General features: G+C 35.6%; 2 protein-coding genes and 1 pseudogene across 3 annotated transcripts; 1 reads left to right on the plus strand and 2 right to left on the minus strand.

Moving 5' to 3' along the window:
- Positions 1 to 27,395: 27,395 nt before the first annotated feature.
- On the minus strand, positions 27,396 to 83,163 carry Cep57l1 (centrosomal protein 57 like 1). Its single transcript, XM_077801827.1, has 11 exons — positions 83,116 to 83,163; positions 47,774 to 47,954; positions 46,170 to 46,349; positions 44,598 to 44,719; positions 38,764 to 38,880; positions 37,572 to 37,649; positions 36,846 to 36,932; positions 33,586 to 33,663; positions 33,238 to 33,473; positions 31,144 to 31,288; positions 27,396 to 28,432 (listed from the first exon to the last, which is right to left on the minus strand). The coding sequence occupies exons 2-11, from the start codon at positions 47,949 to 47,951 to the stop codon at positions 28,208 to 28,210; spliced, it is 1,446 nt and encodes a 481-aa protein (XP_077657953.1). The 5' UTR covers positions 47,952 to 47,954; positions 83,116 to 83,163; the 3' UTR covers positions 27,396 to 28,207.
- On the minus strand, positions 42,924 to 43,754 carry LOC144256591 (large ribosomal subunit protein eL8 pseudogene; annotated as a pseudogene).
- A 567-nt stretch (positions 83,164 to 83,730) lies between the features above and the next one.
- Sesn1 (sestrin 1) lies at positions 83,731 to 193,619 on the plus strand. 2 transcript variants are annotated; one of them, XM_026389613.2, is made up of 10 exons: positions 83,731 to 84,910; positions 179,354 to 179,419; positions 180,300 to 180,500; positions 181,494 to 181,676; positions 184,078 to 184,320; positions 187,642 to 187,789; positions 188,875 to 188,987; positions 190,562 to 190,752; positions 192,311 to 192,455; positions 193,379 to 193,619. In XM_026389613.2, exons 1-10 carry the CDS (start codon positions 84,629 to 84,631, stop codon positions 193,463 to 193,465), a joined length of 1,659 nt encoding a protein of 552 aa, XP_026245398.1. In that variant the 5' UTR covers positions 83,731 to 84,628; the 3' UTR covers positions 193,466 to 193,619. The 2 variants fall into 2 exon arrangements, with proteins under 2 accessions (XP_026245398.1, XP_026245399.1); XM_026389614.2 differs by lacking the exon at positions 83,731 to 84,910 and adding an exon at positions 171,559 to 171,764.
- The last annotated feature ends 9,831 nt before the right edge of the window (positions 193,620 to 203,450 follow it).

Here is a 203,450-nt window from a genome sequence, read left to right on the forward strand (position 1 = left end):
ATTTGATCGCTCTCATTGACAACATTTACCCTATAAAAGAACGCCTAATCCAACAGCATTTTGTAGAATTCATTATGAAATATTTAGCATTATTTCAGGTTTTAAATTTCTCATCAAAATCAAGATCAAACTCAGTTAAAATGTTATAAGATGAAATCTCTTTATGGAGTATGATTTCTACAATAGCTTCTGGAACTTTAGGATGGTAGTGTTCCTGAACATGTAGGAACATTTCCCCACTTTCTTCAGTGAGACACTGATTGTTCCCACCTGTCTTAACAAATCTAGAATGTAGGAAAACTTTAGGGGGAGCAGTAGGTTAGAAATGGGCAATTGGTCTATGTTTCTACCACCCTGAATGCTCATGATCCTGCCTGAGCTCAAAAGCTATGCAGGTCTGAGCCTGGTTAGTATTTGGCTGAAAGAAAGGGGTGCGGAAACTGCTGCTGCACGTCATTTGTCTGAGTTTGAGATCATGTCCATTGTCCAGGTTAAAAAAAAAAAAAAAAGAGTGGGGAGGACTGATGGAGATTATGGGGTAAGAGCGGGAGGTAAAGCCCTGAGGACCACACTTTCTCACTCCTACTATTTACCTGTAAGCTCGATGAGCTGCTCCCTGAAGGATCTCTTGTTCTTCTATTTCAGACTTCAGTTCACTCAATTGCACCTCCAGTTCCTTCTCCAATAGCTGGGTCCTCTCCGTGGAAGTGATCTTATAAATTTCATCCATGTTTTGCATTTGCTCTTTTTCCGTATCCCTGAAAAAGGAGGCATAAAGCTTGTGGCTGACTTCCCCAGCAACCATTATCCAGCCCGTGGGACTTTATCTGTCTCCAAGAAATAATGTCAACTTCATTAAAAAACATGCTTTTGCAATTTGAAGGAACATTCGGGTTAGACTGTTGTTATTTATAATTTATTACCATTATGTAAATAGTAGAGAAAAAGCAGGTTGGACTCTCCACTCACCAAAATCACCTGCTTAAAATTGGCAACTGTTAGGAGAAAACATAGGGTCAACACTCCATAGGATTGGTTGCAGGCACTGACTTCTTCAACAAGATCCCTAAAGCTCAAGAAATAAAACACGAATCAATAAGGGAGATGCTACCAAATTAAAAAGTTTCTGCACAGCAAAGGAAGTGATTGAGAGCATTGGTACCACCAGTGATGAGAACCAATCAGGGCCAAGTTCCATTTCCCCAGACGTGACAATGGAACACTGGAGACTCCGAGATAGGCACAGAAGGCAAGTTTTATTTGAAGGATAGAACAGAGACAGACTTCTTCCCAGAGAAGGGGTCCAGAGCTGGTATCCAAAGATGGATACCAGCTTTTATACATCTTAGATTTTCTTTGTTCTCATGCCCTTTCCCCCCCTTATCTTGCTTTTCTCTTCTCCCCATCTTGCTTACGTGACCAGTGGTCAGGAGATGAGCCAAAAGGTGAGAAGGAAGCCCTCCAGGTGTAACTTTCTACATCTGCTCAAACAGGCAGCCCTGGAGATGCTTGTTAACAGCTCTTTGGGAGGAACTGTTCCCCATAGGCAGGTCACCTTGGTAATGGGTGGAGGGGAAAGGGCTTTGGAAATGTCAGCTTTGGATTTTCTTTTCTTTCCTTTCCAACCAGCCCCCATCTTCCCCATCTAACCCAACTATTTATTAACTATATTGACGGCCATTTGTTCCCCAGCTTCAGCATGAAGACAGAACCTACAAAACAGAAGAAATTTTTTTTTTTTTACCAGTTACTGCTCTGACAGGGGATTAATATCCAGAATATCCAGAGAACTCAAAAAACTTAATACTGATAAATGGTTGGAAATGGAGAACATCATGCTAAATAAAATAAGCAGATTCAAAAAATCAAGGGTCAAATGTTTTCCCTCCCATGGGAGCTAGAGCAAAATAAGGGAAAAAAGAGCAGGGATCAGATGTCATGAAGATATAGGGAAGATCAATGGAGTGGAAAAAGGAAATTGAGAGGGAGGAAGGATAGGAAAGAGGAGGAAATGCAATTGAATTTAATAAAATTGCATTGTGTGCATATATAAAGATATCACAGGGAATTCCACCTTTATGTATATACTGTAAATAGTAGGAAAAAAGTAGGTTAGACTCTCCACTCACCAAGATTACCCTCTAAAAATTGGCAACTGTTAGAAGAAAATATAGGGTCAACACTCCATAAGATTGGTTGCAGGCACTGACTTCTTCAACAAGATCCCTAAAGCTCAAGAAATAAAACAAGAATCAATAAGGGAGATGCTACCAAATTAAAAATAAATAAATGAGTGAAAGGAAGATCAATAAAATAAGGGAGATGCTACCAAATTAAAAATAAATAAATGAGTGAAAGGAAGATCAATAAAATAGAAGAAGGAAAATAGTGGGGGGTTGGGGAAGGGAGTAGGTAAGAAAAGGGAGTAAATCAAATTACATGCATGTATGATTTTGTCAAAATAAACCCAACTACTATGTATGACTACAATGGTATAACAACAACAAAAAAATTGTCTGCTGAATTGGTATCATATAATGACAATGAACAACGAGGACTTCCTATTTTAAATGAGACCAATGCAGGGGAAGGACAAGATGATTGGGGACCCAAATAGAGGTCATGCCCTGTGTGAAGAGGTTATCTTCTTTACCCAATGGTACCCAAAGTCCCGTACTGCCTCTGGAATTACCAAACGCACCAGGCAGGGGACATGTCACCTGAATCCTGCGGAAAAAAAGCATCTTTCAGTCTGAAAAATCCACAAACTCTAACAGAGCCCAGGCAAAGGCAAAGAGAACAGAGCTACAAAAGGTACCATTAGCATTTCTTCCCTTCTGGCAAGGCACTGAGGCAACTGAAATTAGTGTGATGTGTAGAAAATGAAGGAATCCTGTATTTCCTGGTGCTGTTTTTCTGGGAGTGGTGGTGCACTCCTGATCCAGACTACTGGGTGATACCACCGGTTATCCTTGCCGAGTTCTGCTCCCTCAAGCACACTGAGTCAAGCATATAAAGCAGGGTTTGCTTTAAAAGGAGTAACACACACCTCTCCCGGAAGGGAGAAGGGAGCCATAGTTGTATCCTGGTATCCCATGAAGTGAAGATGTCTTGCCCCTTTTATGCATCCTAGATTTCTTTGTTCTTTTGCCTCCCCCCTACACCTTATCTCTTTCTTTCCTGCATATGTGACTAAGCTCAGGAGATGGCCCTTGTGGGATGGCCAAAAGGTGAGAAGCAGATGGGCAGGGAGAAGAGCCAATGGAGTCATCCAGGCAGGAAGGAGCCCCGAGACAATAATTAACAACTTTTATTACTCCCTGTAGGGAGGGACAATTCCTGGGACAGGTTACCTTAGCAACAGGTTGGGTCAGGGGCAGGTTATCTTTTTTTTTTTTTCCTAATGATTTTTTAGTTGTAGGTGGACACATAACTTTATTTTTATTTAGTTCTTTTTATGTGAAGCTGAGGATCAAACCCAGTGCTTCACTTGGGCTAGGCCAATGCTCTCCCACTGAGCCACAACCCCTGCTCCCAGGGGCAGGTTATCTTGATGAGAGTGGAGGAAGGTCTCTGAAGACATTAACATTTCAATCCCTCAGGGATGGTCTCCAAACTGGCCTCCATTCTCTCTACCTGACCCGATTACCTATCTACACTGACTGCCTATCTTTAATTCTGGCTTCCTCGGGAGGCTGCAGCAGGAGGATCTCAAGTTCTTGGCAAATTCAAAGCTGTTCTGGGCAACTGGGCAAGATCCTATCTCACAAAAGGGTAGGGGAGGGAGGGGTGTCTGGGGTTGTAGCACGGTAGAGTTCAGTGGTAGAGCACTTGCCTGGCATGTATGGAGCCCTTGTTTGGACCCCAGTACCACCAATGAAACAGAGTGAGCCTTTTTTTTCCTCCAGTTTCTGAGGATTTGAACTGAAAACTAGCTCAGCATCCATTGATAAAGGAATGAATTAAATTGATAAGGACAGATCCATAATGCTTAGTGTTCTTCCCTTAAATGTGTTTTTTCCCCCTTTGACCATTTAAAATATACAAAAATTACAAGGAAATTAATAGTAACACCATGAGGCTGGGGCTGTAGCTCAGTGGCAGAGTGCTTGCTTGGATGTGGAAGGTACTGGGTTCGATCCTCAGCACCACATAAAGGGATGCTGTCCATCAACAGCTACAAAAAATTAAAAAAAAATAGTAACACCATGAAATCACTGGATATGATCTAATTATGTTAATGTCCTCATATTAATATGTTTTCCTATATATTTACCTATATGTGGGTATATGTATGTGGACATGAAATTCCTCGATTCAGTATAAATAAATTCTGTGAATTTTAAAAATGGTCTCTGTTCCAGTTTTGACTGTGGGGGTTTATCAGGTGAGAATGTGTGCCTCTTGCCCCACCTTCGGGTTCTCAAAGATTTGTGGAGATTATATTCTAAATACTATGAATGGCAGTTATTGCTGACATCTAACCTGCTTCAACTGGAACATGGGTATGTACAATATTCTCTCCACATAGCTAAAGTGTTTATCCATAGGTTTTATTATTATTATTTGTTTGAAGACATGAGCTTCTGGCTATGCAAAATATACCAATGATGGAGAACTGTTTAACATGATCATGAAGCTTGATGCAGTGGTGCATGCCTGAAATCCCAGTGACTGGGGAGGCTGAGGCAGGAGGATTAGGGGTTCAAAGCCAGCCTCAGCAACTTAGCGAGGCCCTAATAACTCAGTGAGACCCTGTGTCTAAATAAAATACAAAATAGGACTGGGGATATGGCTCAGAGGTAGAGCGCCACCGGGTTCAATCCCCAGTCCAAAAACAAAAACAGCATGATCATGATCCATGCATATTTGGGTTTGGAAGAAAATTATACTTGTGCATTAAATGTGTTTTCTTCATTTTGGCTGTCTATATTCGACTTCCTGATTTTACCACTGAATAAAAATAGTGGATAATTTCCACCCCACTCCCATCTGGTTTACAGTCAAGACAAATTCAACGTAACTTTTAAGTACTTGGTGTCCAGATTCTAATTTACAATGACCCACAAGTCCAGAGACCCATGTATTGCAGGGGATTCAGTAGATGATGTGTTTCTGTCTCTACCTGCCCTCCACAAGGAGGAATAAAGTCACTGTTAATTCATGTGTCCAAGATTTAAAATATTTAAACCTTTTTTCCTTTTTGACCTTCCTAGATTTTCATTTTTCCTTTCAGAGATATTTCATTTTTTCCAGATAATCTGCTGCTGTTTTAACAATTTAAGCTGTGGAGATGTTTTGTGTAGCAATAAAAGGGACATCTACAGGTCTTAGCATCTACAGGTCTATGTGGAGGCTTCCTTTGAGAGTCCGTTTGTTCTTTCTGTAATTATTAAAAATGGAAACGCGCATCCATGTTCAGTGTAGACCGTGAACCTGCTGAGTAATAAATCTGCCATGTGGGGCTCGCTGCTGGAGCTTATTAAAATGCACTGTATGGCTCTTAGCAAAAGTCAAATGTTGTTATGAAAAATATTTGCCACTTGGCAGTCTCTTTTCAAGTTGGACAAACAGTTAAACAGCTGCCTTAACAGCTGCATTCCAACCGGCTGCCAAGAGCAGCAGCAACAGAAACTGGCTGATTCTTCTCCCAGAGGACAGATATTCTGCCTCCACTTCCTGGTCAGTTTCAACACTTCACAACTCAGAAATGAGAACATTTAATCCTGCACTGTCTAGCTTGCTCTGCTTAAGGACAGTATTCAGAAAATTAACATAAGGAGAGGTTAAGTCTTTGACAACTGTCCACAAAATGGATCTGACTCAGAGGAATCCATAGCTGCTGAGCACTAGCTTCAAAGAGACAAGTGTTTATGTGGGGTGGGAGACAGTGGAGAGAATGGTTCCTTTTATTGAGCACTTACTGTGTGTCAGGCAAACTGGATTCTCATTTAGTTTTGGAAAAGAGCTTCTCATAAATTTCTTCAGTAGCATTTTTTTTTAAAGAGAGAGAGAGAGAGAGAGAGAGAGAGAGAGAGAGAGAGAGAGAGAGAGAGAGTTTTTTAATATTTATTTTTTAGTTATCGGCTGACCCAACATCTTTGTATTTGGTGCTGAGGATTGAACCGGGGCCGCACGCATGCCAGGCGAGCACTCTACCTTGAGCCACATCCCCAGCCCTTCAGTAGCATTTTTATTAAGTACATTTAATTAACTATTTGTTACTTTTATATGTTGAAAGTAGTGGTAAAATTTAAACTCTAATAAGACAAAGATAGATTATCTTGAGCAGAGTTGGGAAGTGTTCAGTGAGTGGCTGGAATTAACTTGGATAGAGATAGAGTGGGCATGTTTAGGAGAGTAACAGTGAGTACCTTTACATCCTGCCAGGAAATGGATAATGTGTGTTAAATATTTCCAGGTATCTACTAAAAGAATAGAATGCAACTTAGAGCTTCCCATACAAGTGGGAGTGAGGGGGTGGGATAGGACTTTTAAATCCAACAAAAGCCAGGAAAAGAGGTAGGGAGAATTGGTAGAAATAAGTTCAAATATATCAGTAATTATAATAAGTGTAAGTGGATTAAGGCTATCTATCAAAAGACATAAATCACAGCTTCAAGTATTCTTAAGGTCCCTCAATTTTGGTGATGTGATGTACCAAAAAACAGTAATGATTTTTATTATAGCAAATGGCAGAATTTAAACTGATAAGCATGCTGACCCTGTATCACTGTGGAGAACCTCAACCTTCTTCATGAAGCTTCATGCACAGATAGATACTCTATGATCTTCCTGATCTATCGTATTTTTAATGCATGGTCATCTTGATCATGGAATGTTCTTCCATGCTTGATGAAATTTTTCTATTTTTCCATTGCATGCCAACTTCTTCATTAGTAGGGATATAGCTAGGCCGTTTTAACAAAAAGACACAATCATCAAAGTGGCTAAGTCTCTCTGCTATAACAGTGCTAATGTAAGGGACCAGAGCAGGTTTGCTATGACTGGGCATTTGAGGACAGAGATTCCAAGTCTGCTCCATCATCCCCTAGACACTGTCCAGACAAACACATTAGGGTAGTTCCTCAGTGTGGCTGTGTAACGTGACCTTTGTAGCAGGCACATGGTATAGATATATTTGATGGTCTGAATTGAATAACCTGCTTCTATTTCTAGTTTTTGAGAATTCTTTTTTTTTTCCTTAAAAGGATATTCAATTGTGTCAAATGCATCTGTTGAGATAATCGTGATCTTCCGTTTATATCTATCTGTTATTGTGGTGAATTCCATGGATTTTGAAGTGTTAATCTAACATTATGTTTTTGAAATAAACTCCATATGGTCATGATATTTTTTAATAGAAAAGTAGATCAAATTCTCTACTATGTTATTTTAGGGTTTTTGTATTTAAATTTCTGAAATTAGCCTGTCATTTTCTTATTTTTTTTTTTTTGTCAAATTTTGGTCAAGTTTATGCTGGCCTCATAAAACAAGTTGTGAAGTAACTTTCTTCTCTATTTTCTGAAAAAAGAAAATGATTTGTAATACTTCTTCCTTAAATGGTTGAAATATTTCACCTGTAAAACATTTTAACATGAAGTTTTCTTTTCAGTACTGAGGATTGAGCCCAGGGGCACTTTACCACTGACCTATATCCATAGCCCTTTTAAAAACTTGCAAAATTGCCCAGGCTGGCCTCAAACTTGTGATCTTCCTGCTTTCCGAGTAACTGCGATTACTGGTATCAGTTGCTGTGTCCAGCTTCTGAAGTTTTCATTAATGAACTCAATTTCTTTAACAGATATATTTTATACGTACACATATTATGCATTCATATTTTGTATTTATTTTTGTATTCATTTTAATAATATTTTTAAAAAAACATTTGCCAGATGTCACCCGTGAAATGTGCATAAACCAAATGGGCATGCAAGCCATTGGGTAGGAAAATCTGTTATCTGGGAACTCAAGCGGCACTCCTGCTGATTTGAGACTGCCCAGTTCATGTGATATCCTACTTAGCTCTGTCAGGTTCAGCACTGCACTGGAGCTGGGGTGACCCACTGGAGCCACACAGACACACAGCCTCTCAGAGATGGGTGTGCCTTCCAAGATGCCAATCAACGTGTTGACTGCAAGAACCCATGAAGCAAGACTCCACCCGCTGAAACCTAAACCCTGCCTTTGTTGTACTCTCCCTTAAATAAAGGACCATTTTCTACTTATTGGGTTCTAGCTCCCGCCAGGGCTGGAGGACCTATCAGATGCTCTGCTTCCTCTTTATCTAATTTCTGGCTCTGTCTCTTATTTCTTTTTTTTAAAATTATTTAGGCATATATGATAGCAGAATGCATTTTGATTCATTGTACACAATCGCAGCACAACTTTACATTTCTATGGTTGTACATGATGTAGTGTAATACTATATATTAATGTGGTAATGATGTCCATCTCTTCCACCATCTTTCCTGCCCCCATGCACCCTCTCTACCTTCTCTACCCTTTGCCCAAAGTTCCTCCATTTTTCCCATGCTTCCCCGAGTCTTTGTTAAGGATCAGCCTCCATTTATCAGAACATTTGGCCTTTGGTTTTGGGGGGATTGGCTTACTTCCCTTAGCATGATTATTCTCCAACTCCATCCATTTACCTGCAAATGCCATGATTTTATTCTCTTTTAATGCTGAGTAATATCCCTTACTAAACATTTCAGACGTTCTTTTTCTCAGGTGGCTCACAACCTTCTGAACCGGAATCTACCCTGGCAGGGTGCTGGCCACCCCGTGATAAACATTCATATATAAAATATCTAAGAAGACAAATTTGGGGGGTATAAGATTGTTTAATACAGTCTTGTATTTGTAACAGCTTAATTGAGATATAGGTAACACACAATACAGTTAACCCACATAAAATGTATAATCAATGGTTTTTAGTGTATACATGGATTCATACAGCCATCAATCACCACAATCAATTTTAGAACATCTCATCACTCTCTCTCCCCAAAAGAATCTGTTCCAATTAACAATCACTCCCTGTTTTTCTCTAAGCCACTCCTGCGGCATCCAATAATCTACTGTCTCCAAAGATTTGCCCATTCTAGACTTTTCATATAAATGGAACTATACAGTATGTGGTCTTTCATGACCATCTTTCATTTAGAATAATGTTTTTAAGATTTGCCCATGTTTTAGCATGTATCAATATTTCATTCTTTTTAAAATATTTTTTATTGTTGTCAATGAACTTTTATTTATATGCAGTGCTGAGCATCAAACCCAGTGCTTCACACATGCTAGGCAAGCGCTCTACCACTGAGCCACAAACCCAGCCCCACTTCATTCCTTTTTAATGACTGAATAACATTGCATTGTAACGTGGCTACACAATATTTCGTTTATTTACTCATTGGTTGGTGGACATCTGGGTTGTTTCCATTTGGGGGCCATTGTGAATAATGCTGTAATGAATTTTCAGGTACAAGTTTTCCTGTACATATGTTTTCATTTTCCTTGAGTATACATGCAGGAGTGGGATTGCTGGGTCAAATGATAACTGTCTGACCTACTGAGACACTTCAAGCCATTTTCCAAAGTGGCTGCACCCATTTACATTCTCATCAGCGTTGTTGGAGTATTCTAATTTATCCATAGCCTTGGCAATACATGTTAGTCTTATTTTTTCCACATTTTTTTATTGATACATATTTGTACATGACACAATAATAAAATTTGACCACTTATCACTCCTCAGCACTTCTTCCTCCCTCCCCACCTCCATTTCCTCTACTGATCTCCCTTTGATGTTCATGAGATCTGCCCCCACCTTTCTTTTCCTTTTTCCTCTCTAGTTTCTATCTATAAGAGAAAACAAATAACATTTGACCTTCTGAGTTTGACTTATTTCACTTAAGGTAATGGTCTCCAGTTTCATTTGTTTTCCTGCAAATGACACAATTTCTTTTCTTTTTTTGGGAAAGGGGTACTGGAGAGTGAACCAGGGGCACTTAATCACTGAGCCACATCCCCAGCCTTTTTTATATTTTATTTTGACACAGGGTCTTGCTAAGTTGCTTAGGGCCTCACTAAGTTGCTGAGGCTGACTTTGAACTTATGATCCTCCAGCCTCCCAAGCCAGTGGGATTACAAGCATGTGCAACTAACTGTGCCTGGTTACTTTTATTTTTCTTTATGGCTGAATAAAATTCCATTGCGTATATGTAGCACATTTACTTTATCCATTCATCCATTGATGATCACCTAAGCTGGTTCCATAGTTTGGCTATTGTATGCATATATCACTGTAGTATGATGACCCAAATTCGTTAGGAAAAATACCTGGGAGTGGTATCACTGAGTCTTATGGTGGTTCTGTGCCTAATCTTTTGAGGATCCTCTGTGCTGACTTCTATAATGATTATACTAATCTGCAATGTAAGAATGTAAAAGTGTTCCTTTTTCTCCATATCCTCTCCAGCATTTATTATTTGTGTTTTTGATGACTGCCATTCTGACTGGTATGAGATGAAATCTCTGTTGTTTCGATTTGCATTTCCCTAATTACCAATGATGTTGAACACTTTTTCATATTTGTTGGACATTCATATTTCTTCTTTTGAGAAGTGTCTGTTTAATTCCTTTACCCAGAGATCCTATCTAAAAAAATAAAATAAAATAAAATACAGGGAGCAGGGAATGGTGGCTGGGGTTGTGGCTCAGTAGTTAAGTGCCCCTAGGATCAATCCCTGGTACAAAACAAAAAACAAAAAAACTCCTTTGCCCATTTATTAATTTAGTTATTTTACTTTTTGCTCTAAAGTTCTTTTGAGTTTTTCATATATTCTAGATATTAATCCTCTGACAGAAGAGCAGCTAGCAAAGATTTTCTGATTCTGTAGGTTCTGCACACTCCAAATTGTTTCCTTTGCCATCCCATTGATTAACTTTTAGCATTATTTCCTGAGCTTTAGGGGTCCTATTGAGAAAGTCATTGTTTAATGTCTATATGCTGGAGTGTTGATCCTGCATTTTCTTTTGGGAGTTGCATAGTTTCTGGTCTAATTCCTAAGTCTTTGATCCATTTTAAGTTTTGTGCAGGTGAGAGATAAGCTTCTAGTTTCACTTTCTACATGTGGATAACCAGTTTTCCCAGCACCATTGTTAAAAAGGCTGTCCCCAATGTATGTTTTTGGCACACCTGTCAAGGATCAGATGATCACAGATGTTTGTCTTCTATTCTATTGGTTTATGTGTCTGTCTGCTTTTATGCCAGTATCATGTAGTTTTTGTTGCTACAGCTCTGTAGTATAATTTGAAGTCAGGTATTGTGATGCCTCCAGCATCGCTTTTTTGGCTTAGAATTGCTTTGGCTATTCTGTGTGCTTCATTCTTCTAAATGAATTTTAGGATTGTTTTATCCTAGTTCTGTGAAAAAACGTCATTAGTATTTTGATAGGGAGATATTACTGTCTTTTAAGATTTTAAATTTAAACCATTTTAATTGGGGTGAAGTGATATGTCATTGTGGTTTTGGTTTGCATTTCCCAATGGCTAATGATGTCAAACATCTTTTCATGTACTTATTAGCCATTTTTATGTCTTCTTTAGAAAAATGTCTATTGAGATCCTTTACTAGCTTTTAAATTTTGTTCTTTTTTATTGAAAAGTTGTGAGAATTCTTTATATGTTGTAGGTACATGTCTTTGTAGGTACATGTCTTTGATCAGATATATGATAAAGATGGGGCATCTTTCCCCTTTCTTGATGATGTCCTTATAAGCCTCTTATCTTTTTAATGTTTATAAAATGTATAGCAATGTCTACTTTTACATTCCTGCTATTAGAAATTTCTATACTTGCTCTTTTATCTTGATTAGTCTTATTAGAAATTTACTGATTTCATTAATCTTCTTAAAGAACCAATATTTATTTTTATTGAGTTTCCCGTTATTTAGATAAGTTTTCTCTGTGATTTCTGCTTACGTCAGTTATGGTCATTGCTTTTAATATCTAGAACTTAATTTGCTCTTCTTTTTCCAGCTGTCAAGATGGAAGCTTAGATCCATAGTTTCAATCCTCCTACAGTTTTATGCATTTAGCACTATAAATTTCCCTCAAAGCATTGTTTTTGCTACCTCAAACAAGTGTGGATTGTTGTATGTCATTATTTCTTATTTAAATAGTTTATAATTTCCACTTGGATTTCTTCTCTAACCTACAGGGCATGGCAATACTGAAGTTCAGACCCAGAAATGCTCTACTACTGGGTACAACCACTGCTACCAAGCTACATCCCCAGCCCTTTTTGTTTTTGAGATAGGCTCTCACTAAATTGCGTAGTTTGGCTTTAAACTTTCAATACTCCTGCCTCAGCCTCCTAAATTGCTGGAATTACAGGCGTACACCACCATACCTAGTGTTAATCATTAGTATTATAATAATCCTAGGAATTACAAGTTGCCTATTGCCTTATCCATAAAGATATGACAGTTTCCTTCAAATGAAAATATATGTATATTCCTATTTTCCAAATCTTTGGCGTCCTCATACCATATGATTATGTTTTTTACTTCAAATAATAATAAATCTCCTCAGCATTTGTTCATGGAAGGATTGGGTAACCATAAGGACTAAAGAAGATGACACTCTGCCCCTTATCAATATGTACAACATAGTTAGAAAATAAAACATATTGTACCCTGAGAAAAGCAGCTAACAAAAACAGGATCACCGTCATTCATTTTCCCCAAATAAAAGAGGCCTTAAATTTTGTAAATTTATCAGTTACTGACTCCTTAGTTAAAGCATAATGCTTTAACTAAGGAGTCAGTAACTGATAAATTTACCAACTTTTGCAATGCTGATAGATGAAGCTATGCTAGTGATGACTAGGAAGGCAGGTGAGAAAACTGTCTTTTCTACCACTTCCACAGACAGACAACTGCAAACATAGTAATGTTACCGGTTTGTGTGTGTTATTTATTTTTTGATGAGCTAGTCCTTTTAAAACTTGGAACTGCCAGGCATGGTGGCACATGCCTCTAATCCCAGCGACTCAGGAGGCTGAGGATTAGAGGTTGTCTGTTCTAGGCCAGCCTCAGCAATTTAGTGAAGCCCTAGGGAATTTAGCAAAACTCTGTCTCAAAATTAAAAAAAGGGCTGGGATGTGGCTTAGTGGTTAAGCACTCCTAGGTTCAATCCCTGATACCAAAACAAAACCAAAAACCTGTAATTCTAGTTACTCAGAGGCTGAGGCAGAAGTATTACAAGTTCAAGGAGGATCACAAGTTCAAGACCAGCCTGGGCAATTTAGTGAGACTGTCTCAGAATAAAAAATAAAAAGGACTGCGGATGTAGCTGAGTGGTAGAGCCCCTGAGTTCAAGCTCAGGTATCATAAAACAAAACAACAACAAAACAAACTTGGAGTTGGTGACAAATTTTCCTTGAAAGTAAACGTTTCCAAGTGCTTTGAATATTTCTTGAATAATTCTAGATTCCACCAAGATTTTATGTGTTTATTCACCAGAGTGATTCATCAACTACAGCCAAATCAATCACATAGTCTTTGAAGAGCAAGTGATAGGTTGTTTGAGGTACACCCTTTTCCTCCCATAGGGAGGATTCCGTGTGGCAATCGGCTCTCAATTTAGTTGATTGTATTCCCTTTTCTGGTTCTGTTTCTTGGCCACATCTTGTTTTCACACTGGTTCTGATTTGTACACAACTACTTATTTCTCCTTTGGTGGCAACTGTTGAGAATATATTCTCTCTCTGGTCTACGAGGTAACAAATGACAGATATCTGATCGTCCTTTGTTCCTTTTGAAGGCTCTGCCATCTCCTGTTATCAGAGATACATCATAACTTTGTCAAAGGTCTTAAGCCACTGGTTTAGTTGAACTGATGGACCTCACCAGCAGGTGGGGAAGCTGCTCACGTCACTCTCTCAATCTCTGATTTACTGTTTTCTGAGCCTGAGGAAGCCTGTCATTCTTCATGTTTGTATGCCACTGAGTCCAGATAAATGAAAAACGAGAATTTTGTGTCCACGTGGAGATCTAGGGCTGCTAACACCAACCAATAACTCATGCTTTTTGTATTCTGATTACATTTCAACTATCTGAGGCTAATGTTACAAATTAAGGTTGGTGCTTCTGTGTTTTGAAGAACTTTCCTTTTCAAAATGAAAAGCATAATTTCTTTTTTTATAATAGTTTATGTTCAATGATATATCTGTCACTGTCTAAAGTTGACTTTCTCCTTCAGGAAAATGTTGATTAATCAATTAATCTATATATCTGAAATTTTTTTTTATGTAATTTCAGAGAAACTTCAAAGTTTTTGCTTGGTTTGTGTACCCATTCTAAAGTGAGCCTAAAGTTCTTTTATTTTTCATGCTTTCTTTTTTCCTCCCCCTTCAGTACCGAGGATTTAGCCCAGTCCTTTTAAAAATTCTTTATTTTGAGACAGGGTCACAAACAACTGTCCAGGCTGGCTCAACCTTGTGAACCTCCTGCCTCAGCCTCCAGATTTTCTGGAATTACAGTCATGCACTACTGCACCTGGCCATAGAAACTGTCCTAATTTATAAATTAGAATTAAGTTGATCATTAAATAATATTTGACAATTAACTACAAAGTAAAAAATTACATTTTTAGAGAATTAAAAAAAAACCCTCATCCAATATTGATTAAATATACCCTTGTTTTGGTTTTCATACATTATAAGTGACCATCAATGAACAGGTAGAAAGGATATATAAACACATGTGGTAATTGGTATACATCTTTTTCTTTTTTATTAAGAAATGTGAAGAAATTTTTGTGCATCTTTCAATGGGATGTGCATACAACATAATGAATTTTTGTTTGTAAAAAATAATGCATTTTTTTGTCATTGAAAAGTAAAAATTTAATTTTGTCTGGATGTGCCAGAATATGAAAGAAAATATTAAAAGATAAATATGAGGGTGTACCATAGAAGTAGGTGGTCTTGGTTTATTATAAAATACATTAACTGATTTTATAAAGTTGTCTGGAGGTACATAAATTTGTTTTCATAAGACAAAGACTTATGAATTTTATTCTATGAAATATGGGTAGCATTCTAAAAGAATAAAACTAGATTTGGATTTTTACTGTTAAATCCACAAATTATTGTTTTCTCTGAATAACAAGCAGTTAAAGACGCGCCCACATAGCAGAACAGAAACAAAATACTCCAGAGCCTGCTAATGTGTTTGTCAGAAACTTGAACTGTTTAAGTGTTTCATCCTTTAGTTATTTTTTTAGTCATTTTTTTCTCCTTGTATTGCTTTTTCTGATATTGCCCTTCCCAAGTTCTGCCCCTACCTTTGGAATAAAACTCAATGATTTTTTATATTTAAACTGCCTTTGGAGTTTCCCCAACAGCTGCTAGACATTCACAAAGATTTACTTCTCTCAAAGGAGTACCTCTAAAAACAATTAGAAATATTTGATATACTCCAGATTTTTAAAAATATTTTTTTTTTTTAGCTTTAGGTGGACACAATATCTTTATTTTACATTTATATGATATTGAGAATCGAACCCAGTGCCTTGTGCATGCTAGACAAGCACTTTATCACTGAACCACAACCCAACCCTACTCCAGATATTTTATTACCCAAAACTACTATAAAAGGTATTCTTCTTAAGTCTTCAATATGAAAATTACTTGCAAATCAGTGAAGAGTTTAATGTGTTAAGAGTATGTAAATAAAATATCTTAAACAATTGGGTAACTTTCAGGTTTGATAAACATACTCATGTCCATGTATCAAGATTGATACAATAACTATTAAAAATAAATTCTTTTAAAGGGAACAGGTGAAAATCCCAAAATATTTTATGGGATAAATTAAGAGAACCAGAAAAATTTCAAATGCTGGCTCTGTTCATATATATTTTCCCTTTCAGTTACATAATTTTTGACTAATCCTTAAAAAAAGGATTGTGTTCTTTCAAAATAAATAATTCTGTCCTCTAAAGTGTGATGAAACATTCTTCCAAAGGTAATCTCTCTGAGCTGGTGTGGTGATACAAGCCTGTAATCCCAGTGATTTCAGAGGCTAAGACAGGAGAATCACAAGTTCAAGGATAGCCTCGGCAATTTTAGCAAGGCCCAAAGCAAGTTGTTGAAATCCTGTCTCAAAAAATACAAAAAGAGCTGGGGATGTGGCTCAGTGATTAAGCACTCATGGGGTTCAATCCCTGGTACCAAAAAAAAAAAAAAGTAATAGTTCTACCAGGAGAGGAGGCCTACGCCTGCTAATCCCAGCTACTTGGGAGGATCTCAAATTTGAGGTCAGCTTTGAGACCCTGTCTAAAAATTAAAAATTAAAAAGGACTCAGTACCCCTGGATCCAATACCCAATACTGGAAGGAAGAAAAGAAAGAGACAGAGAAAGAAAGGGAGAAAGAAGGAAGAGAAGGAAAATAAGAGGATGAAGATGAAGGAAAGAAAAAGGGGAAGAGAGAGAGAAGAGAGGAAAGAGAGAGGCACTGGGGTCTGAAGGTCAGTCACATGAGCCTATATGACTGACCCTTAATAAAAAATCTGGACACCGGAATTTGGGGGAGCTTCCCTGGTTGACAATACTTTGAGAATGCTGTCACACATGTTGCTGGGAGAATGAAATGCTGTCTGTATGGTGTTACTGGAAGAGGAAGAAAAAAATACTACAGTAAAGGATCAAAAAAGCAGCTTTTTTTCCTCCCCTTGGCAAAAGCTGGGACTTTTATTACTTGTAAGATACTTGGGAAAATTTCCACCCGATTATTAGTTGACCACCAAACTACTGATCAAAGACTTTCAAGACCAACAACAACAAAATAGGTTTTGTAGAATTAGTTCAAGAAAGTCACAAAACAAATAGCAACAACAGTAATGAACACTAAGAGTTATAGGACAGATATTGACTATAAAATCTTCATATTCCAAGAAAAGGTTTGGTCCTTGCCCAGCTCCTCCTGGAAGGTAAACTCTAAGTCCTTGGAATATCCTGCCTGATAGGAGTGTTTTTATTTACCTAGAGCTTTAGGCCATGCCAGACAGTATTAGCCAACAATGTGATTTACGGTGGGAGACTTGGGCCATGTAGCTTCAGGTTGACCTCTGTAGGGGCTGGAGACTGAAGGTCAGCCAGATGGGCTATCAGCCTTGTCTACATGATTAACCCTCAGGAAAAACATCTGGACACCAAGCTTCCCTGGTTGGCAATTCTAGGAGAATGTGATCACACAGTGCTGGGAGAAAGAAAAGTGCTGTCTACATGACTTCATTAGAAAAGGACAACTGGAAGCTTGTGCCTGGTGTCTCTTAGACTTTGCTTTCTATGTCTTCAGATGCTGATATAAATCCATATCCTTTTGCTGTAATACAGCATACACATGTGCATAAAAGCTTTTTTGAATTCTGTGAATCCTCTAGTAAATCACTGAACCCAATGTCATCTTTGGAGACCACCTGAGATAAAAAACTCATATGAAGTAGCAATGAATCACCTTGAGGGCACTTGCCTGGCATATGCGAAGCACTGGGTTAGATCCCCAGCATCACACACCCACATAAAGTCACCCTGTCCAGTTCTCATTCCCCAAATTGGTGGAACTTTGAGTCTTTCCTACAAGTTATTGTCTAATAACTATGTCCACGATTTTGGCAACACTGACGTCTGAAGTTACATGATGACCTTTTTGGATACTTGAGAAAATCGTTTTTCTTTTCCAGTACATTCATGAAACTCATTTGTTAGTAAATCCATTTGATAATTATCAATTCAGAATGCAAAATAAAGCAGAGGCAATTTTTCTGATTACATTTAGATAAAATATAGAAGGGAAAGGGCAGAGTCGTTAATTCACAAAAGGAGAGACACTTAATCATAGATGTAGTAAACAAAGTATTATCAAAATAAAAGAAAATTAGAAAATCATTTTCTATCATGAAGAAAAATTTCTAGATTTTTTTTCCTTTAAATAATTTTCACGCTTGCTAGTTTTGGTGATAGGGATTGAATCAAGGGGTGCTATTAAGCTACATAGTCCTTTTTTTTTTTTTATTTTTGAGACAGCATCTCACTAAGTTGCTTGAGGGTCTTGCTAAGTTGCTCAGGCTGGCCTTGAACTTGAAATCCTCTTGTCAGCCTCCCAAGTCACTGAGATTACCAAGTGTGCCACCAGACCTGTCTACTTTTCATATTTTTTATTTAATAAATCTGTCCTTAGATTCCCTTGTAAATCCTTGCATATAAATTATTTTGTTTCTAAATGCTTTAGTCTCCAAATTGCTTATATTTTTATTCTAGTATATGGTAGTTTGGATCAATATTTCAGTGGAATGGTTTAAGACAATCAAACTCTACTTTTTGTGGCCTATATTGGAACTCGATGAGAATGAAAAAATTCACATACAAACATGCCACCTAATACCACAGGCAGGGCTGTCTGTCTACTAGAGAGCTATTCTGTAAAAGAACAAAGAAAAAAGGGCAATATCTGGAAGTTTAGCTTGGGTGTTATCATTTTAATCACAGAAGAAAGAACCAAAATATCTAATATGTTATAAATTCTTCCAAGTTTGTCAGAGAAGTTATATGCCTAAAATAACAGAATACTTTTTAAAAAATCAGCTATTTTTTAGATTAAAATAAAAGTAGACATACTTAACCTAGAAATAGCTTTTGAGTCTTACTGCATTTCTTAGCTTTAAATTTGTAGCTTGTTTCATTTTGGAGAGAATGAAGTTAATGCTGCTTTTTATGTGTCTAAGCACTGCAATATATAAAATATTAAGAATGTTACTCCTTTATACATATTACATATTTTGGATTAGCTCTTTCTAAAAATATTTTTAAGGTGTTAAAGAGACTTTTGCTAGAAATTTTAAGTTATAAAACAATAAATGTTCCACAGGATTCTTAGGAGAGTTTTTAAATTCAATTTTAAGTGGGTTTTCTGTGTACCAAAATGGTGTGTGTTTTAAATAACACATACAGTGATGAAGAGTGAAATACTTTGCAATTCAGCCAGAAGATTCTGGACAACTGCCTTGTAAACATCAATCTTGTATTTCAGGCAAATGATTCACATTCTGTACTAGTTCACTAATAAGTTTTTCCAAGAAATACTCTTCAAGCCAATGTACGTTTAACTTTAAGGTGAACTAATAAAAACCAACCAAACAAAAAAAGAGTTTCCAGACCCTTTTCTAAAATTTACTTTACAATAAAATTAAGCAAAGTTAGGTAAAAAGTACATTATTTTAGTTATGATTAGAAATTCTGGCTTACTTTATAATTACCTTCTCATAAAGACTAAGATAAATTAACCACTTAAGCAACCTTAGTCATTTATTGTGGTAACTAAACTTTTATAAGTGGGTAGAATCCCATTATAATGAGCAATATTCTTTATTTTTATTTTTAAGACATTTATATTTAAATACACATATCGATATCAATCCTGTCTTGTAAAGTATCATATCTAGAGCAAGAGTAAATTCAGAATTATCTGCTATTTTTCATTGTGTTGTAAATGTACGTGTACTTGCTTTTTTTTTTTTTTGGTGGTGGGGCTGTTGGTGATTGAACCCAGGGGTACTTAACCATTGAGCCACAGCCCCAGTCCTTTTTTGTGTTTTACTGGTCCCTTTACTCACTTTTAAAAAAATTTTATCTATTCTAATTATTTATATATGACAGAATGCAATTCAATTCATATTACACAAATAGAGCACAAGTTTTCATGTCTCTGGTTGAACACAAAATAGTCACACCGTGTTTTCACTCATGTACTTAGGGTAATGATGTCCATCTCCTTCCACTGTCTTTCCTATTCCACCCTCCCTTTCCCCTCCCTCTCCTTTGCTCTATCTGAAGTTCATCTATTCCTCCCATGCTCCCCCTGCCCCATCCCCATTATGAATCAGCATTCTTATATCAGAGAAGACATTTGGCATTTGGTTTCTTGGTATTGGCTAACTTTACTTAGCATTATATTCTCCAACTCCATCTATTTATCTGCAAATGCCATGATTTTATTCTTTTAATGCTGAGAAATATTCCATTGTGTATATATACCAGTTTCTCTATCCTACTCACTTATTTATAGCATTCCTTCCTATGTATGAACATCACCCAGAACAAAGTAGTTTTGATTATGATGTAATTACAAAGAAATTTGAATAGTATATTAAAAATAAAAATACAAGTTTCCTTTTAATAACTGTTTCATAAAGCTATTTTTAAGGTAAGATATTTATATTATCTACTCATTTAAAAAATATCCTATCAAGCTAATTGCTCAGTGAGTGACATGTTTTTAAAGAGGGCTACATTGATATTATCAAGTTTTTAATTTTGATGGTGCTGCTTTTGATGCTTAGACAAGTACAGTCTGTCAAATGATAACTCTTTGCTTATTACAGATTGGATACCTACAAATAGTTTTTCTGTAACAAGTCTCACATCTGTATGAACTATAAAACTGTCTAAGCACCTGCAGAACAAATTTCTGTCCTAACCATAGTCTAATGCTTGGTTAGATTCTACACAGAGGCAGAATAATAAGGTCATTTGTTCAGGGATTCATGTTAAATATATTTGCCTATATTAGAAAAGCAATTTCTCTCATCTAAGTCAGCTAGTACATGAAATGCAAATTCTATAGACCAGAAAATATAATGGCATTGATTTAAATGAGATTTGTATTTGTAAAACATATAAAAAAAAGATTCATAATAGTATTTCTGGTATAACCAGTAGATTGCCACAAGCCATAGGAGGGAATTTGGAAATATTCCTATTTTTGACTGGCTATCCCACTTTTCTTCACAACATTTTTCAAACTCATTCTCAAAACAAAGTAGTTTTGTTTATGATGTAATTACAAAGAGCCAAACTTGGGCTGGGGTTGTGGCTCAGAGGTAGAGAACTCACCTAGCATGCTCGCCTCGTATGCATGAGGCACTCATCATAAAAATCCTCAGCACCACATAAAAATATTGTGTCCACCTATAACTTAAAAATAATTAAAAAAAAAGAGTCATACTTTTCTTCCTCTAACATGATTTAGGATTACATATAAAATTATAATATAGGGCTGGGCATGAAGGCACACACCTGTAATCCCAGCAGCTCAGGAGGCTGAGGCAACAGGATTGCAAGTTCAAGCCCAGCCTCGGCAACTTAGTGAGACCTGAATCAACTTAACAAGACCACATCTCAAAATAATAATAATAATAATAATAATAATAATAATAATAATAAAAAGTCTGGGAATGTGGCTCAGTGGTTAAGCATCCCTGGTTTCAATCCCAAGTACCAAAAAAAAAAAAAAAAATTTGAAGGCTGGTTAGCGCTCAGTGGTGGAGTATGTGTTTATTAGCTTGAACAGGTCCAGGATTTAATTTCCAGCACCACATAAAAACAAAAATAAATATTGGATTATAATTTTATTCACAAAGTTTCAAAAAATATCATCTATCTTCACTATTGGTGATGCATTGTGATATTTCCAATGCTATTCTACATCTTTTAAAAATGGTGGAGGTGGCCACTAAATTGTTATAATTCACCAACAAGGCATGTTTTGTACTTTGGAAAACACTGACTTGATCCAACCAATGAGGAAGCGGAAATATGAAGAAAATGAACGACTTAAGTTCTTGAAGAAAAGTGAGTAGTAAAATCATTTGCAATAATTCTGTGCATGTCAATAACTGGCTTCTGGAATATAACTTTTCTGTGCACATATTATTTTTCTGCTTCAGTCTAAGTCATTACTGCCTAATTTCTACCCCTCACTTCTTACTTCCCTCAATGTCTCATACCCATTTATGTCTTTGAAAATGAGACTGCTTATGGATTGGGTATAGACAGCAAATTCTTGAAGTTAACTAAATGAGCTGTCATCTTAAAATCAACAAGCCCAATGAAGAGTGAGATCAATACTGCCTAGATCAATATTGCCACCAGGCAAAAAAGCAGGTGAAAGCTACATAAAAAATCATGACACAGAATGAAAAAATTACAAACGGGCCAATTCTCAAAGCACTTTATAATTAGATGAGAACAAACATTTAGTGGGCAAATAAATATTTATTGAGGATCTGTTTTGTGGTGATCACTAATACTTTCATGTTACCTGTTTTTTTCCTTTTATTATATTTACATACACGTCTTAGCTCCCCTATCAGACTATAATGCAGCTTGAAGACAGAAGCACTGCCTGGTTTATCTTAGAATCTCTCACAGCATCTAGCATAGAACCTTAAGATTATGATTATGTAGCACAGAACCTTAAGATTATTATGTGATTATTCCTATCAAATCTAACTAAAGAGCCCTTGGTGCTCAAAGCTCTTCCTTACAAGAGCCCCTTTGAGCACCAAGGGCTCTTTGGTTTGATACAGTCACATCACTGTATCAAAAAACAAAAAAACAAAAAAACATGATTCTAAGTGCCTGGAGAGCCTTGTGAAAGCTTCTCTACCCTGTCCCAAACAAACAACATTGGGCTACTCAAGTAGTGGTTACATAAAATAGGGTCACATATTTTGAAAGGGGAAACAGAAGGGCTGAACTGGAGCCTGAAACAGCAATATCCAATTGAATGTCTGGATAAGACCATAAATATGGGTAATATATTTTCGTGAGATGTATCAAAAGGCAAATTACATCAAATCTGAAGATTTTAACTAACTTAGTGATTCTTAAATCAGGCAACATTTCACTCTATAAAACAGAAAAAGTGCTCCAACGAATTGAGCAGACAAGATTGGTTTTATAGTCAGAAAAGAGCTGAAGAAAGTAGAAACAAAAGAACTGAGAGTGAATTGTCATTTTGGAATAACTGGTAGCCTGAGACAGTAGAGTATACCTATAATCCCAGTGGAAGCTAAGGCAGAAGGATCTCAAGTTCAAGGCCAGCCGCAGTGCAAGGCCCTAAGCAACTTAATGATTCCCTGCCTCAAAATAAAAAATAAGAAGAGCTGGGGATGTAGCTCAGTGGTAAAGTGTCCTGGTCTATTTAGAAAATTTGTCTATTTTGTCTCTTCTGATTTCATGGAAGATCAGATTAACAATTCAGTTTTGGTTTGAGGACTTTAGTATGAGTAACTCCAGTTTGCTATTTAGTGTGGTCTGCTTGGACTCAGTGAAGGAACTTTGTCCAAAGAAGCAGGCTCATATAATTTTTGCAGTATTGGGGATTGAACCCAGGCAAGCACACAATCACTGTTACATCCCCAACTCTTAATTTTTATTTAACAAATGTAACTCTCAAATAAATATTTATTGAGAAGCTACTTTGGGACCAAGTACTGTGTTGGCAGGGTACTTTATCTACAATGGTGACCCCACACTCACACAAACAAAAAGAAAGTGTGTTAAGTAAAAGAGAAGGGAAATATCTGGAAGACATAGCCAACTCAGAGGTAGGAGGAAGGGGAGGCTAACGAGGGCTTCTTAGAGGTGAACTAAGACCTAAAGAACGAGGAAAAACCAATACAAACAAAGTCAAAAGAGGAAAAATCTAGGCAAAGTATGGTTAAGGACTCTATCATTATTTAAAAGATTTTTATAGAAAGCGCATTTTATCATTCATAGAACTTTTTATCTATCCTTTGACAGATAATTCATAATGTTATCCTTGACCCTCAACCCCTGGACCAAATCTGTAATCAGACTGTTTTAACTGGTCATTAATAAGTTTTATACTGTCAGTTGCCTCAGTGCAACTACTATTTTGTGCAAAAATTGTTCAACATATTACACACTGGACTATGTACATATAATAAAAAATAAATTTCTTTTTTTTTTTTTAAATATTTATTTATTTTTAGTTCTTGGCGGACACAACATCTTTGTTTGTTTGTGGTGCTGAGGATCGAACCCGGGCCACACACATGCCAGGCGAGCGCGCTACCGCTTGAGCCACATGCCCAGCCCCCCAAAATAAATTTCTTTAGAGGCAGGGTGCTTTCTTATAATTCTGACTGACTATGACATTTAGTAGGATTCTGTGCCAAATGGGAATTTGATGAGTCTATCTCAATAAGGAGAATACTTCCAACCTATCTGGGGAAAAAAAATCCCACAAAATCTTTAAGGAAACAAATTAAGCTACAGCTATAAAAACAAACAAACTGGCTGAGCACAGTAGTGCATGCCTATAACCCCAACTACTTGGAAGGCTGAAGCAAAAGAATTGCAAGTTCAAGGTCAGCATAACAACCTTAGTGAGACCCTGTCTCAAAACAAGAAACAAAAAGAGCTGGGGGTGTAGCTCACTCATAAAAGTGATTGCCTAGCACACACAAGGTCCCGAGTTCAATCCCCAATACTGTAAACAAACAATCTCTGGCACAGATGTTATTTTAAAGCTTTAACATTATAATTTTTCTGTCTAATTCTCTTTACATGATAAAATACAAAAAGAGAACTGAAAAGAGGAAAGTTTCACTGAAATAAGTAGATATGAAGAAAAAGGCTGAGGTAATGATGAGTTCTCTTTAATTACCAAGAAGGAAATCTGTTTTCAGATGAACAAGTCAATATTATTCTTATGTATCCTTACCTCACTTTAATGCAAGGGTGCAAATGCATCATGTCTTAGAGAGGTTTATCTTGTGTATGTTTGGAAGTTAGCTTGTACTTATCTAAACTTCACATACAATGAAATGCTTTCAGCAGCTCAGCTTTAGTGATAGCTGATTAGAGTCCCAGGAAGCCCCATTAGTAGTTCCACTACTACACAAGTAATGACAGCTGGTACATTTCTGGTCATGATACATACTCCTACCATTTTGTGTGACCAGTCAGCCTTTTCCTCCTTAGATTGATTTTTTATAACACTTACAAATCAATTTTTTGTTGATTTTTTTTAACTCAAGAGTGCTTAACCACTGAGCTACATCCCCTACCTTTTTTATTATTTTGAGATAGAGTCTCACTAAGTTGCTGAGGCTGGCTTTGAACTTGTGAATCTCTTGCTTCAGCCTCCCAAACTGCTGGGATTACAGGCGTGCACCACTGCACCAATTTGTTGATATTTTATCATGGATTAAGAATACTATTTATAGTTGAAATTATACATTTAAAGTAAAAAAATTACCACAATATTGCAAAATTAATTTTTAAGTATAGCCCATATACTTATTTTGATCTTACATTGTTGAAAACTGAGCACTTCCTTCAACACTCCTTTTTCTAGTTGCAATCTGATAAAAATAGCTGGGTTGCCAATGACCCACCTGTGTACAGTTAATTCCAGATTTTAATTCCCATTTCCAGTATCAGAATATTCACAATACCTGATGCTTCAAACAGTGGAACGTCTGGTGTCACAGTTTTATCAAAGTTGAGACCTGCCTTGGCTAGAAAGTTCAAATTCCATTTTTTTCAATTTCTAATTAAACAGAAAACAAACAACTCTGTTTTTCACTTAAGTGAACAAAATCAATGAAAACATACCACGGTTCTGCTAAGTAGAGCACAGCTGTGGGGTTGCTACAGCAACCCTTGTACACTGACCATAGAATGCCCCAAGCAGGAAAAAAAAATCTTTTGCTCCACCCTCTAAAAAGTCAGCCACTCTGCAAGCAGAGGGTCTGTGAGCAAAGATAGGCTTTTAGTTTAGTGGCTGTGGAGCAATAAGAAACCATTCTTTCCTGTTTCCTAGGAATAATTGTCATTTCAATAACCAAAACAAACTCCACACCAAGTTACTATGTGTGATTATGTACTGCTGCACCATGGTAGGACTGGATTCTTTACTCCTCCCTTTAGAAATCTGGCACAGGAAACAAGCCAAACTGATTTCCCTCTAGGCATACAGAAACAAAGAAAATAAATAAATGAACTGGAACATTCCCACTTTTGCTTTCAGACTTTAACCCATACAAACTTGTGTTCTACAACTTCTTCTTTTCTTTTTTCTTTTTACCAGATTCAAAAAACACTCATTGATAAGTTTTACTAAAGGCCAACTCTTCTGCTGGTGCTTTTATGAGTTATTTTGTTTACTCCTCACAACAACCCTGTGAAGTAGAATTAGTTTAACTCCTACTTTATAGATGAAAACCTGAAGTTCTAGGAAGTTATTTGACCTCTGCAAATAACTAAAACAGTGCAGTCATAATCTGAACCTGTCTCTTAACTCTGAAGTCATTTTTTTCTACCACATTAATTTTATGAGAAAATTTTCAATTTTTAGTTGAAATATTCAAGTTCTTTATAAAATGACTTTTAAATTTTATGGTAATGTTTTAGCAATACATTTTCAAAGAATGGCTTTACTGATAAACTATATTTCAGAGGAAACAAAGGCACAGAAATAAAGGGCCATAATATGACAGTGTGGATTTCTACTTCCTGAAAGTTTAAATTAAAGAACTCACAACCTGGAGGAGGAAAGGTAAGGCAGAAAAAAGAATGAGGTGATAAAACGGAGTTTAGAAGTTTAGTTGGACACCCTGTGAAACATCTCCAGGGCTGAGGTGCTGCCGGGGGAGGTGGAGTAAAGCAAGTCAGGGGCACATACACTATTTAAACCAAAGGGAGAGAAACCTTGATCTCTGCCATTATTTACTTTCAAGTATAATTTCAAGTTATCAATCTACCTATTTTCAGATACCTCCCGACTTCTAGGTATGAAAAAGTCTTTCTAATATGGCATTTTTTCCCTCATGATTACAAGGAATATTGGTTCTCTTCCTTGGAAGGTTCACAGTTACACACTTTCCCTACACAGACTTTTTTGGGATTTCCTAGGAAAAGAGAAAGATTGTCTTTTAAACATTGCTTTTCTTATCTCCCTGGGATCCTGACCTAAAAATTCTTTCACATTTGTAGTCTGAACAGTCTCCCACCTTTGCTACGAATTCAGGGAATTTGGTAAGCATACTCCTCCAATTCTGTCCCTCTGGAATCAATATCTCTTAAAAATGGTTACCCTATGCTCTGAGCAGAATTCTGTCTTTCAGCACAGCTTTCCTGTCTATCGTCTACTTCTACCACAGCTGATGACTCCAGTGCTCTAGCTGCCCCAGAAGAGTTGAAAAGCCAAGAGTTCAGAATTGTACTAGTTTCTATAGGTTTCTGGAAAGATAGGTAAACAAGTGTAAGTTTATTATAACGCACGCATATACAAGAAAATCTACTGTGACATCACTGATTTTAAAATATAAAATAAAGACATATTTCTTTTTTTTTCAGAATGAGGTAATTAAATGACTAACTTCCTCTTCTTTTTAATAAAAATATACCACTTTTCAGGGGTTCTAGAAATTCATATTCTTAATTAACACTGGTGACTATTATATACAATGAAAAGAAAAATTATAACAAAAGTTATAAAAAATAAGACAAAATTGATCACTGGTATTGAAAAAAACCAGATTTGTAGAAAAACAGGAATAGCATTAGCTGAGTTTCCATCCTCTACAAATTAAGAAACTATGAGGGGCTGGGGATGTGGCTCAAGCGGTAGCACGCTTGCCTGGCATGTGTGCGGTCCGGGTTCGATCCTCAGCACCACATACAAATAAAGATGTTGTGTCCGCTGAAAACTAAAAAAATAAAATAAAAAAACATTAAAAAATTCTCTCTCTCTTTAAAAAACAAAACAAAATAAAAAAACACTATGAGTTCTTATTTATAATCATCACATAAAACTTGGGTTAAAGTCTTCTTCACAAAACTGTAACTATTAAGCTTTTCCCTTTCCAAGAAAAAAAAATTTTACAGCTGTAAAACATTTTAGGGAGGCACCATCAAGAAACTTAAGAGACCTTCACCGAATCCTCTGCATTTAACATTGGTTTATAAGGTCATAAGAGCAGTAAGTGAAGAAGTAGAACATACTTATATCTCAGATTTAACTCAGTTTTGAATATCTGGTACACATTTTTAGATTCAGCTAAAGATATCTGCAAACTGAACAATATTCTTAAGGCATGATTAGGTTAGGGACTTTGGAAAATAAGAAAAGGGCAATCATTTATTATTTGGGATTCTTACTAGGTCATTAGGCATTAATTTTAAAGTATACAACAACTTTGTGTTTTATAGAGACCAAAAACATAATTCAAAATTTCACAGTTATTTTAAATTAAAAACACTTTAGACAATTCAAGATCTTACTGACAAAGTTCATTTTAGGTGACAGTTTTGCTACTGTGTTACTGTTCCCACATGATATCATCTCTTCTTAATTTCATTTGAAGATTATGAACTTGTACTGGATGAAAATTGTTGTTTTTCTGAAAAGGGTTAGTTTCATTCAAACATTTTCTGGGGCTATTTTTAATATTCTTTGATCCTTTAAGGTTGCTATCTTCTCGTTGAATAACTGAAGTGTTGCTCAACATCTTTGAGTTTTGAACTTTTTGTTGCAATTTATAAACCTGGAGAGAAAAAATATCTAGCATTTTAGTCAAAAATATATTTGACTAAATATATTTTTAGTCAAAATAGATGGATCACAAAATAGATGGATTGGATTGATGGTATAAAGATTACATTAAAAAATTCAAATCAGTAAATTTTATATTTTGAACAGTTATTATATGCCTAACACTAAATGAATAAAACAGTCCTTGCTTTCAAGGAGTGTAATGTTATAATGAATGAAAGAAAAACATATGCATGATAACCATGGAATACCTCAAGCCAAGATTACTTTGAGTAAAATAAAAAGTCTATATTTGAGAAGGTCAAAGTAAGACAAGATAAATGTAGGATACAGCAGTTGAGGGAAAGGTTGTAGGGAAGATGTAAAACTGGCAAAAACTAGAACAGAGTACAGAAAGTACAGAAGGAAGTACTTTTCAGGTGATAATTAACAGCAAATAATTGGTGCGATAAACTGAGTGTATAGTGTATACACACACACACACACACACACACACACAATTTATTTCTGAATTTAAAATACTGATATATGCCAGAGAAAAAAAGGTCAAGGGAATAACATTATGCCCTTAATGACTATCTATTAATAATGGAGTACATAGAGCCAGGCATAGTGGCACACACACACATAATCCCAGTTACCCAGGACACTGAGGCAGGAAGATTGTAAATTCGAGACCAAATTAGGTAACTTAGTGAGACCCTGTTTCAAAATAAAAATAAAATGAAAAGGACTGGGGATGTAGCTCAATGGTTAGAGCACACCTGGGTTCAATCCCCAGTACCACAAAACAGAAACAAAAATAGAAAAAAAAAAAAAAAAAAGAAAACACAAAAACACCAACCCAGGATAGACAGAATTAAACAATACCTATCAAACAACCATAACACATTTCTTCCAAATCCAAACAGTTACTTAGCCATTTCACTTATGCATAGTTATAATCTATAGAGCTAATTCAGGCATTGGCAAATACCTTGTTGTCTACTTGCCAAGAAGGTATTTCTTTACTACAGATTAAATTTACCAAGATAATATGCTTGAAAATATTTACTGTTATAGCTATTATGGAATATAACTCAAAATTTCCAAAATAAATATGGTACAGGCTGGGGACATAGCTCAGTGGCAGACTGCTTGCCCAGCAAGTGCAAGGCCTGGGGTTGATTCCCAGCACTGGGGAAAAAAAAATTATAGACTGCCTAAGTTCTAAATTGTTATTATTCTCTGGGTCTGGGATTGTGGCTCAGTGGTAGAGTGCTCGCCTAGCATGCATGAAGCGCTGGGTACAATCCTCAGCACCACATAATGTAAAATAAAGATATTGTGTCTACCTAAAACTAAAAAATAAATAAAATAAATAAAAAATAAATTGTTATTATTCTCATCCTTTCAAGTTTCTCCTATGCAATTCCAAGAAAGTATATAAGCAATATACCTTTCATCCCAAAATAAGCATATAAACATTTTTATTTACTATATGCCTAAAAAGTCAGTAAAATAAAAGTATCCACCTCCAAGGTTTCATTTCTTTCTCTCTTGGTCATAAGCAGAATAAAAGCATAATATTCTGAATCTTTTATTACTGTCCTCTAAAAGTGAGGGGGGTATTTGTGAGGTTAACACATCATCAATTTATATGAATAATGATTATATTTATAAGGAGATAGCTATGTGATGAACATGAAGTTTCCTGGAAAGACTTCCTCTGCCTTCTGTGTGTGTGTGTGTGTGTGTGTGTGTGTGCGTGTGTGTGTGTTGTTGTTGCTGGGGATCAAACCAAGGGCCTTATGCATGTGAGGCAAGCACTCTACCAACTGAGCTATATCCCCAGCCCTTCCCTCTGCCTTCTGCTCCAGCAGAATAATGGTATCAAAAGTTCAACTATAGAGTCATTGTTTTGGGATAAAACATTATATCTGTAATTCTTCTGTTAAGATATTAAAACAGTTACGCCATTCTTATTAAGACTTCACACACAAGTACAGAGTTAACCTCAATACCCTTGCCATTCTAACTATAGCTAGCTAAGCACAGGTTCTCAGGGAATAGAATACAGAACAGCTTGTTTAGAGAAAGGGAAAACTGGGATTTTAGGATTGGGGTACTGCTTGAGGAGCTAGGCTTACATATGGTACTGTCTTAAAGATCTGTAGACAGAGGGTCATCATTAAGGAATTAGAAGAGAGAGACCAGAGAAAAGAATGCTAAAAGGGTAACAGAAAGGCTGCTAAGGCAATAGCCTAGCTCACAATTTTTTTTTTTTTTTTTTTTGGTGGTATTGGGAGACTGAATTCGAGGTGCTATACCACTGAGTTACAGTTTATCTCCATACCTTTTTACTTTTTGAGACAGGATCTTGCTAAACTGCCGAAGCTGGTATCAAACTTGCGATCCTCCTGCTCAACCTCCCCTGTCCTAAGGTTACAGGTATGTATAACCACGCCCAGCTTAGCCCATAAATTTCCAAAAGCTTAAGCATATAACTAAACTTTCTTGCTCCTTTTTTAAAATTATTTTTTGGGAGTTATATTGGAGGCCCATGTGATTTTAATAGGGCAGATGGCTCTATATGATAATAGTACTAAGACTCAAGTCTTTTCACAAGCACACATACAGACATCAAGTTTGGAAGATCATACAAAGATGAAACACTGATTATAGATATATTTTTATCAAAAATGTTTACTAAAGTCTTCTTACATTGTCTTGATGCTTCCTCAGTTTGGAAATTTGTTCTCCTTTAATTTCCATTTTCTTTACTAAACGCTCTAGTTCACATTCTATGTCATCACAGACTGAATGGCTTTCAGTTTCTTTCATTTGTTTCAGTAGTTCTTCATGCTCCCTATAAAAGAAAAGCAAATGTTAGGCACCATTGAGGTTTATTTACAGTATATGTCTTGGCCACAATTAGTTTTTTGCTCAAATTTTAGTCAGAGTTAAATATTAATCTTCAAAAACAATCTCTATCCTGCCGGGCACTTGTAATCCTATTTGTATTCCCAGTTACTCAGGAAGCTGAGGCAGGAGGATTGCAAGTTCAAGGCCAGCCTCAGCAATTTAGTAAGATTCTATCCCAAAATAAAAAGTAAAAAGGCAAAGGATGTAGCACAGTGGTAAAGTGTCCCTGGGTTCAATCTGCAGTACTGCAAACAACAACAACAAATACTATAATCTCTATCTTTAGGACTGTCTAATTAAATCTATGTTAAACAAAATCAGGTTCTTGTGATTTGAGATCAGACACATTCAGAAATATCTTAGACTTAGGTTGCTAAACAACCTTATTAAAAAATCTGAATTCTTGATGTTCGTAGCCAAATGTAGTATAATGTTCTGATGTCCCAGGGTAGAGTTATTAAAAGAGCTCTCTTTGGTTTTAGCTATGGAGTTTGAAATATTGTCAACAGAACTAGGTATAAGTCCTATAGAAGTCTCAGTTCAAAATACATAATTCTGCAACTTCTATTGAACATATTTAAGCATGGGGCATAATATATCCCATACACAATTTTCTCTCACTAAGAATGCTTCAAGTTTGTAATATAAACAAGCCAGTCTAAAACAAGGAATTATTTTCTACTTGTCTAATGAAATCATTCATTTAAATAAAAGATTCCAAAAAACAAAAGGAGAATCTTTAAAAAATAAAAGGCTTTTGTGGCCAGGCATGGTGGTGCATCCCTATAATCCAAGTGGCTTGGGAGGCTGAGGCAGGAGGATTGCAGATTCAAAGCCAGGCTTAGCAACTTAGCGAGACCCTATCTCAAAACAAAAACAAAAACAAAACCAACCAAAAACCCTTTTGTGAGTTAAAATTTAACATCACCAGAACCTATATGTCAGAATGATACAGGATAACAGTAATATGTGTCTGTAAGTATGGGTCTTGAGAATACAGAAACCCCTTAGATTATAATAGTAATTACACATAACTAAAAATATAAATAGTACAATAAATAAAATTTAAAAACCAGTGACAATAAATCTGCAAATCAAATAAAAAAGTATGTCCAAATGCTTTTAGGAACTCCTAAATGGCACTGTTCTTAAGCGCAAGAAGAAAAGTCAGGTGCCATGGCACATACCTAGAGTCCTGGCAGCTTGGGAGGCTAAGGCAGGAGGATCCCAAGTTCAGTCTCAGCAACTTAGCAAGGCCCTAAACAATTTATTGAGATTTTGTCTCAAAATAAAAAATATAAAAAAGGTCTGGGGATGTGATCAGTGGGAAGCACACCTGAGTTCAATCCTTGGCCCCCTCAAAACTGAAAGCGCAAGAAGAAAAAATATGATATCTAAATATCTTGCTGCTGTAGATATTGTTGTAGATCTTGATGGCATATACTTATAATCCCAGTTTTGGGAGGCTGAGGTATGAGGATCAAAATTTAAGGCTAGCCTAAGCAACTTGGTGAAATCCCATCTTAAAAAATTTGAAAGAATTTTTAAAGGGTATGTATTTCAGTGGTAGAGTGCTTGTCAAGCATGTGTGAGGCCCTTGAATCAATCCCCAGTATTCCTAGCTAATTAAAATAAACAAATCTTACTACTTCTCCTGATAAACAATAAAAATACTGCCAAGGCATGGTAGTATATGCTTATAATCCCAGTGGCTTGGGAGGCTGAGGCAGGAGGATCTTGAGTTCAAAGCCAGCCTCAGCAACTTGGTGAAGCCCTAAGCAATTCAATGAGATCCTCTAAATAAAATACAAAAAGGGCTGAAGATGAGGCTCAGTGGTTGAGCACACTGGGTTCTATCCCTGGTACCAAAACAAAAACAATAAAAATACTTACATACTCATTTGGTCCAGCTCATCTTGCATTGCCATCAAAAGTTCAGACAAATTGTCACAAATGGAAATGGACTTTTCCGAGTCCTGAGGTACAGCTTTGTACCGTGAGGTTTTTCTGGTAGGTCTGTAAAGACATCTAGGCTCAGTCACCTCAGGTTTCTGAAGGCTACACTGGCTACAATGATGCATCATCTTTAAAAGGCTGTACATGCTCCCATTCGCAGAACTGGCTGCAGACTTAAGGGGAAAAGAAATAGCAGAGAACAATTTTAAATGACTGATGTTATTTAATAGCACTCACAAATAAGGTAAAATTTTTTTTAAATCATCTTAATTTTTATCCTCTTACCTTTTCAGCCTCAAAAGGCAGTTCTCTAAGCTTTGAATAAATTTGCTGAGTTGGTCCTCTTTTTAAACTTTTAGTTTTCTAAAGATTGACAAGAAAAAAGTGAGCAAAAAATGTTATAAAATACATTTATGATATGAAGAACTCAGAACTCAATAGTAAGTAAAAAACATAATTTAAAAATAGAAGACATAGTAGACATTTCACTGGAGCAGACAGATAGCAACTGAACATATGAATAGATGATCAACATCATTAACCATTAGGGAAATTTAAATTAAAATTACAATGAAATATTAAATGACCAAAATAAAAAATAGTAATGACACCAAGTGTTGACAAGGACACAGGGAAATTGGATTACTAACATATTGTTGGTAGGAATACAAAATGGAACAGCCACTTTAGAAGACAGTTTGGCAGATTCTTATGAAGTGAATCATGTACTTATCATGTGACCCAACCACTCACTGCACTCTTGGATATTATGGCAGTGAAATAAAAATTTATATTTTACTCAAAAAACTACCTGTACATAAGTGTTCACAGCAGATTTATCTAAAATAGCCTCAAACTAGAAACAATCCAAATATTCTTAAACACGTGAATGGTTAAACTGGAAATTCATAACATAGAATACTATGCAGAAATAAAACTATGTCTTGATAAATTATGCAACATTTTGGATGGATCTCAAGGATAAAAAGCCAATCCCCAAAGGTTAAATATTATAATGATTCTATTTATGTAATATTTTTAAAATAACAAATCCAAAGATGAAGAACAAATTAGAGATTGTCAGGGGTCAGGGAAGGGGATGTGTAGGTATAAAGGAACAATATAACATTATTAAGTCATGCATGTAAGTAATTTTATCCTCACAATTATTTCCATTTACACACTAGAAAAAGTTATTAAAGACTGAGTGGTAACATAACTTCTACAACGGTACACAGTAGCCATATAGTGGTGGGATATTTCTGCATCTTGATTGTTGTGATGGTAACATGAATCTACATATGTGTTAAAACTACAAAAACTCTTATACAATTAGATTAGTTACCATTAGATTTATATCTCTAATTATGTCCCTATTTTTCTTAGGAACCTTCAATAGTTCCTGTTAATAGCATAAAAGTACAAGTTCTTAACACAGAACCCAAAGGTACAGCCATAATCTCTCCCCAAGCTATAATTTCAACTTTAATTTTATTATATATGACCCCATTTCACACTACTATAGAACTATGGGTCCCTGGAAAAAGCAACAACAATTTCCTCAGACTATAATACATTTCTCTTCATCTCATTCTACTTTAATATTTATAATTCTCCAATGCTGCCTTAAATGCTGATTCTCATTTCACCCTTCACATAGTGCTTTGTCAACACAGCACCACAAGACTGTTTATGCCTCCATTAGCTTTTTATCTCACCCTTTTATATTTGTATATTTACCTGTTTCTCATAAATTCTTCCCTTTGTCACACAGAGACCAATCTATATATATATATATATCAAAATGTATAAGTTGTGATAGAAGGGAGACCACTAGAGAGGAGGACATGCAAAGGATGGAGGAGAGGGGGAAAAAGAGGTATTGGGGAATGAAATTGACCAAATTATATTATCTGCATGTATGAACATGCAACAACAATAATACCCCACTGTTATGTGCAATTATAATGTACAAATAAATAAATAAACAAAATTTAAAAATCAAACAGGTGTGAGTTGAATATCCAATTCAGGATATGGAGAAACAGTGTCAGAGACAAGCACGTCTTTCCTAGAAGGCCTCTTAAAACCTGATCAGCAACATTAGTGCTCCTTCCATTATTAAAGGGAGACATGATTATTTGCAGATTCAGTGAACCTAGGATTTGAACTAAGTACTTTTATAAAGTGATTTTGCTCTCAATTACTCTCTTCTCTTTCAGGAGCCCGTCTTTCTCTAATTTCTTTTACCTTCTCCCTGTACCTTTCATAGTAAATAGGTAAATTTAAAAATATATTCCAATCCGCTAATTTATCATATAAATGATGCTATAGGATATAAATATAAGAATAAGCCAACATTTGTTTAATTTGCAAATTACTTATAGCATTTATTTGGTCTGCATTATCAAATCTCAACATACAGAGGACTGGTGTGTAGCTAAGTGGTTAAACACTTGCCTAGCACGTGAAAGGTCCTGTGTTAAATTCCCTTCACTTCCCCCCTCCAAAAAATCAAAACAAACAAAAACTCAACAAGACATACAACAAATGTTGAAGGAAAGAAAAAAGCAGTGTATGTGTGTGTGTATGTATGTGTTTGTGTGTGTACTGGGAAAAAAAATTTCATTCTTATAGTGGCAAAAAAATGTTCTCCCCTTGAAGTATATATATTTTTATGTGTGTATGTGTGTGTGTGTGTGTGTGTGTGTGTGTGTGTGTGTGTAGTATTGATATAAACAAAATATTGGTCCATCTATAAAGTACTAACTTCCCAATTCTTATTTTTAGGCAAATTCAAAGAAAAAAGAGAATAAATAATGATAAATTCCCTATATAATTAACAAACACCTATAAATTAAGTCTGTAAAAAAAATCCTTATTTTTTATTTTGCATGTACCATATAAAACTGCATTCAGATTTATTGTGCTGTCATCATCTATTACATTGTTTAATGCCCTTTTTAAAAAGTATTACAAAATACACTTCTCTAAGAGCTCAAAATTAGAAAAATGTCTTTCTAGAAAAACTGGACTGATTCCTATTATTTCACAAAGATACCTACATTGCCCGTTACATGTACTTTTTTGCACTGAGTTTTGTATACAACTGACGTTACTTATTTATTTATTTTGAGAGACTGAGAACCAAACTCAGGCTTTTGTGTATAAGGCAAGCAATCTATCATTAAGCTACAACCCCAGTTATTTATTAATTTATCTTCTAAGACAGGGTTTTGCTAAGTTGATGAGGATGACCTCAAACTTGTGATCCTCTTGCCTCAACCTCCAGAGTAGCTGGGAATACAAGTGTATGCCACCATGCACAGTTAGTTACTCTCTTTAACCTAGTTTTTGTGGAATTTTCCTCTGCTTACACTCAAAACCACCATCACTTGACTCATTTCATGGTATTATTGCATGTCTTTTAATGTAAATCTCTTCAAATTCTTTCTGTAAATAGATTAAATAAAGATTAAAAGGGTGAATAAGTGAGCATTAGCAAATAAGAAAGTGCTGTTTGGGGAAAAGTTTTATATGCATACCTTAGAAGATTTCTTTTTTTCCTTTGAGAGTTTTGATTTTGAAACTGAAGACATTAAAATTTTACTGATTTCAAGTCCAGTTTGAAGCTATAATATTAAAGAAACAATTCATAAAATTGATTGCAACAAGATTCTTTAAATATAATGAAAGATCAGATCTTGGTTTATAAATATTTTAAAAATCTTTTTTGGTAACTGGTGCTATAGAACACATCTGTAGTCTCAGCTACTCAGGAGGCTCAAGGGTAAAAACTGCTTGAGCCAAGGTGTTCAGGGTCAGGTTGGGCAGCATACTGTGACTCCCATCTCAAAAGAAAAAAAAAGCTTTTTGAGGAAGAAAAGACAAGATACTATTTGTGTGTGAGAAAGTCATTAAATCTACTGGTAATTATAATCATTTTCTGTTTATAAGAGAATAAATTATAACAGACATTAAATTATTATATTATAACATATATGTATCTAAAACTGAAACTAATCTATCCTAGGAGTTATTTCAACTGAGAATTATATATTTGTTAGAATTTCAAGACTAAAAAATCTCTTGGCAATTAATTAAAGCATATGAATATACCAGTTGAAAATTTCATTTTTATAGCAAACAGACAAAACTAACATCCTAAGAAGCATAAATTAAGAGTCTAGAATATAGGCTTCAGTTAATGAAAATAATATATAATAAAACATATACTGTTTACTGTGATAGCTTTAAATAATGTTATTTACCTCTGAAGCCTTGTCTTGAAATAGCTTACGTTGATGCTCTTCTTCTGTAAGTTTTTCTTCTAGATGTTTAATCTTGTCCTGCAAAAGAATAAAAACCTGGGATTGTTCTATAAACAAAAGCCAAATACCCTTTGTTCCTTTTCCAGCCAGAGTACTAGGGGGTCTTGATTTTTAAAAGTTGACAAGTTAAAGCAAAAAATGAGAAAAAGTAATAGCAAAAGATGGTAAGATTTTTTTGAGGGGAGGGTGTGCTTTCTTCCTATGCTTCCTTATCTGCTATTAACCACAAGGAAAATAAAGAGAAAGGAAAGAATGTATACACACATAAGCTTTAGTAACTTCCATTGACCATAACTACAAAACTACTGAGGGTATTAAAGATCTAGAAGGTCAAACAGTCTTGGGTCTCAATATTTCATTCAAAATAGAAAAACATCAATAAATGTCTACCATGCTGCATAAGAAAAGAATGCAGTGTTAGGGGAAGAATAAGGGTAGGAAGATATATAAGAAATATAAGGTGTGGTTCTTGTTACTTAAGAGCATGTGCACTATTATAGTTAGGGAAACAAGAAACAATATAATAACAAAGCAATGGATATCATTTGATATGAACCATGTAAACATATAACCATATATATGTAAATATTACATATTCTATCTGTGATGTGGTTCAGAATAGGAAGACAGTACTATTTCCAAGGGAACACATTCCTGAGTGTTGGATAAATCAAGGAAGACATCAAAGAGGAAGAAAAGCTTTGAGAAAATCCTATGAAATACAAGAGATCTGTGAGAAAATCCCATGAAATACAAGAGATCTGGGGTCGGGGGGAGAAGAGGAGGAGGAGGAATAAGAAAGGATTTAGAATAGGTTTCACTTGACCACAAGTGGTAAAAGACAATCTTCTCAGTATCCTTTAAGTAAATTATCTGACAAATGAAAATATTCTGTCATTTTAGAAAAATTCAAAATTACAATTTTACATCAAAATGCAAACTCATTTAGTTGTGACAGAGCACATTAACTTTTATTGCTACAGGCAGGAATTAATGTCTGGATTACTTAAAGTTATAAATGAAGTTTTAAAATGTTAAGATTTACTGTACATTCATATACAATGCCAGTTTTGCTTAACACTCAGGATTTATTCCTGGCATCATCACTTCAAAGACAGAAGCAGAAGCTTACCTCAGCAGTTTTCTGCGTTGTTGTCAATCTAAAACACTCTTTTTCTAAGACATCAAGCTTTTCAAGTTTTGCATGCAGCTTCAACTGATCTTGTTCTTTTTCCCTTTGAAGCTGGGCCTGGAAAGAATTAAAACAAAACAAACAACCAATGCTGAATTTGGCAAGTGATGCCAATGGATCAAGAGTAATATGATTTCTGAGAATTCAAATACAATATAAATTTACTGTATAAAACACGTACATGCATGTATATACTTTAGGTGCTTATTAGCAAAAACAAGAAAACTAAATACAATGGGCAAAGGAAAGAGTTGTGATACTATATTAGTATCAATGGAATAAGTTCTTCTATGCAACCATATATAACAATTCTACAAATAAAAATGATTGGCAAAACCTGTGTTAAAGAAATAAAGTGTTGCTGGGTGCAGTGGTGCACACCTGTGATCCTAGTGGCTCAGGGGGCTGAGGCTGGAGGATCACAAATTCTGGGCCAGATTCAGCAATTTAGTGAGGCCTTAAGCAACTTAGCCAGACTCTGTCTTGAAATAGTATAAAATGGGCTGGGGATGTGGCTTGGTGGTTAAGCACCTAGTTTAATTCCTAGTATGGGGGGGGGGGGGAGAAAAAAGGAAGGGATGAGAGTATAACTCAGTGGTAAAGCGCTTGCCTAGCATCAGAAAGGCCCTGAGTTTGATCCCTAGGGGGCAGGGGGAGAACAAATATTAGTTGCTTTGTTGGGGGTTAAAGCGAGAGCTACGAATAGCTTCTAAGAGAGGTGAGAGAATTTCTAGGATAATGGATATATTCTCTTAGGTATTTGATAGGGGTATGGATTAACAGGTCTATGCATTTACATATAGTGTACAGATCTGTGCATTTTATTCCATGTAAATTATACCTAAAGAAAACATTTTTAATATTGTTAAAAGTCATTAATTATAATATTTACCTAGGAAAGTACTGTGTTTAGATCTTGAGTATGCCCCCAGTGGGCCACGTGTTAGAGTCTTGGTCTGTAGCTTGGCACTACTGGGAGATAGGGAAACTTTAGAAGTGGGCTTATGGGAAGTCTTTGGGGGGGGGGGCATGATTTGAAGGGGACAGTGGAATCCCAGTCACTTTCTCTTTCATATGCTGGCCATGAGGTGAATGGTTTTGCTCTACCACATGCTCTTGCCAGAATGTGCAGTCACATATTCAAAGCAACAAGGCCAAGCAAAGCATGAACTGAAACTCTGTAAGTAAAATAAACCTTTTTATTTTATAAGTGGATTATTTCAGGTATTTGTTATAGTGACAAAGCTGACTAATATACATTAGAATTTCTAGATTGTTGGAGAATGCATGCTCAACTTTTTTCATAAGATAAAGTAGTTGGTCTTCTGTTCAATGATTCTGATGTCTAGAATTATCAGAATTAAATTTTTTTTCCAATCTGGTAGATGTGAAGCATTATCTTATTGAGCTTTTAATTTGCATTTCCCTGATTACTAATCATATTGATGATGTTTTCCAATAATGTAAGGCTATATGTAATTCCATTTTTCCTGTAAAATGCTTCTTCATAACTCTTGCCCATTTCTGTATTGTTTGTTACTTCTGAGGAGGGGGTCTTTTTTAAAAAGTTCTTCTCCAAAGAGGTCATAAAAATATTCTACAATTGTTTCTAAATTTTCAAAATTTTTCCTTTTAAGTCTTTAATCCTTCTGGAATTGATTTTATGTATGGTATGAAATAGGGATCCAATTTCAGTTTTTCTAGATCACTTATTGAACTATTATTTCCCCAATGGTCTGCAATTATATATTGAATTTCTGCTAACAGTCCATTCCATTGTTTTTAGATGTTCCGCCATATAAATATTATGTTATCTTGTTATCATAATTTTGATAGCACAATACCTTGTTTCAATGTCTAATAGAGCAAGACCTTCACCTTTTTCGCCTTCAGAATAGTTTGGTTGTTTTGGCTGTTTTTGGACCTTTGTTTTTCTGTATAAATTCTAGAGTTATTCTTTTAAGTTTCTTTCTATTATATATTTGACCTTTCAAAATCCAGTATTGGGGGTTGGGGTTGTGGCTCAGTGGCAGAGTGCTTGCATCACAAGTATGAGGCACTGGGTTTGATCCTCAGCACCACATAAAAATAAATAAATAAAATAAAGGTATTTAAAAAAATTCAGTATTGGTACTTTTACCCTTTTCAAAGACAACGCAAGGATGTTAGAATTCTGTAAACTATATTTACTCCTTTTTAATTTATAAGCTATCATTCTGATGAATTTTAATCCTCTTTATATTCAAACTACATAAAGCTGTTGTTTTACATAATATTCAGTTAGATTTATCCATATATTTACCATCATTTTGCTCTTCATTCCTTCCTGTATCTCTGATCTTCTGTAGAAGAAAGATTTCCTGTCTGAATACATCCTTTATTGTTTCCTTCAGAGCAGATCTACCAGCAACAAATTATCTCCGACTGTTAATTCTGTTTGTGGGGGGTGTGAGGGGTACTAGGGATTGAATCTAGGGACGCTCGACCACTGAGGTACTTCTCTAGCCCTATCTATTTATTTTTTGGGTACTGGGGATTGAATTCAGGGGGCACTCGACCACTGAACCACATCCCCAGCCCTATTTTGTGTTTTATTTAGAGACAGGGTCTCACTGAATTGCTTAAAGCCTTGCTTTTGCTGAGGCTGGCTTTGACCTCTTGATCCTCCTGCCTCTGCCGCCCAAACTGCTGGGATTACAGGCATGCGCCACCATGCCCAGCCCTTTTTATTTATTTATTTTTAATTTTTTCTTTTTTTTTTTTAGTTGTAATTGGACACAACACCTTTATTTCACTTATTTATTTTTGTATGTGGTGCTGAGGATCATACCCAGGATCTCCCACGTGTGAGGCGAGCGCTCTACCACTGAGCCACAACCACAGCCCCCCCCCCTTTTATTTTTTGAAACAGGGTTTCACTAAGTTGCTGAGGCTGGCCTCAAACTTATGATCCTCTTGCTTCAGTTTCCTGTGTGTCTGAGATTACAGGTGTATGCCACTACACCCTGCCAGGCTTTCTTAGTCTTAAAATGTCTTTTTTAAACCTTTATTTCTCAAAGATACTTGCACCAGGAATAAAATTCTAGATCAATAGTTATTTTCTTTTAATACCTTCAGTTTATCAGTCCACTTTCTTTTGGATTCAATATAGTTGAAAAGTTAGCTATTGCTTTAATGATCATTCCTTTATAATTATCTTTTCTGGCTACTCTGAAGACTTGTTTTTATTATTTACCTTATTATGAGATTTCTGAGTAGTTTTGTTTAGATTCATTTCGCTTTGATTTTATACAGCTTCTTGAATCATTGGTGGGATTTTTTTTTTAGAAAATTCTTAGCCATTATCTCTTCAAATATTCTGTCTGCCCCACTTTCCTTCTGAAACTCCAATTACACGTAAGTTAGACCTTCTCACTCTGCTTTCTGAATTTACTATCATTTTGTCTCTTCATTCATCTGTATGATTTCTACTTTTGTTTTATTAATTCTCTCTTCCATTGCTGAGAAGAATCTTTTTTGTTCGAGTCCATCCCATTTATTAGTTCTTGATTTTATTTCTTATGCTTTAAGAGTCTTGTTAAGGAAGTAGGGGCCTAATCCAACACAATGAAGATTTGGGCCTACTTTTTCCTCTATTAGGTGCAGGGTCTCTGGTCTAATTTGTAAATCTTGATTCACTTTGAACTGAGTTTTGTGCTTGGTGAGGGATTGGGGTTTCATTCATTTTGCTGCATACGGATTTCCAGTTCTCCTAGCACCATTTGTTGAAAGGCTATCTTTTCTCCAATGTATGTTTTTGGCACCTTTATCTAGTATGAGATGATTGCATTTATGTGGATTTGTCTCTGTGTCTTCTATTCTGTACCATTGGTCTATATATCTGTTTTGGTGCCAATACCATGCCGCTTTTGTTACTATAGCTTTTTCTTTTTTAAATTTGTATTAGTTATTGATGGACCTTTATTCACTTATTTGTTTGTATATGGTGCTGAGAATTGAACCCAGTGCCTCACACATGCTAGGCAATCACTATACCACTGAGCCACAACCCCAGCCCTCTTTTTTTTTTTTTTTCTGGTTGAAGGACAATTTATTATTTTTATGTACAGAAATGCAACAGCATACATTTATCCCAGTTTAGTGTCGAGTTCTTTAGCCTTTGCCTTTTCCAGCTTGGCAATGCGAGCCACAGATTTTGGACCCAGGACGTTGCCTCCCCAGTGGCGACAGATCTCATATCTGTCATTGTAGTTGGTTCTGATAGCTTCCACCAACTTAGCCAGAGCTCCTTTGTCTTCCGAGTTAACCTGTGTGAAGGCAACAGTGGTGCATGTCTTCCTGTGAACCAGACATCCCAGCCTAGCCTTCCCCTTGATGATGCAGTAAGGGACTCCCATCTTGCGACACAGAGCAGGCAGGAAGACAACCAGCTCGATGGGATCTACATCATGTGCAATCACTACCAGCTGAGCCTTCTTGTTCTCCACCAAGGTGATGACAGTATTGACCCCTGCTCGAAGGACAGGTGGTCTCTTTGTGGGAACATCCCCTTTGCCAGCAGCCTTCTTCTCAGCCCGGGCCAACAGCCTCTGCTTCTTTTCCTGCTTGGTCTCAGGTCTGTACTTGTGGGCAAGCTTAAGCAGCTGGGTGGCTGTTTGGCGGTCCAAGGCCTGGGTGAACTGGTTAATCGCAGGAGGCACTTTCAGCCGCTTATAGAGAATAGCCCTTTGCCGCTGCAGCCGGATGTAGCGGGGCCATTTTACAAAGCGGGTAAGGTCCCTTTTGGGCTGGATGTCCTGTCCGAAGCCAAAGTTCTTCGGCCTCTTCTCGAAGAGCGGGTTCACTACCTTCTTAGCCTCCTGCTTCTTGACCAAGGTGGGGGCCGGGGCCACCTTCTTCCCCTTGGCCTTCTTTCCCTTCGGCATCTTGGTTGGCAGGAGGAAAGAGCCCCCAGCCCTCTTTTTAAAAATATTCTATCCACGGGCTGGGGTTGTGGCTCAGTGTTAGAGGACTTGCCTCACATGTGTGAGGCACTAGGTTCAATTCTCAGCACCACATATAAATAAATGAATAAAATAAAGGTTTATCAACACTAAAACATATTTAAAAACATTCTATCCAGTTTTTCTTTGCAAAAAGGTTGGTTCAAATGACCCAATCTATCTATCATTACTGCAGGTGGAAATCTCCTAAATGTAGCTTTATATCTATGTTAGCCAGCTCTTCATCACTGTGACCAGAATACCTGACATAAACAAATTAAAGGAGGAAAAATTTAGTGTGGTTCACACTTTCAGTCCACAGTTGGCTGGCTCATTGCTTTGGGCCAGAGGTAAGACAGAACATCATGGCAGAAAGGTGTGGCAGAAGAAAGCTGCTCAGTTCGTGGTAGCTCTGAAGAAAAAAGATGAAGGAAGGGTCCAAGGACAAGATATAGTCCCCAAGGGCAAAGCCCCAAGGACTCACTCTCTTCAACTAGATTCCAACTCCTACAGCTTCCACTGCCTCCCAGTAGTTCATTCAGCTATCACTGGATTAATCCACTGAAGCCAGAGCCCTCATGATCCAATCACTCCCCAAAGTCTCATTTTCTGAACATTTCTATGTTGGGGAACAAAGCCTTCAATACTTGTGCTTTTTTTTTTAGGGGATATTCCATATCCAAACCATAACAATATCCTATTTTACCTAATGTTATGACAATTTTCCTATGTTAAATTTTCTTCAAATACATATTAAATTATATTGTCACTCTTTTTTGAAAACATGCTCACCTGTTGTTCTAAGATCATATTCTTTTCTCGTTCTACATTGAGAACCATTCTCTTTGTATATTCTAGTTGCTTCTCTAGAAGAGTACAGCGTGACTGGGCTGAGCGTAACTGTAAACTTATACCTATGAAAAAGGCAAAACAATGAGTCAATTAGTTGATGATCACATAAATCAGAGATTTGTTATCATGAAAAACAATATATAAAAATTGCCTGTCAACAGTTAAATGGTAAAGAAAATATGTGTGTGTGTGTATACACACACACACACACACAAAATAGTAATAGTCATAAAGAAGAATGAAATCCTCACATTTGCAGAAAAATGGATGAAACTAGAGAATATCATGTTGAAAAAAATAAGACAGACACAGAAGGACAAGTACATTTTCTCTCATATATGGAAACTCTACAAAAATAAATAACATGAAAGAAGAGGGATCATTTAGGTGTGGGAAAAGAGGTTGGACAGGGGCAGGGTAGAAGAAGAATGGACAGATGTGATGCATTGATCAATGCACAATATAGGCATGTACAGAAATATCACAGTGAATCACATACATTCTGTGATTACCTCATTAATTACAGATAACTGGTTTACATGTTCTCCCCCTAAACGTCTAGAAAGCATACTTTTTCCTTTTTTTTTTCTTTGCTTTGTCTTTTGTTCTTTTCTTTGGTAGTACTGGGGACTGAACTCAGGGCCTTGTATGCGTTAGGTGAGTGCTCTACCATTGAGCTACATCCCCAGTCTAGAAGGCATACTTTTGAAAGAGGAGAGGTCAGCGTCTTGTGAGAGATAAATACCCTGGTTGCTTTGGAAACAGCACCATCTATGAAAGCAGAGGATGTTAAGTCTTTTAGCTATCAATACATTTCTTGTCTTTCAGGAAAATCAGGAAAATGCACAAATATTGTTCTCATTTTCCTCCTCTCTTGACTACTGACTACACAGTTAACTCTACAGAGGCAAGAAATTTATTTCTAATCCTTTACTTTTCTCTCTTCCATTTTTGTCCAGTTGCCTCAGAAATTTTTTTTTCCCTCTCCATTATTCATTCTGGTGAGGTGTTTTGTTTGTTTTGTTTTTTAATTTTTGGACTGGGAATTGAATCCATGGGGCAATTTACCACTGGGATATATCCTCAGTCCTTTTTATGTATTTATTTTTGAGACAGGATCTCATTAAGTTGCTTAGAGCCCTGATAATTTGCTGAGGCTGGCCTTGATTTTGGGATCCTCCAGCCTCAGCCTCCAAAGTCTCTGGGATTATAAGTGTCTGCCACCATGCTTGGCTTCATTCTGTTTTAAAGATGAAACACAAACTTGAGCTTTGTTTATAATTTTTCTTTTACTCTCAACTATTTATGAACTGGGAAAACAGATATAACAGAGATAAATTCAAAGATACAGTCATTTCTCACAAATATCTCTATGTCTGAGAATAAGGCCTCAAGGTTTCAATATATATATAAAAACAAAGATATTTGAAAAATCCACTCAGACTGAAATTATTATTTTCAAATTGTAAACTCTGGTAACCCTTCATTTCTGAGAACTATTGTATTTTTTACCTTTTTTCTGCTTTATCAGTTCCTGGTGTGCCAGATTTCTCTCATTTGTTTCATTCTCCAAAGCCTTTTTATACTGCGCTGCTTCTCTAGAAAGAATGTTCAGGTTATCTTCAGCTTGTGTTCTCTCCAGCTCTAAACGATGAATCTTTTCCTGAAGAGTTTTTAAGGCCAAAATAAGAGCTGTTGTGGGGGTGGTAGCAAAAAAAAAAAAAAAAAAAAAAAGTGTGATGTGTTAAATGGAAGTTTTTGAAGACTTAAAATCATAGTAACATGGAACAACAACAACAACAAAAAATGAGGAGTATATTTTTCGTTAGTGGCCAGAAAAATGTAGAAGTAATGTATATTCTTCATAAAAATAAAAACTGACTAAAACTCTAAAGAGGGATAAATTTTCTATAAAATATCTTATAAAAGCAATAATCAATCATTATATTAGTGATTATTAGGACTGAGAAAGCTAAGAACCACAGTTAAATAAAATGAATATTTTCAAGTGAAAGGATGTTGGGAATTTTAGGTTTAAAGTTAAAGGGTTTTTCTAGTTTTCAATGTGTTCAGTTTTAGACAAACCACATTTATTATTGCTATGTCCCAGATATATATCAAGAATCAGGATATAAGAAGTAGAATAGATTTTTTTGCTGTGGCAGGGGGTATAATCTAATAGTTGACTTCAGGCTTGTAAGACTGTAAGGAGTACACATATACTACTGTGATGTTTTTATTCAGCTGCATTAATATCGTCATGATTCAGATCAATTCAGAGTTACAAAATTTTCAAATACTATTTTATACTTTGTATTCAATTATAACTTTAAAGTATAAAATTAGAGATGAATAGAATGAAAATGTTAAAGTTAACTTTCCTGTGGTTTATATCCAATTAGATGTCTGTTAGAGATTATCATTTAGTTTTTATGAGTGAGATGAATTATATTTATTGCTCTTTATATGGTACCCAGAGCTGAATCAGTGATATAGATTACTGTTTCTTGTGATTTATTCCACAAAGCTAAACTATTTATTAACAGAAGTCATTATTACAGAATATTAAAAATCAAGTAATAATTAGCATTATATAATTTATGACATAGGGTATGCCTGGAGTCATAAATATTTTCCTAATTAAATTTTAAGATCCTCCAATTTATATCCAAAAATTATAATATTCATATTTTGCAGTGATTCAGATATGATGTCTTCCAAAAAGACTTTCCATATGCAACTTCTGAATCTAATCTTTGAATAAGACTAATTCCATTTAATTCACTAGCATTCTAATCATCTAGTTTAGAAGGATTCCAAATCTGACCTTTCATTCTTCAAAGAGTATTTTATTGTTTTCTAAATGCTTTTATGATAAACCTGTGTTATACACTCATCTGCTTATATTAATCATCATTTTATAGCTGAAGAAGCCAAAATAAAGAGTGTTAAGTTAATTGTTTAGGTTCATAGAAATTTAGCAATAGAATTAACATTGGAAGTTTCATTAAAATTAAATATAAAATCACATTATTTTCTACATAAAAAAGGTAGGTTTTCATGATATATTTTGTACCATCCCTCTAATTTTATATAAAATTTTATGTTATCATTACCTTGGCTATTTGGGCTATGAAACATTTTAGGAGAGGTGACTTCTAAGTTCAAAGGGTGGCAATTCTGATTCATCTTGGGTGGCAATTCTGATTCATTTTTGGTGAATGATGAAACAAATACTCTTTCTGGAGGTTTAATATAGCTTCCTATTACACTAGGTATTAATTCTGAATCCATTATCTGTAGAGAATAAAGGTATAGCATCATTGTCTCCTATTTGAAGGATGAAAACATTATACAAAAATTCAGAGAACCCAAATAACATACTCATATACTATGGAGCAAGATGTATCTTCACAAATTTACTTATCACAAATTCAACTATAATAAGCTCAGCAATAACAGAAAGAAAAGTGACTATTTACCATGTAAATAATAAAGACAATTCTGTCTGAATTTCAATAAGCATGTAGTCTGGAGTAAGCAATGTCTGTTTGCCAGTTTCTCAGTTGCTCATAGTCCCAAGCCAGTTACAGTTTTAACACCTCTCCACAAAAACTAGAACACTGAAGTTTAAACAGAAAGTGTAATTCTAGCTAGGTGTGGTGGCACATGCCTGTAATCTCAGCCACTTGGGAGGCTGAGGCAGGAGAATTGCAAGTTCAAAGCCAAACTCAGCAACTTAGTAAGTGAGGCCCTAAGCAACTTAGCAAGACCCTGTCTCTAAATAAAATATTAAAAAATGGGCTGGGGATGTGGCTCAGAGGTAGGTTAAGTGCCTCTGCATTCAATCCCTGGCACCAAAAAAAAAAAAAAAAAAAAAAGAAAGAAAGAAAAAAGTACAATTCTAAAAGATAATACACCTTTTTAAAACACAAGCCAAAAATATCCAATTCTCTAATTTTGACAGTTAGATATCAATGTATTAGCTTTCTAAGGAATTTTCAAGGATAATTTTTAATACATGAAATTTCTGAATCTAATCCTTGAGTAAGACACATCTCCTCCACCTTATGCTCTAGAATTCTAATCATTTAGTTTAGAAGGGTTCCAAATCTGAAGAATCTAGAGTAGACTTGATTTATTATGCAAGTTTTTTCCTTTTTTTTTTTTTTTGGTAGTGAGTCTTTTTAACCATTTTAAAAGAGAGAACAGCATCTTAGATAAATGCAATGTTCCATGGGAGCATTCGTCTAATTTTCTCAGTGAATAGCTTCCTCTGCCACACACTTCCACCATATGTTCTCTCTTGCCACAAGACCTAAGGCAACAGAGCCAACCAACCGTAGACTAAAACCTCTAAAACCATACAGTAAAATAGACTTTTCTGTCTTATGAGTTGATTACTTCAGGTATTTTATCACAGTGGTGGAAAGTTAGCACAACCAAGAAATAAGAGTTCAGGAGTTCTCACTGTAATAGAGATCCCAGCTTAACCCTACAATCTTGTTCTGTGTTGGAAACAAGTGCATAAACCCACTAAAAGCTTAATTACATAAAGAGCCGGGTCATCTTGGGAGAAAAACTCACTCTGGAGGAAGACGAAACAAGTATAAAAAGCCTGACCTATAATCAAAGCCTTATTTGGTTGAGGACAGAAGTTATTGTGAGTAGAATATGGTAGCAGTCATTCTAATCTTCTCTGACCTAGTACCATGAACTCACGTAGGCCCTGATAAAAGAAAGGTCTATAAGTAAAAACTGACAAATATTTTATCAATAAAGGGTTTAGGTATTAGTTTCCCTGATTTTTATAAGATGTCATAATCCAGTGTGTGTGTGGCGGGGTGTTGTCTAAGACCAATAACAATTTTGGCACTTGAGGACTGTAGAACATTTGCAGTACTATTAAGAGGGCTGGGGTTGTAGCTCAGTGTAGAGTTCTTACCTCGCATGTGTGAAGCACTGGGTCTGATCCTCAACACCGCATAAAAATAAAATAAAGGAATTATGTCCATTTACAATTAAAAAATATTTTTTAAAAAAGAGAGACAATTGGGGGACGGGGGTCAGGGTGCATACACCTGGAATAGACATATTTACTGACATGTACAAGAGAAATTTCTGAAAACACAAAGAAGTATCCTAAGTCTCAATTTCTGTTTTCAATATCTAATATGGGGCCTATCTGCAAGTAATTGAAAAGACCTTAGGAATTCTTGTAAGACTTTTTATGTGTCTGCAAGTAGGGTAAAAAAGCTATAAAATGTGGATCTCATTTTTTTAAAAGTTTATTGTTAATGCATTTATTTAATCATTAGTCATATAACTTATTTTAAAATCCAACAATCACTACATAATTTTACAAAGACCAGTTTTTTTGTAATAAATATACAAGTAAATTAATTCTGTTAAATAGAGTGTTTCCCTACTCCTAATACATAGATCCTTTTTCTTCTCATCTCAGAGGAAGAATCTGTCTTTCAAAAATGACTTATGCTTTAGATAGTCTTAAAAGTTTTTACTTAAATTCACAGTAAACTTTCCAATGAGTCTGCACATTTTGTGTACATATGTGTATATGGGCATGTGTGTGCGTTTGTAAAGCTGACACAATTGTTGAAGAAAACACTACTTAACCCTTGTTCGTTTGTGTATTCTGATATTCTCTAAAATAATTTGTATTTCCAAATGTTCAAAGTTACCACTCTTCTAATCTCTTCTAATTCATTTTTTAATTTACTAATGGTTTATGACTTGCAGCTGGAAAATCTCTACTCTAGGCAGTTTTCCACCTCTCTTCATCTCTTTCAGTGTTTTGTTTCATTGATGCTCATTCTGTTTGTCACCTTCATGAAGTTAGAGATTATGAAATTTTATGAGATTATAAATATGCAGTTCTTATTTGTCTTAATGGATCTCATTTTTTGGTCAGCCTGGTTAAGTCTAAGGAAATTCAGATTATACCTGGAACCATTCTTTTTTTGGGGTCGGGGGAGGAAAGAGTACCAAGGATTGAATTCAGGGGTACTCAAATCACTGAACCACACATCCCCAGCCCTATGTTGTATTTTATTTAGAGACAAGGTCTCACTGAGTTGCTTAGTGCCTTGATTTTTTTGTTTCTTTGTTTTGGATACCCAGGGAGGCTGGCTTTGAACTTGTGATCCTCCTGTGTCAGCCTCCTGAGTTTCTGGGACTACCTACAGGTGTGAGCCACCGAGCCCGGCTTGGAATCATTCTTGATAGCTTGTGAACAACCATGGAAATATAGTTGAAATAATAAATTCTCAAAAGATTACCAATAAGTTAAAAAATAAACTAATATTTAATTAAAATGTATAAATACACATCAACATGGATATAAGCAGAGTAACAACCCTTGTCTTTATGATCTATAAAATAAACCTTAATTGGCTGCTACTCCATAAAGAAACTATCCTTAAAGAATTTTCTACGTGCAAATATCTTATCAAAGTATTTTCTCTTGTTTTGGAGGAAAATAACTATTCCAAGTATTTTTGTTTTTTTTTTAAAACAACTAATGTCTATTCCAGCTGTGCTGTGCCATCATCTTTGCATAATTCCATAGGACTGTTAGGGACATGACATTATGAGGAAGTCAGAGATACTACAATGGATTCTTAAAGTGGAGAAATCACTGTTTCTGCACTGCTAATTATTCCATTTGGGTTTTTCCTCAGAGAAATTAGAGAAATACCAACAGCTTTGTTTCTTTCATCTTTTTTTTCCCTTTGTTTATGTATTTATATTAACTTACCTTTAGCTCTTCCTTTACAAGCAAACACAGCAAAGGCTGTGCTAACCTTATTTTATTTTTCAATGTGTAAGTACTTTAAAAAGTACATTACCATTGAGTAGGATAATTTATGGTTGAGAAACTTCTCTTATAGATGCCCTATAATAATATGACCTATTATTTTTATATCACTAACTAATCTAAATGTTTAGATAGTGATATAAAAATGAACTGATTACTGGAAACTAGTAAACATAAAAAATAAACATTTCAAAATATTTCAACTGGATGAAACAAATAATTCATTTTTTGATAATTAAATAAGTTAGAAAATTTGGAAAAAAAATTGAGTTAAGCCTTTATCTCAACTCCATTCATTAATAAACTTCAGCTATAAGTAAAAAACTAAAACTTAAAATTATTTTTAAAAAATCATTGAACAGTTAATGTTACAATGGGTAAGATGTTTTATGATGAGAAGGAGGGGGAAATATAAAATACATATACATATACAAGCTACACTAAAATTAATAACAAAACATAAAAAATATAAATAAAATTGAAAGGAAAAAGACAAGTAAATATTTGCAATGAAGGACAAAGGGTTAATATCATTAATATAAAGTTTTTACCATGAATCAGGAGTATTAAAATCATTAAAAATGACCAATGATTATAAACCATTAGTTCATAGTAGTACCAAAATAAATAAGGGTTGTGGATATAGCTCAGTAGTAGAGCACTTGCCTACATATATAAAGCCCTGGTTCAATCCCTAGTGAAGGAAGAAAGGAAGGAAGGAAGGAAGGAAGGAAGGAAGGAAGGAGGGAGGGAGGGAGGGAGGGAAGGAGGGAGGGAGGGAGGGAGGGAGGGAGGGAGGGAAGGAGGGAGGGAGGGAGGGAGGGAAGGAGGGAAGGAAGAAGGAAAGAAAAGAAAGAAGTAGGGGAAAGAAGTGGGGGAGAGTAAGGGAAAAGGAAAAGGAGATTGAGAGGGAGGGAGGAAGGAAGGAAGGAAAACAAGAAAATGTCATGCTTTACCTTTCAAATAAAGCAAAGTTCTTTTAAGGGACAACATTAAATGTTGGCAAGAAAGCTGGGATACATTGCTGATAGGAATATAAGTTAATATCACTTTTCTGCAAAACAATTGAACACTATACATTAAGAGTCTCAAAAATTATTATAGGAATCAATACTAAAAAAAGGCAAAGATATACACAAGATTATTATAAAGATCACCATTCCAGCATTATTTATAATATCAAATGTTGTCTTTGATGTCTCTTTCTCACATTCCATGTTGAATTTTTCTAAATGGCTTTAAACATTTTAAACACACATTTTTAAAAAAGAAAAATTTCTCCATTTGATAATTGTAGAAATCAGTCTTTGTAGTTTGTGGATTCTGCTGATGATGCTTGTCTAACAGTGGCTGGTTAATTTATCTTTAATGATTTCTAATTTTTAAATTTTTTTTCTGGTACTAGGGACTGAACTCAAGGTCTTGCACATGCTAGGTAAGTTCTCCACCACTGGGCTACTTTGAAAGGCCAGCCCTTTCAAAGAATTTTATTTTGAGGGGCTGGGGCTGAGGCTCAGTGGCAGAGCGCTTGCCTGGCAAACATGAGGCCCTGGGTTCGATCCTCAGCACCACATAAAAATAAAATAAAGGTATTAAAAAAGTCCAAAATCTATTTTTTAAAAAGTGATCAGCACTTAAAAAAAAAAAAAAAAAGACGACATATTCCCAGGAAATTGCCCAGGCTGGCCTAAACCTGCAATCCTCCTGTCTCAGCTTTCCAGGTAGCTGGGGCTAGAACTGGGATTACAGGTATACATACCTGGCTGTGATTTCTTATTTTAAGCTTACATTTCTTTGAAAGATTCTTTTTGTCTACCACAGCCAAAGCCAAAGATGAGATAGAGTGTCTTTGTGGGTGTTTTCCGCCCCCCCTCCCTTGGATTGAACCCAGGGAGTGCTGTACCATTGAGCTATATAACCAGCCCTTTTCATTTTTATTTTTTAATTTTGAGAAAGGGTCTCACTAAATTGCCTCACTAATTGAATTGGATTCAAACCTGTGATCCTCATTCCTCAGCTTCCCAAGTCACTGGGATCATAAGTGTGCCTTAGCATGATTATCTTTAATGACAATCTAAAAGATTTTTAAACAGCCACCTCCCTCTTGTTTAAAAATAGAATCTTTTTCATTTGGGTCTCTTTTATGATGTTTTTCCATGATAAGATTCATATTATGTATCAGAATAAATACTGTCTCCTCAGGTTTCATATCCAGAGGCACATGATATATATCTACTAATTTTCATAGTTGATATCAATTTTAACCACCTTTAATTATTCAATTTTTATTTATATTTCCTTGCATCTTATAAGCAATCTATGGGAGAGACATTTATACCATGCAAATATCATACTTACCAATTTTTTGCTGCCTGGATTTATTATTTATTGATGCTTCTTGCCAAAAACCAGTCTTTACAATGATGACTGCAGAATGATGGCTTTTCAAATCCAGCAAGAGCTATTTTTAGAGTTAATGATAAATTGTTTTTTGATAAATTTGAATCAAAAGATCAGCATATTAAATATAAGATTTGTTGCATTTTACATGATAGTCACTGAAATGTTATAAACTGCTTCTGAATTTCTGGAATTTAACTTGTTATTGGGGGTAGTTCCATGAATTTATCATATTTTTAAAAGTTGGGTTATAGTATACTTTAGAATGTGAATTATGTTCTGACACCTTTTCTTATTTTGAATCTACAGGTTGTTTTATTTTTATTTTCATTTTAAATTTTATTTAATTATTCCATATACACTTAATTAAGTATATATTAAATCATATATATTTAATGACAGCAGAATGCATTTTGATTCATTGTACACAAATGGAGCATAACTTTTCATTTCTCTGGTTGTACACAATGTAGCACTGCACCATATGTGAAGTCATACAGGTACCTAGGGTAATGATGTCCATCTCATTCCACCATCTTTCCTACCCCCATACCCCCTCTTCTCCCTCCCCTTTGCCTACAGTTTCTCCATCCTTCCCATGCCCCCCCACATTGTTTATTATACTCTATTATTACCTAAGTCATGCTAATAAACCCTCTATTTAAAGAATGACTAATCAGATAATATTCACTTAATTGAGATTGAAGAACAAATTTTACAGTATGGACTAGATTTGAAAATTGTAGCTAGACTGGAAAGGTATAGACTACTTTTCCTTTTTGAAGAATAAATATAAAATAAACATGCAAAGACAGAAATCAGGATAGGTGATAATAATGAAACTTGGGAAAACAAAAAGAAGATGCATGAGTAGTAGTAACAGGATCAGCCAATGCAAAATGGCCCTGGAATTAGCCACAACTCTGTAAGAGGTATTTATGATAAGGCTGAATGTTGAGAGCCACAGCCCAGTCGGGATGGTGCCTGGCATTTTGCCTGAAGGAGTGGTTGAGAGGTGACACCAGGGAGCCATTAAGATGATGATAATTAAGTTAAGCTGTGTATAATTGCTGTGACTAGATGATGCTGGATTGAAACAGGCTGTGTGTTCAGTTGCATATAGACCCCTGCTGTCCAGCATTAGGGTGGCTCCTGCTGCCGTGGGCGCCTACTTTTGAAAACACTAGTTTTCAGCTGCCGCAGTCTGGCTGGGCACTTGTAGGTTCAAACAGAAACTACTTTATTGCCCGAGCTCTCACCCCAAACTCTCCCAGCCCTCAACAGGAACACAAAATTTGGAAATACATAATTAGTGGAGATAGAATATGTAATCACTGAGGACCATGGGTAAATCTGACTGAAGCAGTGAATAAATATTGGTAGTAAGAGGCTAGAAAAGATAGTCAAGTACTTTGTACATCTACTAAGGAGATTATATTTTATCTGAATAGGCCATGGGAAGATAATGAAGGACATTAGGGAAATATGATCAGGTCTGCATTTTGACAAGTGTATTATGATGAGTTTGAGATGGACAGATTGAAAGAAAAAGAAATTATAGGCCAAAGAACAAATTAAAAAGGCTACTGAGGGGCTGGGGTGGTGGCTTAATGGTGCAGCGCTCGCCTAGCATGCATGAGGCACTGGGTTCGATCCTCAGCACCACATAAAAAAACAAAAAACAAAATAATGTGTCCACCTAAAATAAAGATACATAAATAATTTTTTTTTAAAAAGGGCTACTGAACTAATTCGAACAAGGAAAATACAGGCCTGAGATAAGACTGGAATAGCTGAAATGAACATAAAAAATTCTCAGAAGATAAATCAAAAATATTTAGGAACCAACTATATATAGGAAATGGAGGATAGAAAAGAATAAAAAATGCTCAAGCCAGGTGTAGTGCCTGTAATCCCAGCAACTCTCCAGAGTTCAATCAATCATAAGCTCAAGGTCAAACTCAGCATTTATTGAGACCCTAAGCAACTTAATGAGACCCTGTCTCAAAATAAAAGAATAAAAAGGCTGGGGATGTAGTCCTTGAGTTCAATTCCCAACTCAAAAAAAAAAAATGTTCACCATATTTTCATTTGGGCAAGTAAATAAATGGTGAGGGTATTAATTGAAATATGGAATACAGTAGATTCCCTTATCTGCAATTTCAGTTACTCAAGGTATACCATAGTTGGAAAATATCAATAGCTGTCTGGACTCTGGAGAAAGGCAATATTCATATATAACATTTATCACAATATCTTAAGGTTGTTCTATTTTGTTGTTAATCTCTTACTGTAACTAATTTATACATGAACGTCAATACTATCCAGAGTTTCAGGCAGCCATGGTGGAGGCAGGGGATCATTGCAATATAAAAGGAGTTACAAACTGGGAGCTACGGCACATGCCTATAATCCCAGGAACTTGGGATGTTGAAGCAGGACGACTCCAAGTTCTAGGTCAGCCTTAGCAACTTAGTGAGACCCTATCTCAATATAAAAAATTTTTTAAATTTTTTAGGCTGAACATGTAGCTCAGGTGTAAAGCACTCCTGGGTTCTATCTCCAGTACTGCCAAGAGAGACAGAAAGAGAGTGGGGGAGGGAGAGAGAGAGAGAAGGAGGGAGAGAGAAAGGGAGAGAGGGAGAGAGTCTGAGGAAATAATAATAAATTCTGGTTGAGACATGTCAAGTTTGAGGTTTTAATGACACAGAGCTGTCCAGCAAAAAAGCTCAAATATGGATCCAGAGGTTAAATGAACAGTCTAGGCTGGATCTAGAGACATAGAGTTAGTTATCAATTAAGACCACCCAATGGGAGTGTAAAGAACAGCAACTTTCAGTGTGTGTATATGTGCCTACACAAAGCAATGACAGAGATTCACTGCCTTTGTCCATCAGAGAACTAGTATTGTCTATTCACTGAGGTCCTCCTCAGATATACTAAGGCAAAATTTTATGAAGAATCATAGATTTAAGAGACAAAATGGGTTGAGCTTAGGGTCCTAAAGACCACTAACATTTAGGAAGTAAATACAGGAAGAAAAATCTTCAAAGGGGATCAAAGACAGATGATTATTTTAAGTGAGAAACAAAATTAGGAAAAAGTGAAAACAAAGGAGTCAAAGCAAGAATAGGAAGTAATAATTTTATGTCTAGGGAGGAGGATGTAGCTCAGTGGTAGAGCACTTGCCTAACATGCATGAGTTTATGTGCTCAATCCCCAGTACTTCAAAGGAAAAAAAATTGTCTAATATTCTCTGAAATATGAAGCTCTGAAATATCAAGCATATAAAGCAAAGTTTCTGCTACCAATACGTGTTTGCAGTCTTACTTTTGAATAAAGACTGGCATGAGAGGAAAGAGGAACAATAGGAGACTGAACAGCAAATATAGTAAAACTGGTTTGCTAACTTCATAACTACTGAAATAGACTTAATTTGGGACACCAACCTCTGAAATTAAGAGCTTACTCAGGCTGAAGGTGGAAACTGAAGGGCTGCAACCCCCCACCCTGATGGGCTCAAGGAAACTGAGTAGAGATTGCCTTCCTTCCCTCTAACAGAGCCCAAACTAAATCTGCCTACGTGTATTTCCAGCCTTTTGTCCCATTTTGCTGAGGCGGGCCTCGAACTTGCAATCCCCCTGCCTAGCCTTGGAGCCACTGGGATTACAGCTGTGAGCCTCTGTACCAGGCTAATCAATAACTTTTGCCTTTCTCTCTATCTCTAAGCTAATGTTTGTTATGGCTGAACTCAACAATTCAGTAAACACCATCCTAACTTTAAAAAACAACCCATGCTGTACGTATGAAAGTATGTACTTTAACATACTTTTTAAATTTATTTTAGTTTTTGTTTGTTTCAGTATCTTAATTTAAAATTTTATTTAAGCAACTCATAATGCTTAGGATTTAAAAATATTACTGGTAATATTTCTTCACAAAGTTCTAACTTTTAAAAAATAAATGATTTTGTAGCCAGGCATGGTGGTACATGCCTGTAAACCCAGCAATTTAGAAGGCTGAGGCAGAAGGGTCCCAAGTTAAAGGCATTCATAGCTCAATTATTCTACATAGAGTGCAGTGCTATGAGACCCCAAGGAGGATCTAATCCAGAGTCTGGGATTTCAGAGATAACTTTCTGGAAGAGCCAGTTCTTCAACTAATTTTTATTTTTTGCATAGGGATTGAACCCAGAGGCTTTTTATCACTGAGCTACATTCCATAGTTGTTGTTCTTTTTTCTTTAAACAGGGTCTTGCTAAGTTGCTGAGGCTGGTATCAAACTGAGATCCTCATATCTAAGCTTCCCAAATCACTGGGATTACAAGCATGTGCCACCACACCTGGTCAGTTCTTCAAAATAAAGGATGATTGAATAGGAGTTCATGGGCAAAAGAAATGCAGATAGTGGGCTGGGGATGTGTCTCAGTGGTAGAGTGCTTGCTTAGCATGTGCAAGCCCCTGGGTTCAATCCCAGCACTGAAAAAAAAAAAAAAAAAAAAAGAAAAAAGAAAGAAAGAAAGAAAAAGAAATTAAGATAATGGGGAGAGAAGATCTTGTGTACAGATAGAAGAAATAGCATAGGAGTAATAAATGTAATAATGATAGCTCATACTTATTGAATATTTCTGAGGTGACTCAATTTAGTAAATCCACATTCTAATTCTAAGGCACAACTATTCTCATTTCATAGATGAGCAAACTGTAACAAAGAAAAATTGCTTTACCCAAGGCCACACACCTTGTTAAGTGATAAAGTTGAGACTTGGTAGACTGACACCACGCTCTACTGCTAATCTATGCAAAAGTATGAAAGCAACTGAGAATCCAGTGCTCCTACAAATACTTTACTAGAACTGGAAGATTATAAATATTCTTAAATATTGAAGAGAAGGAGGTAGAGACCTATCTAAGGAGCCTTGTATGGCTGACACAGGTGTTTGGATTTTTAACCTGTGGCTAATCAGAGCCATCAAGTAAAGGAAGAGCAAGATCACATTGCCTATGATAAAGATTTTAATGATGGGGCTGGGGATGTGGCTCAAGCGGTAGCGCACTCGCCTGGTACACATGCAGCCCGGGTTCGATCCTCAGCACCACATACAAACAAAGATGTTGTGTCTGCTGAAAAACTAAAAAATAAATATTAAAATTCTCTCTCTCTTAAAAAAAAGATTTTAATGAAATCAAAAATGGAGAAAAATGACCCTAGAACCCTGTAATGAAAATTTGAACCAAAGCAATAAAAGTGGAAAAGGAAAGGAGGGACAAGTTAGTTAGAGATGATTAGGATGCTGAATTCATAGAATTTGTAACCTAGATGAGGAAATTAGTGATAAGGAAAAAATGAAAGCAATTTATAGCCAAGGCAGAAAACAGATTTTTGAAGAGGACAGGGATGGTATAAAAGATTCATTTTAGGGCTGGGGTTGTGGCTCAGTGGTAGAGCGCTCGTCTAGCACGTGTAAGGAACTGGGTTCAATCCTCAGCACCACAGAAAAATAAAATAAAGGTACTATGTCCAACTACAACTAATATATATGTGTGTATATATATATATATACACACACATATATGTATATATGTATACATACATATGTATATATATGTATATATATATATATATACACACACATATATGTATATATGTATACATACATATGTATATATATGTATATATATATACACACATATATATGTATACACACATATGTGTATATATGTATACACACATATGTGTATATATGTATATATACATATAAACATTATTTTTAAAATATTCATTTTAGAGAAATTTGAGATGCTTACGGGATAACAATACATTGAATTTGTTATGGTACTGGTCAAAGAACTTTGCTTGTACCGATCCACTAAATTGTCAAGGCAATTCTATGAGACATAACCATTAATTTCTTTTTACATGAGGCAACTAAGAAAACTTGCCCAGGGCCAGGCAGGTATTAAGCAGATAAACTGGGATTTGAATGCAGATAACCTGAATCAGTGTTCTGCCGTGAATAGAGCCATATCAATTATATAAATGAATATGGCATTTAAGAAGAATGGTTTAGAATAAAGATAAGAATTTGGAAGTTATCAATATATAAAGATGGCAGACAAAGCCACAAATATCCACTTAGCTATAGAATCTGCTTATTTCTTAAGTGTGGGCCTTTAATCATTTAGGTGGGAATACTTTGAGTATGTTTAATAAAAGTGCAGATTGCTGGGCCTCATCCAGATTGACAGAAACAGAATCTCTGGGAGTAAGGTCCAGAAATATAGAGTTTTAATTAACTACTCAAATCAGTTTTATGTAAATGAAAGTCTGAAGATCAACAATGAGGAATCAGCAAAGATATGTATAATATGACAGTGAGTTTATTACAAGGATAAACAATAAGAGTAAACAAATTTCTGAAAAGAGATAGTAAGTAAGAGTATAGGCAAGTCTTTGATTTTTTGGTTTTCAAAAACATAATTTCAGCCTACTAATTGGGAACAAATTCTTACCACACACACATAATACAGCACTAATTTCTAGAATATATAAAGAACTCAAAAATCCTTAACACCAAAAAAACAAATAACCCAATCAATAAATGGGCCAAGGAACTGAACAGACACTTCTCAGAAGATATACAATCAATCAACAAATACATAAAAAAAATGTTCAACATCTCTAGCAATTGGAGAAATGCAAATCAAAACTACTCTCACCAGTCAGAATGGCAGCTATTAAGAATACAAACAACAATAAGTGTTGGGGTGAAGATGTGGGGAAAAAGGTACACTCATACTCTGCTGGTAGAATTGCAAATTGGTGCAGCCAATATGGAAAGCAGTATGGAAATTCCTTGGACAACTGGGAGGAACCACCGTTTGACCCAGCTATCTCTCTCCTCGCTCTATACACAAAGAACTTAAAAATAGCATACTACAGGGACACAGCCACGTCAATGTTTATACCAGCACAATTCACAGTAGCTAAACTGTGGAACCAACCTAGATGCCCTTCAATAGATGAATGGATAAAAAGATGTGACATATATACCCAATGGAATATTACTCAGCAATAAAAGAGAATAAAATCATGGCATTTGCAGGTAAATGGATGGCATTGGAGAATATAATGCTAAATTAGCCAATCCCAAAAAAACCAACTGCCAAATGTTTTCTCTGATGTAAGGAGGCTGATTCATAGTAGGGTAGGGAGGGGGAGCATAGGAAGAACAGAGGAACTCTAGATAGGGCAGAGGAATGGGAGGGAAAGGAAAGGGGCCATGAGGTTAGAAATGATGGTGGAATGTGATGTACATTATTATCCAAAGTACATGTATGAAGACATGAATTGGTGTGAATATACTTTATATACAACCAGAGATATGAAAAATTGTGCTGTAATAAGAATATAATGTATAATAAGAATTGTAATGCATTCTGCTGTCACATATAAATAAAAACATTAATAAAAAAAGTATAAATGCTAATGTAAATAACTTGAAGTTTAATGATATTTGCATATGAAAAGTAAGAATGTGAGATCAGGTCCAATTAATTATTTTAAATTTTACACAGAATTCTAAATGCTGTCAAAATTTAAAACACATTTTATTTTTTGTTTCTGTGGCTATGTTTGATCTTCACGTCTACTAATACTAAGCAACTAAAAGGACATGTTTCTTTGGAAAAAAAAAAGAATATAAACAACAATAAGTGTTAGTGGGGAGGTGGGAAAAAGGCACATTGCTTGTGGGACTGCAAATTGGTGTAGCCAAAATGGAAAGCAGTATGGAGAATCCTTGGAAAAGTAGGAATGGAACCACCATTTGACCCAGCTATCTCTCTCCTCGCTCTATACACAAAGGACTTAAAAACAGCATACCACAGGGACACAGCCACATCAATGTTTATACCAGTACAATTCACAGTAGCTAAACTGTGGAACCAACCTAGATGCCCTTCAATAGATGAATGGATAAAGAAAATGTGGTGTGTATATATGTACAATGGAATATTATTCAACATTTAAAAGAGAATAAAATCATGGCATTTGCAGGTAAATGGAGAATATAATGCTAAGTGAAATTAGCCAATCCCAAAAAACCAAATGCCGAATGATTTCTCTGATTTAAGGATGCTGATTCATAATATGTGTGTGGGGGGGATTAAATGAACTTTAAATAGGGGGAAAAGGGGAGGGAAGGGATGGGGCACAGGGGTAAGAAAGAAGGTGGAATTCGATGGCCATTATTACCTAAGTATTCAATGGCCATTATTACCCTAAGTACACGTTTGAAGACACGAAGGATGTAACTACTTTATTTACAAGAAGAGATATGAAAAATTGTGCTCTATATGTGTAATATGAATTGTAATACATTCTGTTGTCATACATAACAAATTAAAATTTAAAAAAAATTTTAAAAACATTTCAGGGCTGGGGATGTGCCTCAGTGGTAGAGCACTTACTTGTCTAGCATGTGCAAAAGCCCCAGATTCAATCCCCAGCTCTGCAAACAACAGCAAAAAATAAATACATAATACATAGATATTGGTTTGCTTTTTTTTTAAGAGAGAGAGAGAGAGAGAGAGAGAGAGAATTTTAATATTTATTTTTTAGTTTTCAGCGGACACAACATCTTTGTTTGTATGTGGTGCTGAGGATCGAACCCGGGCTGCACGCATGCCAAGTGAGCGCGCTACCGCTTGAGCCACATCCCCAGCCCATATTGGTTTGCTTTTTAAAGTAAGAAATAATAAAACAGACTATTAAAAACTATAAAATTCTTCTCATCAGATTTAACCATTTTTATAATTTCTCTAAGAATAAAAAGTACCATTCGTTAAACAAAGGAAAAAAGAAAAACAAGAACAAGATCAGACCACTCATACTTGTACTCTGGAGTCCACATAAAAGCTTCTAAACTCCTAGAACTTTGAGAAATAGACTGCAAAGACTTCCACAGGCCCCGGTAGCTATCCAGACACAACAGCGTAAAGAACAACTTTGTTCCTGCCAAGGATCACGATTTAAGACCCTACTCTGACACCTGGTATTCCTTCTTTAATTCACACATCACTAACAATTTTTTCATCATATCCACAGTATCCTGGCTCTTTTTAAGGAAAATTAATCCCTTCTTAAAAATCCCACAGTGAAAAGAAAATTCCTGTAGCACTTTAATAATTTTCCAGAAAAGTGGTATATTCCTAATTCAAACATATATTTCTTATATTTTCCAAGGGTAATATAAAACACCACCCAAATTATACATCATAGTTGCTCTGGGATCCTATAAAACTGAAAATTTCATTGTCTAATAAGCATAACATTCAAATTAATTGCTAAAGGATTAAAATTGCTTTGAAGTAAAAATAAGTACCAAATGACCACTGCCAGGGAGTTCTTAATTCAAATATGTCTTACAAAAACCAGCTAGTTATACAATCATTGCTAACTTTTCCCTGCTTGTAATGGAATGGAGACCCTCAGAATCCCTATCAGAGGAAAGTCCTATCTACAGCAATTTAAATAAGAATTCTAATTGGTTGGGTGCAGTGGAGCCCATAATCCCAGCACCTGGGGAGGCTGAGACAGAGGATTTAACAATTTAAATTGCTCAAATTTAAACAATTTTAATAGTTCAAAACAATTTAGTGAGGCACTAAGCAACACAGAGAGACCCTGTTTCAGAATAAAATATAAAAAAGGTCTGGGGATGTGGCTCAGTGATTAAGCACTCATGGGTTCAATCCTGGGTACAAAAAAACATGTAATCAGGGCTGGGGATGTGGCTCAAGTGGTAGCGTGCTCGCCTGGCATGCATGCGGCCCGGGTTCGATCTTCAGCACCACATACAAACAAAGATGTTGTGTCTGCCGAGAACTAAAAAATAAATATTAAAAATTCTCTCTCTCTCTCTCTCTCTCTCCCCCCTCTCTCACTCTCTCTTAAAAAAAAAAAAAAAAGAAAGAAAAAAAAAACATGTAATCAGCTTCCATTCTTGCTACTTACTTCCTGCCAGAGTACCTCTTTCACACAGAAAAGCTGTGTCCTCCCCAGGGGTGAATGTATACTTCTGTATCTATGTATATAGGTATAGGGATTTTCAAAGACTAGAAAGTGAATTAATGTTTCTGACATCCTTATATATGTTACAATTTTCTTTCTCACAGAAAGGAATACTGGTTTTATAGTGCTACTGCTTTCCTAACTACATAACAACATTGCTTCTATGTGGATCTGTGGAAAATCTATGCAGAGTGTCAACCTGTCAATGTCAACCTACTTAATAATTCTTAATATGAAATCTGTTAGTGTAATTTGTACATTATATAATATTTAAGAATTTTAAAATGGCCCATAATCCCATTATATGGAAACCTTTGTTAACATGTGAAAAAAAATAACGCAATATATCTAAAAATAACAAAACAGCACAGAAATACATAAAACAAAAAGTAAAAAATGTTCTATTTCTGGGGCTGGGGTTGTGGTTCAGCGGTAGAGCACTTGCCTAGCACGTGCAAGGTGCTAGGTTTGGTCCTCAGCACCACATAAAAATAAATAAAATAAAGGTATTGTGTCTAACTCAACATATGTGTGTATGTGTGTGTGTGTTCTATTCCTGGGCTGCTAATTCTGAATTACACCCACAGCTTTCTCCTCTCTGAAAATGACCATCATTGACAATTCACAAGAACATAAAATTATTTATATACCTAAGCAAAACAGCAATTATTTATATACCTAAGCACTTTTCTTTTGGTGTCTCTTCTGTCATATATAATCGGAAGGCAATGCAGGAAAAGTTTTTTCAGATTCTAGAATCATGGCAATATTTTCAATTAAGGTACCACTGATTGAATCCTTACCATTACATCTCTTTGGGCTATTGCTAACTCTCTTGGATAAAGGGTTGATGAACTAATTCTTTTCTCATGCATTTTCCTCATCATGTTTATGGATTTGGGGACAGGAATGAATCTGCATGGTTCCAAAAAGGGATATGACATAATGGAAAGGGCTCTGGATTAAATCAGAAGACCTGGGTTCTTTCCTGTTTCTGACACTTCTATGGAATGTAATCTTAAGTCATTTCCTTTCTTTTGGCTCTGAAAATATAAAATATTATATAAATATACAGTGGTAGAAATAGCAGTGATGATAAACCCTTTACCATTCTTTTCTGGGAGTCTCAGTTTCCTTAGAATTCAGTCTTTGCCAATATTAATCTGACATAAATCCTTCTCTTCCTTCCTTAATAATTCAATTTTCTGTATTTCTCCAATTTCCCTAATTCTTCTGAATTTTCAGGTTTCCATTCCCCTAATAAACAATGTAATCCCTCTTTAAAATTACACACATAAAAATTATATGTAGGGCTGGGGATGTGGCTCAAGCGGTAGCGCGCTCGCCTGGCATGCGTGCGACCCGGGTTCGATCCTCAGCACCACATACCAACAAAGATGTTGTGTCCGCCGAGAACTAAAAAATAAATAAAAATTCTCTCTCTCTCTCCTCTCTCACTCTCTCTTTAGAAAAAAATTAAATAAATAAATAAATAAAAATTATATGTACATATAATTGTATATGTACATATATGTACATATAATGTATATTTATATATATCATGTATGTTGTACATAATATATATGTGTGTGCGTATATACATACATATATATATATGTGTCAGGCATTATGGAGCACACCTGTAATTCCAATGACTTGTGAGGGTGATGAAGAAGGATTACAAGTTTGAGGTCAGACTCAGCAACTTAGGAAGGCCCTAAGGACCTAGGGATACCCTGTCTCAAAATAAAACACAAAAAGTGGGGGCTGGGGATGTGGCTCAGTTGGCTCAGCAACCCTGGGTTCAAAATCCCCAGTGCCAATATGTGTGTGTGTGTGTGTGTGTGTGTGTGTGTGTGTGTGTATATATATATATATATATATATATTGTATATAAATATATACACACATACGATATATATGTATATGTATTTTCTTGACACTAAATTATTCCTGTAGATTTTATAAGTTTACATTTCTAGAAATATTACCTTTTGGGCTTTTGTTCATATAATGCTTTTTCTTACTTCCATTTTCCCTAATGAGCAAATGTACCTATAACCTATATTACCTATATTATTTTACAAAGCAGCATAGCATAATGATTAAAGGGCAGGCACTGCAGCAAGACTCCTGGGGAATGAATCCTGGACGATCCTCAGCAAGTTTCCTCCTAAGATAAGAATAAGATTATTGGCCTATTTCAAAGAATTATATATAATGAATGAACATAAAGTAGTGAAATAGAAGTTGGGTGTACTGGTGCCTGGCTGTAATCCTAGCAGCTCAGGAGTTTATGAGGCAGGAGGATCAAAAGTTCCAAACCAGCCTCAGCAACTCAGTGAGGCCCTAAGCAATTTAGAGAAACCCTTTCTCAAAAATAAAATAAAAAGGGGGTGTTGCTGGGGATGTGGCTCAGTGGTTAAGCACTCTTGGCTCAATTCCTGGTATAAAAAAAAAAAGTATTGGAATAGAGCTTGGTACATGATAGGCACTCAATAAATTTTAGTTATCTATTACAGGTTGAACATTCCAATTCTGAAATGCTTCAAAATATGACAGTTTTTTATGTTGATGCTCAAAACATTTTGGATTTTTAAATTAAGATTACTGAACTGGTAAAATCTATGCAAACATTCCAAAACCTGAAAACCTGAAATCTGAAACACAGGTGGTCCCAAACATTTTGGATAAGGGATACTCTACCTGTGTTGATATTTTAAAAATCTGTATAGTTTGGATAGTATATCCAAAGTTTTGTCATTAAAATTACTGACATGCCTAATGATATACTGAGAAACCATAACCCCCCTACCCCGCAAAAAACTCTTCTGAATTATCAAAAACTAAATTAGAACTGAGGGTATTTAGCTCAGTGGTAGAGTGCTTGCCTAGTAGGTGTGAGGCCCAGGAACAACAACAACAACAATAAATAAATAAATAAATAAACCTTCCCTGGGCGAAATAAAAACAAAATAAATGCTAAATTAATGCCATTATTAATCTTAATATTATATCATCCTATAATCCTACTAACTCCAACAGGTAAGCAATAAATGGTATATGAGATGGCTTCAAAAAGTAGAGCACTCAATTGCTCACCATATTTAATATTTACCTACTTTTTACACTGTAATTTTACACTGTTACTGCACAAACTCAATTTTTTTATGTTCTGGGAACTTGGGATGGAACTCAAAGGTGCTATACTACTGAGATATATCCCCAGCCCCTTTTATTTTTTATTTTGGGACATGGTCTCACTAAGTTGTCCAGGCTAGCCTTGAACTTCTGAGGCCTTCTGCCTCAGCCTCTACAGTTGTTGGAATTACAGGTGTGCACTACCAGACTAGCTTGCAAATTTAATTTTTATACTTAATGCCTTCTCTAGGCCCAGCTCTTCTTAAGTAATAATAACAATTTGTTCTTTCTTTCTGCCCAAGATGGTAATTTATTTTTTATCAAGTACTATCATTTTTCTGAATTTTAACAGAGTTCATATCTAGTTGAATGTCCCAAAGGTGCCTCAAATTTATATCTTTTTTTTAAAAATTTTTTAAATATTTATTTTTTAGTTCTCAATGGACACAACATCTTTGTTTGTATGTGGTGCTGAGGATCGAACCCGGGCGGCATGCATGCCAGGCGAGCGCGCTACCGCTTGAGCCACATCCCCAGCCCTCAAATTTATCTTAAATAATATACCATCTTTCCCCTAAAAACTGTTTTGCAGCTGGGCACAGTGGCGCATGCCTGTAACCTGAGCAGCTTGGGAGGCTGTGGCAGGAGGCTCACAAATTTGAGGTCACCCTTGGCAAATGAGTGAGATTCTGTCTCAGAATACAAAATAAAAAGCACTAGGGGCTCAGTGGTAGAGTGCCCCTGGGTTCAATCCCCAGTATTAAAAAGCAGCAGCACAACAACAAAATAAAATAAAAATAAATAAATGTATATTTTGCTTCTGTGATCTTTTTCTTTTTAATTGTTGATAGACCTTTATTTTAATTATTAATATATGGTGGTGCTGAGAATCGAACCCAGTGCCTCACACATGCCAGGCAAGTAAGCTACCACTGAGCCCCCCTTAGCCTTGCTTCTGCAATCTCAATCTCACCTAACAGCATTAGCTCCCTACTCCCCAATCCTCAAATCCTGAGGCTTTCAATGCATAAAACACTTCTTGAATCACCTGTCCTCTTACATCCTTACCATCACTGACTAGGCATTCATCATGGATCACTTGACTATTACAATGGCCTCTGAAAAGATTTTCCTCCTACTAATTGTCTTACAAAACTTTAGATGATTGTACCTCTAGAGTACTCTAATATTGCAATCCAGTTATGTCATTCCAATGCTTAAAACTCTTCAGTGACTGCTCAGTGCCTTCAGAATAAAGTCCAAGTACCTTCTTGGGGGCATATAGATCTATTCTCTATGTATCTAATTCTTCTCTCCTTCTCCTACTAAGTGAACACATTTCTAGTGTTCTATTGTTCTCTTCTCTTGTAATATTCTTACCCACCTTGTAAGGCACAGTTTATTAGTTAATCTGTTCATGAAGCTTTCCCTTTCCTGGCTCCCTGTGCTTGAGCTAACGCTCCTCTGTGCAAATCCATATGCTTGCTTAATACACTATATTGAAGTAATCTGTTTATGTCTTTCCCATTAAAGTGCAAGCCTTGAGGACAGGGACCAAGTTTTGCTCATTTTTATAAACTCAGCACCTAATTCAAACCTAAATGCTTGCTTAACTGGATGATTAAAAGCCATGCAAGTTTGGGACCGGGCAGAGGGAAATGAGAGGAGGGGAGGAGGTATAGGGGTGGGAAAGATGGTACAATGAGACAGACATTATTAACCTATGTACACGTATGATTGCATGAATGGTGATTTTGCATGGTGAATTACCAGAGAAATGGAAAGTTGTGCTCCATTTGTGTACAATGAGTCAAAATGTATTCTGCTGCCACATATAACAAATTGGAAAAATAAAAAAGATTCAAGATCAAAGTTAAAGTTACTTAAATTAATTATTATTTTTATTATGGCTTGATTAGCAATTTATTATAGAGGTTAATTATTTTGTTTCTCTTGGTATTCAATTTTGTTTTATTTTTGTCAATATTGTTGATTTAACCTTATTTTGAGGATGGATAAAAAATGTGTTTGTGAAATTCAAAATAATAAAACAGCCTACTTATAGAAGAAAAAAAAAGCCATGCAGAGCTCCAAGATAATCCTACTGAAAAGTCATCTCAGTATAAGGTAAAAGGAGAGATCTGTCATTCAGATCAGAGAGGGTTCTAGCTACTGACAGTAGTATCTGAATTATTCTGTAAAAACAGCAACACAAACACCTAGCTTTGTCTAACATTGCTTTCCTTGGAATTGACAGTTCCAAATTCATAATTCTAGTTCTTTTTTTCCATATTTTTATTTATTTATTTTTATGTGGTGCTGGGGATCGAACCCAGTGCCTCAATGTGTGAGGCAAGCGCTCTACCACTGAGTTATAGCCCCAGCCCCTCTAGTTCTTATAGTAAGCTGTAGTGTCTTAACAACACTCAATTTTGACCCACATATTTGAGGTAAACAACTGTTCTGAAGGGCTAAAGTAATCTACTGATGGACAGAAATGTTGACAGGCTGATCTGCAAAGAGACACCATTAAGCCCTCACTTTTTTTTTTTTTTAAACTAGACTTGCTGGCACAGCTGTTAAGGTCTTAACATGAGAAATAGCATATGTTGTTAAGTAGCACAGAGGGCAAAATGACAAAGCCCAAGTTTTCTGCTCAGTTAAAATGGAAGCTTAATTAAGTTGATCAAAATATACTTTACTTAAATGTACCTACAAAAAATGATATTAATCTTTTCTTAAATGTTCTAGTTCTTCATTGGTTTCTAATGTTCCTACTTTATTTAGAGCTGACTGTTGCAGATGCCGAAAGTGCTGCAGTCCTTCCAATGTACACGTTAGTAGACAAAATAGAAAAGGTTCTCTGAGAGCTAGGCACAGTAGTGCACACCTATAGTCCCGGCTTATTCAGAGGACTGAGGTCAGGAATCGATAAACAGAGATCACTTTGAGCCAGGAATTCATGGTCAGCCTGGGCAAGATAGTAAGAGTCTATCTCAAAACAAATAAACAACAAAAACAAACCTAATGAAGCTCTATGTTTAGAGCCTACTTATAGAAGAATAAGGTATAGCCAAAAAGTATAGCCAAAGGCATTCATAGTGATAAGTTCAATCATAGATAATTCACATATAAATGAATGCTGTCTATAGTTTTTTAAATTATATGACATTTGTTTTTTTCTTGCTTTGTTTTGATAAACAAACCAAGTTTCTCTTGGTATTCAATTTTGTTTTATTTTTGTCAACATTGTTGATTTAACCTTATTTTGAGGATGGGTAAAAAAATGTGTTTGTGAAATTCTAAATGTTCTAGTTCTTCATTGGTTTTTAATGTTCCACTGAGCACTTGTATTGGTTAGCCCATCCACTGTCAGTATGTCCACTCAGGGAATGTACATTTCTTCTAATTTTGTCTTAAAATAGTATTAAGAAAGTAAATTTGATCACTTTTTAAAAAATGTGAACCCAAAGATAGGGAACATTGGATTGTCCACCACATGTAGTACCTAGGGACTTCAGTCTGAATCCTGGCTTTGGTATTTCTTAGACATGTGACTTTAGCTAACTCAATCATTTTGTCTTTCTAATAATGGTAGTAATAGTAATGGCACTTTTTAATGTTGTTGATGTGTAAAAAGCTTTGTAAATGATAATACTTTTCAAGTGCTAGTGGGAATTTTTAGATTTTGTCTTTTAGGACAGATATGATGGGTAAAGTCCCTAGAATTTCACAAGCACATTTTTTACCCATCCTTTTCATTTCTCTGGAGTTGAACCCATGGATGCTTTATTACTGAATTATATCCTTAGCCTTTTTTTAAAAAAATTATTTTTATACAGGGTTTCACTAAGTTGCTCAGGGCCTTGCAAAGTTGCCCAGGCTGGTCTTGAACTCGCAATCCCCCTGTCTGAACCTTCCCAGTATCTGTAATTATAAGCATGTCCCACTAAGCCTGGGTTAGAAATAGGTTCAACAACAACAAATATCTATCAATCAAGATATTCATTCCTGATTACAAAAGGAATACAGGCTCCTTCTACAAAATTTGGAAATTGTACAATATAAAAATAAAAACATAAAAATCATTATAAAAATCTATCAATTTCAGGTTATTAAAATATTGTTAATATTTTAATTTATATTAATTCATTCTTTTGTTATTTTAACCAAAGTTAGGATTATAACATGTTTGTCTCAATTGCTTTTCTATTTAATAATACATGATAGATGTTATCATGTATCATTATTCTTTTAAAGTACAAATTTTTAAATGGCAATACATAATGTTTATGTAAAATTTTCATTAAATTACTTTAGAAATTATATTGTTAGGTCAAGCATAGTTTTAATGCTTCTGATATTTATTGTCCAACTATCATAATGTCAGAAACTTTTAAATTAACCCATTACTGAATTTTTTTTTTTAAAGAGAGAGAGAGAGAATTTTTTTAATATTTATTTTTTAGTTTTCGGTGGACACAACATCTTTATTTGTACGTGGTGCTGAGGATCGAACCCAGGGCCTCGCACATGCCAGGCAAGCAAGCTACCGCTTGAGCCACATCCCCAGCTCATTACTGCAATTTTTTAGGACTTAGACAAAAGTCCTAATTCTTACCATGTCCTGGAGACTAATTCTCCCGCCAATAATACTCTCTTTAAACAAATTTCTCTTGGTTACTTGTTCTCAAAAGCTTTATGACAAACCTAGAAAAAGCAAAATGTACAAATAACCCTTCATATCTGTCCTAAAAGACAAAATCTAAAAATTCCCACTAGCACTTGAAAAGTATTATCATTTGCAAATAAGTAAAAAAAAGTATTATCATTTACATCAACAACATTAAATAGTGCCTTTACTATTACTACCATTATTAGAAACAGACAAAATGACTGAGTTAGCTAAAGTCACATGTCTAAGAAATACCAAGCCAGGATTCAGACTGAAGTCCCTAGGTACTACATATGGTGGACAATCCAATGTTCCCTATCTTTGGGCTCACATTTTTTAAAAAGTGATCAAATTTACTTTCTTAATACTATTTTAAGACAAAATTAGAAGAAATGTACATTCCCTGAGTGGACATACTGACAGTGGATGGGCTAACCAATACAAGTGCTCAGTGGAAACTGCCAACTGTCCCCACCACCCAGCTCGTTCCCAGTGGGCAGTGGCCAGAGCCCGAGGGCCAAGAGAACCTGTACAGGGGAGGTAGAGCCGCTGCCACAGGGCTTCCGGATGGAGAATGGGGAGACAGCAAGTCACCCAGTGCTGGGTAGTGCAGGTATAACCTCCCGTGCCTGCAGAGATGCGGCTTATCTCTTAGGATAAGATGTTGATAGCAGGCACAGAGGCATGGTGGGGCCTGGGGACAGGGTTGGTGGTTTACTCGTGTTCATTTATGGAATCTTCCAGAGCCTTGGTTTGCACAGGGTAGATGCCCACAAAAGAGTTTTTTAACCAGAATAAAACAAAAACAAAAATTGCTCAATAGCAGACAGATGCAGTTTAAAGTTAACATATTCCACACAGAGAGAAACATGTATGACTGAGCATAATTCAATTTGTAAATTTTCTAAAGAAAATAAACATTACAACTATTAGAACTGTTTTTACCGATAGATAGACCTACTGCAGAGATCACAACTGAGAAAAACATAAAGCACTTAAAAAGAAGAACACTCTGAGGAAACTATTTTCTCCTTAAAAAGAAAAAAAAAGCAAGCCAGATGTAGCAGCACATGCCTGTAATACTGGTGACTTGGAAGGCTGAAGCAGAAGGATCACAAGTTTGAGGGCAGCCTCAGCAATTTAGCAAGGCCTCAAGTAACTCACTGAGACCCTGACTCAAAATTTTAAAAATAATGCATAAAAAGAGCTGGAGGGGGCGGGGGGTACTGGTGCAAGCCTATAATCCCAGTGACTTGGGAGGCTGAGGCAGATGATCACAAGCTCAAGACTAGAGGCAGGAATGTTAGCAGAGACCCTGTCTCAAACTTTTTTTTAAAAAAAGGCTGGGAATGTGACTCAGTGGTTAAGCAACCGCAAGGGTTCAATCTCTGGTACCAAAAAAAAAAAAAAAAAAAAAAGGAACTGGGAATGGAGCTCAGTGGTTTATCCCCCAGAAGTCTCCCCCAAAAGCAAACATCTATTTTCTCTATTTCTCTTTTCCATCTATTAATATCCAGAATTTCCTCTAACAAAAAATAAAAAATTAATAGCAGATAGTTTTGATATTGGTAATTTTTAACTTTTAAAAAGCTATCACCTGTTGTTAATTTAACATTATTTTAATGTATTTATTAATTAGTTTATCTGATTTAATGTAGTGCTTTAACACACATAGATTTATTCTAGCAATTTCTGCACACAATTGCCCTCCCTAAAGTTCCCTACAAGGGCATCTTACTCATTAATATTCAGTAAGCATATGTTATTCTTAATTCAATTAATGTAGTAGAAAGACATTTTTAAAAAGTACATCTAAGTCTACCTATGCATGGTGGTACACATATGTAATCCCAGCACCTTAGGAGTTTGAGGCAGTAAGACTGTAACTTAGAGGCCAACCTGGGCAATTTAGAGAGACCCTGTCTCAAAAAAAAAGAGGGGGAGGGCTGGAGATATAGTTCAGTGATAAAATGTCCCTGGGTTCAATCCCCAATACTTTAGGGGATTGAACCCAGGGGAGGGGCAGATGGATATGAAAACTGGGCTAAGGATATACCTCAGTGGTACAGTGGTTGCCTAGCACATGCAAGCCACCGAGTTTGATATCCAGCACCACAAACAAAAAACCCAATCATTTAATACTTAAAAATTATAGATTTCATTAAGGATTCATACTATTAAATTATATCTACCAAAACTAGAATTCTAGTGTCATAGAATGTTAGAGTTACCTCCTAAATTGATTTCTAGGCAAATAAATTTGGGGAAATGGATAAACAAAATTTAACCAATTTCCTTATTAGCAAGCCTTGTCAGTATCTTTAATATTCTTCTATTACTATGAATTTCTAAAACACAGATAGAACATTCATTCCCTAAACTTATTTGCAACAGAAACCTTTCTTGAGGATCCTGTTGAGATCAGCATTCCACAGAACATACTTACACTCTTTAGTGCAGCTCTACATAGAAGACTACTATCAAGACAGGGATGAAAAAAAAAATATATATATATATATATATGTATATATATATGATAAAAAAGAAATAACACTTTATAGTAGAAATAACAAATTGTCTAAGGCATTCTTGTCTGTGGCACACTACATGAAAAATTCCTACTTCGAATAAGGGACTGTCCTATTTTAAAAAGGTTAAAAATCGTATTTTTCAATAATTTAAGCTCACTTTATTTAGTAAATAACATCTCTGGTCTATCTATTTGACTGAATCATGAATCATGATAATATAGCCAAATTATTTGGTAGCTTCTACAACATTTTCAATTAACATAAAAAAAAAACCCTTATCACTGGAAGGTTCATAGATGAGACAATGAAACTGAGCAAAAGATTCAAACAAATTGTACAAATTATTTTGGAGAAAAAAATTGAATTGTCTCTTAAATTTTCTATATTAATAATGATTTAAATATATATACAAATATATTATTTAATAACATCATCTATTATTAATACCACCATCTGTTCCACTTAATAACATACCATTTAATAACATTATCTGTTAATAATACCATCATCTGTTCCTTTCTGAAGAGAAGAATTTAAAAAATTGCAATTAGGACAAAGTGAGGAAAATAGAGAACATTAAACACCACAGTCTTTATATGCTCGGTGTCAGAGACTCCTCCCAAACTCTACTGCTCACTGCTAGGACTTTACATTTGGATTCATTGATGTTATGATGAAAACACTAACTTATAACTAGTTATGTGATCTTGTTCTAATTAGTATATTAAACTCTCCATAGCTTCATCTACATCTATAAATTAAAGCGTTAAGTCATCTTGAAGTTCTTGTCCATTTATAAAAGTTCTAACCAAGGCAAACTTTCAAATAAGGTGAACTTTTACTGCTATTTTTGCCAAACTCTGAATTCTAAACCTTGCAAACAAGTTTTGTCTTCACTAGAATATCTTTAGGAGTATCTTGATGATCTTAACCTAGACAACCATTAAATGCCAATCTAAAAAAGTAAAAACAAAACAAACAAACAAACCAAAAAACCCACACACAATTTCTATAATTTCAACAAGTAGTTGAAATGCTTGCATTTAAGAAAAACTTGTAAATAACTGTTAAATTTACATACAAGAAGGAAAATAAATATGAAAAGCTCCATTTGCCCGGGAATAGTGGCACATGCCTCTGTACCCTAGTGACAGAGGCTGAGTCAGGAGGATCTAAATAAAGTTCAAGGCCAGCCTCAGCAATTTAGTGAATCACTAGGCAACTTAGTCCATCAGGCTAGGGATAAGGCTCAGTGGATAAGCACCCATGGGTTTAATCCCTGGTACCTAAATAAATGAATCCCCAGGCCTTGAACTTGTGATTCTACTGCCTCAACCTCCCAAATCTATGGGCTTTTAGGCTTGCAGCACCACCAGGTTGGAGTTAGGTTTTCTTACATGTTTAAAATGATTAAGAAAATTAGATTTATTAAATGTAGAAGTCTAATTTACTGAATTCACAAAAGTTACTTACTAAGGAAGACACTGCATATTAAGTTTGCAAATCAGCCCTGATGATTGTTTCAAGTATTGGAGAAAATATGATAGGCTAAACTGAAAAAAAAAGTTATTCATTTTAAAATAGTTTGAAATGATTAAGGAATTTACATGTGTATGTACTAGTCCATATTTGAATATTCAAACTTTTAGACTGATAAGTTAACCAAACATGAATCCAAAAGTCAAAATTCTTATTTCCATGGAGAAAGTATTAGACCTAAAAACAGACCTAGTAAAATTTGTAAGTTAAATTCAAAGGCTTACGAAAAAATGTTAAAAAAAAAAACTTTAATGAATTGAAAACTAAATAAACTAAAAATATTGCTTTTCAAGAATAAAAATCTATCTCAGATAATAAAAACACCAATTGACAATAAGGATGCCCACTATTTAACACTATTAGTACTATTTAATACTGAACTAGAGATTTTGATAAACTGATAAAACATAAAAAACAAAATGTATAAGAGTGTAAACAAGCTTGTAATTCCAGTAATTCAGGAGGCTGAGGAAGGAAGACTGCAAGATGGAGGCCAGCTTGGGCAATTTAGCAAGATCCTGTCTCAAAACAAAAAATAAAAAGGGCTGGGGATCTAGCTATATGGTAGAGTGCCTCTGGATTCTATCCCCAGAACATTATAATGATGATGATAATGTAGTAAAAGGAACTAACAAAAATTTTAACTGGAGGAAATATGACCGTCTAAATACACTGTATAACATAGCATAGACAATCGTCTAGAAAATGTAATTTTGAAATGTATATTCACACAATAGGGTCAGAACTATAGGAATCATAGGAATAATGACAAAAATCTTTAAGATCTTTGTGAACAAGAACAAGGAGATAGGGCTGAGGATGTGGCTCAAGCGGTAGCGCGCTCGCCTGGCATGGGTGCAGCCCGGGTTCGCTCCTCAGCACCACATACCAACAAAGATGTTGTGTCCGCCGAAAACTAAAATAAATAAATAAATATCAAAAATTCTCTCTCTCTCTCTCTCTCTCTCTCTCTCTCCCCCTCCTCTGTCTAAAAAAAATAAAATAAAATAACAAGGAGACATACTGCTCTACTAGTTGTTAAGATTTATTATAGCCCTTTAGTAATTAAAATAGTGGCCCAAAAAGAGAAAAAGATATCCACAGAACAGAAAAGTCAGTTCAGAAATAGACTCTCATAAATGTGGGAATTTGGTATATGAAAAAGAAGGCATTTTAAAAAAATATTTATTTTTTAGTTGTAGTTGAACACGATACCTTTATTTTATTTATTTATTTTTACGTGGTGCTGAGGAGCCAACGGGGGGCTCACACATGCTAGGCAAGTGCTCAATCGCTGAGCCACAACCTCAGCCCAAGAGGGCATTTTTAAGAGGGAGCAAATTGGCTATTCACAATTTGTGCCAAGATACCAAGTTATCCACATTATAAAAAATAAACATATATCTCTACTTCATGTCAAAAATATATTCCAACTATACTGACCATCTACATGTGATTAACTATATTAAAGTTTACTATAAAACAACTTATAAAACAAATCCACCATTGACAAAATTTTTAAAAAGCAAAATACACAGCAACGTTTTGGAAATTCAGAAACAACTTTTCTACAAATCATTAAGAAAAACACAATTAATAAAACGATAAAAGGTGTTAAGAGAGAGAAAACATCAACTGATTTTTTTTTTAAATGTGGCAATGAGGATCGAACCCAATGCCTTACTCAAACGAGGCAAATGCTCAACTACTGAGCTACAACCCCAGCCCAACATCAACTGATTAAAAACAAAACATAACAAAACACTTCACTAAATCAGAAAAACACGAATTAAAACAAACAGGGATGGTGGCTCATGCCATAGCTTCCGTCTAGGAATTCAGAGGCCAGCCTTAGCAACATGGTTAAGACCCCATCTCTAAAAATAAATAACTTAAAAAAAAAATAAGGAAGTATTTCACATCCATTAGATTGACAAAATCTTAAAAAGAAGGCTGTTGAAGTGAAGCTTTGGCAAGGAGGTCGCAAAATGAAAATTTCCACTACTGCTGCTGGGAGTATAAACTGGTATGAAATTCTGGAAGACTATTTGAAAACTGTGATGCTGTATGTATCCTGTAACTCAGTAATTACACTTTTCAGTATTTATAAGTGAACCGTAGAGAAAATGGCACATGTTCACTGGAGATATGTAGAATGATGTTCATTGTAGTACTGGTTACAACTGAAAAAAAAAAAAAGTTACCTAAATACACATTAACACATTAATCAAGACTAAATAAGTAGATTGTTTCATCTTCATACAGTGAAATACCATACAGTAGCTAAAATTTTTAAAAACTAGCTATAAAATAGCAATATAAACTCTGAAAATATACTCTTGAGTGAGAAAAAGCAAGTTACAGAATGATAAGTATAGTTAGATGTATTCTATGTAAATTTTTTTAAAACATGAAGACATTACTATGCAAAGGATAATTTCATAACACATTATTTTTTTCAATGAAATGAAGCAAAATGTTAAGACCTGTTCATTCCAGAGGTATTATTATGTTATTGTGGGTTTTTGTGGCTTCTGTTGTTGTTTAGAATAATTAATGTTTTTTAATGACAAAATTTTGTTATCCCTATATATGTATATATGTATATAGTTGTTTAGAATAATTAATGTTTTTAATGACAAAATTTTGTTATCCATATATATGCTTGTATATATACAGTCACATAAAACGTGGATAAGGGAAATAATTAGAAAAACAAGGATAAAATCAGAAGTAAAAGATTTATAAAATTCATGTCATAAATTGTTGAGTTGGCTCAACATATCTTAAAAGAAAGGCAAAATGAATACGGACTTAGTGATTATTGCTGTCAAAAAAATGTATCCATTAATGTGGCAGAAATACTGGAGGAATTTAGATATTCAAAATACACTAAAGACAAAAAATGGAGAATTATTAGTAAAGTTGATTTAAGTGATTTATTGATTTATTCTGAAGGATAGAAGGAACACATGAAAAAAAGAGAACTGTACTTTGAGAACAGTATGCATGAGCGTTTGAAAAAGTAGGCTTTTGAAAGTCTCAAATGAACATCATTTAATTCAATCTTGTGAAGATCTTATTTTTTTAAAGAAAAACTTAAAAATAAAATCTAAAATTTCAAAATTTAAGAGCAAAGCTTTATGATTCACTTGGGCAACACAAAGATATTCATATAATACTTAGTTGACATTGACAAAACATTTTTCAACAAGTCAAAAGAAGAAAAACCAAGGACACATTTGGAGGCAAAGGTACTTGTGTTACTAAATGATAAATAATTAGAATAATTTTCTTAAAAATTGAAGTTAGCCATTATAGAAGGAAATATTTCAAGTTCTGATGGCTTCAGTGTTTTATTATATTTTCTATTAGGGAGAAACAACAGGTAGGTTTTTGCAACCCTGCATGAAGAGGAAAATATTAGCAAATAAATAGCAATGTAGACAAATAACAAGATAATTGACTTGGAGAAAAATACTCCTAAATGAAGGAAGTGTCCTTGACTAATCATTTGCACTTAGAGCACTCAGTACATGTTAACAGTAGATAACAGAAAGGCAGCCCTGAAATGGAACTGTTAGTTCTGTATCCTGATGTGTTCTGGATAAAGACTGTGCCCGGCTTTTTCCCTAGGCAGACTTCAAACCTCTTTCCCAAGGAAAACTTTTAAAGAATGACACTTAATAAACTGTAAAGATTCTGTATACTAGTTTTTTTCTTTTCACAGTTTTTTTAACCTTTTAATATTAGTTATCAAAGCAGTTAATAATTTCAGATCTAGTAAAAAATTCATTAATAAAAATATAAATCTAGGAATAGACCTTATACTGTTACAAAAAATTAACTCAAAAAATAGACCACAAACCAATATGTAAATGACAAAAATGTAAAACTTGAAGAAGATAGTTAATTTATTTATGAGAAAATCTAGTTGACCCTGGGTATGGAAATGAGTTTTATTTTTTTAGTTAATTAATTTATTTAGATACACTAGATTGAACCCAGAGGCATTTTAGTACTGTACTACATTCCCAGCCATTTATTATTTTTATTTTTAATGTTTTGGTACTAGGGATTGAACCTAGAGGTGCTTTACCACTGAGCTACATCACCAGAATTTTTTTTTTTTTTTGAGACAGGATCTTGCTAAATTGCTGAGGTTGGTCTTGAACTTACAATCCTCCTGCCTCAACCTCCCTAGTCTCTGGGATTATAGGTGGGTGCTATCACATCTGGCTTATATTTTATTTTGAGACAGGGTCTTACTAAATTGCACAGGCTAGCCTCAAACTTGGGATCCTCCTGCCTTTCCTTGCAGAGTTGGGATTATAGGTATGTGCCCCGTCCCACCATAGTAGTGATTTCAGATGCAACAACAAGAAAACATTATCCATGAATGAAGAAACTGATAAATTGGACTTCGTTAAAATTAAAAACTTCTGCTTTACAAAGGACACTGTTATGAGAATGAAAAAACAAGCCACAAATTTGGAGAAAATATTAACAATAAAGGACTTGTGCCAAAAATACAAAAATAACTCTTAAAACTCAACAATAAGAAAACAACCCAAATAAAGTGGGCAAAGGGCAGTTGGGAGTGGTGGTGTACTGTGCACCTGTAATTCTGGAGGCTGAGTCAAGAGGATCCCAAGTTGGAGACCAACCTCAGAAATTTAAAAAAAAAAAATTTATTTAGTTGTGGTTGGTACAATATCTTTTTTTATTTGTTTTTATGTGGTTCTGAGGATCGAACCTAGTACCTCACATGTGCAAGGCAAGTGCTCTACCACTGAGCTATAGCTCCAGCACCCAACCTCAGAAATTTAGTGAGGCCCTAAGCAACTTAGCCAAACCTGTCTCAAATAAATAAATAAGTAAGTAAATAAATAAATAAATGGTTGGGGATGTGGCTCAGTGGTTAAATGCCCCTCAGTTCAAAACCAAACAAAAACAAAAACAAAAAAGAACAAAAAATAGGTGCCAGGAGCCATCCATGAACTGTGTGTGAACTAAAATCGGGATGGAAGCATTTGGGTAGGAAATTCTGGTGTCTGGGAACTCACAGCAGCACTCCTGCTGGTGAGACTGCCCAATACATGTGAATTCCTATCCAGCACTGCCACAAGTTCCATACAGCAGGGGAGATGGGGTGACCTGCTAGAGCTACAGGGCCACACAGCCTCTCAGAGATGGGTGAGGCTTGTGAAGATGCCAATCAACCTGTTGACTGCAATTCACCATGAAGCAAGGGGAAGGGAAGCAAATTAAAACAATAATGGAATACTATTGCATATCTATCAGAGTGGCTAAAATCCAAAACACTGACAACACCAAATCCTGGAAAAGATGTGGAGCAACAGAAATTCCTAATCACTAAGGGTGGGACTACTCAATGGTACAGGTACTTAGGCAGTTATTCTTTTCTTTTTTGTGGAATTTGTGATTAAATCCAGGGCCTCAAGCATGCTAGGCAAGTGCTCTACTGCTGAGTCACACCCCCAGTCCCAGTTGAGCTTCTTAACAAACTGAACATAGGTGGGAGGTGGTGGCACATGCCTGTAACCCAGTGGTTCATGAGGCTGAGGCAGGAGGATCCCAGGTTGGAGGGCAGCCTTTGCAACTGAGACTCTGTCTCAAAAAAAATAAAAAAGGACTGGGAATGTGGCTTGGTGGTTAAGCACCTTAGGGTTCAATCCCCAGCACTGTCCAAAAAATAAAAATAAAAAACTACTATGAAGACCAAAATTGTACCTATAGTTAGATCTTCTGTCTCATCTGCAGACTCATTTATGCAACTGCTTCTTCCACGCGCCACTTGAATGTTTTAAATGTTTATCAAACTTAGCATGGCCAATCTGAATTATCAATTTCTCCCCTTAAACAAATATGCATACTATCCCATAACAATAAATGGCAATTCTTTCCTTCTAGTTGCTCAGGCTGTAACAAGGACTTACCCGACTTTTCACCTTTGCCTGCAAATGTCCTATGGGTGACCAAAAGCTGGATTAAAGACTAGGCATCACTGCCTTCATTTCAAGTCCTTCTCCCTTGCTCTGAGTCACCTTGGATTCTAGGAATAGCAGGTCTGATAGATAAACATCTTGTGATGAGTGGAAGTTATCCCCAGAAAGCCACCCCCCAGGCAACAACAAATTCCTTATCTCGGAGGAGACTCCTGCAGACCAAACCTGAGATGAAGATTTCCCTGACTTTCCAAGATGGGCTAAGCTATCTCCTTGTAGTCATTCCAGCAATATCAAACAGTACTGTAATTGTATATTTAAGCATTGGTTTTTCTAACAAGTTAAGACTGTGTCTTTTTCACTGTTGAATAATAGTAACTTTAAATTTTTAGAAATGCACCTATTCTGCCATGTGAAGAATTAAAATCTAATGTGGTTATCAGTCCACTGATAGGGGTAGGAAATGGCCTTTCAAACCTGAATTTTCTCAAGAATGACTTTTAAAAACAAAAAGAAATTTTAGAGAGAGAAATAGAAATGACTGAATTGCTTGAAGATAATAAATTTGGGGTATATTAGTAAGGTTTATATTTTTCTTGTCATATAGCATCCTTAAAGCCTGCAAGAGAATAGGAGGAACAGTGGAATGAATCTGACATAACTTTTCTATGTTCATATACGAATACACCAACAGTGAAACTCCATATCATGCACAACCACGAGAAATAGAATAAGCTGTACTTCATGTATGAGTAATATGTCAAAATACACTCTATTGTCATGTATATCTTAAAAATAAATTTCATTTTTTTTTAATCCTGCAAGAATTTACGTCTAGGAGTGCTGGGAGTCCTTTGCCCTTTAGTCTCATACAAAATGGACAGTTTGCTTTCAGAGCGCTGCTTGGGATTTCATTTGACCGAGCAAATAAAGCACAGAACATTCCTCCACTCAAAGGAAAACAAAGGTGCAAAATGCACAGTGATCCCTAATTAATCCTGCTCGTGAAAAGGTGGAAGCAGAGGCAGCAGAGCGAAGCACTTCACCTGTTCCCACAGCATCCTTCTAGCCTGGCCTTACTTGGGGTCTCTCCCACCAACCCTTGGGATCAATATCCCCAAATCCTCGCCTCACCGCAACTGTACTATTTATTTCCACGCAGTTCAATGGAAAGTCTCTGGAGTAAAGGCGGCAACCCTACCTAGATGGCTTCATCTCCAAAACTTTAGAGGAAGTAGAAGAAGGAAAATTCTATCAAAGGAAAGGTGAAGGCCGAACCTACAGTGCTTACCGGACGCCCGCTCTCGGTCAATTCCGTCCTCTCGAACCGTTGGTTGGCAAGCAGCTACACACAACGTCGCGATGGCCCCTGGGAGTTGTAGTTTCTGTCGTAAACAGAACGCGCCGGCAGCATCAAAACTGCATTTCCCAGCAGTCAATGCGAAGACGCCCTGCCTATTTAAATCTGGTTCGGTATAATAAAGAGGCTGACACTATTTTTTAGGCTATTCTTAAATTTAGTTTCAGTTTCTCCCATAGGTGCTGTAGTGCTTTTATTTGACGCGCTTGTCCCACGTAATAAACTCTCAGTGTACCCTCTTTCTTATTTTCCCTTCCCCTTCTCCAGACTAGCTACTCCAAACGCCTGGGAACGAAAAGCAATTGCCAGAACAAGCCGTGTGCCTTTGAGGGTGCACGCGCCCTACTCGCAGTCGCGCATGCGTAGAAACCCGCAGCGGTCGGCAGCCGCGCTCAGTGGACTGGGGGTCTGAAGGTAGCCTGCTAGAGGGCGGGGCTTTTTCCAATGGCTTTGCCTCTGCGGGTCGCGTCTGCCTGGGCGGGGAAGAAGGCGCTGGGGCCGGGGTGGCTCCGGGTTTGTGCCGGGCGGAGAAAGGGGAGGGGCTGAGGGGTAAGGACCCCATCTCCCCTCCTTGCTCCCGCCCTCTGGGCCGATCCCACCGATGGGGCTGGGCAAAGGGGCGGGCTCTGTGCCTCAGGCCCTTCAGCTCTGCCAACTCCGCCGCCCTGCCCGGTGCTTGAGGATTCCCGCGGCTGTACTGTGCCCTCTGGCTTGGCGGCGGCGGCGGGCTAGGGCACAGGGATAAGAGAAGAAGCGGCGTCTTCCAAGAGGTCCGGAGCCAACGGGGCCAGCGACGCTCTGTGTTGTCGCCGCCCGCCGAGACAGCGACTGCTGGAGACTGCGGTCCCCAGGAGCGCCCGACTCTTGGGCCGCACGGCTAAGGGCCAGGGTTCAGCTAGCCTCCCCTGCCGGCGCCTGTCCCGCAGCTGGGGCGCTGGAAGAGCTGAGGAGGGCGGGGACTTGTGTCGGAGGAGGGGCGTGGTGGGAACGCTGGGGGAAACCGGTGGCTGCACAGACAAAAAACCCGAATGGCTGGAGAGTGTTCAACTGTTACCAGCCTTTTGGGGCAGAGCACGGATTTGACAGCTCTACAACGTGAGGATATCCGCTGACTCCGCGAGACACAGAACACTTATTCGAGAATCCCGGTCCTGCAAGCCAGAGCTGTAAGATTGCAACTTTCCAAGTTTTTTTTTTTTTTTTTTTTCAATCTCTGAGCAGAAGACCGCCCTTTTTGGTAGAAGGAAAGGGTGATCGGTCTTGTAAATAGATTGACCGCACCAACTTAAAAGACACTTCTACTTCCAAATGTCACCCAGACGTGTTTTCGTGACGGGTCGATTTCCCTGAATTTATTCTTACATCTCTCACTTTAAAAATATAAAGTGCTTTTGGGGCATGCTGAAAAGTAACTGAAGACTGCAAAGGAAAAACTCCGATTGTCATGGCTGAAGGAGAGAATGAAGTGAGATGGGATGGACTGTGCAGTAGAGATTCAACTACTAGGGAGACAGCACTGGAAAACATTAGGCAAATCATTTTGAGAAAAACCGAATATCTTCGTTCCGTGAAAGAGACACCTTATCGTTCATCAGAAGCCGGGCTCCTAAATGCTGTTTCTTTGGATGGGTTGAATAAGCTACTTGCTCATCTGCTTATGCTTTCTAAGAGGTGTCCTTTTAAAGATGTAAGAGAGAAAAGTGAGTTTATTCTGAAGAGCGTTCAGGTAAGGGAGAGCATTATAAGTACCGCTTTACTATGAGATTTTACTTGGCAATTACATTGTGTTTGATTCACATATTAGGTTATTAGGAACTATGAATTGAACTCTACTTTAGGGACTTGTGTAAAACAATCAATTTGAGGCCACAGTGAAACAAGATAAACTAAAAACGATTTCCAAATATAAGTAAGCATGTATTCTTTTTCTACAGAGCTTTAGGCAAAAACTGCACTGCTTCTAGAAAAAAAAAAAACATGAAAGTTACAGTTAATTGCAAGACGTTTCTTTATGTTTCTTTTCGTGTTAAATGTAGCCAGTGTGCTTTTCATATTGTTAAGAGTTGTACGAGGAAAGTTTTACATTTAAAGATTTAAAGCCTCTAAAATGATAAAGGATATTAAATGTTTCCCAGTCAGCTTGTTCAAGATAATTGACGGAACAATTTTTTCTTGTACTAAAAAACAAACAAACAAATGCAAAGCAACTTTTTTTTAAAGGGGGCTATGTAAAACAATAAAAGATTGCTATAAAGAGGCAAATATCTTCAGGTTGAAAAATTGAACCCAGGGAAGGCATATGGTAGAAACAGTTTGATGGTAAATTACTCAACCACCTTTTCTGTGTTTGCTTAAATAGTTTTTCTTTTTATATGCATACCTATTTAAATTGTGAGTGCAGCAAAATTAAAAATATTATAATCCCCCATTTTTATATAATCAATTTATTCTGTTTTATTAGGTTTATTAGGATTTTAGAGAAATATTTACAGATAAATAATTTTCAGTGACACTTTATATGTACTTGTCAATCTATAAATTAATCCACAGGTGTTGTTCAAAGTCATAAATGAGAAATTTTTTAAATTTGTAGTTTACTTGCATATATACATTAAGCTAAGCCTGATCATTTTTCTATACTGGCCTGAGTTTAATTTAAAGCAACAGAAAATTCATATCCATAAAATAAAGACTCTAAGATCTTGGAATATTTCTTCTCACAAATAACTTTGTAAACAATTTTTTATACTTAATTTTACCAGAAATAATTTTCTGGGTACCTGAAGTTTGTTCTTTTAAGCACAAAAAGTTTTTCTCTCTTATACTATAGTCACTATGACAACTGTTCTTTTCAAATAGGGGCTCACTATGCACATCAGGTACTATTATGTATTGTATAGGATTATGTAATCCACGTCCATGTTTTTTTTTGTTGTTGTTGTTGTGTTTTTGTGTGTGTGTGTGTGTGTGTCCGATTTTTATAGTTTTCTGTGCCTTCCCTTGCTGTTTGTATATTTCACTTAGGTCTCTTCCTGTTCTTTCATCTTGCTCTTCTTTATATTATAGTGAAAAACTAGATAACCAATTTTGTTAAGAATTATATTGAAAATAAAAGTAAGCAGGCTCTGGGGAGTGCTGTGTCAAAGGATTGCAATATAAATGTAAGTAATTGGGCACTAGAATCACACCTAGGCTCAAATTCTCCTCCTTTATTAATGTATTGCCATAACCTTGGGCAAGTTACTTGATCTTCTTTAACTTGGATTTTTCACATCTGTTAAATGGGAATAAGAATATAGGGCTATCATGAGAACTGAGAGGTAAAGTGCCCCAGCATAGTGCATGTTCCTCTCCCTTTTCACAAATGAAATATATGGACTATGTGAAATTTATTTCAGGACTCACTGCACCTGTAAAAGGATTTGAGAATTTTCTTTGCTGTGAAGATTTCCCATAAACTTACACATTTGAGGAGCTACTGAGGGTTGGACTAAAGGGTACTCTACCACTGAGCTAGATCCCCAGTCCTTTTCATTTTTTTATTTTGAGACAGGGTATTACTATGTTGCTGAGGTGGCCTTGAACTTGGGATCCTCCTACCTCAGCCTCAGTAGTAGTAGTCACTAGGATTACAAGCACGCACCCTACGCCCAGCTAGGCTTAACACTTATTTTTCATTTCTGCATCTATTGTACTTTATTCCTGTCACTATTCTAAGAGGAACTTATATTGTACTTTAATCACATGTTTGTGTGTTTGTCTCCCCCCAGGAGGGCTGTAAGTTCTCAAGAGTATTGGCTGGGAACTGGAAGCTATTAAATAAATACCCAGTGGATGAACAAATTTATATTTGCCTTCTTTCTGTTTCTCATCAATCTAGGTAGATGAAATTTCCATTTTAGGGAGTTTCTACCCCCACGTTATTCATCCATCCATGCATTCATGCAATAAATGTTTAGTGAAATCCAGTGGTAACAATTTTGACATTCTACTGAGGCAAGACAGGGCATAAAGAAGTAGTCAAATGAAAATATTAATTTTAGATAATAAGGGAAGACTTTCCTGAGACAGTGACATTTAAGCAGAGACTAAATAAATAAATCAGATTTTTCTGCGAATCAGGACTTAATAGTATATTTGAAGGCCTCAGAGCAAATGAATTCTAGGAACAGAATGTTATTCAGTATGATCGAAGTAGACTGAGGGGGGTGTGAAAATTTAAGAGCATATGCTCTGGAGTCAGACCTGGTTTCAGTACTTTATTAGCAGTACAATGTGGGTGTTACATAATCACTCCTTGACTCAGTTTCCTAATCTGCAAAATGAGGAAATGTTAGTTTTTCCTTACAGTGTTGCTGTAAGAATAAAAAGAAATTATGCTTGTAAAGCATAACACCATGCCTAATACATAAGAAATACTCAGTATTGTTAGGTATTCTTGCTATTGTTAGGTAGGATCCAAATAACAGAGAGCTTGTAGGCCATGTTAAGGATTGTGGACTTTATCCAGGAAACAATGAGAAGCCACTCAAGACTTCTGAACAAGGTGGTGACCTGATTGATAATGTGTAAGAAAAATCAATCTGAAAGCAAGGTGGAGATGGGTTTCTAGTGTCAAGAGTAGGTGTGCCACAACACTTAGAAGATTATTCCACTGATCTGTGGCAAAAATGATGGTAGACTAGATGTAGTGGAAGAAGTGGAAAAGGAAATTAATTGGGAAGATAATCAAGGAGTTAGTGTACATAGGATATAGTATTTAACTGGATTTAGAAGAGGAAAATAAAAGCAAGATTCACTCTAGTTTGAACTACTTGGTGAATAATATAATCATTTCCTGATATAGAAGAGTGGCAGGAAGTCCATTTAGGAGAAAAATGACTTCTGTTTTAAACATGTTGAGGTTAAGTTGCCTATGAAATATGTGAGTAGAAATGGTTCAGTGGATTTCTGTCCCTACTACCATTATTGTAGTTTTATTATCTCTCACATCTCCAGACTTAACCTGACCCACTCTCCACCTTTCTATCCTTCACATAGCTGCAGAGCTATTTATCTAAATGAAAATCTGGCCATGTTACTTTCCTGTCTAAAACTTTTATAATAGAAGAGAATCTAATGAATGTCACATAATAATTAGCATCCTCTGGCTTCTACTTGCCTGTCTACCCTCTGCCTCACTGCTCCCACCTTATCATCAATCTCACATGGGAAATTAAATAGTAATTCAAATGTAGTACTCCATAATACTTTCATTAGTAAAGCAAGAAAAACTGAAGTGCATATACAATTCCTGCAGCTGTTCTTGAAGGACCTTAAGTGATTGCTTTAGGTCATCTGCAAGGATTATAAGTGGTGAGGGAGAAATGATAAGGTTGTGGTAGGGTGGATTCGACTCCAAATGTCTAAATCTGTTTTTTTTTAAAAAAAAAAATTGGCACATTGGGAGACCACATCTTCTGTTTATAAAACATGTTCTTGATTTATTGATTTCACATCAACAGCATATTGAAGTCTGCTTAGCACATTTTGAAAACCATTCTCTACCGGGCACTGTACTTGAACCAGAAGATCAGTAAGTTTGTAACCCTCTATTATGGAAAGTCCTCTGTTCCCATGGGATGCTATATTTATTCTGGGATGCCTTTTTGATACTCTTGATACCCTAAACAAAGAAACAGAGGTGTTGACCTCAAGCCCACTTTACTGATATAATCTACTAGTGAACTATAGTCTTTTTGCAGGGGGTGGGAGTGGGGGATGGAAGGAGGTACCTGGGATTGAACCTAGGGTTGCTTAGCCATTGATCTACTTCCCCAGCTCTATTTTGAGAGTCTCTTACTAAATTGCTAGGGCCTCACTAAATGGCTGAGACTGGCTTTGAACTTCCATTCCTCCTGGCTCAGCCTCACAAGTCACTGGGATTACATGCATGCGCCACTGTGCCCAGTGTGAACCATAGTCTCAATGAAGCTTATCAAATTAAGATGAAAAATGTGAGTGCATATATGTATCAAAAGATATAAGGAGTATCCTAAATAACATTTTCAAGACTCTTCATTAATCATTTTTATTTTTGTACTATGGAGAAGAAAAACTAAGTTTTCTCATACCAGCATTTAATATTGTCTGAAAGCAATTTGGCTTAAGGTAGAAAGTTTGGACTAAGTAAAATAGTTACTTTGTTAAGTGAGGTAAGGAAGGCTTTCATTTAGTGAACATTCTAGAAGCAGACTTGTTTTTTTAGAGTTGTTTTAATGATTGTTTAAGTTTGATTTCTTTTTTATTGCCAGCCAGTAAAGCCAAAAGTTTAAGGTAGTACATCTCAAACATACACTGCTGACTCTTAGGTATTATAGCAAATACAAGAATCCTCTTTCAATATTTACTCTAACTTCCCTCTTCATATCCACTATTTTCTGGCCTTTCTTCTTTTATTGATATAGTAAGAACTCCATCCCTTTTTTTTCAGAAAGCCTTTGTTTTGAACTCAGGAAAATACTATTTTACTCTCAGGTTTTCTGGGCTTTTTTTTTTTTTTTTTAATTCTAAATGGTTTGAGGGCAAATACAGAAGGAATTTTTTTTTCCTCCTTGTCTTCTGGCTGATAGGATGAATAGTATCTGTTCTATCTACCCTCAGTTGCCTCTTTATAATACCTAAGTGCATCCTGTCTTCTTCCTTTGTTATGAACTTTCAGAAAGGTTGAAACTAACAAGGAGAACTGTGGGAGATGGAGAGACTGATCCCAAGGTTGATCTACCACTGAGCTCATCCCTAGCCCTTTTTATTTCTTACTTAACACGGTCTCCCTAAATTGTTCAGGCTGGCTTCAAACTTGCGATTCTCCTACCTTAGCTTTTTGAATTGCTGGGATTACAAGTGGGCACTTCAACCAAGGATATGTATTTTTTAAGTTTTCAAGATTCATGTATTTTATTCCTGTTAGTGCTTTTAACATGGAAAAATTTTTAATTTTAAAGTTATTTTTTTAACATGGTTATTTTGTGTATAAACTGGAGATGTATTTTTGTTCAAAGATGGGATGTTAAATACTTGAGTATTAAATTTCATTTTAAGGTCATGGGTTGTTCATGATACCACTGAAGATCCTCTGAAATAATAGTTTATCTTAATAAGAATTTATTTCCTCATCTTTAATACTTATTGCCCATAAAAGGATTATGAATAGATGTGGTTGTTTTAGAGTTATATTTATTTTCCTTTTGGTAAGCCATAAGAAATTAGTAAAACATCTTCTTACCATTTGAATGGGTAATAAATTAATAATTCACACAATCAACTTACAGATTTGTTGGAATTTTATCTGATAGAATCTTGGATATAGTAAAGGATTCTTAATCACTTAAAATTTTGATGACAGGCATTATTTAGGATTTTTATTAATCATAAAGAATTTTCATATTTAAAAACAACATTTAGGTTGTAGAAAAGCATGGACTGAAGGAAAGCATCAATATGAGAAATATCTCAGAATTTGTGGAAGGACAGAGTTGGTGCTGGGTAAGTAGGGGAAAGCATTGTTTAAAATACACGGAAGGATGAAAATGTTGTTGGAAGGACATCAGCATCAAGCAAGCCTTGCTATCAATTTTAATTGCTTCTTTTGTCAGAATTTCTCAGTTTGTTTTTTCACACCATGGTAAAATATCTAAAATTTTTTTATGGAAGTCAATGGAAAATAGGATTTACTTTGACCTCAGTTTTCTAGGTCTCATTTAGTATATCAGGTGAGAGAAACTAACTGACCTTGAAGAAATTATCTAGTGCTTTAATTATACTGACAAGTATACTCAGAAAATCAGATTGGGAGGATTCATCAGAATATTTGGTGATTATTTCTAAGGTCATCAGGGAACTGGAAATATAAGTATATATTTCATGGTTGGCTTTATTTTTGTTGGTTACTATACCCAGTCAAACCAGTGTTTATAAAAGAAACTTTTACTGGTAAAGTTAGTATACAGAAAGAAGTATCTTGTAAAAGATATTTGTTTTTATTTTTTTGAATCCAGGGGCATTCTACCACTGAACATCCCCAGTCCTTTTTATTTATTTATTTTTAAAATTTTGACACAGGGTCTTGCTAAGTTGTTGAGAATCTCACTAAATTGCTGTGGCTGTTTTCAAACTTGAGATCCTCCTGCCTTAGCCTCCCCATTCACTGGGATTATAGGCATGTGTCACCATGCCTGGCAAAAGATACTTTTATCTTTTTTCATGAAGGAGATTTCACTCAGGGGCACTTTACCACTGGACCTTTATTTTATTCATTTATTTATAAATAATAATCAAACCCAGTGCCTCACACAAGCTAAGCAAGTGCTCTACCACTGAGCTACAGCCTCAGTCCAAGATTTTTTTTTTCTTTTCTCTTTTTTTTTTTGGTGGTACTGGGGTTTTGAAACCAGGGCCTTGTGCATGCAAGGCAAGCACTCTACCAACTAAGCTATATCCCCAGCCCCAAGATAAGGTCTCTCTAAGTTGCTTAGGGCCTTGATAAATTGCTGAGGCCAGCCTCAAACTTGTCCTCTTCCTGCCTAAGCTTCCTCAGTCACTGGAATTACAGGCAAGCACCACTATGCTCCACTTGATGCTTGTTTGTAAAAATGCTTTTTTATTGGCAATATTTTAGTAGTTTTTGTAGGCCAATTATTGGGACCATTTATTGAATTTTCCCAGTTGGCATTTTATTGTTAAATGTCTATATATTACTTGTAGACTCAACTAGTGGCACACTTTTCAAGTAAATAGATTTAAAGTTTCACTTTTAAAGAAAAAAAATCATAATTTGGCAACACAAGAATTATCTGTTTTCTCAATCTTTAATGTCTTTTATGTAACTGGAAAATTTTGATAGAATGCAATGAAATATGGAATTACTTTGGAAAAAAATTAGATACTTTAAGCTTTATTTATATTTTTATATTTTACTTAAACACTACTCTATTGTTCAATTAAGAAGTGAAAGATCTTCTAGATTTACAAATTATTACTTACATTATAAAATTGCCTTAAGACAACCTTCTATACTTTTTGGGGGAGGGCACTAAGTATTAAATCCAGGGCCTCAAACATGCTAGGTGAGCCCCCTACTACTATTCCCAACCTTTCCTAAGCTTTTAAACCATATTAAAGAGAAAATAAATATACATATTCATTTAATGAATAGTGTTCTTTTAGTGTTTTAATTAATTAGTTTATTAAACAATTTAAACTTGTTTCAATAGACAAACTGATAAACATATATATAAAACTAAACATATATATAAAACTAAAGGCTAGGATAATTCATTAATTCTATATATTTTTAAAAAATATTTTCGTAATTATAGGTAGACAGAATGCCTTTATTTTATTTGTTTATTTTTATGTGTTGCTGAGGATCAAACCCAGTGCCTCACACACCCTAGGCAAGCTCTCTGCCACTAAGCTACTGCCCCAGCCCTTAATTCTATGTATTTTAATACTCAGTAAATCCATTTAAGTCTTAGTTTACTAAAAGTGAGCATTTACTGTTTTGATTCTTCATTGTTTGATAAGCTTTGTACAGTTGTCTTTAAATTTTACATGATTTCATTTTCTAGCAAGTTGGCAGGTGTGATGTCTATAATTATAACTGAGTAATTTTTCAAATGCTATTCATAGCCTAAACACAGCAAGAAATTCTTCCATCATGTGATAAAGATCTAGCCTTGCAAAATAGTGGTAGAGTGGTATGTTCAATGGTGCTGAAGGACATTTAAGAGAAGCCTTTCAAAATTAAACAGTGATTTGAATGACAGGTTTTTCTCACAAAATAAAATCTCAAAGTTGTTGATAGTGATCAAAGTAAGATGTATCTATTTTTTACCTAGCAAGTTGATGCTTATATTGACAGTTTTAAAAATATAACCTATATAACCTATAAGTTTTAAAATATAACCTGTATTTCTTTGGGTTTTGTTGATGATGGAGGTTGTGAGTATGAAAAATAATTGAAATTTTACTGAGCCAGTCTAAATTTTACTAGTGAGACCAATGAATTACTTCATTCCATTTTATTCATTATTTATTGTGTACTTACTATATGCTAAATTCTATACCTATCTATTTTTTGACATGGGAAAGAAAAGGATATAAGTTTCATTAATTTTAATAATGACTCTACTTAAAAAAACTGAAGAATTGCTGGGCTTGAAGATGCACAGCTGTAATCCTGCAACTTGTTGGGCTGAGGTAGAAGGATTGCAAACTTGAGGCCAGCCTATACTGAGATCCTATCTCAAAATAAAATAAAAAGCACTGGAAATGTAGCTCAGTGGTTTATCAACCCTCGGTTCAATCATGAGTATCAGGGGGAAAAAAAAGAAGAAGAAGAAGAAGCAAAAAAGATGACGATGAAGTCTCAGCAGCTCTCAGAAATATTTAGAATGATTTAAAGATCATTTGGGGTTTTCTTTACCAGCTATGTGTTCATGAATGAGTTAACCTCTGTAGTCTTAGTTTCTCATCTAAGAATTGGCATTTTATTATCTACCTTGTGATATATTGAAAAAATTAAAAGAGGTAATATTGGTAAAGCATTTTGTAAACTTCAATATACTATAGAAATTTTATTATGGATGAACTTTTTGAGCCTCTGCTTATTTATCTGTAAAATGAGGAAAATAATAACCTTACAAGGTAGTTTTGAGAATTATTGTTCAATAAATATTTGTAATGATAATGATGAACTTGATCTATGTCTTCCAGCTAATGAATCAGACTCTGAACTGGCATTCCTTTAGGAATGGACAGTCTCAATTTTTATGTAATTGATTTTCATGCATTGCACATTTTATATCCATGTGTATCAACACTCCTAATTGCCTTTTGTACGTTAAACTCAGTTTTCATACATTATCTGATTAATGATGATGTTTGATTGTGACATAGTGTGTCTGTAACCAGTCACTGCTCCAAAGTAAGTGTTGGACTTTGCCCAGAGATTTATACCAGGACTGAAAGCAGATCTGCCCTGTCAATTGAGTCCAGCATCATTCTGTGATGCTATCATTGTACTAGCAAGAAGGGGTGGCAGTCAGGCAGGCAGGTACAATGTGATCAAGTATACATTGTGAGGCTTGTTTCAGTACCTGGACAGCATTTGAGGATAATGCTCAAGAGCCTAGGCTCTAGAGTTAAACCTGGGTTTAAGTCCTGCTCTGACAAACTCTGACTTTGAGTTACATAATCTCGTTAAGCCTCAATTCCTTCACAGAGTGGTGAGGTAATGTGTAATGTTTACTAGAACCCAGAAAGCTTTCAATGAATGGTAATTCTTAGTATTCTATTCTGTCTCCACCCTGTGGGTAAGAAGGTGGGCAGTTGAGCCCTCTGGCATAATATGCCCTTATGATCCTTTAAGTCTGGGAAAAATGAAAACATTTTCACCTTCTTACAGTTTTCCTAATCTAGAGGAAGTAGCTACCTCTAGAAACCATAATTATGGATTTAGTAAATATTGTTTTAACTCTCTGGGAACTTATGTTAATCTATTATTCCACTTTGAAACATTTTATTTTCAAATATCTTCAGAGATGCATAATATAGGAAATCAAGTGATGGCTTGTATGCCAGTGTAGTCATTAAACAACCAAATCCTCTATGCCTTGTCTATTCATGTCTAGTTATTCCAAGAAAGTTTTGCTACAGAGACTGCTTGCTTTGAAAGTCCATTAGAACTGTCCTGTCAGTGTTCCTACACTGCTTACCCCAATGGAAGCCTGGCATATTGAACAAAAACTCTTCCAAACAGTTATTTCACTCTTGCCAGATAATTGGCCCAGCCCAGTGAGTTTAATATAATTCAGATAAAGTAACTGCAAAGGTTACATTACCAAAATATATTCCAGAAGAGATACCAGAGTTTGAAGAGATTTTGTTTGATTTCTTGAATTTGTTTAATAGTATATAGCTCCTCCTAAACCCCCATGCCTATTCCATTTATGTCTCTTACAAATCAGGATGAATGTTGGGGTGGTAGGAGGTTGGGGGCAGAGGTAGCAGTAGAAACGTGCCATACAGCAGTCTGTATGTCTTTGAATATAGGGAAAACAGACATTCTATATGACAAAGCTTGTTCTTAGTCCTCTTTATATATTCATTTATTCAGTCTTCACAACAACAATATAACAGTATAGGTATTATTATCCCCACTTTATGCATTAATAAAACTTAAGGTACAGATAAGTAACTTGCCCAAGATATCATAGCTAGTTGGAATAGTAGCCAGGTTTCAAACCCAAGCCATGAGACTCAAGAGTCTACATTTTTCACCATTATCCTATATTATCTGAATAAAAACTTAATATAATATCCCTAACAGTGAAAATATCAACTTATTTTACATTGAAGGTGAAACTTAAAACTTTGCTGTTTCTAGAGTAAACTGTTTTCTCAGATGTCATTAAATTGCATATCAAATTCTTTTTTAAATGCTGACCCATCTTGAAATTGCTTTTGAACCCTACTGATTCTTCGTATTTCACTGTGATATATAATTTTCATTATATTGTCATTATAAGTTTCGTCTGAGAGCCTGACATCTGTGGACTGTGATCTTGGAATTATGGTGCAGAAAAGGCTTATCTTTACATTGAAAGCCTCCAAGTAAAATGATTTCTTTAATGCATTACCTAAAAGAAAATTTGGTATATTTCCATGAGTAATAGACCCAAGTTTAGCTTTGAATGTTAAAAGAACATTCTCCTAGCTAGTTCATTGTTGCCATGACAGTGCTGGCAGTGCGAGTGTTGTAGTAACTCCTTGCAATGATCTTATTTTAGACCCTAACGTTTGCAGTGCTGAAAGTCCCTTTCCCCGCCCCACAAGCAACTCTAGTGGAAAAGTACTGGTTTTATAGCGAGCTTCTAGTTTTGTAGCTAAAAGACTGCACTATTGTGGGCTTAAAAAAAAAAATGTGTAGGAGTGTTGAGTATTTTTCCTGTGGATTATAAATGTTTGAAATCTCCCAAAATATGGTATTACATTACAAGGCATACAGAAAGTTGTTTACAGCTAAAGGAAAGGGGCTTCAATTGTCTTTTTAGAACTCTAGCCCAGATTGTATGATTACACTGAGCTTATACAGAAGTGATTTTTCCATTTGTATGTCTCCCATGAATACTTTAACTCTTTGGATTCTTTTTTTCAGTTATTATGGAAAATTGTCATTAGAATCATAAAGGACTGTTTTTAAACAGTGTAGAAAAAGTACTCTTTTCCATGTCCTTTCCATAATTTAACATTTATCTGCTTAAATGGAACATTTTAATATTGATTACATTTTTATCTTTTTTTCCCCCTTTCCTTCAGTACTGGGAATTGAACCTAGGGTACTCTATCCCTGAGCTATATCCCAGCCCTTTTTATTTATTTTTGATACAGGGTCTCACTAAATTGTCCAGGCTGGCCTTGTAATCCTCCTGCCTCAGCCTCCCAAGTCACTTATGATCATAGGCACATGCCATTGCACCCTGTTAACATTGATATCTTAAATTGTGAGCTCACTTAAGTTATGAAATGATTTTAAGAAATTACCCAGTTTTGGTATCTGAACCAACATAATTGTTGAAGTCTTTTAAACTGTTGCCTGCATGTTATAAATTAGATTTTAAAATATTTCATTGATATTTTTTAATTGTAGATCCTATTATAATTGTACCATTAAACACAAAATAATTTCAAATTTATAATTCTAACTGCTATTTTATATATTTTTACATACCACTTGTTAGGACAGTTTTTTGGTATTCATGGCACATGCACTAAAAATGTACTATAGAATGATGAAATAATGATTTTGGCAAATGACCCTGTCAAAAAAATATGGGAAATCTAAATACTGTACTTCCTTCATCAATGGCAGTTGCTACCAAATGATTACATTTGATTTTTTTCCTAAACATATTCTTCCCTCTGTATCCATGGGTTCCATAATCAATGTATTCAACCAGCTGTAAATAAAAAATATTTGGGAAAAATTTTGCATCTTACTGAACATGTATAGACTTTTTTTCTTATTATTGTTCTATAAACAATATAGTATAATAACTATTTGCATACATTTACATTGAGTTAGTAATATAAGTAACTTTGAAATGATTTATGTGGAAGAATATGCATAGAATTTAGTAAGTACTATACCATTTTATATAAGGGACTTGAAAATTCATGAATGTTGGTATACTTGAGGGAGAGGGTTCTTGGAACCAATCCTTTACAGATACAGAGGGACAGCTGTACTAAGTTAAAACTGAAGATTAAAACTTATCTTCCATGGTTGGATCTGTATTAATTCTTAGAGTATGAGGGTCAGGCAAACCTTTTTGTTTCTTTTTTTCAATTCACATAGAAGAATAATTTTCTAAGGAAAAAAAATTGACCTTGGACTAGAATTTTATTTGGTTTTTCCACCAAGCAATGAGATATAAGAAGTATGTTGTATTATTAGTCCCTCACTAGTAATTATTCAGATAAAGAAGTGTCAAGTTTTCCAACCTACAGTCTTTGGCTCCTTCATTGAATCTGGAAATAGAAATGTGGTAATATATGAAAATTCAAACCTTGAGATAAATACTCTTTCACTTTCATACTACATGTTTATATTATTTTATTGGTTGGAATGAAACCAAATTATGGTTAGTTTCTTTTCCTGTAAAATACTTAATAGCAGGGTTGCTTTTTTCTGAACCCCATAGCACCTGGGCAGCTAACTTCCCTCTTCATCTAAGGCTGAAACAAATGTGCTTTTCAAAATAAGAATTCATTTGAAGGCTTTCTTTGTGTTAGACATTTTCTGGCACTATTATATATCATTTTAAAGTAGAAGAAAGTGATTGCACTTTAATAGTTTGTTGTACTGGGGATTGAACCCAGGGGTGCTCTACCACTGAGCTACATTGCTAGCCCTTTTTATTTTTTATTCTGAGACAGAATCACAGAATTTGTGATCCTCTTACCTTAGTCTCCTCAGTCTCCTGGATTACAGACATGTACCACCTAGAGCTGGATGTAATGGCCCACGCCTGTAATCCCAGCAACTCATGAGGCTGGGGCAAGGAACATTGTAAATTCAAGGCCAGCCTGGGCAATTTAGCAAGATTCTGTCTCAAAAAATAAAAAGGATATAGCACAGTTGCCCCTGGGTTCAATCCCCAATATCACACACACACACACAAAAAAAAAAAAAAAAAAAAAAACTTAGAAAAAGTGTTGTAGTGATTTAGAGGGGAAAGAATTTAAGAACAAAGCAAGAATGACAAAAATAAAAGTTTTGTGGTATGCTGATAACAGTGTAACTCCTGGTAGGAGAGTATGTCATACAGCTAGCCTTTCTAAACAGCAGTATGAATATGTGTCAAAGCCTTAAAAGTGTGTTCATGGTAATTCTTCTAGGAAGTCATCTAAAATTATTTATGTGTATAATCACAATAGCACTATTTGTGATATGAATATTCTATCTACATGTATTTTATATGCATATAAGTAATAATCTAAATATCCAATAATGGAAGATTAAATTATGTGATTAAAGGATGATTATGTTACAGAAATTGTTTTTAAATGTACCCTTATGTAAATAAAACTTTTTGGGGGTACTGTGGATTGAACCAAGGTGTGTTCTACAACTGAACTACATCCCCAAACTTTTTAATTTTATTTTTAGACAGGATCTCCCTAAATTGCTGAGGTCTTTACTAAAGTGTTCAGACTGGACTTGAACTTGCAACCCTGCTGCCTCAACCTCCTGAGTAGCTGGGATTTCCGTCTTGTACCACCTCACCCAACGAATTAAATACATTTTAAGTAGAAAATAATTCTTAAAATAGTATGCCAAATATATATTTTTGTAGATGGGGGAAGTCAGGAAATTGTGTGCACGAAAATATTAACTGTAGTTCTCTTTCGGGGTGGGAATATTGGAATTTTTTATAATAATAATCATTACTTATTTTGAGTGTTTACCATATGCCAGGCATTATGGTAAGCATTTTATATATAACATTTGTACATTTTGGTGGGTTTCATAGGTTTTGAGGAATAGATTTTCCCCAAATAGAACAACTATACAAATGTGCATGCACCCACTCACTGTAAGTTTAGCTTATTTCTGATTTATTTAGCAAGGGAAATGGGAACTTCTCAGAAGCTGTGCATTTTCATTGAGAAGAAGCACTTGCAGCCTACTTTGGTGCCACTTTCTTTGAACTCCACAGTTCCTAGAGAGGGGTGCAACAGCTGGTGACCCTACACTGTTGCCTTTTTGTATTTAGCATTTATATCTATAGTCTAGAATAATTTACATAACTACCTATGTACTTTATTTGAATGCCTGTTTTCCCACCATCTCTAATTTTATACTTACAACAATTCTTCATGCTTTTACGTTTTGTAGATTGTGGAGGAGACCTAGAAAGATTAAGTTATTTAATTCAAATAGTGAACACTGAAGTCTAGAGGCTTGATTCCTAAGTCTATGTTCTTAACCACTAATCTGTTTTCCTATCATTTCTCTTCTTTCTCTCCCTCCCTCCCCTTCCTCTTTCTTCTCCTCCTCCTCTTCCTCTTCCTCTTTCTCCTCTTCTTCCTTAGTGGGCATGTATTACTTTAATATTGGAAAAACAATTTCATATCAATGTGGGGAAAAATCATATGATATATACAGTGTTACAGTGATTCAGAGCAAGGAAAGATCAGGATGCTCTATTACAGCTTAATAGAGCAAATAAATGTTAATGTAATAATTAACTTTTCTTCTCAGCTTATCTGTCTGTTTACACAAGCATGCACTGCTTCTATCCCCAACAAGCCCAAACCAAACCTCTGATGACTGGCTGGAAGCAATTAATGCTCTGTTATTCTTGCCTGCAGACTAAGTTTTGGCCCCGTTTTTGTTTCCTTTTGTGGCCCACTTTTATCTTCTTTGAATCATCTGTCAGGGCATGTGTGAACTTGTAGCTGTAACTTTTGTCAAAGCTCCTTCTCACTATAGTGTTATACCATCATAATTTAAATATTGAAATGGCTAAAAGAAGTTGTGATAATTATATTAACTAATTGATATTTCCCTAGAATGTTACTATTCTTGGATTCAAATTCATACACTTATACTATATTTTAAAACTCATTGAGAGGAAGTAGGAGATCTTGAAAATTGTCTAATGAAATAAACTTAAACTAGGACTGATGTATGCTGGTATGAATTGACATAGCAATACTTGTTAAAATACCAAAGTATTTTGATAAATATCAAAATACTTATTTTGGGAAACAGTTGGGAAATAGTAAATAAACTGCAAAAAGCAATAAAATTAATAATACATAGTCAAGGGAAGTGGTTTATGTCAGAAATTACACATGCACTTAGAGTCTAACCTGTTCTGGTCACTGATGATAGAGTTATGAGGTTTGCTTAGTTGTTTTATTATTTATTTCAGATGTTGGAGAAGGTGCAAAGAGTTTTAAATAGGAGAAAGATACTATGCAGGTGGACTGAATCTATAAACCCACTAAACAAGTGCCAGTTGTGCCAAGGAGAAAGGTGGGTTCCAGGCTTGGGTGGTGACTAAGCAGGCTGCCACAAGCCAGGGGCAGAATCCCTTAAGAACATTTCTTTTGTTGGGTTTGAAGAGCTTTTCTTTCTTTTTTTGGGGGGGGGGGATGGGGTACCAAGGATTGAACTCAGGGGCACTTGACCACTAAGCCACCTCAGCCCTATTTTGTATTTTATTTAGAGACAGGGTTTCACTGAGTTGCTTAGCGCCTTTCTTTTGCTGAGGCTGGCTTTGAACTTGAGATCCTCCTGTTTCAGCATCCTGAGCTGCTGGGATTAAAGGAGTCCACCACCATGCCCAGCTCTGAAGACCTTTTCTTTAACAACTGAATTACTATATATTGGTTTATAACAAATTTAATGGTTTTAAACAATGTACTTTTATTATCTCATGGTCACAGCTAGCTATGGCTCAGCTAAGGCTGTGGTCACATTTGAAGCTTTAAATGGGAAGGTTCTGCTTCTATACTCATATTCCTTGAGGGCTGATAGTTTGAGGGCCTCAATTTCTTCTTGGCAATTGGCCAGAGGCTGCCCTCAGTTTCTTGCCATGTGGGCCTCTCCATTTGCTTCATCAAAGGAAACATGTGAGCAGAGCTGTAAAGAGTACCAGCAAGATGGAAATTAGTCTTTTTTGACCAAGTCTGGGAAGAGACATCATTTTTGCCTTAATCTTTTCATTATAAACACATCATAAGGTCCAGCCCATACTCAAGGGAAATAGATTACACAGGGAGTGAATACCAGGAAGTGAGGAACACGAGGAGCCATTTTAAAAGCTATTTACCATAACAACCTATCTCCTGAAGCTAGGGGTTGGGAGATAGAGGACTTCTTGCATACTGTAAAGAGAGTTGTGATTTAGGGTACATGCTCAGAAACCTAATTAACAAACAGAAAAAAGTGTGGGACAGCAAGTGATAGGTGAGGCCAGTCTTTGACTCCTTCCTTGCAGTCTCCACATAAAGGAGTCTCATGCCATCCTGGCCAGTGGGTGCCCTTCCCCAGGCCCTGCCCCTTCACTAGTCAGGGCTACCAAACCTCAGTGGGAGGGCCTGTTAATCTCTAGCAGCTTCTTTATCTTCCTCTTTCTTCTTTCCTTTCCCTGGGAATCTCTTCTCTCCCTTACTCCTGTGTGATCTTTAGTAAACTTTTACTTTCCATTCTTTGCATTAAAAGTACACATGCATTTGCCCAAAAGATAGGAAGTGGTAGATAACTTTTATTAACCGTTTGGTGATACTCTAGTAAGTTGTGAATCAAAATCTCACCTGAATATGATTTGGGGTGAAAAAGAAATTGCAAACTTTTATGAGTACCCTCAAATGAATAATGATTGAGAATTAAATATTATGTTAGCCCACATTTACATTCAGATCTCCCAAACTTAAATTGATATACTTTACTATCAATTTAGTGATATCTGAAAAGGAACAGATGAAATTTAATCTTTTTTCATTTTATAAGCTCTAATCCATATGCATCTTGGTTATTGTGGAATCACACAAAAATGAACACATAATTGATAGCAATTTAAAAACAAGAAATATTATTTATAATTTTCTCATTTCACTTTTGGTATCTTGGCCAAATATTTTAAAATTAAGCAACTTTTATATATACTTTAAATCTTGGAAGGAACTATAGCAGACTTAGATAGAGATACACACTAAATCTTGGAAGGAACTATAGCAGACTTAGATAGAGATACACACAGAGAAACACTAACCATGATTCTCACTCTTGGCCGTGGTTTATGCTTTTCTACATATTTCCAAATGTATTTTTATAACAAGTGCATCAATTTTAATTTCTTTTAAGACCAAATATATGTCATTAAAAAGAAAATAGCTTTAATACAATAATCCCATTTATCCTCAGGGAATATTTTCCAAGGCCCACAGGGGATACCCATAGATAGTACCTATTCTATAATATTATGTTTTTTCCCCTTTACATACCTATGATTAAAGTTTATTTTATAGAGATTAACTATAACAAAATAGAACAATTTTAATCATATATTGTAATATAAGGTATATAAATGTGGTGTCTCTCTCATTTGCTCAAAATGTCTTATTGTATTGTACTTAAACTTCTTTTTTTGTGATGAGTCAGATGATATTACAGTGTCTACATGATGAGTTGAAATGAGGTGAGTAACATAGCCATTGTGACATACTCTTAGGCTACTATGAATGCATTACTGGAACATAAAGCCCTGCAATTGATCAAAGCCAATAGTTGATCTGATAACTGATATGTCTAAGGAACTAATGGATGGGTAGCCTATATGGTATAGATACACTGGACAAGGGATGATTTACATCCTAGACAGGATGGTGTGAAATTCCATCATGCTACTCAGAGAAGTATGTAATTTAAAATATGAATTGTTTACTTTTGATATTTTCTATTTAATATCTTTGGATCATGGTTCACCATGGGTAACTGAAATTATAGGAAGTAAATTCATGGACAAGGTATAATACTTTGCACCATTTTTATTCATACAAGAATGACCTTTTTGGTAAGTAGAACTTCTGTATAGTCTTTGAAATGTGTCCTATAATATGGTGCATACTAATTTTAAAAGATATGATTCTTTGATTTCCTTTAGAAATACCTTTCTTTCAAAGGCTTTGACTGTTAATGAAGATTTTTTTCCTAATGGATTTTGCATTTATGGTTTTTCCCTCTTCACACTGGATAAACATTTACTGAATTTTCACCTTGTTGTAACTTTTAAAAGCACTAGATGGCACTCGTGCTCAACCAAAGTCTAGTTTATATTTTTTATTTTGGTGTTATAGAATGCTTATATTTCTATTTTGTTTTAGAGGAAAGCTAGGGGTAAAGGAAAAGCTCCAAGTTCAAATATCCAAGCTTAGCTAGTTGAATTTTTCTATCCAGAAAATGATTATATTAATAATAATATCAATCACTCTACAAATATCTATTGAACACTTATATCTTTGGGGCTTGTTCTAGGTATTCACATACATCAGTGAGAAAAAGAGATGAAAATCACTACCCTATTAGAACTTACATCCTAATGCCTGAATTTTTCTTTCAAATGCTATTCTAAGCTCTGTGTACATGCATTCGCTCATTTAACTCACCCATTTAATAAAAGGAAGCTGAGATACAGAGAGGTTGTCTACTTGCCCCTGTTCATCAAGCTAGTGTAAGTATTCAGAACTATTATCAAACCCAGACATTTGGTCTCAAGTTTGTTCTATTAACCTCAACATTATACCGCTTCTTAAAACTAAGAGTTACATTATTCTATTGCATGAAAATAATATAAATCCATCTACTAGTAATTGTTCTTAAATTTGTTCAAATATTTTACCATTTTTATTGAAAAATATTGACTAGATAAAATACCTGAATTTTAAAGTGATTCTGTAGTCAACCATATTGTTTTGTTTTGTTTACTTTTTAGTACTGGGGAATTGACATCAGGGGTGCCCCCACCCTTTTTATTTTTTATTTTGAGAATGGGTCTCCCTAAGTTGCCTAGGCTAACCTAAATGTGGAATTCTCCTGCCTCATCCTCCTGAGTATGTGGGATTATAGATGTTTGCCACTATTCTCCGGCTAAGTCATATTTCTTTTAGACTCCTTGTGCTAGCCATTTAATATGATATATGGATATATCATATTAACGAGATCTCTACTAGGTTACAATTAAGTTGTTGTATAATATGAAGCATCAAGTATCAGAAGTTACTATTTTACTTGCATTTTCTCTCCATGTATCATTATACAGTTTAGTAGTACTCTATTTTTTTTTTAAATAGAGTAAGGTCAACAATTCACTATGAAACTGAAAAATGGCACAGAATCCTAAATCATTTGTTACTTTAGGGAGGCATTTCATGATTTGGGGGACCGAGGATGAGAACTTACCTTCCTATAAAAACAAGTTTTATGTGATTTAGAAAATTATGTTTGTGTTTCTTAAGGATCAGACTTGTATTTAACAGTATAGCTATCATAAGTCATTGAGTATAACTGGAAATCACCCTACAGAATAAAAATATTTAGAAATAATTCACACATAGATAATTAATGAGTAAAACTCACCTTTAGGAAAGCTGAAATATATTTCTTAACTGCTTGGAAGGCAATTCGTTGCTGCAAAACTATTCAAGATGACAAAACTATGTTTATAATATGCTAATAATTATAATTAACTAAATGAAATTATTAGTAAAAGAGAATCACCTGTGTTCACAATGGAGTAGAAGAAAGTTTTCAGAGCATTGATTTATTTGGGAAGATGCTACAATTAAAGGGTTCTTAAAATGAGGATTATGGGGTTTTGTTTATTCATTTGTTTGTTTTTGTTTTTAAGGAATTTGTGAGTCCCTTCCATTGCATGAAAAACAATGTATATTCGTACATGCATTTTTCTTAGGCAAGAGCCCAATTTTTATCAGATTTTTAAGGAGATTTTGATTTCAAAATAAAGAGCCACTGCTAAAACTTGTGTGATTTGTTACATGTTAAACTAATTTCCTTGACCTTTGGAGAAAATTTTAAGTAATCCAAATTTGGTAGTTTTAAACTAAAAAGGGGAAATTTTGTTGATTAAACATGAGCTCCTCCTTTTCAGTCTATTGATACTTCCTTTTCTTTTCTTTCTTTTTTTTTCCCCCCTCAATTGATCTCCTGATACTCCGTGCTATGGGTCTGGTGATTATTTGTATTGGGCTTATGATGACGTTAGTTATAAACTAGTTGGCCCAAACATGGCAGTTTATAGATTAAAAGTTCAAGCCTGGCCTCCAGAATCTGAAGACAGAGTGAGCCCAGCTGAGCACAGGAGTTGGAGCCCTCATGTAACATGAGAAAGACATACATATTAATATGGAAATTGGTACTAGTCAGGTCTGCCAGGGTACACAGTCTTGCTTGTCCAACTGTTTAACCTTAGGCAAGTTATTTAACATCTCTAAGCTACAGTTTATTTGTTTTAATTTTAATTTTAAATGTTTTAACTGATAACATTAAAAACATAAAATTGATATGTATCAGTGGGGTATTATGTAATGTTTTAATTCATGTACAGTGTACAGTGCTTTAACCAGATTAAATTTCTCTGCCTCTTTAAACCTTTAACATGTATTTATGGTGAAAACTTTCAAAATCCTTTCTTCTTTTTAAAATGTATAGTACATTATTTTTATCTATAGTCACCATACTATGCAATAGTACCCCAGAACTTCTTGCTCCTAATTGTATCTCAGTACCCATTGATCAACTTTTGCCCATTCCTTCCCCCCCCCCACCTCACTAAGCTTCAGTTTTGTGACCAGCAAAATAAAGGTAATAGCACCTTGATCTCTTTCATTGTGCCTGCCTTAATAATTAGTGTGGTAAAAATCTTAAATCTGTCCTTATATTTGCCTTACTTATCTAAAATAGTAACTCTGTGTATTATCTTGATTTATTTTTCTTCTTTTCCCCAAACACTACCTGACATTGTTATTTACTGGTTCTGCCAGCCCTACTAGACCGAAAGCCCCATGAAGACTTTTTGTTCATTTCTGGACCTTCCAGGCTAATTCTAGTACAAACAATTGTCCAACAAATATTTATTGAATGAATGGCATGTTGGCTATTGTTTTTTTAAATTTTTACATTAATTTGTTAAAATTCATATATGACAGCATTATAATTCATATCACACATACAGAACACAATTTTCCATATCTTTGGTTGTAAACAAAGTATATTCACACCAATTCATGTCTTCATACATGTACTTTGGATTATGATGACCATTACATTCCACCATCATTTCTAACCTCATGTCCCCTCCTTTCCCCTCCCACCCCTCTGCCTTATCTAGAGTTTGTCTATTCCTCCCATGCTTCCCCTCCCTATCCCACTATGAATCAGCCTCCTTATATCCGAGGAAACATTCAGCATTTGGTTTTTTGGGATTGGCTAACTTCACTTAGCATTATCTCCTCCAACTTCATCCATTTACCTGAAAATGCCATGATATTATTCCCTTTTATTGTTGAGTAATATTCCATTGTGTATAAATGCCACATTTCTTTTTATCCATTCATTTATTGAAGGGTATCTAAGTTGGTTCCACAATTAAGCTATTGTGAATTGTGCTGCTATAAATATTGATGTGGCTATTTCCCTGTAGTATTCTGTTTTTAAGTCATTTGAGTGTAGACGAAGAGAGGGTTAGTTGGGACAAATGGTGGTTCCAGTCCCAGATTTCCAAGAAGCCTCAATAGTGATATCCATATTGGCTGCACCAATTTGCAGTCCCACCAGCAGTGTGTGTGTACCTTTTCCCCACATCCTCGCCAACACTTATTGTTGTCTTTATAATAGCTGCCATTCTGACTGGAGTGAGATGAAATCTTAGAGTAGTTTTGATTTGCATTTCTCTGCTAGAGATGATGAACATTTTTTCATATACTTGTTGATTGATTGTATATCATCTTTTGAGAAATGTCTGTTTGGGTCCTTGGACCATTTATTGGGTTATTTGGGTTTTTTGTTGGTTGGTTGGTTGGTGTTTAGCTTTTTGAGTTCTTTATATACCCTAGAGATTAGTGAGTGCTCTATCTGATGTGTGAGGGGTAAAAATTTGCTCCCAAGATGTAGGGTCTCTATTCACTTCGCTGATTGTTTCTTTTGCTGAAAAGAAACTTTTTAGTTTGAATCCATCCCATTTATTGATTCTTGATTTTAATTCTTGTGCTATTGGAGTCTTATTAAGGAAGTTGGGGCCTAATCCCACATGATGGAAATTAGGACCTGCTTTTTTTTTTTTCTATTAGACACAGGGTCACTGGTTTTATTCCTAGTTCCTTGATACATTTTGAGTTGAGTTTTGTACATGGTGAGAGATAGGGATTTACTTTCATTTTGTTGCATATGGATTTCTAGTTTTCCCAGCACCATTTGTTAAAGAGGCTATCTTTTGTCCAATGCATGTTTTTGGTGACTTTGTTTAATATAAGATAATTGTAATTTTGTGTCTTCTGTACCATTGGTCTACCATCCTGTTTTGGTGCCAATACCATGCCTTTTTTTTTTTTTTTTTACTATTGCTCTGTAGTATAGTTTAAGGTCTGATATAGTGATGCCACCTGCTTCACTCTTGCTGCTAAGGATTACTTTAGCTATTCTGGGCCTCTTATTTTTACAGATGAATTTCATGACTGCTTTTTCTATTTCTATGAGGAATTGCATTAAATCTGTACAGTGCTTTTGGTGGTATGGTCATTTTGAGAAGCGAGATAGATCTTTCTATCTTCTAAGGTCTTCTTTTATTTCTTTCTTTAGGGTTCTATAGTTTTCATGGTATAGATCTTTCACCTCTTTTGTTAAATTGATTCCCAAGTATTTTATTTGTTTGTTTGTTTGTTTGTTTGAGGCTATTGTAAATGGGGTGGTTTTCCTCATTTCTCTTTCTGAGGATTTGTCACTGATATACAGAAATGCCTTTGATTTATGGGTGTTGATTTTATATCCTGCTACTTTGCTGAATTCATTCACTAGTTCTAGAAGTTTGTTGGTGGGAATTTTTTGGTCTTCTAGGTATAAAATCATATCATAGGCAAATAGTGATAATTTGAGTTCTTCTTTTCCTATGTGTATCCCTTTAATTTCTTTCATCTATCTAATTGCTCTGGCCAGTGTTTTGAGAACTATGTTAAGTAAAAGTGGTGAAAAGGGCATCCCTGCCTTGTTTCAGTTTTTAGAGGGAATGCCTTCAATTTTTTCTACATTTAGAATGATGTTGGCCTGGGGCTTAGCATAGATAGCCTTTATGATGTTGAGATATGTTTCTGTTATCCCTGGTTTTTCTAGTGTTTTGAATACAAAGGGATGCAGTATGTTGTCAAATGCCTTTTCTGCGTCTATTGTAATGATCATATGATTTTTATCTTTAAGTCTATTGATGTGTTGAATTACGTTTATTGATTTCCGTTATGTTGAACCATCCTTGCATCCCTGGAATGAATCCCACTTGGTTGTGGTGCACTATTTTTTTTTTATATATATGTTTTTGTATTCGATTTGTCAGAATTTTTTGAGAATTTTTGCATCTATGTTCATTAGAGATACTGGTCTGATGTTTTATTTTTTTTTTCATGTGTCTTTGCCTGGTTTTGGAATCAGAGTGATATTGGCCTCATAGAGTGAGTTTGGAAGTGCTGCCTGTTTTTCTATTTCCTGAAATAAGTTGAAGAGTATTGGTGTTAGTTCTTCTTTAAAGGTCTTGTAGAACTCAGCTGTGTATCCATCTGGTCCTGGGCTTTTCTTGATTGGAAGGCTTCTGATGGCGTCTTCTATTTCGTCACTTGAAATTGATCTGTTTAAATTGTGTATATCATCCTGATTCAATTTGGGCAAATCATATGACTCTAGAAATTTGTCAATGCTTTCAATATTTTCTATTTTTTGGAGTACACATTTTCAAAATCATTTCTAATTATCTTCTGTATTTCTGTAGTGTCTGTTATGATAGTTCCTTTTTCATCACATGTGTTAGTAATTTGAGTTTTTTTTTCTCCTTCTCTTCATTAGCATGGCTAAGGGTCTGTCAATTTTATTTATTTTTTCAAAGAATCAACTTTTTGTTCTGTCAATTTTTTCAATTATTTCTTTTGTTTCAATTTCATTGATTTCAGCTCTGATTTTAATTATATCCTGTCTTACTGCTTTTGGTGTAGATTTGTTGTTCTTTTTCTAGGGCTTTGAGATGTAATGTTAAATCATTTATTTGTTGACTTTTTCTTCTTTTAAGGATTGAACTCTATGCAATGAACTTTCCTCTTAGAACTGCCTTCATAGTGTCCCAGAGATTTTGATATATTATATCTGTGTTCTCATTCACCTCTAAATTTTTTTTAATCTCCTCCTGATGTCTTCTGCAACCCATTGTTCATTCAGTAGTATATTATTTAGTTTCCAGGTGTTGGAAGTAGCTTTTATTTCTTATTTTATCATTGATTTCTAATTTCATTTCATTATGATCTGATAGAATGCAGGGTAGTATCTTTACCTTTTTATATTTGCTAAGAGTTGCTTTGTGGCATAATATATGATCTATTTGAGAGAAGGGCCCATATGCTGCTGAGAAGAAGTGTATTCGCTTGTTGAAGGATGAAATATTCTGTATATGTCAGTTAAGTCTAAGTTATTGATTGTTTTATTGAGTTCTATAGTTTTTTTGTTCAGCTTTTGTTTGGAAGATCTCTCCAGTGGTGAAAGGGGTGTGTTAAAGTCACCCAAAATTATTGTGTTTTGGTCTATTTGACTCTTGAACTTGAGAAGAGTTTGTTTGATGAACGTAGATGCTCCTTGTTTGGGGCATATATATTTATAATTGTCAAGTCTTTTTGGTATAGGTTCCCTTGAGCAGTATGTAGTGTCCTTCTTTATACCTTTTGATTAACTTTAGCTTGAAGTCTACTTTATTTGATACGAAGATGGAAACCCCTGTTTGCTTCCGCAGTCCATGTGAGTGGTATGATTTTTCCCAACTCTGTACCTTCAGTCTGTGGATGTCTTTTTCTATGAGATGAGTTTCTTGGAGGCTTATTGTTGGGGTTTTTTGTTTTGTTTTGTTTTGTTTTGTTTTAATCCAATCTGTTATTCTATGTGTTTTGATTGGTGAGTTTAGGCCATTAACATTCAGGGTTATTATTGAGACATGATTTGTATTCCCAGATGTTTTTGTTATTTAACATGACTTGGTTTCTCCTCTGATTAGGTTTTCCTTTAGTGTAATACCTCCCTCTGCTGATTTCCAACCTTGTTTTTAATTTCCTCTTCATGGAATATTTTGCTGAGGATGTTCTGTAATGCAGGCCTTCTAGCTGTAAATTCTTTTAACCTTTGTTTATCATGGAAGGTTTTTATTTCATCATCAAACCTAAAGCTTAGTTTTGCTAGGTATAAGATTCTTGGTTGGCATTCATTTTCTTTTAGAGCTTGGTATATGTTGTTCCATGATCTCCTGGCTTTGAGGTCCTGGATTGAAAAATATGCTGAGATATGAATTGATCTCCCCTTATATGTGATCTGATTCCTCTCTCTTGTGGCTTTTAAGATTCTATCCTTATTCTGTATGCTAAGCATTTTCATTATAATGTGCCTTAGTGTAGATCTGTTGTAATTTTGTACATTTGGTGTCCTGTAAGCTTCTTGTATTTGGTTTTCCAATTCATTCTTCATGCTTCAAGTTTTCTGATATTATCTCAATGGAGAGATTGTGCATTTTTTTGGTTTGAAACTCTGTGCCTTTCTCTATCCCAATAACTCTTAGATTTGGTCTTTTGATGCTGTCCCATAATTCTTGGATGTTCTGTTCATGGTTTCTTACTGTCTTCACTGTGTGATCAACTTTATTTTCCAGATTGTATATTTTGTCTTCATTATCTGATGTTCTTTCTTCCAATTGATCTAATCTGTTGGTTATGCTTTCTATTGAGATTTTTATTTGGTTTATTGTATCCTTCATTTCAAGGATTTCTGAATTTTTTTTTCAGAGTCTCTCCTCCTTGAAGTAATCTTTTGCTACCTATATTTGTTCTCTTATCTACTTGTTGGAATGATCAATTTTTGCATGTATTTTCTCATTGAGGTCATTCTTTAATTCACAGATCATTTTAATTATGAACCTTCTGAACTCCTTCTCTGACATTTCATCAACTTCACTGTCCATGGGTTCTGTTACTGTAGTATTCTGATTTGTTTGGGGTAATTTCCTCCCTTTTTTTTTCCTGTTGTCTATGCGTTTTTGTTTTTTGCAGTGTGGATCCTAGACCTGGGTCCTGTGCAAATCAGTGACGGCAGATCTGGTCCTGGCCTGAGCTCCCACAGTAGTCTGCTGTTGAAAGGGGCAGTCCCTAGCCGAGGCTGGGCTCTGGTGGTATCTGTCGGTGTTGGGATGGACCGGGGCCTACTGTGAGCCTGGGTCCCAGGCAGGCAAGTGGGCACATCTGCACATTGGCTATTTTAACTTGGCAATTTCTACCTATCTGCCTCCCTCCCACCTGCCTTGCCAGCTACAACTGCTTCTTTTTAAATGAGATGGGTAGACCAAGAGGAAAGTCTCTTTCCCTAATTGGGTAGCTGAAATCATATCTTTGAAAGGAATATTTATCTGTTATGGGCCTTCTCTACCCAAGATATTGCCCATAGATCTGGGCACAGTGGGTCACACTTATAATCCCAGTGACTCAGGAGGCTGAGGCAGGAGGATTGCACTTTTTTTTTTTTTTTTACTTTTTAAAAAACATTTTTAATTGTAGAATGACACAATACCTTTATTTTTTAAATTTATTTTGTATGTGATGCTGAGGATCGTATGTAGTGCCTCTCCTGTGCTCAGCAAGGACTCTACTACTGAGCTACAGCCCAAGCCCAGGATTGCAAGTTTGAGGCCAGCATCAGCAATTTAGCAAGGCCCTGTACAACTAAGTGAAGCCCTATCTCAAAACAGAAAACAACAACAACAAAAGGGCTGTGGTTGTGGCTCAATGGTAAAGCAATTCTAGGTTCAATACCCAGTACCAAAAAAAAAAAAAAAAAAAAAAAAAGGTATGGCCCACAGACCAACAGCATCCATATCACCTAGAAGGTATTAGAAATGCAGAATCTCAGGCCCCAACACTGCCCTACTGAATCAGACTTGAATCCCCAGGTGACTCTAATGCATGTTATATTTTGAGAAATACGATGTTGACCATTTAAAGGATTCTGGATTTTATCTTACCAGTAATAGTGAACCACTAAAATATTTTAGGTTGGAGATTACATTTTTAGATTTGTAATTTAAAATTTTAGAAATGATGTTTGTCTTTGATGGGGAAAACTTTTAGCTGGAGACAGAAATAGGACCGAGGCTTTTCACTGTATAACTTTCCACAGGCCCCTATTATATGGTAGTCCCTGGCAGCATGTGGCCTGTGTGCTCCCCTCACACCCTAACCTCACTCTCATTCCACACTGTGAAGAATGGACACCCTGCCTTCATATTTCAGGACTCTGTGTATACCCCAAAGTGTTCTTTGTCTTCTCCCTTGGTTTTGGGGTATATTCACGGGCTCTGTGGCAGTCATAGGGAGGACAACCTTTAAGTAAGCCCTGGTAGCAGGCTTAGACCTTTTGGGCAGAGACTCCCAGGATTCCTTGAACCTGAAGTATAGTCATGGGTAGGCATATGCCCTAGATTTTGTGGACTTACGTGTTGGAAGGGTACAGTTGGAGGAGGTATATGAAAGGTCCTCTAAAGTGCAAGGGCCCACTGTCTACGTCTTAGAGACATAATGCTCTTTTGCACCTTCTATTTTCAAACCATTTGAATGCATTTTGTTCAATGCGAATATATTATCTACATAGAAAGTTAAGTAAAATGGAACATTGAATCATAATAAATAAAATCATATTGGTTCCTATGTGGTAAGTAGACAATAGGGGCATATTTATGGAAGCTATCCAATTAAAAAGCTATTGCAGGAGCTGGGGACATAGCTCAGTTGGTGGAGTGCTTGCCTCACAAAAGCCCTGGGTTCAATCCCCAGCACCATCCCCGCATGCGCGTGGTTACACACACACACACACACACACACACACACACAGCTATTGCAGCTCAGGCACAATGGTACTTGCCTCTAACTCCCAGCTATCCAGGAGACAGAGTCAGGAGGATGACAAGTTAAGATTCAGTGTGGTAGACAACTGAGACCATCAACTTAATGAGGTGAGGAACATAGCTGGGTTCAATCCCTAGTACTGACAAAAGAAAAGAAAAAAACAATTTCAGTGTTTTAGCAATAGTTACTGTAATGCTTGGACTAATGTGATAGTAATGAAAAATGCAATTTTGACTAATATTTTTAAATATTTCATTGCTATATTGTTTAAGTTACATAAACTCAGTACTATCAATTTTTTTTTCTTAAAGAGTTAGTGGAAAATAACCTATTGGCCTGTGTATCTTTGAAAAATTATGTTTTACTTTGCCTTTCAATTCATTATAGGTGATTAATATTTCTGCTAAAATCATGTTTAGAACATGTGTGAAGACTGTAAAGACATTCCATTATTTTAACATTTAGTGTTTATATTGAGAAATTTCATATCTATCAAAATTCTCATTTTTATATAAAAAACTATTTTTGTTTATTTTACTCCTCCCCCAGAAAATTTGTTTTCTTTTTTCTCCAATTGTTTAAAAACCTATTGAAAAGTTCAAAGAGTAGTACAGTAAATACTATAATCCCTTAACCTAGATTCACATATTGTTAGTTAACATTTTACCACATGACCTTTTCTATTAATCTTCTTTTGCTGAACCTCTTAAAAGTTAGATACTTCAATTTTAAATATTTTATTATGTATCTCCTAAGAATAAAAACAGTTTGGTAGCTTAAGAAGCTTTTATTATTCTTAGCATTTTGAAGTTTCATTAGTATATGTCAGAGTATGTGTGTGTCCGTGTCCCTATCCTGGCTCCCCTTTTATTGTGATTCCTTTACACTTGGGTCCTGCCAAAATCAAGATTTGAATCTCAAATTATTCTTCTTTTATTTATTTGATTTTTTTTTCTATTAGCTCTCTTATGTCTCTTCTTTTTGGCCTATAGTTATACTCGGCATCTCATAATGTTACCTGATGTTATCTTTAAAATTAAAAATTTTAATTTCAGACCACTTCTACTTAAGAATTCATTCTTCGATTGTTACTTTCTCAGAGCAACCAATTCTTGTATTATGAATATTTTATTCACTGAGGATGTCAAAATTTTAATTAGTCTCTTTTCCTCTCTGCCGAATCAGTCAAGATCCTGGCATGGATCCCGAGATGACTGAAGAAAGTTTAATGGAAGGAGTATTTACATAGATATGGGCATGATTATGGGAAACCAACATGGATGATGAGCATTTTGAACTAATAACAGCTGAAAGTCTTTGTCATCCCTAAACTTCAGGAGGCAGGGCTGGGAATAATTACTGGAATCTGTAGAGTTATAGGAGAAGGCTACCTGCCTAATAAAAATTATGGCCTTCGGTAGAGGAATATGCCCATTTCTAGCCCTCAGGCTGGCAGGAACAGAATTGGATGAATAAATATCCTGACCTTCTTCCAGCTGTCCTTTAGTCTGTTAGTGCCTCCCGTTGGAAGAACCCAACCATCAATTAATGACAAAGGGAGCCCTAATGATATAGTTCACTGTGGAGAAGCAAAAGCCAGGATACAGTAAGACAGGTATGATTTGGATAGACAAGTAGAAAATATCTGGCATATGGTGTCTATTTCATGCTGTTTAGGAGAACATCTTAATGCATGTGTTGAGACCTAAAGGTGTAACACTTCTGGCTGATCTAGTGCAAGAATGCAGCAGCAAAAATAAATTGATGAGAGCTGTTGAGGGTTTTGAGGGGATTTAAAAAAAAAAAAAAACATTTGAGGACTCGAAAACAAGACATCCAGGTGTGGTGGCAACTCGTGTTACTCAGCCAATTCAGGAGGCTTGAGGCAGGAGGATCACTAGTTTTAACTTAGCCAGACACTGGTTCAAATAAAAAGGGCTGGGGATATACCTCAGTGGTAGATTGCTGGCCTACCATACTCAAGGCCCTGGGATCAGTCTCTAGTACAACAATAGAAATGGGGAAGAGAGATGGAAAAGTATAGAGGGAGGGAGGTTAATAAGGTAGAGATATAGCCATAGAAATGAGGCTCTGCCAATAACATGGAACCCTTTGAAGTGCTTACATTATTTTTTGTTTTCTTTGTGAAAGACCATATTTAGCATCCAGTTTTAGAGGATTTTTTTCTCATCTCCATTCTAATTATATTTTATTTACACTCCTACACTCTATGCCTACCACATCTTAGTGATGGTTTGGGGAGTGATGTTTGAATGGGCACTGTGCAGGGAGGGTGCCAGGAAAGCTCAGAGAAGTGGTTAATGTAGAGGAGCCTGCAGTGGAAATGACACAATGCCTTTGTGTCCTAATAGATTGAAGATCTGTAGAGGGAGAGGGGAAGTTGTGGGGAGTAAGAGGGTTATTGGGGCTCAAGCTATTTGTGAGTAATGGGAGGGGAAGGATAATAGGATATCCAGACTGCAGGCTTTTGGGGTTATATAATCTTTCATTCATCACAAAACCAGCCAGATTATGTAGTGTTAAAATGAAAGGTTAAAAAATATACATTCTAAAAGTAAATATGTTGATTTTTAAGTATTGCATCAGAGTAACCAGATCCAAAGAAATATGAGATGATAATGGCTAAATTTTACATATTTTTCCAGATGTTAATGTTTGTTTTGTATTCTGATCTCTTTTCTACTACTTTGCAAGTTAATTTTCTCAGTACAGACTCTCTCAAGCTTTTTTCTTTTTCTTTTTCTTTCTTTCTTTCTTTTTTTTTGAAGGTGGGTACCACAGATTGAACTCAGGGGCACTTGACCACTGAGCCATATCCCCAGCCCTATTTTGTATTTTATTTAGAGGCAGGGTCTCATTGTGTTGCTTAGTGCCTTGCTTTTTCGGAGGCTGACTTTGAACTTGAGATCCTCTTGCCTCAGACTCCTGAGCTGCTGGGATTACAGGCATATGCCACTGCACTCAGCTCAAGACGCTCTCAGATTTTTAAGTTTAGCACTCTTTCACTATTGCAACATTTTTATTTTGGAGATGGTGATTATCTTTTTATTTTAAAAACAATATTCATTTATATTAGCTGGTTATTTGAATGGTTTAGGAGTTTTCACCATATTGAGTATCTTTGTAGGCCTCCTTTTTCCTGTTCAAGTTAAACATTTCTAAAAATAGAAGACCATCTAAGTGACTACTTTGACTTCATCTTATTTTTGTTAAACTTTAAAATGTCATCAGATGATTTCAATGCTATGATACTTGTCTAAGTCTTACTCAAATTTGTCAAAAATTTCCTAAGGGAAATAAAGTAGACCCACACAAGATTTCTACCTACTTTGTCATTTTGTCACAGAGGGATTCACATGCTTCCTTTATTCTCACTGTAGGGGGAAAAAACAGAATGAATAGTGCCTCCACTCCTCAGTTTCCCCCCACCAAAACAACACACCAAACTTTGGTGACTTACAAATAAGCAGTTTATGTTTTGCTTCTCTCTCCATTAGGAAGTTATAGCAGTGGTTTTAGGGAGAGAGAGATTTTGATAGAAACTGTAGATTTGTGTATTTTATTATTGTTTTATGGATATTATTAAGCCAAAAATCAAGATATGGATATAACAATTCTTTTTAGCTGTCAGTATGAATATTAGTTGGATAAAATTAATTTAAATGTGAAGCCAGAATTTCTAAAGTGTTATATTAGTTTCATAATTTTACCTTTCATTGTGTATATAGTAATAATTCTTTTATCCACCCTAAATTTGCTTCTTTCAAGATTTAAGAGGTCATCTCATTCTTTGTTAATTCTGGCTCTAATTGTCTTACATTAGACTAAAAGGAATTCTAATCTTTGGGAAATACCTTCAAAGTGTTGGTTTCAGATTATAATTACAAATGGTATTTTATAATAGAAAAATGCATTACTATATATTAAAGAAAACAAATTATATTTTCATGTTTTGTGTTTTAAGTCTTTAATAAATTGTCAGTATTTTAATAAGACACCAAGAATACTACAATCATTCTGTCCATAATGTCTAAAAGACAGGTGTGTGATCTAGAGCCTTTTCTATACCTAAGTACACATGTACTTTATTTTGGGGTTTGTAGTGTTGTCTTTAGTAATATTGCATTTCCTTCATTTATTTTTTACTCTTCCAATCCTCCTGAAGGAATTTCAGAAAGATGAATGATTTTGCTTCAGAGTTTCTTTCCCATGTCCCCATAATGGAATAGAAAGGAATATGTGAGGACAACTAAATTAATTTTTTAAAAACTTAACTGCATTTATAGTTTATTTGTTTAAAACAGAGTACATTGCTACTTCTTTTAAAACTGAGCAATAAAAAGAAATAGATCCCTGAAAACTGAATGAGTAGATGGAAACAGGAAAGAGAAAATCCAACAATATTTATTCTTACAAATATGAGAAGCATTATAATTAATAATAGCAATGAGGGAAATAACATTTTTATAAGCCTGTAAGAACACTACTAGTTATAATGACTTATATGCCTATAGTTAAGTAAATATAAACTTATGAAGACTATGAGTAATAGATGTGAAAATGAGAAGTAATAGGGAATTGAAAAAAGTGAATGAACTATTAAATTCAGGGACTGATGGAGATAAAAGTTGAAAATTACTGTAAAACTGTTGGTGAATTAGAAGGTTGATTTAGTGGTAGAACACTTGGTTAGGGTAAATATTGAAGTAAATGCTACCCTAGTCATTTCAGGTATCCAATTTAAATAGTACAATTTCTTATGTGACAAAAAACCTGTAAGACACACTTGAGGAAAAAACAAGAATACACAATACTATTATTGATAACTTTCTTTTTTCTTGTTTTGTTTGTGCTGTAGATTTCACCCAAGGCCTTGCACAGGCTAAATATGTGTTCTGTCACAGAGCCATATACCCTCCAGCCCCCTATTTCTTTATTTTTAAATTGTCACAATATGTTTGGTAATATGAAGGTTTATAGGCAGATAAATAGGTATAGAAAGTGGGCTGGTTGGTATTGGTGTTGTCCTTGTTTTACCTCTGTTATATGTGTAGAGGTTGCTAGTTTTTTTTTTTGTTTTTTTTTTACAGATTTTACCAACATTTGTTAGTGATGTAGACTGACTGACTTAACATACAATTGGTGCAGCCTTCCTTCCTTTCTAACTTTCTAATATTTAATAGTCCCTATTCTGGTTTTTAAAACCCAGTTGATTATGGCCCATGTTTTGATTTGGTTGGTGATTGATGGTGATCTACGGTTTTTAGATCTTCATTTCATTTTCAAGAACAAATTATCCTAAATCATTTTCTATATGGTATTAATTAGTCTTTCATTAGAACAGAGTATCGTATAGCTAGCTGAATACATGATGCTTTGAGGCCAGATACACCATTTCCCATTATAGCCTGATATGTAGCCTAGATCACCATTAGGTTTATTGTCTCTGAGATAACTTTCAAGTCATCTGTAAATATGTGTGTGTGTGTGTGTGTGTGTGTGTGTGTGTGTGTCTGTCTGTGTGTGTGCAGTCTTGGCACATATTTCAAGAACATAAAGGTATAACTGTTTGAGGATTTAGATGTTAATAGCCTGTAGGAAAAAGGTGTGGGGGGGCAGGGCAAGGATGATGTTTTTTGTCCATGATGATTTTGTCATTCATTTTGTCCATGATGATTTTGTCATTTCATTTCATATATTTTTTAATTGGTTGCTCAAAACATTACAATGATCTTGACATGTCATATTTCATACATTTTATATATTTCAATTAATTATTTAGACCCATACTTATACACATGGCTCAATTTTATTTTTTTATATTTAATTCACCATTAATATGAGTAAAAGGTGGGAAGTTAAAATGAAATAAATGAAAACCTAATTTTTTAGGTTTTTAGGGTTTTCTTTTTTTAAAGTATAACTTTTCAGAAGTTTTTAGGTACCAGAAAACTTTTGGAGGGCATTTTTCTCCGTGAACATGCTTTATTATTTTCACAATGTATATCTTTGAATGCAAATGGATGAAACTCCCTGGTAAGGAATGTATCAATTGGATAGAAAGGCAAGTCAAATTAAAAGATAGAAAAGTGACTCATCTGATACAAAGTATCATCAAAAGCTTAAAAGCATAAGGATCAACAAAGGAACACAGGAAATGCAAAGGGAAAGCAACAGTAATCACAGTACTAATCTTGGAGGACACCTGAAGCTTCAAGGATTAAGCAGAACTCATCTTCAGTGGCATGATAGTAAATTCACACTGAGCAGGGGCAAACAGTTCCTCTGCTGTATATAGTTCCTTAAATATTCTCTTATATGCTCTCATCTCCATAAACATTTTCACATGATCTGCATCTTCTCCCACCCCAACATTGTGTATGAACTGCTTTGGAGCCCTTGGAGAATTCAAGGAAAGCCTTTGGTCTATTACTTCCCCTAGCCCTTGGCCTTCCCCCTGACCATACTACCCTTTTTCCTTTTTACATACAACTCCCTCCTCTGCCACACATGTACACATACAGTTGTATATCTTGACACTTTACTCTTGGGCCCATCCTGGCAATTTCCTTCTTTTCTATCTCATGTACACCTTCACCCTGGCCAACAGACAAAGTCCTGCTCCCTTCTTCAGGCCAGAAGCCTTCTTGACCTCTGTGGGGCAGTCAGGAACTGGAACTCCGGGCAGTAACCACATGCTCAATAGCTGCAGCTCTCTGAAGAAAAAAATTTTTCTACCCATCCATCGGTATAATTTCAGATGTCTTGTTCTCCTGAGACTAGCTATGAAGTGTGTTTCAGACTTTGGGGATCTCACAGTTATATATTTACCTTCATATTTAAATTCATGTTATAATATTACCTACTCTCTTCCCCCCCACACACATACATACCTACATACACACACGACTTCTCATAGTGCTTTGGTTAAAAACAATTATATGGCCTTACAAAATTCAGCCAAACTGGGACATTTTAAGAGGATGGATTATGCAAGGTCAACAGGAGTAACCCAGGATGAATGGTCACCTTCCATTTAAGGCCCTGCATGGACTTGATCACTGTTGGTCTGCAGCCTCCTCTTACATGTGCTCTGTGTGTCTCAGATTCATAGGTGCCCTTCACTTCCTTTTTTTCTACTATACAAGATGGGGGTCTCACTAAATTCTCCAGGCTAACCTCAAACTCTGCCTCAGCCTCTGGAGTAGCTGGGATTGTTTAAGTGTGCATAGTGCTTACTTACTCTTGTACATGTTTTACCCTCTATGTGAAAAAAAGCTGCTCCTCTGCTGTCTTTTTCACCTAATAAACTCCTCATACTTTTAGATTTTACTTGGCCAAAACTTTCACAAGAAAGCCTCCTCAGACTTTCCTGGCTAGATCTGTTTTCTCTTTACTTCTCAGAGCCATACTTGATCACATTTAGATAATTCTTGGGTTAATGTCTGACTACCACTAGGGTGAGGCTTACTGTAGGTAAGACTTTTTCCACCATCTATTTCTAAATCACTCAGAAGCATATAGTAAAAGCTAAATAAATATTTGTTAGGTTAATTAATTTAAAAGAGGCAAATGAAGATCAAGTTTACTGCAAATCCTAAAATATTAATGTGAAAATATATAGAAATGAACCCCACCATTGTGTACAACTGTAACACACCAATAAAAATATGGAAAAAATTTTAAAAAATGTAAAAGTGAAGTTTAATTTTTTAAAAAATAAGTAATTTTTGTTGAGGGCTTAATATATCAGTTATAAGTATTTTATTAAAAGGTACACATACACACACAAAAAAATGAGTACTTTAAGGCAGAAATCTCAGCATCTGGGAGTTGTGAAAGATCTTGTTCAAGATTTTAAACCCTGGGGGCAAGCTTTTCCCTAAATGCTCTTTTTAAAAATATATTTATTTATTTTATTTTTAACACAATACCTTTATTTTTATGTGGTGCTGAGGATCGAACCTGGGTCCCGCTGTACGAGGGGGGCGCTCTACCACTGAGCCACAATCCCAGCCCCTCCCTAAATGCTCTTGATAGGTATTTCAATAGAAATTTTTGCTTAAAATAGTACATTTTAAATTTATCATTAAAAGTATTTAAATTTTGAATTTTTAAATTTTTATGTTATACATAAATTTTAAATTCCTACACATTAAATTTGTTGAAGAACATTTTTGGTTAAGGCTTTTTTTTTAATATAACATGCCTTTCAGTTATTTAGGTTTAATCCATGGAATCACATCTAGTTTACAAGTATCTATGTTAGTGCATTGTTCGTTTTTCCTAAGGAATCAGTACAATTTGGAAAAATATGTTATTGCTTTAATTTCCTATTATGACCATTTTAAAGTCATGTATACATCTCTGTGTTGTGTGTGAGATATTTCAAATAGTAAGATACATTTTAAAGAAAATGTTAATTCCTGAGGATTAATTTTAATCACAAATTATATAAATGTTCATATAATCTTTGTTGAATTAGCTATTTAAATGTATTTAATTTGAAGTTGTATATCCTGATGGGAAAATTGGAAGAAGATAGAGCAGTATAAATTTTCCCACTTTTTGAGAAAGTGAGAAGAAAGAAAGAAGAGCATGTGATTATTCCTGGTTTTGATGATCCTTTGCCTTGGGAGAAAATGTTGCTACCTTCTAGTAACAAATCTTCTAAGGCTTACTTATCAGTATTGATCTCACTTAATCATAATTTAAATGAGATTAAATTATTCTATGTATTTAAAGTAAATTTAAGCATCCTACAGATGCCGTGCTAATTATAGTCATCAGTAGCCTACTTTTTCTGACCTAAAATGGTAAATTGGGGAGGGAATTATCTATGCCTTTGAGGGATTTTCCCTCTAAAAAGAATTCAGTTCATTGTCATTGCTGAGATACTTTTCTAGAATCTTCACAAAACTCCATAGTAATGAATTAATCTCCCCAAAGAGAAAAGGCGACAAGTCAAATCAGACAGGTCAGATCCCTATTCCTATTCTAATTAAAACTAGTAAGGTTGTTTAAACCCATACTTTAAACAAAAGAAGAGATTGGTGGGTCCAGAATACATACACAAAGCATTAGTTTAAAAAGGGGTTACAACATTTCTTAGAATACTTGTCTTTAAAGCCTCCAGTGTCTATTCCAGAAAGGGGCAGGGGAAATGGCTCAGTAAATTATCCTATCTTAATGTTTTATTTATTGGTATAGTTTTTCTTATAGATTAGATGTTTATTCTTTCACATACATGTATGTGTGTGCACAAACATGGGTTTTATGGGCTTCTTTCTTTCTTTTTCATTTATGGGAGTTGAACCCAGGAGAACTTAATCACTGATCTGAATTCCCAGTCCTTTTTAGTTGCTGAGGCTGGCCTTGAATTAGCAATCCTCCTGCTTCAGCCTCTGGCATTGCTGAAATTACAGGGTGCATCACCATGCCCCGCATGTTGTTATTGTTTATTATATACTATATTAACAGAGTGACTTTAGTGCTTGCAGGCTGAGAAGTAAAGGGGTGATTTGTAGGAAATCAAAGTAGGTCAAAGAGTACCATGGTGTAGCAAAGGGGAAGTCCCTGAATTTACTCACATTGTCTTGCCTCTGGTGGAATTCACTTTCATTGTTGTGGTCTAGGCCTGTCTTCCTGTGAATGGAAGAAATACTGAAATTACAGAAAAGTCTCAGAAATATTATATGTAACTTTTTAGAACAACATGTTATTGGAAGAGCCAGTAGGGGTAACCAGAGGGGAAAATAAAAATTAGAACTGAATTTATTCTTACGTTAATTCCACACAGTAAAAATATGCATGAATATGTCAGATGTCAGCTTCTTGAAGTATGATGGAAAGAGTACTGTGTGGGTCTTTTGGGACGGAAATTAGAATTTCAAAGCTTACCTACCTAGTGTGCTTCATATATATGTATGTATGTGTGTGTGTGTGTGTGTATGTATGTGTGTGTGTGTGTGTGTGTGTGTGTGTATGTAAAATAGCCATTGCCAAAGTGACCATGTGTTAAAATGAAGACGCTGTTCCAGACTTGGAAACCTATATCTTAGTTCTGAACATATGGAATTAAATAATCTAGCAATCATTTTGTACTTGCTATTATTAGAATCCAGGAGTGTGCTCTAGCTGACTTCAAAGATCCTAGAGTGTTTTGTTTTGTTTTTTTACATCTCAAAGTTAAAATAACGTCTTCTTAAAATTAAATAAGCTTATAATCCCGGTGGCTCAGGAGGCTGAAACAGGAGTATCTTGAGTTCAAAGCCAGCCTCAGCAAAAGTGAGGCACTAAGCAGCTCAGGGAGACCCTGTCTTTAAATAAAATACAAAATAGGACTGGGGATGGGACTCAGTGGTCAAGTGACCTAGTACCAAAAAAAAAAACAAAGATAAGAAATGGCTTTCTCAGGATGGCTAAATGTTAAGAAGTTATCATATATGGATTTTATATATGTAAAGTGACATATATGGAGTTAACATAAATTTTGGAAAACTCCATATTAAATCTAGTATTTTCTCAAAATAGTATACTTGGTATCTTGGATTATGTTATCTCATGGAGCAGGTTTTCCTTTCTTAAGTACCCACCCCTGACCCTTTTTAAGGGCAAGAAACTCGTGAGAATACTAAACCTTTTAGAGTTTTGCTGAAGTTATTTTCTATTCTTGTATTTGCTCAGAATTGCTGACAACTTAAAAGCTATCATATGAGTGAAAATCAGTTGCCTAGATTGTTTGATGATTTTGGACAAGTGTGGATCAGGATTTCCTGTAATTTTTCTTCCCCTTCTGGGGCTGTGTTGCCTCTATCTCTGAGCAATTGTACACTTGGAAAGAAAAAAAAAAAAAAAGCAAGGTCACTGGATCTAAATTACTTTTACTTCTGTGCCAAATGAAACTTTTCCTTCTGCTATTGTTAACAGTTTTTGGCATCTTTTGGCATCTAGAAAGAGAGTTGCAGTTTGAAGAGGGAATGTGGGCTTTTTAGGGGAAAGATTTTTCTGAGCTGAAGTCTCATTTTTTCTGTACTTTGTTCAGAGACAGCCAGTCCTTGCTCTTTAGCCGAAATATGTTCCTAGAATCCATATGATAAAACAGATTGTCCTTAAGAGACAGCTTAAAATCCATTCCTGAATTCTTTGTGTTTGGGGGTACAGCTGAATGAATTTTTTTGAAAGGATATGTCAAAGGGAAACATGTTTTAAGAAGTATACATTCTGCTAAAAGTACTGTATTTGCTTGCTAAATGAAGGGGATAATCTTTGCCACTGTCTTAAATACCAGAAGTGCCTTCAGAACAGCCTGGCTATTTTTTCTGGATCAGGAAATGAACAGCTAGGTTCCAGAAGATAAGAGAAGTATGAACTTATGAGCAAAATCGGATCCTTGAATAAAAGGAACCTTTCTTTGGAAACTGTAATTGGGGTTTAGGGAATTGTTGAGTGTGTCAGTCAGAAATGTGCAAATAACAGAAGACCCTAAGCAGATATTGGGTCTCCCTCCACAAAAAGTCTTAATCTAGGCAGTCCAGAGCTGATACTAATGCTCGACTATATTAATAGTGACCCTTCTCCAGCCTTAGAATGTAGTTTTCATTCTTAAATTCACAAAATTACTATTATACCTTCAAGCATCACTGTATTGTTAATCTATTAATACATAACAAATTATCCCCCATATTAGTTCCCCTACCCCTCAGTATTGGAGATTGAATCCAGGGTCTTCTGCCACCAAACTATACCCTCAGTCCTTTTTAAACTTTTGGATACAGGTTCTCACTAATTGCCAAGTTTGGCCTTGAATTTGCCATCCTCCTACCTCAACCTTCCAAGTCACTGAGATTATAGCCATGCATCCAGCTAAAAACCTAGCTTTAAATAGTAGACATTCATTACCTCAGAGTTTCTGAGGATTGGGAATTTAAGAGTGGCTTAGCTGGGAGGTTCTGCCTCAGAGTCCCTCATGAGGTTACAGCCAAACTCTCATATGGGGCTACACTACATTTAAGACTTGAATCAGCTGGAGATCTGCTTCCAGACATTCACATGGCTATTGGCAGGAGGATTCAGTTCCTCACCATATGGACTGCTCCATAGGACTCAAGCTATGGCAGCAGGCTTTCCCCAAAATAAATGATCTGAAATAGGTGGGGGGAGAGGAGAGAGAGTATCTTGAGTATACAGATGAGAGGGGAGTATAGAGACAAGAACAAGATGGAAACTAGTGTCTTTTAAAATCTAATTTTGGATAGTTCACACAACCCTGATACAATAGGGGAAGAAACTCAGGATGTAGCAGGAGGCAGGGATCACTGGGGTACATCTTGGAGGCCATAGAAATGTTCCAGATGGTAAGGAGGAGGAAAGAAAAGAGGTTGTGCAAGCGGACTTCTGTTTGTATCTCATTGATCAGAACTGTATAATATAGCCTCTCAGGGGATGTTGGGAAGTCAAGTGTACAATTTTCACAGCCTCTGTAGTAAGGTAAGAGAAGAAAGTTGGAAATGCAGTTTGGGTTAGCCAAATGTCCATCATCTACCACTACCTAGGCATTTCATGATGTTGACTACTTTTTTTTTTTTTTAGAATTTTAATATTTATTTTTTAGTTTTCGGCGGACACAACATCTTTGTTTGTATGTGGTGCTGAGGATCGAACCCAGGCCGCACGCAGAACAGGCGAGCACACTACCGCTTGAGCCACAACCCCAGCCCCTGTTGACTACTTTTAATTTTCCTTATTCTTAAGAGTTAACAATTAATGTTGGACATGGTGGTACATGCCTGTAATCCCAGCAGCTCAGGAGGTTGAGGCAAGAGGATAACAAGTTCAAAGCCAGCCTCAGCAACTTAGTGAGGCCCTAAGCAACTTTTGAAACCCTGTCTCAAAAGAAAAAAAATTTAAAAAGGGCTGGGGATGTGGCTCAGTGAACACTCTGGGTCAACAACAATGACAACAATTAGCTTTCTAGAAGGTAATTTATTTTAAAAAGCGCCATACAAAAGTATCCCATAGGAGAATTGCCCAGGGTCCTTAGCCACAGGTTCTTGTGATCCCACAGGAAGAATTTTAGATGAGTTGCACAGAGTATAGTCAGGAGTTTATTAGAAAAGAGAAATGAAGATAATATACAGTGTGCGTGTGCGTGTGCGTGTGTGTGTGTGTGTGTGTGTATATATATAGGCATGGCACAGAGCGCCTCCAGAGAGAATGGAGTGGCTCTTACAGAGTCTGGGGTTTTTTATATTTTAAGAGTTTCAGGTTCCTTTGTTGTCTAAGTTTCACATATCTCCCTTAAGTGATTCATTACCCTTTGTATAACCCTCAGCGAATTTCCTTTGTGAGGGTCCTGATAACCTGATCACAAGGGGAGGGTCATGAAGAACTGTTCACAAGGAATAGGTGTGACATGATCTTGAGACAGTAGTTTTTTTGGCATACCCATTCCTATTTTCCAGATGTTTGTCTATTTTGATAAGGTTCCCTGTGATTCCTAGTCCTGTGATCTGTGAACTCTGATGTACATGTCAGATATCCTCCCTGTAAGTTACCACCTTTCATTGTCTTTCCCCACCCACCTTCTCATGGCTGACTAACTGCCTAAGGAAAGGAACCCTGAAAATTAATTTTTTATGTGTAGTGATTGTTCAAGTTGTTACAGAAATAAAGCTCTCACCAGAGGCTAGCAGAAAATATCTGAAATTTTCTAAATTTTGAATCATAGTTTGTTTTGAGGAAGTTTTTTTGTTATTTTCTTCTCTATTCTTTTACTTTTGTTTTCTTAAAATATTTGGGCAGGCTGCATGTGATGACACAAGCCCATAATCCCAGCTTCTTGAAAAACTGAGGCAGGAGGTGAGAGAGAGAGAGGGAGGGAGGGAGGAAGCCAGCCAGCTAGGAATGTAGCTCAGTGGTAAAGTGCTCCTGGGGTTTAATCCCTAGTGCCTCCAAAAAAGCAAAACAAATAAAAACCAAAAAGAAAAGATAGGGGGCTAGGGATCAGTGGTGGCACAGTTGCCTGGCATGTGTGAGGCACTGGGTTAGATTCTTAGCACCACATATAAAATATATAAGTAAAATAAAGGTCTATCAACAACTAATATATATATATATATATATATATATATATATATATATATATATATATATATAAAAGAAAAGACAGGACATTTAAATTCTTTCACTAATTATAACTCCCAGAGTGTCTTGATTCTATATTTAGGTACATTTGTTGTTTATCATTGGTATAAATAATCAGAAAATTAAATTGACAGTAACTTAGAACTATATATAAGAAATTCTGCACAGACCTCAACCCCCCCAAAAGAAAATTTAAGAAAAAAGTGAAGAGAAACATTTTGCCAATAACATTAAAAAATAGAAAGAAAATAATGACAAGGGAAAATTGGGGGAAAAGAAATAATCCAACTGAGGGTGAAAATTACTAAAAATATACAAATTAATTTTAATTACCAATAAAAAATAGAATTTTCTTGCCACATTTGGTGAAATCAGACTTGATGAAAGAATGGCCACAAAAGACAACTTACAATGGCAGAAACTTATAATCAATCAAATTTGATATGGATGATTGAGTTTAATATGGAAAATATATGATAAAGGAATCAAATCTTATGTGAATAAAATTAATTCAAAGAAAATTCAGGGAAATTGAATTTTTTAAAATAGCTATAATATAACCATATTATATAAATGATCATAGAATTCATTTCTTCAGAAAATAAATTCTATATGAAACTTATTATTATTGGTATAATTATAATTAATAAAAATGAATAGAAATATGGAGTCAAAGTATCCTGAACCTATGGGATTCAAGAGAGTGTGTGCATAAATGAATATTGCAACTGATCTGCATGTTAACAGGGGTTAAAAAGATTTATTATCCAAGGATCTATTCTATTAAAAATATCAGTTTCTGCTGAGCATGGTGGTGCATATCTATAATCCCAGTTGCTCTGAAGGCTGAGGCTGGACCACAAGTTCAAAGCCAACTCAGCAACATAGTAAGACCCTAAGCAACCTGGTGAGACCCTGTCTCAAAATAAAAAAATAAAAAGGGCTGGGAATGTGGCTTAGTGGTTGAGAGACCCTGGATTTGATACCTGGTACCAAAAAGGAAAAAGAAAATTAACAGTTTCTACCAAGCATATAACCTTACCAGATAATGATTGTTGGCATCTAGAGAGTATGTTTCAAGATTATAATTTGAGGAGCTGAGGCTATGGCTCAATAGTAGAGCACTTGCCTAGCACATGTGAGGCGCTGGGTTCGATCCTCAGCACCACATTAAAAATAAATAAAATAAAGATATTGTGTCCATCTACAACTAAAAAAAAAAAAAAGCGTATTTTGAAAATGATTTTTATTGTTTTTCCTTTACTCTAAGCTTTTATAGCCCAATAAATAGCCCTCATTTTCTCAGCTTATTCTCAATAGTATATTTACTATTTCCATTTTCATAACTCTAATCATCATTTTTGGAAAATATGTTAATCTTCCCTATTTCTAGGCCAGCTATGGAGCTCATTGACTCACTCCTTTCTTTACCCAGGCCAGAGCCATTTATAAAATCCTATTCCGTAGCTGATATATCTTAGACCCTGGAAGAAGAGCCAAACCTCTGTTAAATTTGTCTACATTTGAATTTATTTTAAAAGCTGTTTAAAAGCTACCACTTTTATTCCTGAGGTATTCAGACTCACTAATACAAATATTCTTTAGGTTCCAGAAAATATTTTCAAAACTATTTGAGGCAGATATTCAAGATATTCATCCTCTAGTTCTTATTTCATTAAATGCAGATTATGATTTTTCTTCCCCTTAACTATTTGAATCTCAAATAAAAGATATAAATGCATCTTGTGCTTCTTACTGCATTTAGTAATGCCAACATCTTTAATGTGGTCCAGCTTCATCTTCTAGTCCTATCTCCCCTTGCTTTCTGTATTCTTACTTAGTTCACTGGCTATGTTATGTTCATGCCTTAGTTCATGGCTATTCCTCCTATCCCGGAGGTGTTCTCCCTTTGCTGTCCCCACCTTGTACTTTATTAACACCTACTTATTCTTTATATCTCAGTGTAAGTTATGCAGGAAAGAGGGAAATATAACATATGATTTAGGGCTTTGCTATCCTATTCTCTAGGTTTCCATCCCAGTTCATTACTTACTGATTATATGATCGTAAGTAATTTGACTTCTTTCTCAGCTTCAATTTCTTTATCTTTAAAATGAGGGGAAATAATTCTTATTCAAAAGATAGTATGATTATTAAGTAATAAAGTGGGTTAAGCATGTAAAGGGTGCCACACAAAGCCTGACTAGTGTTGACTGAAGTACTCAATAAAAATTAAATTATTTGTAATATACCTTGCCAATGCGCGTGCGTGCGTGCACGTGCACGCACGCAATCTAAGCAACTCTTTTTTATTGTATAGTGACATATAATCATATACTTCTTATTCCTAACATTTAATTGTGATTTTAAATTGTTCATTGGTTGATTGATATCTGTCTCCCTTGACTAGATTATAACCTCTCTGGGTAGTAATCATATGGTTTTGCTCAAAATATCCTCAGTACTTAACCCATATCTTAGGTCAGCAATAAATACTTGTTGAGTGAATGAACAAATAAAAACTAGAAATATATTCTGTCTCCTCTCAAAACTGCAAACTTGGTGGTAACAATATTTCCTGTAGGGTAGCTTTGCTTTAAAATTTCAAACTCAATACCAATGGATTAGAGAATGATGTAATACCTGAACCTTGTATGAAATTTATCACGAAAATAGTTTCTAGGTATTTTTGAATGTTTGAATATAGCATTTTAAAAGTATTAAAGAATGCCTTCATTTTTAAAGACATTGGAAAGGGCTTACACTAAAAATTTAAGTGAACAATGAAGGCTAGATGGATTCTTTTAAGTAATTCTTTTAAGTAATCTCAACTTTGTAAAACTATGTGTTAAAAAAGAACTAAAGTAAATATATCAGTATGATATCTGGCTTTCTCTGAGTAGGATTATGAACTGTTAGTTTTATATTAACAAAAATTATCTTTAAAACTTTCTCAAATATTTCTGGAATTTGTTGAAGGATACTTTTTATTCATTTGTTTATTCAAGAAGTACTTACTGAGCAGCTTTTAAGTGCCAAGGACTGTATTAAGCCAGGGAGATAAGGCTATAAAATAAAATAGGCAAACATACCCATTTTTGTGGAATTTCCTTTCTAATATATTTGCAGTCACCTGTCTGACTTTGGTTTGATATTCTCTCCCATGTCTTTCCTAGAAACCAATGATATCTGCTATGTTTTCAATGTGGCCCTTCCAAAATTCAGGTGTCGCCAAAATGATAGTACCAAGAGGTGGAGTCTTCCGACCCCCAATTCCAGTCCTGGGGATTAAACCTAGGGCCTTGCTATGCTAGGCGCACATTCAATCACTGAGCTGTATCCTCAGCTCCCCAGAGGTGGGGGTCTTTAAGAAGGAAATTACATCATTAAGACTGCTCCTTTAATAGGATTAAGACTCTTTTAGAAGAGGCTTCACATTACATTTAGCTAGCTTACTCTTGCTAGGACTCAGCAGGAGGGCCCTTACCAGACCAAATGTCAGTCTTGATCTTGGATTTCCCAGCCTCCAGAACTGTGAAAAATAAATTTGTTTTTCTTACAAATTATCCAGTCTTTGACATTCACTTATAGCAGCACAAAACAAGCTAAGACAATGTTACATTAATGATTTATCATTTTTATCTTGTACTCAATTATAGAAAAATTATAGAAGAAAACAAAGAAAATCGGTAACTGTGATGCTCAGACTTTTTGCAGTCCTACAATCTTCTTAATGTTCTTCATACCTGAGATCTTAGAGCTAACAGCAAGCATAACGGTGATAAGGGACTCAGTTTAAACATTCTTTAAATGGTTACATTTTCTCTTTCCAAGAGTCATTTCATGTGGTGTCACTCATTAATATATAATGTTGCAGCTTGTTCAACTCCTTTTACCTTAAAATAATTGATTTGTTACATATTTATTAAGGAAGAACATTGTAGTCTGACTCAATTCTTTTTTTTAATTTTTATTTTTTATTAGTTGCTTGAGACAATACAATGATCTTGACATATCATACATTTGATTCAATGGGGTATGAATTCTCATTTTTCCACATGTACAGATTGCAGGATCACATTGGTTATACAGCCATGTCTATACATACGGCAATACTAGTGTCTGTTGTATTCTGCTGCCTTCCCTATCCCCCTCCCCTTTCCCCTCCCCTCCCCTCCCCTCTCTCTACCCAATCAACTGTGACACATTTCACTGTGACACATTTCTCTCTCTCTTTTTTCCTTCCCCCTCACACCATCATATATGTATTTTGTATAACGATGAGGGTCTCCTTCCATCTTCCATGCAATTCCCCTTCTCCCTCCCATTCCCTCCCACCTCTCTTCCCTGTTTAGTGATAATCTTCTTCTCATGCTCTTCCTCCCTACTCTGTTTTGAGTCACCTCCCTTATATCAGAGAGGACATTCGGCATTTGTTTTTTAGAGATTGGCTAACTTCACTTAGCATAATCTGCTCTAATGCCATCCATTTCCCTGCAAATGCCATGATCTTGTTAATTTTTAGTGCTGAGCAATATTCCATTGTGTATAAATGCCACATTTTTTTTATCCATTCATCTATTGAAGGGCATCTAGGTTGGTTCCACAGTCTAGCTATTGTGAATTGTGCTGCTATGAACATTGATGTGGCTGTATCCCTGTAGTATGCTCTTTTTAGGTCTTTTGGTTATAGTCCAAGAAGGGGAATAGCTGGGTCAAATAATGGTTCCATTCCCCGCCTTCCAAGGAATCTCCATACTGCCCTCCAAATTGGCTGCACCAATTTGCAGCCCCACCAGCAGTGTATGAGTGTACCTTTTTCTCTGCATCCTCACCAGCACTTGTTGTTGTTTGACTTCATAATGGCTGCCATTCTTACTGGAGTGAGATAGTCTGACTCAATTCTAATGTTTAATAAATAAAAATTTAAAAATTTCACATAAAATATTCTTATCCTCTTTAAAACCTCATGGAAGCCTATTGTTTTATAAAACCATCATTAAAACTACTGATTCAAAAGAAATTTTAAATCATTGTGAAGCTGATATATGAAATGAGTTCCTCTGTTTTCCTAAGAGATTTCCCTTTTGCTCTGGAAGTTAGTTTATAAATCAATTGTTTAGGACTCATTGTATTTCTCTGTATAAGCTGTATTACTGAGTGATTAGCTTCAGGGATCAACTCACAAACACAAAGTATTCAACCCATTCTTATTTGAAAAGTCATGCTAATTGAACAATTTTCACCATATATAATATACTCTTACTTAAATATTCTTTAGGTGGAAGTGTACATTTTGAGGTCCACATTTCTTGTAAGTTTTAGGAACTATGTTTCTTCTTACCTTCCCCTGTTAGAATGAGATCTGAAGACTGGAAAGTGGGTATGAAAGGGGATGGGAGGCTAGTGGTGAATGATTTTGTACTTGTTGGCATTTATACGTATTATATTGATTTCTTCTGCATACTAAACGAAGATGGCTCTCTTGGAAAGTCCTATGGTCTGAGTAGAAAACAGGATTTGCCCTTAGGCTGAGAGACCTTGGCTAAGGATTGTATGTCTGTGCTGCAATTTGGGGGATGGGAAAGAACTTCTACATGTCCATTTGTATAGCTAGGTTATTTGAAAGTTGGAGACTTTCATGTGTGCTTGCCTTTTTTCTTTCTTTCTTTTTTTTTTTTTTTTTTTTTTTTTAGTACTAGGGATTGAACTGAGGCCTCTTAACCACTGAGCCACAATCCCAGCCCTTTTTATTTATTTATTTTATTTCTGAGACAGTTCTTGTAAAGTTGCTTAGGGCCTCTCTGAGTTACTGATACTGACTTTGAACTTGCAATTCTCCTGCCTCAGCCTCCTGAGCTGCTGGGATTATAGGTATGTACCACTGGCCTCTTAAAGAAAGCTAATTTCATCAGTCTTTCATACCATTCCAACTAATTATTCCTCTTCCAATATTTTTTATATACTTAAAATCTGTTTTAATAGATCAGGCATGGTGGTGCATACCTGTAATCCCAGCTTCTCTGGAAGCTGATTCAGGAGGATCATAACATAAGTTCAAGGTTAGCCTGAGCAATTTAGCGAGTCTCAAAATAAAACAAAAGGGCTGGAAATATAAATCAGTAGAATGCTTACCTAGCATGCACAAGTGTCCCAGTACTGCAAAAAAATTAAAATTAATAAAGACTTGCCAATTTGTCTATGTCCTTAGCAAGAAGGTCAAGTCTGTGAGTCATTATTGCAATTTGTTTTACTAACAATTAAAAAAATAGTATTGTGTGTCTTTTCTAGGCTGTGAATGTGTTTACTCCAAATATGTTTACTGCTATTTAATGGTGCTATTGAGACAGATGCCACCCTCAGGCACACAGTTGGTCCGTCTTTGAACAACTCCCAGGATTGCTCTGTTTGGATGTGTTTAGATTTAAAGTTCTTCCTCTCTATTGTAATTAGAGCATGGTTGTGACATACCACAAACTGTTGAAAAGTGAAAAGGTAGTTAAATCAGATGCCTAGTGACATACTCTGCTTTTTTTACTAAATTTCCAAATTTTTTAACCTTATAGTTTTAAAAAATCAGTTGCTCCTGTATTTACTGCCTTTCCTTTTTTGTATTTTATAATGCGATTTTATTTATGATTCTTCATTTTAAAATTTATTTTAAAGTGTTAGCTTCATGTTCTAATCATACATGTAGTTTTATTTACTTCCTCTTTTTCTCATGGTATTTATGTTTGCTTTACTTTTTTTTTTTTTTTTTTTTTTTTGGTACTGGGGATTGAAAGGAGGGGTACTTACCTGCTTAACCACTGAATCATCCCCCTTTTAAATTTGTTTGTTTGTTTGTTTTGAGACAGGGTCACATTAAGTCGCTGAGACTGGTCTTGAACCTGCAATTCTCCTACCTCCCCTGATTCTGGGATTACAGGTGTGTGCCACCACACCTGGCTGATTTGTCTGTAGTTTTTAAAATAGTATCTTTTGTAAAGATTTTTTTTTTCAGTATTTCTCTAGGTATTACCTTATATATACAGAATTTATTAGTCTACTGATGTCATGATTTTTTAACCCATTTGAATGAAAGCTAAAAATCTTGCCTTCTATTATGTTCTTTTACTCTTTCCCAATTATTATTAAGTATTTCCTATCATTTTAGTGCCACATCAAACAGCAGAACCAGTTTATTTTTGCTTTAATCATCAGACATAATTTAGAAAATATAAGAAAGAAAGCCTATTGATTTTAAATGTATTTCTTCCTTTCTAATGTTCCAAGGCTTGCTTTTTGTTTCCTTTCTGCTTAAGAACTGTCTTTAGCCATTCCTTGAGGATTGGTCTGCTGGTAACAAATTATCTTTCCCTCCTTTTATCTGAGAATGTCTTGATATCCTTCTTTATTCTTAAAGAATATTTTCACTGTATATAAAATTCTTCTTTTTCTTTCAATTCTTGAAAAATGTACAACTTCTTTCTGGCTTCTCCTGGTTCTAATGAGGAATCTGCTATTCTTCAAATTGTTTTTTTTTTTTTTTCCCTCCTAGGGTAAGATGTCATTTCTCTCTTGCTGCTTTGAAGATATTTTTCTCTGCCTTTATTTTTCATAAATGAGTATGCTATGTCTTTTGCATTGGTTTTTAGCTTTCATTTCGCTCAGCTTCTTTAATTTGTGTCTTTTGTCAAATTTGGAAAGAATTCAGCTATTATTTCTTAAAGCATATTTTCAGTCTTGGCATCTTTCTCCTTTCCTGGAACTCTGCTGACAAAGTGTTATATTTTTGTTTTAGTCCCATTGGTACCTGAATCTTTGTTCTTTTTTTTGTCTATGTTCTCTCTGTTGTTCAGATTGGGTAAGTTTTTTAATTTACCTTCTAGTTCTTGGATTATTTCCTCTGTCCCCTCTACTTTGTGGTTATGACCATCTCTTTAATTTTGAATTCTGATTATTGTATTTTTAAAGTTCCAAAACTTCCATTTGGTTCTCCTTTGTATGTCCTCTTTCTTTCCTGAGACTATATTTTAAAAATATCTTTCAGTTGTTTGTAAATGCTTACTGAAGAATTTTATGATAGATGCTTTAAAATAATTCTAGCATCTCCTGTCAGTGTTGGCATCTCATGACAATGATGATGACTTTTGGTGGGGAGTGGTACTGGGACTTAAACCCAGGAGCTACATCCCCAGCCACCCCCCACCTTTAAAAAAAACTTTTTTGTAGTTGTAGATGAACAGAATGCCTTTATTTTATTTGTTTTTTTTTTTAATGTGGTGCTAAAGATCGAACCCAGTGCCTTACACATGCAAGGCAAGTGCTCTGCCACTGAGCTACAACCCACGCCCATCCCCAGCCCTTTTTATTTTTGAGACAGAGTCTCCATAAGTTGCCCAGGCTAGTTTAGAATTTTCCATCCTCCTGCCATTCAGCCTTTCCTAGCTGAGATTATAGGCATGCACTCCCACACCCAGCTGATTATCTCCCCTCCCCCAATAAAAAGATCTCCTGGTTCTTGAAATGATGAGTAATTTTCATTTGATACCAGTACATGTTCGGTATTATGTTAAGAAACTCTGGAAGTCCTGAGGAGGGAAGATGGCGGCGAAGGGAGTGCATCACCCCAGTGCGCTGCGTCACTGAGCGGGAGAAAGATAATGTGAATTGCCTGAAGGCTATCTTGTTGGGAATTTCCAGTGAAATTGAGGTGCTCCAGAATCTAGTGGACAGATCTCCATCGTGCGAAGTTCAACTGCGGGAGCTCCATTTCTCCGCACGGAGGGTCGCATAGCCTGATAGGCAATCGCCCCGCAGCTGGAGTCTGTGGCGCGCGCTGGGGAGCGGAAAGGTGCCAGAGCGGGGGAGCAGCGATACGGATTCGGGGGGCTCCCGCCAGTGGTACATTGGCAGCGCTGAGTGCTGAGTTCCGGCTTTGAGACAGAGGAGAGAAGCGGGCCAGATTGGTTCCAGACACCGGTCGGACCACAGAGGAGGACAGCAGCCGCCATTTCGGAGAGATGATGTAATCATCCCCATGTTCTACTGATCTCAGCTCATTCAGCTACGGAACAGGTGATTTCAGGCTGGTACTTGCCTGCGTCTAGCAGACAGATTTCTTGCTCAGGCTTGGGACTGGGGATCTTGTGGAGAATACTCCTAGAGGCTCGTGCCTGGCAAGGCATGCGCCGGGCACTGAGCAGCTGGATTCTGGTTCCCGGGGCTAACCTGGCCCAGGTCTGAGGAAACTGCGGAGACTGCCGGTGGAGGCCAGCTCCAAGTGGAGTGCGCGCTGAGCTTGGGGCGACTGGGTTCTGACTCCCGGAACAGTTTTGGCCTGGGGCTGGGGAACCCGTGGGGGTCGCTCGCTGGAGCCAGCTCCCAGCAGAGAGTGTATCGGGATCCGAGAGGCGGGGTTCTGGCCACCGAAGCTGCTTCGGCCCAAGGCTAGGGAACCAGCGGTGACTGCTTCTCAGTCAGGCTCCTGCTGGGTGCTGTGGGGCAGAGTGGAGCTTCCACCTGCGCCCAGAGCAGGCCAAGTGACCCGCCGGCATGGTATCATGACACACCAAACGCAGCTGGGGCTGAAGATAGTAGCCGCCCACGCCTAGAATAGGACCATCGACCCTGCGGTGCGGTAGCCAAGTAACCTCATTTGGAGTAGGGGCTGTGCAGAGCTGACATCTGAGCAAGCAGGGCAGGCAGACCTGCGACCCACTGGAAAGACAGGCCAGGTAGCTTGCCAGCGTGGTGGACACGTAACACTGAGGCAGTCGCGTCACACTGGTTGGAGTGGGGGTGGAGCAGGGTCACCACCCGGGTCTGGAGGGGGCTCAGCGACCCGTTGGAGAGGTAGTCAGGTACCCCCATTGGGAGTGGGGGCTATGCAGAACTGCGACCCACCGGCCTAGAGGCCTGCCAGCGTGGTAGACACGTCACACCAATTGGAGTGGGGACCCAGCAGAGTCGCCACCCACATCCAGATCAGGACCAACGACCCCAGGGCGTGGTAGTTACGTTACCACAATTGGAGTGGGGGCAGAGCAGAGCCGCCACCCGTGCCCGCAGGGGGGGCAGACCTGCGACCGATCAGCGTGGTAGACAGATCACCCTAATTAGAGGAGGAGCACAGCCACTACCTGCCCTGCAAGGGAGACTTCCCAACTATACAAGAGCAATATAAATAAATAGGGGGTAAATTTCAAAAACACAACAGTTGCACCAAGCAGAAAGAAACGCGAGCAGTATGAAAAGACAAGGAAAGAAAGGACCACAAGCAATGCAGGTCAACTCAACTTTAGAAGAGGTAATAGCTGCACCAGATGGAATGTCAGATAAAGAGTTCAGGATATATATGCTTCAGATGATCTGGAGTCTCAAGGAAGACATGAGACAGCAAAATCAGACAATGAAAGATCACATTGACAAACAAATCCAGGAAGTAAAAGATCAATTTCACAGGGAGATAGAGGTAATAAAAAACAAACAAATAGAAATCCTAGAAATGCAGGAAACAATAAACCAACTTAAAAACTCAATTGAGAATACTACCAGCAGAGTAGATCACTTAGAAGAGAGAACATCAGACAATGAAGACAAAGTATTTCAACTGGAAAAGAACATAGACAGCTCAGCAAGTCTGCTAAGAAACCATGAGCAGAACATCCAAGAATTATGGGACAATATCAAAAGACCAAATTTAAGAGTCATTGGGATACAGGAAGGCACAGAGCTCCATACCAAAGGAATAAACAGTCTATTCAGTGAAATAATACGAGAAAACTTCCTAGACTTGAAGAATGAGACAGAATCCCAAATCCTAGAAGCCTACAGGACGCCAAATGTGCAAAATCATAAGAGATCCACACCTAGACACATTATAATGAAGATGTCCAACATACAGAATAAGGAGAGAATTTTAAAAGCTGCAAGAGAAAGAAAGCAGATTACATTTAGGGGTAAACCAATCAGGATAACAGCTGATCTCTCAACACAGACTCTGAAAGCTAGAAGATCCTGGAATAACATATTTCAAACACTGAAAGAAAATGGGTTCCAACCAAGAATCGTGTATCCGGCGAAATTAAGCTTCAGGATAGAAGATGAAATTAAAACCTTCCACGATAAACAAAAGTTAAAAGAATTCGCAGCTAGAAAACCATCTCTTCAAAAAATCCTTGGCAAAACATTACAGGAAGAGGAAATGGAAAATAACATTGAAAACCAACAATGGGAGGTAGGACAGTAAAGGGGGGAAAGTAGTCAAAGAGGATAACAAATCAGGTTTAGTAACATCAATAAACAAATATGGCTAGAAGAACAAACCATATCTCAATAATAACCCTAAATGTTAATGGCTTAAACTCACCAATCAAGAGACACAGGCTAGTAGAATGGATCACAAAACAAGACCCAACAATATGCTCCCTACAGGAGACGCATCTGATAGGAAAAGATATTCATAGACTGAAGGTGAAAGGTTGGGAAAAATCATACCACTCATATGGACTGCGGAAACAAGCAGGAGTGGCCATACTCATATCTAATAAAATAGATTTCAAGCCAAAGTTAATCAAAAGGGATAAAGAAGGACACTTCATACTGCTCAAGGGAACCATACACCAACAAGACATAACAATCATAAATATATATGCCCCAAATAATGGTGCAGCTGTGTTCATCAAGCAAACTCTTCTCAAGTTCAAGAGTCTAATAGACCACGATACAATAATCATGGGAGACTTCAACACACCTCTCTCACCACTGGACAGATCTTCCAAACAAAAGTTAAATAAGGAAACTATAGAACTCAATAACACAATTAACAACCTAGACCTAATTGACATATATAGACTATACCACCCAACATCAAGTAGTTACACTTTTTTCTCAGCAGCACATGGAACCTTCTCAAAAATAGACCATATATTATGTCACAGGGCAACTCTTAGACAATATAAAGGGGTAGAGATAATACCATGCATCTTATCTGACCACAATGGAATGAAACTGAAAATCAATGATAAAAGAAGGAAGGAAAAATCAAGCATCACTTGGAGAATGAACAATAGGTTGCTGAATGATCAATGGGTTTTAGAAGACATCAAGGAGGAAATTAAAAACTTCCTAGAGTTAAATGAAAACACAGACACAACATATCGGAATCTATGGGACACATTGAAAGCAGTTCTAAGAGGAAAATTAATTGCTTGGAGTTCATTCCTCAAAAAAAGAAAAAAACAACAAATAAATGATCTCATACTTCATCTCAAAATCCTAGAAAAAGAAGAGCAAAACAACAGCAAAAGAAGTAGAAGGCAAGAAATAATTAAAATCAGAGCTGAAATTAATGAAATTGAAACAAAAGAAACAATTGAAAAAATTGACAAAACTAAGAGTTGGTTCTTTGAAAAAATAAATAAAATTGACAGACCCTTAGCCATGCTAACGAAGAGAAGAAGAGAGAGAACCCAAATTACTAGCATACGGGATGAAAAAGGCAATATCACAAGAGACACTTCAGAAATACAGAAGATAATCAGAAATTATTTTGAATCCTTATACTCCAATAAAATAGAAGATAGTGAAGGCATAGATAAATTCCTTAAGTCTTATGATCTGCCCAGATTGAGTCAGGAGGATATAGACAACCTAAACAGACCAATAACAATAGAGGAAATAGAAGAAACCATCAAAAGATTACCAACTAAGAAAAGCCCAGGACCGGATGGGTATACAGCAGAGTTTTACAAAACCTTTAAAGAGGAACTAACACCAATACTTTTCAAGCTATTTCAGGAAATAGAAAAAGAGGGAGAACTTCCAAATTCATTCTACGAGGTCAACATCACCCTGATTCCGAAACCAGACAAAGACACTTCAAAGAAAGAAAACTACAGACCAATATCTCTAATGAACCTTGACGCAGAAATCCTCAATAAAATTCTGGCGAATCGGATTCAAATACATATCAAAAAAATTATACACCATGATCAAGTAGGATTCATCCCTGGGATGCAAGGCTGGTTCAATATACGGAAATCAATAAATGTTATTCACCACATTAATAGACTTAAAAATAAGAACCATATGATCATCTCGATAGATGCAGAAAAAGCATTTGACAAAGTACAGCATCCCTTTATGTTCAAAACTCTAGAAAAATTAGGGATAATTGGATCATACCTCAACATTGTAAAAGCAATCTATGATAAGCCACAGGCCAGCATCATTCTGAATGGAGAAAAATTGAAGGCATTCCCTCTAAGATCGGGTACAAGACAGGGATGCCCTCTCTCACCACTTCTGTTCAACATAGTCCTCGAAACACTAGCCAGAGCAATTAGGCAGACGAAAGAAATTAAAGGCATAAAAATAGGAAAAGAAGAACTTAAATTATCACTATTTGCAGATGATATGATTCTATACCTAGCAGACCCAAAAGGGTCTACAAAGAAGCTATTAGAGCTAATAAATGAATTCAGCAAAGTGTCAGGATATAAGATCAACACGCATAAATCAAAGGCATTCCTGTATATCAGTGACAAACCCTCTGAAACGGAAATGAGGACAACTACTCCATTCACAATATCCCCCCAAAAAATAAAATACTTGGGAATCAACCTAACAAAAGAGGTGAAAGATTTATACAATGAAAATTACAGAACCTTAAAGAAAGATATAGAAGAAGACCTTAGAAGATGGAAAAATATACCCAGCTCATGGATAGGCAGAACTAACATCATCAAAATGGCGATATTACCAAAAGTTCTCTATAAGTTCAATGCAATGCCAATCAAAATCCCAACAGCATATCTTGTAGAAATAGATAAAAGAATCATGAAATTCATATGGAATAATAAAAGACCCAGAATAGCAAAAACAATGCTAAGCAGGAAGTGTGAATCAGGCGGTATAGCGATACCAGACTTCAAGCTATACTACAGAGCAATAGTAACAAAAACAGCATGGTACTGGTACCAAAACAGGCGGGTGGACCAATGGTACAGAATAGAGGACACAGTAACCAATCCACAAAACTACAACTATCTTATATTTGATAAAGGGGCTAAAAGCATGCAATGGAGGAAGGATAGCATCTTCAACAAATGGTGCTGGGAAAACTGGAAATCCATTTGCATCAAAATGAATCTGAATCCCTATCTCTCGCCATGCACAAAAGTTAACTCAAAGTGGATCAAGGAGCTTGATATTAAATCAGAGACACGGCATCTGATAGAAGAAAAAGTTGGTTATGATCTACATGCTGTGGGATCGGGCTCCAAATTCCTCAATAGGACACCCATAGCGCAAGAGTTAACAACTAGAATCAACAAATGGGACTTACTCAAACTAAAAAGTTTTTTCTCAGCAAAAGAAACAATAAGAGAGATAAACAGGGAGCCTACATCCTGGGAACAAATCTTTACTCCACACACTTCAGATAGAGCCCTAATAACCAGAATATACAAAGAACTCAAAAAATTAGACAATAAGATAACAAATAACCCAATCAATAAATGGGCCAAGGACCCGAACAGACACTTCTCAGAGGAGGACATACAATCAATCAATAAGTACATGAAAAAATGCTCACCATCGCTAGCAGTCAGAGAAATGCAAATCAAAACTACCCTAAGATACCATCTCACTCCAGTAAGATTGGCAGCCATTAGGAAGTCAAACAACAATAAGTGCTGGAGAGGATGCGGGGAAAAGGGCACTCTTGTTCATTGCTGGTGGGACTGCAAATTGGTGCAGCCAATTTGGAAAGCAGTATGGAGATTTCTTGGAAAGCTGGGAATGGAACCACCATTTGACCCAGCTATTCCCCTTCTCTGTCTATTCCCTAAAGACCTAATAAGAGCATGCTACAGGGACACTGCTACATCGATGTTCATAGCAGCTCAATTCACGATAGCAAGACTGTGGAATCAGCCTAGATGCCCTTCAATAGATGAATGGATAAAAAAAAAATGTGGCATTTATACACTATGGAGTATTACTCTGCATTAAAAAATGACAAAATCATAGAATTTGGAGGGAAATGGATGGCATTAGAGCAGATTATGCTAAGTGAAGCTAGTCAATCTTTAAAAAACAAATACCAAATGACTCCTTTGATATAAGGGGAGTAAACAAGGATAGGGTAGGGACGAAGAGCTTGAGAAGAAGATTTACATTAAACAGGGATGAGAGGTGGGAGGGAAAGGGAGTGAGAAGGGAAATCGCATGGAAATGGAAGGTGATCCTCAGGGTTATACAAAATGACATATAAGAGGAAAGGAGGGGTAAGACAAGATAATACAAATGAAAGAAATGATTTACAGTAGAAGGGGTAGAGAGAGAAAAGGGGAGGGGAGGGGAGGGGAGGGGGGATAGTAGAGAATAGGACAGACAGCAGAATACATCAGACACTAGAAAGGCAATATGTCAATGGAAGGGTAACTGATGTGATACAGCAATCTGTATACGGGGTAAAAGTGGGAGTTCATAACCCACTTGAATCAAATCGTGTAATATGATGTATTAAGAACTATGTAATGTTTTGAACGACCAATAATAAAATAAAATAAAAAAAACTCTGGATCTTATTTAATATTCTGTTTTAGTTGACTTTTTTCTAACACCTTTCCAGCAGAGGAAGGAAAGAGCACTCTCTTGTTGCTGCAGGTGGAGGTAGAAGTTTCCCCACTTGACCTTCACAGATGGGGAAACTCTTTGAACAGAGTACACATTACAGCTTTCCAGTAGGCCTCCAATGATACCTCCTTGTCTGGAAGGCATAGGAGTGCCTTTTAATTGTTCCCATGACATCACAGGATAGGGGTGGCCTTTTTACCACTGAGTGATGTGGAAGGTCCTGACTCTTTCTTAGGCCTTCTTGACACCACCCAGGCAGAGGATGAGAGGGATTTTTATTACTTACAGGTGTTAGTTAAAGGCCAGGCTTCCCATATGGTCTCTATGATCAGTGGTAGAAGTAGGAAATGTTATTGCCCAGCAAGGAATGGTAGTCCTGGCTTCTTACTAAGCCATTTCTGATACCACTCTCTGGCAGGGGGTTGTATTTGTTACATGCTAAGAAAGGGTGGAAGCCTTGGCTATCCACTTCCCCATTTAGCCTTTGCTAGTATGGGTAGGGCCAGTTTTTTGTTTTTATGGTGATGGTATTTGGATTTTGTCTAAAAGTGTTCCATCTTTCTAAGCAGTTCCCTTCTTGGTCCTTTGGCTAGAGAGAGTAGGCTTTTATACTTTCTGTTCTGTAGTAATCAACCTAAAATATTATTAGAAAAATATTTTTCAAATGGGTCTAATTTAAATGGCTATATTATTTCACCTTTTGCTTTGTGGTATGAAGACATAGACAAGCAAAATATTTGCAAATATACAACTAGACTTATTTACTATGTATATATATTTAATAAAATATATATCAGGAATCTTCCCATTTTCAATGACATTTAGCACAAAACAAGAAATCTATGTATTCACCTAAGCATTCACACATACATTCATCATCAGTACTCTAAGTGACTTGCATAGACTCTTAGGTATAAGGACATTACATGCTTAGAAAATTACTTCCTAGATTGATTAACTTATACCAGAAGTTTATTGTCTTTGTCTTACTGTTACTACTTAAACGATTGTTTCTAAATACTATATTGGAATATTTTATTAAGAAATTTAATATTTAAGGAATTAAGATGTGGCTTAAGAAAGAAGAGATCCCAGGAATCAAAGTTATCAATTCTGAAGTGATCATTGCTACATTATTAAATATTTATTATTAACACATTGACTATGGGCCCTAATCCTAATATTGCCTATTGAGAAATAGCTATATATATGTTATTTATTTATTTACTGGGGAATTGAACTACTAAATACTACTGAGCCATATCCCCAGCCCTTTCTATTTTTGATTTTCAGAGAGGGCCTCACCATGCTACTTAGGGCCTTGCTAAATTCCTGAGGCTGGCCTTGAACTTTTTCAGCGCTGCCTCAGCCTCCCCAGTCACTGCCTCAGCCTCCCATATGCTACTGCACCTGGCTGACCTAAGGAATTTTTAATTCAACTTTAACTCCTTATGTTCTAGATACTTCTATCGTTTTAGTGACACAAGTGTTTGTTTTAGAGTGTTTGGCAGATTTACTAAATTCCTGGAGAATTTAAAATGATGAATACTCTAAATGGAAGATATGTTATTTTAAAATTTATACTAGTTTGTTACATAGATGGTTCACAATTCATTCATTATTAAAAGTTAAAATATAATCAAGGAAGTGATACCAATGACTCCTCTGTTTTAATTTAATCATTATAGCAAAACACCTGATGTCATTTGATGGCACTGTCCCAAGAGTCCTTGGACAAATGTTTACATAAAGAATGAGAGAGGCATAACTAAGATAAATTCATAATGACTTTCCCATATTGAACAACTAAGGTGACAGAGAAATCAAATGCCCATTTATTATCTACTTTTTCATCCTTTCTCTATCCTATTGCCCTCCTAATCATCAGTCTACTACTTTTGTACCTAATTAATTCCAAGTATATGAAAGATAATAAAAGAAATATATAAATGAGAGATGTGCTAAATGAAATTATTTCTTTGGTGTAAGAGGGAGAGGTGTTTATTGTTACTTAAATAACTTTCATTAGTGCTATAGTTGAAGACTAGCAATTCAGATAATAATCTCTAATCCCATGACTGAGCTTTCCTTGCTAAAGATAAATTAGTATCAGTAGGTCATGTGTTTCTAGTTAGTTGTTTTCCCAGTCATAGCTTCTTAGTGAGTCAGCTATCTACTTTCTTCACAGTGCTCCATTTCATTGATGGTACCTACACACTTGAAATCCCAGCCACAGCTGTCATGTAGTCTGTGGTCATGAAATAATCTCTCTACACTGTGCTTATTCTTCTATTCATCCCTGCTTCCTTTTCAGGTTCAAAGCTACAATAATTCATTTGACTTATTTATCTTCTGCATAAACAAGACTCTACTTAGAAAAAAAGAAAAAATGAACAAAACTTTTGAAAAACTGGCAGCCAAAATAGCTCTTTATTTATTTGGTACCAGGGATTGAACCCTGGGGTGCTTAACCGCTAAGCCATATCCCAGCCTTATTTATTTATTTATTTATTTATTTATATTTTTAGTTGTAGATGGACACAATACCTTTATTTTACTTATTTATGTGATGTTGAGAATCGAACCCAGTGCATCGCATGAGCTGGGTAAGCACTGTGCCACTGAGCCACAACCCCAGCCCTTTCCTAGATTTTAAATTTTTAATTTTGAAACAGGGTCTCACTAAGTTTCTGAGACTGGCCTCAAACTTGCAATCCTCCTGCCTCAGACTCCCAAATCACTGGGATTGTAGATATGTGCCACACAAAATAACTCTTTAACAGAAACTTCATTTGTGCCTGGTGCAGTGGCACATGCCTGTAATCCTAGTTACTCAGGAGGTTGAGGCAGGAGGATCACAAGTTTGAAGCTCAGCAACTTATCAGGACCCTGTCTCAAAGTAAAATTAAAAAGGGCTGGGGAGGTAGTTCAGTGTCAGAGTACTCGTAGATTCAGTTTCTGGTACCAAAAAAAAAAAAAAAAAAACAAAAACCTTAAGTCTGTTAATTCATGAAAATACTTGTTCCCATTTCAAGTAACTCATTTTCTATTTGTGTAAACCAGTTTAAAATCTAGAGATGTAAATCATCTTTTTATAATTTTGTGACTTCAAGTTTTTAATACCAGTGATCCCTCCACTTGAGAAGCTTTAGCCATACTTCTCAAGAAAAAGATAGCTGGTGCTTCCTGGCAGTACTCAAGAAGAAATGTCACAAGACAGCTCTGTGATTTGCAGATTTGATGTTCTTGCCTCCAGCTGCTTTAAATTGGACCTCATCTTGAACTAAAAGTAGTAAAATATAATGATGACACTTGGACACTAGTGGTTATATTTGCAAAGTTGAAGGGAAATGAAAGTTTCAGTTATTTGTCGCTTTTCAGCATATAGGTTGGTAAGTAAGGTTAATAAAGCTATCATGGTCAGACACAGTGGTGTACTCCTGCAATCTCAGCTATTCAGAGGCTGAAGCAGGAGAATCTTAAATTCCAAGCCTGCCTTAGCAATTTGAAGAGACCCAGTTTCAAAATAAAAAGGGCTAAAAGGCTGGAAGGTATAGCTTAGTGGTAGTATTGGTTTCAATCCCCAGTACCTGGAGAAAAAAAAAAAAAAAAAGTATGCTTTGGACATACTAAGAAGGGGTTCTCCAGTATGGTATCTTCTGGGATTTTCAAGATGATTAATTTTGATATTAATCTTACATGCTTCCATAAGGTTTGAATCCATTATATAGCTTAATGAGTATCTTGATCCATTTTGTGTTGCTTTAACAAAATACCTGAGGCTAGAACACTGACAAAGAGCTCATGATTAGCTCATGATTTTAGTGCCTGGAAGGTCCAAAAAGCATGATGCAGTGTCTTGGCAAGGGCTCCCTGGTTTTAGGAAAGTTGAAAGGATACCAGCCGTTGCAAAATGGGCTAAGTGTGGAATAGAGTCATTAAAAAAAAAAAAAAAATATATATATATATATATATATATACATATGTTGTAATTGGACACAATACCTTTATTTTATTTATTTGTTTTTATGTGGTGCTGAGGATTGAACCCAGCGCCTTGCACGTGCTAGGTGAGTGTTCTACCATTGAGCCATAACCCCAGCCCAATACCTTTATTTTAATTATTTATTTTTATGTGGTTCTGAGGATCTAACCCAGAGCCTCACATGTGCTAGGTGAGCACTGTACCACTGAGCCACAACTCCAGGCCCTGGAGTCATTTTTTTTTTCTTTTTTCCTGGAGTCATTTTCAACAAGCTTTTCTTTCAAGAATTGATCCAGGGGCTGGGGATGTGGCTCAAGCGGTAGCGCGCTCGCCTGGCGTGCGTGCAGCCAGGCTTCGATCCTCAGCACCACATACAAAGATGTTGTGTCCGCCGAGAACTAAAAAATAAATATTAAAAAAATTCTCTTTCTCTCTCTCTCTCTCTCTCTCTCTCTCTCTCTCTCTCTCTCTCTCTCTCTCTCTCCTCTCTCACTCTCTCTCTTTAAAAAAAAAAAAAATTGATCCAGTCACTGGAGACCTGGCCCACTCTGCCAGATAGTATGAATCCATTCGGGAGGATGGATCACCCATGAGCTGATTACCTAAGTACCTCCCACTAGAACCCACCTCTTAAAGGCTCCACTACCTCTTAACACTGCCACATTGGGGACCAAGTTTTCAGCATAAACCCTTGGGAGACAAACCACATCCAAACCTTGGCCATGGTTGTCTATTTTTTGCAATATTTATTCTTTAACAGAAGAAAACGGAATAAATCTGCTTGTAGAATTGTAGGCATTACTGAATCTCAAATGAATGTGGAAAGGTAAGGAAAGATGATTGGATATCATTTTACCATTTTTACTCCTGAGGAAGAATTTGGGTGAGAGGTTTTTATGGGTTTCTGTTTATTTTTTGTTTGTTTTTATAATAGTACTTCTGAAATAGTACCAAGCACAAGCACACAGCTATTTACTCTAGTAAAATTTAAGGCTAGTCCTAATTTTACACAGTTGTTTAAGTTTCTAAAAAAAAAAACATATGAGGGGCTGGGGCTGTAGCTCAGTGGCAGAGCACTTGCCTAGCATATGTGAGGCACTGGGTTCAATCTTCAGCACCATATAAAAATAAACAAATAGAATAAAGGTATATGTCCATCTACAACTATAATTTTTTTAAAAAAAATATGGTAAGTATATTATATTAAAACTATTTTATCTTTGGTTTTCACTTTCATCTACATCAATGGAATGAGAGTATCAGTATTTAGATACTCCAAATTCCTATTCTAGCACCACCCAATTATTTTATGATTATTTAAGCTCCAAAATTCTGATTATTAAATTGGATATAGACTAGATGCTGAATATAATTGCACTGTTTAATCTGAGGGGACTTTACTTTTTTGGAGTACTTCAAAGTCATCCCTATGAATTAAGGTTGTCCTAAATGTTGCTACAAAGATACTAATTAGCAGGAATTTATGGTTTCTAGGACTTAAAATGTTGACTAAATGAAATGGGTGCCTTGACTCAAATTTAAAAGGATAAGAGAAATATAAAAGATATTTAGAATCTTGCTGGATGACATTTGAGCTCTGATTTTGACTGAAAAAGTAAATGTTTTTAAATAGAAGACAGTAGTGTGATGTTGCATCATAGAGTTACATAGCATGGCTCATAAATGAGGTAATTTGTTTTTCTGGACTTATGGCCCATTGGGGAGGAAAGATTGTCTTCACTACTTAGAATATTTTGTGCCTTTTTATTTTGTATCAAGAATATAATAAGAGTTATATTTTGGCTGTATGCTATGTACAGGAGATCCTGTAGAAAAAAGACAAGGGAAAAAAATCAGTAAGTTTCTTGATTTAGGTACTGAATCAAAACCAAAGAAAGTTTTAAGCATCTATAAACCTTTTTATTAGTAATAATGGGGTAATGTGCCTCTTTTCTTCAGATTTATGATTACTTTACTTTTTTACTATGATCATTTCAAGAGCATTTTTATCAGGTTAGAGAACTCTAAGTGAACATATCATACTTTACTAATAAAAAAGAAAAAAATCAAAACCCTGAGAATAATAGCTCAACTGGAAATAAGAAAAATACAATTGTGCTAGCACTTCCTTCAGGTATTTAGCTCAAGCTTCAGCAAAATTATCTGAAAATTAACAGGAAAAGAAACTACTTGTGAAGTGTTAAAACCACAATTTAAGAAAAAAAAGCTCATAATGTCATAGAGTATTAAGAACTACATGTTACAGCCAAACTAGTTTAATAACATTGATTAAAATCACTTTCTTTCAAACCTAAGATAAAAATAAAACCTAAAAGCACCATATCCCAACATCAGTAACTGATGTTTTTCTCTTTCATTCTTCTGGAGCCCAGTATCTGACAATAGCTGTGTTCACTTTATATTAGGCTGAGGCTGATGTTTACACTTTTTGTCTCACAAAAGGATTACAGTCCAAAGTTAAATAAAATTCATGTTAATCATTTGAAACTCTGGACTTCTTACTCACTTAGGCAATCCAAAAGCCAACCCATAAAAGTTGGTTTTAATTGCATGGGGTTATAGACCTGTAGAAATGGTAATAAAAATGATGTTTAGATTATATTTTAGTGGTGTTTCTATGAAAAAAATAAAGCTAAGTTTTAACTAGGAATTTCAACAAAACTCCCTCCCTCCCTATTAGATGAATATCCTCTTCTCTCAGGCTATACTGATAGAAGTTTCCAGTGAGAGGTAGGAGTGGCTAGAAATTCTGAATGGGGGCTAGAACTGGGAAAGAATGGGGGGGGGGGTTTTCAGGGTTTTTGAAGATTTTTTTTTTATTTTAGCAAAATGTAAAGGGAAAATATAAGGAGGGCAATTATTAAGGTGTAGGAGTTTTAGAAGCTTAACAGTGTTTGTCCTTATTCATCACTAATGTGAAAGAGGTTGTAAGGACAAAGAAACCAATATAAAGTACAATTAAGTCAATATGTGCTCCTTTCCTTTCTCCTTTTTTCCTTTAGTCACATTTTTGTCTTTTCCCCTGAAAGTTCTCCTTTACACCTTATTTTCTGTACTGAGACTCTTCCTACCTCTCCATATGTCAGCTTTCTTCTAATCCTTTAAACTCATTCTTCACATTGTTTCTATGGGAAAACTCAAAACCACAGAGGTATAGGGAACAAATTAACAGAACAAAATCCAGTCTACATTTTCAAAGAATACCTGATTGAGCTTTCTGAAGTCAGGGTCTATTTTATTCATCTAACAATGCCTAACACACAGCACTCACCAGAAATTTTTTGAGTGATGAACAAATGAGTGCTGTTTTGAGAGTAGTTTGTTTTTGGAATTAAACTAGGATAAAGAACAAAATGGATCCCAGAGTAGGTGAAGGTAGAAGATAGGTTAGGAATATGATATGAGCTATAGCAGTGGTAGGGCAGCTGAATGAATTCACTTGCCCCTTTGACTCCCTTAACACCATGGAAATGAATCAACGGGAAGAGTATTTAAAGGAATCCAGAAGTATGCAGGGGAAATGAGAAGAAATGAAACATAAAAAAACAAGTATGTATCAGTTGAGGGGGGAAAAACTTATTAAGAAAATAAACGAACTTGGAATTTGGATTTCATTTTGTCTGTATTAGTTAGGACTAGATTAGCCTCCAGGGATAGAAACCCCAATGTAAGATTTCCTAAACAGGAAAGCTTATTTATCTCTCATGTAAAAAGACAGTCCAGAACCGATTTAAAAGCTCCATGATTGCGACTGGGGTTGTGGCTCAGTGGTAGAGCATTTGCCTAGGATGTGTGAGACACTGGGTTCGATTCTCAGCACCAATGTAAATGAATAAAATGAAGTCCATGGACAACTAAAAACTTTAGGAAAAAAAAAAAAACTCCATGATCATCAGAAACTCAAATCCTCTATTCCAATAGCCTCATGATGTGATTTCCATCTTTAAGATAGATGCCAAGATAGCTCTTGCCATTGCATCCTCATTTAAGACAGAGGAAGAATTTACTAGGAAAATAAGCATATGCTTTCTCACTTTAGTGACACCCTATGAAGTACTACCAATGCCATTTTGCAAATGAAAAGTCTAAGGCATGAAGAGATAAAATAATATGCTGGGGTTGGAATCCAGATTTTCTCATTTTAAAATCAGATTAATTGTGCTGTCTTAAACTCTGAAGATAACTGCATAGAGACATTATGGAATAAAAGCAGATGGACACATCTGTTCACAAGTGAACAGTTACAAATAAAAATAACCTTATTATCCCATTCATAAGCATTCCACCGAAACCACCTTTGGCAATGCCATCTTTGCCTTATATTTGGCTTAGGTATAAAGTGGAGAGAAAAATAGGGCTTTTGGAAAAATAATATTTCTTTCATTAACTAAAAAGTTTTCCCCAGTCTTCTAAAATCACAGCTCAATCAATCACCTTGTTTTTTGATTGAAACATTTTAAATAATCCCTTTACTCTTTGCACTCTTATGAATCCATAATACTGATTGTACCTTTAGCATAATTCTACCTTACATGATTCTTTATTGGGTTATAAGTCTCCTTAGAGCTGAAATTGTGATTTGTATTTGTATATTCTGAAACACCTGTGTAGGTTCTTGCAAAGTGCTGTGCTCTCTATAGAGGGTGGTTAAATGACAGTTGAATTCTTGGCTGCTTCTTAGCCAAAATATGGTTTTTAAAAAATTGTAACTTATGTCCTCAAATAATGGTTCATAAAATGAGTATCTTCTTCCTACCTCAATCATGATTCTAACCCAACCTTTCCCTTCATTAAGGGCTTTAGATAGACAAAAGAAGTTTTGGAATGTCTCCTTCACTGAGATTGAGGTTGTCTTATCATCTATATTCCATTTTATTTTAGCATGTCTGTATATGCATTTGCCTTTTTACCTGTTCCTATAATCCTAGGGAAAGTTAACCTCTAAATCTGTTTCCCTGATCATGTATCTTTTCTTACTTCATCTGATTCACCTAATTTGTACCAAGGGATTCAGTGATGGAAAAGATGAACCATTTCTTACCTTAGAGCTTTCAGTCTAATATGGGATACTGACCAACCCACTGGGAGTTACAGTCCCTAGAGATAAGTTCTATAGTAGGGCAATTTTTTTTCCCTTTTTCCCCCCCACATTTTTTAATTGGTGCATTATACTTGTACATACTGATGGGATTTTTTGTTGCATATTCATACATGCATACAATACACAATATAACAATATAATTTGGCCAATATCACTCCCCTGCACTTCCCTTCCTTCTCCATCTCCCACATCTTGGTCCCTTTTAGCTGGGAAAATTTACAAAGGGGGATATCTAACCCAGATGGAGAGGGGAGGGAAGGGTTCTCCAAGGTAGTGCCTTCTCACTTCAGGCTGAAGATGAGGAGTGGGCCAGGATTAGAGTGGGAAACTTAAAAGTCACAGGAAGTAGCATGTACTCAAGTCCAGGAGTGATTCTTTTGGGTAGACCATGAAGTTCTGTGGAGTCTAGAGAAGAGGGAAGTAGTAAGTCTTGCTACTTTTTCCTTAGATGCTTATAGATTTCCTTTGCTCTGAGCTCAGTGTGTACAGTCACTGCATCTACCACTTTATATCACTGCTCAAAAATCTTTTAGGACTACTTTATTGCCCACTACAGTATACAGCCTATCACTGGTTTTCTTTTTTTCTTTTTTTTTTTTTTTTTGATACTAGGGACTGAAACCAGGGGCACTTTACCACTGAGGTATATCGCCAGCACCCTTCCCCCTTTATTTTGAGGTAGGGTATCACTAAATGGCTTAGGGCTTCACTGATTGCTGTAGTTGTCCTCAAATTTGTGATTGTCCTACCTCAGCCTCCCAAGCTGCTGGGATTATAAGCATATACCACCATACCAGCCGTCTCACTGGTTTTATAAGCTCCATAAATTGACCCTTGTTTCTACTACATATTTACTAACTCATATCTTCGGCCAGAACCAAGGCAATCTCCTTAGTTGCTCTTGAGTTTATTTAGCTTTTTCTGTCCTCTGTGCCATTCCCCTCTATGCATCTTTTAAGTTATTATTGACTCTACTCCTGGATATTTGCACTTTGTGGTGTGCATATTGTTGTTCTCTAATTATTTGAGTCTTTCATAATGAACTGGATTATAAACTCCCTAAGAGGTGGCTCTGAAGCTGCATTTTAAACTGTTGAGTAGTGGAAAGGAAGAAGTACTGGACCTGAAGCCAGAACCTGCATTTGACTTATAGTTTTGTATGACAGGTTTCTTCACAGTAATACCAGGATGAGATTTATTTCACAGTTTGTTGATATTATATATATAGTCCACTTTATCAAATTAATTTGTAGATCATAAATCTCTCTGTATTTTACATTTTGTTCCACAGTTCCTACTTAAAAACATTCATTAAGAGTCTATGATTCCTTCCAAGACATTATTTTTTCTTTGTCACATATTTCTCTCTAGCCAGGCCTTGCTTAGTTTTATTCTTCCTGTTTCACTATTCCAATTATGTTTTTAGATTTATTGATGAAATCATTTTTAGAAAATTGAGACTAGAATATTTAAGAAAGAGTTCAGCTGCATCATCTATCGATACATTGGTGAATTCTATCCTTCCTCCTTCCTATATTCTGCATGCATGGGAAGGAACGTATTACTATCAATCTACACTCAGTACAAATGCTCTGAACATATAGCATTGATCATGCCTTTTGGGAATTTACAGGCTTAAGGAATTTTTCTGATATTTTTGCTTCTTCAAATTGTGTTCTTACTCTCCCCCACCCCTGTGTTCTTTTTTTAAAATATTTTTTTAGATATTGATAGACCTTTATTTTATTCATTTATTTATATGTGGTGCTAAGAATTGAACCCAGTGCCTCACACTTGCTAGGCAAGTACTCTACCACTGAGCCACAACTCTAGCAAACCCTTGCCTCATATTCTTTTTATTCTTTATAGCCATAACTCTCCTGAGATCAGATCAAGTTGAAGGTCCTAGCAGTGATTTTCTTGTTAGGTACCTTGGCTCAGATTCTGAAGGTTTCAGCACTAGATATCTTTCTTATATTATTGTAGGACTAGAGAATAGAGAATCAGAAAAAACCGAAACATGCCTCTAAGACTCAAGTGTCTGGAAAAGCTTAGGCCAAGGTAGAAGGCCATGTTATTTTTACCTGCTACTTATAGCTGGAGGGGAATACCCATCATTTTGAGGGTGGTTACCTTAATATCTTTAGAACCTATATGCTATGCCATTTGGACTTTTAGTCTCCAAACCTTTAAACTAAATAAACCCCTTTACTTCATATGTAGCTGTCTTAGGTGTTTTGTTATTGAAGTAAAAAGTTGACTAGTACATTTCCCCAAACCAAATTATATTATTTGACAGTATGACTATATCTAAAAATCTTACTGAGAGGTTGAAACTCACCAAAATAAACTTTAATTGGATAAAAAGTTATATAAGAAAATAACTTATACATCTCCTTCCTCACTAAGAAAAACAGAAAGAGTAGATAAATCTGCTTGTTAGTGGGGGAAAGTAGTGAATCATGGGGAAGAGGATATGGCAGCATTTTGAAATTCAGCATTCACAGCATTTTAAGCAATAATTCACTCTCAAGAAAAAGATTTGATAAGTAAATCATCCTTGCTTCTCATAAGAATCATTCTGAATAGTACAATTGGCAGGAGTCAATTGCATTTAGTGTGGAGACCCAAATTTTGGGTTCAATTATTATATTCTAAATCATGTTTTCCATTGTTCTTCGTGGAGTCTCTTAGTCATTAGTGGCTAAGAAAAGTTTGTCTAGGACATGAAGCTCCATAATGCTTAGAAATTGGAGGTCTTTGAAATTCCTTGTAAAATTTAGGGTTATTATTCCTCCTTTAGTCCCCCATTTACTGCTTACATTATTGCAAATCTTACATAGTAAATAATTTCCTTAAGCAGAGAGGGAAGTATCCTAAAATCATCTTCATACACTAAATCTCTGATTCAGAGTAGGCATTAAACTAAGAATTTTAGGCTATTAGGTGAACCATTTAGACTCTAAATCTACATTTAGATTTAGTATATTTTAAATGTACTCTAAATGTACATTTTAAAGGTACTCTTCAAACTTAGTTCAAAGACATCTTCTATGTCAGTCACTACATGCATCATTGTGCAATTCGAGTACTATTTTTTTCCCATTTCTTTGAATGCAGATTTACTGGAGAGTTTTGAGGGTAGTTGTTTTCTGATAGAAGTAACCACATATTAGGAGGCTTTTAAAAGCTATTTCCATCCAACACACTGCTACCATGGCTCAGTCTTTCTTGTGATCCAGGTACTAAGATTGGAGTGGATTCTCTTTGCCTTTATGGTATATACTGTCCAATTTTCCATGTGGTACTAGTTAGTATTCCTCTTAAGAGATACTTTTTTTTTTAACTACCCTGAGCATAGTAGACAGTATTCTTTAACATGTTCTTACCCCTGTTTTTGCCTGCTCTACACTTGATCTTAGCCAAAAGGCTGAGAAGCGATATGCCTGCTCTAATATCTGGAAGATAGACCACTTTTGCTGCATGGAATTAATAGAAGAATCATTAGAGATGACTTAATTTAACCTGCATACATGCAACAATTTCAGAAGATTTTAAGATCAGATTTGGTCCCTACAAACAAAACAAAACAAAATTGTCCTGTTCAAGATATAGTTCTCCTTCCCATCCTTCTCTGCTATAGTTGGCATATGGTTTGGGTGTCCCCCAAGGGTTCGTGTGATTGGAGGGTTGATCTCTAGGATGGCAGTATTGGGAGGTGTTGTGGAACTTTTAGGAGGTGGGGCTTAGTAGGAAGACCTTAGATAGTGTAAAGATATAATGGTTGTTCTCCTGAGAGGGTTGTTATAAATGGAACAAGCCTGGCCCTACCTAGCTCTCTCTGCTTCCTGGTTTGAGTTATAATCTTCTTGCTTCTGCCTGTGCTGCTGCCATTGCTTTCTGCCATGAGGAGATGCATCCAAGGGGAAGCCCCACCAGAGCTATGCCATTTGGATTTTTAGTCTCCAAACCTTTAAACTAAATAAACCCCTTTACTTCATATGTAGCTGTCTTAGGTGTTTTGTGATTGAAGTAAAAATTTGAGTAGTACATTTCCCTAAACCAAAAAGTTATCTGTTATAGAATTCTTAATAACTAAGGTAGGAAGATTGATATAATAAATATATTTTAAAATTGAATATCATCTATCCATAATTCTATTCTCTGGAGAGAAACACTTTAGTAGTTTAGTTTTTAAATGGAATAAAATTTATTTGACTAATTAAAAGCTCAAACTATTAAACTTATGGAAGAAAACAGGAAAAATCTTGGAGGAAAAGATTTCCCAAACAGAATATAACAAGCATGAGACATTAAAGAAAAAAATAATAAACTGGACCATATCAAAATGAAAAACTTGCCAGGTATGATGGCACACACCTGTAATCCCAGCGACTCGGGAAGCTGAGGCAGGAGAATCACAAGTTCAAGGCCAACCTCAACAACTTAGCAAGGCCCTAAGCAACTTAGACACAGTCTCAAAATAAAAAATAAAAAGGGAGGTCTGGGGCTGTAGCCCAGTGGCAAAGTACTTGCCTAGCATGTGTAAGGTTTATTGGGTTTGATTCTTAGCACCACATAAAAATAAACAAAATAAAGGCATGCTGTCCATCTACAACTCCGAAAAAAAAAAATTAAGAATAAAGATAAAAAGGGCTGTGGATATGGTTTAGTGGTTATGAACCACTGAACCCCTGGGTTCAGTCTCCGGTATTAAAAGAAAAACTTATAATCTTCAAAAGATGTCATTAGGAAAATGAAAAACCATAGATTGGAAGAAAATACTTGCAACACATAATGAAGCAAAATATTTGTATTTAGAATACATAAAGAATACTTACAACTCAATTACAAGAAGAAAGCCAATCCAATTTTTAAAATATGGCAAAAGATTAGAACTAACGGGGCTGGGGTTGTGGCCCAGTGGTAGAACGCTTGCCTTGCATGTGCAAGACCCTGGGTTTGATCCTCAGCACTACATAAAAATAAATAAAAATAAAATAAAGGTATTGTGTCCAACTACAACTAAAAATAAAAAATAAATATTTTTTAAAAAAGATTAAAACTGACGCATCATAAATGACTTATAAATATATTTATTAAAAGATGCTTATTGTCAAGGAAATGCAAATTCAAACCACAATGAGATATTACTGTGTCAGGATTTCTCAATGTCAGTACTTAGCATTTTGGGCCATATAATTTTTTTGTTATGGAGATTATCATATGCTTTGTTAAGATGTTTAGCAGCATTTCTGATCTCTGCTTACTCTATCACCTCCCCACCACCAGTTGTAAAAACCAAAAATGTATGCAGACATTGTCAAATGTCCTGGGAAGGAGGGTGGGAAGCAAAATCACTTCTAGTTGAAAAACCACTGTACCATACCAATGAGACTGTCTAAATCTTTTACAACTACAACACCATGTGTTGATGAAATTTTGGCACAACTAGAACTCTCACATATATTGCTGTTAAAAATGTAAAATGGAGCCAGGTGTGGTGGCACATACCTGTAGTCTCAGCTACTAGGAGGCTGAGGCAGGAAGATCACAAGTTTGAAGCCAACCTCTGAAACTCAGCAAGACTCTGCTTCAAAATAAAAAAAAAATACAATGGATTGGGGATGTACTCGGTGGTAGAACACTTGTCTAGCATGTGGAGGCTCCACGTTCAACATCCAGTATTGAAAAAAAAAAAAAATAAAAAAAGAACGTAAAATGGTATAACCACTTTGGAAAACAGTTTAACTTGCTTAAAAAGTTAAATCTATACCTACTTTGTGATCTAATCATTCTGATCCAAGCCAAGGGATATGCAATCATATAGTCACACAAAACTTCAGAAGTCTTAGGGAATGGACTGTTCTGGGTAAGAATTTTCCCCATGAAATGAAAATCTTAGGTATGTCCATCCCCTTTTTTCCTTTTATCAGTTTGACAGTAGTCGCTACTCCCTTCTAAATTACCATGGACTTAGAAACCAGCTAAAGAAACTTATTATAGTTTTATACCAAATAAAAATAAATTGTTTTAAGAGGCAAGCCACATGTTCTGAGCACAGTACATATGCTCTAGTATATTAATTCAGTGGTATCTATTTTACGGCTTTTTGTTTTGTCTTTTTTCACTTATTTACTAGGTTTTGGTGATGGGATCATCAAAAAAAGTCAATTCAGGTATAATGAGATATTAACTATATCAATGGTCAACAGCTGTTAATGTTGGCTAACATTAGTGATCTTCATAGGTACAAGAAAACATTGCAAGGTGTGTGGGGGGGTGGAGAGAGAGAGAGAGAGAGAGAGAGAGAGAGAGAGAAACACGTGCACATGAGTGGTCATCGGATTTAATTCTACCCAAAAAAAACCGAACTCTGAATTCTTTCATTTTTTCAATAGGTGACACCATATTTTGACACTAAAAAAAAAATTATTGTGGTAATTCCAATATTTTCTCATGACTTTTTGTTGTTGTTGTTCTTGTTGTTGCTTTTTTCTGTTGTGTGGTTGTTATTGTTTTGCTGTACTGGGAATCAAAGCCAGAGTCTTACACATGCTTGGCAAACCCTCTACAACTGAGCTGGCCTCAAACTTGTGATCCTCCTGCCTCAGCATTCTGAATAGCTGGGATTATAGGTGTGCTCTATCACGCCCATCTTTTTCAATGTTTTAGATCTGTGAAAATTACTTTATTATTTGCTAATTCATCTTCATCTGTTTTCATTTTCCCTTTTACATAAAATGTTATTTTGTTTTCACTTAAAGATAATTTTACTCATTTGTTTTCGTTGATTCAAACCTGTTGCTTTCTCTTTAGTGTTTGATGTGCAAAGCCTATAATAAAATGAAAATATATTTTAAGTACCTACTTATATGAGATGTGCTAGTAGTTTTAATTTCAAAGCAAGATTAACATGTCCACAAACATACTTTGCCAAAACCTTTCATCTGAAACAGAATGTGCTCTTAACATAGACCAAAAGGGACTTTAAATATCCTGTGTTTATACCTGGAAACTGAACACAATATAGGTGCTTCCACATATATTACTAGTAACTATATCTAAAACATACTGGATGGTATTTTGGAGATTAAAAGCCAATATTATTGTGGTAACTCAAGTGGTAGAAGATATTGCTCATTCAGCATGACAAAATTTACAAACTTTTGTTCAGAAGGTGAAATTTTCGTAGTCCTTTGAAAGAAGATTGTGTGTGTGTGTGTGTGTGTGTGAACTCTGAAGAGGAATACTTTTAAGTGAAGTGTTGGGGAGAGATGTATAACGGTTCATTGGGGAACCACAAGTGGGTAAATAGAATAAAAGAAATTGGAATGGGGGTAGAATTAACATACATGAGGAGAACAGTAACCAAGGAGAAAGGATATTGAGAGGTTATGGAGCACTTTATTTTGGTAACAAACTGAGGTGGGAAGCCAATTCATATTTCCTGGAGAGAAGGGGTGTTCTAATAGTTTGGGTGGGATGAGCAGGCATACAAAAAGATTAAAAGGAAAATACTGCAGGAAAAATTGGAAAGGATGATAAGAAGAGTTTATGATCCTTTGTCTCTTTCTTGGGACAGATACAATCGCTGGAACACTAACCATGAGGAAGAAAACTCAAACATCAGGCAACATTATAATGTAATAAAAAGAACAGACCTTTGGAGCCAAACATGCTTGAGTTATTACCTTTATTCAGACCTCTTACTGGCTCCATGGACTAGGGTTAGCTACTTAATCTTTCTATCTCACAGTTTCCCATTTTAAAATGAAGATAGCATTTACCTAAAGGATTGTTTTGAGTTAAATGAGTTAAAATATATGTAAAACGCCAAAGAATGCCTACTAACCACAATATGTCTTAGCTATTCTATTGTCAAATCTGAAAACATGAAGTATAGCATCTATTTACTTCTGAAATGAAACCTTAGACTAAAAATCTGAGTTATTTAAAGCTCTGTATCAACTTTCATTTATTTACCTAACTGCTACAATAATAATCAGCTTTTCAGCATAACATGAAATCCTGTTCTCCAAACTTGTGTACCTGTTTGCCTTTGTAACTCAAAGCATTCCTCAGTCCAGGTGCCCCACTAGGAGCAAAAAGACTTCAAAGGATGGATCACCATAGGAAATTATAAGAAGGAGAAGGTACTGATAGTTTTCTCAAAGAATGGAAACTGGGTAGAAAAAATGTCTGTTACACACTAGGTACTTAATTAACATCCACTGAATGAATGGTTAAAAAAGTGGACCAATAAATCCAAACATATAGAGGTTTGTAAATTTAATCAATCCTTCATATATAAGTATTCTTGTGTTGATGAAAATTCTAGCAATATTTGAATTAATACAGTTCTAAATCATTAAGGTTTAATATTCCAAAAGAAACAAGGCTTGATGTAGAATATCTCCAATGATATAATAAAAGCTTTCTTTTTTCTTTATTTAACGTAGCCTAATTATCTGTGACAACTGAAGGTAGAGACAAATGATATTAGGATATCTCTTGTAAACAAAACTGATAACTAGTTTCCAAATATTATTTTATTTTATTATTTTAATTCTAGTACTGGGAATTGAACTAAGGGTCACTGTACCACAGAACTATATTCCCAGACTTTCTTTTTCTTTTTTTTTTTTAGTACTGGGGATTGAACCCAGACTGGCTGTACCACCAAGTCACATTTCCTGTCCTTTTTTTTTTTACTTTGAGACAGGGTCTTACTAAGTTGCCTAGAGCCTCACTAGGTTGTTGAGACCAGCCTTGAACTTGTAGTCCTCCTGTCTCAGCCTTCTGAGTTGCTGGGATTACAGGCATATGCCATAGCACCAGACTCCAAATGTTATTTAATGTTCTCCCATCCTCTCAGGATGTGTAGGATATAATAAAACATTGAGGGGAAAATATGCATTTTTATACTGAATTCTATAGTATTATTAATAAATCTATGTTTTAAAATATGTGATGAATTTAGAAGATAATTGATAATAATAACAAATAAACTTGGCCTACTTAAATTAATTATTTTTTAGGGAACTAAATCTAGCAAATGGTTTAAGCAGTACTCAAAGAGAAAATTAAAGATGGTTATTGAAGATTGTCACAGGAAATATTAGAAATTGCTTTAGAATACTTTATAATTTTGGCAAGACAAAGCAAAATGAAGAAAACTATTAACTATTTTTTTCAGTGTTTTCCAGTATTACAAAGCATTCTGTCCATTTGAGCAAATGCAAGGTCTACAATGATGACATCTTTGAAACTCTTTGAAAACCCCTTTAAATCCTAAGATAACCTCTCAAAGGAGGAGGATATATATATTGAGTGATAGAAATGAAGTGGGAAAATTATATAGAATTGTACTGTGCAGGTTCAGTTTGCTTGATCCTGTGTTTAAGGTTGTATTTGTATGTGGTTGTTTTTACTCATGTTTTATATTTTTTGATTTAGATAGTAGCATTTCATTTGGGGGGTTCCCCCCATAAAGATTTTAGAAATTGAATTGAGTGTTAGAGAATTTTAAAAGACCAGAATCTTTTCTTATGGACATTCTTGCTCTTCCTTATTTTCTTCTGCAACAAGCAAGAAAATTTTCCACAGAATTCTATATTTTTAGTTAACATGTTTTAATGGTAACTTTAATGTATATAGTATCTGACATGATAAAGGTGAAATAAATTATTACTATATTATTGAAATCAGATATGTTTTGTCAAGGACTGGTAAAGAGATTTTATCTCTATCAGTTACTTTTAACCTGGGACAGTATGTTCTGTTTTATAACTTGTTGTGTTCTGCTCTGACACTATATAATTAAAAAAAAAAATTGAAGGTTGGACCTTATTGGTATCTGGGGTGGTTGAGTCCTTACTTGTTTGTCTGCTTTGTGATTGGCTGAACACTGTTGCTAAGCTTGTTTTTTTTGTTCTTAGAGAAAGTTAAAAGTTGAGGGTGACCTATTTGAACTTCATCCTGCTACTTTTGACTCTGCTTTGCTCTTTCCTCTGATCCACATATTTTTTTTCCTGACATCTTCTGAGGTTTACTTTTTTAACTTACATATTCATAAATCTAATGCATAACATTTTAACATTTTAAAATTTTAGTTGTATGTTCATGGTACACACATTAAAGTACTATTGTTTAATTTAAAAAGTGTGGTTGAAAATTTGAAAGTTGAACTTAGACCAAAGCAAGTTCCAAATGGTACCCAGCAAATGCTTTTTTGAAAAAAAGCCTGCCTATTATAAACACTAAAGATTATCTGGATATCAATAATATCCTTATTATTTAGAACAAATTCAAAGTATTTCAGTTAAAATTTGTTTTCAGTCTAAATGTAATGTGAAATATAATGGAATAGCTATTAGGTCAAATATTTGTGATTTAGGATAAAGGCTATTATTGATCATATTGACATTTTTGCCTAAAGGATAAGATTAGTTTTATTTGTGTTTTTTTTCAAGAAGGAATAGAAATATTGATAATCCTTTCAGTTATAGTCCAGATCTAGGACAAGGATAGAGGAAAGTTCTGTTGGAAGATGAGTTTGGTTTGTATTTAGTAGTACTGTTGTGATTCCCAGTTCCTTTTCTCCTTGAGGTTCTATATGCATTGATGGGAATAAGAATCTGAACTAAATTTCCTCCCAGCACTCTGCTAAAACCAGTAGAATTCCTTGGAGCATTCATTCTTGGAACATAAAAGTCCAGTCCAAGCCATAGGTGAGTAATATAGAGAGCTACAAAGTAGCTTGGATCCTCCAAACCTACTGTGAGTTTTAGGGTATAGCTGATGAGATGCGGTATGTATGTATATAAGTGATATTCAAATACATTTAAAATCATTAGCATAGAGCCAGATGTGGTGACATACACTTATAATCCTAGTGACTCAGAAGGCTAAGTCAGGAGAATTACAATTCAAGGCCAGTCTGGGCAACTATTGAGACCTTGTCTCAAAATAAAATTTAAAAGTGGGCTGGGGATCTAGTTCAGTGGTAGAATGGGTTCAATCCCCAGTAAAACACACACACACACACACACACACACACACACACACACAGTTAGCATAGTCTTTAATCAAATAATATTATCAGAATTCTGACACATATACTATCTAAAAATGGGGCTTTATTAACACTTGAAGTTCAAATAATGTTTAATTATCAAATCAGGACAGTGAGGTTAATTTATGTTTTAAATAAATTTGAAATTAAGAGGTAATGGGTGATAGTGGCAATATTCCTGTATTTTCTTGTATTTGTAGTATCAAAAAAAATGGATTCACACAGATAAGTAGTTTTGAATGAAAAATTTTTTGTTTTTTTTCTTTGAGGGCTGGGAAATCAACCCCAGGACTTGGTGCATGCTAGTGGCAAGCTCTCTACCATTGAATTATATTCTTCTAACCCCTAAAAACTTTTAAAATAGTTCCCCTTGCATTTGAACACACTGCATAGTTAAATTGATTCAAAAGCTTGAACAAAGATGTTAAAATAATTATTGATTTCAGATTACTACTTCCGTTCTTTCTTAGATGTAGAAGTTAAGACAAGAATCACCAAAATTTTCGATATGCACTAAAACTAAAGAATCATGATGGGATATAAAATCCTTTCTTTTGACATTGCAAAATAGACTTTGATATCCTTTCAGGAGCATGTACCTGGCAAATGTGCTTGAGCTTCTCTTGGCATTTTTAAAGTAAAGCACCCACTTGTTGTATTAGTCCATTCACTATTCACTCACTACTGTGATTTTACTCAAGAGATGTAGACAAGTATAACTTTTTAAACAAGACTAGAACTGATTATTTATCTATCCCTGTCCTAATCACTGACACATTGGCAAAAATGTTCAAAATTAAAAGATGACCAAGAGGCTTTATTTAGTTCAGTAACTGAATTATTGATGCAACATATTAGAGCACTCTCAAATTAAATTTTATTTTTTACAGTTCTGGCGATTGAACCTGGGGTACAATTCTTTTTAAATTTTGAGACAGGTTCTCACTAAGTTGCCTAGGCTGGCATTGAATTTTTGTTCCTCCTGTCACAGCCTCCCAAGTTACTGGAATAATAGACATGTGCCAACATGCTCAGCTTCTCTAATTAATTTAATGTCAATATACATTCATAGATTACTTTAAAAAGGAAATAAAAATCTAATATTTCATAATATCTTCAAAGTACTTATAAGGAATGAATTCTAAGAAATAAAATTTGGGGTTGGAGATATAGCTTAGTGGTAGAGCACTTGAATAACAACATGCAAGTAGTCTCCAGATGTGGTCCTGTACTTTGTGCCCAGGTTAAGAAATAATAACTTAATACCCTCTTGGAAAACAAGAGACCTCAGAAGGAGGTAAATAAAGAAGGTAATTTCAAGCATTAAAGGACCTACAAGAAAAGATACTCTCAAAGGACCTGAACAGAGGTTCTTTGAGCTGTGCAAGTAAAGCATATATTCCAAAATTCTATTTACCATTGGTAATAATCACTGGGGGAATGAGAGGAGGTTGTATAGATAGGAAGGGCAGGAAAGCTGTTAGAAACAAAAGACAATTTGGTTTTAAATTTTTAGAGTGTTGTCATTAGTATATTGTTTCATTGAATCAAAATTATCTTTAGTATGAACAAATTATTTAAAATTCAATCATGATTAAGCTAATAACTTGTTAATATGCATTTAACCATGGCTAAAATGTAATCTGGCTCTTTCAAATATGTGAGCTCAGGATAAGTTAATTATAATTAGGTTTGGTTTAATCTCTTTTGAAAAGATAATTTTAAAATATTATACCTGGATAGTTGCTTGTATTTAAAATTACAGGTTATAAGCTGGGTGTGGTGGCACATGCCTGTATCTCAGCTACTCAGGATGCCCAAAAAGAAGGATCACAAGTGTGAGTCTAACCTTGGCAACTTAGAGAGACCCTTCTCAAAATAAAATAAAAAGGACTCAGTGATAGAGCACCCCTAGATTCAATCTCCAGTACTGAAAATTTTACAGGTTCTATACTAAACCAGTTCTTATATCTTATATCTTATATCTCTACCAACAGAGGCATTATGAAAAATTTTAAAATATTTTTCCTATGTTTACATTTTAAGGCATAAATGAAATTCAGCCCTCAAAAACTGTCTTAAAGCTTATATAGAACATATACTTAGTCTGAGAAGTATTCTCTACTTTCATGTCATAAATTTAGCATCTTCAGTTACCTTTTATTGACTTTGTATCAGGATTTCCTTATTCTCCTTTAAAGACTTCAGTAATTGTTAAGAAATTTAGAATAAAGCCTTCTCAATTTCCCACCACACTCACCTTTTCCTAAGCTTCACAGTATTCCAAATTAAACCTATTCCTTATTATTTAACTCAATAATTATGCTAAAGAGTAATTAGCCTCTAAAAGTTATATATCTGAATAAAGTTTCTTATTTATTTCAGTAGACATTCTTTCCTATCATTTCACCTGAGATAGCCCTCAGGATAATTAAAGATAAACTTGGTTACAAAATGTTCTGAGAGTCTTGTTCCTGTTCTATGAAACAATGGCATGTATACATGCAGTGGCTGACTTGTATGTACCTGCCTGATTTAACAAGTGATCCATACAGGCTGTTGCCAGAATACTTATAGCTGCCATCCTGGTGGTGCAGGAAAACAGGCACACATACAAAATAAATAAATAAATAAACAAACAAACAAAATGCAAAGAAGCTTGGGGAGTATCTGTGGTTTTCTAGGAGAAAAGGGGCAGAGATGCTGAAAAACAGAATTTATTTAGTAGAGCTGAACCCTGGGACAAGTTGATTCCCAAGCAGAGCCCACCTGAGCATATAATGACCCAAACTTCCAAAAATCAGTAGACTTCCCAAATATTAACAAAATAATATTGGACTTGAAATTTATATTAAGATTTTAGTTGAGTTAAAATTTTATTTTTAAATGGAAATATTTCTTTGAAGTTCATTTTATACACACACACACACACACACACACACACACACACCTATATGTTAGGCCATAAAGCATTGAAAATACAACAATAAACAAAAAACAAAACAAAAATCTGATTTTTAGTAGAGCTTACATTCTATTGAGACAGACTAAATAAATAAATATCACTCACAATAAGCAGGGTAGTTTAGTGTAAGAAGTTTTCTTTCTTCCTAAAACCTATCACTTATTTTAAGAGGAATGGGAATGTGAGGAACATTTAGAAGATTGGGAAAATTCATATGAGATATGTAGTGAAGGAGTTTTGAATAGCATGAGGTCACCAGAGGCCTGGAAAGAGACAATGAGAGGAGTGACTGGAGATGAGGAAATAGTAGAAGCTCTCTAAGACCAAGATGACCCACACCATCCATGACTGATTTTCTCTATCTCCCTTCCTCCCTCACTTCCTTTATTCCTTCCATCTCACCCTGAGTATAAGCAAGGGAAATACATTTTTCTGTCTTTCTGCCTTCTTTTCTTACCTCCAAAATCAAGAACTCAAGCCAATATACAATCATCAAATTTTTAGAAATATGTATTCATTTAAAAAAGCAGTCTCCTAGAGTAACTGCTGGTTTAGATTCAGACAGCCTGGATTCTAATCCCAGGCTACATTTTACTAGTTTTATAACCTTAGATAAGTTATCCATGTTTTATGAATTTGTTTCACTAATTTGTAAAATAAAAATAATTAAATCTGTTTTATACACGTAAAATGCTTAATGTTTGATACATAGGAGTTGATTTGTTACTAATCTTTTTATCATTTACCTGAAAAACCTGACCACTCACTGTAGCACACTGATTCTTTGGGTGTAGAAGTAACTTTCTAATTTAAAACCACTGACACTTTTTGGAATACTGCTTACTGCTAAATATGGGTAATGGCCCATATTTCTAAATCCCTGCACTGTGCATTTCTAAAACAAAACAAAATAAACAAATACCTGAAACAAGAGGAAAAGAACAAAGGTTTATCAGCATTCTTGCTTCTTTAAAATAACGATTCTGAAAATTAGATTGAAGAAGTAGAAAGCAAAAATGAACAAGATAAAATTAAAGATCAGTGCTAAAAGGATTTGCATGTACCCCAAATATGATGTTGAAATGAAAAAAAGTGCTTAACAGACAAGATATATATATATATATATATATATATGAATGAAAACAGGAAGATATGAGCTGGAAGAGAAAAATCTTGACAAAATTAGTTAGCAGAAGTAATCTTATAAACCAGCATTTATTTTAAGTGAAATATTTTAAATGACAAAGGGGTTTTGAAGAATGCTTAGATCACATAAATCTAACAAATCTTCCTCCCATTCTTTTTTTTTTTTTTTTTTTTTTTTTCTTTTTTGGTACTAGGGATTGAACCCAGGGGTATTTTACCACTGAGCTACATCCCTAGTCCCCTCCCCCCCCCGCCTTTTTTTTAAAGAAGTTCTTTGGTTTAAAGGCTGAAACCATTATTGTATGTTTTCTAACCAGTTGTTAAATATAACTGATCCAATAAATGTGCAAATCTATATTACTTTAGTGTATCTTTATTGGTTAGGGAGAAACATTAAGGTTTAACATAGCCCAGAAGAACATGATTATGCCTTTTACCCTGATAATTATTCTTTCTACTAGAATATACTTGTTCCTTTTCTTGAATCTGTTATAATTTTTTAAAGACCTGTGGTTTCAGGGAAGACAATTGGTCAAGGAACAGATGATTTGAGAGTTGTCTCCTAAATTTCAAGAACAATGAGGCATGAATACCTCCATAAGGGAATTTATTACCTAGTTGCAGAGACCATGTTATCATATTGCTGCAAACTGAATGACAGTAATTACTAAGTTTGGTTTGTTTGTGGCTGAGTGGGCATTTGGTTATACTTTTTGTGGGAGGTGGGGGGTGGGGGCAGCTGTGCTCAGTGGAAGAGCCTTTTCTGTGGAGCTTCTGTAGCCTTTTCTTCTGTTAGCATGAACTCAAGGAACCTATTACCTTGTTGCTGGTCCTTGTTGCTTTAGACTCAATGAACTCCTTTTGTTGGGTATCCTTAAAGTACCCATCTCTCCTGCTTCTGTGTCTTTGTTAAGACTGTCCCTATTCTCCCCAATCCTCTCAAACTTGCTTATCTAGTCTTATTCAATCATCTCTATAAATGTTCTAAGTTCCATTACAAATGTCTCTTTCTTCAGGAAGCTTATCTTGAACCACCACTCCAAGTCTGGACTCTATAAGTATTTCATCCTTCTATGCTAAAATCAAGTCATTTGGCATTACTTTGCTCTTATATAGGTATATCAGCTTGTTCTTAAGGAAAATGAAGATGAAACTATTCCTGCTAAAGATACAGAGGCACTTAGGAAAGAAACTATGTCAGTATTACTATTACTATTACTTCTTTGAGTAGATGTCAGGATTCTTCCTAAAAGGAAGAAAATGTTGAAATGAATTGTTTAAATAGCAGACTTTGTAAAATACTGCTGTCCTATATTGATTACCTGTATTAAATATCCTTTAGTAAAACTGTATTAAAGTCCTTTCTAATCACTGTTCTATTCTCAGGATGTTCATCTTTTCAGCAGATGTTTATTATATGCCTGTATGAGTCCACTACCAGATACCTTCAGTAGGAAATTTGGCCTACTCAATAATTAAATCCTTAGGGAAAAAATACAAACTTTTTATTGAATGATTTGGAACAAAACATCTCCAGAAGTGAAATCTACACAATGATGTTCAATAGCCAATTAATACATTTGTTGCAATGTTTGGTCACTGTAGATTTATAAGGAGGCATCTTTTTTTTTTTTTAATGTTAAATAGACTGACTAATTCACAATACTGCTCTATATAAGAAAGCAGAAATTAGTACTCTTTAAAATATTTAGCTCAGTCTTTGTAAAGACCATAAAGAAATCTTAACATTTAATGGCTTGAAGTTTCTCTGTAAACCACTGAATTAGAATGTGTTAAAATTATTTTTCTTTTCATGTAAGTCAGCATTAACATAAAAACTTTCTGGAAAAAGGAATCCTAATTGGAGTTACCTATTCAATTTCAGTACATCTAAAATATTTTAAATAAATAATTATCAAGTTCTAAACATCAGACACTACTATATGTATGCTGTTTTCAGTTTTAATCTGCATTTAATTATTTTAAACCATTTTGGGGTCAGCTGAATAGGTACTTTTCCTGGGTTTCTCATTAGAAAATAGAAAGGTAAGCTTTTTCCATTTTGCAATATATAATAATTTTAATGTCCCAAATAAGGTGATACCCTGCTAGGTAACTCAAATTCTGTTTCCTTCAGAAAACAGAATCACAGCTGAACTCTTCTAGTACCAGAGTTGTCATTTTTCATGTACTTCTTTCATTTTCTAACTTTTATAGCTCACAAGTCCATATATCAGGTGCTTTTATGTTCCCAAGTTATTCATTTATGACCAGTTTATCTTAGAGGGCATATCATATTGCTGCAAACTGAATGACTTACTAGGTTTGGTTTGTTTGTTTTCGGCGAAGTGGGCATTTTCTGTAGTGCCTCTGTACCCTTTTCTTCTGTTAACATAAACTTAAAAAGTTTTCTAGGCCAGTAAAAAATATTTTGGGTACTTTTCTTTTTGTTTTTTAAAATTTTGTTGTTTTTTATTTTTTAATTTTTTGATGGGTGCTGTAGTGATTTTAAAAGTAGTTTATGAGAACACATAGCACCTATCTTATTTATCTAGAGGAGATAAATAAGAAATTACCTTTTTAAAACTGCCATTTTCAAATTTTGTTCTAATTAGTTATGCACAAAAGTAGAATGCACTTTCACATCTCATACATAAATGGAGTATAACTTCTCATTCTTCTGGTTGTATATGATGTAGAATCGCACCAATTGTGTAGTCAATATGCACATAAGGCAATAATGTCCTATTCATTCTACTATCCTTCCTGCCCCCCCATACGCGCTTCCCTCCCTTCACTCCCCTCTGCCTAATCCAAAGTAACTTTATGACTGCTCAAGAGCTAAAAGAGTAACTTAGTCTCCTCTGAGATATTGTAACCTTACTCCTAAGATTGAAACTCATTTTCATTTGTGACTTCTATTCTGTGGACACATCACAGAATCGCATCACTCCATCAGTACTTGTTGATATAATTCCTTTTGGGAAACTCTGTTGTGGTGGGGGGGGTATTTTTTTTTTTTTTAATTGGTGGCAGGGATGGTATTCAGGGCCTCGTGCAAATAGGTGAGCACTTTACCACTGAGCCACACTCCCAGCCCTCTGCTTGTTTGCTTTCGCCCTTCCCAACATCATTTTTTCCTTAATCTGAGAGTGTAAGCTTTTGAAAACACAAGAGCAAATATGGAAAAAGAGATCTAATTTAGAAGTTGATTTTTTTTTTTAAAAAGAAGTTAATATGTAAGGAAGGAAATACTGTTGTCAGAGGACTCGGGATATTTGGGTTGTGGATCCAACAATGTCAGTTATTTGTGTTCTTTCATAACCTATATTTTCTTAAGTTCCTCATCAGATTTCAGAGAAAGAAATTCTTTCTTCAAAACCCAGGGTACTTATGAGGGAATATTAGAACATTTAAAGCCTTTCAATATACTTTGAAAAGAAAAGACAACTGAGGTCTGCTACCAAGGCTTAATGTCTGTGGAAGAGAGTGATATTTATAGATTCTACACTGTTTGCCAAAAATAAACTTTACATTGAATATAGGCCATGATCTCATACTTGTTCGTGCATTCTGTGACCCATTCGGCGTTGTTTGGAAATATCGGAAAAGAAGAAGGGAAATTTCAATAGTTTATAAATTTAAAGAGAACTTGATTCCTCCTGGAGCTGTGAGGGTCAGTCTAGAGGTTGGCAGCTGTTTGGCTCTAGATTTGTGGAAGAGCGAAGTGGGGGCGGGAGGATAGATCCCAGAGGCCCGAGGGCTCGCGCGGCACCTTCAAGCCTCAATGCACGCTCACCTCCGGGGGCACCGTGCGCACTGCTTCTGAACCTGAGAAAGCTGGTCGCCAGACTCCTGGCCTTCCAAGTTGTTTTTCGCCTGGCCGCGTCAGGTCGCCCGCCATCGCCTGCCCATCGGCGCTGAAGGGACGGGGTTATGCAGAACCGGGGCCCCCCATTGGTGGGTGCGACCTCCAGAACAGCGGAGTGACAGGCGTGGGGCGGGGCCGCGCGGCTTGTTTGTCGGTGCCGCCCCGCCCCCGACGTCCGCGCTGACTGAATCGCTGCATCCCAGAGCCGCGGCTGGCCTCCCTGCTCTCGCCTAATTTGTCCGCAGTCGTCCCTGCGCCGACATGCGCCTGGCCACCGCGGCGAACGAGGCGGAGGCGTACACGACCTCGTTGACCGTCTCGGAGCTGCTGGGCTGCAAGCAGTGCGGCGGGGGCCGTGTCCAGGACGAGGTACCCGGGCGAGGGGCTGGATGGGCGGGGGGTTACCTGGCCGAGTTGCTTGTGCTGTGCGGAGTCGAGTCGCGTTGCGTCCCTTCGTTGGTACCTAACAGCATCCGAAACCGCTCAGCAGGGGCGCGGGAGCCCGCGGAGCAGCCACAGTCTGAACTCCCTGTTCCGACTGGTGTGTCTTGGCCATCTGGCAGAGCCCAGGTGAAGGGGCGGCCTGTGTTTGTCAGGGAGACCTTTTCTATCCAGAGTCGACCCCAGGCTAAAAATGCTGAGCTGGGAGAGACAGCTGACTAGGTCATTTAAATGGAAGTCTCCTAAACATAAATAAGGTTGTTTTCTGTACAAGTCTCCACAAGTCCGAAACCCAACAAAGCTCTAGTCTTAGCGTAAAACAGCCTGTGGATTTTTACCTCCTGGTGTTGTCAAAACAGATTATTCAGCCACCCTCACCCCCTCTGCCTCCTACTTTATGAAAAAAGGGAAAGATACAGTTTGAGTCCCTGGAAAGAATGTTGCCTAGAATAAATATGTTCTGCAAGCTCAATGACGTTATGCACAGGGTTTACCCTTGTTTATTAAACCATCTCTGTTGGGTCTGAATTGAGATGTTTAATTGTATTTTTTCTCAATTGATGGAAATAGGACATTTGAAAGTTACTAATGTAATCTTAGCCAAACTTTGAAGCTTTAAAAGGCTTTGATTCAATATGCAATTAGTGAGAAAGTGGAGAATTTTTAATTGAGATACGAATTGTTATTGTTTTAGCTCAAGATATTTAAATGTGAATAATTTCTCTGCAGCTTTGCCCATTAAAATGGCTCAGGTTTAGTAATTAAATTTTATTTATTTTGTTGGCGAATGGAATCTGTCTTATCAACACAGTATGTATATTATGAAAACTTAAATAAACCTCATGAAGGGTATAGAACAAATTTTTTTTTAGATTTTAATACTGATGGATATATTATATATATTATATTCTCCTTGTTTAAAGACAACAGAACAACCTTTTAAAAATCTCATCACATTGTTTTGGAAACTTTACCAAAGTGAGAAAACAATATGAAAGTGTTGAATTAGCATTTACAGTTTCTGTTTTCAGGCCATAACAAATCTTTTCTCGTTTTGAGTAGAAATGAGTCCCAATCATCATGCCTGAATAGATATGTTATTTCTGATTCTTGTCCAGATCTCGAATTTCTAAATATAGCCATGTACATTTTAGCTTGCCCATTGATTGTAGTGCTTGTGGGATTGTGTTCAGGAAACTGGGAAGCTTTGTATAGTTGTATTTCATTTTTAAAACTTCCAGCATGTGGGAAGTTAAATTAGGAAGTAGAGCTTTATAGGAAAACTAGTCACTTTCTGGAAGAATTAATGACACAATTCTTTCAAATAGTAAGCTTCCATAGTGCTTTTAAGTTAAATACTTTACAGGAATGGAACTCCTCAGAGAAGTATAGGCCACACATAAGGCCTAAGTCAGATTTCCAATGAAATATTTAGTGTGTGTGTGTGTGTGTGTGTGTGTGTGTGTGTGTGGTGTTTTAATAGGCAAGCGCTCTACTGCTGAGCCACATCCCCAGCCCCACATGTCAGTAAGTTTTGATTTCATTTTTCTAAAATGTAGTTCATAGGATACTCACAAAAGAGAGGAGCCTGTATTCTCCATATTTCTTTGTTTTGTTTTGCAATACTGCGGATTGAACCCAGGGATACTCTATCACCAAACTATACCCCAATGCCCCCTCCCTTTTTGGGGGGAAACAGGTTGCTAAGTTGCCCAGGTTGGCCTTGACTTTCAGTTCTCCTGCCTCAGCTTCCTGAGTCACTGGGATTACAGGCATGCTACCATACCCTGCTTCCATACTTACAAATACCATAGTAATGTTAATGATAATTTTAGAAGAAATACTAGTATGCTGTACTATAGTAGGGATATTTCTTTGTAATGCTTCTAGATCTTTTCATTTGTTTAAATATTTTGACTGTCAGAAAGCCAGCAGCCAGCTATAGGCAATAATTCTTCCAGAGAAGGGTGAGTGGGATTGGGACTTTCACTTTTTATACAATAAATCTTTACCCGTGTTTAAATGTGTTTCAAAAAACAGTTAACTAGCCAGGCACACTGGTGCACACCTAAAATCAAAGCAGCTTGGGAGGCTGAGGCAAGAGGATCATAAGTTCAAAGCTATGATCTCAGCAACTTAGTGAGAACCTGTCTCAAAACAAAAAATAAAAAGGGCTGGGGATGTGGATAAGTGGTCAAGTGTCCCTGGGTTCAATCCTGAGTACAAAAACCAACCAAACAAACAATAACAACAAAAAAAACACTTAACTGCTTTTTTAATTTTTAAAATGAGATTAGTATTGATATTGTGATTATCAGTTATATGCTATAATATCTAGACATTTTTTTTGTTTGTTTTGAACACTTTTTCTAGACATGTTTTGAAAAATAAGCAACAAGTACAGAAAGAAAAATAATGATATGCTTACTTTACTTCTCAACTATTTTTTCAAGTTTCATACTCTAAGTCAATAACTTCTTTTATTTTGTATTTGTAGCAAATCAATCATTCTTTTACTTATGGATATTGGTATAGATTCATATGTGAATCGTTAACAAATTTGAAACACCTGATTAGAACTGTATTTTCAGTCCACAAACACTGATTCATATAGCAACATAATACAAACATTGTCTTTCTCTGATACTATCAAGAAGGCACTAAGAATTTTCATACTCTGAAAATTAATGTGTTAGTATTAGACATTATGAGGAAATTGGTTTGAAGCAATAGTGTGATGGTAGAAGTTGTTGCCACCTTTTTCAAAGATGATTACAGCATTGTTGAAGGGAGGGGACCTAAGTTCTTATATTAGTTTTTCCAACCACACCTTCACAGACAAATCTGTGAGGTTTGTGCTGTAATTAGCATCTACATCTGCTTTTCAGCAAGAATATTTGCTTTTGGCAGTTCTGCCTTCTAGAATCTGGATTGGCCAAAATTTGCTTAGAGTCCATTTCTCACAGCTAAGATGGACAAATAATCCTACCAATCATTTGGAAGTGTAGTGTACCAATTTAAAAATGGAAAGAAACAAAACAACAATAAAAAGTGGAGAAATATTGAAGTAACCTAAATAGGAAGTTACAAAATGCATATAGTTTGGCATAATCACCCCTTATTGAACACCTGCAGTGCTTTTTTGATAAAATACCTGCTAGAAAATAGAGTATGACTATTTTGCCATAGGACAAATGTTTCAAAAGTGGAAAATCAAAACTTTTAGAAACCAAGAATGTATCATACAATAAGAGTGATATCTAAAAGGATCTCCAAAATGTCAAAAACTCAGAGAGGCTTGCTTGAAAGAGTAATAATTAAAGATGCCAGCTCTAGAACCAGACTTCCTATATTCAGCACTCAACTCCACTATTCATTAATACTGGCTCTGGGCTGAATTTGACTTGTTATCATTTAGCTGTACAAAATGGAGATTATAGTAGTACCTGTCTCATAGACTGATTTTTAAAAAGTCTAAGACATTGATTTTTTTTTAAAAAAAAAATGAAGATTGGAGAATACTAAATACCTCTTCCAGGCCTTAATCATAAATTACATGCTCCTTGCAAGGCTAGTATCTCATCAAGGAGTGAGTACAATCACAACACCAAGAATTATTGTATAATTGTATATAATCCACCCCAAAGAGTGCTTGTTTTTCTTAACATCCTATTTAATTTTTTTATGATTCTTTGGATTTTTCTTATTGAGTTTTTAAAAATATATGACAGTGGAATGCATTACAATTCATATTACACATATAGAGCACAATTTTTCATATCTCTGGTTGTATATAAAGTATATTCACACCAATTTGTGTCTTCATACATGTACTTTGGATAAGGACTTAACATCCTACTTTAAAACATACAGAAATAATGTCATTTCTAAAGGAATCAGACAAGGGTGGGAGGGCTTGGCCATTGAAGACTAAAGGAAAAAGGGAGGCAGTGTATCAGTTGGGCCACTAAATTTGGCTGAAGGGATGAACTGATTTAAAAAGGCTCAAAAATGACTTATGACCACTGGAAAAGACACTTTTCATACCTGTAAGAAAATAACTCATTTCTGAAATACTCATAGCCATCTTCTTAGAATTGTAAAATAATTGTTTTATAATAGTTTCGTACGAAAAGAATATGTTAATATTGAAACAAGACCAGAATAATATAATTTAACCTCTTTGTTTTGATGCCTATGTGATATCAATTTGCTATCATTTAAAAAAAATATTACCATATGCTGCTAATGTAATTTGTAGGATAAAGTTCTAGAAATGGAATTTCTGAGGCTTTTTTTTCTCTTTACAAATAATAAGATATACATATTATGCCCTTTGTTTACTGCCCCCTTCAAATATATTATATATATTTATATATCTTAAGATCTTTTAAAGTTAACCCAATGGAACTGCTTCATTTTTTTGTAAGTACTGCCGGCTAATTCTATTAGTTATACTGAATTTGACTGAAACAGTTCTCTATTGATGAACTCTTAGGTTGTTTTTGGTCTTATACTATTGGAAACAATGTTTCAGTGATTATCCTTTTATATGTGACATTTCATAAATGTGAGTATATCTGTAGATTAACACTTATGATGGAGTTGTTCATTTAAAGTATATGTGACTTTGTTATTTTGATCAATATTGCAAATTGCCTTCCCTAGAGGTTGTAGTAATTTATATACTACTTGTACTGTGTGATATTTCCCCCTCATACTTCAGAACATTCCTATCAGTAATATATAAGAACCAAATGATTGTTTCTCTATTCCCTCTCAAATACAACCTGTTAAAAGACTTTTTAATCGTAAGCTTTTAGAAGAAAAATGGTATTTCCTATTTACAAGTTTGTGTGTGTGTGCGCGCGGTGTGTGCGCATGTTGAGCAGTTTTTCAGTCATTTTTCTTTTCTTTTATTTGAACTGTCAATGTCCTTTACTTGTTTCCTGTAAGATTTTTGTTAATTAATTACATATTTTTAAAAAATTAGCCAGGTATGGTGGCACCCACCTGTAATCCCAGTTATTTATAACAGGGATATTATATAATATAGTAAGGCAGGAGGATCATAAATTTGAAGGCAGCCTCAGCAAAATTAAAAAAAAAAAAAAAAAAAAGACTAGGGATCTCAGTGGTAAAGCATCCCCGAGTTCAATCTGCAGTCCAAAAATTGTTTTAGTTCTTTTCTGTGTGACTTGCAAATATCTTTCCTAGCTTTCTGTTCATGTTTGACTTTGTGTATATATATATTTTGCATGTGAAGCAAAATGACATTAAATGGTATTATATACTATCTTTAGTTTAAATGTTAAATAACCCAGATAAGAAACCCTTGGCTTTATGTCAATGAATATTTTATTGATACATTATAATTTTACAAAGTAAGATTCATTTTGCTATATTCGAACATACACATTACATAATTTGGTCAGTTTCATTGTTCATATGTCATCACACTTACATTTTATGACTTATGGATTTTGTGGCATTCTTAGACCCACTCCACTGTTTTCTTCTAGTACTGTAATGTTTTATTTGTTTTTGTGTTTTCACATTTGATTTATTGTAAAATAAAATATGATTTAGGATGTCAACTTCACTCTTTTCTGAGAGGCTAACCACTTGTCCCAATATTATTTGGAAAATAATATATTTCTTCCCTTTTTGAAATGACACGTTTTCATATGCTAATATTCCAAGTCTCTTAGTTATGAGTAATAAACCCTTGAAGCAGGTATTTTCCTAAAATACTTTTTATTCAAATAATTTTTAAAGATTGATGAGAAGGGTTAAATGTTGATTTTAGCCTTATAGTTTTACCCAGTAAATTTGGTTTAAAATGTATATAGTAGGATCAGAGATTTAGTTTAGAAAGGCTAATGGAGTCATCATTTTATATAAATGTCTGCCTTTATGCCAGGATAATGTATTGAATGATAGGATGTGGGGGTTTCTGGCAATTATTATAGAATATTAAAACTGAGACATATACCTGGCCAGACTAATGAATTAAATGTCTCCTCTAATGAATGGTATTATATACTATCTTTAGTTTAAATGTTAAATAACCAGGGTAAGAAACCCCTGACTTCCAGTGTAAGATTTGACTTATATAGTGTTTTAAAGGATTCAATTGACAAGATAGCCTACTTTGAATCTAAATCTTGATTTCTCATAATATTCTCTTAAATTTTGTCCTTGCCTAATTTTTTAATCCATTCTGCTAAAAGATTTTCATTCACCTAGACCATATTTCTTGAATTGCTAACATATGTCCTCTCTCTGCCTACTCCCATTTTTCTTTAAGATGAAAGTATCTGGATGGATCTGGAGGCTTACACCTATAATTCCAGCTCCTTGAGAGGCTTCAGGAAGATCCAAAGTTTAATGTCAGTCTAGGCAATTTAAAGAGACCTGTCCCAAAAGAAAACAAAATACAGAGTTGGGGAGTAACTCTGTAGAGTACTTGCCTAGCATGCACAAAGCCCTGGGTTCAATCCCCAGTACTGAAAAAAATAATAATAAGAAGAAGAAAGTATTTGGTTTATATCATGAATCTTTGGAAGTAGTAAGGAGAATATAGAAATAATATTGTTGATTTTTATAAGCAAGGGTTAATCTTTAGTTGTATAAATTCTAAAACATTTTTAATGACACTAGATTGACTAGACATAGTCTTTTCCCCCACCAAAAAAAAAAAAGAAAATTTTTATTATCATTTTGTTTTTGTAAGTACACCATATTGGAAAAATAAAGAAAGTCCTAATAGTAAAACTGTCAGTTTTTGTAGCCACTCAACACTGTCAATAGAAAGTATAGAATTTAGATTGACTATGTAAAAAGGTAGAAAACAATTTATTTATGATTAGTTGAGCTGTTCTACAAGTGAAATTGATAACATCCTATAAATAAAAATCAATTTTAAAGCAAACTGAAAAACAAAATAAAGTTCTCTGAAATTGTTTTATTCAACCACAAAAAAAAAACATGGCTGATAGTACTTTCTATTTTGCGAATTAAACTGGTTTTTATTTCTTATAATATTTCTATCTTTATTGTGAGATGTTATTATAGACTAATGATTACACATCTTCCTGTTTAAGACATCTATCTGAAGGTATTACTTTTACATTTCCTGACAAGATGTGTAGGGATTGACATTTTGGTTGAGTTTTGGATGTACAAACACATTGGTCTTATTTTGTATCACTGACAGCCCACAGGGTTGGCTGCTATGTGCTGAACTTTCTGTTCTAGACTTTCTGCCAAGTACTTTATGCAAAACTCTGGTTTTAGCGAAACAGGTTTTATTGTTTTTAGTCAAGAGTCATATTATAGGTTGTTGCTAGCTATGTGATACGAACAGAAGAGTTGGTGTGTATATATAGACAGGAAAACAAACCACCACGACAAGCCTGTCTCTGTTCAGCTGGTTGTTTTCCCTCCCATTCCTGTGTCCTTAGTTCATGTTGTTTACTGCTAGAAGCCTGAGATGGTGTAATTTTCTTTTCTAGGAACTTGGAATTAAAATTCCTCGACCACTAGGACACGGACCAAGCAGATTCATCCCAGAAAAGGAGGTATGTTGTTTGTGAAAGTAAGTAGTGAATTGTGTGCTTTTAAGGAATGTTTTTATGACCCTCTTCTTGGCATCTGAACAACTGTTGGTCAACAACATGTTTTATACAGCATTGATAACAGTTAATCATGCTTTGGCAGTGAATCTATGGGATTAGAAAAAGCTGATGTAGGGCTGGAGTTGTGGCTTAGTGGTGGACACTTGCCTAGCACTCAGGAGGCACTGAGTTCGATCCCCAGCATCACATTAAAAAAATAAAGGTATTGTGTCCATCTATATCTAAAAATATTTTTTAAATAAGAAGCTGATGTAGTCATACTGATTTCTAATATATCGTGATGCTTTTTTAATACCCATATTTAATCAAGCAAAGCCAAAACTTGTTAGTTTTAAAAACAAAAACAAAACAAAACCTAATAATACTTCACCTGCTTATATGTAGATCTTGCTTAGGTTTGCCTATAAACTGAGTTACTTGATCCTGACCATCTCCATAGGCTGGTATGACCACTAGATTGGGTCTTTAATTCTATGTATGTAAAAACAACTGTGCTTTATTTTCATAATAATTGTTTGCTATTGGTTAATTGTGGTTCTCCTTAAATTGAGTGAGAGTAGGTGGTGTATTTGCAAGTTCTGCAACTTTGATAATAAAAATACACTTCTTGGTTTGGATTCTGGCCAGGTCTGCAAGCAGCCAATCTAGATGGCCTTTAATGTTCAGCCTTTGTTGTTTATCCCCTACTGTATAATGTGACAGTTTATTCTTCTGTTTTTTGCTACCAATTGAGTTTAAATTATTAATCCCCCTCTTAAGTCAAATTTTAATATGAAATTTACGATTTATGTAACCATGGTATTCCTCTCATTTATTTATACAGATTCTCCAAGTGGGGAGTGAAGACACACAAATGCATGCTTTATTTGCAGATTCTTTTGCTGCTTTGGGTCGTTTGGATAACATTACATTAGTGATGGTTTTCCACCCACAATATTTAGAAAGTTTCTTAAAAACTCAACACTATCTACTGCAAATGGATGGGCCATTACCCCTACATTATCGGCACTACATTGGAATAATGGTATGTAAAAATTAGGTGAAAAAATTTTCTGCCTGCTTTTATTAATCTCTTTAAGAGATAGTTAATGCTTTAAACATGGGGATAAATACTTATATTTTGACTTATGATAGGATTCCTATTAGGTAGTTTCTGGTTGTTTTTGTTTTTAAATAAGTATGGTCCCAAGTATAACAAAAATTATGCCATTTATTTGTATGATACTGAAAGCTATTCTCACTTAAAGAATAAAATAGAACACAAGATCTATTTTATTATTATATACAGTTCTGATTGGCATAAGTGGTGATAATCCTGTTTAGTTTGTAAATACTATTGTGTCATTTTATGGTTGACAACTTAATTGAAGTTTCTTATTATTTTGTGGTTCTGAAAGTTGATATATAGGTAAAATTTTTACAGTTCAGATATTTTTATCAGATATTTTGTTCTTAGACTATTCTTGAGGTATTTTTGTGGTGTATTTGAAATTTTTAAATGTTTATGTGAAAACTTTTCTAGTTCATGAAAAGTTGTGAAACCATACTAATCAAAAACTTAAACCGGGCTTGGTGATGCATGCCTATAATCTCAGTGGCTCTGGAGGCTGAGGCAGGAGGATTGAGAGTTCAAAACCAGCCTCAGCAACTTTGAGGTGCTAAGCAACTCAATGAGACCCTTTCTCTAAATAAAATACAAAATAGGGCTGGGGATGTGGCTCAGTGGCTGAGCGTTCCTGAGTTCAATCCCCAATACAAAAAAAAAAAATTAGCTATTTTGCATGTTCTAAGGAAAATAGATTGGTACTAGTTCAAGGTTTTAACTTTTGGGGCTGGGATGGTGGCTCAGCGGTAGAGCGCTCATTTAGCACATGCAAAGCCCTGGGTTCGATTCTCAGCACCACATAAAAATAAAAAAATAAAGGTATTATTTCCAACTACTTCCAAAAAATTAAAAATGTTTTTTAAAAAAGGTTTTAACATCTGTAATTAGAGTATCTTTTCATTTTTTCTTAAGGCTGCAGCAAGACATCAGTGCTCCTACTTAGTGAACCTGCATGTAAATGATTTTCTTCATGTTGGTGGAGACCCCAAGTGGCTCAATGGTTTAGAAAATGCTCCTCAAAAACTACAGAATTTAGGAGAACTCAACAAAGTATTAGCCCACAGACCTTGGCTTATTACCAAAGAACACATTGAGGTATGTAGTGAAGTAATAAATCTTGAGCATCATTTATATATATTTTTTAAAGATTTTATTTTTCAGAGCAGTTTTAGTTTCCAGTAAAATTGCCCAGGAGTTCTCATTTTCTACTTCCTTAACCCCCTCCCACAGACACGCATTTTTCTCCTATTATTAACATCTAGGATTTATGTGATACATTTTTTTAATTTGTTTGGTGCTGGGGATTGAACCCAGGGATACATAACACATCCCTAGCTTTTTTTTTTTTCCTAATATTTTAGTTTCAGACAGGGTCTCATAAAGTTGCTTAGCATCTTGCTAAGTTGCTGAGGCTAGCTTTGAGCTTGCAACCCTCCTGCCTCAGCCTCTTGAGTCACTAGGATTATAGGCATGAGTCACCATGCCCAGTGTGTGGTACATTTTTTGTGACTGATGAACCATCTGATATATTGTTATTAGCTAAAATCCATAGTTCACACTAGTCTAGTGTTCACTCTTGATGTTGAACACTTCTGTGGATTTTCACAAATGGATAATGTCATGATACCATTACTTATAATACAGAATAATAAATAGCATTTCCCTGTGCTGCTGCTATTCATCCTTTTCCCCTTCCCCTTGACATAATTAAAAATTTTAATCTTTTGATAGGAGTAGGAATTACTGAAAATTGAAAGACATCTATAACTGTTCTAGAATATGACATCAAAATATTTCAAACACGAACTGGGCATAATGGTGCATGCCTGTAATTCCAGCTACTCGGGAGGCTAAGGTAGGAGTATCACAAATTCAGAGCCAGCCTGGGCAATTTAGGGAGACCCTATCTCAAAAAAATAAAAAGGATATTAAAAAAAGCAAAAAACTTAACACCAAAAAACCAAATAACCCAATTATAAATTGGCAAAGGAACTGAATAGACACATCACAGAAGAAGAAATATGGTCAACAAATATATGAAAAAAATGTTCAACATCTCTAGCAATTGGAGAAATACAAATGAAAACTAATTGAGATTTCATGTTACTCTAGTCAGAATGGCAACAATCAGGAATACAAGTAATAATAAATGTTGGCAAGGATGTGGGAAAGGGTTCACTCATACATTGCTGATGGGACAACAAATTGGTGCAACTACTTTGGAAAGCAGTATGGAGATTCCTTAGAAAACTTGCAATAGAACCACCATTTGACCAGTGAGACTTAAAACAGCATACTACAGTGACACAACCACATCAATATTTAAAGCAGCTCAGTTCTCAACAGCTAAGCTATGGAACCAACCTAGGTGCCCTACAGCAGATGAATGGAAAAGAAAATGTAGTGTTTACACAATGGAATATTACTTGCCCATAAAAAAGAATGGCTTAATGACATTTGCCAGAAAATGAGTGGATCTGGAGATTATTATGCTAAGCTAAAGAAGCCAATCCCAAAAAACCAAAGGTTGAATGTTCTCTCTCATATGTGAATGCTAACGCACAACAAGGTGGGGAGGGGAAGAATGGAAGTTTAATAGATTAAACAAAGGGGAATGAAGGAAAGGGAAGGAGGAAAGGAAAAGGAAATACAGTGGCATAACTTTCTGACATAACTTTCCTGTGTACATATATGAATACACCACAGTGAATCTCCACATCAAGTACAACCACAAGACTGAGATCCTAATTAGAATAAGATGTATTCCATATTTGTATAAATAAGTCAAATTATACTGTACTATCATCCATAACTAAAACCAAAAATTTTTTAAATAATAAAAAGTTAGAGATGTAGCTCAATGGTAAATCACCCCTGGGTTCAATCCTATGTACTATATATAATAAGTAAGTAAATAAATAAATATAACTTGATGATTTAGGAATATTGAGAGTCTAGTTGTTCAAGCTGCTATCCTAAAAATTCTTTGAGAAGGCCTGATAATAAACAAAAAGACATTCACACAGTAGCTTCTATTCTAAACTCAGATTTATTACATTTGAAGTAAAAACACAGTAATTCATTCATAATCCTACACTTAAAGTACAGCAACTTGGGCTGGGGTTGTAGCTCAGTGGTACAGCACTTGTCTGGCATGTGTGAGGTTTATTTATTTAAAAATAAATATATTGTGTCCATCTACAACTAAAAAATTGAAAAAAGAAATATAGCAGTTACTTTTAAGCAAAATGTATTTGATTACCTTTTAAAGTCAGTATTTCAAAAAATCAAAATAATGATGAGCATGTTACTAACAAACACATTAAGCTGTATTCATGGATACATTTTCATAAAAATTATCAAATCATGGGTTTTACATGTTTACTAGATTTCGTGTAATCCTGTTTTCAATAGATTAAATACTAACGTGAACTATATATCTTCATCAATACCACACCCAGTTATAAAAATATGTTCTCTCTTTTTTTCCCCCAAGGGGCTTTTAAAAGCTGAAGAGCACAGCTGGTCTCTTGCGGAACTGGTCCATGCAGTTGTTCTTCTTACACACTATCATTCTCTTGCTTCATTCACATTTGGCTGTGGAATCAGTCCAGAAATTCATTGTGATGGTGGCCACACATTCAGACCTCCTTCTGTTAGTAACTATTGCATCTGTGACATTACAAATGGCAATCACAATGTGGATGAAATGCAGGTCAACTCAGCAGGAAATATTTCAGTAAGTGTCTATTATTTGTTATGAGATTGTAATAATACTAATAATCACTGTAATTGTTATTTTTATTTGGTTCCTTGGACAATCCATCCTGTTAAGTCTATAAAGATATTAGACCCCCTATACTTATTCATTCAGTAAGTATGAATTTATTTACTGCCTCCAAATGTCCACCACTAGTCAGAACTTTAAGGGATATGTCAAAACTAAACACCTCTAGGAGATGACACTCAAATAATTTTAGTGTCAGGAGCAAATAGTTTTTACCCTTGTAGGGTCAGCTAATGCCAAACGGCTACAGCAGTGAGATGAGAGGAGTCTGAAAATAGTGTGGCCTGGTGGTGGAGATTTGCTGGTGCCAATCAGATCCTTTTCTTCCCTTTTCTGTAACAGAAACCAACCGGCTTTTTTAAATGTTCATCTTTTAGACGATTTAATCATCTTTGATTTGGAAATTTCTCCCTTTAAAATTCCTTTTCATGTTTAGTTTTGCATAGATACAGAAGGTGGTATCCAATGAATATAAATTTCTTAAAATGCTTTCACTCTTTTCCTTCTCTTCTGTCATATTTTGCTTTCTTATTCCTTTGAAACAGAATAAGTTTAATTTTCTATAAGTAAATTTTAGTTCTTATATACAGTTGGTCAAAATTCTCTCTGCATTCTTTAGCCATAATTTAAAAGCAAGGTTTTACTTTATGCTTCAAAAGAGAAATCACAGAAGTAGCATCACAGTTATCTGAACCCACTGCACACATATTCTCAGTTGTTTTATTCTTTTTAAAGAAATTTAGGTATGTTAAACTGCCTGTGACTTACATATTTGACTTTGGGAAAATTATCAAATCTCTCTAAGCCTCAGTTCTTTCATATTTAAATAAAGGTTAAAAAATAAATGTGAGGTTTAAATTAAATATCTCTAAGGAAGTAAAGTAGCTAGTAGAGAGTGCTTGGTATTTATCAGAGTGAAATTAGCACATGAAGGAATATAATTTTCCTAAGATTGATCACAGTTCTATTCTAATAAGGTCCAAGACAGTCAGTTTCACTCTCCATTGAGCTACCTGAATCCATGCTGTAGGTGTGTATATGGTCACTGACTGTTTATCACAGCTTGGAAGTTATAAAAGGATCCAAGAGAGAGTATTTCAGTTTCTAGGATGCTTGGCGTTGATTGTTGTCCTTCCTTATCAGTAATTTAGTACAAGGCTGAAGAAAAATGACTGTATTATTTTTAGTTATCTATTAAAAGCCATAATAGGTTAGAGTGAAAAAATAAAAGCTTTTATTTATCTAATAGATATGCTTCCCATTCCCAGGTTTTAAGTTGGATCCTTTTAAAAGGTATATAAGCTCATACTGATGGCACTCGACAATGAGTCCATATAGCTTGTTCTCCCAAGATATCTGATTCAGCGCTTCAGATACAAAGAGTAAAATGCAAATAAAAAGAAATTCCATATACATTATTAATATTTCAACATTAAAATGAATGCCATAATTTTTTAAAAATTTTTTTACCACTATCAACTTAACAAATTAGTTAAGAAACAGACTTTGTTTCCTTTCCCTCTTGACAATTTGTCAAAAATTTTCCTTCCTGCCAGCCACAGTGGCACACATCTATAATCCCAGAGAGTCCAGGGGTAGGAGGTAGGAGAATCACAAGTTCAGGCCAGTTTCAGCAATTTAGCAAGATGCCGTCTCAAAAAAAAAAAAAAGGTCTGGGGATGTAGCTCGGTGTTAAAGCTACCTTAGGTTCAGTCCCCAGTACTAAAAAATAAATAAGTCAGAATTGTTTTTCCTAAGAATACTTACGGTTTGGGCTCTTTATCTTAGAGGAAAACTGGTAAAATAAGTAAATTAATTTAATGAGAAGTAATGTGAATTGAGAGAGGTCTTAAAATATGTGTATGTGCTTGCGTGTGTATTTTAACTTTGAGTCATTCTATTAAGAAACCTAATCTTTTTTGGCCCTTTTTTGTTTGATTATTGACCTTAAGAATAATAATGGAAGTGTGCCAAAAGAGTTTTCAGTATCATCACAGAGATACATCCACCAAGGAATTACTAGAAAGGCTTAGTATAGGATATTTTGGTATAACTGGATCATATGAAGATATAAAGATAGTCTCTCGTAATATAGAATTGCCATGACAGTCATTCTCCAACAAATATTTCTAGAGTTTCTACTATATACCAGGTGTTGCATAGGCTCTGAATATACCAGTAAATTAAACAGGTAGGACTATTAGCCTTATGACGGTTTGGTCATGGGGGAATCAGGCTTTGGATCAGTATCATGCTGATAGAAGTTAAGATTGGTACTTTGAAGGAAAGAGCAGAATGCTGTGTGACAATAATTAGGGATTGTGGGGCAGGAGGTAGATAGTTACAAGAATCATATTAAGCTGACACCAAAAGAACCAATAGGTTGAAGCTAGGAAAAGAGTAAAAAACAGGAGTTTTGGTTTTTGGTGGGATGGTGTTTTCTTGTTGTTTTGGGGGTTTTTTGGTACTGAGGATTGAACCCAGGGGTGCTTAACCACTGAACCACATCCCTAGCCCTTTTTATTTTTTATTTTTAGACAGGGTCTCACTAAATTGCTTAGGGCCTTGCTAAGTTGCTGAGGCTGGCTTTGAAATTGCAGTTTTCCTGTCTCAGCCTTGTGAGCTGCTAGAATTATAGGCATGCGCCACCTTGCCCTGTAAAATAGGAGGTCTTAAGAACATTCCTGGCAAAAGAAATGAAATCATAAAGGGGGAAAGATTAATTTGTATTTGAAAATTGAGATTTGAGATTTTAAAACTTCTTTTATATCCATTCTATATATTCTGTAGATTTGATCTAGCTTTTATAGTAAAGATATAGTAGGGTTTAGAAATATAAATCTTGGCTACCCCTTATGGTTAGGACCCATTTGTATAGATGTGACACTGCTGTAGTCATCTCATCAAGAGACAACTGCTAGCCCCATTTGCAAGTCATTTGGCCAACTCCAGCCAAGGGAGAAGATGTTTCATTTTAATACATAAATTGTATACAAAGAACAGTTATTATTTTAAAGATGATAGACATGTTGACAATATATGCAGTATACAGTTGATAGGAAACCACTTTAACATTTAACTGACTTAGCAAGTAGAAGTTAACTATAAAATATTCATTGTTTTAAATCGACAAGTAGTGTTAAATTTTCATTTTTACAGGAGTATAAATAGTAGGGACATTATTTTAAGAATGTATTTTCCTATATTTTGATGGTCTTTTGAAGCAGACTTAATAAAATACATGATGTATATAACATCGTGTTCTCTTTTCAGGTAAGTGAATCCTTCTTTGAGGTTGAAGCCCTCATGGAAAAGATGAAGCAGTTACAGGAATGTAGAGATGAAGAAGAGGCCAGTCAGGAAGAGATGGCTTCACGATTTGAAATAGAGAAGAGAGAGAGCATGTGTGTCTTCTCCTCAGGTAAGAGCAACTACTATACAATATTGCAAACCCACCTTTTTTATTTAAAGAATTTAGGTTAGTTTTAAAACATCAATCCAAATATATTTTTGTCATTTTGGAGAGGATATTGTATATGTAGTCCTACTTAGAATTTTTAAAGCAGGCAACTTAAAAAAAATTATAAGTGAAAAACAGCAGTATTTCTAACTTAGGTCATCTGAAAAAGAATATGTCCAAAAACTGTCTCAAATATATTTGACAATCAAAGAGTGGGGAGAAAGAGTGTGTCTTTGTATAAATGGAGGTTGGGTACTGGCTTGTTTTTCCTTGAGGGGATATTTTTGTTTCTATTTGTGCCTAAAGGTGTAGAGTTGTTATTGTCATAAAATACTGTTTTGTTAAAACTAATCTCATCAACTCCTTAACATGATGATTGAAAAAGAACTAAGGGGCAGTGTGGGAAGCATTATAAAAATGTCAACTCACAGGACCTTTAGTTTCATCATTTTCATCATATTGTATAGCGTTAATGTTTAATAAAAATAGTCAAGTACTAAATTTTAGAGCATAGCTTATCTTCATAGTCGTTATTATCACCTTAAAGATCATCCAAAACAGCATTCTACCTTGAACACATTTGGGGGAGGGGTGGATACCAGGAATTGAATCAAGGGGTGCTGAAACACTGCACCCTAGCCCTTTTTATTTTGAGATAGGGTCAAGTTGCTAAGGGCCTGGCCTAGTTGCTGAGGCTAGCTTTGAACTCATGATCTTCCTGTCTCAGCCTCCCAAGTCTAAACACATATTAAGGAGAACCTAAAGTCTATAAATTGGGGTGGGGACACAGGGAAAGTGAAAGAATAAAGAATAAAAAGCATACAGAATTCAACTATGAATATTTACTTTGTAATGGAGTATCCTCTTTTACTATATTCAGTTTACTGGTAAGTAAGGTACTTCTTTTATTAAGATTCCATTTTGGTTGATATGGGTTACTCAGTGACATAGAACTGGTTTTCTTATTTTCACTTTTGTTATGGGAAAAATGAATTTCAAGTATCCTGTTTCTGAAAAGCTTTCCATGACTTTAAAAATCATTTCAGATGATGAAGAAGTTACACCAGCAAGAGATGTCTCTCGTCATTTTGAGGATACTAGTTATGGCTATAAGGATTTCTCTAGACATGGGATGCATGTCCCAACATTTCGTGTCCAGGTAAAATTATAGCTTGTATGCATGTGAGTGGTTAGAAATATCTTAGCATGACTTAAAAGAAAAAGCAACCTAGATTTGAGAAGTATGCTAAGTACCGTGCAAGCAGTATCTCACGAACAACAGAAGCTATATCCTCTAGTTCTAGAATAAAAGTTGAGAATCATCAATTAGCAAATACTTATTCTGTACTCTAATTTTATAAGATTACTTCTAATTCATCAGTAGAGTCATATGTAGTTTAAGTGTATATTGTATAGTATTGCTTAAATATTTAGTTTACATAAGTAAATATTTAATTCAGATGAGTTGATACAACTTTCCCAATTATCATTAGGGGCCAGTGTTAATTAAATAATAGATATTTTGCCAGAATTATGAAAGAACTATTATTTTTTCACATTTGGTTAAAGGGAAAGGGACAAAACTTAGGCACAAAGAAGAGTTAAAGAATTTGTACTTGATAGTTAAACTGTGTCATGAAATATAATAGGTTAGAAATTGAAGAAATAATTTCAGGCTGAAAATTTTTGTGGAGGGAGATGAGCATTTGAAGGATTTGTGTGCCAAAAAACAAGGGCAGCACTTAGTGGTAGAGTGCTCTCTCAGCATGTACAACACCCTGGATTCAGTCCCCAGCACCAAAAAATAAAAATAAAAAAGCATTGTAATCAGAGAAGAGTAGGAAAGAACTGAGCTTAGATTTCGATATATAGAGTAAGGAAAGGAATCATAAGGAGACTGAACTACTGTGAGCTTCAGCAATAATTCAAACTTCTATATTAGTGAGAAGTTAAAATTAATCAGGTGTGCCTTAAATGCCAAAACAGTTTATAGTAGATTAAATGGGGGTTGTAGGTTTTTGACCAAAGTGATGGCATAATGTCAACATAGAATAGTGGGGGCTTACTAAGTTTTATTTGAGGTAGAAATAAAGGCAAGGAGATTTTATGTAGGAAAATTAAGAGACTCAGTTAATAAAGCTAAAAGACTAAAAGGTAGAGAAGGAATAAGTGATGGACATATTAAATTAGAAGTTCACAAAATTAGCCAGGCATGGTAGCACATGTCTGTAATCCCAGCTACCAAGAGATTGAGGCAGAAGGATCACAAATTTGAGGCCAGCCTGGACAACTTAGATCCTGTCTCAAAATTAAAAGGGCTGGGGATGTAGCTCAGCGATAGAGCACTTGCCTAGCTGGGTTAAATCCCCAGTGTTACAAAAGAAAGAAAGAAATTCCTAAACTTTGAAAACCAATTGGATGGCTGTAGTGATAAGAAATGAAAGAGAACTCTCAAGCTGGGCTGTGTCTGGGGCTCAGTGAAAAGTCAGAAAGAGAAAACTGGAAATCAGTGCTTGTGTGTAAGGGGACAAGACTCCCTTGGTTCTTACCTTGCTAAGTTAGAAAACATAACCTCTTGTGAGTTATAGTATGGAAGTTGAAAACCTTGGACTGGAGTACAAGTGAAGCTCAGAGTGAGGGATGAAGGTAGTAGATTCCAGCTACCAGTGATCTCACAGAGCTGTATTTGGCCACATTTTAATTATTCATGTTAATTCTATTCCCTATGTTTAGGACTATTGCTGGGAAGACCATGGTTATTCATTGGTAAATCGCCTTTATCCAGATGTGGGACAGTTGATCGATGAAAAATTTCACATTGCTTACAATCTTACTTATAATACAATGGCAATGCACAAAGACGTTGATACCTCAATGCTTAGACGGGCTATTTGGAACTATATTCACTGCATGTTTGGAATACGGTTAGTCTGTTTTCTTGTGTTTATAAAGAGGTATTTCCCTCTAGGCTAAATTATTCAGGTGCTTAGAACACACACAGGCACATATACTCAAGATCATCCCCTCGTCCTGTAACTTTTTTTTTTCTTTTAACATCTGTGCTTCAGGGAACCCCATTATTGCAGCTTAGTTTTTCCCCTCTCTTCTAGTGAGGCAAGGGGGAGAGTTTAGAGACATTGACAAGAGTTAAATGACTGCTGCCTCCAAGAAAGGGGAAGGCAAACAAGTTGATTCCAGAACATAGATGAAAAGAGGCAGTTTGTCACTGAGCATCTTTGTCTTTCTGTGTCATCTTTTATCTTCTGCCACACTCATATTGTTACCTTCTGGTAATTTGGTACCTTTGTATTGCCCCTCCAGCTGTTCTCAAGTGCCTTCTGAAGAGTACCTATTCCCATAAAACTTCATCACAAAGGAAAATTCACGTCCTCACTGTTAGGTTTTTAGCACATTGTGGTGTGTACAAAATGCAGCCATTATTTACTACCTTCCCTCACTCACACACACACTCCTTGCTGCATTGCTTTCTGGTTATTTTAGCAAAAAAAACAAAAAACAAAAACATCTTTCTGTTGCTATTCATTTTATCAGAGATTCTGGTCAAAAACCTTTTAATTTATTTTAAACTACTTGGGCATTTAAGACACATATGATGAGTTTTAAACTAACTTCCACTAGTCAGTGGCCAGATTTGACTTTGGTTTCCTGAATGGCTGTAGGACAGGCTTTGCCAAGAACTTTCTCCCTTTTCCACTGAAAACCCAATAGGCAAGTTCAGTATTTTTGTGATCTGGACTCCAAATAGGGAAAAGCAGACAGCAGTGCATGCAACCATCTTGCCTTAAAGTAAGCCAGCCTCTCCTAAATGTAGACACTGTGAGACCATATATAGAACACCCCCCCCCCATTGCCTTTTTTCTCATCTAATCCCAGAAACTGCAGTTTTTATAAAATATAATTGTGCCAACAATGGCCTAATTGATTAATTTTTAAAATTTCAGCAGTTTTTCTAAGCTGTGTTCTCAGAATTGGTTACCCATAGTGTAATTGCTTTTTCATGATTGTAAATATACCCTTTTATTTGGACCCAGTGCTACAGTGTTAATATTCTTAAATTTTAGGAATGCTTTGCTTGGGCAATAAGTTCTTCACTTTTTACCTTCATACTCACCCACTGACCCCCAAGTAAACATTGTAAAGCTATCTCATTTAAGGGAACTGGTGCCTGAAGAAAGGAGGGAAAAGAATATACCATGTAGCTGGGCATGCTGGTTCACCCTGTAATCTCAGCTACTTCAGGGGCTGAGGCAGGAAATTACAAGTTTGAGACCAGACTTGGCAACTTAGTGAGACTCTATCTCAAAATAAATAAATAAATAAATGGAATTAAATTAAAGGGCTCTGTATATAGCTCAGTAGTAAAGCACCCTTGTACCACACAAAATAAAGAATATAGCATTTATTTTCTGTAAAAAGAAAATAGACTATATGTTGAAAATATTGTTAACTCTTTTTTAACAGATATGATGACTATGACTATGGTGAAATTAACCAGTTGTTGGATCGTAGCTTTAAAGTTTATATCAAAACTGTTGTTTGCACTCCTGAAAAGGTTACCAAAAGAATGTATGATAGCTTCTGGAGGCAGTTCAAGCACTCTGAGAAGGTATGTGCCTGCTGTGGCTTATTACTCTGTAACTTATCAGTATTCTTACACTCTTTCACATAACCTAATAGCTCTCAAACCCTCTCCCTTGGAACCAACTCAAAGAACAGCATTCTAGGACAGCTGTCTCAGGTTCCCCTTGCAAGGGAAACCCATGATGGTGAGAGATAAAGACGACAGGTGGACTGCCCATTCTCAGAAGCAATGGAATAGCTGTCATAACTTACGAGAAAGAAGACTATTTTGCATGAGCTCTTTTTAATTGTGTATAGGTAGAAATGTCGTTTTTTTTTTTTAAACATCTTTATAGAAATTAATGATGTGGCAGGGAATAGTGGTATTCTGATAGAGCAGTATCTAGAGTTTCTGAACTACAACAAACATTCAAGAAGAGGTATGATCAAATATAGATGAAAGCTCTAAACATCTATCTAAAAAGAATATCAGATAGCTTTTGTTTTGAGAAATTGATATTCTGTTCAATAAACAAGGCTTCAAAGTTATTTGGTACTATATAGAAAATGTACAGTTAGCCCAGCACATCTGTAGGTTCCAATCTGTGGATTCAGGTAATTTTGCAAATATTTAAAAAAAAAACAAAAAACCTTGCATTGTATTGAATATGTACATATTTTTTCTTATTTCCTAGATGATACAATGTAAACTATTTACATAGCATTTACATTTTATTATAAGCAATATAGAGATGATTCGAAGTATATGGGAGGTTATATGCAAATACTGTGCCATTTCATATGAGAAACTTGAGTATCTAAGGATTTTGGTATCCAAGGGAAGTTCTGAAACCAATACCTCATGGGTACCAAGGGACAACTGTACTTATTTTTGGTATTTGATTATTAGTCACTGAAAACCTAAATGTTTATAATCCTCTCTTATATGATGTTGTATTTTATATTCAGGTTCATGTTAATCTGCTTCTTATAGAAGCTAGGATGCAAGCAGAACTCCTGTATGCTCTGAGAGCCATTACCCGCTATATGACCTGATGCCTTTGCTCCGTTAAAGATGATTCTGGAATAATCAGCAGATATATAGTCTACAAGGGGAAGGTACCAAGCCCCAGGACCAATGGTAGATAAAAGAATTCAGAAATCCATTGTGCCATAATTTTTTAGTTTCTGCTATTTTACTGTGGAAATACCACTGCTGACACAAGCAGTGAATGCTTGGCAGCTTCAGGGTTAGAGCTGTGAAGAAGGCTGCTGTTTACAGTATTTTGCTTTTTGACAGTACAAGACGCTGTATAACTGTTTTAATTCAGCAAAAAGTAACTCTCCAAATCCTGTTGCTTTTATGTTAAATAATGAGAATTGGAGCATGCAAAGAATGGAACTTGGATAATAACTTAAGATTTATACATAAAGAATTTTAGAAGACTTTGGTGCTGCTATCCCAGCTGGTGGAATAAATAGGTGGCTGTTCCAGTTAAGCTATTAGTGATTAAAGTGAACACTGCTACTATCTGAGCCTACATACATAATTTGTGTGGTTTCAAATTAAACTTGCATATATGTTAATTTTTTGCATCTAAAAAGCCTAGAATTATTACAGCTCAGCAAAGACCGTTTTGATGGTAACAGTTCATTTCGTTCATTATAGTTTTTTTAATTCAGTCATTGGATGATGTTAAATCACTATGGCATTCTTAAAAATTTTTCTTAAAAAGCAATCTTAAATGAAAGTCTGTGAATTTTAAGAAAACCTGGCTGTCTTTTGACGTGCTGTCTTGCGACCCTCTGACCCTGGAGGGCAGCTGTCTCGTGCAGTATTTTTGTTTCCAGCAGCAAAGTTGTGGAAATATCGCTGTAGACGGCTGTGAAGTCCCAGGTGCGTTCTATCCCTGTGCTCCTGCCCACCTGATGGCCCCAACTATAAAGATGTGCAGCTCCTTTAATAATAAAGCTGGAAAATATTTTTAGTCAGGTTATCAAATTTGATTTATAAAAATGTTAACTTTGTTTGAAATACAAACAGGTTTGAAAAAAATGTATTAAGTACTTTGTATTCTGGAAGCGTGAATTGCTTTTGAAGTCTGTCAGTATTATTGGTATTTTTCAATAAAGAATAATTTTCTCCAATCTAATTTGCTATTTCAATCTCCTAAATTATAATTTCACAATTAGTAACAATTGTTTCTATTTACTGTCATAAATCAAGTACATTTATACTTAATGCTATAATCAGACGAGAGATTGCTTTATATAACAAAAGTCTTGAAGTCATTTTGAAGATACAAAGAGGAGTGGACCTTCTGTCAGGGCTTATATATGGCTATTTTTATCTTGAAAATGACTAGATGTGATACCATGCCTGTTGTTCTTCAAAACATTTATTAAGCACCATCTAGGGTCTACAAATGTACAGGGTCAGGTGGAAGTAGCGGATGGGGAAAAATTTTGAATAGAGGCATATTTATCCTCTGTTTGCTGTTACTATAGCAGAATACTCGATTGGGTAGGGTTTTTTGTGGGGTTTTTTAATTTTTATTTTTTAGGGATTCAACCCAAGGATGCTTTACCACTGAGCTATATCCCCAGCCTTTTTTATTTTGAGACAAAGTCTCAAATTTGCTGAGACTGACCTTCAACTTGTGATCCTCCAGTTGCTCGTATTATGAGTGTGCACCTTCAGGCCCAGCTGACACTGGGTAATTTATGAAGGAAAAGTGTTATTTTGCCTCATGGTTCTAGAGGCTGGAAAAATCAGAGGGGTGGCTACATCTAGTTAGGGTCATATGCTGCTTTATCTCATTAGAGAAAAACAAGAGGAAGCAGGCACCTGTGAAAGAGAAAAGGGGACTAAACTTCTGTGTTAGCTAAAAAATTCCTGCATAGAAAGCATTAATCTGGGGGCTGGGGTTGTGGCTCAGCGGTGAGCACTCACCTTGCACGTGCAAGGCCCTGGGTTCAATCCTCAGCACCACATATTAAAAAAAAAAAATAAAAAGTTATTGTGTCCAACTACAACTACAAAAAATAAATATTAAAAAAAAGAGAAAAAGCCTTAATCTGTTCATATGGCTCCACCCCAGCGAACCAAAATCCTCCCACTAAGCCCCCTCCAACACGGCTGCATTGAGGAATAAGATTACAACACAAACTTTCAGAGGACACACTCAATAGACATTCCCTTGTGAGAAGACAAGACTATCACCATAGGAAAATATTTTATATTTAGAGAAATGTATAAGTCTGTTTCTAGTTAACTAACCATATATTATATATACATGGTTCTAAATTTGCATCATAACTTTACCCTTCCCTGCTGTTTTATCACACCATAGCCATATTAGGTAGCCCAACAAGTAGGGTTGCACTAAATATAGTTCAAATTTCACTCATCCACTGTTACTTGTTATTCACATCCTGTCTTGAAAATATAAAATTTCGGGCTGGGGATGTGGCTCAAGCGGTAGCGCGCTCGCCTGGCATGCGTGCGGCCCAGGTTCGATCCTCAGCACCACATACCAACAAAGATGTTGTGTCCGCCAAGAACTAAAAAATAAATATTAAAAATTCTCTCTCTCTCTCTCTCTAAAAAAAAAAATATATAAAATTTCTAGTATATTCTAATTAACAGAGTTATCACAAAGATCAATTAGAATACATTAACTGAGCATAATGAAGTTTATAATTGCTTAGAAATAAGAAATTGAAATTAAAATTTTAATAAGTAAAAATATATTTATACCTAAAGTAATAAAAGTACATGTGATACAGAGTTGATGTTTCAATGTTTCCCATTTAACAGTTGTTTCTTATTTCAGATGTTCTATCAAAAATATAAAGACACAATTTCTAATGTTAATATGTAATTTCTGAAATAGTTTCCAAAATAATTGGGGAAAGTAAAACATACAAGGGATACAAGAAAACTTCTTCCACCAGAAGGGGAAAAAAAATCTTTTTTCTAAAATTATCATGAAAAGACTTCTGATTGAGGTTCCTAGGATTCATTTTTTTTTTTTTTAACCAGGGATTGAACCCAAAGGTTCTTAACCACTGAGCTACATCCCCAGCCTTTTTTATTTTTTGAGACAGGGTTTCACCAGGTTGCTTAGGGCCTTGCTAAATTGCTGAAACTGATCCTCCTGCCTCAGCCTCCCAACTTGCTGTGGTTGCAGGTGTGCACCACCACACCTGGCCCCAGGATTTAAGTTTTAAAATCAGTTTTTGGCAGAATTTGAGGAACTCTTGTTATTAAGCAAAATTCAGTTAAGTATATCATACTTTAAGAATGGAAACTAAATTCCGAACATTTCTGCATTCACAACTATTTATGTTTAACTTCATATACAAGGTGGTAGTACTTTAAAAATTAAAGGTCAATTTGTCTAACAGCTTATCTATTCATTAGTTTTGATACAGACCATGTATAAATAAATAGATAAAATTTGCTGGGTAAGAATGTTTTCTATCAAGATACTATTCTGTAAAGCATTGAATATCAATGGATAACAAAAGTTAGGGTAGATGGAGAGTGATATCAGCAAGATGGTAGACTAGGGATCTCCCTGTCTTTCTTCATTCTTCCACAGAAACATTGAGTTAACAATATATGGATCAAAGTATTTTTGTGAAAATTCTAGACATCAGTTAGGAAAATGCATCATTCCAGCAAACGCAAACCCCAGGAGGAGGCTGCACTGTAAAGGGTATGAAACCTCATACCATTTTGCTCACCTTTCCCTGTCCCAGAACAGCATGATATGATTACCAAGAAACCTCCCAATTCCCAGCAAGTCCTTCAGGACAAAAAGAAAATAAATTTCTGCCCAACGTTCTGGTTTATCTGAGGGGCTGAGGGACTGCTTTCTGTTTCATCTGATCCAGAGCATAGATAGAAGTTGATGGCATGGTTTGGATGCTGACTGGAGGCCACTGAAAGGAGTACAGCAGTGCACTATAGTAGCAAGAAGTGTGCAGATCTACAGGCAAGCTCTGGGGAGCAAAAGAGTACAGAGGAATTTAATGGGAATTGATAATAGCTCCTGAGAAACAGAGGATATCCTATTAGGGAAATTCAGACCAGTGGAAATCAGTCGTATGTACTGGAATGAAAGCACACACACAAGGCCAGAGAAGATATAGAGCCCCAAGAAAAGTTTGAGAGATTCCAGAATCTCCAGGCAGGTTGTCTTCCCCTGCACAAAGCCAGTCTGTAAAAACTGGGAAAAGTGGCTGTTTTATCAAATGCTCCAATTACAATATCACAAAGCATACAAAAGTACAGGGAAACATGGTTCAATCAAAGAAACAATCTCCAGAAATGAACCCTAAAGAAATGTAGATCTCTGAATTGTCTGACAAGGAATTTTAAACAACTGTCTTAAGAGATGATCAATGACCTGAAAGAACAGAGACAATTAAATAAAGTCGGGAGAACAATGAACACAATGAGAATACTAATAAACTTCGAAAAAAAGAAAAAGCAAATTCTGGAATTGAAAAATTCAATAACTTAAATTTTTAAAAATCACAAGAAGGGTTCAGCAGTCGATTTTATCAGACACAAAGAACAAACCAGGACAGGTCACTTGATACCAAGACAGAGAAACAAAAAGAATAATGAAGAAAAGTGAAGAAAGTCTAAGAGACTTATGGAACCACCATCAAGCCAATACACACATTATGGAAGAGAGAGGGGCAGAAAGCTTGTTTAAAGAAATAATGCCCATTCTCTAAATGTTCCAAACAATATAAATTTGAGGAAAGAAACAAGCATACTAATTCAAGAAGCTCAATGAACTACCAGTAAGATAAAGCCAGAATACTAAGACATAACCACAAACTATTGTAAGTAAAAAAAAAAAAAATCAAAAAGCAACTCATCATTTACCAGGGAGCACTATAAGATTTTAGATTTCTCAGCAGAACAGAACACAGAGCAATGATATATTCAAGGTGCTGAAATTTAAAAAACAAGAATATATTCAAGGTGCTGAAATTAAAAAACCAATATCAGGCAAAAACAATTCTTCAAAAATGAAGGAAAAGTTAGGACTTTGTCTCCATGCTGAGGGAGTTCATTACCATTAGACCAACCCTATGAGAAATGCCAAAAGGAATCTTACATGTTAAAGAAAAGGGACACTACATAGCAATGCAAGGCCAATGAAAATATAACGTTCTCCAGTAAAAGTAAATATGTAGACAAAGATAGAAACTACAATAATATATGTTTATTGTAGTTTTTGCATTTACATTCACTTTTAATCTTGCATAGAATTTAAATAGCAAAAGCATAGAAATAAATCTATATTAATGGGCATACAATATATAGAGATATAATATGTAAACTGAGGTACGTGCAGAGCTATAAAGGAGTTTTTATGTGGTTCAAGTTGTTACCAGTTGAAAATAGATTGTTGTAACACATTAAAATTTTTTGTATAATTCCCCATGATAATCACAAGGAAAATATCTCAAAATATACACAAGGAAATGAAAAAGGAATCAAAGCATGTGACACATACATGTAAGTAAAAATAAATAAATAAATGCAACATAAAGGCAGTAAAAGAGGAAATGAGGGACAAAAGGCTATGAGACACAGAAAATAATTACTAAAACAGCAATAGTAAGTTCTTTCCATTCAGGAATTGTGTCAAATGGAAATAGACTGAACTCCCCAATCAAAAGACTTATATTGGCTGAATAGATTTTTTTTTTAAAAGATTCACCTATATGCTATTTATAGAAGACTCACTTTAGATCTAAGGACACACACTGGTTACCATTTGCATAGAATTTTAGCCTAAGAGAGCAGAAATGGCTACACTCATATCAGGAAAAGTAGATTTTAAGTCAAAAACTGCTACAAGAACGAAAGACATACTCATTAGCATCACTGAATGATAAAAGGTCAATTCACCAGGAAGTTATAATAATATATGCACCAAATATCAGAGTTCCTAACTATATGACACAAACATTGACAAAACTGAAGAAATAACATCGTACAATAGAAGGAGACTTTAATACCTCACTTTCAATAATGGATAGAACCACCAGACAGAAGTTCAAAGAAAAGAGAGAACTAGAATAACACTATAGACCAGTTGCACTGTAAAAACTGTAAACAGAATACTCCATCCAATGACAGACAGATACACACACATTCCTGTCTAGTGTACATGCAATATTCTCTAGGATTGAATAAAATAGGCCATATTCTTTTTTTTTTTTTTTTTTTTTTTTAGCAGGTTGGGGTTTGGAGATTGGATCCAGGGACCTTTTACCACTGAATTACAGAACTTTTTATTTTATTTTGACACAGGGTCTTGCTAAGTTGCTGAGGCTGGCCTCAAAAACTTGTGAAATCTCCTACCTCAGCCTACTGAGTCAGTGGGATTGCAGGCATGTGCCACCATATCTGGCTAAAATAGGCCTCAAATCTTAAGTTTTAAAAGACTGAAATGATGTAAAGAATGTTTTCTGATCACAATGGAGTGAAACCAGAAATCAATTGCAAAAGGAAAACTGGAAAATCCACAAATATGTAGAAATTAAATAACATACTGTTAGTCAAAAAATAAATCACAAGGGAAATTAGGATATATCTCCAAAGAAAAGAAAATATGCCAAATCAAAACGGATGCTGCAAATGCAGTGCCAAGAGAGAAGCTGGTAGCTACAAAACCTTACATTAAAAAAGATCTCACGTCAACAATCTCACCTCTCTATACCTCAAGGAACTAGAGAAAGGACAAATTAAACTCAAAACTAGCAGAAGGAAAGGAAGATTAGGGCAGAGACAAATGAAAGGGAGAGCAGAAAAACAATAGGGGAAAAAAAAATCAACCAAACTAAGAATTGAATTTTTGAATCAACAAAATTGGCAAACCTTTAACTAGATAAAAAGGGAAAGAGATTCAAATAACTAAAATTAGAAATGAAAGAGGAGTGGGTATGGTGGCCACATCTGTAATCCCATCTACTCTGCAGGCTGAGGAAGGAGGATTTCAGGTTTAAGGCCAACCTAGGCAATTTAACAAGACCCACAGTCTCAAAAATAAAAAGTGGGCTGGGGATATAACTCAATGGTAGAGCACCACTGGGCTCAATCCCTAGTACTGCAAAAGTAAACAAAGCAAAAATAACATATTAAATTTATAAAACTCTTAGAAGAAAATGGGGGAAATTTTTCACCACACTGGATTTGGCAATGAGTCTTCTTGGACATGACACCAAAAGCACATGCAACAAAACAAGAAACAAACAAATGTGCTGCAGTCTGGCTGGGCACAAATCATGAGCCACTGAAGCAGGAACAAACTTTATTTCTGAACTCCACCAGCACACTCCACACACGCTCCCCGGGAATTCTTCCGAATGCCACGCGGCTCCTCCAGGAACCACCAACCGGAAATCCCTCCTCCAGAAATCCCTCCTCCCACACTCCCCCAACCAATGGGAACTCTCCAGGAATCCCCGCTGAGAACTCCAAAGTAGCAGGCCAAGGTGGACAGCAGGGGTCTAATATACAATTGAATACACAGCTTAACATAACCATTACCATCATCTCAATGGCTTGCTGGCATCACCTCTCAACCACTCTGTTCTGGCAAAAATGCCATGGGTCATTCCAACTCGGCTTTGGCTCTCAGCACAAATGGAATTATATTACACTTAAAAACTTCTGACTTCTATGCAAAGGACACAATTAACAGAGTAAAAAACACAACGTATGGAATGGGAGAAAATACTTGCAGATAATATATCTAAGTTAACACCCAGAATATATAGGACTACAACTCATCAACAACAAAAATAATCCAATATAAAAATGGGCAAAGGTTTGAATAGACACTTCTCCAAAGATAATACCTAAATGGCCAGAAAACAAACAAACAAAAAAATATGAAAAGATGCTGAATGTGATTAATTATAAGAGAAACACAAATCAATACCAGAATGAGCTATCACATCATACCCATTAAGATGGCTGCTATAAAAAAAAGAAAAGGAAAAGTAACCCATTGATCTAGATGGAGAGAACCCAGAAGCCCTGTACACTCTTGGTGAAAATGTAAAATAGTATTGCCACTATGAAAGCAGTATGGAGCTTCCTCAAAAATTAAAAATGGAATTACTATATGATCCAGCAATTCTACTCACTAGGGACTGAACGTTTGTATCACATCAAAATTCATATGTTGAAACCCTAAGGAGTCTTTGGGAAGTAATTATGCCATGAAGGCAGAGCCCTCATGAATGGGATTTGTGTCAGAGAGAGAGAGAGAGAGAGAGAGAGAGAGAGAGATTATACCTACTACATGAGGATTCAGCTAGAAGGCATATATACAAGAGAACTGAAAGCAAAATCTCAAAGAAATATTCATAGCTACATTATTCACATTAGCCAGGATATGGAAGCAACCCAAATTTCCACTGACAGATGGATGGGTGAACAAAATGTGATATATACATACAATGAAATAATATTCAGCCTTAATTAAAAAGGAAGGAAATGCTGTCATACACCTGTAATCCCAGCTACTTGGAAGGCTGAGGCAGGAGGATCACAAGCTCAAGTTTAGCCTGGGCAACTTAACAAGACCCTGTCTCAAAATCAACAAAAAGAAATGGGGACGTAGCTCAGTAGTAAAGTGCTGCGCAGCCTATTTCAGTCCCCAGTCCCCAATTTTTTTTAGAAAGCAGGGGATCAGGATGGTGGATCCTGTTACATACAATAACATGGATGAACCTTGAGGACATTATAGTGAGTGAAATAATCTAGTCACAAAAAGATGAATTCCATATGGTTCTACTATATGAGATAACTAAAGTAGTCGAATTCATAGACTCAGAAAGCAGAATGGTGGGTGCTAGGAGAGGAAGAAGTACAGGGAGTTTAATGGGTGGAGAGTTGCACTTTATGGAATGAAAAAATTCTAAAGATCTGTTGCAGAACAACATGAATCTACTTCACACACTGAATTGTACACTTCAAAGTACTCTGATGCTTTACTTAAGATGGTAAATTCTACATTACGTGTTTTGTTTTTAACCACATTTTTCTTAAAAAAAAAAAAAAGCAAGTAAGTAGTTCCAAATGGCCCAACTTGCATAAGTCTGATGGGGATGGGTTTAGTGTGGAGGAGAACAAGTATAATGATCTCCCACCGTGAGATGTTATGCATACTGAAGAAGGAGTAGTTTTTCGGTGGGGAGGAGTTTGGTTTTTTCTCACTGAAAGTAGACTACATAGCTTGCTATGAATAACAAGACAAATCCTTAGACGTTTTTGGAGAGAGAAAAAAAAAAAGCTGATTTCATCTATCAAACTGGATCTTTTAGCATGTCCTAATGGATTATGGACAAAGTGAATGTCCCTGCATGATCTTGCTGTGCCCTAACCAGGGATGAGTCTCAGATGACTCACCCTTGCAAAGTCTGTTTGCTTCTGGATATCCTAATAGACTTGACAGCCCATCCCCCCTGGAATGGCTGCCCTTCATCCCGTGGTTACTTTTAAAGTGAGAGATGATCTGTTTTGTCCAATAGTAGTAATCTTATTTTTATTTCCATATCTTCATTTTGCTAGTACAGGATAACAATAGTAATCTCAACTTGTCTTTTAATCATTTATTCAAAGGTCAAATTTATCATACAAAGAATGGCAGACTAATTGCCATGATAATGTTGTAACTTAGTGAGCACCTACTGCAAATTGTGCACTGGACTGGGCAATTGTCCCACTTGATGGTCTATTCTAAACTGTACTTTAAGTAGATATTGTTCTTAATTTAGAATGTAAACCCAAGAAATTAACTTACTTGCCCAAGGTCCACACAGCTAGCCTGGGAGTGCTAGGATTCAAATAGGACTGTCATAAACCTAAGCCTGCACTCATTCTAATGCATTCTATCCATTCTCTAGACACAGAGTTACAAGTACTGTCTAATCAAATCATTTTATTTCAAATGAAAAGAGAAAAATATTCTTTTTTCCTCTAGTTTACTTATTT

This window comes from Urocitellus parryii, chromosome 8 (genome assembly GCF_045843805.1).
Source record: "Urocitellus parryii isolate mUroPar1 chromosome 8, mUroPar1.hap1, whole genome shotgun sequence".
Classification (NCBI taxonomy): Eukaryota; Metazoa; Chordata; class Mammalia; order Rodentia; family Sciuridae; genus Urocitellus; species Urocitellus parryii.

Coding starts and splice junctions, on each gene's coding strand:
- Sesn1 (XM_026389613.2), top strand. CDS start 84,629: ATGGCTGAAGGAGAGAATGAAGTGAGATGGGATGGACTGTGCAGTAGA. Junction 179,420..180,299: donor GATTCATCCCAGAAAAGGAG/GTATGTTGTTTG, acceptor TTATTTATACAG/ATTCTCCAAGTGGGGAGTGA. Junction 181,677..184,077: donor TTACCAAAGAACACATTGAG/GTATGTAGTGAA, acceptor TTTTCCCCCAAG/GGGCTTTTAAAAGCTGAAGA.
- Cep57l1 (XM_077801827.1), bottom strand. CDS start 47,951: ATGGATTCAGAATTAATACCTAGTGTAATAGGAAGCTATATTAAACCT. Junction 38,881..44,597: donor ATATGATCTTAGAACAACAG/GTGAGCATGTTT, acceptor AATTCTTTCCAG/GCCCAGCTTCAAAGGGAAAA. Junction 33,664..36,845: donor AAAAAAAGAAATCTTCTAAG/GTATGCATATAA, acceptor GTCAATCTTTAG/AAAACTAAAAGTTTAAAAAG.